Here is a 246155-nt window from a genome sequence, read left to right as displayed (position 1 = left end):
TCATTATTATTTCAGTTGTTCAAATAATTATCATTTAGTCTAAGTAAACATAATATTATAAAATATAATAATTTTGAATTAAAACTTATAGTTATGTGTTGGTATATATCATTTATTAAATATATATATGAAGATAATAAGCATAATCACATTAAATAAATCATATTTTATGAAGATATAAACTTAAATAAGATATTACAATTTTATAAAATGATGATTATTTACTTACAAATATGATGGTGTTAAAATATAATATGTTATATGAGTTTGAATCGAATATGAACCGTGGATCATATTCGGTTATTCGGGTAGGATCATATTATGAAAAATTATATGAGACCGAATCTGAGCGGGTATAGGTGTGCTCGTATCCGGGATCATATATTATACGGGCTTAATTTTTCCGCCAGATTTGGATCGTTTTCAAAACGGATATGAGACATGTATCATATTTTCGAGCCGGATATGAGCCGAGACACCGGATAGTCCGTATCGATTTACAGCCCTACTCATAAGGTTGGGTCGACGCCCGCCTCCCTCCAAACTGTACTTGCAAGTTTCCCCGCAAAAAGCTCTCCACGCTTACTCTTAGAAAGAACACTATTTATCTTTAGTTAGGTAGTTCTCCCGACCGTAAGACCCTTTATGAGTAAGAGGGATCGAAGGCCGGGGAATTTGTATTGCCACAAACCCATGTTTCATACCCACCTCCCCTCTTGTGTATGAAAATGATTACATGTTTGAGGAAGAGGATAAGAAGAGGAAGAGGATGATTACATGTTGGGTTTAACCAGATCAAAATCGAAATCCAGTTGAGAAACTTTTTAAATGTTAAAACTAAACACAAATCTATCAGATATTAGACCGGATTGTGATTTTTTCTCATATAGAGGTTTTTTAAATAATACAGTAAACTACATTATATTTAATACTTAATAAGTTAATATGGATAAGTAATTCTTAAAATCGTTTATAGTGGAAATATTTTATAAATAGAAAATAATAATAAGGTATATATATATATTTGACTCCATAATTTCAGTTTTTCTTTTACAAAAATAATTTCAATTTTTTATAATAGACTATTCATATATATATATATTCACAATAAATTATGTGAGTTTTTGCTTCTATCGAGCCCAATTCAGTCTCAAAACTGGAACCGTAGTCTCAAATTAAAATTGAGAAACAGTGATACATCATACATATACACAACGCTGATCACAAATTGCGAGCTCCTCGTCCTCACTTCTTCATAAAGGTCTAATTCGCAATTTATAATCTTATGTTTATCACAGTTCTGTGTGTATGTATGTGCAACTTGAATTTTCAATTAGGGTTTTAATTTAGGGATACAATATTATGAATTGATACATGTATTTTAGGTTATTTATTTTGATGTGATTTAAACTCGTGGGTATGATTTTACTAATTTTGTGTCCGTTTTCATATAAATTATACTTGTTTTCGACTGGGGATCCCCAATCAGGGTTTTAATTTACGGATAGAATATTATGAATCATGTATTTAAGGTTATTTATTTAAATGTGATCTAAACTTGTTTGTATGATATTACTGACTTTGTGTCCATTTTCATATAAATATACTTGTTTTCGACCCGGGAGAATCGAAGACACATGTTCCACTTAGATTCCTTAGCCTAGACACCCTTAGAACCTTTAGCCTTATTTCTAATATTCATTAGGATTCTGTAGCAGAACTGCACAAGCAAAAAATGTCGTGTTTATGTATTATTATATGTTTGATATTATTTTAACACAGACAACGATGCAAAAAAGATGTATTTAGATTTAGTTCCTCAAAATTTATTTAAAATTTAGGATTCCGCGGCAGAACCTTAGTGGTTCTAAGTTTCTATTTTAAGCATTGGTTCCCTCTTGAGCGCGACCCTCTTGTCTTAATGTGTACAGTATATCTTTTATAAATGATAGTTTTTACATGCCTGGACTTTTGGATTGATTATTAGGAGATTTATGTACTCAAAATCTTCCAAGACTCTGCTTTATTATCATTCTATATTTAGGTTGGAGTGTACGAATAATTAAAACTTTGACAAATGTGCTGAAAGATAATTTTGCTACAAAGTAGCTCAAGATACCATTTGGTTTCCGTTTTTCAATATTCTGTTGCATCTTTTGGCGGTTATTAGGACTGTTACAAATGCCATAATCAGGCTTTAGTAATGTTTTTGTGATGCATGTGCCGAATAGTGTAACTTGTGGTCATATAAGAACACAGAAGGATGTCATTACTGTGTACGTCAAATATAATCCTCTAGGACATTTTCTACACATACACGGGAAGTTTTTTAATTAAAGATATGAAGGGTATCCGAAGGAATCTACATGCTGACAAAGACGATGAATTAATGGTCTTTCAGTTCGATGTATTATGTTTTTCTTTTAGATTTTAACATCAACTCTTTTCTCAATGAGTAGATTGGTTTGCAATGGCTGGTAGAAACCGTATTCCTCGAGAGGCATATGAAAACCGCCGCGTATATCTTCCAGAAGGGCATGTTGTTCGTGGCCCTTTGCCTCCACCAATGCCACCTCATCCTGCATTATTAGAAGAAGAGCTTGAATTGCAACATCTTGAAATTCGGAGGCTTTTTGGTGAAAATAGGAGGCTGGTTGATGATAGAATAGCAATGCAGCGAGATTTAGGGGCTGCTAAAGAAGAACTTCATCGCATGAATCTTCTCATCAATGATATTCGTGCAGAACAAGACCTTCATTCAAGGGAGCTTATTGAGAGAGGTTTAAAGCTAGAAGATGATCTTCGTGCTGCTGAGCCTTTGAAAAAGGAGGCTGTTCATCTCCGTTCTGAAGTTAAAAAGCTAGACTCTGTTAATCAGGATCTGTCTATTCAAGTGAAAACCCTTACAAAAGAACTAGGAAAATTGCAAACAGATAACCAGCAGATTCCTCTTTTGAGGGCTGAGGTTGATGGGCTGCACCAGGAGCTTATGCGTGCTAGGTTAGTATTTGGTTCTAATCTAATCTCTATAGTTGGGAACATGCTTGCTTACGAGTGATCTGTCCTTTTGCTTCATATAGTTCTAAAACTGCTTATACCAATATCTCTTTTATAGAACTGCTTTTGATTATGAAAAGAAGGCAAACATGGAGCTGTTGGAGCAGAGACAAGCAATGGAGAAGAACTTGTTGTCCATGGCACGTGAAGTTGAAAAGCTTCGCGCTGAACATGCAAATGCTGATGCCAGACCGTGGGCTGCTGGTAATTTTATTTTATGTAAATCATTTTTTTCCTGCTATAATGGCTTACAGACAAAAGAAAGGATGTCTGTTAGTACAACAGGTACACCTTATATTTTCTCAACTGTCTGATGCAACTTATATGCTGTATTCGCTGTTGTCATCACTATGAAATGTACATATAACATGGTCTATGCCAACTCTTATATATATTGTTTGGATGTATGTATTATTTGATTTAGTTATTTGAGTTATCCATACAAGTGAAATGTAGTCTTTCGGTCATGACGTACGGGCATCACTAGTTTTAACAAGCAGAGCGGTTCATTTTATAGAGTTTTTTCCCCTTTGCTTGAATATTAAAGTATGACCTTGAGTAAATCATATTTTCCAACTACCTTATGTATAGATGTATAGCTTCACGAATCACCTTAAACATTAGTAGTCTGGAATAAGTATCTAAGCTTCCTGTCCTGTGTGTCATGACTTTTATTTCATAGAGGTTTTATTAACTATTATTTATAGAGGTTTTATTGGAAGTAATATACATGCACACTCACATTCAACTGCCTTATAATTTTCCTTCGTCATAAACTTATAAGTCATTACCCTTTTGGTCTTTTTTTATTTATTAGGCATGTAAGAGCATCTCCAAAGGTGTTATGTATATTTATTAGCTATAATATGATGTATGAATAATCATCTAAAATTATAGCTAAAAGATCCTAGATTCACTCCAATGGTGTTATGTATAATTATATCATCTAAAATTATACATAATATCTTTAGAGGTTTTACAAATGTAGCAACCCCATTTTTAGTTATCTATATTTTTTTGCTAAGGGTTAATGGTTGGAGTGCTTAACTTTTTACATAATATCTAAATAGTGCCACTAGATGCCAACTAGATGCCATGTAGATAATTTAGCTAATGGTTCTAGTCCCTTGGAGATGCTCTAAAGTGGATTGTAACATACTTGTTATTGAGTTTATATGATAAACTCCCACAGAGAAGAAATATATTTTATTTACCATATTTTTGTATATTGAAGACTTTTATTATACCGTATTTGCTCGTAAGGACAACTACTTATTGCCTAACCTGGTGGCTTAAAAATTAAGTATGATATTTAGTTTAAACATATTGTGTCATTCTATGCACAGGGTTTATATGGGTGCTAAAATATGTATTCAAATACTATAACAGCTAGTTCTTTAATTTATTTTTGGTTATCTGCGGAACTTTGGAAGAGATACTATGATGCAGAATTCTCTAGGTAGTCGAAATAGAGGAACAAATTTCATTGTGTGAAAAAAAATAAACCGATTTTTAAGAGTTAGTGACTAAAGGACTGCTGTTTGATCTGGACACTGATCTTTTCAATTGGAAACATTTTTGAACTGCTTCTGTGGACAATATCAAAGTTTGTAAAGTTTCGACCTTCCTCCATCTGCCTCAACCCCCATTCTTGTGGTTTCCTGGTATCTGCATGATCCTTAAAATCATGCATTTACATCCGAAGTGACATGTCGGTGATTTATCTCTGGTCCCTGAAATTGGCTTTCCACGTAGAAGAGATTTACAAGAGGCACCAGACTTCTTTTGGTTGCTGCCTATGCAGAGGGAGTGAGAGGCAAATTGTGTACTTTCATGTTTAATTGAATGCTGTTACTAGAAGAAATCTTTCAGCTCATTGTTATGTTTGATTCTGTCTTCCAAAAACCAATGAATCAAATATGCTTGAATAAGTGTATTCTGATGGCAAATGTTGAATGTGGCACAACTAAAACAGCTCTTAAAGTCTCAGGTTTATGATAAATTGATTATTCACGTTATGTTACTACTATTTTTTGTAGGTGGGAACTATGGAATGAATCTCAACACTCCTGAAGGAGGTTTCCATGCATCCTTTGGTGACAGTTACCGCAGTCACATGGTACAGATGTAGTAATAAATTGCTAATATTTTATTCTAACATTTTCTATTAAGCATGAATGACCAACCAATCAACATTCTTATGCCACATTAGGGTGCCGCTGATAAGGGCCTTCTATATGGTTCCGGTTCAGGGTCGGGTCCAGGTGCTTGGGGAGGAGTAGAGAAGCCCCGGATGACCCGTCGCTGAAAGATCTGAGCTATGTTTTAATAGCAGAAATGGAGCATCTTGGATCATTTGTTTGCTCGGTGTCCAGTGTAAAATGGATGTTAAGTGTATGGTTTCTTTAAGTTTGTCTTTTATCGGCAGTACCTGTGTTGACTTTGCTTTTTATCTTAATCAACCTATATATCTATTAGGGTCACTAGACCTCAAGGATATTTCCTATCGTCCTTTAAGACCTATGTGTATAACATATAAAATGAACATCTTGCTGCTGTCTTATAATTGCACTAGGTGTCTTTGTTAATTTCTGATTTATATCCTTTTCTGTTGAACTATAATGTTCGTGTTATTAGTTAAAATCTTTTTGGTAGAACTTATTGTCGATGACTTGAAGCTATTTGGATATATTTATCTCTTCACCTGTGAAAGCACAAGGTTTGCTGAGAAGAATCTTCTTGATACTCTGTGGAGAGAAGACTTCCGTTTAACTGAGTCGTCACACAATGTGTGAGCCATGGAGCAGCTTTGCTTACTGGAAGAATATTGAACCTAGCATAATTGAAGTCCATGCCAATCAAGATATGGAGGTTATTGGTTATATATATAGAAAATGCTGCTTGAACAATATAGAGACTTCAGTGTATCTTTAGAGATATATCTTAGTAGAGTAGATCTGAACCGGTGGAGGTTGAAGTGCTTGGCACCCTGAGAATTTTTTAGCAACTGCTTGGTTGCAGAAATGAAGTCCATGCACAGCAAGATATGGAGGTTATATTGGTTATTTATATTTGAAAAATTCATATGCTTGGAACAATATGGACTTCAGCGATATATATATATATATTTTAGTATGGTAGATCTAAACTGCTGGAGATTGAAGTGCTTGGTGCCCTGAGAATTTTTTAGCAAGTTCTTGTAAGGTAGAGAGAAAAATTAGGTTAGTGCTCACCCAGCTGTAATTGTAACAAGCATTTCACTTTTTTAACAGTCCGTTATCAAGCCATCAAGTTACAATAGTTGTAATAGGTTTTGGTACGTTACAATATAAAATTCCTTGTTTTAGTTGCATATTCTTTAGGGCCTTAAAAGACCAGACATCAACGACATGTTGGATGAAATTTTACTGCTGTTACTGGCTTTGAATGGGTATATATCAGCATCACATTCTCTGCACAGTGAACCACTTTAAGCGAGCCTATTCAGATTCATAATAGCTGTTACTGGCTGTCTTTATGGTTGATAATGAGTAAAAGCTGCTATTTGTATGAAGCAGCATTCGAAGGGTAGGAGTCCTGGAAACTTCATAAAAGAAGTAGAAATGAGATTGTTTTATGACACTTGTACCTAGACTCTTAGTTGTAGAACCAGTCATGAAAAGGACGGGGCATACTGGTGCATGAAATACTAATAAGATATGGTGAAAGATTATTTCAAGTATAAAAGTAGATTATGTGGATGCATATCAGTAGGAAAATCCTTTTGTTTGAATAGCAGTTTAGGTTGGTGTGAGTACTGAGTGGCTCGTGACGATAAAGAGCTTGTGTGTAGTTAGTGGGATTTGTAGGTGTATTGCCTATGGGAAGTTGCTCTTTAAAGATTGGACTCTCATAAATGAGTGACTGTTTTACTTGATTCAGGCATTTACTGTGCTTTTTAGATGGCCTTGTGCACAGTTTGTTAGATAAGTTCTTGAAGAGCTGCAATATTATATGGTTATTAAATTGCAAGCATTCCAAGGACAATCGAGATGCCATCCCATAGTGAACATTTTGAATGCAAGGCTGGCAGCTAAACTGCTTCAGGAAATGTTATGATTTGTAAACAACCATCTAGACGAGGTATCTGACGTCTCTTGTTATCGTGTCTCTTGCCCATTAATAATGATAGCTCAGTAGTCAAGTTGTCCAGCACCTTGCTGCGATATTTTCTTCTTCTGGCTGTCCTGAATCCTGATGCTGCATACTTCCTCTTTACGGAACGCTATAAGCTTAAAGTGTTGAGGGAAGGGAGGACTTATCTTTTGAAGAAGGGCTGACATGACTTCTGATTTGAACATCATATAGGCAAGTATATTGTCTTTGTTATATGGATTTAGTAACTTCTAATTATTTGGTTTATGATGCTAATGTGATAAGTTTTTGTTTCTGTACATTTTAAATAAGATTTATATTTGGTCTTTTGTCTGTGTTCTTTTTGAATTAGATTCGTTCCTGATCTCTGTGTGTGTGTGTGTGTGTGTGTGTGTGTGTGTGTTAGGCTATCAACTTGGTTTAGCTTATAATGGTTTGTCACAAATTATAAACCAACTGACCCTGGACTAACTAGTGAAACTGAATGAAGACTATACTAGTCTGGAGATGGAATATGGAGGGCAATGCTTATTAAGCAACGAGTTTAGGCTACCTTTGACCAGTTGATGACAAAATAACTATGATCTGTAGAAGCTTATATTTTTATCAATTTAGAGGAAGATAATGATAGAGGCGCAGATAGAATTTGTCAGAGGTTGGACTGTTGGAGCCAAATGTCAAGATGAAGACCATGTACGTAAATATTACTAGTTTCCATTAAATTTTTAGGAAATTTAATGGAAACTAGTAATAACTGCAAGTTAAAGTTAAAATAAATAACTGCTGTTGGATATTTTTGACTTTTTGGAACTCGGTCCCCTGGGGAGTTTTTAGACAGTTTTTCTTAGCGAGGTATACGTTTGAGCCAGAAGAATGTAGTGTCACTATTTTTGTCATTGCATACTTTTAGGAAATGTTTGATAATATATATGATGCCATGGAAAGGGTAGTTTTGCAAACATAAAGGAGATGTGCTGTCCTCGATCAGGTATCTATTAAATGAAAGCTTCTCGTTATCCCTGTTGATGATGATGTACATCTTGTGGAGTTGCTAAGCAGATAATAGCTTTGATATTATTTGATTGCCCGATGTGTTACTGTGAGTAGCATCATATAAGATGTGCGTGTAAAGAAGTTGTAGGAAAATTTTGAGATTTTGTGTGGCAGACACACAGTTTCTCCATGGTGGATTTTATTTTCTAGTGACAAAATAAGAATCCTTGTGATATTATAAACTTGCGGATAATGGTCCATAGAAGTCAATTCGAGCACCTAGTTGTGTAGAGCGATTGGCCTGGAATACCCGAGTGCAATGGGGATGATATTGTTCAAGTAGCTTGTCAAGTAAAGTGATGGAAGTTCCTTGTAAACCCGTTTAGTTTGCAAGAGAAAAGTGTAAGATGGTGAGATGATATAAAGTAACAGGCAAAAAGACGAGGTAGAATCAGGTTACTCTTACTTGCTAGTTGTAAAGCACAGGCAGATTAGTATCAGTATTCTTCCATCTAGAGTATATGTTCTGACGGGTTTCTACATGTCTTGTTCGCTGTGCAGGATTTGAAGTATTAGTGAGTGTGTGCATACTAGCAGGAATACATGACAAACTTAGCAGGGTTTTTTTCCTAGGCCTCCCTGAGTTCGTTAATTTTAATTTTTTTTTTTTGGAAGGCAGAAAAAAGGTGGACTGGATTTCTCATATTATATATAGACTTGCTTATCGAGTCCAGCTGAGAATGCTTCACTAAGAAAATTGTTGTGCTGGGGGTGCAGTATTTGCAAGTGCGTGCATAGTATCAGGATAACATGACTATGATAGGAGGGTTCTTTTCCTAGGTCTTCTCTAGTTTGTCATACTAATAATTTTTTAGGGAAGTTGTTAGGAAAGTTAGTCTGGGCCTCTTACTTTGATTTGGATATGCTATTTGAGTCCAGCTATACATTCTTGCACAGAAATTCTTTCTTAAAATAAGGAATGTGAAAGCACTTTGTTTGAAGATGTTTATGTATCATATGAGTTGATTTTTAGTTGTATCAGATATTCTTCAACTCCATTTGGCGATGTAAGTATTTTTTTTTGGGGGGGGGGACCTTTTTGTTTGCCCCAATAAACCTACTTAGTTTACTATCTATATTAAATTGTCTGCACAAAGTATTCTTTTAAGTATTATTCTTGATATCTCCTAATGGTTTTTTATTCCTTGATTACATGCAGATACAGAGAGTTTTGCTGCTTGTTTTAATACGTTGAAAAGCGATGGGGTGAAACTCAGGTATCACTTTTTGTACCTTATATAAAATTAGGGAAATTTTCTCGAGTTCTATGTATGTTGATAAACAAAACCAATAGAATATTAGTATTTAGTGAGCTTCCACTTCGCACGATTAAGTATTTTTATGTATTAAAGAAATAATCAATTGCTTTATCTCGTCATTTTAATAAAACAGAACCTGGACAAAGTATTCAAGTCTGTTAAATCAGAGCTTTTTTGGTTGCAAAGTTGAAAAGACTTTGGTGCGTTTACTATGCTGCTGTTTTCAGTGACTCTTAGTTTCTGGATGATTAGACGTGTCTAATGTATTTTGTACAGTTACTAAATATAAATGGTGGTTTGGTGCTGTATTTCTTTGAATTAAAATCTTTTTTTTTGTGTGTGTGTTGAAAATGCAAGATTTAGTCGTCTATACAGGATTGCATTTTATCCAGTCTTGCATTTTCAAAATGAATTAGTTCCTAAGCATTAATTCTCCTCAGCTTACAAAGTAGTTTCAACCATCCTGTCTATATAGTATTCGAACATTCGTGTAGTTGCATTACCTGTATAAATCAGACATGATACTTCGATCCCTTATTTTGTTGCTTGTGATCGGGAGATTTCAATTAGACGAGTAATTAAATAATTGTGTAAAATTTGACTGATATACCATTATGACTATGGTATGAATATAAATCATAAATCTCATATGCTGTCTTTGAGCATTTCATTCCGCGTTGCACCATGAACTCTCCTTGCCCTGTCTTCTCTCCTGTCAGCGAGGCAGAAGAAGTTCAATCTGATGGCCTGATTCCCTACTTTCTTGTGAAGCTTAATTTATCAGCTTTTCCATTACCTTCACTGTTCCCTTAGTCCAGTTTAGTCTGTCCTTTAAAATTAACTCTTGTACTGCATTTGGCCAAATTGGTATAAAAATATAAATTGTGAATCTTTCTCTTGTGATGTCCTCACTAGGTTTCCTTAGGGCTATCTCTTCTGGTATTAAGTTTGTGCTCTAGTACATAGCTATATTTCTCCTACAGATGGCTTCTTCCAGCAAAATTTTAGTTCTAAATGTAAATCTCTCTCCATGTCGATGGCTTATAGACAAAGTTTCTTGGATGATTCTCTCAAGTTGATAAGTTGTCTTTGCTGATACATGATCAATTAATTAAAAATAGAAAACCGCTAAATCTTTTAAAGTTGTGTAGTTTCTGAATCTGTTTGTTGAGAGATTTCTTGTTTATGACGGTTCGATATGAAGCTTATGTGACTTGCAAAAAGGGATGTCATTGCTTTATTCAACTTTGCTTTAAAATTTGTCATCACCCCCAGGCGACCTCCTGGAAATACAATGTGAACATCGTACAATGGTTCTGATGGCCTGCCTAGAACCTGGAACCTAAAATATTTATTCCATAGAAGTTTTTGATATATTTTTAATTGTTGAGTGTTTGGGAATCAGGAGTGTTTGTGTTGTCAATGCTCTTTCAGAGTACTCTGTTACGTGAGCTGTCAGAGTATGAGGCATAAATTGCATCTCGCCTTGATGTGTTTAAATCAGGCACATGTTTATGTGTTCTTATTGCTCCTGTGTTCTTGATGTCAGGCAATGATGTCTTCTCAACTCCTGGTGGAAAATCATGGTTCTCATCTCCTTTCTGGTTTAACCGTGCATGCAGTATTTCTCTTTAAGATTCTCGGACCTTTATTATTATCAGTTAGTTCTCATTTCAAGAAGTCAGATGCACCGTTGAAGACTTGAAGCGTGAATGGTGTGTTTTCTTAGCAGAACCAACTGGGGATTAAAAGGCCATTATGAGAATTTCCAATGTAACCAAATATATTACATCCTCAATGGCTTTGTACATATCTTGCCAGTTCCCACAGTTATCTTGGCCTCACACAAAGAGTGCCTGATGGTTGGCAAAGCAAAATTAGAGTAATCTACTCATCTCGCTGGACGGTTCCATAATGCCATTGCAGTTGGATTGTTGCTGGAACACACCATTTTATAGGACCTTAAACCAGCAGACAGCAAGCAAGTTACCTCAGGTTATCTTAAACGGGATCATGAACTTGTAGTAAGTTACCGATTTGAATTATTTTCCTTCTCTATGCAGCGTAGAAAACTTTTTGTTTACCAAGGCCTTCTTTTTTACATGCATCATATGATATCTGGCTTGCAGAGATCCAGATAGTTGTAAGGTGAATCACTTTGGCCAAGGAGTTAATAACTGCCTAGTGAAGCGGACATGCAAGCAGAACCTGTAAGGTATGATCCTAAACTGTCATGTTCTTGGCTTGTTGCTGCTAGATATTTTATTTATCCAGACCGCTAGCCGGCTACATACCGCTTGATTTGCACCGTGAAAAAGAAACTCACACTCTCTCCATTCCAAATTAGATGACCTAGTTGATTTTGGCCACACAACTTAAGGTGCATGACCATATAACTCTATAGTACATACAGGGTCTTACTCCACTATAAACCTTTCTTAGAATAAAAACTACGACTGAAATAAAAAATCTCTAAATCACATTGAAATATAGCATATATGTTATGCAAATTGATCGTTGGGAGATGAATAAAAATACAGTGAAGTCAGATTTCAAATTAAGTTCACCAGTTGACGGGAAAATTCAAATTAAAACGGAAGGGATTGTGTGGGATCAGGGTGTATGTTAATTGTGTGTGATGACTTCTAAGGGGCCATTATCCAAAGACTCATATTATTTTGTAGTTTGTATTTCAATCTTGTTTGCATTTGAACATTTGCCTATATATATATACGGATAGGATCAAATAAAAACTTTTCTCAGTTACAAACTTACAAACTTTTTTTTGAATTTTTTTTATTCTCTCATCGTGTTAATCCTTAGTTATCGAAAGTATCCATATTGAAAATTCTTAAAAAAAATCACAATTTTTAAAAATAATGCATAAATAAATCGTGCATTCAACACATTTGTAACTGGAGTTTAACATTGGGTGTTGAACACTAATTATCATTGTGTTGAATATATCGATAAAGATGCTTAAACTATAACTCTGGGGTTTGGGTAGGGTCTAGAAACATAAATATTAGTTATATAATACGTTTAACTTAGTTCTCACATTGAAAAATTAGTTTATGTACTTCTCCAACACAATTTTAGTCGATGTTCAACAAAATATGTTAAAAAAATGTTGAACTCAAATTATATATGTGTTGAACGCATAAAGTTTGTAAGTTTGTAAGTTTGTACCAGAACCCACCCCTATATATATATATATATATAAATAATTGTAAATAAAAATTCAAGTATGAAATTTTTGTTTAGAAAACAATTTTTTTGAAATACGGTAAACAACCCAGGTCAAATCCCGAGTCTTTTTCGAAAATCTAGTCAAGTCCCAAATTCCGAATCCGAAAACAAGCCCAAATATACTGGCCCAATCGCAACAACTTGGGTAATCCACAAGCCCACCACAGGCCCCCAAAAGATCATGATTTGTTGGTGCAATTAGTAGTAGTACTTATGCTTATAAACCGAACTAAAGTTTCCACACTCCTCGATGTGGGAGTGGGGTGTTACAAACTTCCCCACTTAAATTCCTGATGTCCTCGTCAGGCCGAAACGGATAGCCCACAGGCCCAGATCGAACCTCTCTAGCCATTGTGGGATAATACCGGGTAGCTTCGTGTCCCCACCTCCGGACTCTTGCCATTGTGGGATAATACCACCAGCCTTCGTGTCCCCACCTCCGGCAACTTGACAAATCAAGCTTTCGAGAGCCTGCTCTAAATACCATATGAAACAACGCGGGTCAAATCCCGAGTCTTTTTCGAAAATCGGGTCAAGTCTCAAATTCCGAATCCGTAAATAAGCCCAAATATACTGGCCCAATCGCAATATGTGACAACCTGGGTCAAATCCCGAGTCTTTTTCGAAAATCAGGTTAAGTCCCGAATTTCGAATCCAAAAATAAGCTAAATAAAGTAGCCCAACCGCAACAACTTGGGCAATCCACAAGCTCACCACAGGCCCCCAAAAGATCATGATTTGTTGGTAGAATTGGTAGTAGTACTTATGCTTATAAATTGAACAAATTTCCCCACTTTTCTTGATGTGGGACTGGGGTGTTACACATCAAATTTTAGTTATCATCATATAATTTTTTTATTTAACAGTTGTTATTATTATAGTAATAGTAATATAAAAACATTGATATTTGTCAGGACTTTGTAGTATAACAGTTTTCCCACCAATTGAATTATATTGCCAACAAAATTATTTGTTTTAATTCAAGCAATTTAATTTATGAAACAGCTCTATAAAAAACCTATCATATCAATATTCAAATAAAATAGGAATTTTTATTGATTTTATTAGCCAAATCCATGTTATCCATATTTATACCTTTATTCAAAAGTGAAACCCTCTTTCAGTGGAAAATCAATAGCACCAAATACCACAATTTTGTAGTCATGATATTTTTTATTTAATAATAATTATCATTATACTATCGTGAAAAGAGTTTCATGTTGGATTATATCGTTAATAACCATCCATTTTAATTTTCATAACTCAAACAATTTAATTTACAGAATTATATTACCAATAAAAATATCTGTTTTAATTTTAAAACTCAAATAATTTCTGTTCGAAAAAAAAGTGAAATAATTTAATTTATGAAAGACTCTATTAAATTTATATCATACTTTTAGAATACAAATAAACGAGCAGTTCATATTGATATCATTAGTCAAATCTATATTAATACAAAATTTAATTTAAACCCTTCTTTAATCTTTTCACAAGATTATGATAAAGAGGAAGAAGGTGGTTGTAACACGGAGATGACAAACTCAAACTCTCCTGATAATATTGAAACCGTGCTTGGCACGGGGCATAAACTAGTATATAAATACAGAACGTTAGGTCTTCCGGGGGAAAATGGCGTATGAGGTATAACCGGAAAATGGTAGCTTGCAAGTGTTATATGGATGGTGCATACGGCATGGCAATGAACATGAGATCTTCAAGTGCTCATGTAGAAACTTTTAAAACAATAATTATTTCAAATCTTGTGAACTTATACATTCTTATATGAATAATGCAATAGAGATTTTGACACCATTCGTGGCATGTCTACTTTTATAGCATTATTACCTCCACATCACCCGCTCCCTCCCCCCACCCCCGGGGTCCGGGGGGGAGGGGTGGTGTGTTCTGCTAGAAAATCGGTGGGCAAGTGGAAAGCGTGATGGGAAAGGTCTGAAATGCTATCACAGTTTAATTTTTGCTTTCAGGGTGGAATTTTTACTATTCATAACTTATTTTCTTTATCTGACAAGTGACAAATTGAAACCTGAGTATATAAAAAAGTTATGTTGTTATGTGTTCACCACTGTTCAAAACCTTTTTCCAATTAATGATGTTTGCCTTACAGGGCCAGTTTCAAATTCAGCCTGAATCGTTCCCGCTTCCTCGAGTGCATGTGTCTGCCAAAGTGTTCAGGTTTCTGTTGTGATTTCCCAATACTACACTGTCAAATACGAAATGCATTAGTACTGATTATGGCTGGTGAATATCATAAATAGCTAGTGTTTGTTATGACTTGTATAAAAAAATTATTAAAAACCCCCTATAATAACCGTAAAAAATTGTAAGAGTATACAATGAAAAAAAACCATTGTCAATTTTCTATGAATCATTTTTGACTATATTTAATTTATTATGATGGTTTGCAGGCCATATTAATAGGGGTGAGCACTCCATGAAACTTTGGCCTTCTTCGGCTGCCCATTTTTCGAATGATGAATTGGATGCTTCTTAAGAATAATTTTACGTTCTATTTTGGATGATTTCATCAAGCTGTTGTCGGTGAAGCACATTTTCAATGCTTCTTCAGAAAACCAATGGCATATATGTCACGAGACTCGATCCACACACGAGTCTCTTAACATTAAACACTTTTTTTTTTGTGCCAGCACATTTAACACACATTTAAACAGGTGTAAACATAAAAAATAAAATAAAATGGCATAGCGATTTAGTAGCGGTTACCATTTCAAATTTTCTTTTAGAAATGTATTGTTGAATTTATTTAAATTATAATGATATGTGAATAAGAAAAATAATATTCTTTTATTAATACAAATAAACATCCCAATATCTACGTCATATATAATATTAATATGTTTAATTGATATTCCAATACATTTTTAGCTACTCTCACACGCGGTATCGGATTGGTGGATTAGAAATCTGAACTAATCAAATTCTCTGCTAGCTGTAATGATCAATACATCAGAGTTTTGTTCCTACTTATTGGGCTCCTTTTCATTTCTCTCTAAATTAAGTCTGTCCGGGAAATGAACAAACAAACTATAATTCCGACCCTGTTATCTGAAGGCACGAACATGGTATTCTTTAGTTGGTACTTGGTAGCTGCCGTCCATGGAAAGAGATTGTGCAGTTGCTAAACCTTCCTTCTCGATTCCGTGACACAATCCAAAGGATAAAAAACGAACCTAGTTTACTTCCGGACGAATTACATGAGCATCTTGATGCTACTTCTTATTTTGAGTATCTTGTACCACCCTGTCATGATCTATATATCTCTGTCCTTGTGGGTGGATGTTTATGTACTCTTCCATCGACCATATCGTAAATTCTCGATTGGTCTGGTGATTGCCAGTGTCATTTCGATGGTGCTTGTCGATGCATCTGCTGCATGGAATGTAAAATGGACTCTGTTGATTGAAGCGAACCGCCACAAGAAACTGGTTCCTCTTCAAATGCATTGTTTGTATGATTTTCAGATCACATTTAGTTTTATTTAGATCGTAAAAATGCCGTTTAGCTAATGTATTTGCGGTCCAGCTCTATTAGTGATTGTATTCTATCTTTGCAGGACTTCCTAGTGCGCGTCCATGGATAGAGATGGTAAGGTCACTAGACCTTCCCACAGGATTCCACAACATAATCAAACGGTGCAAAATAAATCTGGGCTCACTCCTTGTTTAGGACTGACGACTTGTCAATGGCTGATTCTTATCCGGATGAAGAACTTGTCAACGGTGCAGTCACTCTTTGCTTAGGACCGAAGACTTGTCTTTGGATGAAGAACTGGTTCCACCATAACTGTGCGGTTGAACACTTCCTCTTCACAGGTATTTTGTGATTTTGTTGCGTGTATCAGTGGTATGTAATTATATAATTTCAGCTTCCTTATAAGACATCTGACTGAAATTAAATGGATTGACTTATGAAATTGGTTCGGACTTGCCTCAGGTCGTCTGCTGTATGCGTAGACTGGATACAATATTGAATATCTCTATTGCACCTTATAGTCTATTCAAAATTTCTTCCCACTTGTTCTTTCAATTACTTTCCAAATTGTCTGGAGAATGACGAATTACGGTACAATTCCTACGGCGTCATCTGAAGGCACGAACGAGTCCATCTCCACAGCAACACAGCAGGTTAGTGGAGGAATACGTAATGGACGTCCATGGAAAGAGATGGTACGCTCACTGAACCTTCCCTCAGGGTTTGGCGACACCAGCGATCGGATCAAAACAAACCTAGTTTACTTCCGGACCAACTACATCGCCATCTTCATGCTAATTATCTTTTTGAGCTTCTGGATCCACCATTTCTCGAACACGGTGTTTTTGGCGATATTGATAGATCTTATACTGGTCCTGTACTTCTCAAATAGCAAGCTTATTATCATTTTGGTGATGATCAGTGTCATTTTACTGCTGTTCACCGAAGCTGCCTGGAATATAATATCGTCGTTGTTGATTGAAGCTGTGGTGGTAACGGCTCACGCTATCTTTAGGAAGACTGATGACTTGTCTCTCGATGAAGAATCGGCACCAGCAGCTGGTTTGTTCCGTACTTTCTCTTCTTATCACTGCAAAAGTGTCTCTTTTAATATATCATTTTATTTGTTTGCTGGCTCATGTATTATGAAAAATGTTTCATGTACAAAACTGGGAACAAAATTTTTCGCTCCTCTATTTACATAAATAGCACCAATTAAAACATATCATCTCAATTATCATGTCATTTTATGCAAAATTTTGTATTCAGTTTTGTGCATGTAAGACTGTTCTTGTATTATTTATGATCTCTATTCGCAGGAATCCCTAATGCCCGTCCCTGGAAAGAGATGCTGCGGTCGTTGAACTTTCCCTCGGGATTTCGCAATACAATTGAACGGATGAAAACGAACATAAATTACTTCGAGATAAACTACGTAGTGATATTAATGCTAATTCTGTGTTTGAGCTTCTTGTGGCACCCGATCTCCTTAGACCTATACTTGAATTTGTACACAGATATTTTGTTCTTCATCTACTATCTATACAGAGAGCCGTCGTCGGTCTTGCACGGATCACTTCGTAAAATTATAATCGTTTTCATTATGATCGGTGTGATTGCGCTCTCAGAGGCTGCATGGATCAATGTAATATCTACGCTGTTGATTGAAGCTTTGGTCGTGGCGGTTCACGCTTCATTTAGGAAGACTGATGACTTGTTTTTGGCTCTGGATGAAGAACTCGCGCAGACATCTGCTGCGTTGACCGTTTCCTCTGCATAATTTTGCTATTTTCCTGTTGATTGATTGTATAAATTTAATGGTCAAAATCATCATTGATTTCTATCAAATGTATATCATTTCAAATATGACTCAATTTATTTATCAATTTGAAAATTTGTAACAATTTAGTCATCAACACATTAAGAGGGGTGTATTGGATAGGGATTTTAAAGCATTTTTTTGCATTCATGAAATCCGAGGGTATTCGATTGGGATTGTTTGAAATCCATTAAAATCTTGAAGTATTCAATTGGGATTTTGAATTATGCTACAAAATCTGGAGGTATTCAATTGAGATTTTAAACTATGCTTTAAAATCCGATAGTATTCAATTGAGATTGTTTAAAATCCATTAAAATCTGATGGTATTCAAATGCTGATGGATTTTTTTTCATTTCATAAAATGATGGATTTTGTGGCATTCTTCAGTGTATTTTAAGTTTTTTGAAATCCCACCAAAATCAATGGGATTTTGAAGCATTGTACTTAAATCCTATCAACTCTGCAACATTTTATCAAGAATCCACACAAAATCAAAATCCCATACAATCCATTAAAATCCATAGACTAAAAACAATCCATTAAAATCCTAATCGAATACACCCCGTAAACCTATGTATCAATTTAGCCACCGATAATTTACTTGATACAAAATATTAAATTAATGATTAATTTAAATCAATTTTGGAATTAGTAATTAAATGGATATATTTGAATCAAATGAGTGATGATTCATGTACAATATATATTTTATTCATATATTATGATATTCTTTTTATCAAGTTTGGTTTTTTATTCACAAAAAAATCAACTAAGAATAATAATTTTTTATCATTCGATTAATCACGTTAAGATGTGGGTCAAAATTAGAAATGTTATATAAAAAGATAAGGAGTAGATTGCTAATAAAATTATATAATATTTTAAACGTAATGATCCAAATTAACATGTACTTCTAGTTTATAGTGAGTTGGACCAGAAAGTGATGATTTAAGGAGCTCAGACGGTTGAAACTTGAAAGTGAGGGGTGAATAAAATCGGAGACACGGGGTCTCGTTAAGATCGCGTTTATAAGAGGTTCAATTCCTCTGTTGATTATGATTTTTACCGTCTCTGTAACTTAAGAGAAAAAATAGAGTGCGCAGTTGGCGCCGAGTCTGTAGTTCTCTTCATTATGGCTTGACATGTAATGCACTTTTTAGCTCTCCAGTTCTCAAATACAGTGTATCAACATAAATTTTAAGACATTTTCTTTCCGGAGTATAGGGCCGTAAGACAATGACTCAAAAATGTGATACAATCAAACAATAGAAAAATACAAGTAAATAATATAAACCAATAATTCAGTAAATATAATCCAAACAAACATTGCCAAAATGTAGGGTGAAAAGTAAAAAAACTGAAGCAGCTGGTGCATGCAGGTGAGTCCAACAAGCCACATGGTAACAGTGGCCGTCTTGGTTGCGACCTTGCCGTCTTCTTCTACTCGTCGAGTTTAGTGCCGTCTTGTCTCTCGATGCCCCCCTGTCATGTAGTATTTGGATTTGTTCAGCCATTTCATACTTCACAACTCCGCTTCCCTGGGGCCGCGGATGACAGAATTTAGCTATTCGAATGCTAATACGTAATCCCTCCGTCCCACTTAAACCGATCTAGTTCGACTTTTTGGCTTCTTAGCATATATATAGGAGTTTTGGGATGATCTATATTATTCCCACTGTCCCAATCATTTTTTTACTTTTTTTTTTGGATGTTTCGTTCAATTTTTTAGACTGAGAACATACTAAAGCATATGTAGTCGGATATTCGTTAACTTTATTTAAGTAACACTCATAACACGCTTACTTGAAACTGATACTAAAAATTCATAAAATGATTGGTTACAATGGACATCAGCTGCAGCTCATAATAGCGCACACAATGATTGCAGCCACGTCGTTATTTATAAATTTAATAATAAAACTCTATCGCAAAACACCTCGTCTGTCTGCATAGTTTATGTAATAATCTATCGCCCGAAACATTTTATTCGTTGCCTTCCTTTTCTCTTCTCAGCTAATCTCTCTCGACTTGCTCCGGGGCAATGACGAATTACGGAACCATCCCGACTTCGTCATCGCCGGGAGGCACGAATATCGAATTCATCTCCCGCGCAAAAACTCAGATCAAAGCAGGACTCGCAACTCGTCGCCCATGGAAGGAGATGGCACGCTCATTCGACCTGCCCTCGGGACTCATCAACACAACTCAACGAATCAAAATCAACATTAACTACTTCTTAATGAACTATGCGATCATAATGCTGATAATTCTGCTTTTGAGCCTCTTGTACCACCCGATATCCCTCATGGTGTTCTTCGCATTGATGGCCGTTTGGTTGTTCCTCTACTTCCTCCGCGATGAGCCACTAGTGATCTTCCACCGCTTGATTGATGATCGTACTGTTCTCATCGGATTGTCTATTATCACTTTTGTTTTACTCTTGTTTACTGGCGCGGTTGGGAATATATTTTTAGCGGTGTTGTTTGGGGCGGTGGTGGTGGCAGTTCATGCGGCGTTGAGGAGGACTGATGACTTGTCTCTGGATGAAGAAGCCGCGGAGACAGCTGGTTTGATGACAACTTCAACCTCTTCGTAATTGTTTGTTTATTCCGTCACGGATGTTTTTAGGCTGTTAATTAATTTGCAGTTCAATGTGTGTGCTGTCATGTTCTGTTTTTATTATTCTTCTCCTATCAATGTTCATTGTTCTCCTCGTTTCACTTTTGTATTTACAGACCAGACAGACATTATGATTTATGATCAAGTATGTTTATGTTCAAGTTAGTTATCATTCCTGATTACTTCATCTTTGCGGAGATACCATTGTACCATATTTTTGTTGTTCCGTATCACTATACACGTCTTCGCCTCCTCAAGAAGATCTCTCAGTGTCCCTGTGAAAACGAGTTTTGATTCGTGACATACGTCTTGTACTCACAAATTTAATGAAAAGATATCATCACACAAACACTTAGATTTACAGAATTACAGTGGCAGAGAGATATTCAAGGATACATAACATTGGTGTGAAGATTAATCTCAACTTTTTACGAAGTTTGTATATTTTTTTAAAGTAGAGAAGTACACCAGAAACATGAATTAAACTTAAGGCTAGCAAGCTTTCAGAACTATTACAAATATATTATATATATTAACAAGACTGATAATTAGCGATAAAAAAAATCAGGCTACTCTGCAGATTCCCTCAGCTAAAACTTCCTCTGACTATAATCTTCGTATGTATTAAATTTGCAAGGGTTTAATGGTCTCTGGTATGAGGTATAAATGATTGTATGTCTGAGGAAGGGAGAGGTTCTAAATCTATCGATAACATATTATCTTTCAGTCTACATTTTTCTAATGGATAATCACGTGGATTAACCTTATAACCGGCTAAACATCCACTAACGACATACTAAGTCTTGTTAGTGCAGCTTGTTTTGGCTGATGCACGTTACTATAAAAATTTTAAACATCCAGTGGCTTCAAACAGGAAAGGAACGTAGAAGCACGATTGGTTACGATAGATCTCAGCAGCAAGCCCGCAGCTAATAAGGAAAGACTGGCCTTACAGTGTATGCCCGAGTCGTCATTTACACAACTTAACTAATTAATTAATAAGATTCCTAGCACATCTTGTATGCACAGTGCACACTCTATATATAATCTGATTCTGCAGCACAAGTTTTATTTTCATCCTGATCTCATCTTTTACTACTCGTCGATCTCCAGAGTCCCCGAAAGATGCAGAATCAAGGCACCATTCCAGTGACATCATCAGGAGGCACAAAAGAGGAACTAAAAACAGGACTTGCCATTTGTCGTCCATGGAAAGAGATGGCGCGGTCATTCGACTTCCCCTCAGGATTTCACAGCACGTTTGAAAGGATCGAAACGAACCTCAATTACTTCATGATGAACTACGTGATCATAGTGATTCTAGTCCTGTTTTTCAGCTTGATAAACCAGCCGGTCTCACTCATGATGTTCGTGGCATTGTTGTTTGCATTTTCATCGTTCCTCTACTTTCTTCGCGACAAGCCACTTGCGGTGCTCCACCATTCGATTCATCATAACACGGTTATGTTCATTCTATCAATTGTTACAGTGATCTTGTTGTGGTTTACTGGCGCTGTTTTAAGTGTAATATCAGCGTTGCTGATTGCAGCATTGATCGTCGAAATTCACGCTTTGTTTAGAAAGACTGAAGACTTGTTTCTGGATGAAGAAGCGGCTGAGAAAGCTGGTCTCATCACTAGCTCCCCAGCGTGATTGTTTGTTTCTCCGATGACGAATATTTTTAGGATGCTAATTTAATTTTTTTAGTTTTTGCCGTCTAATGATTCTACCGATTCCTCCATCCTTTGGTTGATTCGGATTGTTGTAACTCTTGTGTTATTGTTTTCTCCGCGTACCATTTTGTAAAACTACTACGCAAACTCGCAAAGGCGATTAAAAATGTACAGCGTGAAAGGAGATCGTGGCAAATGGCAATATATTTACATCCCCATCAGTCCACCACACGACTAGTCTACAACCCAAGACTGTGTATTTTTATTTTTTCTGAAAATACAAATTGTATGTATTTGAGTTACTAATTTGTTGATTTGTTTATAGTTAATATGAATTGTTAAAATAGAGATATGTGCTTCGAATATACAAGTGCTGTTTGACAAATTATATCTGCTCATGGATCATTCATATCCTAATGATATACTCCCTCCGTCCCCCTGAGTTGTATACATTGGGGGACGGGGACGCGGCACGGACTTTAATGCTCCTGTAAAGTGTAGTTGTGTAATTTATTTTTAAAATTTTCTTTTTCTGAATTAAAGTTTGGATGTTATATTTTTATTCAGAAAAAGAAAATCTCAAAAATAAGTTACGGAACTATATTTTATAAGAGCATTGAAATGCGTGTCGAGCAGTTGAAAAGAAACGTATACAATTAAATGGGACAGAGGGAGTATTTGATATATTTGATATCATATCCATTTAAAACGTAGAACAATGCCCTTCATAGACATCATCACATCAAGAAGGTTTAGCGATGATAAAATTAAAATTCTAACTAGATATCGATTTTTTTTATTTGCTTCTATATATAATGAGTACTAGTTTATAACCCGTGCAATGCACGGTCGGTTAATATATTTGTTATTTTATCGTATATATTATAAAATTAATTAATTTTATAATATGTTTGAGTTAAGAAATTAATTAAATATTGCTCGATGTTATTTTAGAAGATTGAGTTTTTTTAGTTAGAAAATGTAAAAAGATAATATATTTCAGTTAAAAAGAATAATTGATTATATAAATAGACCCATATCTCGGCTCACATATCGACCGATCGGCCAAAATTTTAATGTTTCGGTTTTAATCGTATAATAATAGCTTACAACCCGTGCCATGCATGAGTGATTTATAATATTTGTTATTTTATCTTTTTTTTATATTATGTTGCCTGTATTATTTTAGAAAATCAGTGTTTTAGTTAGAAAATCTAAAAAAATGATGTGTTTTAGTTAAAAAAGATAATTGATATGTCGATCAATGTTAGTTTAGAAGATTGAGTCGTTTTAGTTAGAAAATATATAAAAAATAATATATTTGGGTAAAAAAGATAATTGATTATATAGATAGGCCCATAATTCGGCTCAAGTACCGACCGACCAAACTTTTAATGTTTCAGTTTTAATAGTATAAAATAATATAGATATTTACGGTTTATAATATCATTTTATTGAATAAAATATTACAAAATTGATCTTAAATAGTAAAAGAAATAATATCTCAAAAAGTATATACCCAAAATATACGAAAATGAATATTATATTATAAATTATATCATATAAAATAGAATTAAAGTGGATAAGATATTTAAACTCATTTTAAACATGATCATGAATATATGACTTGCTATAACTTAAAATGATTAATGACCTATTTTATATACATTTTCATGAAAAGTTTTAATATATAACTTCATACTGTCGGGCATATGACTTCAGGCTTGGATAGACTACTGACCTGTATGTTCTGTTTTTTGTTTTTTCTTAATTTTGTTTCAGAGAAAAATGCGATATTAATCACTACAAATAAGTTTTTATCCGGTATTTCAAATCATTTGTCATGTTTAACAAGATCTTGATTTCAATTTAATTTTAAACTGATAATAATCTTCTCTTCTCCAGATTTCTAATTCTTGAATCTTATTGTCGTCCACAGGTTGGTATTCTTCTCTCCTCATGATCGGTTACTATTGTTTCGATTGATTATTACACAATATCTCTTTAAATAAAAATTATAGTTTTGTTCATTCTGATTAAGCACATGTAGCTATATTCTGAGTAATTCGGTCAACAGGATTTCATTCTGCAAGCAGATGCACAAGTAGGTATCGTCTTATACTCCCAACTCATCAAGTTATTTTTTTTTATGGTGCAAATAAGCATTCCAATATAGAATTTTAACTTGAATATAAAAAAATGTTGTTAAGAAAATGAAAGAAGAGAGAAGTAATACCATAACGATGGTCATGTAATTCCTCTGGGGTTGAGCTATACAAGATTGCTTGGAGTAGATATTAGTAGTTTGACCTCGGTATTCCTAGATTAGCTTTGCACGAAGACATTCTGTTACGTGTGTTAATGTTATCTGATTATATGATGCATCTTACTAATGTTACATGAAGGTGATTGCCTAATGGAACCAACAAAGACAGAAAATCTTCTAATTACAGAAATTCATATGGATGAATGGATTTGGTTGGTCAGAATTTTATTATTATCTCGGAAAATTTTAAGTGGCTGCATCAGCAATAGCTTGATTTGATGACAGTAAAAGAACCTGAATGACTAAATATAAAGTAGCTACTGCCACTTAGCAAAAGAGAAAAATAGACCGAGACATGGAGAAAGATAGCTATATTATTTTATTTAAAATAAAATTGAGTTTGTAATTTACTTTTTTTTGGTCAGGGAGTTTGTAATTTATTTGATATCATCATTTAAGAGAATATTTGTATTAATTCTATTAATTGTATATTGTAATTTTATTCAGTCCAAAAAAGTGATTTTTCAAGTGTGGTAGAATGTTTGAGCTTTTCTTTGAATAGACATGTAGATAAATAAAATAATGCTTAATAGAATTTTATAAAAACTAATTTCTTTTTTCAATGTTTCACATGAAAATAATTATTATTTTTGATAAAATAATATTTTGATGACGTATATAATATCTATTCATATTAATAATAAAATAGTAATTTAATTTGACCCATGTCATTTATAAATAAAAAAAATTAAGTAATAGAAAATTTATAATTGATTAAATAAAATATTTTGAAATTTTATAAAAATATTCTCTTAACATATATATAGGGTTTTGGTGTAACTAATTTCCAAAAAAATAACAATAAAACAACAAAATAATATAAATATATATAACAACAAAATAACAAAACAATTAAAAAGAAAAAAAAAAAGCAAAATCTTAATGGAGCGCGGGTAAAAATACCTAGTTAGTTTTATAAACATTTAGTGGACCAATGTGAACTAAATATACAGATTCATTGTTTGGTTTTTAGGAAGTCATTTTTTTTGTAAGGATTTTTAGGAAGTTATTTAGTTCACCATGTAATATTTTTTTTTGTCAGGCATGTAATTTATTTTTAAACAAACAAGTAAATAAATTGTTAAAAATAGGAAAAGACATCCAAATCCTCGTTTCTGAAAAAACTGACAAACACCAAACAGGGTGTTAAACATCAGAGCAGCGCAGTCGACATGTCACTGATAAATCACCCGCCGTACGACCCGTACAGTTACGCCGCCGCTCCTCCACCGCCGGAGGCCTACGCCTTTCCCGACACCAGCAACAATAATATAAACACCCTTTTTATTTCTGGTCTCCCTGATGACGTCAGTGTTCGTGAGATTCACAATCTCTTCCGTCACCGACCCGGCTTCGAATCTTGCCAGCTCAAATACACCGGTCGCCGTAATCAGGTCTTTGTATCAGCCATTTTTTTAAAATCTTTTTAGCTCAATTGCTTGTTTACTTTCTTGTATTTTATTTTATTTGTAAAATTACAGCGTGTTCTCTTTACACAAAAATCAGGGCTTTTTGAATTTTCTAATGGTCAAGTGAATTCATTACTAAGTTGAATTGTTTTTGCCAAGTTGATAATTTTATTAAATTTGTTCGATGTTTGAATGCCGCAGGTGGTTGCTTTTGCTACTTTTAATGATCATCGCTCCGCAATAGCAGTTATGCATACACTCAATGTGAGTAACTGTTATTTGTCACTCTATACATTGTTATAATGTTTATAGTCTCTGTATATAAATTATCTGCGTAAATTGTGTTTTTGTGTGGATCTTAATACAGCTGAACGTTTATGTGATATAGGCCAATACTACTCTTTTTTCAAAAGTGAAAATGTATGATAATGAGAAAACGAATTCTGAAGTAATAACAAATGATACGACATGCGGATGCTGCAATCCTGCTAATCTAGGTTAAATGTATAAAATCATTGTAAATTCAGAGACAGTCGGTTAATGCCCTCTTTTGTGTGTTAGTTAACCCAAGTAGCAAGATTAACTTGTGCTAGGATTTTTTTCTGTTGCCAATTGCAATAAGCCACCTTCAATTTGTAAGGAATAGCTCAATAGCCTATTCATTCCTTTACCTTATATCTCATGCTATGGTTGTTTCATTAGTTTTCGTGCTTGAACGTATGATGTTTTTGTAGAGGAAAAGATATGACTGATTTCATATTCTAGATAATGTTTTATATTTCAGGGTGTGAAGTTTGACCCTGAAACTGGACACGTTCTGCATATTGAACTAGCTAGATCAAATTCTAGGAGGAAAAAAGCAGGTTCAATTTTATTTATTATTTTATCAACTTTTGATTCTATTAATCTGTTCGGCCTTCATGAAAACTTTCTAATCTTACAGGGAGTGGGCCATACGTTGTGATTGACAATAGGAAAAACTCAAAAGACGACCCCCAAGATAATTCAAGTGATGATGGTAAGATGTTATGTATGCTCTGAAAGCTTTGAAATGAGAATATATGTTTATTAGAGTACTACACTCACATGCACATGTTGGCACGTTATTGCACACCAGGAGATGGTGAATCTGACTTACCAACTGGACCTGGAAACCCTGAATCATCTGACAAGGATGATAGAGAGATCCAAAAGAGGTGTAAATCTCTAGGAATGACAAATAATTGTACTTCAAACCAATGTTATTTGTTTGTGTTTTTGTTTTATATATCAGCAAGAGCATCCCTAATTGTATATATCTTTCTCTGTTTGTTTGTTATTGATTAGTGGCGAGACAGAGCCCAATATCGGTGCTTCAGAAAATGTAAGTGAAATCTGCGAACTCAATCTTGTGTGTAGCATCTCCCACCTGACCTTCCCTTTTATGATTCTCTTCTTTCTTTACCATTTTTTTAAACCTCTATAGCTAATCCCACCTGCACCTCAGACCATATAAGACTCATGCAATGCCAGTAATTCAGATATGACCTGGGAAGTAACTATTCTTTATACCGAATTAAACTACCTTAGTGCAAGACTACTATTTTCGATGGCTTATTAATTATCATGTTCTGTTTGGCTGGGCATCGTTGACTATCTAGAATGGCAAAAGGATAGTACGTATATGAAATATGTTACAGTGTCTGCTATGTGGGTTGTAATGTGTATTGATTTTTCGTTTTGGTTAACAGGAACAGACAGAGAAGAGTGTAGATGGTCTCCAACCTTGTTCAACTTTGTTCATAGCAAATTTAGGCCCGACTTGTACCAGCGACGAACTCAAGCAGGTTCTTTCACAGTAAGTCGTCGGAAATTTGCATTTACTAGTGTAATATCCTTTGTTGCAATTTGTTTATTTATTATCATTCTTATCATTATTGTTATTGTTGCTTTATATTACTAAAGGTAAAATAGACTAGAAAAATGTATTTGTATCTGTACATGTGCTAGAAATACATTAGCACTCCATAATATAGATTCAGTAAATTCAATTATTTTTTACCTGTATAATAAAATATAATTTATTATACTAATATAGTATTGGATTTGTAATCTAACCTATCGGCAGTTCTATACTATAAAATATATCATGTGGCAATTCTGCACATACTTTATAGATGTACATATATATTAAGTTTGATTAAAATATGATACATTACTTTCCCAAAACAATATGAATCATTGAGTTTGTGGTCAAGGACTATATAATATAAGCATGAAATATATTTTTAGAGTTGTATTGCTTAAATTTGTGTATTGTATTATCATATCAACTTACTTGTTTGATGTATAATATAGTATCATTGTATATTGCTATGGGGCTATTTAATGTTTTCTTTGGTTATACTTTGTTGGCATTAGTTCTTTTTAGTTAACTTAAATGTTGTAGTGGAAATTTTTTAATGATGCTATATTCTCCTTGGGCATCAGGTATCCAGGATTCAACTCTCTGAAGGTGCGAGATAGAGGTGGAATGCCAGTTGCATTTGCTGACTTTGAGGTACCCCTTGCTGCTTAAGTGCAACTATTGTCCCTATTTCCATTTCACTTGCAGTTGGATCACAAGTTTCTGTGAAAAAATATTTTACTTGCGCCCCGCATATTTCTCGCCAACTGAGCAACTCTTTTGTTTAATACTTTTGTTGATACTTGTATGTAATTGGGAATACAAGTCTCATTATGAGATGAGTCGATTTTTTTGTTATCAAATACAAGCTGTGTGTTATGGTTCAAATCAAGTTCGAGCCTGAGTCGAGCTTAAGCTACTCTAAATTTTAAATTTAAATTTTTGGACCCAATGGAGAGCCCAACCCAATATTATCAATCCTAGCCATTATACTACGTAAAATATATTATTGATTTGGTCAAGCTTATCAGAAACTCGGATAAACTCAACTGTTTATGGGGCGCAGATCTTTGTTTAAAATCAAATCCAGTTCGAGTCAGAGCGAGGCCATTTTACTGAGTTCGGGCCTGCTCGATTGGAATTTCGTCTCTTACTGAGATGTTTGTGTGGTTCACTTATTGACAGGAACTTGAACAAGCTAACGTGGTCATGAATGCACTCAAGGATACAACACTGCCTTCTTCAGATCGCGGTGGCATGCATATAGAGTAATACTATCATCTTTGTCTCTCATTAAAATTGGGTCATCGAGTCTTTAGGCATTGCATTTAAACAACTTTTTAAAATTATTACAATTGTCTGTCAGGTATGCCAGATCTAAAATGAGGAAGCCTAAAGAGCCAAAAGGCAAGACAACATGACTTGCAAAACACACAGTTTTGCAGCACATATCCGAACTGAAACCGTCATCTTTACCAGTTCCTGTACTGTAGTTCTCATCATATAAAAAGATTCTTGATATTGTGTTCCCTGACATCCATAGCTATTGTGGCGTTTTTATTGGCATAGGTGGCTGGGAATAGGATGCCAGTTTATTCTTGTTTGTTCTTTTTTTTTTTTCCTTTTCTTTTATCCAAATGATAATGGGAATGTTGGACATGCTGTAGGTTGTGTTGGGATATTTTTATGCTGACAACTGGTCCTTTGTCGATCTTCATTATTATTTTCCTGGCTTCTAGAGGACTTGGCCTACTCAGTTACGTATGTTCAAAGAACTATACTGCGAAACCCAGATGATTATGTGCTAAAGTTAGTTGTAGTGGATGCTGATTATACAACAATCTATGAAATAAAGAGATCAGCAGTAAAGGAAAGGAAATATCCTTCAGTCTCAGAATCCACCAAGTTGTACCAAGCATATTCCATGCTTTTGTTAGCAAATTGAGAAAATGAGCTGAAAACCCACACCATTGTCAGTTTGTCACCTACAATTCCATACTTAAAAGCATTGATAGCTTTAGGCGCCAGCAATGTTCTTCACTGTTTTCCTTTCAAATGGATTTCTTTTATCGCCTCATCATGCATCAAGGAGTTGATCAACAATAGCAAATAGGTATCATCGTGCAGGCGAAGATAATTCAGCTTAATCTCTTGATTAGGAATTGATTAATTGTATACCCTGGATTCGAATTCACGTTTTAAAGCCTGGGAGTTATTTATAGTAATAAACACCGAGCATCACAATTCACATCAGATACCATTGGAATATTAGGTGTGCGCCAAATTGCCAATTGTCATGAAATGTTATTTATTTTTTTACAATTCTTACGAATATAAAAAGTTTTCATTTCAGGCAAGATGCCGTTATTTCCCATAAGAATATAGTAACGAACTATATCCATTCGTTAATTATTTAATCACTTTAATCGCAATTTTGCCATCACCGATTTGTATTCCCTTTTTCTATTACCTGCGTGCTTAATTTGATTATTTTGTGAATATGAGATCATATATGTGATTAAAGTAAATAAAAAATGACATTGATTGCTTAGTGCCCCTTATGAATATTCTTATCTTCTTGATTGCTAAGATAATACCGTTAAGCTTGTGCCTTTTTTTTTTTTAAATATAACAATTTGCAAGTTGAAAAATATTGTAATTTTGGCTTATAAGCTATTCTCTGCCCTTTTTTTTTCCCAGTGAATTAAATATTTTGAGTTATACTTTTGTTCGAACAAAAAAGTATAAATAATACTAATTAGAAACACTTTTTGTACATCAAAAGTTACTTTAAATGGATATTTAAAAGGGGAGAGGCGGATTATTTATAAACTCTGCTGAGCACCACCGCGTAGTATTTCTTATTTTTTGTTTATTGCTAAATCGCGCAGTATTGATGTCATGGTCTTGAGGAGAAAAAGGCTCCGTTGCAACAAATTTAAATCACGAGTTATTGTGAAAATCTTATTGTTATTGATATCTTCAAGTTAGAACTTAGAAGCAAGCTCCGAGTGCAACTGCCAAATAGGGTGAAACAACACACAACGAAAACAAGACAAGTAATTATTTGAGCCGGGCTTTCAAGAATTACCCAGCAATCAAACTAACATCACAGATTCCCAAACTCCCTATTGAGGGACCGAGAGAGCTTGTGGCATAGCTTCATGACTGTGCATTGCAATTGTCTGGAACTTGCAATCAGCTGAAAACAACGGAGCCGAATCAATAACAGTCTTGTCCTCTTGTGAACTTTCCGCAATCAGTCCCAACAAAACTCGCTCCAGTTCCTCCCCGTCACTCCATTCATGTATTTTTGCCTTGACAAGGTCAGGTTGTTCGGAGATTAATTTCCAAACCGGGAAATCTTTCCTTGGCATCGCGTAATTTCCTTCGTTTAGCTTCAGCATGGGGCAAAAATCACCAGCACCGTCTCCCAGATAGATGATCTTCTCGTTCTTCTCTAGAGAAGCTTGAATCCTTTCTATGATAAGACCCTGTTAAATAATCATGCAACATAATCAAAAAATTAGCAATACATAAATAATGTTAGTTTGATTGTGTAACATTCACTGTATGTTGTAGTAGCTTACCTTGCACATGTTAGGAGGACAGACATTCTTGCAGCCATGCGGAGAACTATGAAAATCGACGTAAGGCAAGATTCTTAGCTTCCCTTCCTCGTCCACAAACCCCGGATTGGTGTTGATTTCCGTGAAATATTCGCTAATTTCCAGATGCTTCAGAATCGTCTCAATGTAGAACAAATTCGCATCGCTCACTATCCTCAACTCACACCTGCACATGTATTAAGTAAGGTGGTCAAGGACCTATCTTCAGTTGCTCCAAGTCCTGGCTTCGACTCCGACTCATTTCGAAAATTGTAAACAGATACTCAATTAATGTAACACTATGAATCATATTTGTCAAAAAAATAAAATCGAGAATACGACGAATGAAATGAAAATAGTATACCCCAAGGAATGAGCTGCTTTAATAGCTGGAACAACACGGGGATGAATTGGAACCCGTTTAAGTACCCCCGCAATGTCTTCAATAGTCTTTCCTTGCGCATGAAGCTCCTTCATGATAACGTCCTGTATACGGTGAATGTTTCCATAAATAAATAATAATTAAATATACAACAGTGTTGTCACGTAAACTAAATCAGCATATCTCATTAAAAAGTTGTTTCTTTCCAGAAGAGCCGCATACATAAAGGAATTATTATTAGGTAGAGATAAAAGAGAGTTGGTTTTTATAAACCATTTTTGAGAAAAGAAATCCAACAGAATTATGGAATTATCTAGACTCTTAAGAAACTTAATGAAGCTGCCACAAGAAATCTAAGAAAACTGAAGTTAGTGTAAATGACACGATAAAAATAGTGCAAATATATGCTGGAGTTTGGATTAAAATTGGGAATGAGAATGAAAATGGAAATAGCATGAAAATACAAGAAGTGAAAAGGATATGATTTAACCATCTAAAACTTTATACAAAGAATTGAGATTCTGATTTCCGTTAACCAGACTCGTTAGTCATGAACCAAACGCTCCACTATACAGTGACATGGTGCAATAAGATGCATGCTAGCAAAATAGTTTAAGTACATATCCTGTACAAATAATTAAGGCTAGACAAGGAAGAGAAACTAACCATGGCAGAGTTCCAAGGCATGGTGGTGAGAAGCTGGTCGAACATGTCGGTGACACCCAATCCATCGATGACCCAGTTGTCACTGTCAATGTCGATGATGGTCTTATCGAAGTCGAATATCACCACTATTCCGGCCATTCGATGTGATTTTCCGGTGGTGACAGATAATATATCAAGGAGCTGTTGTTTTTATGTTTGAGATGAAATACAAACAAGAAGACACATGGTTTATATAGGTGAGGAAAAGGCGTTAACAAAAGATTCCATTCGAATATTACCTTATTAATTCGATTTTATAAAAAATAAAACTTTCGTTCTAATATATGGTTGAGCGCGTATTTAAATTATCTGCATGTATATCTCAGTTGCAAAAAAGGAGAAAGCCTATTCACTTCATATTTATCACTTGGCCGCCATGTCTAGAACTGTCGTGATTCTTAAGGATATAGTGGTTTGTGCAGATCTGGGCCGTTGGTTCACTTTTTATACAATCGGACGGTGTATATTGGGAATTACTATCTTGGTTAAGGAGTTTGAGGCGGGAATAGGAAGAATATTCGTTATATTCCAACACTAAAAGTATGAATAACAAATTTAAATCAAATAGGCGAAATATACGGGCCTACTGCTAGTCATAGCAATAGGCACTAGCAATTTGTTTGTGGAATACCGGGTATTCTGCTCTGATGATTTCTCTCGGCTGCAGATATCACTTCTTCGTTACGTTAAAACTCAGAGGCGGGAGGCCTCTCTGGTTCGGGAGGGAAATGTTTCGGATATAAAAATAAATTTTTCTAAAAAATCTAGAATCGGGTTTGTGTTTATATTCGAATGGGGAATCAGGAAAATTTCCGAATATAAAACAGATGTCAGGATATTCTTTTTAAAAAAATTAGGCATTTCGTTTTTGGCTTCTGACTTAAAAGATCCGAAAAAAGCGTGCTTATTTTTCCTACACACTAAGGGGCCGCTTGGGTGAGCTTAAAATAAGTGTTTTTTGCTTAAAATAAATAAGTGGAGTAGAAGTTATAAGCAAGATAAGACTTATAAGTGATTAAAGTGTTTGGGAAATAAGTAGAAACCTTGAAACAAAAGCTAGCATTCCTAACTTTTTATAAGTACTTCTTGATTTATTACACAAACGGTACGAATGACTGCTCATAACTTATAATCCAGAAGCTGGACTTATAACTTCAGGTGATTATTAAACATATAATTTCCAATAATAAAATTTACTACGGAACAGTAGAACTCATTGCGGTAGGGGTGATCACGGTCTCGTTTAACCCGCAAATTCCGCACAACCCAATCCGATATTAATCCGATCCAAACCGAAACTAGAATGAGGTTTATGGTTTCGGTTCGACTAATTTAAAAAACCGTGGTTTGGGGGTTGGTTTCGGTTTTATATTAAACCAACCCGTTATAAAACCGAACTGCATATTTATATGTATACAATATAAATATTTAATATTATATATATACAAAATATTAATTCTATATAAATATATTGATTTTTTAGTTTATGCTTGTTGTTGGGTTGTTGTTTAGTTACTTACCTTATCAATACCAACTTGGAGTCATATCAATTCAGCAATTCACAACTTCGATTCAAGTTTATGCATTTTATCAGACTAAATTTTTTATTTTAATTTAACTATGTGAAATTATGTAAATGGAGACAAAATGATACTTTATTTTCTAGTATTATTAATGAATCCTCATATCTGATTATAATAAGGTTTAGTCGTAAACCGATCAATCCGCTTAACCGAACCATCAAAAACCGCACCGCTTGGTCCGGGTTAATTGGTTTGCGGTTCACGGATTGGTTTGAGATTTTAAAAAACCGCTAATGTATGGTTTGGTTCCGGTTCCACCTCCAAACCGAACCAAACCGGACCGAGATCATCCCTACATTGCGCCATAACGAATTGTATATTTTCACGGTTTCATATGGAAAATTATATTGATATTTAAATACATAGGTGATATGCGTTCATATTTATCTTATTCTTTTATAAACAAATTATATATTTTTAAAAACACATAAAAAATATATTATTTGAATATAAATATCTATTTCCTTAAATAAGAAATATTAAATGTCAATATGATTGCTTACCGGTGATATACTTGCTCAAAATCAACGTTCTATTATATGAAAAACTATTGTATTATTATATAAAAAAATTACTATCAAACATAAACATATTAACATGTTAATGACCTATTGACCTTAAACAAATTTGTGTATGAATCTAATACTATATCACTAAATTGTATAATAAAATTATTATTTTTATACGGTATAACTATTTAGTTAAACTGTAGTAATAATTTTTATATTTCTTCATATATAATTTTTGCCCTTTTCAAAAGTTAGTTATAATTGATAAAAAGAAGAAGAAAATGGTTATAAAGCATACATCGTTTGTTAGAGGCCCTTATGTTCTCTATGCATACTCAATAGTTTGCAACTTGGTGAGCACTTGCCACCGATTCTTTTGGTAGGGTGAACTTGCTACCAATTACTAGTAGTCTAGTATACATGGTGTAATTGTAATGCTATTAATTCCGAAAGCAAGTTCTTTTAATTTAAGCTCTATCTCTATTTCCAGGTGTATTTCCATGGAGTCTAGATGCCGCATTTAATACCAATTTATCCATATCATATGCTAGGCTTGTTAATATATGTGTAATTCAGACTATTTGAAAATTTTATGAATTATAAAAAACATAATAAAATATATATGATAGATTTTAATGAAATTAATTTTTATTAAAACACAAAAATAAAATAAATTTTTAAAAAGAATGTACCCTATCATTTTATGAGTTTAAGTGGTTTTCTTTATACTATTTAACTTTAAATCGGACTAAATATTTACGTTTTTCAATTATCAACGAAAACTTATATTTTTAGTTTAAAATTATAAATAATTTCAAATAAAAATAGAGCAAACAAGCTCCGAGTCGAAGCGGTAAAAGACTAAAAGTTGGCTGGGGAGCCGTGCTATGTATGGCGTATGGTGGGTGACATAAGATAGTGGTTCTTTAGTATATGATTGAGTGATTGCCTTGTACTAAATCTCCACTTATTAGGGATAATCGAAACAAACTTATGAAAGTGCTTGCTAGCTCGGAGTTGTTATTTCTTCTTTGTTTCTAATCAACGTCACGGGATTTCTCTACTTTTTCCTTTCCTTTTCAACTTAAAAATTTAAGTACCCCTCAAAACCCGAACACTCAATCAACCTACTCGTTTCTCCGAGTCAGGTTTTACTGTCTGGTTTTTCCTGTCAGTGCGATTGCCGTAAATTTTAGCACTTTAATATTCTATTTCTGGATCGAGTTGCGTTTGAGCACAGCATAAATATTCGATATATGGACTTATTTCAAATTTCAGAAAGTAGAGTTATATACCGTGAGTGTTTGGCTAAACTTCTTAAAAATGCTTTCTGTAGGCCTCTTTTAATATTTTAAGCAGCTTTATTTTTTACAATATTTCTCTATACCTTATTGACCACTCCAATAATATAAAAGATTTCTTACCCCTCAGGCAACCTTTCTGGCAACACAAATGATGATATGATATTTTTTGATAAATTGCTAAAGAAAGCTTGTACGTAAATAATTGGACCTGCAACAGTTAATTAGCTACACAAAAGATAAACGTGAGGCTTACATTGGAAATACTTTTTCTTAAAGATGCTAAAAAGATTGAATGATGGTAGTAGTTTTATTGTACGTACAAGGTTTGAATATATCACTAACAAGATTAGCCGGTTTGAATTAGGTTTGTTCTTTGCACCTATAGATTGGATGCAACAATGGGTGGATGCTTACAGAGATTGTGTTAGTGTTTTCAAAAAGTGGCAACTTTAGGATTTACTATATATTAATACTGATTGATTTTTAAATAAACGTCATGGATTTCGCTAAAATTTAAATCGATTTACAGTACTGTGATGAAACTTTTAAAATAGTAAATATTTCATTCGGCCTTTCAATTTATGATCATTTTGAGTGATTCGTAAGATTTGCATAGAATATGATAACGATGGTAAATATCGTAAGAGTTCCCCTTTTATGACCAAGAGCGAAGCCAGAAAATATATTTCATCTAGGCTAGTTTCGAAAAAATTTCTTACCGAAAGACATATCTTACTTGATCTTGTTGTTACTATCCATAAATCTCTAATCTACTCTTCCGGGTACTTCTCCCTACTTGCAAACCTAAGTGCAGCCTTATTTTCATGTGTTTTTAATTTGTTTTCTTCTTTAACTGAATGTTTTATATAAAAACAAATGGGTTAGGCTTAATTTGTCCTGAGCTAAAATTTGAAATTTCTTTTTATTGCACTGGGCTACAGCCCAGCGTAGCCTACAACGAGTGTTTATGACAGAAAGTTGTTCATATTTTGGAATCATATATTGATCTAGTTAATGTGAGTGATAATTGTGAATATTAGATTAGAGATGATGCCTATGTGAAGGTGTGATACTGCTAATTGCTATTTTCACAACTGTTCTACGTTGGATTGCTCGAGATTTGATTGTAATACTCTATAAATTAAAAAATTTAAATATTATATGTGTTAAACAAGACGACTATATGTTTAGCTTATTTTTTGTTTTATAATAAGGTTGTAATTGACCTTTCGACGGTTTCATTAACTTATTAAATTCACATTTTTCCGTCAAAAAATATACACTCATTGTCCTCGATTATAATATATTTTGGAGATAAGGAGATAAGGAGAAAGGGCTTGGTCCTAGACGAAGGAGATAATTGATCAGTCCAAGCCCAATCTTGTCTTGCCTAATGACCGTGTCGTTGAAATCACGATCTCGTGGGTTTTGTCACAGCTAAATTGGTGGGCCTTTCGTTTACGAGATTTAAAGTGAAATATAGGCTAGAAGTGGATGCACTGCCATAGTGCCATGAGTTATATGAGTAGGTCACATTCTCCTGGGTGAATGTAAGATAGTATTTTTGTAATTTTTTTTAAAAAATTAATTTTTTATTTGAATATTTTGCTATGTTTTAGAAACTATAATATTTTTGTAAATTTTTTTTTAGATATGGATATTTGTTAAAAATTTCTAAATATAAACAATTCATATAAATTATTTTCGATTGCGTTTAGCACGCATATAAACGGAGAAAGCAAGCAGAGGCAAAAATATAAAAGGACGAAAAGTGAGTTATGTATGATTGATAGAGGAAGAAACTGTATTCCATTTTCTATCTTCCAGAACGGTTCACTAGTTGCAATTACACATCTACCCTCGAAATCCATAGAAAATCCCAATCTATGTTCATCGTCCTCTTGTTCGTATTCGACTTTGTAAATTGATTGAATCTTGAAGCCGCAGCACAATACCATATATAATTACTCTCGATGCATTACTTAATCATTTGATTCTATTAAGCTGCGATCATATCCGATCGCCGAATACGATTCATTTGTTTCCGGATTCGCATCTATTAATTTAATTGCTCTTTGATTACAAAACACACACGGAGACAGATAGTTTGTAACAGGATATGAACGGTGGTGTTGGAGAGGTCGCGGCAGCTCCGGCGGGTCCACTACCACCGCTAGAGTGGAAATTTTCTCAGGTGTTCGGTGAACGTACCGCCGGCGAGGAAGTTCAGGAAGGTATGAAATGCTTACTCGTATTGGATCCGTAATTTTGTTGATTAATTAGGGTTTGATTAAGTGTGACTGATCTATTTTTAATTGCTGATCGAAATTTGTTATTGATTTATTCGATGAAGTATATCCAGTGTTAGATATATTGATTGTTGGATATGTATGTTGGTGAACTTCGGCTCTTTGCTTACTCGTATGGTTATGTGTATTGGTAGTAGTTTTATGTTTTAATAACTGTAGTTTGATGTTATTGATTTCATTTTGGATCTCCGGGCTACACATTCTTGTGTCTTAATGATTTGGATTTTTGGACTCTAAAACTACAGTGCTGGTCTGCCCCTTATGAAGTACTCTTTAGCTTATAAGTGAGCACTAATTGGCCAGTCAGTTTGATTACTACTGAGTACCTGGTTACTTGAAGCTGCATAAGTAGTTTGTTAAAGTATTATATGTTCTTGTCTTTAGAGCATTGTAACATGTCACATCTCGCACAGGTTCGATTTTTATGCAATCAAAGTTTATATATCCCCTCTATAGGAGATGAAACAAAAAGAATGGAGAGATGTAAATCTAATTATGTTTCTTCAATTCTGAGGCTCTGAGTTATGCATATCCTTCCATCCCATTCTTTCAGGGGTACTGCACACGGATAAATTTCTCCCGCACTATATGTCCAGAATCTGGATGATGTTAAGATAGCACTTTAAAGTTTAATGTTACTACCATGTAGTATTATGCGTCAGTAGATCATTATGATAGGTTTGCAAACATGTCTTATCACTCTTCTTGACACGTGATTATTATGTGTTCCATATCCACATTCTCTTTATAAAAATGTTTACCAAAAAGAGGATTTAACAGTGCTCTCTCTCTCTCTCTCTCTCTCTCTCTCTCTATATATATATATATATATATATATATATATGTGTGTGTGTGTGTGTGTGTGTGTGTGTGTGTGTGTGTGTGTGTGTGTGTATGTATGTATACATCTTAATCATAACACAGAGTCCCTTCCGCTCCCGACTTTTATTGCTTGTATACATGTGCATTGCATTATTTCATCGTGTTCGGTAGTAGTGAAACAGTCAGCCATCAAGACAAGTCTCCTTTGACAATGTTGATTTTTTTTCTGCATTTGATGCTATAATACAGTAATACAATCAAATAGAACCAAGTATGCATGGCATCAGGCTTGCTTTAATAACGTTGGAAGCCTGGAATTCAGCCTATAAAACTCAAAGAGTCTAGTGCACTTTGTATACTCGCACTTTACTCAAGACGCCAGTTACAATAACATAATTTAAAATCAATGTTTATAATTGATTGCAATTTGTTGTATTCCGGCTGTTTGGGTTAACTCCGTTAGTGATTTGGGGTGTAAAGTGTACTTTATGTACCCGCACTTTACGTGAAGTGCACTTAATATATTCGGACTTTACTTAATATTTTGAAATGTAATACCGCTAGTGGTCTCTTTTGAATAAATTGCAAGTACAGAAAATGCATTTTCTCCCCGAATTACTAACGGAAACCAAATTAAAGGAATGCAACAAAGTGTAATGAAATACAAAAATTAATATTTCAAGTGCTCAATTTTGAACTACAGTATTGCAAGTCTCTTGAGCAAAATATGAATAAACAGAGTGTGCCCCAAAAGTGTGATTTAATATTTTCTGAAGTATAAATTATGTTAAAAACCTATGTAAATATATACCCTAAATTATTATTAAAATAAATTGTAAAATGTGCATCTAGCGTTTGCGTCTAGGCTCCATGAATTTTTGTGTCTCTTGTATAATGATGTCGATAATATTGAAAACAATTTAGCTGTGGTTCCAGAGCAACCGAAACCCAAACTGCTTGGTTTCGGTAGTTGGGTTGTTAATTATAGTTTCTGCTACACATTTTAAAAATCCGTTAATACAATATATGATTTTAGCTCCACCTTTAACCTCAACCAAACTAAGGATGACAAAATAATCTGATTTGATGGATACTTGATCTATGGTGACCCAAGTGGATATTCGAGAACCTGAAATTGTGGATTTGGATGTGGATTTATTTCTTAGACTAGATTCTTTAAAGAGTTTGGATTTGGATTTGATGTGTAACGGACCGAAACTCAATCCGAATCCAATCCAAACTTGAAACCCGATATATATATATATATATATATATATATATATATATAGGGAAGTGCTCAAATACAAACTAAGTTAGTGTACAAACTACAAACTTAATATAAGCCCTTGGATGAATCTAATCCAATGGCCCCGCAGGGGCAACCACACACCAGTTAATATACACCCTGTCACACATGATCCGCAGATTCCCCTCCGTTTTTAATTTGAATTTTCCCGTTAATCGGTGAACATTTTTTGAAATCCGACTTCACTGTATTTTTGTTCATCTCGCAACGATCAATTTCCATACCATATGTGCTATATTTCAATTTGATTTAGAGACTTTTTAATTTTAGTTTGTAGTTTGTACGCTAAGATGGTTTGTACCAGAGTAGGACCCTATATATATATATATATATATATATATATATATATATTAGTTATAAGTTACAACGTTATATATTCATTTATTTCTTTATTTCTTTATTACTCGATAGTCAAATAAGTTGATTCGTTTTTGTAAAGTAAATTATTTGGTTCTCTCATAAAATCATAACGATTTATTATCCTTAAATTATTTCATATATTATTACTAATGAAACTTAATCGTTTATATATAACATTTTTTTTCTCGCTTAAAAAGTATTAAATTCTCGTACCTGGTATATTGTACTTTACTATATAATCATATTATTCCCTCCGTCCCACTCATTTCTATACAATTTACTTTTTGGGACATCCCATCAATTGTATACATTCCAAAAGTAGTAAGAATCTATAATATAAAAATTTAACTACACCCACTACTTTCACTACACCTACTTTATAGTTTATACAGTAAATATTAGTTGGTCCCACCACTTTACTCACAATACATCCATTTTATACATTAAATATTAGTTGGTCCCACCACTTTACCTACTTTTATTACTTCGCTTCACTAAATTACATTTTTTTTAACCTCCGTGCCACACCCCGTATGTATATATAACTCATTGGGACGGAGGGAGAAAGATTTTAAATACCTGAATAAACCCGATGGATTTGGATATTGAGTTTTGGATTTGAATTTAATTTTAAGACCCAAAATATTTGGATTTAGATAAACCTGATCCGTTGCCATCCGCAATTGATTATATTTCCCTAAGTGCTTTCTTTGATTTATTATACTTTATACAAGATGTGATTTATAGTTAGTGCAGTCATCTGTGTAGGAAATATTTACCTTGCAAGTATTTAAGTCATTTTTAACCTTTGAAATAGAAAGTCATTCATAGATATATTCTATGTCACCTGGATAGTAATTTTTGTTATTTTTTGATATCTCTAGTTTTACCGTGCTGATACCATTTCCTATAGCTGTTAAATTAAATATTATATAGGTATTTCATTTATCTGTTTTCAAGAAGCAAAATGTGCCTTGTGTTGTAAAGTCATACATTTTCCTTCTCTATCCTTTGTTTACAACCATGTCCATGTTGAATGATGACAAATGTGATAGATCTTAAATGCACTTCTGGGATACTGTTAATTCTCCGTTGCACAATTTCTGGATTTCGCTGTTTTGCGAAGTGTATCTTGGTAAGCTAAGGTTTACTGCTTTGTTTTTATCAACTTTGCAGTTGATATTATATCAGCTATTGAGTTCGATAAATCTGGTGACCATCTTGCTACTGGTGATCGTGGGGGTAGAGTAGTGTTATTTGAAAGGACTGACACAAAAGAGGTTATTTTATTACTTGAGCCTGAAGATTATATGCCGAGTCTAAATTTCCCTTCATTTTCTTTTCCTTCCAAATCTTGAATTATTTTCTTACTGTACATAGCATGGTAGTAGCAGAAAGGATTTGGAGAAGATAGATTATCCGGTCAGTAGGCATCCAGAGTTTCGCTACAAGACCGAGTTTCAGAGCCATGAACCAGAGGTATGTTGCTTTATGTTCAGAAGGCAGACTAATATGACCTGAACTAATTTAGACTGTTTTGTTTCATTAACGTTTCGTGTCTTTCATCCAGTTTGATTATCTAAAGAGTTTAGAGATCGAGGAGAAAATCAACAAAATTAGATGGTGCCAAACAGCCAATGGTGCATTATTTCTTTTGTCTACTAACGACAAGACCATTAAGTACTGGAAGGTAGATGGTTTATTATCTTTTGGGGTCCGAGCATACCGGCAATTTCTGTTTCTATAAGCAACATGCATATTTTCTGCTATATATATTGAAAACAACTCCGACCCCAACCCTCTTAAAATTGCTTTATATGTTACTTGTTATATCTGATTAGTAGACTAACCAGAAGTTATAACATATACATTATTACTAATTATTATTATTATAAAATATGTTATTGGATATGGTTTCAACGTTTGACAAAAAATAATAGTTATATATATTACTAAGTGAAATTTTTATGTAACTGTACTTGTAATAATCAAGTATCAGGCCAGAACAATCTCTTTGTAGAAACATATATTTGGCTGGAATTCAGGTATACATTTTTGGATTGCAAAAGATCTGAAATTTATCTCACTGTCTAGATTCATTAGAACTGTATTTCTTAATATATATATCTGCGTGTGTGTGTGTGTATGTACATGTATATGTATATATAACAATTCATCATAATGTCCTGATCTAACTCAATTTGAGTTGCAGCTCATAGTTCGACTGATGTTTGAATTGATTCCCTTCATTTTATTATTTGAATGTATGCTCTGTTGGCTCGTAGTAATTATGGTCTTTACAGATATTGAAATCTTTTGGAAAATATAAATGGTTACAAAGGCTCTTTTGTACAACTAGAGTGAATGCAGAGTTGATGTGTTCTTTTTGCATGTAGAGACAATCACACATGACTAAATAATGAGACTACTTGAGAGAACTAGAAAGTTTATATCTGTAAAGCTAGACATGATGCTTATTAGTTATTATAGGATAGAAAGTGCTTACAGCTGAAAATTCTGCTAATCGTAAAGGCTCTTGCGAGATTATTAATTATATTTCTGGTCCATATTTGCGGAATAATGATCTCCTGTACCTGTCATACTTTGTTTAATAGGTTCAAGAGAGAAAGGTCAAAAAGATCTCTGAGATGAACTTGGACCTTGCTAAAAGTACTGGGAACAGTTCTAGTGTTTCTTCCAGCCAAAGCTCGTATCTTGCAAATGGAGGATGTTCAGATACACCAAACAATCAATTTTCGTTCCCTCCAGGGGGGATTCCATCCCTTCGTTTGCCTGTGGTATTTGTACTTTACCTGATCATCTTTTGTTAATGCACTAATATATGTCAAAGCAAACAATATGATTAGTCATAACATTAATTAATGTTATGTAGGATAACAGAAATATATCAATTTGTATGTCCGGATTGTTTAGAATAATTTTGGTGGACACTCTCTTGTTGTTGGTTAAGCTTTGTTTTACTGTATTGTCCTGCACTTGAATTTATGCATGAGCAAATCCTGTTGTCCTCGAGTTTTCTCCCCTTTTGAGTATTTGTTATTACTTGTGTTCTCCACTTGATTTGACAGCTTCTAGTTATATGTTTCACTACATCTACATTTTTGCCGCCACAGTTGAAGTGGAAAAAACATACTTGGTCACGAGGTATCCAGATCAGAGGGTTACTTGAAACCAGTTTTTGTAATTTTGTAAATGAACACTCATTTCAGAGTGTTACTTCAAGTTGAAAACATCCATTTTTGCTCCATGCAGGTTTTTTATTGAATATATATTTTGAAATGTGTGTGAATGTAGGATACAATACAGTGCATTTTACACTTAAGAATGATACTCAAACTTGTAAACCTAAATTCACATGTTTAACTCATATTAATTACAATTTGTAGGTGACGAGCAATGAGACCAGCCTCATGGCACGATGTAGAAGAGTATATGCCCATGCACATGACTATCATATTAACTCAATTTCAAATAACAGGTGTAACTCCTTATGTGATATTATCTTTGCTATCATTCTGATTTTATGTTTCAATGGCTTGATGACACATTTACTCATGAGTAATAGTAGTTACTGCACCTTTCTTCCATGCAAGTTATTATATTATTCTCTTCCGTGATAGTAAATTAATGACCAAATCGAGTGTAAAGAGTAAATGAATATATCTAGAAAATATTTATATCCATGAACAGATTCTCTAAAACACACAGAACACAATTAATCCTGATCGTATATATAGAAAAGAAACAAAATTATCTTACATGCTAGGTGCTGTGATCTCTTAACTCGGTAACTCAGTGAAAAACGGCTAGATTATATATGTATCAGTGGATGGGATGTAAAGTTCATATCAGTTATAAGTATACTATACACAAGTCTTATGAATACATATGATTACTAGTGTGTGCAATTGCTGATTTGTTTTCAAACTTCTTTTACACCGCCAACATTTTTTTAGATTTTGAATATTTAATGTGAGTTTTATAATTGTTTGTTCTTATTATTTTTTGTGTGTTCTATAAATTGACTATTTTTTGTGCATCCTTTAATTTTTTGGGTGTTCGCGAATTATTATAAAAAAAATTATGTGACATATAAATTCGGTATATCTTTTTTTTTTTTATAATGTGATATAAAAATTTATATGCATTCTTACTTCTGTATACATCTTTTGTGTCATGTATTTTTTAAGTAAGGTAATTTTCGCGAATGTTCTTTGAATTCTTGTATGTCATAAATATTATATGTTCTATATTAACAAGGTATTCTTTGTTTTCTTTTTTGTATTAAATCTATGATATTTGTGTTTAATTTGATATATTATGGTTTATGACTTTTATAGTTCTTGTAATGTTTATTATTTGTTTTGAAAAGTTTATGAATGTTGTGTGTTGTATTTTGCTCAATATAGATTTTTTTTTTGTTATCATTTTCGTATTAGAATTGTTTTGTGACGTCAGTCAGTTAAGAATTTAATACAGAAAGTCATGCACGTGTTCAGTGTTCTGCTGTTTTTCTATCTATTGATTTGCTAAAATTTCAGGACATGATAATTATGTCTTTCTTTCTTAGTCACAAATCAGGACCGTTTATTTTTATAATTATACGAGTAATTTTAAAGATAGTTACTAGGTTACTAGTATATGGAGTTACTCACTGAGACTCAACCTATATATATTTGTGTGTGTGTGTGGTACATGATTTTCTCCTCGGCACAGCAAAATGATCTCAATAGTAGCCTATAAGGTTTGTTAAATATTATGATGATGGCCTGAATATATTTTTGTGTTGTGAAGGAATATAAAATTTATAGTTTATACACATAAGATGGTTTGAATTGTGGGGAATCACCCCCCCCCCCCCCCCCCCCCCCCCCCCCCCCCCCCCCCCCCCCAAAAAAAAAGGAAAAAAAATCTCCAAAAAAAATATATAGGATATTAAACGTTGATGATGTACTCCTTTAATAATTACTTTTTGTCCATTTAGAATGTATGTTGTTATATGCTTAGCAGCTTAGCTTCATTTTCCTTAGTGTATACTCTAGTAGTGTGTATTCGATAGCAATTCGGTTTTTATATTTCTTACTCTGTTCTGCTATTTACCTTTCAGTGATGGGGAAACATTTGTTTCAGCGGATGATTTGCGGATAAATTTATGGAACTTAGAAATAAGTAATCAGAGTTTCAATATTGTTGATGTGAAACCTGCAAATATGGAGGATCTAACTGGTATGATTGTGAAAATACCAATGGATTGTGATTTTATGAACACGCTCTTCTAAAATAGAACTCCTCATCTTCACCAAACAAGCAGTTCTATTACTTTTTTATTCTATCAAGCGATTATGTGTATACATTTTTGGTCGCAGAGGTGATAACCTCAGCAGAGTTTCATCCTACGCATTGCAACACGTTGGCATATAGTAGCTCGAAAGGGTCGATTCGTCTTATTGATTTGCGACAATCAGCTTTGTGCGACACGCATTGTAAACTGTAAGCCTTAGTCCTCACTTGTGGAGTTTATATTTGTCAATCTGCACTATTTATGATCTTGGTATCTAATTTCTACAGATTCGAAGAACCGGAAGCACCTGGTACAAGATCTTTTTTCACTGAGATAATCGCCTCTATTTCTGATATTAAGTTTGGAAAAGAAGGAAGATATATCTTAAGTCGTGATTATATGACCCTTAAGGTTTGATATCTTTGTTTGCTATTGACTCAGTGATAAAGTTATTATGAATTTATCTAATTGTAGCATCTTATATCCTGTATCTGAGGAGATGGATATTAAGATGTATATGGTATCCGATAAGCAGTACTGTCTTTGGTTCGTCTATTTTTCAAAAAAGTGCGTAGCAGTTCATCCAGATGATGGCAGTCAATAAGCCAGGGCGATCTTGGTTGTGCACTGTGTTATAATTTCTGTTTAAAGCTATTACAGTATTTTAATCTGCCTAATATATTTACACACACACACACACACCCATATATATATATATATATATATATATATATATATGACTCAGCTTTCATCCAACAGGTTTTCTTGAAAGAAACAAAAATTATTATCCAATGGATATGGATGTCTTGAGTCTGTTATTCCTGCTTCTATCAGAGAGCTAGTATAGTTTTTGCAAGAGTAGTATAAAGTCCCCCCCCCCTCTCCCTCTCCCTCTCTCCCGCCCTCTCGCTCTCTCCCTCCCTCTCCCACTCTTTCACTGACATGCGTGAGCACACGCAAATATGCATTACTGCTATCTAGATTCTAACAGTTTTACATCTTTTCTTGGTGTTAGTTGTGGGATATCAATATGGATTCGGGCCCAGTTTCAACCTTCCAGGTTCACGAGTATCTAAGACCAAAGGTGATCATATCTGGATCACTATAAGAAAAACCCTGCTGCTATATTTTTGCAATTAAATTAATAATATTTAACGATGAATTAATGCAGCTATGTGATTTATATGAAAATGACTCCATCTTTGATAAATTTGAGTGTTGCTTAAGCGGAGATGGTCAGCGGGTAGCAACTGGTTCTTACAGGTCTGACGCAACTCTTTAGTTATGTATATTGCCACTATCATCATGTTATCTGATAAATTTTATAAAATTACAGTAATTTGTTCCGAGTGTTTGGATCTATCGATGGTAGTACTGAAGCAACTACGTTGGAAGCTAGCAAAAATCCCATGAGGTGATGTGACAAATATATTGTCAATGGATAACTGAATTGACTTGCTCCTTCAATATATTGCTGCTTAAATATGTTTAATAGTCATTTAGCAAAAAAAAATAAAATATGTTTAATAGTCAAATTGACTCTGCGTCACCATTTCTTGAATTGGATAAGTGCAGCCAAAAATAAAAAGAAAAACAGTTATTTATGTTGTTTCAGGTTTTCTTTCTTAAATTGTACTATGGAAATGATATGTGTGTTTGTGTGTGTGTGCATATGTAAAAATAACAAAGTACATTGTGAACGATTTGACGAGCTTACCAACATATCTTCGTGACAGTTCATTTTACGTCTTTGCTTTGGGTCATGACAACCTTGGTTTATCTATCTCAGTGGCTTTAAGTATTGATGCTAAATGTTTTGATTATTCTTTCCACAGGCGACAAGTTCAGACACCTGCTAGGCCTACTAGATCCTTGAGCAGCAGTTTAACTCGTGTTGTTAGACGAGGTCAATGCATTCTCAACTGTCCTTTTCTCTCATTTTACATTTTATCCTGACTATGTTTTTACAAATATGTAATATTCTAACAGGTGCTGAAAGCCCAGGAGTTGATGCCAATGGAAATTCATTTGATTTCACAACCAAGTTGCTCCATTTGGCATGGCATCCTAGTGAAAACTCAATAGCATGTGCTGCTGCAAACAGTTTGTATATGTATTATGCATAGAAATGGGTCCAGATCGGAAGTTATATCACTTGGGTTCACAATTCGGTTTTGGCTGGAGAGCTTTTTCCCCACACATTTTGAGGTTTCTCCTTGCGCATTCAACTGCCCCGTAAAAAAAAAAAAAATAGGAAGTGCCCGTAATGTTGATGACGAAGAGAGTAGGCTGTCATTGAAATTGGGAAACAACTTATAAACAATCATCTCAATCCTTCCAATCTACTTCCAGCTATTTTATCTTTACCTTTGTGCGTGAGCACATATGCATTCGCCTTGTCATTTTGGGTTGAAGTGAGGAATTAGAATGACATGTAGCTCTCCTACACCCATAAAATGAGGATGTAACCAGTAACTTTTGGGTTGAACATATATTGCAATCTTGTGGGAAGATCTGGCTGCTAACTTGCAGGGCATCTAGTTTATCGTATTACTCTGATACTATTAAACCTAATAGGATTATTATACTTCCTTTTTTTTTTTTAGTTATAGATTTGTCGTTATTTTTCCTTTTCATTATTGTTTTGTACAAGGAAATTAAATGGCTAGCTCTTATATTATTCTTTATACCTGTTGTGTAAGCCTGTTGTTTTCTGCTTTTACTTTTTATTGTCCTCAACTCGATTTATGGGTGCAGTTAGGATATGCTCAAATACTTAAATGCATCGTAGGATGGAGCTATTAGGTCGGTGTCATGTAAATATTTTTTTTTTTTGTGGCCTCTTTGCAGTTGGTAGGCTAGAAGTTTAACCATTCCATGAGACTACAAAACCAAACTGAAAATGGCGTAAAATGGGTATGACCATGTCTCGTAATCCTGAAGAGCTGTAGGAATCCCAAAGAGGATGTAGGTAAGGATTTATTTAGTTATAGGAATGAGGTTTTCCATCCAAATCAAAATTACTGATCCAAATACCATCACATGTAATTGAGATTCCGCTTTCTGTTCATTGACGACAAACCCTAAAAGTGCAGTAAGAAAGAAATAAAAAGAGCAACTGGTCTAAATTTTGTGCAATGCAGAGCAAGGGTTTAACATTCTGCCCGTGTGCTCAAAGGGTTGATGCATTAGAGGACATGAAGTTTAGGCGGCAGATGCGGGTTAATCTTGGAATGCGATTCATAATTATGAGAGTGAAAACACAATGATGCTTAAAACGAGACAGGTCGATAACATAGGACAGGACTTGTCACTCCCAATCATTTCTCTGTACATCACATCTCACCAGATGACTTGATTACAATACCCTCGACTAGACTAGACTGTACCGGATGATTCCCTACACATTTTCTGTCTTCCTCAATATGCTTTCTTCTTTTCCATTTACTCAGCACTCATGGTTTTTGTATTGATGTCGATAATAGATTTATTGCGCCTCTCGCCCCCTTATACTCTATTAGAAAAACTAATCACGTTTATTGTGTTTTTGGTATTGGTAAATTTAAAATAATAACTTATGACTTATGGTGGTTAATGTTATAAGTTCACAAATTAAATTGTCCGCCTTAATAATTTTATAATTTAAAATTTTTACGAGTTATTAAAAATGTAATAAAATAAATATGATAGATTACTCAGTTGAGTGATGTACTTGATTTTTAATCAAAAAAATTATAACAAAAGAAGGTTTTCAGAAGAGTATATCTTATTAATTTCAATTCAAGTCATTTTTTAATTAATTTTAATTTTATATCGGCCTTTGATTTATTACACGAACAGAATTTTTTTCTACTTAAAATCAAAAATAAGTTGAAATCGGACACTAGGATCTCTGGGTGAATGGCCATAGGAACTGAAATTTTGACCGAGTACTTCGGATAATCAAGCCCCTAAGACATAATCACATGTTTAGGATTTAATTAAAGTTTAAGGTTGGCTGACAGTTGACATATGTTGTCTCTTTTTCAGGTAACATATAGCTTAAAGGCATTGACCAATTATAGTAGCATGGCTACGCATGCTTCTTTCAGCAATCAACAACTGAAACTATACTGTTACTTTCAGAAGTCGTATAAAACATAAATGTATTCTGTTTATACACAAAAACATAAGAAAGATAGTGTTTACTTATTTGGTATATTTCCTTTGACATTTCTGCTTATTTCTCCCTCCTTTTGCAGGCTTAGATATCTGTAGTATCTTTGCCCATATCCAAACTTGTAATCAGTCATGCAAGATCCCTCAAGTTACTCGCAAATGAAGCCTCAGATCACTGAGCATGAACACCTGAAATGCCCAAGATGCGACTCATCAAACACCAAATTTTGTTACTACAACAATTACAATCTTTCCCAGCCGCGCCATTACTGCAAGAATTGCAGAAGGTATTGGACTAAAGGTGGCACTCTTCGCAACATTCCTGTGGGTGGTGGTAGTCGCAAAAACACGAAACGCATGTCATCAAAACGTGCATCATCACTCTCATCAACTTCCGATCATCCTAAACAGGAAGTCACTTCTTCAGCTTCTTCGTTACTGTATAATCCTAATGTCACAAGGTACATGAATGATCAGCATCAATTCGGGTCTCTTTTGGACGCTAATGGCCAGTTTGGGAACATGTTGGAGGGTCTGAATTCAAATGGAAGTATGCAGTTGGGAGATCAATTTACGGAGAATCAGATAAATACTGGGATTGGGTTTGGACTTAACCCAGCTACTGTCGATGAGTTTGGGAGTGGCAAGATTGATTCCGAAGGATTTGCAGAGGCTCAAAATGGTGTAGATTCAAGCTGTTGGACTGGTTCTACGTCGAATGGTTGGCCTAATCTCGCTATATATACACCAGGTCCAAACTTCTAGCAAGGTGATTTACGGAAAATGGCATCGCCTTTGAACTGAAGTACTTATGGTAAGATAAGTGGATTATTTTGAATGTGTGTGTGTGTGTATGCATGTATTCACTACTAGTATTTTGCAGGGTGAGGGTACTAATGTATTTATTCTCTGTTTGCTGTGTGATCACCTTCATTTGCGCGTCATGTTAATGCATAGTTTCTATATATTTGAATTTACAGTACTGTAAGGCTGGAAATGGTGACAAAATCAAGTGTTTGTGATTGTCATCTTTTTCTCTAAAAGGGTATGAATGCAGTGTGTGATTTTATTAACTTCATGTAAACTTTTATCTGATCATTTTATTGAAATTGTCACCTTGGCACGACAGTATCTTCAGCTTCGGCTCAGCATAATTAAATAAAAATAGTGTGGAGTTCACCAAATAAATTTTTGGAAAATTCAAACTTAGACTCAACGACAAAAATATTATTTTCTACTCAGATTTGTGGAGCCTCACAACAAGTACGATGACAATCACACTTTCTAAAATAGTTTCTAAATAGTTCATCGTTTAAAACTACATTTGACATTTGTACGCAAACATAATAGAAGTGTAACTCAAAGCGAAGCAATCGCTATTAGTTCGAGTACGAGATATGTAAGCCTTGATCAGACAGAAGCACTCGACAGGGGGAGAGGATAGGATAATTTGATAACAAGAGATAAAATATTGGGCTATGTTTGGGCAAACTTTTTTTTCAAATTTAAGGACTTATTTTTTAAGAAGTACATATTTTTAAATTTTTTTAAAGATGTAAATGTTAAGGAGATGATTTAAGATGCAAAAAGGACTTATTTCTACACATATTTTCCAAGAAATAAACCCTTAATAAATCCTTATTTCTGAAAATAAGTTTAGCCAAATAGTCAAATAGTTTCACCCTTGGCTTGAACAAACTAGTAACTACTACCTAGAACCCTTTGTGCTTGCTTAGCAGATAAAATTTATTGTTTTCTATTTTTGCCCAAGCGTCACTAATAGCATATTTCTATCAAGAAGATAAGATCTCATCCATAACATCTGACGACAGTTTTTCTTTTAAAACCAGGTGTAAGGTCAGGCGTGCAAAGGTATACTTTTTGCATTTATGTGAGTATAAATTTATGTATATGTGCATAACATAAGATTGTTTCAGATTATTACATGAATTGAAACACGCTGTTATAAAATTGCTTCAGATTATTACATGAATTGAAACACGCAATGAAGAATGTCCCAGAGTGCAAAATGATTCATTAAATTTGTAATAGTGTATTCTAATCTAAATCTCATGCAACCTTGACACCCAAACAAAGTCAAAGTTTATATCTAAAGAAGCATTACTAGTTTATAACATCAAGTCACGTTTTGACATAAAACACATGAATATCTAAAGTACATCAATATGCAAAAAAAATATAAATAAATATATTACTTGGGGACAACACGAGCCTTGTACATGCAGATGTAAGCCATATGCCAATCACCTGCATATAGATCAAAATCACAATTCCAAACCTGAGTGGATTTGAAAAGTAAATATAACAAGAAGTATGCGTCAAATGCAAGGATATCTATCCTCATGTGTAAGGAACCTACAAATAAAAGGCCCTGACAGAAATTTCTGAATCATAACAGGACTAGTAAAGAGTCAGATCCCTTACCTCCTCCAGAAAGCTTTACAATATCTTCCTCTCGTTGAGGAATAGGATTATCATCGTCATACTGAATCCATTTACCTGTGACCATGAAAGGAGATCAATAATTTAAGAAACTTGTATCAATGACACTCCAAGAACTGAATACTGAATACAGTAGCATCATTGTGTACATAAATACCTCTCTTTTTATGTTCTTTCTCTAGGGTAATTGACTTTTAAGAAGAAACTTACCGCTTTCTTGCTTCACCCAAGCAACATAATGCCCAGAATCAGCACTTCTACCCTTGTGGGTCAGCACAGCGACCAGATCATATACTCCGGTCAGTTGCATTTCTTTGTCATGCACTCCCCCTGACAAAATATTAAAGTAAACATATAAGTGCTTAATAATAAATACAACCATTAACCACTAAGTTACATATCATTTGATCCAAGTACTCTTTTTTAAACAAAATTAAAAATTAAAAAAAATCCAAAGTTTACATAATAATTTAATTGAATTTCCTCCAAAAATTTATAATCAAAATTTTAAAGCTTCTACGTATACAAAATGAACTTGGGATGAATGTATTCATCACCGGATTGCGCATTTTGCTCTCATGTCACTTCACCAAAAGGATAAAAATTAGGGGTGGAAATTTCGCCTAATGGGTCTGGCTTGGGTCATGTTGTCTTACCCGGTCCAGTTTTTGGGTCCATCAAACCTGACCCGAACATGAAGGGGGTTGATAATTTGAACTCGAACCCGACATGTTTTGTACCCGATTAACTGAAAATGACACGTTTTGATCTTAAATTTATTATAATTAATTATTCTTATTATAAAAATTATATTTATCATGATAACAGTAAAAATATATATAAAGAGAAATTAAATGAGAATTTATGTAAAAAAATATATTAAAATAATATATAAATATATCATAAATGTATGTAATATTTTAATAAAAATTTATATAATTAACATACCATATGTTATATTTAAATATTTAGGTTCAGTTCGGGTACACTGAGTCACCCGGAACGGCGGAACCTGAACCGAGTTTTTCGGGTAAAATTACCTGACCCGACATATAAAATTCCAACCCTAATTTGTATTTTTTCGAGTCGGGTTCGTGTCGGATTTTGCCACCCCTAATAGGAATACCCCAATGATGATATGTCGGAGCCCGCCATGCCAAACATTGTAATATTTTCAACCAGACGCAAACCAGTTTATACTTAACAAAGTAACATGTTCATGATATCTTAACAGTTCATTATTTTTTGCCACAAGTAATTCAGTTTTAAGTTGCAACTACAACATGCTTATGATATCTTATCAAAAACAAGGACATAATAAAACCTTCTTCAGAAGCGTCCATCGATGATTCACCACTTTCCTTTGATGAACCCTGCATGAGAAACAGGCAGACACTGAGCAAATCTAGAAAGTTACAGTTTTTCTATATGTAGAAAAGGTATCTTGTTCAATTCTGTACCTCAGCATCAGACATCTTGACATCGTTTACTGTTGAACTGGAGCTCTTTGGTTTAGATTTCAAACCAAGCTTTTTACCTTCCTCGTCTCTTAATATCTAAATTTGAATATTAAAGACATTAAAATCACAGTTTAGAATTATTGACATGACCTTCAGCTTCATAAGCAAAAGAATTCACAAACACCTGACGAGGGACTTCTAAACTTTTCTTTAGATCATCTGAACACAGATCATAGATGTCCAGCTCCAACGGATAATCTACTTTCTGCACAAAAATGTTATACAGAAGCCAATATGAACTCATCAAATAATAAAAATTCCAAACCGTACAGAAAAGTACTCTTAACGGTGTACTATGTTCTTTTCATTTACTATAACTTTCAAAATTGATTCCCACTGTAGAGGAAACAAGAATTACCCGCAAAATTTTAGCTTTCTGATTTGATTCCCTCTTCCAGAAAAAACGGACAAATTGAACTGTTAGGTACCTGTTTAAGTGGAACAAAGTTAGAAGGTCAGTACAGGTGGCTAACCGTAGCTCCTCCCTACTAAGGTTAAGTATAAGGCGAAGTGCACCAAAATCATGTGCCTAAAGTTATCACATGAGGCTCTCAACTTTAATCAAAATCTAATATCCATATATGTATATAAGTATTTTGGCATGTGAAATCCAATAGAGTATAAGTAGAAAAAGAACAAAAGGTGGGAAATATTAGATCCTCAAACCCCTGGGAATAAAAATGCCATCATCCAATCTTTCTTTCAGGGTTATTCCATGTGCGGATAGATATGATGTGTTTGTATCGACACAATATTTATGTCAAGAAACCTCATTATTATAGCATGCCCCGCACACTTCATTGCATATAGATGAACTAAAGAGAGTGGCAGACAATGGTCCCCACGACTCTAGCCAGTTTATGACAGAAGCCATACATCTTCCGATCTTCGAGGGGTACGGCCAAATACTATATTGTAACAGATACACTTCGACAATACAGCACTTTGATACCTTGGCAATCCATTGATATGTGAATCTTTCACATAAATTGCACTCCTACCCAGTGAAGGAGAAGACTTCTCCAATTCTGACTTCAGGCCCTGTATCAATTAAATCAGTTTGCATAATAAATGAATTGTGAACTGGCAACTAGGTCCATCATACCATACATGAAACAAATTAAGAATTTTAGGCAATACAGCTGAATACCTAAACATAAGACAATAGTTGTGACAACTTCGACAAAATTTTATGAGTTTGTTAATATGAAAATAGAGCTTACATGCTTTAACCCTTCGTGCAAGTGGTTGACCTCATGTGATATGTGGCATTTTAAAGAGTGAACTGACTCTGTCTCAGAGCTTTCTTCACCACTTTCTGCACAGTGCACCCTGATATAAGCAAGACACAGGTAAATAAATGGTCCAGCCAATATTCAAAGTCTGTATTCAAAGTACCCACATCCAATATTTTAATCCTTAATACCATTCCTGATTCCAACTATTTCAGTAATATATTTATTCCAAAACCTATAACCTAAAACCAGCTGCACCTTATTCTCGTACTCGGTCCATGCAACCAAATTTCTATGAGAGGAGCTTTCGCTTTTCATTATATCAAACGGATGCTATCATGTATCGGATAAGTGCAATACTTGTTGATATAAAAATTCAAGAATTTTAACACAGTAAATTTTGAAAAAGAAAAAAAACACTCTAGCCAATACCTGCTTACAAGTTCAATTCCAAAAAGCCCCTTGATCGCATCAAGATTTTCACTGCAGAGTATTGTTATGAAATATTGGTTATAGTACAGTTAATAGTTACTAAGCATCAAGAGTTCAAGACTATAAATATACAACGTGTGCTCCATTACCAAATTGAGCTTGAATAAAGAACCTTTTTGGCATTCAGAAAATTGGTTATTTTTTAAAACAAACTTGAAATCGCATAGGCGCAAAGTTATCCAGACAAACACATTTGCATTTTACGCCCCAAAAATAAAATGAAATAAAGCATAATGAAATCCACAGATATGTGGGCAGAACTGAAGTCATGATTTTAGTTTTATTTGTTTTCCACACTGTTGCATCATGATTGAAAGGGAAAGCCGCAAGTGAGTCAATAAAAATTAAAGCCATCAAGTACAAAACATATATAACGTGTCATCAAGTTTCAAGAATATAGTGGTGTGTGAATGGGTTTTTTTATTAATAAAGACTAGGCATTTACAGCTGCAAAATTACCTCAGATTTGGTGTTTTAAGAGATTGAGAAAGTGTGTACAAGATTTGCGTCCAGCATTCTTCAGCGTCCTGTCGGTTATCAAGGTGTAAAAGTAAAGCACAAGTGCAAGCCCAAAATACTTAGTTAAGTGCTTAAATCTTAGTAACATGATGCACCAAAAAGATCCACCAACCTGTTGCATAAAGGAGCCATTATGAAGTTGGCCGAATTGGGGATACTTTTTTCTTAAAACCTGCAAATGTAAATGCATAAGATAGAATCCAAGAATGGAACAAGTCATTAGAAGCTGTAATATTTTTGACCAAGTTATCTAGAGCTGTGAAAGAAGTTATAAAAAATGAAGCATAATTTTGTTAGATTACAGTTGTAAGAAGACCATCTACCAAACAAAGTTCAATATACTACGACGCCAAAAGGTATTGCATCTAGATAATGCTTAGCTTGCTTATTTGTAGGTAACATATACACAAGCCAACCCTCGCAAGAATATTAATTACCGGTTATAATCAAGAATATATGACAAATCTACCGTGTTTTAGAAAAATACATAAATAGCACAAATTCAATTGCATGATTAACATAGTTCAAAATGTAGAAAAAAGGGAAATTTTGTTCAAGGTAACTGGAGGAAGCATAATGCCTTTACCAATCCAACTTATTGGGTCTGAAACAAATGGCAGATCGGTTTGGCAAATACAAAACTTTGAACCAAACCGATTCAAGACATGAATAGAGCCCACACACACACACACACACACACATATATATTACACACTTCGTGACACATATACAAGTATAAACTACTATAAATGTTCAAAACTTCAGCCAATTCAGTTTCAGCAAACTTATTCTTCATGATACTGAATCAAAACACCAACAAAAACGAACTGACACAATTATTCAAAATCTTCGAACCAAACAAACCAAAAATTATGCAGTTTGGTTTGGTTATTCTGCTTCGGTCCGGTTTAGCTCACCCCTAGCTAACATACAGAAAATCTGTATTCTGATATAAGAACTTGCAAGTTTTTCGAACATACCGTCCAAAACTGCATTGGTGCAACTGCCTTGACACTTTTATCAAGTTCACTAAACAAATCCCGTGTTGCAACGGTCAAGAGATGAGATGGCTGATCTAAATCGTTGCTTCTACCAGAATGCGGATACCTGATCACAAAAATAAATGAAATTTAAAGTTTGAGTAATAGAGGATATAATCTACCTACAAATGAAGATCGCAACAAAATCTGAACAGGTTTGCAATTGTGCACAAAAGAAAGGATTAACTTGATCAAGGCAGACTTCAGCTCCGGAACTGAATGCAAGCACTGCAGAGTGGAGTTCATGTAGCAGGTATTACCAAGATTAAACAGGCCAGCAGAATGACCCTGCAAGAAAACGTCTTGTTTACTAAAAAGAATACAAGTCCAATGCATTATTAAGTTGAGAACTGGCTTCATATATAATAAATTCAAATTGGCAGAAAATTAAGGCATAACCCAACACATTGAACTTAATTATAACACTCAAACTAAGTGAATTTATTATATACAAACCAACTCAGATAGTATGTAAGAATTAGACAAACTCTTTTTCATTAGAACACGTACAAACAAGTACTTGGCCCAACTACAGTCTCCATGAGTCGCAGAAACTTATTAGGGTCCTGGTCCATGTCTTTGACAAGCGATTGACAAAACCATCTACCAGCGGGTTTTTTCAGCCGAAAGGTATTAAGTCTAAATTTTTTATGTGAATGCAGGGGGCTACAGTAGCTATCAGCAGTTTTGTTACTCATCTAAGGGTTTCTACCTTCAGGTGGTGAAAAAATTCTGGTCTATTGTTGCCATCAATCCATGGTTAGGGACCAATTGCCAACTTTAATTACCAATCAACTTTAGATTACTTTTTCTTGCAGCCAATCTTCTGATTTTAGCAAGTTTCAATTTTCAAATTGAATGCTGCAAAGACAATTTTGAAGTTTGTGGCTATCCAATTTTAAGGAAATTTAGAAAGTAATGAAGATAAACACAGGGAAGAGAAAGGAGTAAAACTATAGATATCTTCAAAAAAGGGCATTACCGCAACAACAACTTGTTCTTCTTCTGGAAGGTCCTCCATAAAAACAGGGCCCTTCTCAGGTGCCTTCACAATCTCATCAGCCGTTCCCATCATCATTAACTTCTGGCCCTATACAAGAAAGATGCATTATTTGAATGATTAAAGTTGGCTAGATTAACATGAGCTGTCTGGTGCACAGCTAAGAAGTGTCGGTTGCCCTTTAAGTGTTCAAGTGCATTAAGCATATATGTCGAGAGTCAAATAACCTACCTCTTTTACCCCTAATTTTGACCAATCGGCATCATCCTACATTGACAATGAAATTAACAAATATTAACAACAGAGAGATTAAGCCATGAAAGCTTGCTATCAGAACTTGGTTGAGCATAACAAAGTGTGATGTAGTATTGAGCCATTTTGTTGTTTTAACATATCAAATCACCTTTAATAAACCACCTTTCACCATAATCTTCTGTCTTTCGGGAGGTACTCCTGTTAGGTCATACAACTGACATTTGAAAACATATGGTGGCTGGCTAGTATCAATTTCCACACCCGTAAGCAGCTCTTTTTGCCATTTTACACTCACTGCAAAAATACCAACCAATTGCAATGTTAACCACACCTAATAGAGAACATAGAGTAGTCTACAATGCCAACGCTTATCAATTGTCATGAAGCTATCACTGAAACAATAATCATATAGATGGCCTATAAACCAGCAAGAATTCCACTCACAATACAAAGGATCGGTTCGTAACCGATACTCATATGATCTTTTCTAGAGAAAAAGGATGAAATTCATTAGGTTACGCACCTATTTAATCTATTTAAAACAGGACAGCCGAGTGATTAGCAGGTGCTTGTTTATTTGAATACTATTGACACACATTCCGAAAAAAGGCCAGCGCCCTTGAGCATGATCACCTTAAGCATAGTTATTAATCTACTAAATCTAATATATTCTTTTGTAAGTTCACGAAAGCTTTTCTGTTTATTCTGTCCTTAAGAAGTAGTCAAACTATTAACTGTTTTTATGTTACCGCACAAACTGATACACACTCCAAAAGTACTTAAACTAACATCTCTAATACATAATACAGCAGTTCTGTATACAGGCATGATAATTAGGGTGATGACCATCAAGAAAACAAAATAAACAGTCGGAAATTCAATTAACAAATCGACTAATCAGCAACCAGGTACAATAAAAAACTTAAGCCACATCCTTAATTTAGGAATACATTAATTCATAGGGACCCTGGCAGACAAGTTAATTTATCACGGAAAAAAAGACCTAATAGTATTCGATTTAATATAAATTTCAATAACGAATGGAGCTAAAGTAGATTAGAGCTGCAGTCTTGATTCAAAAAAAAAACATAAGACTCAATCCGAGTTGATGGGATTTAAGGAAGAAACAGCACTAATCAATTAAGAGACTTGACGAGGAAAAGATAAGAATACGAACCTGTCGGCATAGTTAGAGATACAGATGTGCGTAAAGATGTAGAAGGTTTTAGTATTGGGAAGAGGCTTTGTATTGTAATTTTGTTTGTGTTTCTCCCTCTTTTTAACTTGCAGAGAAGGAAAGGGTATATAGCAACATGGGAACCGGTTTTTATCGTCAATCAGGATGAAGGCGGTTTCTTTTTTCTCATAAAATATTCAATAACCTGATGTAATATTAAAAAAATATCAAATATTTATTTAATTTGTTTTCTACTTCATATAAATATAACTATTTACGATTTTAAGAATGCAAAATATATATATATATTTCTTTATAATTGTTATATATAATATAATTATTATTTTGGTGAAGAGTTTTTGTGGATTACAAAGAATCTAAGTAACCTATACCAACTTTAAAAATGAAAATTTCTTAATTAAAAAATGGGTTGATATGATAGAAATAAAAAATATGGATAATTTCATAAAAAAAATCACACTCTCACCATACTCTTTTCTTATATATAAATTTATCCAAATTTTTATGAATAATTATATCTGTCGAATCACTTCATATCTGTAACAAATACCAAGTCATCACATTTTATTTATAAAAACTTGATTAATAATAACATGATATATTTAAAATATATCCAATCAATATATAATCAGTATCTTTGGAAAAATATTACAAATTTAACAATTTACATAATATCTTATATATTTTATTTAATCAATTATTATAATCAATTCAATTGGAGAATAGTTAGCAAGTCAATGGGGCTGTTTGGGCAAGCTTAAAAAAAGTGAGTTCTTGCTTAAACTAAAGAAGTGGAGCAGAAGTGGGAAGTAAATAAGTTAATAAAGTGTTTGGAAAAGAAGTGAAGCTGTGAGGGAGAAGTTAGCATTCTCAACTTTTTAAAAATGCTTCTACTTTTTTACACAAACAGAGAAGCCAGAAGAGAAGCAGCTTCTGCTTCTCTTAAACAAACAGGGCCAATATTGACGTGACAATAAAAATGAAAGTTTCGTGGATCGTAGAAAGAGATTGAAGAAGATAGAGTTCAGCGTGTACTAAATTCAAATTTTAAAATATTGAGATATTCAATTATGAATTTATTTAGTCTATAAAATTCGATGACACTCCATCAAAATTATAAATTATTTTTGAAAATTCGATGATATTTAATATTATGATTTTGTGGAATTATTCGGGGTATATTTATATCTTCTGAAATCCATGAGATTTTAAAGAACTATGCTTAAACTTTAATAACCCTACCTCAACTTCATGACTTTTTATATAGATTATTTTATAAAATTAAAATTAAATATAATTTATTATAATTTATAAATTATATATAATCTATTAAAATTTTAATTGAATACGAGTACTTGTCCAATTTAACACATTTTTCACTGATGGAGAAAATGGTCTCGAACATCAATATGAAATAAAAACGTTACATTTAGTATTTATCACTCTTCCACTTCTTAACACCAATTTTGAAGTCCCGGACATTATATCACATAGAATTTTACTTTAAACTAATAATTATTTTACATTTTGTAGTATTTTCTATAATCTCAAAGACGATGTAGCATTTTTATTTAAGAATCAGAACTTTAAATTATCCAATATTATAAAAGGATATTTAAATATTTTTTACAAATATAATATTTTAAATATTATCTGTGAAAATAATGATATATGAGATAATACCCGCCCTAAAAAAGGATTGTATTAATATATAAAAGATAGTTTAAAGCCTCGTCTTGACATTGTTTCAATTTTTTGCTGAGAACTAAAAATGATTTGGTAAATTTGAAAGTGAGAATGACAATTATTGACTCCAAATCTGTTTATTGAAAAAAAAATTGGTTCCCTACTTCTGAAAAGAAAATAATTATTTTTCGTTTTTCTTTTCAATTTTTCAATCAAATCAGCAAAACTTTTAATTTTTTATATTATAATTCAGAATATACAAATATCAAAAAAAATATCAAATGATTATAACAACACTTGTTTGCTGGCATTTTTTCGAGCACCACACTTTTGCGAAAATCAATCTGCTGAGAATCAGATTAATTCTGGGATTGGGGTGGGACTTAATTTAGCTACTGTCGTTGATGAGTGGCAAGATTGATTGAGGGATTTGCAGAGGCTGAAAATGGGGTAGATTCAAGCTGTTGGATACTGTCAAATGTTTGGTCTAATCTCACCATATATACAACAGGTCCAAACTTCTAGCATGGTGATATACAAAATGGCATCACCTTTGAGCTGAAGTGCTAATGGTAAGATAAGTGGATTATTTTGAATGTGTGTGTGTGCATGTTTCTGCAGGGTGAAGGTATGTATTTATTCTCTGTTTGCTGTGTGATCACTCTCGTCACCTTCATTTGCTCGTCATGTTAATGCCATAGTTTCTGCATATTTGAATTAACAGTACTGAAGGCTGGAAATGGTGACGAAGTCAAGTGTTTCTCATCTTTTTATCTGTAACAGGGCATGAATACGAGCAGTGTGATTTATTAAGTTCATGTAAACTTTTATCTTGTCATTTTATTGAAATTGTCACCTTGGCACGACAGAAGACAAGATCTCATCCGTAACATCAGAGGATAGTTTCTCTCTTGATAACAGGAGGATAGTTTCTCTCCTGATAACAGGAGGCGTTCAATACTTGGTGAAGGTCAGGCATGCGCGAGTACATATTTTTGTATTTATGTGCGTATAAATTTTTGTATATGTGCATAACAAATATAAAATTGTTTCAGACCAACATGAATTGAAACACGCCATGAAGAGTGTCTCAAAGTGCAAAATGATTCATTAAACTTATAATAGTGTATTCTAATCTTAATCTCATGACAAGCAAACAAAGTCAAAGTTTAAATCTAAAGAAGCATTACTAGTTCTATAACATCAAGTCATGTTTTGACCTAAACATATGTGTATATTTAAAGTACATCAAAGTGCAAAAAAAAAAAATTGCATTACTTGGGGACAACACGAGCCTTGTACATGCAGATGTAAGCCATATGCCAATCACCTGCATATAAATCAAAATCACAAAATGAACCTGAGTGGATTTAAAAAGTATATATACCAAAAAGTATGCGTCAAATGCAAAGATATCTATCCTCTTGTGTAAGGAACCCACAAACAGAAGACCCTGAAAGGATATTCCTGTCTAACAACAGCACCAGTACAGACTCAGATCCCTTACCTCCTCCTGAAAGTTTTACAATATCTTCCTCCCGTTGAGGGATAGGATTATCATCGTCATACTGAATCCATTTACCTGTGACCATAAATGATGAACAATATTTTAAGGAATTTGTATCAATGACACTCCAAGGACGGCATAGAGTAGCATCATTGTGTACAGAAATACCTCTCTCTTTTTATATTTTTTTCTCTAGGGTAATTAACTTTTAAAAAGAAACTTACCGCTTTCTTGCTTGACCCAAGCAACATAATGCCCAGAATCAGCACTTCTACCCTTGTGGGTCAGCACAGCGACCAGATCATATACTCCAGTCAGTTGCATTTCTTTGTCATGCACTCCGCCTGACATGATATTAAAGTAAACATTTAAATGCTTAATAATAAATACAACCAGTAACCACTAAGTTACAGATCATTTCATCTAAGTACACTTTTTTAATCAATTAAAAAATAAAAAAAAATCGTAGTTTACATTATATTTTAATTGAATTTCTTCAAATATCAAAATTTTAAACCTTTTATATATACAAAAAGTACTTTGGACAAATGTATCTGCTCAGCCCATATTACACATTCCTTTCATCACCGGATTGCGCACTTTGCTCTTATGTCACTTCACCAAAAGGATAGACATACCCCAATGATGATAATGTTGGAGCCTACCATGCCAAACATTGTGAATATTTTAAACCTGACGCAAACCAGTTTATACTTAACAAAGTAACATGTTGATGATATTTTAACAGTTCACTATTTTTGGCCACAAGTAAATCAGTTTTAAGTTACAGCTACAACATGCTTATGATATCTTATAAAAAACAAGGACAGAATAAAACCTTCTTGAGAAGCATCTATTGATGATTCACCACTTTGCTTTGATGAACCCTGCATGAGAAACATGCAGACACTAAGCAAATCTAGAAAGTTTCAGTTTGTCTATCTATAGGAAAGGTATCCTGTTCAATTTTGTACCTCAGCATTGGACATCTTGACATCGTTTTCCGATGAACTAGAGCTCTTTTCTTTAGATTTCAAACCAAGCTTTTTACCTTCCTCGTCTCTTAGTATCTAAATTTGAAAATTAAAGACATTTAAATCACACTTTATAATTATTGACATGACCTTCAGCCTCATAAGCAAAAGGATTCACAAACACCTGACGAGGAACTTCTAAACTTTTCTTTAGATCATCTGAACACAGATCATAGATGTCCAGCTCCAATGGATAATCTACTTTCTGCACAAAAAGGTTACACAGAACCCAAATGAAGTTATCAAATTATAAGAAATTCCAAATCGAAGAGAAAAATACTCTTAATGGTGTACTATGTTCTTTTCCTTCAAAATGATAAGTGATTCCCAATGTAGAGGAAACGAGAATTACCCGCAAAATTTTTGCTTTCTGATTTGATTCCCTCTTCCAGAAAAACCGGACAAATTGAACCGTTAAGTACCTGTTTAAGTAGAACAAAGTTAAAAGGTCAGTACATGTGGCTAACCGTAGCTACTTCCTAGGAAGGTTAAGTATAAAGGCGAAGTGCACCAATATCATGTGCCTAAAGTTATCAAATGAGGCTCTCAACTTTAATCAGAATATAATATCCATAAATGTATATAAGCATTTTGGCATGTGAAATACAATAGAGTATAAGTAGGAAAAAACAAAAGTTAGGAAATATTAGATCCTCCAACCCCTGGGAATAAAAATGACATCATCCAATCTTTCTTTCAGGGTTTATTCCATGTGCGGATAGATACGAAGTGTTTGTATCGACACAATATTTATGTCAAGAAACCTCATTATTATAGCATGCCCTGCACACTGCATATAGATGAACTAAAGAGAGTAGCAGACAATGGTCCCCACAACTGTAGTCAGTTCACGACAGAAGCCATACATCTTCGAGGGGGTAAGGCAAAATACTACATGTTAACAAATAAACTTTGACAATACAGCACTTTGATACCTTGGCAATCCATTGATACGTGAATCTTTCACGTAAATTGCACTCCGTCCCAGTGAAGGAGAAGACTTCTCCAATTCTGATTTCAGGCCCTGTATCAATTAAATAAGTTTGCATGATAAATGAATTGTACACTGGCAACTAAGTCCATCACACAATACATGAAACAAATTTCACGAATTTTAGACAATATAGCTGAATATCCAAACTTTAAGACAATATTTGTGACAACTTCGACAAAACTCATGCATCGTTAATACGATAATAGAGCTTACATGCTTTAACCCTTCGTGCAAGTGGTTGACCTCATGTGATATGTGGCATTTTAAAGAGTGAACTGACTCTGTCTCAGAGCTTTCTTCACCACTTTCTGCACAGTGCACCCTGGTAAAAGCAAGACATGGGTAAATAAATGATCCAGCCAGAAGTCATTCTGATATATAGCAGAATAAAGTTTGGAAAAAAATATACACACACACAACTAGTATATTCAAAATGACATGACAGGAAACCAAACTAAGTTGCTGCTTTTATGGTAAAAAAAACTATTATAATCCTGTTACACCCAAAGGAAAACCATGTGTGTACAGTAAATTTGTAGTACAGAACGTCTTTCATCTATTAACAATAGCACATAAGTCGATTTTTGGTCGAGTTGCATATTAGAATTGCATCATCATGACACTATGAGTCAACCAGCCATTTTTGTACAAAACTATTTAAAGAGCACATATAACATATATAAAATAGCAGGGTAGTTGCAATTTTTTTAAGACAATTTTAATGTGGAACAAGACTAGTACAAGAATTTTCCTATTACATCAATTCTTTAACCCGACGTCGGTCTATATTCATGCAGGCAACCACTAAACTCAACTGTGCGATATTAAAACTTTGTAGACTCAAAACTTGCAAGAGAGCAGATAGAATTTCCTGATGATACTATCAGAGTGCACAATTTATACCATTTCGTCATGTAGTTCCAGCAAGTTAGTATTGTCCTTATAATAAAGCATAGTAAAACATATAGCAGTCACACGTGTTCAAAAAAATTAAGAGCCCTATCACCCTTTCAAATTCTTTTTGGGTGACAGCACCCCAAACATATTATGATGTAACAGAAAAAAGCCATAAGGTTCTTATTTCCCGATATTATGGGGATCTTATTCAATTTTCCAAGTGCTTATACATCGCAAATGTGAGGGTATACTCGTCCTACGCCACCAATTTCCCTACTTCCACAAAAGTTGCTTGTGATAGGATTATTTCTATTGATTTTAGGATATACAGGTCTACTGAATCCAAAACTGCATGCATTTAAGCTTATGATGGCCTACAATTTGTTTTTAAATTTCTTGGGAGATTAATCACCCACGCTAAGTATAGGACACTGGGACTAAATAAACAAACCTCGAATGATTATAGAAGGTTAAGAAAATATTCCATGCACTTTTTTTCAAGGATCATGCATGAAATTGGATGGTCACTTCTAGACAGTGGTGGACCTACAAAGGGTCGGGACTCGGGAGTATATCTCAGCCCACCCTGAACTTTCAGTTTATGTAAACAATGTACTATCCTACAGCAGTGGTACAGAGTGATGATTTTGAGCCACATCCCCATGGTTCAAACCTGAGCAACAGCAATTCTCACTTGTTTTTTACATCATTGTGCTTTTTCTTTTCCAATATACAGTTTGGCCCGCCCTGGAACAAACAGACATATTGGTGCATATAAATCTTGGACATATATGCTAATAAATAATCCATTAATCACTATCTCCTGTACGTTACAGTATGTATTCAAGTACCCACATCCAATATTTTAATCCTTAATACAATTCCTGATTCCAACTATTTCAAAAATATATAATCCTATATTATAAAACCTATAACCTAACACCAGCTGCACCTTATTCTCGTATTCGGGTCCATGCGACCAAATTCTATGAAAGCATCTTTCATCATATTAAACGGATGCTATTATGTATCAGATAATTGCAATACTTGTTGATATAAAAATTCAAGAAGATTAACACAGTAATTTTTTGAAAAGAAAAAAAACTCTGGCCAATACCTGCTTACAAGTTCAATGCCAAAAAGCCCCTTGATCGCATCAAGATTTTCACTGCAGAGTATTGTTATGAAATATTGGTTATAGTACAGTTTGTTGAGCATGAAGACTATAAATAAACAACAATGTGTGCTCCATTACCGACTTGATCTTGAATGAAGAACCTTCTTAGCATTCAAAAAAATAGTTTTTTTTAACAAACTCGAAATCACAAAGGCACACAGTTATCCGGACAAACAGATTGGCAATTTACACCCCAGAATTAAGATGAAATAAAGAACAAAGAAATTTATAGATATGTGGGCAGAACTGAAGTCATGATTTTAATTTTGTTTTTTCCCTCACAGGTACATAATATTTGAAATGGTAAGCGGCAAGGGATTAACTAAAATTTAAAGCCATCAAGTACAAAACATATATAATGTGTTGTCAAGATTCAAGAAAATTGTGGTGTGTGAATGGGTTTCATATAAAAAAAATACGTATCTACAGCTGCAAAATTACCTCGGATTTGGTGTTTTAAGAGATTGGGAAAGTGTGTACAAGATTTGCGTCCAGCATTCTTCAGCATCCTGTCGGTAAAAAAGGTGTAAAAGTAAAGCACAAGTGCAAGCCCAAATTATTTAGTTAAGTGCTTAAATCATAGTAGCATGATGCACCAAAAAGATCCACCAACCTGTTGCATAAAGGAACCATTATGAAGTTGGCCAAATTGGGGATACTTTTTTCTTAAAACCTGCAAAGGTATATGCATAAGATAGAATCCAAGAATGAAGTCATTAGAAGCTGTAATATATTTGACCAAGTTATCTAAAGCTGTGAAAGAAGTTTAAAAAAATTAAGTAAAATTTCAGTTGTAAGAAGACCATTCTACTAAACAAAGTTCAATATACTATAAAGGCATTGCATCTTGATGATGCATAGCTTGTTTATTTCTAGGTAACATATAGACAAGCAAACCCTCGCAGGGATATTAACTACCACTGATAATCAAGAAGATATGACCAATCTAATGTGTTTTAGAATAATGAATAAAGAGCACAAATTCAATTTCATAATTATCATAGTTCAAACTGTAGGAAAAAGGGAATCTTCTTCATGGTAACTGAAGGAAGCATAATGCCTTTGTCAATCCAACTTATTCAGGGTGAGCCAAAAGGCAGATCGGTTCAGGAAAAACAAAACTTTGAAACAAACCGATTTATCACATGAACAGAGCCAAGAAAATTGGTTGTTCAGTTCGATTCTTATCTAGGCTGAACTTTTAAGAAACCTATGACTTGACTACCATACTGATTACTGAGTACCGAGTATAACATATAAATATTACACATTTTGTGACACATATACAAGTATATATTATAATCAACATTCAAAACTTCAGCCAATCCAGTTTCAGCAAACTTTTTTCCGTGAAACTGAACTAAAAACAATTACTCCACACCAACAAAAACGAACTGACACAATTATTGGAAATCTCGAACCAAACAAACCAAAAATTATGCGGTTCGGTTCGGTTTAGCTCACCCATAGCTAAAATACAGAAAATCTGTATTCTGATATAGGAACTTGCGAGTTTTTGAAACATACCGTCCAAAACTGCATTGGTGCAACTGCCTTGACACTTTTATCAAGTTCACTAAACAAATCCCGTGTTGCAACAGTCAAGAGATGAGATGGCTGATCTAAATCGTTGCTTCTACCAGAATGCGGATACCTGATCACAAAAATAAATGAAATTTAAAGTTTGCATAATCGAAAATATAATCTACCTACATAAAAAGATCACAACAAATTTTGAACAATAGGTTTGTATTGTGCACAAAAGAAAGGATTAACTTGATCAAGGCAGACTTCAGCTCAGGAACTGAGTGCAAGCATTGCAGAGTGGAATTCATGTAGCAGGTATTACCAAGATTAAAGAGGCCAGCAGAATGACCCTGCAATAAAACATCTTGTTTACTAGAAAGAATACAAGTCCAATGCATTATTAAATTGAGAACTGGATCTATATATAATAAATTCAAATTGGCAGAAAAATAAGGTGTAACCCAACACATTGAACTTTATTATAACACTCAAACTAAGTGAATTTATTATATACAAACTAACTCAGATAGTATGTAAGAACAGACAAACTCTTTTTCATTAAAACACGTATAAACAAGTACTTTGGCCGAACTACAGTCTCCATGAGTTGCAGAAACTTATAAGGGTCCGGGTCCGGGTCTTTGACTAGCAATTGAATAAACCATCTACCAGCAGTTTTTTCAGCCGAAAGGTATTAAGTATGATTTCTTTATGTGAATGCAGGGGGCTACAGTAGCTACCAGCGGGTTTACTCGTTTTAGGGTTTCTGCCTTCCGCGGGGGGGGGGGGGGGGGGGGGGGGGGGGGGGGGGGGGGGGGGGGGGGAGTGTTGTTAGATTTTAGTCAACAATCGATGAGTAGGGACCAATTTGCAACTTATAATTACCAATCAAATTTAGATTACTTTTTATTGCAGCCAATCTTTTGATTTTAGCAAGTTTCAATTTTCAAATTGAATGCTGCAAAGACAATTTTGAAGTTTGTGGCTATCTAATTTTTAGGAGGTTAATCTGAAAGTAATAAAGATAAACACAGTATCTTAATATTAGTGATGACGAAGATGAGAAAAAAGGATAACCAAATAAATATAGAAATTAAGATATATTTGCAAAGACAATTTTGACATGACCACCAAAAAAGAAAATGTGTAAAATTCCACAAACCATCCAGGGGAGAGAAAGGAGTAAAAGTGTAAAACTATAGATATCTTAAAAAAAGGGTATTACCGCAACAACAACTTGTTCTTCTTCTGGAAGGTCCTCCATAAAAACAGGGCCCTTCTCAGGAGCCTTCACAATCTCATCTGCTGTTCCCATCATCATTAACTTCTGGCCCTACACAATAAACATGCATTATTTGAATGATTAAAGTTAGCTAGGTTAACATGAGCTGTGTGGTGCACAGCTAAGAAGTGCCAGTTGCCCTGCAAGTGTACAAGTGCATGAAGCACATACGTCGAGAGTCAAATAACCTACCTCTTTTACCCCTAATTTTGACCAATCAGCATCATCCTACATTGTCAATGAAATTAACAAATATTAACAACAGAGAGATAAAGCCATGAAAGCTAGCCATCAGAACTTGGTAGAGCATAACAAAGTGTGACGTGGTAATATTGAGCCACTTTGTTGTTTTAACATATCAAATCACCTTTAATAAACCGCCTTTCACCATAATCTTCTGTCTTTCGGGAGGTACTCCTGTTAGGTCATACAACTGACATTTGAAAACATATGGGGGCTGGCTAGTATCAATTTCCACACCCGTAAGTAGCTCTTTTTGCCATTTTACACTCACTGCAAAAATACCAATCAATTGCAATGTTAACTATGCCTAATAGAGAACATAGAGTAGTCTACAATGCCAACAGGTAACAAATGTCATGAAGCTATCACTGAAACAATAATCGTATAGATGGTCTATTAACCAGCAAGAATTCCACTTACGGTCAAGCATAAATAAGTTCTGGCATTGAAAAACAAAACGAGCGCTAGAGGGATCGCTTCGTAAGGGATAGTCATATGATCTTGTATAGAGAAAAAGGATGAAATTCTTTAGGTTAAGCACCTGCCTTTTCTATTTAAAACAGGACAGTCGAGTGATTAGCAAGTACTTGTTCATTTGAATACTATTGCCACACAATGTGAATAAAGGCCAGCGCCCTTGAGCATGGTCACCTTAAACATAGTTATTCATTTACTAAATCCAATATACTCTTTTGTAAGTTCTCGAAGTATAGCTTTGCTGTTTATTCTGTGCTTAAAAAGCAGTAAAACTATTAAATGTTTTTATGTTGCCGCACAAACTGATACACACTACAAAATTACTTAAACTAACATCTCCAATACATAATACAGCATACAGTCATGATAATTAGGGTGATGACCATCAAGAAAACAAAATATACACAGTCAGAAATTTAATTAACAAAATCGAGCTAATCAGCAACCAGGTACAATATAAAACTTAGGCCACTGCCTTGAATTAAGAACACATGACCATCACTAACACGTACAAACACATATGCAAATTCACAAGGAGCCTGGCAGTCTAAAACAAGTTTATTTATCCTGAAAAAAAAGACCTAAAAACAATCAATTTAATATAAATTTCAATAAAGAGTGGAGCTGGAGTAGATTAAAGCTACAGTCTTGATTCAAGAAAACAAAAAACTCAATCTAAGTTGATGGGATTTGAGGAAGAAGCAGCACTAATCAATTAAAAGATGGAGACTTCACGAGGAAAAGATAAGAATACGAACCTGTCGGCATAGTTAGAGATACAGATGTGCGTAAAGATGTAGAAGGTTTTAGTATCGGGAAGAGGCTTTGTATTGTGATTTTGTTTGTGTTTCTCCCTCTTCTTAACTTGCAGGAAAGGAAAGGGTATATAGCAACATGCGAACCGGTTTTTATTGTCAATCAGGATGAAGGCGGCTTTTTTTTCCTCATAAAAATATTTTATAACCTAATGTAATGTTTAAAAAAAATAAAATTAATGCAAATATTTACTTAATTTGTTTTCTACTTCGTATACATTTAAATATTTACAGTATTGAAAATTTAATATTCAATTTCATCGCTTACAACAGATTTAATAAATTAAATTGTATTATGTTAGTTCAATAAATTAAACTAATACCGAGCTTACAAATTTTAAATATAAATTAATTATTTAAATATCATGCCATCTATTATTAATATTTGTTGATTTGATGATAGTAATGTAACAATCATTCGATTGAATATGGCTTGGATAAGGCGCCTGTGGCCTTTCATCTCAGCCAAAATTAAAGTTTTCTTTGATACTTTCCATAGGACGGGTCACATCCCTCTTGGTGCGAACTCGTCGTTCATTGTCCTCATCCCTAAAAAGCAAGACCCGCGATGTCTTCAGGATTACAGGCCAATAAGCCTTATTAATTCTGTATTTAAGATCTTATCAAAGGTCCTTGCTAACAGAATAAAATTTAAGTTGGACGATCTTATCTCGGAGTCTCAGGCTGCGTTTGTCAAAGGGCGAAATATTAGTGATAGCATTTTTATGGTAAATGAGATCATCCACTTCCTTCAACTCTCGAAAACAGAGGGTCTTGTTATCAAACTCGATTTCGCTAAGGCCTATGATTCGATCAACTGGGCTTGCCTTCTCCATGTTATGAAAATTATGGGTTTTGGTCAGTCCTGGTGCTCCTGGATTACAGCGTGTTTGTCTTCAACTCGTATGTCAATTCTAGTTAATGGGGTAGCCACTAAAGAATTCTCTCCCCAAAGGGGGTTACGTCAAGGGGATCCCTTGGCCCCTTATTTATTTATAATGGTGGGTGAATTGTTGAATAGGCTGATTGTTAAAGCTAGTGAAGCTGGTCTGATTGACGGAATCCAAGTCTCTAGTGACAGTGCTCCTATTACACACTTCCAGTACGCAGACGATACCATTTTAGTGATTCAGAACAATGAAAAGTCGGTGCTAGGGGTTCAAAATGTTCTTCTTCTATTTCAGGTGATCTCGGGCCTAAAGGTAAATTTCCATAAGAGCATGATTTTCCATCCGTCCAATGACGTAGACAAACTTCATTGTTGGGCTTCTGTCCTAGGTTGTGAGGTTGGGTTGATCCCTTTCAAATATCTGGGTGCTTGGGTGGGGAAAAGTCCGTCGGTAGAATCTTTCTGGAACCCGCTTTTGGCCTCAATGAAGAGTAAGCTATCGAATTGGAAAGCAATGTCGCTAAATTTTGCTGGCCGTGCAACCCTTTTGCAAGCAAGTTTGGACAGTATCCCTTCGTATTGGTTAGGTTTACACAAAATCCCAGCTGGTGTATGTTCCAGAATTGAAATGTTTAGGAGGAAATTCTTGTGGGGGGATTTGCTTCAGGGTGAGAGCGAAAAGCGATCTTTACATTTGATTAAGTGGCAATCAGTCTGCGCTCCTAAACAGTGTGGTGGCTTAGGTTTACAAAGAATCAGGGAGAAAAATGTAGCATTCTTGGGTAAGTGGTGGTGGCGTTTTCAAACTGATCGCAACAAGAGGTGGTACCAGTTTATTCGTTCTAAATATAAGGTGCAGCACTCATTAATGGAAATAGGTGTTCGCAGGAGGTCTCCCATGCTTCGTGACATCCTTAGTATCCAAAACGATTCGGCGTTTGGAACAATGTTTGCTGACTCCTGCTGGAAATGGAAACTCAATTCTGGGGATGTGATTCGCTTCTGGCTTGATAATTGGACAGGGGAAGGGGTGTTGAAGGATTATTTTCCTCGTCTTTTTTCGCTGTGTTTGGACAAGTGTATTTCTGTTAAAGAAATGTGCAGGAGGGCCATGATTGTGGCTCCTGAATCCCCAGGTATTTGGCGGCGCCAATTGCGGGGTTGGGAGTGTGATGCTGAGGAAGCCTTACTAAGATTCATGAATCTCTTCTCAGGTAGTCCAGGCCATGATCAGGTTCTCTGGAGCATCAACTCAGGTAAGTACTCAGTCCATGATTCTTATATTCATTTGGCGGGTGGGCATACTTACAATCCAATATGGCGTAGAATCTGGGGTGTGAAAGTCCCTGCTAAGGCGAAGATTTTCCTATGGAAAATTGTTCATGGCGTCCTCCCTACAAAACAACTCCTTCTTCTCAGAATTAAGAAAGGAGATGGCTTTTGCGAGGTCTGTGGTAATGATTTAGAACACATTCACCACTTGTTTTGGAATTGTCCAGTGGCTAAAAGTGTTTGGTTGAAGGTGTTCGAGTGGTGGAACATTAATCCTGGTTTCATTAACAAGGGATGGGGACCAATTACTTCTCTCTTTGACTTAGTTAATGATATAAAATCAAAACTTTCTTGGGAGGTCACTGTTATTGCAACCCTGTGGGTAATTTGGATTTCTCGCAACAACAAAATTTTTCGAGGTAATAACCCTGAAGCAGCCATTATGTTTGCTATCGCTAAGCTTCGGGCGTTTGAATGGTCTGTGGCTGCCAATCTCTGCGAGGCTGGTCAGTTTTTAAACTGGAGCAATAATCCAGTTGCTGCCGCCAAACAGACTATGACTTTGAGAAAAGACAATCTGCTGATCAGTTTGGGAAAATCGGTTGATATCATGGCTTTTGTAGATGGAGTCTGCTCGCCAAATCAGTCGGGGGTGGGAGGCATCTTCTTAGATAGTCATTTCAATCCCATTTTCGTGTTTGCTGGTCCCTCCACCCATAGACAGAGTGTGTTGACTGAGTTTGAAGCCTTCTTGTTAGCATGTTCTGCCTCTCAAAAACATTGGAGGGATAAAAAGGTTGTCATTTGCTCAGACTCAACCATAATAGTTGCCAATTTTATGAAATTTAAATCTGGTGTTCAGGGCTGCTGCGACTCGAATTTGGACTTCTCCATGTATGGCTTGTCCTTTGACAACATTTGGGCCCGCAAAATTGACAGAGCTCTAAATCAGGAGGCGGATTTTCTGGCCCATTTAGGGGCTGCAAGAAAAGATTTGGTGGCTGGGAAAATCTAAGGTCTCAATATAGATCTTTTAGCTGCAGGAGGTCTATATTTCTTTTTGAGCAGCATGCTTGCTACAGGTAGTCATTCGAGCAGATTCATCAAATCTTCTAAAGTTGTCCAGGGCCGTCACTGTTGGGAGGAGTACCTTTTGCACTCTGTATTCTCATGTTTTCTGGTTATTAGCTTCTCTAGATACCCGAGCCTCTCCCCTCTTGCTTCTCAGTACCCCTGTATAAATTCACACCCTCTCCAGTGCAGTCCACCTATCTCTTTTCTCTCTTCACCATGAATATTCATTGGGGTGCTCCCTCTCACGGCATGGTGAAAGTTAATTGCCATGGCGCCTCTCTGAATGTGGTTGCAGCTAACGGAAATACCTCTGGTTTAGGGGCCGTCTTAAGACGTTTCGATGGGAGTATGATCTGCTGTGTGGTTGGGTCGATGAGGAGGCTGTCTCTTCTGGGAAACCAACTCTGGGCTGTTTTCAGTGGGATGCGCCGGGCTTTTCTGGGGGAGTCTCGTCGTGTCATTATTGAGACGGATAATCTGGAGGCATTTGGTGCAATCAAATTCCCCAACGCCAATGCAACTGTGGAAGTCTCCAGTATTGTGCAGCAGATCCGCATCCTTAAGGACAACCCTTCCTGGAACTGCTCGATCAGGTTTGTGTACAGCCGAAGGAATAAGGTCGCCACCTATCTGGCTCTGCTGGGTGCTGAAATTTTCACTCGCCCTTACCTCTTCCTGGAGCCTCCTGGGCGCGCAGCTGAGCTTATTGATCTTGACATGGGCTTGGGACCTCATGACCCCGACCTGCTTGAAGTTGAAATGGTAGAAGAAGAGCTGGAGGAGCTTGAAGTTCTCATGGCTGATATGGCTGGTGGTCCATTGGCTGTTGGATTGGCTGCGGACTTCATCGCAGCAGCAGGATTTCAGATGGCTGCGGTGGTCCCTGGACAGCAGGAGCCGGAAATTCAGGACTTTGTGTTCGAGGACGATCTGGATGTTGAAGAAGGTGGTGTGATCATGCAGGCTTAGTGTCGTTGATGCATGTCAAATTTTCCAGTCGGCGTAGTATTGTAGGCCTTTTGTAGTAGTGCGTAGTTTCTATCTGGCTCGTGTTTCTTAGGTAATCTTGGCTTTGATATAAGCTGGAGATATAGGTGGCCCTGGGCCGTTGTTTCTTTTGTCTTCCTTCGTCGGAAGATTTTCTTATATCAATGAATTTCTATTGCTTTCCAAAAAAAAAGTGAGATATATATCCGTATCTATTGAAAAATATTTTTTATATTTGTTTACTGCCCCACACATGTGATAGAAATTTATTCATAATATATTTAAAATTTTAATTTCTTTCTGAATTTAGTGATCACTATCACATTTCTATCACAATTTCAAATTTCAAAAAAATTAATCACTATCACATTTATATATTTATTTTTACATTAATTTATTAGCTTGAAAAATATATAATAACATATAATGATGAGCATGATTTTTCAGAATATGTTGAAACCAACTGAATCGAACATATCAAACCGAAAATTCAAAAAAAAATCTCGATTTACGGCAGTTATGATTTACATTTTTTACCGAACGTTTTTCTTTTTTGTTTCAATTTTACTAATACTCTGACATGATATAGCCAAATATATAATATGTGTATATGATTATTAATGCATAATATAAATAATTTAATTTCAAATTTATTAGTTACACATGTTATACTTATAAGATAAGATTTTCATATCCCGATTCAATCCCAAGATCAATATACTTGTACAAATGAGAAACGAGGGGTCTGTACTACTTCTCTTTAGTTATAGTTCTCTTACTCGAATTCTAACTCAGTGGTGCCGTTCTTCTGCAACGATAAGTAAAAGCTGTTTATACGGTATTAAAAAAAATAAAAGTTGTTGCAAGGTAAAGTAGTTATAGACCGCTACGTGGGAGTCGACAAATCCAAACACGGGAGAAGAATACAGTCTTGACATGATATTGATGGATGATATCAATAAATTAACTTTAGTGATGTATATTTGTTGATTATTCTTTTATAATATTTGTTTTGTTCATCGGACATAGTTTGTTGTTGTTAATTTTTATATGATTTACTTTATGCACGGGAAAAAATAATTCATGCATTATCTGTTTACTCCGTTTAAGCAACTTTTAGGTGAAGACTGTTCATACAGTATTAAAAAATGAAGGTTCCTACAAGTAAGGGTAGTTATATACTGCTATATCACGGATTTAAGTTAAATATTTTTGTGCACAATCAATCCAAAAAAATTGGAGGAAGGTGACAATGTAAGAACATGATTACTTTTCAAAAAAAAAAACACAAGTAGAGCATCTTTATATTATCTGGTTATATTTTAAAAATCATATATTATTGTTATTTAAGTTGTTATAAAATGAATATATCATTTTAATATGGTAATATTTGATGTAGAATTTTGTTATAAGTTTCTAAATATTGGCATATATAAACAACATTTGAGCATCTTTAATGATGTTGTTTAAAAATGATTGGCTAAATCGGACTGACATTTTGTAAATTTTGTTTGAACCTGTATTAATTATATTTTAAACGTAATATTTTATTATTATAAATAGTATTATAATTTAAACCTGATAATAGATGATGTAAAATTCGCGAGTGGAGTGCATGAGCCTGTTTATCAAATATAATTAATATTATTGACTAAATTCGTAGACAAAAATAATGCGTGTTTGGTGAATAGAAATAGGAATTTAAATAAATCTTTATTTATAATATAATTTATTAAATATCAAATTCTGATTAATTTTTTTTAATAAAACGGAAATACTCTCAATCACGGACTACACCTTGGATAATAAGAACCGTTTTAATTAAGTCGGTGTGGTCGCAATTTTATGACCGTTTAATTACGGACTATAGTATCTCGGATAACAAGGAACCGTTTTAATTAATCGGTTTGGTCGCAATTCTATGACCGTTTAATTAATCAGAAAACGTTTATGATTTGATCGGTTACATCTCCCGACCCTTCCAGGGTTTTGTTCGCCCTGTAACTGTCATCGCATCTAAAATTGACCGTCACAATGTTCGGAGCCGCTGGAAAGTCCGGTCGTGGTGGTCGCGGCGGCACCGGGAAGCGTAAACTCCCCTCCAAGTTCCGTTCCGCATCTCGCAATCTCCCTCCCAGTGGCCGTCCCTCCGTCGACGCCTCTCGCAACAACCGCACAACCACCGCCACTACTGCCGTCGCCTCCACGGCTCCGGCGGAGGAGACATATGATCTCGTTACTGGTAATCCTCTCAACTTCGCTATGATAATTAGGCTTACACCTGACCTTGTTGATGAGATCAAGCGTGCCGAGTCGCAAGCTGGCTCGGCTCGGATCAAATTTCATGCCAATCCTAATTATCCTTCCGGGAATGTAAGTTGCTTCGATTTCTCAATTTACTCTGGTTTATGTAATTTGGTTTAAAATTATTATAGCAATTTTAGGGGGTGTATTCAATTGAGATTTAAAAATTTTTTTGGGTATTTAATTGAGATTTTTAATATCAATTAAAATCTTGGGGTATTCAATCAGGATTTTGAATTATGCTACAAAATCTGGTGGTATTCAATCAAGAACTTAATTTAAATTATGATTAATTGAGATTTTTAATATCAATTAAAATCTTGGGGTATTCAATTAGGATTTTGAATTATGTTACAAAATCTGGTGGTATTCAATCAAGAACTTAATTTAAATTATGCTTAAAAATCTGATGGTATTTAATTAGGATTGTTTAAAATTTATTGAAGTATGATGGTATTCAAATGTTGATTTATTTTGGATTTCATAAAATGATAGATTTTGTGGGATTGTTCATTGTATTTTAAGTTTTTTGAAATCCCGCATTGTGCTTAAATCCTAAAGAATCTATATCAACCCTGCGACATTTTATCAAGAATCCGCACAAAACCAAAATCACATACAATTCATTAAAATCCATAAATTAAAAACAATTCATTAAAATCCCAGTTGAATACACCCCCTTGATATAATTACGAAGAGTTATATTTAGATGCAATGTCTATTGTTGCAAGTCTTCTAGTCTATTTATTCAATGGTTAGTGTGTGTGTGTGCACACACACAAGTATTGTCGGAACTACATTAAGTGGATCGCATAATGTTGCTCATCCAATACTGGCCAATTGACTAAAAGTTTGAATGCCTGTGCAAGTACAAATCTACGTATACTAAAGTTTCTGGAGCTTTTGGAATGGTTTGTGGCGGGTTCTCGAATCTGTATGTCATGTCTAGAGTCTAGACTAGCTGATAACATGTTATGAACATATAATATAGGCCAATACAGTGACCTATATTACCCTTTTACAGATTATAGGCAAACTAAATAATTATTCGAATTCCTAAAAACTTTGTATAGTTATTTGTATATGCAATTATGCATATGTTATGTTGTCCTTTTTATGGTTGAATCATAAGGTCTTTTTTGATTATGTTGTTTTGGGGAAATATCCATAATAGCATAACTTTGCAACAGGTTATTGATGTGGGAGGTAAGGAATTTAGATTTACATGGTCAAGGGAGATGGGAGACCTTTGTGATATATATGAGGAGTGCCAAAGTGGTGAATATGGAAACGGGCAGCTTGTTGAATCTGGGTGTGCTTGGCGAAAACTGAATGTACAGAGAGTCTTGGACGAATCTACTAAAAACCATGTTAAAATGATGTCAGAAGAAGCTGAGAGGAAGTCTAAATCTCGGAAGTAAGTTGTGAATTCGAAAGTAAAGTATATCGTGATCTCGGTACTTTAGTTTGTTGATATTCTCATATGTATTGCTTCTGTCGTAATTTTGTTTCGACTTTCAAGCATTAGTTGTTGTATATTCCATTTTGAATATGTTTTGAATTACTTTGTTGAGTATAATGTGTCATACTTTGCATTCTAGAACATTTTCAGATTTAACAAAACCCAGCATGTTAGCTGCATTTGAGTTTTAAATATGGAGATGCCTCTACAAGTAGTTGCTCTTAGAGCTTGGTCTGTTTAGAGTTTTGACAAGTGACACCTGACAACTCCATGGTGCATGACTCTTTAACTAATAATGAGTGAGAGCATTCTTTTGATATCTTCACTACCAGTGGTTTCACGTTTTGTCCTAATATATTTTGGATTGCTAATTCCTTTTATCATCTCTTTAACAGTAGAAATTCCACAAAGCCATTCTCCTCTAGCTTCGGGGGTTTTCTCTAATGTGCGCTTTTTTGTGAGAATTTCCCTTAAGCTTGAGGAAACTGAAAAGCAATGCTTGCCATATCTGTGCAATTATTCAAGAATAGATAGTAGAAGATGCTCCTGCATGCCTATGACTGTTCATGATCATACCTCTGTCAGATTGCATTAGAAGATCCTGTTGCAACTTGTTTAATCCTATACAACTATCTCTATTGCTTTTCCTATTGGAACTTAATATTTGTTATGCCTGTTAACAGAGTTACAATTTTGGATCATGGGAGCTCATCAATGAAGACTCAAATAAAGGCATTAGCTGCTGCTGAAGGTATGATTTATTTTGTTAACATTTGTCAAACTTAATTATTCAGGCAGGAATTTGGTTTTTCTCTCTCGACATTTGTAATTGATGATCCATGCTTCCGTGAATGGGCAAGGGATGTGAATCATGTTAATGTTCTCTTACTTTGTTTTTTGCTAAAGTGACCATGGGTAAAAGTATTCAATTATAGAGAAGGGCCTTAAGAAGAGAAAATCATATACATTGTCTTGATTGTTTATAGACTATATAGTCCACATGTAGTTGTGGAACAAAAAAAATGACTAATGGAACTACATCTAGTCAAAGTCAAAATATTTGTTGCCTCCCCTGCTTCATGGCCTGTATGCAATTGAATGTTTTGTATAGTTAGCATAGTAAAGTTGAATGCTATTAATGCAAGATTGCTGTATACATATATTTAAGACAAGCATCTTTCCACATCATGAAGTAAAATTTGACTTGATATCTTTATATATTTTTGTTGCAGCTACTCCTTGGAAAATGCCTTTTAAACAAAAAAAGGAGCCTCCTTACAAAAAAGGAACAACTGAACCTCCTTCAGGTAGATGAGGATGCTACAAATATATTAATATTCCCTAGAAATATTTTATTCTCTATGTTATGTTTGTGCAAAACGTATGTTGAATTAAGCTCGATCAACTTAGCTGTTCTTACTGTGGCTGGTTTTTGAGTAACATTGACACTGATAATTCGTGCTATCTTTATGATTGCTTTTGTTGTAGGTCCACCTAAATCGGCTAACAAACACGTGTTGTCCTCTACACCCTCAAAAGGGAGGATCTCATCTTCACCTCTACCATCTGCACGCGAGCAGCCTCTAGTGTCAGCTTCCCCATCTAGAACTAGAAGTCTGAGTAGGGCCTATGCAAGTATAGATGATAATATGTCCATTCAAGCAAGTAGTAAAGAAAAACCTTCCAGCTCTGAGAAAGGAATGCCCAATAGGGTTATCACCAATGCAGTACCGGACAAACAGGCTGGCAAGGGAAATTTAGGAGTTAAACCTACTGACTTGAGGAGTATGCTGATCGTTTTACTGCGAGAGAATCCCAGGGGAATGAGCCTTAAGGTAAGCATTTGCTGATATCAAAAGTACAACTTGTAATTTGATGGAAACCAAATCGTCATCCTATTGTGGCCATTATTATTTTGCATGTAGGCACTGGAGAAATCTGTTGGACAGGACTTCCCCAATTCTGGAGCACAAATTAAGCTTATCATAAAAAAAGTAAGTCTAAGTTCTTTCTCTTAATTACAGTAGCCTTTAAAATCCTTATTATATATTCATGTAATTGTGAAAGCTTAGGTTGCAACTTACCAACCGCCCGGAAGATATATATTGAAATCAGGAGCAGAGCCGGAAAGCTTCCAAAAACCCGTGTCTCAAAGTGGAAGGTATCAGCTATTCCTAAAAATCTCGTGACACTTTTTTTAGCCATCCTACATTGTTAACTTATAGTGATTTTCTTTCTCACGTATATTCGCTTGATGATTTTTTTTACTTGTATATATGGTTTTGTCTTTATAATAGATAAATATATAGTTTACATACTGTCGGACGTAGTCAATATAATGCTAACTCATATATCTAGGACTCTTAAAGTCTGTATTTTTCCATTTACATGTATGTTTTTATGAATTTTACTACAGTGTAGTGCTGTATATAAATTATCTACACACACACACATATATAGATGCACATATTCTTATTACTTATCGCTTGAATTGTATAATCCTTTTCTTTCCTTATTTATGTTTATGCTCTCTGTTTAGTTTTCCCTTACAATTACCTTTCTAAAGTAAATAGAGGTTCAAACTACTTGATCTTTTAACATGTCTGATTAACCGTATTTTGGATTTATTAACTTTAGCAGGTACAATATGGTAAACTCGTGGGTCATACTCACAATTTTGTAGTAGCAGTTTTTTTTATATATATCGATCACAAACCCATTGTTGACTTTATATTTCCATTTCTTCTTAAAAAAAATCATTGATAATGGTTGATAAAATTTACCGGTCACAATTGCCTTTTCAGTTCACCTGAAAATAAGAAACAAGAAGCATCTCGGCGCAGTGACAAGTGCGATGACATACATGATCCTGTTAACAAGGCTTCTATGAAAACACACACACAAAACGATGAACCTGCAAATCTGAATTCTGAGCCTGGAGAAGTTTTAACAGATGCCGAAAAACATAAGATTTCACTTCAGTCTCCTGATCTTCATGCAGAGAAAGAAGTTCTAGATAATAGTGGAAGGATGGTAGCTACCTCTAGTAACAGCCAAAGTGGCAGTGATAGCAGTGACAGTGAATGTGACAGTGGAAGTCACAGCAGAAGCAGAAGTAAGAGTAGAAGTCTTCTTGGAAGTGGGAGTGGGAGTAGCAGTGACAGCGAAACAGACACCTCTTCCAAAAGTAAGGAAGGATCGGACGAGGAAGTGGATATCATGACTAGTGATGATGACAACGTCCTGAAGGACAGGTTGCAAGCTTCTGAACCTGAATTATCTGCATCGCCAGTTTTGCAGAGACCTGAAGGGTTGCTTCTGCAAAATGCCACCAATGAGAAAAAAGATATCCATGCTGCTGAAGTAATTGAGATTAGGGAAAACTCACATGGCTGTGCTCAGGTAGCAAAATTTGATGCTTATTTTCTTGGATCAGTTTCCAGTGACAAAGAAGGTGAACAACATTCACAGGTTATCAAACCTTTATCAGATTATCATGCTGTGCCTCAAGAAACCCAAGTTCCTAGAGGAGATTTGTACAGAGAAAAGGATGGTTTCAGACTTGAGCAGTCTGATGGATATCAAAGAAAATCCGAAGGAAAATCAAAAAAACGTTCTGCCGAGGATTTGTTTGATGATACTGATGTGTGTTCTAAAAAATTAAAAGGAAGTGCGACAAGGGCACCAATACAAAGTGAAGATGGTTATAAGAATGAAAAAAGGCCTTCTAAAAATCCTAGAGATGGTGCTGTGGACAAAAAAATGGCACCTGCCGACTCTCATCACAGGAAAAAAGCTGAATTGCCTGGAAAGACTGTGGAGGTTGGGTCAGTTTTGAACTCAAGTTTGGTGTATCCTTTAAAGGATAGCAACATATCTGACGTTGGCAGATCCGCTATTATAGATATATTAAATCTTAGAAGGGAGTCCTCGGTGTTGGAGCTAGGTGAACTTCGTGATCCCTTGCCTGAAATGACGCCTGGAATTAAGCAGTCTGATAAAATAGGCTCCATCAATCAAACAGTCAGACAATTGGATTACTGGAACCCCGATATTAGTAAAGAAAGACCTGCTGGGAAAACTGGTGTAGATTCAGTTGAGCCTTCCTCAGCCAATTTGAATGCTGGGGTCATTGGCAATTACAAAGGATTGTATAAAAGTGGGAGCCAGGGACATGACGAAGATTTATCAGCTGTGCAATGTAACCCTCCACAGCTGCGAAGAGTTAATCAAGCTGAGGTTGTGTCTCAACTGACTAACTTATCAGATGTTGATTCTAATTGTAAACAGAATAAAGCTTTATCGAGTCAGGTGGTTGGTAGGGAAGGGTATGGAGATGCTCAAAGAAAAGTTCCTGGTGCCATGGCTCAGCTGCTTGATGATGTACAGGGACGGCCACTTTCCACCATAGAAAGTGAAAGGAGAAAAACTGATTCATCAGCCAACCTTAGTGATATATACAACGATCCCCCGATACTGGACAGTCGTGCCGGTGGCAAAGAGAACAGAGGAACCTTTTTTAACACTAATGATTTATCATACTACAAGTATGAGAAGGACAAACCGGAGCTGAAGGGTCCAATTAAGGATCAATCCCAGTATGTAGTTAAATTTATGTCTTTTGACTGCTTCGTTGTGTTGCATATCTGATATGTTTGTGAGTTGTATAATGATCTTCTTATTGTTTCTGCATATACAGGTATATGGAATACGTGAAAGAGTTCCAGGAGAAATATGATAGCTACTTCTCTATTAGCAAAATATTAGAGTCTGAAAGGTACTTTAAAGTTTCATTTCTCTACTCCTAAAATATTATGGGTAATATGCTTTTTTACTTTGTTAGTCTCGTTACTAATGCAGTTTAAGCCCATATTTTCAATGCTTAGGAATGAGTTCCTCAAATTTGGAAGAGATCTTGAAGCTGCGAAGGAAAATGATATGATTAAATATTGTAGCATTCTGGAGAAACTAAGGGAATCTTATCGTCGGTGTGGAACGGTTGGCTCTACTCTTTCTCATCAGATTTGTTTTGCATATGTGTTGATGGATGTGCTACGATTAATTGAAAGCATATTTAAATTTCCTTTATCTTTCATTCATTGTTATGATTGCATTTACTTCCAAGAGTTTAACTTTAATGCCAGAATGAATGCTCCCATTCATATGTCAGTTTCCAGTAGAAACTTGCGTATAATGTGAATAGTATGTCGTCACTTAAATGTACTTTTAAATATGAGAAATATAGTCAGTGTTGTTCAAGTTGTAAGAAATTGGTAGAAGAAACACTGTCCAACTTGAACCAACAGAATGTCAATTGTTTATTTTATAGAACATGTTAGTGCTAAGTAACGAACTCACCCAATATTATTTAAGACTCTCCCTCAATCTTACGATTGAAAGACAGGTAACAAACAGATAATTAATTTAAACAGAAGACCCCTCCATCGAAGCGTGGATCTCAGACTGTCATTTTAGGGGATATAATTTGTCTTCATGTCCATAATAAATTATGAGATTACGGGGGTAGCAGGGACTCAACCAACTCATATGATATTATTCAAGACTCGCCCTTGATCGTACAATTGAAGAGATAGAACTGGGAGGACTCGAACCCGAAACCCCTCCCTGCAGTGAGTGTGAGGAGGAAACTGGATCATATATAATAAATTAACAGTTAAGAAACATAATTGGTATACTATACTCGGTGAATATATTTATAATTATATGTATGATTTTTATCACAATGAGGAGTGCCTTGCCTTGCAGTCTCCACAGGACCCTTTGAGCCTTATTGTGCTTCTCGCCTCAAATATCACTGGATAGTAGATGTGGTACATCTCAGTTGAAAAATATAAGTTGGACCTATAACTCTCAATTAATTAGGATTATGGTATTTTTCTAACAGAAATAGGTTAGTCAAGGCTTGGACTTAAGTACCATCCAAGTATATATTATTCTTTATACTTAATGAAACATTAAATACCGGTTTGCTGTTCTTTATTTACTTTCTCGATGTGTTATTAACTCATGCTGAATCTTTAATTATGCAGAGGCACAAGCGGCTGAAGAAAGTATATGTTGTGCTTCACAGAGAATTGGAGGTTGTTACCTTACTGAATCTTTGAATCTTTAATATGATGTCAGTATTACCTCTTATGCTTCTGATACCTGCTGAATGTTTGTGTTCACAGACCTTGAAGGAGATGATTAGAGACTATGCTAATCGGTGTCCAAAAGATTAATTGTCAGTTCCTGCTTGGCACAAAGTCATTGTATAGGATATTTGTTTTCCTTAATTGTGCTTGCACGAAGTCCTAAAAGAGACGAAATAAGTACAAGTCAGCAGTGCATCCATATGTTTTGCAAAAGAACTAGGGTCAATGAAGGGGGTCAAAATTTTCTCAAGTGAGAACTTTACCATGTATTAAAAAATTAGGATGGAATTTGAGACCTTGAGGTAGCAAGCAAGTCTAGTTTTTCTGGGTCAAGATCAAAGTTCAAAGTTTTGTAATTAGGTTGTAGAGTTGTGTTGTATATAAGAAAGCTAGTCTTGTAGGAGTACTTCACATTCAAAATGGAAGACTATCTGAGGAACAGGAATATGATTATTTTAAAACAAAATGGTTCTTGATATTCATTTAAGCATAATTTAAGATCTGACTGAATATGTAGTATAATTTAATATTGCACCAGTAGAGCTACCAGCCATGGCACACCTCCACTACAAACACACAACTAGTTAGAAAGAGAAAGTTCAAAGTTGCCAAGAACCCTAGATATGCTTACAGTGATGAGCAATATATATAAGGAGAAGACATAACCATTGTATCTCTTCATCCACATCAGCAAGCAATCCACGTAAGTGTTTGACCGTTAAGATTTTTAAAAGATTTTAACCGTTAAGATTTTTAAAAGACTTTAACGGCTAGAACAAAAGGTGCTAAATGGTGACGTTAAGATTTTTAAAAGACTTTAACGGCTAGAACAAAAGGTGCTAAATGGTGACTAATTCGATACAAACTGGAAAATGGTCACTTACTTGAAAACATTTAATTTGAACAGTCACCAATTTGATATTTTTTCAAAAAAAAAAAAAAAACCTCGCAGGAGAATATATAAATACTGAGAATTTCACCACTATTGAGGTGCAAGCCGTCGAAGCAAAACCCTAGAAGCTCCAACCTCTCTTCTTCCGGAGGTAAACAAATTGACAAGCATACGTACATGAATCTGTATCTAAATTTCTACAATTTCATAATTTCTGATAAATCTATTTTGTGAATGCAGTGAAAATGACAACAGTGCCTGGACAATTGATATGGGAGATCGTGAAGAGGAACAATTGTTTTCTGGTGAAAGAGTTCGGCAATGGAAATGCTGGCGTCCAATTTAGCAAAGAGCCTAACAATCTCTACAATCTCAACTCTTATAAATACTCTGGTACCTTTTTACATCACTATTTTTCACTCCAATTTTATATGTATGATATTTCTGTAAGGAAAATTTGTTGCGATTGGAGTCGCTTATTATGTCGATTGTTCGGTGAAAGGCGGTGAAGTTTATGAGCACGTAATGACTATAGACGCGTTTATCCTCACTATAGTGGATGTACCGAGTTTGAGGTTTATCGGAATATGTTATATTAATTACAAATATGTGCAAAATCGATACATGTTGTGGACTTAGATTAATGTTTCGTTCCTGGATATTTTATAAACTAAATCAAATAAAAGCAGTGGGGAGTACAGTTTAATGAGCAACTAGAGGAATATATCTGTAAACTTTTGGAATTGAATAATATAATTTAGAAGCCTTCTGCCTGCTTTTATCCTCATTCGTCCTTCTTTTGAAGTAGAAGAGGTCTTTTTACTCCAGTTATGCTTTTCTCCTTTTCCAACACTTGAGAACATATGTACAACTGAAAATATACTTGTTTTACTCTCCTAGCATCTATTATTCTATTCTACCTCCCATTTTGGTTGTTTCAGATTTTCTTTTAGGTTGATCATTACTTTAAATGGTGTAGTAAATGTTAGAAAGCTTTTTACTCTTGGTATATAAATAACTGGGAAATTTTCGTGTGGTGGTTATTGTGTTTTCTCAATTGTTTTGGTACCTTTAGGGCTAGCCCAGAAGAAAAATGTTACTATCCAGCCAGCTGGTAAAGATCAAGGTGTCTTACTTGCTACATCAAGGACCAAGAAGCAGAATAAACCAGCAAATTTGCTTAACAAGTCCATCATGAAGAAGGAATTCCACCGCATGGCAAAGGCAGTTTCAAACCAGGTACTAATATTTCAGGGAGTGGTTTTTTGTTGTGAATGTAACGGTATGTCTGAATTCCAAGGCCCTAATATATTTGTGATGACTTTCCTAAAGCATATTCTCTTTGTGATCTATTCGTACATTTCGAAGGAATATACATGAATGTAGCAATAATACCTAAATGGCTAAAGTACAGAGTTTTTATCATTATGCTTTATGCTTGGCATTTGAGATTCAATTTACATGTTTTTGCGTTGAGTTGTACTTTAATTTAGCTTTTGTAATGTTCTCTTGTGTATGGTGAACGCGGCAATCATTGTCAAACTTGTCGCTTAAAGCTTTATCAAAATATATGTTCTGTACTTTGCTCGACTTCCAGTGTTCAGCAGCTACGGTAACAAGTGAATATAGGCTCTTATTAACAGATCTATGTCATATGTGAGCAATGTTCTTGTTTAGTTGGCTTTGGACAGTCCAGCAATATACTGTATTGGAGGAGGCTTGTAGAGCTTCATTCATCGTGATTATTAATCAAACTATTTTGTAGCATATATATAAGGCTTCTGTTGTCTTTCATTTAAAAAAGACTTCCAATTTCTTAATCCAATTGATTAAACTTCAGGAGGTATCTTATGGGCTCGAGATTGGCATTAAAGATTAGTAGAGAAATGAGTTTATTAAAGCTTAAGAAAATGCATGCTTGTATGTTAGATGTCCAGTTTTTAATATTAGCTTAATTATGATTCATTTCGTTCATTATCATTATTTTTACTAATAATTTAATTGTTATATAAATGCCAAATTATTATTTAACCGATGACTTGGTCCCAGAGCTTGTTTGTTGAGAACCCAATGAAAAACAGTAGCTCTGTAATTTCAGATGATTTTTTGATGCATTTCTTATTACTTGCAGGTGGCTGACAACTACTATAGGCCAGATTTGAAGAAAGCAGCCCTTGCAAGGTTGAGTGCTGTAAACAGAAGCCTCAAGGTTGCCAAATCTGGTGTGAAGAAGAGGAACAGACAGGCTTAGGTCTGTTACCGGAAGTGGTGTTAAGTGATGGTGGCCAAGTCACCGGTTCAGCTCATTTGTTTTTTAAAACCATGGTAGACTTAGTTTGAAGATGAAAAAATTGAATCAGAATATTGTCCTCTCATTGAAATGTTCACTGTTGGTTTGTTTAAGCTTTAAAGATTTTGTGACCAGATCTCACGAGTCTGAATTTTATTGCTTCTGATTATGTTAAGCGTTTTCTTTTGGTGATTATATAACAGTAAACTAATAAATTACAAATAATTTAGTTAATCTGGTTCAAAGCTTAAATCACCAGTTTTCTGCAAGCTGCTTCGTGTACGACAAGAGTTGTCTTAAACCAAGCGTGTGCTCAAAGCATGAGGGGGGGCTAATACTTCTATTACCCTGAAGATAATTTAAGATACATGGTTTGGTTTTTGTGTTAGGTAAAGATGCACGGTTTGGCTTCTGAGTTATTTCTTATGATTGAGTGGGTATAAGATGCTCATTTCAAATACTTAAGGGGCAATAATCAAGTGAATTATGCTGATTTTGACTAAAACTCACAAAGTAATAAAATTATAAAAATACAAACACCAAAGCAATAGGACTGGTATGCCATCCGAATCCAAAAAGTAAAACGAATATCAAACTTGAGTCCCTTACAAAAACAGATAAAGTGGGAACTTTCGTTTGATTTGCTGTTTTCGTCTTTTGCACGCTGTTATAGTGTATTTGATTCGAATTTAGAATTATACGACAGATGGAATGATTGTTTATATGTTAATTTAAAAATAATATATTATTATTATTTCAAATTTTATCAATAAAATAATATGATTTAAAACGATAATAGATAACATATAATCTTGCAACATTAGGTTGGTCAATAAAGTGATTGGAGTGAACACAATTTTATATATTTTTATAATTTTTAAATTATGATATAATTTAATAAATTTTAGCGAAGAGTTTCCAAACAACTCTGTAAGAACGTACGTACTCCCTCCGTCTCAATTTATAGGTCCCTTTTGGAAAAAAACTTTGTCCCAAAATACTTGTCCCTCTCTTCTTTCAATACAAATTTATCTTTATATTTATTATGATTTTTTTGAAATTCAACATTATTCTCATTTCTCAATGCACTGAATCCCTATATTTATTGTGATTTTTTTGAAACTCAACTTTTTTCTCTCTTATCAATGTACAAATTAATGATACATGAGATAATATTTTATCTAATCAACTATTATCTTAATATGTGTGTTTATTCTAAAATGGATCTATAAATTTATAAATTGAGACGGAGGGAGTGTATTATTCGCACCATATTCTGCAATTGACAAGTTTGAGGAGTTACTTGAAGCCCTCTGCCTAAAATATACTCCTAGGACGGATCCTTTTTGACTGAAGCACACGTACGACTATCACGGTTATTCTTACGGCTGCTATGTAATTTTCAGCGTATCGATTGATTAAACAACTCTTAACTTTTGATATTTAATATTCTTTCCGTTTTAAATTACAGGTCCATTTTAAAAAAAGGGTGTTGCTAAATGCAGTAAATTTTTACTTCGTGCAGTAATGAGGAGTTACATTTTTAACCTTCCACTAATTCGACTATTATTAAATGCAGCGTTGACAGTCAAATATCATTAAATGCACTGCTACGTTCACACAATCATCGCACGAGAGTCCCAAAGTGTGAATGTTTTGCCTATACAAAATAATTTAACTCGAAATTAATGACCTATACAAAATAAGAATCGTTAAAATTTATGATATTTATATGAAATTATTCATTAAATAAATGGACGTATAAAATGTAGGTGCCTGGGAATTAAAATGAGAGTTCATCGAAAAATTCGAACAAAAATATTTGAATGGACAAAATTACAAAATAATTAATAATTTGAATGAAAAATGAATAATATCATTCGATAAAAAAACTCATAATATTTCTCCATAGATATTATTTCAACCATTGTCAATAATTTGTATTGTAAATATATTTATAAGTTTTATCATAATTATCATATATAAAATAATTAAGAAAATAAATTTTAATTTCTATTTATTTATATTAGTGATCTTTAATTATTGATTATTAAAATTTTGTTGCAACTATATATATAATAAACTTTTAGTTATAATATGATTTTATAAATTATATGTACTAAATTCCTGAATAAATATTATAATATTTAAATTATGAATATAGGACTCTTTTAAATTTTTGTAAACTTATATGTTAATGTCATACAAAATAAAAATTTATAGTAAACATATAATATAGAAGAATATGTCAAAATAATAATAATAAATATTTTTATAATAAATATTGTACTGGTCAAGAATGAACACAGTTAATTCACGAAAATGATTAAATCAGCCTTTTTCCCAATCGTCAGAAGAAAACAAAGCTTTCGTAAGCTAAATTTTTGGACTCAATCTCGTTAAAAGCATTATAAACTGAAAAGAAATGGCCCATGAATGAGTGTATCGAATGCGGTACACAAAATATTAAGCATGCACAGTAATTTAAAGAGTATTAACTGAAGGATATAATTGTAATCTCTTATTACTGCACTAAGTAAAATTTTACTGCATTTAGCAATCATGTAAAAAAATCACATAGTTTAAGAAATGTAAATTTTGAGAAAAAAGAGGTGTAATAAGTTATTAATTCAATCTAATATGTGGTGTATGGTTGATCTTGGAAATATAAATTTAAAATATGTGGAGAAGAGTTGATTTTGGAAATATAATTTTACATTGAAAGTTGAAATAAACAAGTATTTTGAAAGAAAATATTTTTTCTAGAGTGGACATGTATTTTGAAACGGAGGGAATAAACTTGAGGCCACAGAATATGCTGAAAAGTCTAAGTCAATTCGATAAGAGTATTTGTTTGGTACACGAACGATACTACAATGTTGATGAAAACTTCAGCACATATTTTCACTATAAATTATACAACTCGCTCAAGGGCTTTTGAATCCTCCATTTTAATCTGTTTCAATGGAAGAAAGCTCCATAGGCAGAACACAAACAAAAACTGAAACTGGTTCAGTTAATGGCGAGGACAGTGAAGATGTTGAACACAAAGAAAGTGTGAAGCGTGCACGTTCTGACAATTGCTTCACTTTCATGGAAGTGTCCATTGAGCCAGGGATCAAATCTTTAAAACGCCTCGACTCGAAGAAACTCAAGATTCAGATCAAGAAATGGGCTAAAGCTGTGGTAACTTATGCCAGACAGGTCAGTGATCATTTTGGCAGCTCTCGCCGCTTGTGATGGATCATCAAGATGCTCAGAAAAGACGCCAAAAGTGGTATATAGTTGGTTTGATTGGTCATCATCATCGATGTTATTTTCCAGGTATTCACAAGTATTAGAAGATTGTACATATGCCGTGTTAAGATTAATTTGAGTTCTGTTATTGTACTAGGAAAGATGCTATAAGATTCTGGTCGGTTGAAAGCAGCATCTAATTCCAATGCAACATCCACCACTAAGCTTGGTACACGAATTTTTCTGCAGTTGGTTGTTTAGAACATCTCCAATAGAGACTATCAGGAGGTTGTATGGTTGTCAAGGGGTTGCTTATCAAGATTGACAGAACTTGATAAATTCCCAAAATAATTAAAATACATATACAAGTACAAAAAGTGTATATTACCAATATTGACTCACTTACAATTTAATTTAGGGGAGCAACTTTCAAAGATTGCTAACTATTGGAGTAGATTATTGCCACGTTGATAAAAAATCGATTGAAAATTAAATATTTAATATATATGATGATTTGATAAGGTTGACAGCTATTTTGACAACCTCTTGTTGGAGATGCTCTTATACGACTATTCATTGCTGCTACAAAATCATCATCTTGTGCTTTGCTGATTGATCTAATACTCCCAAGTAGGTGTAACGTCTTATTCGAAAAAGATTAATTAACTTCTCTGAAGTAATGATGCTACTTACCAGCCTGATGACTGTCTGGGCATATTAATTTGTTTATAATTTCAAAACTGATATAAACAATAATGGTTGATTAGCAGAATAAACCTTCATTTCATCACGAAATTCACAATATATATGATGGATGCCACACCTGAATGTATTTTCCTACTTAATTTATTGAAAAGTCTCTAGCAGAACAAGTAAACCAGAGACGTAATATGTTCAAATCGGAGTAATAGGAGCTGTGAGTCGTCGTAACATACTGGTTTTCTAGTTTTTAGGCAGAAGCTAGTGAACAAGGTTTTTAAGAGTCTGCTGAACCCGGTAATAGAGGCCTGAGGGTCTTTTAGCAGGAGCCAGATACAATCCTATTTCATCTAAAAACCACCCACTCCTTCCCTTGAAACCCACAATTTTTTCTGCTCCGTCTGATGAGAAGACAAACGGAGTCCCTGATTCAACTCCGTATGGTCCAAATGTTCGCTTGTTGCTGGTAAAACTGATGCTAGTAATCACCGGAGTTCCACTGTTGATCACTGGACCGTAGTGTCCACTAACACCCACCAAGTACTCATCAGGAAGTTGCAGCTTAATCTACATTAGTTCATTCATGAATTTCAGATCATGCGCAAATAAGGTATATAAACGAAACTAAAAACTTAAAAGCAATACCTCAGCCATCTTACTGCCTCCAACTCCTCCATGTTTCTCTCCCTTGACAATCTTTCCATGTTTGTCATAAATGACACGAATGGAATCGATGCAAGTATCGTACACGAGTATGATTTCTCTCACTCCGCTATAAACCCCATCGTCCCAGCTAGCGCCACCACTGCCTCCCCATGGTCCAGCAACAAACCTTATCTTCTTTCTATTAACAATCTGGTCTTTCCCGCCAGCTTCCTGTATAGATCATTGTGTTATAAAATATGCTTCCCAATCGAAAAACAAAGGATCAAGAACAAATATCTAAAAACCTTTTAACTGTAACATTTATAATGCTTTGGAATTTTAACTGAGTGACTAGTAGAAATGGAAATACAAGTGAGCAACAATAAGAGTTCGTACCATCAGAACTTAACCAAAAGGCAACACAAATATTGATGAACAGATGTGATGATGAGCAAACTACTGCAGATTGCTGCTATGTTTGAATGTGCGTGCATCTTATGTGGCTAAATATATTGGGTCTATAGATGAAATTTGGTACCAGATGCTGCAAGGATAAGATTTAAAGTGTCACAGAATATGATTCCAGTCTACCGGTAATCAAGATATTTGCAAAACAGAATTAACTGATACGTTCGGTGCACAACTACCTTGATGTAGAAGCTTGAACATGTGTTGCACGCACGAGAACCAGTTAGTCTAGAAACTTAAGGTGTTAAGGTGTTAGAGGAAGGTTCCAAGTGAATCTTATGATTTATTTCAAAAAATCCTATTTTTTGGGTTGAAGAGGGGATCAAAACCTAATACCATATGAGAACAAGTCTATTTAAAATTTTAAGATGTTAGAGAAATGTTCCAATGGATTTAGGATCTATTCAACAGAAGAAGATAGGATTAATAATACAAGAAACTGTACAAGAGCATTCACTGAAAGAAGATGCAAGACCTCATTCAATATGGTCTTTGTTTAATGCAATTCAATAAGGAAAATGCTAGAGACCCCAAAAAGTTGTCCCAAATTTTTTTCCCAAATGACATGTCAAATTCTGATTGGCCGCATTTTCTCCCATAATAATGAGGCTCCCTTGTATATACACCAATCACCCAATCACAATCATCCACTTGTTCGCCACGTCATTTGGTAAAACAATTTGGTAAAATTTTTTTGGGTCACCTAGCATTGCACATTCAATAAAGTCACATGAAGCATAAAAGCCTCGTTACAAAATCAATTAAGCACGTGGAGACTGGAGTCGGTTATACAGAAACATCAAGAAAGCTAGTCAAAAACGTTAAGCAAGTGTCTCCCTCCATTTATCTATCTATAAATGCCCACTTTATTCCACATTTTTAAAATTTAAATTTAAATTTACCCACCGTATAAGAAAACAATAATTGCTGTTCTTGACTCTGCAAATCAAACCCATTACAGTCTTCCTTTTCAGGGATGCAAAAATGGTTTTCTTGAGATTAATATTAGCTTTCTTGATTTATAATCTTTCAGTGTTTTGTTCAGTACCCATATACTCAGATTCTTCTAAAATTTCTAAAGAATTTCTTGATATAGCTAAGAGCCCAGAAATATTTGATTGGATGGTGAGTATAAGAAGGAAAATACATGAAAATCCAGAACTGGGATATGAAGAGTTTGAGACCAGCAAGCTTATTAGAGCTGAACTCGATAAAATGGGGATCAAGTACAGATATCCTGTTGCTGTTACTGGTATTGTTGGATATATTGGCTCTGGTGAAGCTCCTTTTGTTGCTTTAAGGGCTGATATGGATGCACTACCCATGCAGGTTTGTTAAATTATCTGTTGCAGTACTAATAGTCATGACGTTGTAGCTTGCGTGCTCATTGTTTATGCAAATATATGATATTAAGCATGGTATCTGAAGGGTTTTTGTTTTCTTGATTCTTGAAAGGAACTAGTGGAATGGGAGCACAAGAGCAAAACTCGCGGTAAGATGCACGCTTGTGGGCATGATGGTCATGTTGCAATGCTTCTTGGTGCAGCAAGGATTCTTCAAGAACATCGCCAATCTTTAATGGTTGGTTTGTTGATGCTCAAAGTTTAAGAAGTTATCTGCATATAAATATCCTATGGTAAGGTGCTTAATAACTTGAATGAGAGGAATTTCCCTCTTGGCTGGCAGGGTACAATTGTTCTTGTTTTTCAACCTGCTGAGGAAGGAGGGGGAGGAGCATCGAAAATTTTGGATTCAGGGATTCTAGAGAATGTCAAAGGCATCTTTGGTCTGCATGTTTCTTCTGATTTACCTATAGGGAAGGTGTCTTCCAGGTCTGGTCCTCTTTTGGCTGCAAATGGTTTTTTCGAAGCTGTGATAAGTGGTAAGGGAGGTCATGCTGCCATCCCGCACCATTCAATTGACCCCATTTTAGCAGCTTCAAACATAATTGTGAGTTTACAGCACCTTGTTTCACGAGAAGCAGATCCTCTTGACTCTCAGGTTTAACTCTTCTCTCTGTCTACACACACAAACACGCACACCAGTAGGCTTATCACTTCGTCTAAGTCCAGGAGCTCAGGTTGCTGTAAGTGCTAGCCTAAAATCTGAATGCCACTTAATAAGCCTTTCAGGGTTGACAATCTAGTGGTTCATTAATCAGAATGTAACTCGCACTCTTTAGGTTGTTACAGTTGCAAAATTTCAAGGTGGCAGTGCGTTCAACGTTATTCCAGATTCTGTAGTCATTGGCGGCTCCTTCAGAACATTCTCCAAGGAAACATTTGCGCACCTCAAGCAGCGAATTGAGGAGGTAATGTCCTGCACATTGCTCCAGCTGTGAGATTTAAGATGATTAACACATTATTGATCAATAACAAAAGAAATAAAAAAACATTACTTCAGCTGAGTTCAAAAATGCTAAAATTGTGATCAATTTATTCTCATTCCTACCAGGTTATTATCGGACAAGCAGCTGTACAGAGGTGCAATGCAACTGTTAATTTTCTAGAAAAAGATTTTTGCCCTCCTACTGTAAATGATGAGGCCTTGCACAAACACTTCCAGAACGTAGCAGGAGACTTGCTCGGCATTTCTAATGTGGAAGACATGAAGCCATTGATGGGATCTGAGGATTTTTCAGTTTACCAAGAGGCTATACCGGGTTACTATTATATCCTGGGAATGAAAAATGAAACGAAAGGGAAGTTCCCATCACCACACTCACCTTATTTTGAAATCAATGAGGATGCATTTCCATTTGGTGCTGCACTTCAAGCGTCACTAACTGCTAGTTACCTTCTTGAAATCCAATCAGAAAATCCTCAGGTGAAGGACGATTATCACGAAGAATTGTAAGGTACCTGTATGTAGCAATCCCCAAACACCTCTGATATTTCATAGAGGTTTAAATAACAGAGACAACATGAAACTCATGAGAAGAAGTGTCTGTATTGAACACAAGAAACTATTCCAACTGCAAATTACATATACCAGTCACTAGTGTCACATTACATTGTAAGATCATACAATTGTGTAGTAAAAGACTCTGTAATTATCCAGAATGCGGAGATCTTGTCAATACCCAAAAAATTCAAATGAATGTGCTAGTAATGTATCTAATGCACTTGGAGCAAACTTTCTTGCAAAAAGAAAACAAGCCGAGGATGTCTGATTATGAAACATGCACTTCTGTTTTTCAATAATATTCTTAAAAAATTTCTTTTCCATATCAGCTGCCCCAAATGTGGCAGGATGAGCACCGCCTCGAGACCAATCAGTCCATGTTAAACTTCTATTTGCCAAAAGATGAGGGGACTGGATGCTCAGCATTGTCTGAAAATAGTGCTCATCCACGTAACACGCTGGTCTGCAGAATTTCTCAAATATCGGGTAATAAGTGTCGTCCTTGACAATGTCAATTGCCAGTTTTCTGTTTACTTCAAACCACTGTGACCCTTTACGCCAATCACTGAGGTTGACTAGCGGTGCCATGTTATCGTTATAGCGTCCTCTGCCAAAGGGTCCAGGATCATCGTATGACCCCATATAACTTGTATGAGATATTGATAAGTAGAGGTAAGCAATGGGAAAGCTCTGAAGAGGTATGCATGCCTCAGACAGGAGAATGAACCATTCATTTGATATATCAAGCAATGCATTGGCAAGGAGTCTTCTCTCCGCATCACACATGCTCATCATTCCCCACTCTGCAACCTACGTACAAGTCGGATTCAAGATTAGTTACAACGACAATCATATCTAACAAGAAAGTGACAAGTGAATATGAAACAAGCCAGATGGCTCTTTGAAAACCCAACATAGTGCCTGATTTCAGTTCTCTGCAAAATTCAACCAGGCTCTCATTTATAGTTGTCTAGATTGCAGAGTAAACCACAAATCACAATCTATTTTCTGTTTGAATAACTACAGAGAAATTTGTGCAAAGAGAAACAACCAAGAAGGAGAGTGGCCTTCATTTACTCTCCATTGTATAAAACATATTCAAGCTTGTGTATAGAAAGGAGAAAATATAGTGATAGTCGATACCTGACTAGGAATTTGCCTCCGATAAAAAGCTGAAGAAGGAGGATAATCTTCAACATAACTAGGCAGCGCATGTATATAAACAGAATAATGTTCTTCGTGCCCCTTAAAATACCTATCCCACAGGCGAGCCATAGGCAATGGTCCCCTTGTCAAGAACATAAACGCAATTTTGGGGACCCTCTTGAAAGGGTACGATGTGATCTGAGGATCAAATGAAGCCCGCCAAAAGAGCTGAGAATCATTCATAGTATGCCACACAGTTGACGGTGGCTTAATCCAACTCCTAAAACTAAGTGGTTCTTGAAAGCAAGGCTGAACTCTGTTACTTGTTGCCGGGATGATAACATTATCAACATAAAAATGCCGGCTCATAAGCATGCTAATAATTATGAAGGCAATGCCTACACCAAGAAATAGCAAAAAAAATAAAAGTAGTTTCAAAGGCAGAACCCTCGCCTGGATTGTCCTTGATGGCATTGGAAGCTCTTTACCTTCCTCCATTGCCACCGATCTTGTCTGCATCTTCACTCACAAATTTTCAGGAGGCTATCACATTCAAAAAAATTACAGTGATAAATCTGTCAATAGTGTCTCGGTGTGTGTTTAAAGTCAGACAACCACAAGAAATCGAGACTGTGAAATAGGACAGGTGGGTCTGTGTCGAAACAAGCTAAGAATCCTCAAGACACTGATCCGCAGCTGATGTAAAAGAGTAAGATATGAAAGAATGTATAAGGACAAGAATTAAATGTGAGGCATTTATGCAGAAATGAGGAAAAAATGCATAGTAAGAAGTGTTTGCGTTCTAAAGATAAATTGATGGGGTTCACACTTTTGTAGCAGCGATAAATCTGACCGGGACAAGTTTTGTTGAAATGGAAACAAATGAATGTATGATGAGAGAAATATTAGCGGGCTCTGTCACCTTATATTTTATTCCATCACATCACTGTTTCCGTTTGATACATTGTTTGCATGTTGTGTATGTGTGCAGATGCATTGATGAATTGGTGTTCCATGTAGCAAGAATTTTCACCAGATTGAAACGTCCGAAAGAATGGCTTGACGTTTGGGAAGAGGGAGACAGAGTTTGCGCGTGCTTGGACGCGCGCGTACCTACAGAATGGGATGGTCTATGTCCGTGTTTGGCTTATGTGTCCAGCGTCTTGCGGGCAATATTATTGTTTTTTTGGGTATTTAAGCTGTGAAATTACGGTGATAAATTATTACGTGTCGTAATTACTGTTAAGTAATGACTTTTATCTACTTCTATGCAAACATGAACACATAATGACATAAATTATATAAGTTTGTCACTTCAATATAATCATATACTGTAAGTTTGGTTACTTCAAGCATGATCATAGTTTCACCATGAGCTTCATTAATCATACTCTCTCCATCCTTCTCATTTGCTTATGTTAACTGTTTGCACGCATTTTTTTGACAAAAGAAAAAAATACATTTTAATATTATAAATATTATTATAATAACTAACGAAATAAAATTCTTACAAAATCTTCACAGCACTTTAAATGCCATGAATTTGTTTTTGCAGTAATAAAACATAATCACTATTCTTCAAGTCATAAAACCAATAAGTACTGCTAGCTTATATTTTGCTACTCTGTAAGCAAGATCTTAGATAATCCAATAGAAGAAATTCTTCAATGAGCCATATATAATGCTCATAATACACCAAAATGCAAATACATCCTGCCTTGACTCGAACAAATGTCTCAAGTGCATTTACTAAGCTACTAAAAAGGTTGCACAATAATATCTGGCATTACAGAGCTTACTTCTCTGATGAATTGGGGCCTCTCTTCTTTCCAAAACCAACTACTGCAAAACAGAAAATTATTGCATGCATTAGAACCTAGAGTAGGTGATAATGTAATATCAAAAAAAATGCAACATCAAAAGGATATATTGTATTTTCTTGTATTTACCGACTAACACAAGATACAGGATTTTCCAACAGTTCGAGTACAATTCATATCATACATGACAGTACATTGCAATATTGTAAAGCAGCGCTCAGTTTATCAATTAAATAATGCAACCATAACAATTTGCAAAACAAGACAGTTTCAAAAGATCATACTACAAAAAATGCCTATAGCTGAGAATGTAAAACAAGACAGTTTCAAAAGATCATACTACAAAAAATGCCTACAGCTGAATAACTTGTACACAATATCACCACATTCCTAGAACACATATATACAATAAGACGTTGAAAAACTGCATGGCTTGCAAAATACCTATTATGTTCAAGCTCAACTGTATATCTCTACAAACTATTTCATACTTTGTACACAGATATTAATTCTGAAAACATATTAATTCAGAAATCATCTGGCGCTCCTGTGAAATGAATGAATACAGCTACCCTGTGAAGATATATATTGACAAAAGGAAGATTTAAGCAGGGGGGAGGTTCCCAACAAACCCAATATGTTTCCATCACTTGGATATATACATTGTACTACCCTACCAGTGGCACACAAAATATTCTACATTACTTGTTAAGAAAAGGTTTTTGACAATTTCGCAAATGAGAATTCACTCTACTTTAACTTTATGCGAACATAAGTATTTTTATACTGAAAATTAAGCGGAGTAAGGGCAAGTCCAACAGTGTCCTAATGCATTCCTATATATTATAAAATAAAGGATCCTAGTGATTTAGGATCACTAATTTGTATGTCAACTCCAACAACAATTCCTATATTCGTTCCTCATCCTTATTATAATATATTTTAACTTAGAAAGGGGAAATTGTGGGGACAAAAAAATATAAGTAGTATAAAAATAGTGGGGACCAAGAGTGTAAAAATGGATGAGAATGAATTTTTTATTCCGAAAAATGAAATAGGGGATGGATCGTGGTTACCTAAAAATAGGAAATAACTAGTGATTTTGAGGATGTCCTAGTGATATAGGGAATCACTAGGACACTGTTCGAGCAACATTTAATGTCACATTCCCTATACTTAAGCTTATGAGTTCATTCAGGGAAGCTGTTGGACTTGCTCTAAGTATATACATGTTCTGTTTTAATAATCTTAATCAACCTAAACTTTTGTAGGTAAAGGCCTTCTTAGCACTATACGTGGAAGTCTTGGCTTAATATACCACACATCATTGATTGAGCCACAAACACCACACCCAATAATTGGGAATCTGTATTTTATTGGTGACTATATAATACAATTGCAGTATTATTTTAATTTTCCCTATTTGTTTATGACCTTTGCAAACGGAATCATAACCTCTAACTCTAGACTGTCTAGTACAATCGTAACAGCAAAACGCATTCTCCAGATCTCGACATACGGCTTATCAACACAACACACATATTCTCACTCAATCCTAACAACTGCCTTGATCAAAATCAATAATGTAAAATACAACAACAAACTTTCAAACGCAACAAAAAAACAAGTCCGCGAGAAAATAGTTACCGGCGGTGACGAAACGGCGATTGTACTGCATACGCTTGTGAGCGCGACCTCGTGGTTTCTTCTTCTTGTCTTGCTTAGCTACTTTCGGTGTTTGCCCTCTCACCTTCCCTGCACGTGCCAGCGATCCGTGTACCTTTCCTGTTACACACACACACTCGTTAGGGTTTTGATTTTTATACTTATAGAAATTGAAGATTGGAGATTGAATATAGATACAAGTGAGCGGTGTTGAGTATATGAATTATTAGAGGAGATCTTACCCATGGCTGCGCTGCGCTTCCTTCTTCGTTCTCGTTAGATTTGCTTCAGCTACAACCACCGAGGATAATTAGGGCTTTTGCGTCTTTTATGAGTTTATGAGTTTATTTCTTGTGAATGAGTAACGGGCTGGGTCGAGTAGTTCTAAACTGGGTCATGTTTGTTTTAGTTCTCATGGATCACTGATATTTAGGCCCGTTGAATTTATTATTTAATATTCGGAGGCTGTTCCATGCATTCCAAGTTGAAACCAGTTCTATGAAACTCAAAAACTTAGATCGAAAATATAATAATAATAATAAAAAGATTTTAGATTTATTGCAGTGAAACACAACGGTCAAATTAAAGTAATTTCTTTTATATATACAACAAAGTGTCCAAGGTAAAACATTTTTAATGTGGCTGGTTAAAATTATGGAAAATACTCTATTCATATTTAAACAATTAATTTTTAATTTTTTTGACACGTATATTAAAGTGATTTGATTTTATAGTTAAGATTATTATTTTAATTTTTTTTTGTAAATATTAATATTACATCACTATTTTTATTCATAAAAAGAAATATTCAAAAATTACATGTGTGGTAAAAGGTTAAAAAACAAATATCTAAAATTTGCCCAAATTTCTAAGTGATTAGGGTTCATGCACCATTTTTCTACACAGGTTTTCGTTATAGGACCTGGAAAAGAGGTCAGGAAAGGAAAGCCGAAGCCATCTTAAGAGGAAGAATAAATACGTTCTAACAGTTCTGCTTGTAGGGCTCAAGCGTTCTTGCTTCTCCAATAGCTGTCAAAGTTGAAGCCCCCATTTTGCCAACATAACTATTTATAAAAAATGTTGGTTAAACAATATGTAAAAAAACTTAAATGCTGTTTGTTCCTACAGCAACATCCATTGCAGTTTCCCTACATATAACCACTTTGCTTAGGATGTAGGACAGACAATTTGTTTTTCCCACAAGTAGGTGTGTGAGTACTGATTATGCTAGTGGACAAGTAGGTATCAACTAATTCTGTTTAGTAGTTAAATGTTATTGATCTAAAACTACTGCAAATTGAAGGTGCTTGTGTATTGGACCCTTAATAGTCATTGTCAAGACCATGTTGAGCCATATTTTTGAAATTATAGGATTGTTGCCAAAGAGATAGAAATTAGAATGTCATTACCACATCTAGTTTTAGTTCTAGAATTTGCTTGGGAAAACGACGAGTCGTTTTGGAAGAGATGGTCAGAAGTTCATGCATCCCAACTGTTTTTTTCACCCTCTAGTGTCGTGGCCAATTAATAACATGGAATACGACACAACTCTGTGCTACTGTTCATGCATCTGAAAGCCAGGACCTTTCCATCCCTGTTGAAGCTTGTAACTTATTGCCTGCCATCATTTCTGTGCTGGCATGGCATGCCCTTCCCACATTTTTTTAAATGCCTCTCGTTATCTGAATTCTGAATGTTGCTTGAAGTTTCTTATTATATATGTTCCATCAAGGTTTCCCTCTGGTACAGAATCCTCGCAGTTGACTAGATGATAAATGATGCAGGATTTAGAATGATACCAAATTAATATGCCAGATGTTCAATATTTATCGTTTGCATCATCCTTTAATTTTTGGCTAGTCAATGCTGAAATTGATCGTCTCGACACAAGAACGCAAAGGGGTGAGATTAGTGTAGATGAATTTGGAACAGAAGGAAGAAGACACAGCAGGAGGTCCCCTTTATCAGTTTCAGGCAATCGTTTGATCTCTGAAACTGCAGTTGAGAATTCCCCCCATGTGGGAAATCGTTATCTCGCGACTTCTTGTTCCATACAAGTTGTGCCACTTGTCAACTGGAACCTTCATTTCACGTGTGGGAACCAGAATAGATATGCGGGGACCTCTTGGTGAGTTGTTCATAGTCGGCTGGCCACCATCTTTATTTGCTGCTCCATATCGAATGACATAACTCCATTCTCTGATACATACCCTTGGGAGTTTGATGTTTTCCTTGTGATAATTTACATATATTTAAATGGTCACCCACCTATCTGCATATTACACAGACAGATCTGGACCTTTGATATTACGTTAAATTTGAGCTCACTTTAGAGTTTAGTCACTTGAAACTAGCTACTGCAGCTTTCTGAAAGTTATCAGGTTGTGCATAAATTTCACAGCTTTTTTCACCCGAATGGTAATTTAATATGAATAGGGTTATATAATTAAATAAAACATTACTGTTTGCAGTGATATTATTATCTGTATATGCATCTGCAATGTTTCTCATGCTCCCCGTTTTGCACATTGCACGAATAGATTAAGGGGGCGTTTGGCTGGGCTTAAAAGAAGTGACTTATTGCTTAAATTGAAGAAGTGGATTAGAAGTGAGAAGTTGGTTTGGACTTATAAGCTAACATAAGTGTTTGGATACCGCGACTTATAAGTTTTTAAGTGTTTGGATAACTTAACTTATAAGTTGGTATAGTTTCGTAGTTTTGTAATATAATTATTTGATATTTACGATATAAATTAAGAAAAGTTGATGAAAATATTATATTAGATTGATTTTTATATTATATAAAAAATTGGTTTTTAATTTGCTTTGTCTCCCATAAAATTTATATTATATAATATTAATATTTATATTATATATTATTAATATATTTTCATATAATCGAAGATAAAAATTTTAAAAAAAATTCTTTACATTTGATCACCTATTATTTGAATGTATCATGAAGTAGGCAGCTATACATAAATAAAAAAATAAAGCAAGCAGGCCAAGCGGACCGGAGGAAACACCAACAAAAGAAGCAGAAGAAGTTGAGTCTTAAGAAAAGTCGGGTTTTGCAGCTTCTTTTCTGGGACTTTTTTCTTTTGTTAAGTGCTCCTCATTTCTTTTGCCAAACGGCCAACAAAAAAGAGGAAGTGAGCTTCTCGGCTTTTAAGCCCAGAAGCTTCACTCCCAAACACCCACTAAATATAAGAGCATCTCCAATAGCCTTTTTATATTGACTCTTAGATTGAAATTTGAGGAGGATGATACTTTTGCTTGCTCCAATAGGCTCTTAGTTGCTCTTAAATCTACTAAATTTTTCATCTCTCTCCTCACTTTTAAGAGCTACTAGTAACTCTTAACTAATATTTTATAATAAACTTGTAAGCATACACTCTCTCTCCTTCCACTTTCTTTTGTACTTTTATGCACATGACTTACTTTTTATATTATTAAACAAAGTAAGGAGTGAACATAAGGAGTATTGTTGGAGTTGAACCCACTTTAAATCACTAAGAGCTTATAATTTATATTATATTTAAGAGTGGGTTAAGAGACTATTGGAGATGCTAAGGGTATTAAAATATTATATGATCATGGTAAGCCCTCCTCTAAACACCTTAAGATTTTGGGGGAATCGGTCACTTAACATGATATGAGTTAAGGTTTGCGAGAGACTCGGGTTCGTCCTGTGACCCCCGGCCATTCTAAATATGAGTTAGTCTAAATTTGGAAAGAAAATATATAAATGTTTTCTTCAATTACCCCCAATTTAGAATACCTCCATTTCATTCCATCCAAGTGAACTCGAGAAACCATTTTGCACTAGTATTGCCTGCATATATTCCTTTTCAAACAGTTCATAACCGCGTTATAGTAACTATTTTTGTTACATATACATACGTGTACTGCACATGCCCACATCAATGTTAAGGTACATGGGCATAAATACTAGTGAATGCCTATAAATTCATCTCTTTCCCAATACATTCGATATAATAATTTAGATCTTGCCTCCAAATCTGTTCACTCTTGTCAAGTGTATCAAAAATCCTTCAAGTCTCAGCAAACAACATATCAAGGTTAGTCCATAATGCCAGCTTTTAAAAGTCTTCACACACACACACACAAGTGCATTATGCATGCTGTACTTATCTCACTGTAAGTAGTAAATACTAGGATTATGATTCCATGTTCTGGTTTAATTATCAACTGTTGGGGATGTTGGTATTATATGATATTATGACATGAAAGACAGCTCAACTTTCAGTTGCTGAACTGACGTTATCAATGCTTCTGTTTCATGATGATCAGTGATCACAGCTGCCTTCTATGATTTGAGCTCAATATTGTGGTTGTTAAAGCTGCTAGCTAGTGGATTGCATCCCACTTGACGGAAGCCAGAGCTCAATAATCCAACTCTTCTGTTCTGTTCAATATTTCCATCAATCACTCCTTTAGCAGCCATTGTTTGACTGGATTTGTTATCTGGTAAGCATTATTTCACTGCTCGTGACATTTGTTTTTCTCGTTTATTGTGCATAATTATGTTGTGATCTATTCTTCATAGGAAAACAAACTAGAACTCCATGGACAATTTGAGTTGGGAATGCACATCACCAGCTGAAGCAGATGTAGCATCTCCATGGAGTAATCAGCTGAATGATCATATGGGCCAAAGCTTTGCTAATATCATTAGTGGTTCAAATGTTGAGTCATCACATGAATTTACCTGTTCAAGTTCGAAGCAGAAATCAGAGCAAGTGGTTCAACAGGTAGCAAGCTTTGACTATATGCGGAGCCAAGAAGCCTTGAGATTAGCTGCTGAGAAACTGCTGGCCAAGTCTTGTTCTTATGGAGTAGCATCCAGAAATGCAGAATATTTTTCTTCAGCAAATGGACCTCAGATCATGGACCCTTTTAGTGGCCTAATGGCTGATATAGGTCTTCCAGTGTTTGATCGGCCGCAATATGTTGATGTCAAGGCGACAGCTTCGACAAACACTTCATCTTTTGAGTCCCTTGATTGCTTGAAAACCACAACCACTAGCAACACGGATACATCAGTCGAAGATGATGACATTCCTTCCATGCTTTTCTCCGATTGCAGTAAGTTATGGAACCTCAGTTCCATGCCATCTGCAGACTCTGAAAAAATCACAGCCAAATACTGCAGCACTAGCAGCCTTATCAGTGAAACAAATGATGCCATTTCTCAATGTTCGACAAAAAGTACTAATCAGTTTTCTGGGCTGATATCCAAAAGTCAACCAAAACTAAAGAAACCAAGATTGGAGAAACACCAGAATTCCTCCCACATCAACTTTCAACAGCCAGTTGATTCATCAAATATCGATGAGGAGCCAGACTTGGAAGCGATTGCACAGATGAAGGAGATGATTTACAGAGCCGCGGTCTTTAGGCCAGTGAACATAGGAGAACCAGAGGCTTCTGAGAAACCAAAGAGAAAGAATGTAAAGATATCGAGCGATCCACAGACAGTTGCAGCGAGGCAAAGAAGGGAAAGAATAAGCGAGAAAATCAGAGTTCTGCAAAGGCTGGTTCCTGGTGGAAACAAGATGGACACAGCTTCAATGCTAGATGAGGCTGCAAACTATTTAAAATTCCTCAGGTCACAAGTTAAAACACTGGAATCACTTGGCCACAAATTTGATTTTCTGAATTGTCCTATTACCACTGCTCAATTCTACCCTTTTCCTCAGCATTCTCTACTCCCATTCAACCACTCATTTCCCATGCAAAACATCCATAATTTCTCCTTCCCAAAACCTTAACCAAATCCACTGGGCCATAAGTGAATAATTACTTTTAAAAAGTTTCTTTTTCCCCAAACATAAATCTTATTCAGAAATCAACTCGAAAGTCAGATTAGTTGTTGCTTTGTGATTACATAAAGTATCTTTATCATATCTTCATCATTATGTATTGTTTACTACTGTAGTACATTTTGGCCTTTTTGCATATACGATTGACTTATTTTATATGGTGATCATGGATTCATTTTGAGCCCCACTGTATATATCTTTGTGCCCGCAGAATTTAAAAGTACTTTCTTTTTTGTTCTTTCGATATTGAGAACAAGAAGCATGCATGCAGATAGCAATGATATCACTAATCAAGAAAAAGAAGGTAACAATCTTGGTTTTGGTATACCAGAAAGATCATTACTTCACTCTTTTGTATGCAATTTTTGAGTAAAATTTGTATATTCGACCATCAGAAGGAGTATGCATCCTCATTCCTCAGATACCTGACAAAACGAGAGAGAATCGAATTTGGCTGGGGGTAATAATAGTTTTATCATTAGATTGTCAAGTAAGATTAAACTTTAGAGATAAAAATAAAATACGTCTATAAAACCAGAAACTTTTTTCATGAATTGGTAGAAAAGCCAACATCATCTGAGAAGTGTGATTAATTTATGAGTTGGGAGCTAACCGAGGCAAGTGGAGACATATATTCTCTAGTAGCAGCTATTGAAGTCAGTGGTCCTGATTTCTTGATTCAATCCAAATTATGAGCGTGCCCCTCGAAAATCTCCTAAATTTTGAAAATTAAGCCTATGAATATTCCTTAGCACATGTGCTCCATATACCTTCATACGGCTTCATTTATTCTTCCTTTTTATCTTTTGCTTTTGACCAGCAAGTATTCATGCAAGTATACTCCTCAAGCCACGAATTTTTACTGTTGAAGATAGCAGTGAGGCTATTCCAGAGAATTTCTAGAGTGACATATAGGCAGCAAGACTGTTATTTTCTATTATTTCTGTTAGAAGCTCAGAGCTAGCTATAGGCTATAAATAGATTCATTTCTAGTGCGTATTAGTCGGTTAGGAAAAAAAGTATTTTCCAGTCTTCTCTCTCCTTCTTGTTGTTCTGTGATATGAAGAAGTTCGCATTGTCTTGAGTTCTGAAAGATTTCATTTCATAAATGCAACATGATATTAGAGTAATTGGATTGATGGATCAGAAATGAAATGGAATCAGCGATCTTTTTGTTGCTGAGCACTTGTGCAGGTTTGGTTGTGGTAGTAGATGTCAGAGATTAATATTTTATTTTATTAAAAATTTCAATATCAATGATATTCGAAAACAGATACAGATCATCACATAAGTCTTCTTACTCTAATCACAAACACGAATCACTTAACTTTTTTCTTACTCTAATATTATCTGTGTCAACATCAAACTTATACAAAATAAATAATATATAATGAATTTTTTTTACACATGAATAAATATGAAATATGATAATTATTATCTAAAATTAATCAAAAACACATTATCATATATTAATATCAGAAAAATATTTACACGGAGATGATGAAAATGTTTTATTATTATACTACTGGTTTACAATATAAGAGATATTATAAAAGTTGAATTTATAAGAGAAAATATAATTAAACAATTAATATGATTTAATCAAACTTTAATTCATTATTATAAAATTGTCCATTCAAAAAAAATTATGACATACAACAATTGTCTAGATCCGTTTCTGGTCCCAAAATCCTTCATATTCAATTTAAAAATTTTAATTCTTATTTATATTTTAATTATTTATATTAAAGTAAGACTATATATGTAAGAAAGATAATTAACTAACATGTGTTTCTTGAAACTAAAATATGTTATTTATTCAAAAAAAAACTAACATATGTTATCGTGTAAATATCATATATGCCTGTTAAATTACATTATTCATAGTTACTGTGTTAGGATAGTAATAATTTATACATATTTAAAATTGTTAGCTTCTTCGCGGTTTTGATATGAATTAATGATTATTATTTATTATTTATTATAATCGTATATTGTTATGTCATGCTATTCCACACTCTTTTCAAAATCCAATTATATTACTTTTTAAAATATTTATATAAAAATGTATTGTAATTTCAATTCTTCAAAACTTGACTTTGTCAAACAATTCATTTCATTAATTTTTTTAATATTAATCTTAAATTTATATTTAGAAAAGTCTTATAAAACAATTATTTTTAAATCTTATTTTATATATTATTGGTTTCTGGGTGCAGGCGAATATGAAATCCAAAAATTTCATATTGTAATATTAAGATCAGGATCGGGTTATTAAAATTATAATTCAGGAGTATTATTTTTTCCCGCACCTGATTTCCGTTCTCCCCCAATCTTTTGAAAAGCTCAAATTGTCCCGGGACTAAAACAAAACCCTAATTTATTAATCTCTTCCCCGTAATTTTAGAAACTCCGGCGTTGCAACAATGGCGTCGACGCCACTGTTACCGCCGAACGCGGCCGCTGGGAACCCTAATTTCGACGGAAACGCACGAGCTACTCCGGCCCCTCCGGGAACAGACATGACCGGAATTTGCTTCAGGGATCAATTATGGCTAAACACATACCCCCTGGACCGAAATTTGGTGTTCGATTACTTCGCTCTCTCTCCATTTTACGATTGGACTTGCAATAATGAAACTATTCGTATGCGGTCCATTCATCCTCTTGATCACTCCCATCTCTCGTCAGTGCTCTCTCTCTCTCAATCTCTCTCCCTCCCCTGTCTGTATGTTACTATAGTTATATTTATACTTGTATAGTTGTGCTGGAGTTAGCTTCATATGATTTTGTTGGTCAAGCTTATTAGTGCTGTTGCTAGTTCTAGCAACTGCTGTCAAATGATTAATGAGTTAGTTAGGTGTTGTAAAGAGGCTTTAAGGAATGTATAGTATAAGCTGATACATAATCTTTAGATCGATGTGAGTTCTGTAACTGAAGTTTGGAGTAGTGAATGTGGATAATCAACAATATTCTTTTATGGGGATCCTGTTGTAAGGATCAATGTTCACAATTTGCTTGGTGATATGTGTACGGTCATCTGCAGTATATGTTGATTATCAAAGCTAAGGTTTTCTTTTGAAAATTTTACTGATCACAGACATTGTTAGCACTAGGCTTCAGGTTTTCAGCTCTAGATTCACCAACGCAACAAGGTAGGGAACTGGCCTACGAAATGCTATACTTATCTATTTATAATTAAATCCATGTATATATTCACACTATTATATGTTTGGGGGACTCTTGTAGACGCGGGTGGGATTGTTTAGAAATTTATTGAGGTCAGTTGTGGACTTGAATTATTTTGTATGATAATAATGTATGATTAATTTAGAAATCATTGTTGATTTAGTAATAACTCATTTGATTGTGTAATTGTTACTGAAATTTGCGGTAGCTGTGTAAAGAAAATATTTAATATATCACGGCTCACATGATGGTTAACAAATTTGTTCCATAGGAAAATGACAGGAATTGAATACGCACTGAGTGAAGTAACAGAACCTCACCTCTTTGTCATCCGCAAGCAGAAAAGGGACAGCCCTGATAAGGTGACGCCGATGCTGACATATTATGTACTAGATGGTTCAATATATCAAGCGCCGCAACTTTGCAATGTCTTCGCATCTCGAGTAGTAAGTATTGATTCTCGATATGCATTTGAAACTACCCGTACTTATGCTGATTTAGTAAGAAACCTCACTTGGCACTAAGCGGTCCTTCACACCTCAATTTATTTTAGTAAGGATTTAATGGCATTATATTGTAAGAAAAAGGGGCCACTTACAGGTCTAAGATGGTCAAACTTAACAAAAACAAAAGCAGGGCTGGTTGCTCGAATAAATAGAGAAGTGCGATATTTTGATTGGACTATTGGAGAAGAACGATTTCGGTGGCAGTCCCATAATCCCATATTTATTTATTTATAAGTGGTGATTGGACGCCACTGAGCATCGTGAAAATAACTATTATAAAATATGTAGTACTCCCTATGTTCTGTCCAACCAGTTCCTTACACTTTACTTTTTGGCATGCCCCTTTTAATTCTTTATATTTCAAAACTTACTAAATATAGTAGAATTTTATAATATAAAAATTAACTACTTCCACTACTTTTCTCCATTATACTTACTTTATACATTAATCATCAATCGGTCCCACCACTTTACTTACTTTTTCTCCTTTTTTAATCTTTGTGCTCAACTTGATTGTTAACATTTGGGTGGGACGGAGGGAGTATATGTTTATAGATAAAATTTCTTTTCAATTCCAAATCAGGTGCCTTATTTGCTTTTCCACGCGCGCGCGCGCTCACACATATAGGCTAGTGATCAACTACAAACCAACCCTTAAATAAAAACTAAAAACTAATAAAATTTAGTGATATTCACTTTAGAATTTAGTTATTTGTGTTGCAAAAATTGGTGAAAATCTACAGAAATTAGTGAAAATCTCCAAATCTGTGCTTGTTATCGATCCTGGTGGTGATGACGATGGTGGAGATAGTGGATTTGGAAGGGCGGGGGCATGGAGGTGGTGGGGCGGCAGAGAAGGCGGGGGTTGAGATGGCGGAGATGGGCTGGAGGTGTGGGTTGAGATGGTGGAGGTGGGGGTATGGCAGAGGTGGATTTGAGATGGTGGAGGTATGACAAAGGTGGAGGTTGAGATGGCGTGCGTCGGTAGAGGTGGTGGTAGCTGAGGTCGAGGGGGAGATGTAGAATTTAGTGATATTCGCTGTAGAATTTACTGATATCCCAGCCGGGTTTTTAGTTTGTAAAATAAGGGAGTTTGTAGTAGAATAAGACTCTCTCTCTCCGCCCCACTTATTTTGCCCTCATTAGCTATTCTGCTTGTCACAAAACTATTGTCCACATTTAGTTAATATAATAAATTAAGTACTAATTATTAAATGTATTTCAAAAACAATACATTTTTTTTGGTAACTATGAGCTTATTTAATTTAAGAGAATAAAAGATGGGTTTTTGATTTTGGTTAAAATGAGTGGGACGGAGGGAGTAGTTTAGTTTTTGCACCGCAGAGTGTTTGGATAAGTTTCTTTGCAGATACTAAATGCAGTACTTACATTTACTTGGTGTTTAGCTATCACACAACATTATCCATTAAGTTAGTCCTCTTACTAGTGAAGCCTATACTACATCTTTCATCGTACGTCGTCAATAATTTTAAATATGGGTTGCTTTATAGTTGTTATATTAATATTAGTGACTGGATATCAGACAATTGAATGATAGTAAAATTGCTATTTGCCTTTATGTCAGGGACGTGCTTTATATCATATATCAAAGGCTTTCACAACTGCAGCATCAAAGCTGGAGAAGATTGGATATGGTATCCTAACTTATTTCATTTCCTGTTCACATATCTTCTGTATGATTTTTTTTATAGAAAAACAAAAAAGGGCACTAGGAACGGTATAATTACTTCAATACATGCTTGTAATGTAATATCTGCAAGTGCTTAGGGATCAGAGAGTAACGACCAACTGCATATCTTCTGTTTAGTCTTTGTATTGTGTTTCTTTACCTTGTCCGAGTGCGAATATTGCACTCTGCCATAGTTGTATATGATTAGAACTTGTACTACACAACATGGTTAGGCATAACCTCATTTTTGCAATTAAGATGATTATTAAGTTGAGCATCATGTTAACCTTCACTGTTGCTCTACTAAAATACTCTGTAATTAACCAGGTAATTTCAATCTTTATACATATATCTGCATCTTGGCATATATTCTGTACTCTTTGTCGAGTGTTGATAAATACTTATATGATTTTTAATTATGACGGGCGAAAGCTTTCTATAAAAATTTCTCAGTTTTAATCATTGATGTTTAACAGTACTTGCATCCTTGTCCATATGCTCATAATCTTTATCCTTTCACAGACAATGTAATATGTATATGTTAACTGCCTTGTCATAACATTTTTTTTTTTTTTGTTTAGTTGATACTGAGAATGAGAGTGCTACTCTTTTAGCAAAGGCTCCTAAAGAAACTATCGATTTGAAAGAAGTCAAGCGAATAGATCATATTCTTGCATCCTTGCAGCGTAAGGTAATGTCTGATTGGACAATTTTCTTGTATTCCAGTATATATGCCCTTGCATTAATAGTCAATTGATTTGGTCCTCGCATTCTCCTTTTACGATTCAATAATCTTATGTGGCATAAAAATATTCGAATCAGACTATTTTTGCTATTTGTAAGTGGTTAGAAACCAAGCCCTACTGTTGACCTAACTCAAATTAGATGAAGTTTTGAGTTAAATGAATTACAAACCACTACTATGATATAAACTATACAAATTAGATTAAGTTAAAGGAATCTAGGTTTAACGTCCTTCAAGTCTTTCCACAAAGATCTAGTCATCTCTTTTTGCATGTGCTAGTTCATGGCACACAATTATTCGCAATGACCTTTAGGGAATTTTAATTAAATATCTGTCATAAATCACTTCACATGTTCCTGTGATTTCTTTCTTTTATTCTTTCGTTCTTTTCTGTCTTTTTTTATTTTTTTTGAGTATAGCGTACAGGCTAATAATTAGTATAGTAGCCTATGAAGAATTCAAATCCATGAGAAACATTAAACATATCCCGTCTACCTAATATAACTAGGGTGATTAAGTGCGAAAGTCAGCCATAGTGATCTGGGGAGTCCCGTGTGGAAGGTCTTTACTCAAGGCTTCTCGTTACGGACTCAAAACAGGCTTATAGAATAGTGTAGACAACCACATTTCAATGGATAAACCCCTGATATTGAAATTGGACTTCAAATGGTCTAATTTCCTGTCTCCTATAGTAAATACATGATAAAACCAATTCGCGCAGAATTAATAAAAATAAAAGCATTTCTAAAGTTTATCTTCATTTTTCCACATTTTTATAAGCAGGAGTTTATATAATTACAGAGATGTTTAACTGGAAGAGGTGTCAGATTCATGAATCACATCTCATTTTAGTATTTTAAATAGATAACATCTTATTATTTTTAATTATAGACAACGTAGCTATAAATCTTGATCTGTTGTTTCCTGCCTGTGCAGCTGCCACCAGCTCCACCACCACCACCTTTCCCTGAAGGATATAATCCTCCCAAGAGTGCGGAGGGAGAAAATGCATCTGAAGCACAAGCACAACTTCCTCCAGTAGATCCCATCCTAGACCAAGGTCCATCTAAGAGGATGAAGTTTTAAAACATATATGTGACTCTTGTTCCAGCACCCTAAACACATCCATGGTACTGGTTAGGAGGAGGAATATTGTTTAGGCGTAAGGGTACTAACTGGGAATTGTTAGCTGTTCAGTTTGATGCCAATTGTTGTAACTTGCAAACCCAAATATAAATTTTACTCCTTACTCGTGGACTCGTGGTTCATTTGCCAGAGGTTCTCTCAAGGTATTCAGGATGCGTTCAACTTTCATTTTCGACTATTCTTGGTTTTGGATTTAATCTGTCGGCATTCAAATGTTTTTCTCTTAAGTAATTTATTTGGTAGAAGTAATTTAAATAATGCCATTAGTTTCACTATGATGATATATACATACATTTTTGTAGCTAGTTTAAAATCTGAAGTATGAAGGGATGGAGATTATAGAGCTAGAAGAGAATAACTAAGATCCTTGAATTGAAGGACTAAAGAGTAATGTTCTGTTTTCCACTGAAAATTGGCAACTCCGATATGTTTAAAAGTTTATAAACTCCTGACAAAAAAAAAAGTTTATAAACTTGAAAACAGTTCACTCCTTTTGTTCAAGTGCAATGATACTTTATATTCCAGCCTTTATTTAAGGAGTTATAGTTAATGAGTAGATAACGATTTGTCTGAACTACAATAGGAAAATGAACAAAGATAAAGATAGACTAACATCTATTTCTTCACTTAAATTAAAAATTGTAATCACATGCAAATAATATTTTCAAAATATATTTTCATATAATTCATCTTTAGACATTTTTTTTAATTTCTTTTTTGTTATTATATACTTATATATAATAAGCGTAAGGGAGATAATTTGGTCGCATGGTCCTCTGGTCCAAAAGCTTATCATCCGTTGGATCTTATATTGAACAAATAACCACCGTTAGATTGGAAAATTAACTTCTGCTCTACAAGGCAACTGATATCACCTTGCATGTTTATAATTCCTTTTCTGAATCTAAAACAAATTCTGTCTTTCACGTGTATATGATTTTTTTAATCCCAAATAAATATTTCCTACCAGTTTTATTCGTAGAATCATATAAATCTCACCGTCACAATTTTTTTATAATATATTTTAAAATTAATAAGCTGGATTTATGTGATTAGCAAATACAAAAACCTTTTCTTAATCCAAAATAGATTCTACCTTCTTATTGCATGTTTATGATTCTTTTTCTTAATTCAAAAACAAATTATGTTTATCAATTTTAATTTAGAACCATATAAATTTTTTGAAAAATATTTAAATCACATTATATTTTTTTATTTTTATTTTTAACCTAGGAACCCGCAGCCGCTATTATTCGGGTGCGCACTGGGTAAACCCACGAGCTCACGCAATAGCGCTATGCTCTAATCCACCCTTTGGGAGTCCAACCTGTGACCAAGATGATACATGTCCTCTCTTTAACCAGCTAAACCATCTATTTAAATCACACTATAATAATTCTAATATAAAATACATTTATAAATATAATCTAATAAGAGTTGGCAATAACGTATTCCACTCAAAATATATTAAAATTTGATAGAAAGAATTTAATATTTTGGCAGGGTGCATACGAGAAAAGGAATGGCTTCATTACAATAGTTTATTTGAAGTCATTAATGACTGTGATGATGTATTTACCACAGTTCTAACTTACAAACAAATTATAATTTTGAATTTTATTTTATTGAAAATTTTAATTTATTATTTATAAATTAAATTTCTTCACACCATTTAAAATATATTTAAAAAATTTATAAATAATTAAAAAGCTCCCGTGCCTTGCACGGGCTATAAGCTAGTACTTATAAAAGAATTCATCAATTTAGAAACTATTATCAAATTTATATGTTAGATTTTCAAAATATTAACTCTTTCAAAATAATTTTTTCTGGTGATATAAATTCAGAAGGATTCTACTTCATTATGATTTAATTCATATACAAATATGAGTATATCTCAACTTGAAAGAAAAGTTCACATTATAAATTCAAGAAACTGAAAAATAAATAAGCAAGTGCTGACAGCCTTATCGAACGGCTGGTCTATTACGGCCGGTATAAGTAGACGGCTGGTCTAGCTGTATATATACGTCGATGATAAGTACCGAGGCCATCTCCAGCAGTTGTGATCCAAAAATCTAAATTTGGATCACGAACTGATCCAAATTCTGATCCAAATTTCTGACCAAACTCCAACAGCGTGATCCAAGTTCTGATCCAAATTATTTTTTGTATATTATATTACATAAATTTTATATAAACCATATAATCTTAAATTTAATTTTTATTCATTATTAACTACTTGTATCATATTTAATTAATTTATTTAATTATTTTTTAACATCGATCAAAATATCTCAAAATCAAGGAAATGAAGATGAAGCTCAAGGATCTCAAAATGATATGAATAGTTACGGACAATATTTTGATTATCTCGGAGCAAACAGAAATAATATGTTCGACAAAATCAAAATTTATATTTATCGTACTGTTTTCTAGTCATTTCCCGGTATTGTAATTTTATTTTATGCATTTTATGTACTTTCGATTTTATGCATGTAATGTACTCTTTTTTTAGTTTCAATGAAATTTGCTTTCCTATTATTCTAAGTTTTTACTAAAACATTATTATTAATTAAATATTAATAATCACAAATTAATTTTAAGTCCGATAAACGAAAGATATAGAAATAATCATTATTTTATAATAAAGTAGGTGATCCAAATTTGGATCAGTGAACAGTGGTGATCCAAATTTGGATCAGTACTATTCACTGATCCAAATTTGGATCACTGCTGGAGGAGAATTTGGAGTAATCTGCCTCAAATTTGGATCAGTGAATAGTACTAATCCAAATTTGGATCACCACTGTTGCCCTGAGCCTCGTTACAGGTGATGCAATACATGAGTATGCAGCTTACACAGAGTGACAGAGAGAACAATGATAACTCCAAATGCAACCGTGTTGGATAAGACCAGCAGATTAAAATAGGTAGGAAAGCGAAAATCAACACGACACGTATATATTCATACTTTCGATTTTTATCCTTACCGTCAAAATTTCAAGTACATGCAAATAGGGTGCCCGTTTCATTTTTTTAAAACAAACAGGTGTCCGTTTTATAGGTTAAACCTTGATATATTAATAAATTTAGGATGACCGAAAGTTTTGATTTATTGAAATTAATTTGTTATATTTCATTTTTTAATATTTTTTTCAACGTCGCAGCAAAATATTTGAATACAACTTTTTTATCGAAAATCAAAATCTAGATAATATTATAAATATAAATGATAATAAAGTCGTAAGAAAGAACTAAAATAGAAAGAAGAGAACACGTATGGAGACAAGAGTTTGTTGAAATTTCAGGGAAGGACATGAAACTGGTGAAATTTCAGTTGAGGACTGTGGCAAAGATTAATTTAAATTTCTTATTCAAAACTGTAGATAGATTTGACAAATAAATTTTTAATATTTCATTTATCTTCGGAAAAATCCGTTGTAACGAGTGTTGCAGAAATTGGGAGTCGGAACTAATCGGTTGAGTTACCAATTCAGAATTAATTGAAAATCAGGAATTAATCGGAGTGAAAATTGGATGTATTTTAATATTAAATTATTAGATATTTAAGTAGTATTATTATATTAGTTATTTATTAACAAATATATATTTACTATATCACAAGTTTTTTGGTTGTTCATAATTAAATATAATTAAAGTAATATAATATTTTAATTTAATAAATTATTTAATATACTTTAATTAAGAAAAATTTATAAAGATTAATCGGATTTCAAAAATGATCATAAAAGTTTATTATGTCCCAGGATTGATTTAAAAGTAAGAAAAAGAAACACATGATCAATTTTGAAAATTGAACCATAAATAAATAAAATAATAAAGATGTCCTTAAAAATAATATTGAAACAAAGAACACGTAGGTGGCGGATTATAGTTGAGAATTTCAGGCAAGGACATGAAAACAGTGAAATCTCAGGGAAGGACTCGCCGGCAGCTATAAATACGTATCACATTTACATATGCCTCCATCGTTATCTGTTCTTTGCTTAGTCTTATCATCTAGTTTCTCATTTTTTTTTTTTTTGAAAAGCAAGCAGAAACATATATATATATAATAGGGGAACAAAATGGCACATCTACGCAAGATATGCAGACTGATTACAGCATTCAAACCTAGAAACAAACAGCTGATCAACTAGCGACAGAACTAACCAAAATACTTCTTAACTAAGTACTTTTAACCATAATACCCATGCAATATATATCCTAACATCTGATTCTTTAACTTCTTCCAGGATTCTCAAACAAACAACTCAATCCAGAATCTCGATAACTTCATGCTCCCCTCCATTGGCCAAAGCTACGGCACCAGCAGCAACCCCACCAACCACATCATCTTCTTGATCCATTTCCCCATCAACCACCTCTGGAGCTAGGTCTGCTTCATTAACAGCCATGAATTGCTGATCCACTGGGCCAAGCCCCATATCAAGACTCCACAATTCAAACACTCGCCCAAACGGCTGAGCTATCACCACCATGACTTTGTAGTTGTGTGCACCATGGTTTGCCAAATAAGCAGCAAGTTCATTGGCATTATGGTCACACAAAGTAACCTCCAACTCAATGTTAATGTCATCTTTTCTTTGATTGAGCTGCTGGACCACGAATGCATGATCCGGATGCACACCTTCCAGACCTGAGTTACGCCACTCCCAGAAAGACTCGAAATGATCAGATTCCAAAATGTAATGCTCCCAATCATCCACGTAAGCTCGCTTGCAACCTTCAAGCATGGCATGATACTCATTGACTCGCCGATTACGGATGCCAAGCGAACCAGACATCATCCTAAGAATTTTTCCCCTACTGTTGCGAATAACAACCCCAATTCCTGTTACATTACCATTTGGAAGAGCTTCTGCGAAGAAGCACCCATGCACGTTGATCTTCACCATTCCTCTTCTTGGCATTCTCCATCTCGAACCTGCATCTACCGGCTCAACTTCTGCCATAGCTATTTCAGTGTAGTTTTTGCTTTGTGATGATAAAACCAGAACTGAATATGAGTTTATATAGCCAAAAGATTGGATGAGTTAATATAACCAGAGGATGATTAACCAATAGCCATGCAAGATGATGTTGATTTCCAAGAAAAGTTATGTTGGGGAATCTATCCAAGCTCTGGGCTTGAGGTAACCAAGGCAAGCATAATCATGAAGTTTTTGCCCAATGGCTGGCCAGATTTTGTTTCAGGGCGCCAGATTTTGCTAATCTATCTGCCCTACCATTTAAATGGCTCTCCAAATACCGAATTCTGATATTATCCCTTCGAATAAAATGTGGAAAATTAAAACACTTTCCTTCCTCATTTTGCAGCTGAAAATCCCAGATATTTTGTATTAACTCCATGCAGTCTGAATAAACCAGAAGTGATGTGTGCTTCCATGAAGATTTTGCAAACGAATTGATTAAATAAATAAAAGCCTCTCTCTCCGCTTCTAAAGAACTTTTAGCCTGCAGAGGACCTGCAAAGGAGAAAAGTGCATCTTCTTTTCGATTCATAATATACCCTCCCATGCCAGACAAGCAGCCTCCATTGCGCTTCTTCCAAGACCCATCTGTATAAGCAAATAACTCGGCATTATCCTGCATGCTTTCTGAAAATAAGATCCTTTCAGAATTTGTAATCACCCCCATAGGATTAGTTCCCCACCAAATCTTAGCTTTCTCATGAACTAATTTATACGTTTGGCACCAAACAAAAGCTGTGTCTTTAACATACAATAAAAGGGACTTTTCTAGAGAATTGATGCGCTTGAAAACAATTTGGTTCCTCATTAACCATATTGACCACAATGAGGCACTGATGACTGTTTTCCAGACTTCTCTGAAAATTTTTTGAGGGAGCATTTTAGCTATACTCCAGCACACATCCGACGTGAATACTGTACTAGTAGGTGAAGCAAATTGCCACCATGTAAAAATATTTGACCAAAGCTGTTTGGAAATTGCACACTCAAACATAAGATGCTGATATGATTCTTCGCATTTTTGACACAAAGGACAAAAAACACCTTCTTGCAGATTCATACCTCTGTTACTGAGCAAAATTCTTGTAGGGAGTATTCCTAATTGCAATTTCCACAAGAAAATCTTGATTTTGTGGGGCACTTTTATTTTCCAAATAAATTTCCAAGAAGTTACCTCCTGACTTTGTAGCAAGCTGGTAGCTTTGTTAACTGAATAACTTTGCCCTGTGCATGACCATACTAGAGTATCATCCCCTAATTCCAGATGTACTGACTTGACAATATCTTCTAATTCTGATACCTTCTCTTCTTCCCAACCTCTCAAATTTCTGGACCATAAGTTTACTCCTGCATGTCCTTGTTTATACCAATGATCCAAAAAGGACGATATGGAAGAATGCTTCATTGTAGTTAAACTGTACAGCCTCCTGAAAATGTCTTTGATGGGCTTATCACCATACCATGTGTCTTCCCAGAACTGTGTCTTTGCCCCATTTCTTACCTGCCACTTGAAATTTGAGGGCTTTAGTAAATTATTTAAATGCTCCCTGTTTAACAACCCCCCAAAATCTTTCAAACTATCTGAGAGAGCAGAGCAGCTGAGAATTGAGTGCAGATTATCTGAGATAGAAAGATTATATTTGCCTCTTGTCCACTTGTTCCAACTCCTATTCCTTTCATTAGCCCATCTGAAGAACCACTTACCCAACAAAGCCAAGTTCCTAATCTTTAAAGGCACTAATCCAAGACCACCTGCATTCTTGGGCTTGCATACTTGATCCCAGGAAGCAAGATGTATCTTCCTTTGCTCATTTGACTGTGAGTAATGACCCCATAGAAAATTTCTTCTAATTTGTTCTAACAGATTAATCACAGCAACAGGCAAAATGTGTAGATTCATCCAATATATCGGTATACTATCCAAAACTGATTTCACCAAGGTTAACCTACCTGCTTGATTTAATGATTCAGCCTTCCACCTTGCTAGCTTACTCCTCACTTTTTTAACTAGTGGCTCCCAAAAAACCTTCCTTCTTGCAGAGGTACCTACTGGTACACCTAAGTACTTCATGGGCCAAGAACCTACCTTGCACTTAAATATTGCAGCAGCCTCATGTGCAACTGGAGAAAGAAATTTAGAGGAATAAAGCTCACTCTTTTCATAATTTATTTTTAAACCCGATAAGAGTTGGAAGCATTGGAGCACCCTCTTCGCTCCTTTTATTGAATCTAATGTTCCGTCTAGAAAAACAATGGTATCATCTGCAAACTGCAAATGCGTGATGTTCTCCCGACAGCAACCAAGCGAGATGCCCTTAAAAATACCTTTAGACGCCGCTATTTTAAACAATGAACTTAACACAGCACCTATAAGATTGAACAATAAAGGTGAAACAGGGTCACCTTGCCTGAGCCCGCGTGCTGGAGAGAATTCTTTAGAAGGACTGCCGTTAACTAAGATAGAGGTCCTAATCGATTCCAGAATTGCTTTTATCCAAGAGCACCACTTTGCATCAAAATTCATAGAAATTTGAGTATTTTCCAGGAATTTCCAGTTCACTGTGTCGAACGCTTTCTCAAAGTCCAGCTTTAAGATGAGTCCTCGGGCTCCTTTACGTAATATGGAATGAGCAACCTCTTTAACTACCAAAATACTGTCAACCGCTTGCCTGCCCTTTATGAATCCTGATTGATGATCATCTATCAATTTGTCCATCTGTGATGCTAATCTTGCAGCTAAAATTTTTAGCAAAACTTTAATGGAAGAGTTGATGAGACTTATAGGCCTAAAATCTTTGACGGCCGAAGGGTTAGGACCCTTCGGAATCAAGGTAATGAATGAAGAATTAACCCCTGCTGGCATGTAGAAAGTTCTGCAGAAATTGTCTATGAAAGCAAACATTTTGTCTTTGATGATTGGCCATAAGAACTTCATGCTCTTAACATTCATACCGTCAGGTCCAGGAGCTTTGAGATCTGCTAGATTATTTAGAGCATATTCAACTTCTTGGATAGAGACTCTTGCAACTAACTGTTTTTTGGCCGTTTCGGATAGAGTTGGAAGTTCCACCGAGCCCAAACCGAATACTTCCACATGGTTGCGTTTGAAGAATGAAGAATAATAGGATAGAAACGCCTCCCTGATCTGTTCTGAGTTTCTAAGCCATACTCCCTCAAATAGAAGTTTGTTGATGTTGTTTCTTGCTGTCCTCTTTTGAATTACACGATGAAAGAACCTAGTATTCCCATCTCCAAGTGCAATCCAATTCACTCTAGCCTTTTGCCTTAGCATGGAGTCCCGAACTCTGTATAGCTCATGAAGATGCTTATTGACTTGATGATATTTATTAATGTCCTTATCTGACTCCTCTAATTTGTTCACAAACTGCTCTAGTGCTGCAATCTTGGAATCCATTTGACTTTTGGCTCCTGAGGTCCTTTCTTTGATGAGATTCTTTACTGATTTGAGAACTTGATGTATACTTACGCCCTGCCAACCTTGTGTATGCTTGAACATTTGCTTTAGCTCTTCTAAGAGATTCTCATTAAGGTGACAATCAAAGATCTTAAAAGGCCTTGGGGTCTTCACCACGATGGTACTATTGAGAATCAGTGGCTTATGATCTGAATGCTTCTTGTTTAGTGCTGTTAAACGCCAATTACCCTTTTGAAACCAGCAGGTGTTCACAAAAACTCTGTCTAATCTACTTCTCTTTCCTTCTCCCCCAAACCACGTGAACTTGGCATTCATTAAATCCAATTCAATCAAATTGCAATCTTTGACTCGATCATTAAACAATTCTGTGTCCCTACTTTGATAAGCACAATTCATTCTTTCCTCAATGGATCTGACGCAATTAAAATCTCCAGCAAAACAAACTGGTTCATCCTGTATGCAGCTTATTATTCCCTCTAGAGCATCCCATAACTTCTTCTTTTGATCTAGTATTAAGGGACTGTAGACGTTAACAATATGAAGTCTGTCTCCACTACTCTCATCCAACAAAGATACCCAAATCCAGCTTGTGTCCTGTGCCAATGCCACACACTTGAATGTAACCAGCTTCCAGAATGTAACTAGACCACCCGATAACCCGTTAGACGACTGATACACCATCCCAAACTGCCCTAGGTCTAGAACTCTATCTCTCTCAAAGGCAGACCAATGTTCTTTTTTTGTTTCCTGTAAACATACCACCTCTGCTTTGTGCTTGTTGACTAAATCCCTAAGATTTCTCTTGGCTACACTATTATTCAAACCTCTAATGTTCCATGACAACAACTTAACGTGCTCCATATTAATATTCCCAAAACAATCAATACACTAGATAACTCAAACTACTAAGTGAACTAAGACAAACAACTTTATAACTCACCCACTTCCAACTTCCTAGCTATTTCCTGAATTACCATCTCTCGATCCCCTATTATGGCAAGACCCATATTCTCTGCCGTGGATATGATTTCCAAAGCTTCTTTTACCGAACTACCGATGGCTTGTTTGGGAATAACTTGGAGGCAGCTATCTAAAGTATTCCTTCTTTTTGACCTCTGAATATTTCTGCCACACGCCTTGTTGTATCTTTTGATTTTGAACTTTACCCCTATGTCAAAAGGGTTTCTTGGTTGTGCTTTCAGTTTCTTGGGCCTTCCCCTTCTACTCTTTACCCTTAACTTCCTTACTACTCCTGAGCACAATGTAGATTGAGAACTATGATTCAAGTTGGCTGCACAATGTTCAGACTTGAGTATCTCTTCAGGTTGGAAGGAGCCAACCGACAACACTTCAGAACTGGAAGCCTTATGCCTGAAATTATTAAACACCTCAACCTCAGGGGATGATTTACGATCCACCTCGAACTCACTATTGTTTTCTGTTTGGTAAACTGCCACTATATCTTTGCACTTTTTCTTTTTGCTTTTACTCGAATTAGCTGTGGCAGTCTTCCTGCTACGATCCTTATCATTAACCACCCCTTCTCCTATTGAGCTCTCATCAATATGCTCCTTATGAGGTTGGGCCTCTGTGAACTCCATTGGTAATACCTTCCCAACCAAATAGCTTTCTTCTGAAACTTCAATGAAGCTGATTTTCCTTTGATTTCCTTTATACATAATGACCATTTCTTCAGCTATCTTGTCCGCACTATTTGTGTCAATACAAATTAGTGGATTGAAAAATTTATCCAAGCTATCACTTTGGTATGACCAACTAGCCCATTTCCCCAATCTATCAGTGAAAGCTTTCAAATTTTCCTCCCTCCATGCAGGCATAGGTAATCCCCTACACTCCAGCCATGTAACCCTAGAGACCACATGATCAAATTCATCATAATTCCTGATAGCACTGAACCATACTGACAGATCTGTTTTATCCAATTCTTCCCAACTGTCTTTATGATTTTTACTAATTAGGAACTTCTTTTTAGCGAGGGAGATCACTCTGTACTTCGAAAGGCCCATGGCACAAAATTTCTCCTGCATATCCCTAACATCTTCATCAAACCAAGAGTATCCAATTTTGCTTTCCATTAAAGCCTTCTCCACTTCTTCATCTATTTCTACTTCTATAAATTCAAACATTTTCTTCTGGAAGTTGTCATCATTCCCATTCTTCTGAAAGCTGTCATCTTTCTCATTCTCATTAAGAACTCTCTCTTCCACTTTGCTTGCCAAAGGCTTCTCTTTACGCTGTGCCTTTTCAAACTGATTTATTGACATGTTGATTCTTCCCCCTAGACCTTTATTCATTTTGGCATTATTGATAATTGCTCCAGCCTCTAACTCGCTAACGGTGCGAACAAAGCCAATTCTTTTACCATTTCTATCTCTTTTTCTCGGCAGAATTATATCCAAAATATTACCACATCCACGAAAGAATTGCCATATTTCTCGACCCGTTGCCTCATCAGGAATATTTCTCAAGAAGATCGTGTAAAAGTCTCCACGATTTACTCCCTTTCTTGGACTAACTTTCTTTCTGTAAGTTACTTTCTGCCATTCACCCTCTTCCCTTTCTAACTTTCCATGAACATCACCGACTCCCTTTGGGGTTTTTAAGGCTTCTTGGTACGATTTACCTTCAGTGTACTTACCTTGAGTTGGTAATCTGAGGTTCTCCAGGCTTCGTGAATGGATCTGTTCCAGGGCTTCTTTGATCGCAATCTCATTCCCCACGTTAAGATCTGCCAAAGTTGACCTATCAACCAGATGATTATGAGCCCATATGAAGTTCTTAACAAGCTTGTCATCTTCCTGCTGCCTGCGATCTCTGAACGCCTGAAAATTCCGATCGGACGGTTGAAATTTTGAATTTCGAAATCGGCCGCCTAAATCGCCCTGACTCTGGAGAGAATACATAATTTTAAATAAAATCTCATTAATAAAATAAAATCTCTCTTCTCCGTTGTTGAGCTCGCCAACTACAATGACAATCATCATTGATCAACCTCAATTCGGTAAGTTATCCTGTTTTCTCGATTACATTACAATTTACAAAAATATCATTTCATTGTTATTTGATCGAACCGGAAATACTTAAGGTGTGCATGTTGTTACACTTATAATTTAGATCTTGGGTATTGTTTAAGAGTATGATTTTGTTCCTTAGCCAGATCAGATTATAAGACATTTGTTACTAATTGCATGTTTATATTCGGATTTATATCTCGTCAACAGTATGTATGTTGGCCTCAGTTATATTTTTTTAATAATTTTTTTCATTTTTTTTGCTAATTAGTTGCTAGTTATTTGGTTGTTGAAGCAGGAGGTCGAGCGGAGGAGGGGCATATTAGCACTGCTGAAAAGGAAATTGGATTGGATGGGGGATTTTTCGTTCCGCAGACCAATTCTTTTGGCAACAAATTTAGGTTTGGTTTTTTGAAATAATATATATTGATTAGTAGTCATTTATATGCATTTGTTGCAGAATTGTAAATCATTGACTACCTTTAGTTTCAACAGTATCTTTTAGGACTAGAAATCTTCAAATATTAGTTACAAAACTTGCTGGTATTATATGAAATCTGTAGCACAAATTTGAGTAGTAGTCTAGTACTCCTTTAAAAAAAAGATTTGTGGCCATTACAAGTATAAAAAATCGATCAAACTTATATGTTGGACTATTGGGTTCGGTATGTATGTCTTGTCGGCTTGGATGTTATATCATCCCTCTCCAATTCCTGTTGTTTCTCGCCAATAGACAGGGTATCTGGTCTAATAAGTTCTTGAATTATAGTTTTGAGCTTCTATTTCCTATTAGATAATCCTTCAGTATGTATAATAATATAAAATTTTATCCACAGGGATTATAATGCTGAAAGCCACAGGCAAAAGGGTGTTGAGGAATTCTACAGGACCAATCACATCAACCAAACTTATGATTATGTAAGCAACATGACTGTGAACCTTATTGTTGATAATTTGATATATAATTTGATATTTCAGAAAATAATATAGATCAATCCTAAATCGTCTGTAGGTGAAAAGGATGAGAGCGGAGTATGAGAAGTTGGACAAGGTGGAAATGAGCATATGGGAATGCTGTGAACTTCTCAACAATGTTGTCGACGATAGCGATCCTGACCTTGAAGAACCTCAGATTGAACATTTGTTGCAGACAGCTGAAGCTATCCGAAAAGATCACCCCAATGAAGATTGGTTGCACCTTACGGCCCTTGTTCATGGTATATAAATGTTTATTCCTATGATCATGATTATAGTCGTACCAGTACACGAGACCTTATGTATTTTTGGTTTTGTTTTAGATCTTGGAAAGGTTCTTCTGCATCCAAGTTTTGGGGAGCTTCCTCAGTGGGCTGTTGTAGGCAAGTGTTAACCACTTTACAAAATTTCGCTTATAATACACTTATCTTCATGCCCCTGTTCATTTGTGCTTACTATCTCTTGACCAAGATCTATACATATTCCAGGTGACACATATCCAGTTGGGTGTGCATTCGATGAATCAATTGTTCATCACAAGGTCAAATTTTTACTATGCTTTTCAATTTGCTAATTTAATGGTAGTTCTATTTATCTACGAATAAGGCAATACAAGTTCTGTGAAAATTATGTGCAAAACATGGCAAACCTTGTTAACAGTACTTCAAGGAGAATCCAGACAACAACAACCCTGCTTATAATACCAAGTATGGGGTTTATTCTGAAGGTTGCGGACTTAACAATGTGATGATGTCATGGGGGCATGATGACTACATGTATATGGTAATTCTAAGCCTCTTCCGCGGAAGTATTTTTTGTATAGCACAACCATGTCTTTCATGAAAAATTAGTTTTTTTTTATACGTTTATAGGTGGCAAAAGAGAATGGGACTACTTTGCCATCAGCTGGTCTCTTTATTATCAGATATCACTCTTTTTATGGTAAAATGATGATTATTTTGCCTATATCAGTGTGATTGTCGAATCTTTTTCATTCCATGGAGGAATAATTAAATTTCTTATTTCAATACGATATTGCAGCTTTACACAGAGCAGGAGCTTATAAACACTTGATGAACCAGGAAGACTGTGAGAATTTGAAGTGGCTTCAAGTGTTCAAGTAAGAACATAAATACACAAGCCTTTACCGACTTCTTAATAAATCTGGTTAATGTCTTAATCTTGTTTATTTATTTCACAGCAAGTACGATCTGTACAGCAAAAGCAAAGAAAGAGTTAACGTCGAGAAAGTTAAACCCTACTATCTTTCACTCATTGAGAAGGTAAAATTTTAGCTAGAGAATTACAGTGTAGCATATCAGCATATGTAAGATCTGCGTTTGTTTATTTTACCAAGTTCTGATAATATATGCTTGTTTTTTGTCAGTACTTCCCTGCAAAGCTAAAGTGGTGAAAGACAAGTATTAAATGGTTGGATCATGAAAGATTACTTTTCAGTTGGGGAAATCTTGAATAAAATGAGATGCAATTTCTCAGTTCTTCGTTTAGTTAACAGGATCAGCGCAATAATGGAAGGAGTACTTGTGGTTCCTTTGTAATTTCTATATTTCATGTTTTTTTTAGTAATGTTGGCATCAGAACAAATGTGGGTGTGAGTTTAATACCTGTTGTTTATGTTTTTTAGTACTTGTCTTTTTTTTTTTCCTGTTAGAATGATTTTATTGTTTTCCTTTTTTTCATATGTTTCTTGCCAAATTATAAGCACAGGAAAAAAATATCAGAGAACTTACGCAGAATGACAGAATATATGAATTTCCTATTCGTATATGCTTGAATAGTTAGCTTCAACACATACTACTATTGAGCAAGCATAAAACAAGATGAGCTTGAGGGCCCTGCTCCCGAAAGCAAGTGAATGCAAGTGAAAGCAACATCCCACTTTTGGAGTGAAACCTTTGGAGTGAAAATATGCTATATTTGCATCTACTTTCACCCTTTTAAAAAATTCGGGAGCACAAACAGAAGTGAAAATTACATAACTTTACTTCATTCTGACTTTCTTTCCTTCCTGATTATAATTCGGGAGCAGGGCGTAAAAGAGAGTCTTTTCCTTGCAATATCATTGTATGCAGAATTTTCCATCAAAATTGTAGTATTCTTCTTGTGTAGAGGACTAAGGACTGAGAACGACGACTTAGGTTTCTCAAAGGTTGAATGAGTACTTGCACTCTACCAGGAACAATTCAATACTGTACGAATCCACTTAATTATTCCTAGCTCTTTATCAAACCAACACCGCTGATGCAATTGCAATTCGAGAATTTAAGGTTTAAAATACTCGATAGTTGCAATGCAATTTCTTTTCATAATATTTGACTCAACCGTGGATGCCACGAAGTTGCATCACATTTGCTACTCAATTCCAACAAACAAGGAAACAGGGGATAAAGTGATGAATTTGTTATGTAAACATGCGTTCAAATATTTTAGTCATCATAAATATTCTGTCTTTTCATAATTAATCTTTTCGAGTGGTTTGCGACCAACCTATCACTCTCTGTATATTTGTTTATTTATCTTTGAAGAGAATTAATCTCCATTAGAATTTGAATTACCGTGGCTCTCGTAACATTAAATTAAGTACATGATGTATAAATCGAACGGAGGATTAGTCTGGTCAGAAACTTATCACTCTGTCACGCCATTGATTTTAATTAATTAATTATAGCTTATCTTGATGTATATAACGCCAACAAATCTACATCAAAACATAAACTAATTAATACGACTTTTCATTTTGCTAGATAATATATATAAAATGACTTACCCATCAGGGACGGATATAGCAAATTAGGAAAGAACTTTCAAAAGTTACGGAGACATTCTTTCTAAAATTTTTTTATGTTTTTCATAATTATAATTTTTTTAAAATTATACAAATACACATAAAATATGAAAATCTACAAATGTATTTCAAAAATTTATTCAATACCCCATAAATAATAGTAATTCTAAAACCATTGATAACTCGGGTCAAATAAGAATTCATTTAATTTTATTTGATTATTCTGTTCTCCAATTTTCCCAAACTCCCCAAAACTACCACGTCAATTTCCTAATTCACACAAATTTTTCAAAAAAAAACGCGCTACAAATCAGCTCACCTAGAATCCCTATAAATACACGTTTGTCTTGTCATTAAGCAATCACATTTGAGCGAGACAACTAAATACATTGTTGCTCTAAGCAATGACAAGTTCTAACAGCAATTCCAGCTCCGTTCTTCTCACCTTATTTGTCTTGGCAATTCTTCTGTCACCAGCCCTGGTGGTTCCATCCCAAGCTGCGCGATTTCGTGTTCCAGGTTACTTCACTTCTCCCTTTACACAACACAAAATACTTTGTTAAAAATCTGGCCTATAACTCGGTCTTTCGTTGTTGTTTAAATGCAGAAACAGGTGAGAACAGGCTTGTGTGCATCAATTGTATATGTTGCGAACCAGCCCCGTCCCGAAAATGTGCTTGTTGCGTTTGTCCTTGACGGTTCTTGGACTTGGAACTAGCTAGCTTGATACTAAAACAATTTTATAGTGATAATCGGATCAGTTAAATTTTTTGTCATCTGTTTGCTTATGTTCTTAAAATGAAATAAAGGGATTGTATTATTATAGGGTGTACCATTTTTTGGTCTGTGTGACTGGGAATTGTAATAAAGAATTAAAGTTTTACTTGGATAACTTAACTCCTTTTTGTGTTTGATACTTTGATTAAGCTGTGTTTTTCTTTTGTGCTCCGACATATAAGAAGAGACATGGATTTTTACCAGAAACAGAATTTTTTTTATGAGGCGGTGAATAACATAAACACAAGTTGAGATGGTAAGCTATCAACACATGATCGGAAGATCTAGCGGCAAATTTAAATTCAAAATTAAATATATCGCCATTATCATTTGAGTTTGCTCGTGTGGTTATCCATTTTTGACATGTCCATATTAAATTGTGAGTTCATTGATGGAGAGTCGAACTTGAGACCTCCGTTGGAGAGTCGAACTTGAGACCTCCGTGAAATCAGAGTCCTAATATCATAATGTTGACAATGAGTTCATCTAAAATTTTAAGATGTTAGAAAAATATCTACATGAATCTTATGTTATATTTCAACATTACTTTATTAATATATTGTAACATTTTAACGATATCGAAGAAATGAATGGTTGAAAAATTCAGAAGATAAAGAATAATTATATTAGAAGAAAAAGAAGTTAACATAAGCACGTGCAGAGATGGGAAGCTCACCATCAAACAACCAAATGAATAATTTTCCAAACTTCAAACTGATAACAGTAGTGAGAAAACAGCAACACCCACAACAGAGGAATTTACATCCATATTATTAATACATGAACCATAAGATAGTTTTAGACATGTAAGATCATTCATTGACCAGCTTCAGAACATCACTATTTGATCATATATTTATCGATGAATCTCATGGAGAAGCAGTTCGAGATTGATCAACTATAGGAGAGGCGCAACACTTGGCACAGCACTTTCCTGGTGGTGGTCGAGTACAGCATACACAAGCAACACATAGTGCTCCTCCTCCAAGCAGCTCTACACACATCAAACATATATCATTCAATAGAAATACGTACCCCAAATATATATCAGATAATATTAAATGTACACATGAATGGCTAACCTCGATGAGGGAGTCGAGCTGCCTCAGCTGGCAATGCTGGAGAGAGGACCATGGCGAGGAGGAAAAGTGGCAACAACGTTGATCTAAGACCCGAATCTATAGCCATTCTCTATATTTCGAAATGACTTCAGCTAGCTGATTGTATATTTGCTCTGGTCTTATGAATAGTTCCACCAGTGCATAGTTTATGTAGTGTCTTTTAAGTTAGTTTTTCCATTCGAATACTTTAGAGCAAGTCCAAGAGATACCTTATATCATGTCTAAGTTATAATTTAGGGCAATTGACCAAAAAACTTGATCCACAATGTTCAAGTGATGCCTTAGAGCAGGGACGAAGCCAGCAAACATCTATAAGGGGGGCCAAAAAATTTTCTTCAACACAATGAAATTTTTGGTCAACACAGTAAAATATTCAATATAAAATAAATACAAAAATACTAGTAAAAAAATTATAGTAGAACCTTGCCTTCTTTTAAACCAGGAAATCAAATATATAATTGTGTCAATTAAAATATTTAGCTATTTGTCTTTAGATATATAAGAGTATAAAATATCAGGAAACTCATCATAATAACTCTAAATTATACGATAATCTTTAATTAGCAAGTAACACACATTAAATGAAATTGTACTTCAAAAAAAATGATATTATATTTTAAACAAGAGTAAGTAAAAATTTTACAATATCTCAAAAACTAAATATTATACTTATTAACCTTAAAAAAAAATATTATACTTATTTACAAGATGACAAACTATAGGTTAAACAAGTAAAAATATTACCTGGATGATGAAATTTGAATTGACGATGAGTAGAAAAATATTAATATTAATTAAAAAATTGATAATGCACAAAGACTAACTTTATTCTACGAAAATGAATAAGTGGGGTATAAGTTTCTCAGGATAAGAAAATCCTCCACCAAAAATTCTTATTTTTGTAAAAGAATTATATTGACGTTTACCTTTATCACATAAATCTTTTTCTTAAATAGTATAATTATATATATATATATATATATATATTTGTTTATTTTTATTTATAAATTTGGTATAATACATAAATTAGAGAAATCTAAAAATTAAACACTTCATCTTATATTGTTAATTATCTCTTAAGAGTGAACAAATATTTTGGGGGGGGGGGGCAAATTTTTATATTTATATAAATATAAAGAGAAAATATAATTTTTTTCAAAATTATATAATACAAATTATAGTATTACGGAAACCGGGGGGGGCATGGCCCCTTCTGGCCCCTACGTAGCTTCGTCCCTGCCTTAGAGCAAGTCCAACAGTATCCTAGTTGGTGCCCCAAATATAATCTAAAAAATGATGTCCTACTGATTTAAGACATGTTTATTTAAGTTCAACTCCAACAATGTGCCTTATTTTTAATATATGTTTAATATTTTATTATTAGAGATGCTCTTTCATCATTAAAACACAATATAAAGTAGAGAGAGAAAAAGAGTAGATATAATAATTTATTATAAAATATAGGATAGGGCAAGAAGAGAGGTGCCCTATTAATAAGGCTTGAAGAGGTTGTCCTAGTGATATAAGGCATCACTAGGACATTGTTGGATCAACATTTTTCATCAAATGCCTTAAATTATGACTTAGGACATTGTTTAGGGCATCTCTTGGACTTGCTCTTATATCACTAGACAACCTTCCCAAGCCTTATTTTTGGGGCACATCTCACCTTGCCTTATTCAATATTTTATTATAAATTCTCATCACACTCTCTTTCTCTCTCTACTTTTATATTATGCTTAAATGATGAAAGCGAGTCTTTAATAATAAAATATTAAACATAGTGTGAGAATAAGGCACATTGTTGGAGTTCAAGTTGGTAAAGTATGTCCTAAATTACTATGACATAATATTTTATATTATATTTGGAGCATCAACTAGGACACTCTTGGATTTGCTCTTAGTCATCATTTATTGTCTAAGTGGTTTGCGGCCAACCTGCCCTTTTCTCTCTATATTTTTTGATTAAGAGAATTCTTCTTACAAATTTGAATAATCCAGGTCCACATAACATTAAACTAACAAATTTATTACTAAGTCATGCCACTGGGTTTTTTTAATTAACTTTAACTTACCTTGATGCATATAATGGCAACATGAATCAAGTAAAGTGACTTTCCATTTTGTTGAATAAAAAATATAACAAACGTATAGACTTGGATGTAGCTGGGTCAAAAAAGAATAAATTTAATTTGATATCTTCTCATGTTCTTTAATTCTTTCCCCAGATTACTAGCATGTTAATTTCTAAAATTCAAACAAAATTTTCAAATAAAACGCGGTATAGAATCAGCTCACATCCGACCCCTATATATTTACACTTGTCCTTTGACATTAAGCATATATTTGAGCGACACAAATATATTGTCAGTTCTAAGCAATGACAAATTCTACCAGCTATTCAAGCTCCGTTCTTCTCACCTTGTTTGTCTTGGCAATTCTGCTGTCACCAGCCCTGGTGGTACCATCTCAAGCTGCTCGATTCCGTGTTCCAGGTTACTTAACTTTCTTCTTCTTCAACACACAATATTTTATAATATTTGAACCCGTTATATGTATTCGTTCGTGCTAATTCAAGCTAAAAGTAATGTGTAAATTAGAATTAAGTGTTGGGCAAGCACAAGTTAAGATGGAACAGACCCCCTCATATTGGATCGGGTCAAGTTTTTAGCAAAATCCTGATCATCGAAATTATCAAGATAAGGTCGGAAGCCGTGCATCATCTAAACTTAAAAATCCACCGATAATTAGAATATGTGATATATGCGACCACAATAATAATGTTCCTGAGGTTTATAATATTTCAAGTAGAAACGAATTCTGCTCCTTATACTTCTTGGAAACGACTTAAAGTTTAGTTTTTGTTTGTTGTTGAAATGCAGAAACCAATAAGAAGAGACTTGTGTGCACCAATTGTATATGTTGCGAACCTGCGCCATCCCGAAAGTGTGCTTGTTGCGTCTGTCCTTGACACTTGACAGGCAAACGGCTCATGCTTCTTCTTGGACTTCTAGCTAGCTTAATTGATACTGACTTGCACATGAGTAATCTTAAATAAAGGAATTTTGTATTAATTGCAAATATATCTTCATTCTCTGGTGTCAACTGTGTCAAGTGCAGTTGATGGTTTTGTGTGAGTGTGACTATTGGTTGTAATAAAAAAAAAAACAAGTGTTTATTTGTTAAACAAAAATTAATTATGTGACAAGTTAGTCGTAATCTTCTTATTTTGCTTAATTCGACGTACAATATAGCTTCTACCTAGCTGGAAATTTAATAATTAGAGTATATAGCTAGATTTTAGCTGAAATGGATATTTATCTACAACATTAGAAAACTGTGAATGACATTAACATAATTATGATCATAGAGTAGAGGCGCGGATCTATGTATGGGCTCCGGTGGGCTAAAGCCCGGGTGAGTTTTATGATACAAAAAATTTTACCAGCCTCGACGAAAGTTTACTTATCTTTAGCCGGTCTAAAATTTTAAAAAGCCCAACACTTTTCTCAGTTTTGGGTCTGGAACTTTATTAATTAGCCAGAGTTGCTGTTCACTTTTATGAATTGTAACCCTATTTCGGTTTTATTCATGGAGTAATGCTACGTGCACATAAACGGATACAGAAATTTTATACAGAATGATCTGACAGCGCCACCTCTGCATAACATTAATTACTCTTGTCTGCCACTATACCTATACACCTACTTTCTTTTTCATTGTGTTATATAGATATGTGATATAGATATTCAGATTGACTTGGTATCCCAGTTCACCTATAAAATATTAGTTTTAATATTTATTTTTTTCATTTTTTTATTATTCATATCTTTTTATATTTAATACTTGTATAGCTTTTTATATTATTTATTTTTCATTTATATTATTTACCTTTTACATTTAATTCTTATATAACTTTTATATCTAATTTTTTATATCAATTTCTAGGAGAAAACTTGAAACTATTTGATGTTTAGTTCACTGACAAAAAAATTATTCTTATTTTTTCAACTTCTTACACTTTTCACTTTTTTTATTACATGCAATATTAGTTATAACTTTTTATGCTAATTTTTTATATCAAATTCTCAAAAAAAATTACTCTTGTCGGCTACTATATTTGTATCTTTTATTTTCGCTTTGTTATCCAAAAACTGAAAATGATTTGACATTTTGTTCACTTAGAAAAAAATTATTTTTGTGATTTAACTTCTTACACTTTTCACTTTTTCTATTATTTGTATCTTTTTTAATTATCATCATTACTAGATAAGTGATGCTAACTAGTATTACAAGTAAAAATAAATAATATAAGAAAAAATATAAATAATAAAAATGTGAGAAGTATAAGAAGTTGAAAGTACAAAAATATTTTTTTCACAAGTGAACTAAACGTCGAATCAATTTCAATCTTTGGATAACAAAATGAAAATAAAAAACAGATATACAAATATAGTGATCGATACGGGTAAAAAATTATTTTTTTGAGAATTTGATATAAAAAATTAGACTTAAAAAGTTAAAACTAGTATCACATTTTAAAAAATAACAAAAAATAAGAAAGATAAAAATAATAAAAAAGTGAAAAGTGTAAGAAGTAGAAAAACTATTTTTTTTTTTTTGCCAAGAGAAAAACAAATTTTTTTCAGTGAACTAAACATCAAATAGTTTCAATTTTTAGATAATAGAATAAAAATAAGAAGTATAAAAATTTAATTTTTTGTAAGTGAAGTAAATATCAAATAGTTTCAAGTTTTCACTTGATAAGTTGATATAAAGAGTTAAACATAAAAATTATACAAGTACTAAATGTAAAAAGTAAAAAATACTAGTGAAAAATAAATAATATAAAAATTGTACAAGTATTAAATATATAAGGATATAAATAATAGAAAAAGTGAAAAGAGCAAGAAAAGTAAAAAGTAAAAATAATATTTTATAAGTGAACTCAAAAATCAAATCGATTTCAATATTTAGATGAGAAAATAAAAAAGAAAGTAGGTGTATTAGGTATAGTGGCAGACAAAAGTAATTAATGTTATGTAGAGGTGGCGCTGCCACATCATTCTGTATAAAATTTTTGTATCCGTTTATGTGCATGTAGCATTACTCTTTATTCATGTAATTTTGTATTTTAAATATAAATTTGTTTAGTTTAGGTCAAACAGTCGGTCATGGTGTTTATATAAGCTAAGCGGTTTAATCTTGCTTTTTGACCTTTTGACGTGTTTAAACTAATTATATAAATATAGCTTTATTTTTTTAATATATAGCTACTTTTATTATTTTATATAATAATTTAATCCCTTAATCTAACTATGTCAAAACAATTGTTACTAAAATATATTCAGGTTTACCATATGTTATTACCTTACGTTTATATTTTATTTTTGCAGTCATATTATTAATTTTTATAATCTTGATTTTGACATGAATTATTAGTTATAGTTTAAAATAAATAAAATAAAATGATTTAGTCTATGTAGCTGATCATACAAAATTAATTTTTATTGTATTAGTGACAAACAAATGTTATTCAGGCTACCTCCAATATTTGAGATTCTTAAATTTTATATTTTTTTTATATGTAAATGAGTATATATATATAAAGTCAAAAAAATTGATTTGACATGAATTTACCAGCTCGATAGTCCCTGCAGGAGGTTAAAAGAATAATATCCATATTTCCATGTCACTGTCAGTACCATATATCATTTTTTCCCCCTCTTCACCTCCACTGTATACCTTCAAGATTATAAGGTTGCGTTCACTTGGTGAGAATGGAATGGAAATGAATGGAATAAAAATTATAAACAAATTTTACGGAGAAAAAAAATTGGTATAAGTGAAATAGTTGATGAACATGGAGTCTAATTTTTTTATAATGAGGATATGAGGAAAAATAATGAAGAGCTGGAATGGAGCGTTCCTTTCAAAAAATGTGGGTTCGAATTTTAGTTTAAATAGCTTGGAATGGAGTGAAAAAAGAAATGAAAATTATAAACATTTCCTCAATCTTCACCTAACCACGAGTATATATTTCTTTCCATTCTCACCTCATTTCATTCCCTCCAAGTGAACACAGCCTAAGTGTTTCAGGCTTTCAGCCCGGGTGAGATGCGAAGGCTGGATCCGCCCCTTAGAGCTCTCAGAATATATGACGTTTGATTTTTTAGCACACACTTTTAAGTGCTTTGACCGGATAGTTAAAAACATTATTTTTGAATTTTTCTTTTTCTGAATAAAAATATGCAATCAAAATTTTAATTCACAAAAAAAATCAATCAAAAATAATTATTTTTACTATCCGGTCAACCCACCTAAAATTACGTGTCCAAGTCAAAAGTGTCGTATAAAAAAACAGAGGGATTATAAAATAATGAGTGCTAATGTGTCTTAATGATTTTGGTAATCTATTTTTAGTGTCAACTCCAATAGTAATCCATATATTTGTTCTCCTAAAATTATTTTAATAATAAATTTGAGAGAGAAAAGGAGAAAAGGAGAAAAGGAGAGAAGAGACAAAGAAAAAGAAAGAGAGATATATAATTATTTTATTTATAAATATTAAATAGGTAATGACTAGAGATTACTTATAAAATAGGTAATACCTAGGAGATTTGATGTTGTGTTAGTAATTTAAGTAACCACTGCGAGAGTGTTGGAGTACTTTTTTCTTTTAGTACATTGAGTTTAGGAACATGTTTAGGTAACCTTGCTCTTAGTCCACCATAACGCCTACACAAGCATTCTATTGTCATTCGATTTTTTCACATTATAAGTATTTATAATTTTTTTAGAATATAATTTTCAGAATTTTAGAAGTTTATAAAAATAGTTATATATTTCAGTTTTTTTTTTTGAGCAAAAGTTGTATATTTCAGTTAATTAATTTCATATAACGCCTGCGCCATAAGAGCATCTCCAACGGTGTTGGCTATAATCGTTGGCTAAATTGGACCTGTAAGACGTTATGTAAAATTTACTGAACCTGTAAGACATTTCGCTTCAATGGTATTGGCTATATTGGTTGGCTATAATTTAAAAATAGTATGTTATTAACATTTCAAATTGTTAAAATAGAATATATCAGTTCAATATGGTAATAAATGATGTGCAATCTTCCTACAGATTTCTTACAGACCTGTAGAGGTTCGACAAATTTAGCCATCCATAGGAGGTTGGCCAAATTTATAGACAACAGGTCACTATGGTTGGAGTGTGAAGTTTTGAAATGGTTGGCTAAATTTTTTATTTTTGGCATGACAAATCACCTTTTAGCTAAGGGGTCTTCATGGTTGGAGATGCTCTAAGCATTCTATTATCGTTCGGGTTTGCTCATATTGTTGTTTGTTGGGAATTGGGTCATGGGTTTATACAGTTGCTCCCTCCAGGAAAACATCTATTTTCCGTTGCTAGAATACGACGGGGGGAAAATATTTTCGACCGTATAATCAAAAAAATTTATTTCCGACCGTATAGCATCAGTGAAGACCGGTTGAAGTTAGGCGGCTTAAAAATACGATCGAAAAGAATTGAATTCGACCGTTAACGATCGATTTAGTTAACGATTGATATTAGCAGCCCGAATTTTTCACCCCAAAAATTCAGTTAATTCCCATTTTAATAGTGTTTTTTTTCGAATTTTTAGATATAATGTTTTTTTTCAGGAATTAAATATAATGTTTTATTATTGTTGCCATCACTAAAATTGCGTTAATTACAAAATATAACCAAATTTTCATCCATTTAATTGGAAATTCATAATTATTTGTTTAAATTTTTTTAAAATTATATGAATTAATTATATTTAATATTGAAAATAGTATAAAATTATATTAAACAAAGAAGAAAATAAATATTATGAATAAAGTTTATTTTAACAAATAAAATTATTAATATTTGAAGAGAGGTACTGATTAGCCAGCTTCTTTAATGTTTTCATTCGAGTTTGGGCTAATATCAAGATCTAGGAGCAGAGTAGCAGTAGCAGCCAAGTGATCTAGAATTTTTCTGATCCGACGCATGCCATGAAAGAACCGAAAGATGCATGAGTATATTACTGCCTCATTTTCATTTCAATAGTTTATCTTACAAATTTCATAATTAAAATATATATTAATTATATATGAATATAATCAAGTTTCCATCTATTTTATTAGAATTTCATGATTATTTATACAATTTTAAAATATAATAATAAACACAATATATGTGTTGCGGGATCTTAATTAATACCGTAAATAAGACTAAGGATTCCCGAACTATCATGACCCATACACAGAAATGGTCGCTTGCAAAATTCGAAAGTACACATAAAATTGAGTAAAAGATCACTGACAACAATAACACCACCAACAGAGGAAATTACATCCATGTTATTCATACATAAACGTAAACCATATGATAGTTATAGATAGATACATAAGATCATTCTGACCAGCTTCAGGACAGCACCATCTAATAATATCTTTGTGGGTGGATCTCATGGAGAGCCATTTTGAGATTGCTCAACCACAGGACTGGCGCAACACTTGGCGCAGCACTTTCCCGGTGGTGGTGGAGTACAGCACACACAAGTAACACATACTTGAAGCAGCTCTACACACATCAACCATATGAATTAATGAATAAGATTATACGTACCGTATATTCATATACACTTTGTCAAATAATAATAATTGCACAAATATATTACATAAATGGCTAACCTCGATGCGGAATTCGAGCTGCCTCAGCTGCTGGCAATGCTGGGGAGAGGGCCAGGGCAAGGAGTAAAAGCGGCAACAACATTGATCTAAGCCCCGAATTCGCCATTTGCCTATATATTAATTTCAAAATGCCCGCAGCTTGTGTGTACGACTGTACAAATGCGTAATCGATGGAGTTCTGTTTATATAGGGCTTTTCCCTCAAGGGTAGTGGAGTCATTAAACTGTGCCAAATTGATATGGATAGATATTGTGAGGATATTGCACAAAATGCATAAGCATGCATGCATGCCGCATGTTTAGACTAAGGGGCTTGTGCTTAAATTGACTAAAACTTATCTGTCTGCATCATGGAATCTTGTATGGTCGGTTTGAAGTTTCAACTTTGAACCATACAATATCATATGCCAGTACGGGCCATAGTTTAGAGGTATTAACGAGTTTCAACTTTCAAGCAATGATATATCAGTTTTTTCGTTTCGGCAAGTCAGGACCCTCAAAAATTAATTTTAAATATTTAAGCACATATTCGTTTTTACTGACATCCAAACTATACCCTTACTCTTGATATATGTATTGACCAAAAATATCTCTGGAGAACGTATGCAGATCCATGCATAAAAGAAGGGGGAGAGTGTTCTTTTTCTTTGAGATAATAAGAACGATCTGGTACTAGGCACTTTTTAGGTTGTTAACAAAGACCGAAGGATATATTTAGTAGTCACCGGTTTCAAGAGAAGTTTTTGATATCAACATATTTTTTTATATGCATGCGTGATGCGACTGTAAATGGGCACGACACGGCTGCAAATTAAGACCCAAAGAGCAGTCCCTTGAAGCAACTTCAAACTTGCTCCATTTTCTTTCCTCCAATGATATAAAAGTCGTCGATATTGACGTTTGTTAAGTACATGGACGAGAGTGAATAAGTACTATGTACGAATACATTGAAAATATATCACATCCTTTCAACGGACTTAAAATAACGGACGGCGATCAATTTATTTCCAAAATAAATTAGTACTAAGAGCAAGTTAATAATATTTTTATTTCAAAAATTAAATATGATATATTATATTAATTCTAGTTAATATATTTAACTAATTTCAACTCTAGCAATGTGCATAGTCCTTATTATATATTTAATATTTTAAATTTTCTGTTAACACTAAAAATACTTCCTCCGTCCCGTTGGATTGTCAACATAATTTTTCTTTTAAATGTTAACATCACTTTTGGGCACGCTTTTTAAAACATCTTTAAAATATAGTTCCATGATGTTTTATTTTTAAAAAATCCTGAATAAAAATTTGATATTTAAACCTTTTTTTAGAAAAAAAAATAAATTAAAAAAATACTATAAAACTATACTTTATAAGAGCCTCAAAATGCTTGCAAATAGTGAATGTTAACAATCCCATAGGACGGAAGGGGTAATATAATGGTGGTGTTTGGCTACGGCTTTTAAGCCGACTTCTGGGCTTATAAGTTAGAAGCACTTATTTCGTACTGTTTGTGTAATAAGTCAAGAAGCACTTATAAAAAGCTAGGAATGCTAGCTTTTGTTTCAGGACTTCTGCTTATTTGCCAAACACTTCAGAACTTATAAGTCTTGTCTGGCTTCTAACTTCTACTCCACTTATTTATTTTAAGCAAGAAGCACTTATTTTAAGCTCAGCCAAACGGCCCAAATATAGAGAGAGTGTATAATAATTTATTATAAAATATAATATAGCACAGGTAAGTAGGTGATTTTAAAATAATATTTGAAAAAGTTGTTTCAATAATTTGAAACATCACAATGATACTGTTGTATCAATTTTTTTTAATTACTGAATCATAATTTAACTTTGGAGAGATGATCATGAGTTGAATTGCTCGAGTATACCAAACAGTAATAGCGAACCAATTGCATATTTGCACGGTTGCCATTCTTCTTTCCACGATTTGTATGAGTGTTTCTGGTCTTAGATATTACAGTATAAATTTATATAGTGATCTATACGTTGAGCACGCAATCCATTTCTTAAATCCATATTTTCTTTCTTTAATTAATTAATTAATTGGTTGCAGATATCAAAGACGTGAGTGTTAAGAGTATTGAAAGTTCTGTCCTGCAGTTTATTATTTTGAAGCAAAATTAGGCGTTTAATTTAGAGTAAACTTCAATGTTGTGGCCAAAATTTACACCGATTTTTAAAAGGTTGGTCAGAGTTTCAAATTCTCAAAAAGATGGCCAAACTTTGGCTCTGATTTTTAAAAGTGTGGCTCCTGTTAAATGTATTAATGGGAGCCTAACGAGAGCCACATTTTTAAAAATCGGACCAAAATTTGGCCACTTTTTTTGAGAATTTGGAATGAACAAAAGGGTAAAAATGAGTTCCTAATTCTCAGAATAGTGGCCAAACTTTGGTCCGCTTTTAAAAAATGTGGCTCCCATTAGTGACATTTAACGAGGGCCACACTTTTAAAAATCGAAGTCAAAGTCTGGCCATCTTTTTGAGAATTTGAAAATCTAGCCAACATTTTGAAAATTGATGTAGATTTTGGTCACAACTATAAAATTTACTCTTTAATTTGTTGGGTCTCAAATAAAATAAGAAGAGGATACATGCTAGGAGCAAGCTAGCATTGAGCTCGAGATTTATAAAACTAGATGTGATATTTTTTTTTTTTAATGATTCGATCGAGCTGACATGTCAAGATTCTTGTGAAATATGAAAACGGGAAGTAAATCTAGAATATACACAAACGACCTAGCTAACAGTCAAGCACAATTAGGTACTCATTCAAATGTGCGATAACTTTTTTTTTAGCTTCGGTACGTTTCATTCACAAGCCAAAATGCACACCATTTGCTTGTCATTTTACCAAAGTACCCATAGAAATTGAACTATAAATACATGCATACAACAAGTATTATGTACTCAACACATCTGAATTAAGGTATAAATTTGGCATACCACAATTTGATTCGACGATGGCAAGTTGGAATCCTAAATCCATAGTTGTGGCTCTTTTCCTCCTCGCTATTGTTATCTCACCAGCGCTGCCGTGTGAGGCTGCTAGATTGCCTCATCGAGGTTAGATATATAATATAATTTTAATAATACTTACATGAATTAGTTTTATAATAGAATTATTAACTATGACCTAGCTAATGAAAATAATAATTTGATATGCAGGGATACTTCAAAACGATGATGGTCCGGTATGCATTGCTTGTGAATGTTGTGCACCTCCCCCATCACCAGACAAATGCTGTATTTGCTGTTTTCAGATTCCTCCTCCTCCACCGCAGTAAGAGTATTGCAACTGCTGCAACATCGATCATGTGACACATTTTATATTATATAAAATTTGTGTTTGTTTACTGTATTTCATTCTAGCTAGTATAATGATTGTAGATGTAAAAGAGACGGTATAAATCTCGATATGTCCATATATATTATGAGGTGCTATGATATAATAAATTGATCGATGTAATAAGCTAGTGATTTAATAAGATGGAGCTGTCTGTTTATGTAGCTGCTTGGATGTTGTTAACATGCAAATGACCCGCAGGATGCATCTTTTTTTCATATTAAAATTTTGTAATAATTTTTTTTTGAATTGTTTCGGATGATGTACATATATGACATTTTGCACGTATTCGATTTGGGTGTAGACTTTAGCCAGCCGATATTCAATTAGCTAGGCTTAAAAACCACGACTTTTGTAATTGTTCAGATTTTTATTCTAAAGCATATTTTATGACAGCTGAAAATTAAAATTAAAAGATTATGCATATTAATTTGGTCTTCATTTCAAACAACATTGATCAAGATTTTTGGCAAAAAATTGGTATAAGTATATTTAAAAACATGCGTAACTCCGGTATGTTCCGATCGAGCTTATTTAAATATTTCATTGAAAATCGAAACATTTTGACCTGCAAACGATCGATGAACTTAATATCTCTGATTGAAAAGACCCATCTTAATTAGACTATATAAAGACATGCATGCTACATATGTGTTGGACATTTCAGATTCAAGGTATCTAGTTGTATAATATACCGACCACATTTTGAGGCGACAATGGGAGATGTGATTTCGGTCTGTCCTGAACTTTCCCGAGTTAGTATCCAAAAAATAAATTGAGGCTTTATTAAATTGTTTTTTGAAAATATTTAAAATCATCATGAATATTACAAAAAAATATAAACAATTTATAAGTTATGATTTAATACACAATCTAACAATTCATTGAAAATGAGTTCTAAAACTGTTTCAAAATACAAATCGTTGATAATATAATCGGAGTTGATGTTTTCTTGAAGTCCGTTGTTGATTGATAGAGTTGAAAGACCATTCAATCATTCTCATGACATTGAGAATCTCAAATGATCAGTTTTTATCAACATTAACTTTGAATAACTAATTCTTTTCACCAGAACTTTGGATCCCTTCTAATTTTTTATCAATTAATTTTAATATTTGCTCCTATGACAAAAAAAAAGTGATATTAAGATTACGTTGAATAAAGTTCAATGGAGACATTGGAGACCATGCATGTTCAGCAATTAAAAACATTAAAAATGTATAATTTTGCAATCATAACTATGAGAATCAAAATTTAACTAAAAATCTTGAAAAATTATATATTTTTTATAAGCAGGACATTGCACAACAGATGTTCTGTAAAATATGTCTAACATGTAAAATGTACATTTTTTTAGATTTATAATAAAATAACACTATTTATATAACATCATGACTCTCCATCATCATCATCATCATGGCTTATCAAGAACTCATCGCTGCCAAAATTGGCCATGTGTTGAGGGAGCGTGAGGAGTATCAAGAAATTAGTATTCAGATTATTAATTTTTTACTGTTGCACTGCATTATGTAATTATATAAAATTAAGGACAAAAATTTAAAAGGATCAACTTGGCCCTATCAAGATCCGCCTCTGCTTTGTAGATGGAAAGCTAAGTGATATTAAAAATTTAGAAAAAAGTACAATTTCTATGATTTTTGAAGATAAAATGCAAGAATTAGTAGATATACTATTTATGTCACGCCAAGTGGAAAGCCTGAAGTGCAATAAAGAAGAGAGAAAGTTGCGGATGTCAAAGGCTGTTCTGAATAACAAAGATTATAAAGGAATTTCAATGATGGCAAGGCTACTTCTTGGACACCAATGCAATGGAACTTATGGTGACATCTCTGCTTTGTGTTTTTCTCGCGTAAAATCTTTCCTTAAAAACTCCACGGATAAAATTGCTGGTTGTGACCTATCTTGTAAGTTCTAGTTCTCTTTAATTGATCATTAGTTATTAATTTTTAGTGTTTTGGCATATTTTCTGCACGTACTAATCATTGAGTGACTATTGTTTTGTCTGGATTCAAAATTTAAGAGTTTCATGCAAATCATAAGAATTTTCATTTTTAATTATCACCGAAGAAGAAGGTTAATGATATTATTTCAGAAGTTTCATTTTATCATAAACAAAGTATATTGTCACGTATAAGCACGAAAGGAACAAATGATCAGTTTTGTATTGACACATAGGGTCGATGGTAAAGTTTACAAATATGGTTTTGTCGAATGTTTTGGTGACAAATTCTTGTCTTACACCAAGCAATTGAGCAGAGGCAATGCGTTGTTCCAGTAAGTTTTGTCCATGCAACTTGTGAAACGTACATGGAAGCTGTTTAAGAAGGCTTTTGAGAAGATTCTGTAGAAAAGCCTGTTCATTTTTATTAAGCAATTAAGGACCCTAAGTGGATTGAAGATATGGAAAAAGAGATATCAGCCTTGCAATCTAACAATACATGGACTTTAATGCCATTACCACTTGGCAAAAGAGCTCTTGGCAATACATGGGTGTTCAAAATCAAGTATTTACCAAATGGTCAAGTTGAAAGGTACAAAGCTAGATTAGTAGCAAAGCGTTTTACACAATCTGCAAGAATAGATTATCATGACACTTTTGCTCATCATGTTATAAAGATGGTCACAATTAGAACATTGCTAGCTATAGCTGCTGCAAAGAATTGGCATGTTGAACAATTAGATGTCAACAATGCTATTTCCCATGGAGACTTATACGAAGAAGTTTACATGCATCTTCTTTTGGGATATAAAACTGTATATCCTAAACAAGAGGTGGCTAATGAGGAATACAAGGCTAGTAGTATAAATCAGAAAGTTAGTTTAGCTTACCAAACAATGTCTTATGGGCTGTAATTATTTCTATTAGAGTTTGGAAGTTGTATATTTTACACACACTCTCTATAACATTCATTCTGTAATGTTTAGTTTTCAATATGGAATTCTCTTTATTAATTGCGTAGTACATACTTAGTTTACACTATTCTAACAGTGACGGAGGGAGTATATTTTATACTCCACTTACCTCATTCCCGGTCGCAAATCATAATAAAAGACTGATTATGTATATTAATTTGATCTTCATTTCAAATTACTCATTTCAAAATTTTTGAGAAAAAAATGAGAAAAGCATATAGTATAAAAAACATGCGCAAAGTCCAGTAGATTCCGGTCAAGCTTAGATAAATATTCATTGAAAATCGAGACAATTTGACCTGTCAAGAAAAAATGCAAACGATGAACTTAATATCTCTGATAAGAAAAGACCTTCCTCTTAATTAGACTATATAAATACATGCATGCTAGCTAGTACCATATGTATTGACATTTTAGAATCAAAGGTATCCGGCTATTAGCCCGTGCAAGAACCTCACAGAGTCTCAAAATTTGAGGGCCTCAAATTTTTAGGCCCATAATATTTTTACACGTATACAATTAACTTTATTTTATATTATATGTTTAAAATCTTTTGTTTATATATTTTTAATAGTCGATTATTAATATTATTATTATTACATATACATTTTTATTTTAGTAATCTATTATAAATTTAATTCTTATTTTCTAAGTTTTTTTATTGATTTGCCAATTTTTTTAGTGAATAATTAATATATAATTTTTATTCTGGTCACAAATCATATATTATAATAATTATTTAGTTTTTATGTTAAATAAAATATACTTAAATTTAATTGATTTAGCAAAAATATAAATATGCTACTTAGACAATGTATGTTTTATTAAACGTTTTCCTTGTTTAAAGTTTTAAATTAATTTAGAATAGAATAATATTTATGTGGCATATGTTTTTCTATTAAAAAGGCCCCAATTTAAATTTAACAGGGTCTCCTTTTGCTTGAGCCGGCCTGGTATCCAGTAGTCGTACCATAGTTTGAGACGACATTCAATTGGAGAGAATGTGATTTGATGGATGTTTGTCTTACTATAAATATATACCAATCAGGTTGGATACATATATTGTTGTGTTGTCAAGTAGTATAAGTTACTGTAAAAATTTTATCGACCGCAACTGTAGTTGTGCTTGGATCAGTCGTCATGACCCTCCACGGAGTTGCCGCCCTTGTTGTTCTGCACTTATTACTTGTCGAGGCTGAACCTGAGGCTTCTGCTCCGTGACAACCGCTAGAATTATGCAGTAGCATCTAGGATTTATGTTCTCTATCTCCGCATACTGTACTTTTTAATGCCCATTTCCTGATTAATATCACCTCATGTAATTTATGTCTCAATAATTTCTGTTTTAGTCAAATCACGGTCGTGTTAAAAATGACATAGTACATTTGTAAATTTGGTGTTCAATATCCTTGCAATGTTTCATTGTGTGACAATTTCAAAGATATGATTTCCAAAAGAAGAAAGATTTGTAGGAGCCACAATAACCACTACAATTACTAGTCGGTAGCTACTCAGATATGCATCTCCAGAACCATATATAGTTGTGCAAGTTCCTCGTGACCACCCCCAGTAATGTGATGAACATTGATTTTGTTTTCCAACCAACACACTTTATATACTGGATACACGCACTACTAATTCATCCTATCCTGCATCTTTATATATGCTACACTACCTCATTAGTAGTACGCGTCAACAACCTGCAATCATGCATGCATTAATTTGCAGCTAGCTATTGAACCAGATTTTAGCTATTGATAACCACTTATGATCAACTATCTCTGTCACCTTTACAGTAAGCCACTCTACTTAAGTCAATTGAATTCATAAATTAACCTTGTTACAAATAAGATTAGAAAAATGGGGAAGCTTCTTTTCTTGATCATAATTTCTGTATGTGCTGTTGTGAATGCCCAAAATTCAACTTCAACCACGCTTGTACCAGCAATCATAACCTTTGGCGACTCGACTGTAGATGTGGGAAACAATGACTATCTTCCTTTTACTATCTTCAAGGCTAACTATCCACCTTACGGCAGGGATTTCAAGAAACACAAAGCTACGGGGAGGTTCTGCAATGGCAAATTAGCCACTGATATTACTGGTGAGTTTTTTGTGTGTAATTGTCTATACGACTGCCTGGAAGGATTTAAAGTTTACTAGTTGATGATTCTTGTATATGTCTATGCAGCTGATACTCTTGGATTTACAACTTACCCGCCAGCATATCTAAGCCCGCAAGCATCCGGGAAGAATCTTCTGATCGGTGCCAACTTTGCTTCAGCGGCATCTGGCTATGATGAAAAAACAGCTCTCTTGAATGTACTTTCACTTTTTGTGTACCCTGTTAAATTATAAAAATTCTTGCAATTGTCAATAAGCTAGCATCTATGTCGTTGCAGCATGCTATATCATTGTCACAACAGTTGCAGTACTACAAAGAATATCAAGCTAAACTAGCAGCCGTAGCAGGAAGTAAGAAAGCAGCATCCATACTCAAGGAAGCATTATATCTAGCAAGCTTTGGAAGTAGTGATTTCCTTCAGAACTATTACATTAATCCCTTGATCAACAAAATCTACACTCCTGATCAATACGCTTCTAATCTCGTCCTTTCATATAAAAGCTTCATAAGGGTAAGTGCTTTCTTATCTAAATCGATATTTTGTTGAAATCTACTAGCTATAAGTTGGATTTGGTATTATTTTGGTCAATGGTTTCCAACAGGATTTGCATGGGTTGGGAGCGAGGAGAATTGGGGTGACTTCTCTGCCACCGCTTGGATGTCTACCCTTAGCTAGAACTCTGTTCGGATTCCATGAAAAAGGGTGTGTATCTAAGATTAATACCGTTTCAAAGGATTTCAACAAGAAGATAAAGTCAGCTACGTCGCAACTCCAGAAGCAGTTTCCTGACCTCAAAGTTGCAGTCTTTGACATTTTTAAACCCCTCTATGATGTTATTTCTTCTCCATCAAAAAATGGTACGTGATCAGAAACTAAAATAAAATGAATCAAGCTATTTGGTTACAATCACAATTATTTATATTCATCTTGTCATATGTTTGTATTGTCAGGTTTTCTGGTGGCAAACAGGGGTTGTTGTGGAATAGGGAAAGTGGAGACTACTATACTCTTGTGTAATCCCAAGTCAATAGGAACTTGTAAGAATGCGACTCAGTATGTGTTCTGGGACAGTGTACATCCTTCTGAGGCTGCCAATCAGATTCTTGCCGATTCATTGATTATCGAAGGCATCAACCTAATTGGATGATTTATTCATCACATGAACCTATCTACCCCATTTGTACAATATACATACTAGTACGTGCCAAAGCTGCTGTTACCTCTCTGCATGTGTACTTTCTGGTGAGACAGTATGCAGTTAAGGCAAATGATTGTCATGTATTGCTTGCTAAATCCCTTTCCTAATTAATAAAAGCGATTTCACAAAGAGTTTTTAAAGAATTTATTTTCTTGCAATCCTATATCATCATCAACATTACATGTAATGGTAAAAGCCTAACATTTGATCCATGAGAGTGATAACAGCCAATTGCCACCAAAAATAGAAAAATATTAACAGCCTAATACAGAACCTGATATCAGATGCAATTACCATAGCAGCAGAATGTTTAGGTTTTGACATAAAAGTTTTGTATATCACGTTGCCAAGAAAACAGTACTAGCATTTAAGGGTAGTAATTCCAAGAGAGGGGGGGGGGGGGGGGGGGGGGGGGATATACAGGATCTACAGTTCTGTCACAGGTGGACATTGGCAAGGACCGAATCATATATTGTGGCTAGGTCAGTAGTTCAAACAACGAGCAAACTTGGCTGGCTTGGCACCACTGTAGGTACTAGCCTGAGCATAGACATCTCGTACTTTAACAGCTTTTCCAACTTCAGCAACCAAGGAGCTGTGTGAGAGAAACATCTTCTGAGTACCAGACTTGCTCTTTTCCAGATGCATTGCAGTTACCTTAGCAACAGGCCCGGGCTAGCATGGCAAGAACTTATGTGTCACAGAAAGTAATTGGATGGGAGAGTAAAGAAAAATGATGAATGAATAAGAGTAGTATTAGCATGATTTAAGGACATTAATTTGGTAAATCAGTGCAATAAAAAAATAAATTAAGCATATATGAAACAATAATTGGAATGGTCGTATATGCTGAAACAGTAATTCATTCTCTAAATGAGTGTAGTGTGATAGATATATATATATATATATATATATATATATATATATATATATATATGCTAACAAGATTAAACTAAGTGAAATTTTTCATAAGCAAGAGAGAACTAGAAAGATGATACACAAGTAGACATACATAATGCGGGTTAGTTGAAACCTTTTTGGTAGTTGTCACCTGTTGAAATTGTCTCACTGGCATCTGCATTACATTTTGAAGGCAACACATGTAAGAGGCAGAACCTGGTATTAGATAACAAGTGAAGCAATATATACAGCAGATATAACTTACATCTGTGGGATAGCTTCCCTGGTAACTGTGTGCTGCATAGGTACATGATGATGTGTCATACTGATTGGTGTTATTCTGGCTTGAGTTCATGTGTGATGCAGGGACAGCAGTAGAAAGAAAGGGGGCAGTGTAGCTGTATGGAAGGAATGAAGAAGGAAAAACACTGCAATTGGGAGTATAAAGAGACTGGGGAAGGAGTGCAAAACAATCTTGCCAATTCTTTCTGTATTCTTCCCGACACCGAGCAACAGTCACATGAAGACACATTCCTTCCACAACATTTCCTTGCAAAAAAACAAATTCAATTTGATAGATAATAAATAAAACACGTGTTGAATAAGCATGGTCCAGAAGGTATGAAGGATATGAAGATTACCATTTAGTGAATCAACCGCTGTCATTGCGTCTTCCGCAGTAGAGAAGTTTACAAATCCAAATCCCTTACTAAACCCATTGTCATGACGCATCACTCTTGCTGAAGTCACCTTTCCATAAGCACCAAAGATTTGTTCTAATTTTCTGTCATCGATGGATATATTGAGATTCTTCACAAATAGATTTGAGGCCTTCAGTTTTTGAGTGTGGTAGTTAAGCAAATCTTTATTAGTATATACCAAGTGATCTTTCCTTTCAGCTTTCCTCTGAGCCTTCCCTACATACAGCTTATTTGATCCTGTTCGGACAATGAAAAAGCATACAAGTATCAAGATTCTTTGATGAGTCTGTAAAGGCATGCAAATACATAAATTGGAAGTCTGCTTACCAATGACTGAACCATTCAGAGTCTCCATTGCCTTCTTAGCATCTTCATGTGAATTGAAATCAACAAACCCATATCCTTTTGATATCCCAGCACTGTCCTTCATAATTACCACACTGGAGATGCTCCCACATTCTGAGAACCTCTCTCTCAGGACATCCTCTGTAACGTCTTCACTAAGATTGTTCACATACAGATTTGTGAAATTTGATTCTTCACATGCTTTCTCCCTCTCGCTCTTCTTTAAGAACTTGGACACATATCTGAGCAGACCAGATAATTAGATTGGACAAAAATAATAATAATAATAATCCACCAAGAAACTATGGCAAGCAGTTAGAAAATGTTAGGCACCTTAGAAATGCCTTAAACTTTACTTCAATAGAGAACTCATAGCACTAGACTTGACAGTATAAGAAGACTTTATGTTAAGCAGAAAGGAGAAATAATTTAAAGCACAGGTATGAAACTTAATGATTATGTTGATATTTAAATAGCAGAACCCCCAACGTATAGGAGAGGAACTGTATGGGACGTGCATTTTATAAGCGGCACATAGTAGGGAAGTCTGAAACATGTAACGAAACCATAAAGAACTAATTAAAATTGAAGCAGGGGAAATTAACATAAGGAAAATGCCAATGACCCTTAAGTTACAAATGAAACATCACGAAACGACATAAGAATCTCTGCAGAAATACAGAAAGAGAAGGTGATGGGTAACTTACAATTGCTTTCCCTCAACAAATGTTTGATGAAGAGCAGCTATAGCAGACAAAGCGGCATCCTCAGAATCAAATTGCACGAATCCAAAGCCCTTACTCTTGCCATATTCCTCAGCCACCTTGCAAGAAAGTATAGTTCCATATTTGGAGAAAATGGTGTGCAAGCCGGCATTGGTGATCGAAGAGTCAAGGTTCTTGACATAGAGATTGGCAACACCATTCTTTCTTGTAAAAGGATCCCTCTGGCACCACATTATCCTCATAGACTTCCCCTTCAACTTGTAGTAATTGAGAGCATTCAAAGCTTCAGAAGCTGATCAGAACATACAAAAGTGATATCAACAACTGGTCAATCTATTCATCTTGTGCAGATCATCAACACTTTTTTTTCATTTAAAGAGAGTAGCATAATCATCTTGTAGACGAATAACTCCATGATTACCTAAATAAAATTAAGGAAATAAAACTAATCACAAGAACTTATTCAATCTGAAATTAGCAAATTATACATATACTCCCTCTGTCCCACCAGGTTCTTTACGTTACTTTTTGGCACGCATTTTAAGGCTCCTATAAAGTATACTTACATCATATATTTATTTTTTTAAAAATCCTGAAAAAAAAGTTTGACGTTTAAACTTTTATTCAAAAAAAGAAAATTTAAAAAAAACATTATTAAACTATACTTTATAAGAGCCTCAAAATGCGTGCAAACAGTGAACGTAAACATCCTGGTGGGACGGAGGGAGTACTGTATAAGAGTAGAGAAGGCGTTATCCTTGAAAACAGGGGAGACAATTACAACGATGGAGAAAACAATCAAACCCTAAAACTCTCTTCAAAAAATTGCGCAGCAGTTTAGGATAGATCAAACACACACACACACACACCCTCTCTCTCTCTCTCTCTCTCTCTCTCTTTCACACACGCACACACACACCCTCTCTCTCTCTCTCTCTCACACACACACACACACGGAGGGGGAGAGAGAGAGAGAGGCAGAGAGATTCATAATACGTAGGAATATCTGAATATGTATAGAAAACCACTTGACAACATGAACAAACTCAGCCAAGAAACCCTAAACTACCCATTAGAGTAAACAACTAGCATTATCCAAGTAAAAAGCCGATACAATATAAAAATACCAGTCATACAATTCAACAAAAAGAAATTACACACACACATGTGCATGAAGAACTGGAGATGGATTAAGTACCGTGGCAGGGGAAGATGAAGTTGACATAAGCATAGCAGAGAGATTTGAAAGGATAATCCCTGTTTCTACAGAGACGAACAGAGTCCAACGGACCGACTCTAGCAAACAGTCGCGTGAGATCCATCTGCGTCACCTCCGGGTCCAAATCTCCCACGTACAGCGAAGCACCTGTCTTCATTGCGTCCGGTAATGTTATCGCCGGCGGCATCATAACAGTCGTCATCATCGAGGTAATCTTCGGTATCACCGGTAAAGGTATCGGCGGCGGCGGTGGTGGATTTGGCGGTAGGCTCACCGTCCATGTTGGTGATGATGATGAAGACATTGAGAGAGAGCGAGAGGGAGGGAGGGAGAGGGAGAGAGAGAGAGGGAGAGAGAGAGAGAGAGGGTTTGCGTTTGATCGTAGTGGATGTGTGTACTCGATAGCTCTGTGTCTGTGTGCTGTATATAGTAAAAACAGGGAGGGTGGTGGAGCGAGGGAGAGTTTGTTACAAGCTACAACTGTCAGAATAGAGTGTAAAGTGAGTACGCGCGTGAGTACGGTAGAGTTTGTACTCGCTCTATTTAGTTTAAGGCGGGATCTTGAGATGTAAGCACGACGTCGTTTGGAGTTGTGAGAGTTCAGGCTATGCGGATGCGATCATGCGATTTATTCTATTTGGGTTCCATGGAGACGATTTGAAAAATAAAAACAATCAATTTTAATTATAAAAATGGTTCTCTTGGGTGAAAAGTAATTGCCAATTAAAAAATTGGTGCATGTTATTGTTGTTTACTATTTAACTATTTTTGGCTCTTCTGTAAAAAAAAAAAAAAAAAAACTATTTTTGGCGGCTCTATCGGCAGGCCAGACCTGAGTGTCACAGTCCTGGTAATGCACCAATTTTTCACCTTCTGCGTGTAGGCTGAAATTTTTATAGACTTTATTATTACTTATCAGCACAGAATATATATTTAGTACATAAAATTGACCATATTAAAAGCTCCTTGGCTTTCTTTACTCCTAATAATAGTAGTGTGGTTTATTTTAAGCTACTGGGAAGTCTGGTTTTGAAATAAATTTTGTTTGAATTTAGATACCTATTTTTAAAATTTTTGATCGTAAAATTAAAATTATTATTTTTAAAAGTTTTCTTTTTTAAGTTATGATATTAATTATATATTTTTATTTAGGGAAAAAATATAAATAATTTTTTTTGTTATACAATCAAAAAAATTAGAAGCTTACGCCAAAAAATCAAATCATATATATACGTGGCCATTTTTGTGCTGCACCTCGTACTCATCCATTTGTACGTGTACAATTTCTACAAATTGCTAATGGTAAAAACACAAATAGTAGTTTATGTAACAAAGCCTTTTACGCCAGAGACTGGTTTCCAGTGCACATTATTCATCTTGGACAAATGGTAAACAGAGCTACAATAGATTATCGATATACCTACTTATATACTGTAGACATGTACCATCTATTACTTTTTTATTTATAGGGAACTAAAAGATGCTGATTTCCTGCGAGGCTTTGACGCCTTACCCCGCGTGTTCATTAGAGCTCCGGCATATTTTAGCAAATTGTTTTTGTCATCCTTTTCGAGCTCTTCACTAGACTGATATTTCGGAGTTGAACTGGCAACATCTGAAGAGAAAACGGAGTTTTCGTAGACGGATGATGATCCTGTGTCATTACTATTTTCAATCCTTAATTCTTGGAGATAGGGAGGTTTATGGTGATCCCATGCAGACCTAGATGTACTCTCCAAAGAAAGTCTTGATGAACCACCTAAAGAATATCTGAATGAACTAAGAGATGAAGTTCTTGATTTACTAATCTTCCCATCAGTTCCTGCAGGAACTCTGAAATTACCTTCTGCAAAATCAGTAGAATCCAACCCTGTGACATCTTCTACAGATCCAGGTAGTTCTTGGGATGAACCTATGCTATGATTATGACCGTGCCCACGTAAAAGCTTTATAAGTCCAGCAAATATCTTTCTTCTGCTTGATGTATTGTTTTTGGTAGCAGATGAATGATCAACAGAACTATAATCCAAGTCGCCAGAGTCTGAGAGATAGGAAGACCGAGAAGATGATGAATGGTCCAAATCAAACTCTGTGCAATTGATTCCACTTCCATCAAGACCTTCTTTATTTGCATATTCAAGTATGAGTTGCTTGGCTTTTTCCTCAGACTTGGGACTTAAAGTCCTACTGAGATCCCTAGCAGCGGTTTTACCCTGGCTAGGCTGAAAATTTCTGAGTTCATACCGTAAACATGCGTTTATCCATCGCAAATAGACAAGCTCTTCAACATCAGCACATCGGTCCTCTTGGAGTTGCTCAATATCCTTGGTCAAATCTTCATTCTCTTTCCTCAAAAGCTGGCATTCTGCCTTCAATGCTCCTGCCTACAAGAATATATGCCAAACTTCAAAGCTATAGAATAAAATATATGTACAAGGACTTAATGATGATACGGGAGTGTAAATTTATCAATTACCTCTTCATTAGCCAGAACAAGGTTTTCTCGATCTTGAGGATCCAAATTATGGTGTTCTAGCTGTAAATTGTAGTTAGACTTCCTCAACTCCTCTATCTTCTCCTCCAAAACCTTTATTTTTTGGAGCATTGTCTGTATGTCAACATTGCTTTTCGCAGCCACTGGCTTTTGCTCCTGCATTTTTGTAACTCTTTGTTTAAGGGATAAAATCTGTTCTTTGTTTTGTTCAGCTTCAGACCTAAGTTTTCTAGTAAGAAGCTTTATTTGTGCTTTCGCAGCTTCAAGATCTGCCACAACTTTACTGTAATCTACGACTTGCGCCTCTAGTCTCTTATTATCAGCCTGCAAAGACTCAATCTTGAGAGTAAAGAGTTTCACCTCGGTATTGCTTATATTTAAACGGTTACGAAGCTCCATGACAACGCTTTCTTGTTCTTTAAGACCATAGTACTCGAGCAGTTTGTCCTCAAGGGCTCTTTCTCTTTCTTTAAGAGTTTTAACCAGGTTCCTCAAGTTCTTCATCTCTTTTTCTTGATCATCCATTTCGGTATCTTCATATCCTGTTGGTGATTCTGTAGCTGGCACTAGTGGTTCTACATGTTTCTCAGGAGTCCTGAGTTTCGTAGCAGAAATATCAAATTCTTTCAGAATTTCATCGAAATCTGGCAAAAGAAATTCCTCTTTGTTTTCAATAGATTTACCACTTCTGGAGAGGCCAGTAGTAGAGTTCTCTATAGGCCGATGTGAGTCCTCCTGCAAGTGTCAGCTTACAAAAATTATTATAATCTAAAGAGATCAGCCCTTTAATTTTATATATGGTAAACTTGCAATCATGAGTTGTTACGGTATACGGAGTAGCACTCAAGCTTATTCGTGGCTCAGACATACATCCTTGAAAATTTACTTCAATAATACTGGATGTAACATTTTTTCTCTGCACGAGGTGAGTGTTTCTATCTATAATAGTGCCAGCATGAAAAGGACAGTAAACACATAGGCATGTGATTTGACCACATGATACAATTGAACCATGTTTCTGTAGCTCTAAAATATTACACTTACAGACAAATCTATTCTTGTGCATTACTTCCATGAATTAACAAATTGAAGGCATTGAGGAGTAAAGAAATCAGTCACCGTAAATTTTCATTCAAGTGGTAAAAGACTAAAAGCTCTTATATAAAGAGGAAAACTGAGGTAGGCTGTGGCAACAGGGTATGAGCCTCCTTATTTCCACTTGTAGGCTTAATCAACTTACAAAGCCCAGATTAACATGGTTGTCTGGGTGAGCTTATACTAGGACTTATCAGTTATCAGTCCAGATTTATTACCAAAAGGAACTTTTTAGCTTTTTCTATGAATTATATATTTATATGATCTGTTTGTAAATAACTAAATATAGGTAGATTTTTAAAAAGTAGGAAAGAGGTACTACTGTAACTTCCATTAAGTTTGTGATTTGAGTTGCAGAATTTGAATACAGATAAATCCCTCAATTATTGTTTGTAATTTACGCATTAACCATGAATAAAATGGGAAATAGAAACAAGTACTCAATTAAAGAGAATCATAAAAGTAACTAAATAATCTTACATGTTCATTTGGCACAAAAGAAGCAGTAGAAGCAGCAGTATCTCTATGCCCATCTACTTCCATTTCAAACTGCGCTTGATGTCTTGAATCTGAATCAAGTACCATAATAACAAATTTCATCAATAAATACTTAATCAAAAGTAAGAAGACAACAAATAAAAAGCGGCTGATGCATATACACACATGTAAAAATACATATATTTTGAAAAGAATAAAAACCTGAAGAGCTAGGCGGAGGTTGAGAGGGTTTCATCAGATTTTTCCTGAACATCGAAAAAAGAAGGCCACCAAGTGAGACAACTATAGTCACCCCCAATTTGAGCAGCACGGGGTGTACAGAATCTCTCTTCTCTTTATTCATAATTATTAAGCTATAATTATGAACTCGATTAAGTTAAGAGAAGATTGATCATCTTCTTAATCTGTGATTCAGGCAGAATAAGCATGACCAATTTGAGTCAAACAAGAGATTAACCAAACCCGTGAACTAATCTTTTGATTTGAGAGGGACCAAACAGAGGATTGAAGAGTTTATAAATATTGGACAATTGGGGTTTAAATTTAGCAATCGTGGAATAAACTTAACCGGAAAGAGGGGCAGACAAGTGTTACGATGCCAAGTCATTCTTTCTGGTTGTGTAATGAATTTTGTCTCATGTCTTGTTCACTATTTAATAACGATAATTTAATACTATAGACAAAGTGGTTAGGTATACTTTTCTGTAAAAGTCTCCTCGTTATTTTTCAGAATTATGAGTTTTAAAAATAACTACTATCTGTTTCAAAAAAAAAAATACTATCAGAGCATCTTCAACGGTGTTCCTAAATTAAACAATAATATAAAATATGACTCTTCGTGAGTTCGTACATTGAATAACGTGTGAACTTCAATATTACTCTTTATAATTGCTCTTAACTTATACTCCTTTCATTCCTTTTTAGGTGTCGTATTTTGACTGGGTTTGAATTTCAAATTTATATTTTTAAGATAATTACTTAAGTTCTCAATACAAGTGTATATTTTTTTTACCTCAATACCCTTACCTTTGAAACTCTCATTGAAATTTATTCATGATAGTTTGAGGGACAAAATTGAAAAATAAAATTTACATTAATGATAGTATAACCTAATAATTGTGTATCTTAATAGTTGTGCCAAGTCAAAAAATGATACTTAAAATTGAATGGAAGTATTTTATTATTATTTTGGAGAAAAGTTAGGGAGAGAAGTAAATAGAAATGGAAGGAAGTGATTTTTTTTATTCAATGAAAATAAGTTAGGAGCACCTAGATGCTCTTTAAAAGAAAGAAGATAGAGAAAGCTCTTAAATTTTTAAAGAGCTATTAGGAGCCCATTGGAGCTCTAATTTTTCATGCCATCCTAAATTTTAGAGTTAAGAGTTTGTTTGAAGAACCCATAAAAGTTGCTCTTATCGCCTATAATAACCAATTATTGTGTGGTCTGATATTAAAACACGTACTACTAATTTTACGGTTTTTTCCCAAAAAAATTGAAGTTATAAACAAATTTAAAAATATTAATTTTTAAAATAGTTTTTTTATATAAAAAAAGAGTCAATTCATTAATTAAAAAGAAATTGGGGCTTTTACACGGTGAAAAGTGATGGAAGTCCCCTCAAAAATCTTTGATGGAGGGCCGAGGCCAAGGTTTGGGATAGAGGGAGGCAAAACTGGTCCTTAAAATACAATCATAGAACTAATAAGATTATGTTGCAGCATTCTAAATTTTAAACAGATTTTCAGATTTAAATGTAAATACATGTTTTTTGCATCGTTGTGCGTGTTAAAAAGTATTTTTAAAATATAATACATATGACACTTTTTACATGCGCAGTTTACTATAGCCGTTATTAATACCTGAACGTTCCATTATATTGAATTTAATGTAATTATCTTAAACAAAATATGCATTTTTGTGACTAAATAACTATATAATTATTAAATAAATTACTAATAAAATCATATCAAATGGGTTTTTTTAATATAATCAGTTAAAATAATAAAAAAATATTGTTCAACATATTATAATTATTTTAGATGATTATAAATAAAATATACAAGTTGCTGTGTCTTAAACAAACTAACATGAAATCTTACTGAAGATGTTTTCCTTTTTAATTTTGTGTTATAATATGTACTCCCTCCGTCCCATGAGGATTTTAACGCTCGGGGGAGGAATGCTTCCGTTAAATATAGTTGCATAATTTATTTTAAAAAAATTCTTTTGAATAAAAAATCAATGTTTAAATTTTGATTTAGAAAAAAATAAAGAATCCGGGTTAATTAATCTTTGGGAAAGGTATTGGATGGTTGCAGGATGCAGGCTGACTGGCTGAGATGCTCCGGAAATTCTTTCTATTACCAATTACTGATTTTCTGTACAAAGTATTACTGCGATCTGAAATTCGCGGGCATTCAAAATTTCCAGACATTATAAACCCTAGAAACATAAACCCAAATTTTTTCTTAAACCTCCTGCACTTGCGGGGTTCTGCCTGAAATGCAAGCAAACATGCACGCGTTTCGTTTAATTCACGCTCAAAAGCACCTAATTAATCTCTCCACACGCCTTTCTTGTAAGTATTCTCTAAACCCTAATTTTCACCCCCAATCCCACACTACCCCACAAAGATCTATTCACTTCACAAATCACTTGAATAGCTGGACCAGTTTTAATTCAGAACCCAAAAGTGACACTAAGGTCACTGCTATATATGACCCCATTACTGGCAGTCTTATAACACAGAGAGTGAGTAATGTTTACGATAATGATGACGAAAATAAGCAAGAAGTTCCGATTGTTTCGGGTGATGGAGATGGTAATGATAGGACTTTTGGGGTTGGTAAGAAGGGAAATTTAAGAAGTGGGCCGACAAGTTGGAAGAATTTTGGGGCTGTTTCGGGTGGTGGGAAGAAGAAAGGGAAGGTGAAGACTAGTTGGGTTTGTGAGAGTTGTGGGTATTCGGATGGGCAGTGGTGGGGTTCGTGTCGTTCGTGTGATGGTGTCGGTACGATGAAGCGGTTTTCGGAGGGTGATGGGGGAGAAGGGAGGATATCTAGTGGGTTTGGGGTTTCAGAGAAAGTGATGGGAACGTGGTTGCCGCAGCAGGCTGGAGATATTGGTCCAGTGAGGTTGACGGATGTGAATAGGGGTGTTGATCAGAAAGAGTGGAGGATTCCCTTGTAATATTATATGTCCTTATTTAATTTATTAATATCTGTGTTTTCTTAGTGAGTCCCATGACAGTAATGCAGAAGCGAAGATCTAATATTCACTTGCACTACAAAGTCGTACAATTGTATTTCTTATATTTTTTTCTGTTTTCAACCCATGAAGAGCTACTGCTTATATGTGTGTGCTAATTACGTAATAAGGCCTATTGATTATAATGAAAGTACATTTTATCAAATTCACTAAGAATCACGTGTCTGTATAAATGTATCTGGGTGTATGTGTAGCTTAAGCAATTATATATTGCATTATCTTGTTGAATGTAATTAGTCATCTGCCTGTTTTCTAGGTCTGGACTATTTGGAAATGAAGTTTCTAGGGTTCTTGGTGGTGGTCTTGTTCCAGGTATAACCAACGTCTGCAACATGTTTGGTTTACTTCTTTATACCTGTAATTAGTTAAGTTACCAGCTCCTTATGATCCTAGCCTGTATTAGCTTGTAAATTAGTGTGTTAGTGTTGCTAGTTTGCTTCAAGTTTTGTTTCCTGTTGAATTCTGCTTCAATATTTATGGAGGCTGATTTGGTGGCAAGAATAGGTACAAGAATAAATGTTAGCAATTGGTTTTTTGCTAATAATGTTAAGAAACTATGTTTGTATTTATCTCTATATTTCAGTTTTTATTTTGTAAGGCTATATAAAGGCCATGATCAATAAAGAATTAGATGCATCAAAACTCCATCAAGCATCTATCAAATATATCACATCTTCTTGCTTATGTCTTGTTGTGCCATACCTCTCTTTTTACTTATTTATAAACCAAAAAACTCAACATTTCCTTAAAGTGGAATGAACTTACTAGTTAGGCCTAATGCTTGATCAGCACAAATATAATTGTACTCGTGATCATTGCAACTAACTTTGAACCCCTTGAAGAACTGTTTTGTTCCATACAGAATCATTTACAGATCCCACTATATAATTTGTGCTTATCTTCTAGTCTCATATCTTAAGATACACATGTCTGTTATGTACTTGAGAAATTAGGATTTGCTCGTTGATATAGTATTTATTATGTAATCGATTTGCATCATATATTAAAATCCGTTTTCTTTCTTTGTTTTGTAGGTTCTCTGGTCTTAGTTGGCGGTGATCCTGGTGTTGGCAAAAGTACATTGTTATTACAGGTGTGTGTTTTTCTGTGAACTCAGTGGTTCTTAATCATAGACAGATCGCATATTTTCTTCTTATTCATAGCTTTAGCCAGGGCACATGCACAAAAAGAAAACAAATGTTGTGCGCATTATGCAATCTTTTGCAAATTATTTCCCGTATCATAGATTTTGATATCCTCTCCACTAACTAATGATGTTTATTCTTTCTTTTGTTTTGCAAGATTGCTGCAATAATCTCAGAAGGGCATGAGATGCGACAATCAGCTCCAGTGGTTTATATATCTGGTGAAGAGGTTAGTTTTAGTTTTTACGTTTCTTATCTTCTATCAAGGCTATTTGAATAACCTTTTATTTTAGTGTCAATATGTCATATTGCTGATCATAGTTCTAATATTAGCGAAACTTAGTGAAAATTGGAGTATTGTGTTGTTTTCATAACATAAAGTCTGTGATGTTTCTATAAATCTCAGATTAATACAATTGGCACATGCTCTGAATATACACATACGTAAAGTCTTAATGATTATATATCTTCTTCTTCTTCTTCTTCATGGCAGAGTATTGACCAAATTGGAAACAGGGCAGATCGATTGAGAATAGGGACTGAAGAACTATTCTTGTATTCCAGTACAGATGTCGAGGTGCATATTCCTGATTATGCATATCTTTCTTTCTTAATTTTCTTGATCTGTTTTTGGCATTGACTGATCTGCAATAAGAATTGTTTTAAGAAATACTGAATCTGCTTATACAGTTTGTATTTTTATCTTTTTTACTAGTCCCATGTACAATCTCAGCTTACTGTTTCCATTGTTTGTTCAGGACATTCTGGAAAAAGCTCAGCCACTCTCTCCTCGGGCTTTAATTGTAGATTCGATTCAGACAGTATTTCTGAAAGGTGTGACTGGAAGTCCTGGAGGTCTCTCTCAGGTAGCCACTCCAAGCTGTAGGTCCAGTTATCTGTCGTAAGTGAAATAAGTTAAGAGAGAGAGATTGATGTTTCAGATGTTCTTCTGTATGGAAGACTGAACATCTATTTTTTGGGCAAAAAGTCCGGAGATCAGGCTCAAAACCTACAACATTCTTAGAAATCTGTCCATTTATGTTTCAATTTTTTAGTTTAGCATGAATGATAAGGTAATTAAAATTCGACAATAAAATTAAGGATATGTACTACAAAATCGCAAAATGTTTATTTTGTCCCCTTAATTCTTGACCTTTTACATGATCGATTGTATATAGGAAGTGATGAATTTTCTCAACAGTAGAATGTGCAAATTCGTGACCTTCATCAAACATGTCTCTGATCTACTTTGCTTCATTCAATCCTCTGATTATATTTTCCCTAAAATTTTCAGTTTTCTGTTTATATGTTATAGGTGAAAGAATGCACCTCAGCGTTGCTGAGGTTTGCTAAGAAAACAAACATCCCTGTGTTCTTGGTAAGTCTTGATAAAATATAACTTAATTTGTACCAGATTAGCTTATTTTTATTCCTCTCATAGGACATAAGGTTTATTTGGAGATGGCCTCTCTTTTTACAACCTTAAATTTATAAAAGAGGAAGAAGAAAAGCTAACCTGTGTTTTTTTTATGTATGTCAGATTGGTCATGTAAATAAGTCAGGAGACATTGCTGGACCTCGTGTCTTGGAACACATTGTTGATGCTGTTTTATACCTTGAAGTTAGTAACACGTGACATCTTGTTTATCATAATATAGGTTGGAATGTGCAGTGGTAGTTTTTTGTATGATGAAGTTCTATCACTTTAGTATGTGTTCTATAATCTACTTATCGTAGCTACTAGAAAATTGATATTATCAGTATACTAATGGTATTCTATATTAGCTGTTGGATTATAATACCGATTCTAAAACCTAGACTGTCTTTATGTTATATCTTGGATGCATGTCTAAATGCCATAATGTTCTATTCTTATATTATTGTATCTAAATATTGCAGGGTGAAAAACATTCATCTCATCGGTTGCTTCGGTCTGTAAAAAATCGTTTTGGATCTACTGATGAGGTGTGTAATTATCTGTGTTGACTTCCGTAGATTGTTATATTTAATTATTCCTGTTTATAAATCCTTGTTTAATGTACTGTAATGCTGTTTCTTTATAGATTAGTTTTTGCCGATGTTATGTGATAATCAAAATTTGTCCCTCTCCCCTCCTAAAAGATATCTCAACATAAACTTAAATCTACTACTTTTAACATATGAAGCGAATATACAAACACTTGAACATACCATGACAGGAATTATTTGCAAATGTTTTTGTGGACTGATATAGAAGCATCTTCTTCTGCATTTGTTTCTTAAAATTTTTATACTTATCAAATATCAAAAGAATTGAAATCTTGATAACTTGTGCTATTACCATCTTCTAACATCATCTCATACTTAAACAGCTTGGAGTTTTTGAAATGTCTCAATCAGGATTGCAAGCTGTTACAAACCCGAGTGAGATATTCTTAAGTCCGCAGCAAATAGATTCGGAGGTTTTAGCAGGACTTGCAGTCACTGTAATTATGGATGGTTCCCGATCTTTTGTTCTAGAAATTCAGGCATGTCTAATACTTTATTATGTTCGATTTTATTTCCTTGTTTTTCCTCCTACAAGGAAATAGATTTTGAGAAAGTAAGAGCTGCTCCCTTCGAAGTTCCTTTAAAGGGACTTTTTAGTGTTTTTATTCTCTCATAAAAACCAGAGTCACTTCACTTGTATTGTCTTCCATTCCCAAACGGAGACCACTATAGGGTGTGAAGTCTGAGCTGATTTCGTTATTATAGTGAGCCGAGCTAGTCCCATCATATTTGGTTTTACTCTGCTGAGTTGTCAAACTTTAGGTAGTAAGGGAGCTTATTTGCATGATCCTGACTAGCTAGTTATTATATTTTATAAATATGACTGGATAAAGAACTGGGCTGATAAAATCCTGTCAGTTATGCAGGCACTTTGTGTAGCTAGCTCAACAAATTCAAGGCAGGTCACTGGTCTTCATACAAGCAGAGCAGACATGATAATTTCAGTAAGTAATTTAACTTTTTATATGACACTAAACTGAATGCATATTTGATATTGACCTTTGTTCGAAATTTTGTTTAAAAACCAACTAGTTGCGATAGCTATGAGTAAAGATAGATGGGACGGAAGATCAGTTGTATCCTGAATGGGGCATCAGAACATTGGAATAAGCGTGCTCTTAGATGAAGCATGTCAATGCCATCATCTTACTTTAGGATTGGTTTAGTAAAACAGTGCATATATATACATGTATTAGACTCTCTTTTACTGAATTCACTGTCAAATCTGAGATTATAGTTGTATGTCTCATTGCCATTAGCTCTTGAATTCAACTTCTTGTTAGTTCATAATTCTATTTTCGAGATCCATATCTGCCAAATTAACTCCAAGTAAGACTTGGATTTTACTGGATGGAATTCTTTGCATATTTACATTTCCAGTTCCTCTAGGAAAGGTGATTGTCAAGGATATTTATTCTTGTTTCACTTTTTTGAGCTTCTCATTTTTCCAATCTAGAAAATTTGTTCAAACCCTCAAGGCATTTTATATATGTTTTAATATGATGATCCGCACTTGGAAGATTTGTTATCTATGTAATTTAAGTTTACTTTTTACCCACTCATCAGCTTAAGTAGTTGGTGAACTAATACTAAAACTCTGTTTGGGTAATTATAGCTGTTCCTTGGTAGTTATGCTGCCACTTGGCAATTACTCTTTTATCCTTTTAATACTTGTGTTACGTTAAAGTAATATTAAATTTGCATTCTTTTTACAGATTCTTGTAATTAAACTCACATTTTTTAACCTTGTAGGTTCTTATGAAGCAAGCTGGCCTAAAGCTCCAAGAAAATGTAACAAATATTTTCTAAATGTTAATATACAATTATATATGGGACTGTGATGTATATATATTTGCTGTCTCTTGCATTACCAGGAATTCTTTTTACATTTGAGTATGTGCTATTTACTTTATTTATCTTCTTGAAAGATAGAAACAGAAGAGCTATTTCAGAATTACCTTACGAACATGTATATAGTAGCTGCAGTAGACTTGTGGTATGGGACTAGTACACAACGGGCTCTTTTAGACAGTACGACCAAATAATAAGAGTTAATGGAATCCCAAAGATGTCATGTCCACTTCGTTTGTGTTTACAGTTTAGTGTATATACATCAATCTGACTTTATATGGGCATGTCTGTCAGTCTGTATATAAAAATGGTTTTGTGGTGTAAGTTTAGGTGCTCCCAAATTTTGTGATGCTCTGGTATTACAAGAAAGCTTTCACTATAAAACTATTATTCTGGTAATACAAGAAGGGACTATTGAATTGAATCTACCCCACATTTGTTGTAAAATGTTGGCTGCAATTGTCTATATCTTGGCAGATAGCGTTGAATTTGGCCGGTCTCAATATTATCATCCTTTTTCACATGCCATCAACTGGTATCTGAGTTTTAGCCAAAATGACAGTATATGGATATTATTTGACCTCATTGTATCATATCTCAAAAGTGTTCCTTCTCTATATTGCATTGCAGGGCATCTTTTTGAATGTTGTCAGTGGATTGACTGTAAGTGAGACTGCTGGTGATCTTGCAGTAGCAGCCGCAATATGCAGCAGGCATGTCATCTATTTAATATTCTGTAATTGACATCAAACAGCTGCAGTTTAAGTTGTCACATTAAAACATCAGAAAGCTTTTACTAATTATATGTTCTTTTTTTTTTTATATATAAAAATAGTTATTATGCTTTTTACCTGAGGAAATTTATTAATTATATGTTTATGTGTGATCCACGCCTCATTTGTTATTGAAAATATTTTGGGGGAATTACTAGTTACATGTGCAAGTTCAGTATCTTTTAAGCACCCAACTTCATAAAATTGCTAGGATTGAGTGTAACTGCTTGCTTCGTAAGCTGAAAGCAACTATTGTGGCTCGATTACTTATTACAACAAAACTCTGCCACAAGTTAAAAGTTAACCTTGTACCTAGGAGTGGAAACACATTCTGATTTTAGCAGATCGAAACAAAGTAAATTACTAATTTCTTGAAGAAACAGTATCAGTTTTCAACATTAGACTTATTTTATGCAAGATAGGACCACAAGATTTTAAAGCAGAACAAAGGTCATACCCACTTCGCCAGGCTCTTATCTTGCTTAAAGACTTCCCTTACGCAAGATAGGATGCCTGTTTCATTGTAGTTATGACCATTTTAGATTTTTAACCACAACAATGGTCATACCCACTGCACAAGACTCCCAAGTCAGCAGAGTATGGGGAAGTTCCTCTTGTTTGCAGCCTTTCTCTTATTCTAGAATCATAACAAGCGAAGAATTTTTAGATGTTATGTCTTGGGCTTTTTTAAACTGCCGTTCACTTAATTGACATTACTAGTTATGTCTCACATATTTAATTGCTTTGTCTTCTACTCCCTTCTGTCCCATTTAATTCTATACTTTTCTTTTTCACTGCTCGACACGCACTTCAATGCTCTTGTAAAATATAGTTTTATAACTTATTTTTAAAATTTTCTTTTTCTGAATAAGAATATAACATTCAAACTTTTATTCAGAAAAGAAAAATCTTAAAAATAAGTTATAGAACTATACTTTACAGGAGCATTAAAGTCCATGTTGTGTCCCCGTCCCCCAATGTATATAACTCAAGGGGGATGGAGGGAGTATATTTTAGTTTTTTGTCTGAGCTGATCTTACATAATATATGACTTCTGTTCGTAAAATGGGGTATTCTTTGTTTCCTTTGGTTTTCAGTTTCTTGGAATTTCCTATACCCCCAGGTGTGGCATTCATTGCAGAAATTGGCCTCGGCGGTGAACTGCGCACGGTATGTGCATAACATAACAGAACAATGTTTTTCGTGTTATAAAGTTCTTATATCTTCTTTGGGCGCATGACAGGTACAGAGAATGGAGAAGAGGGTAATCACAGTGGCAAAGCTAGGATATAAAATGTGTGTCGTCCCCAGTTCAGCTGTGAAATCTCTTTTAGATTCTCTGTCGACCCAAGATTTAATTAAAATGGAGATATTGGGCTGCCGAAATCTGAAAGAGGTGATTAACCATGTATTTAGGTGATCTATATAAGATGCAGGATCTTGAGCAATTTAGTTGTGGGGGCTAGATTGGAACAACTTGTAAGCTATTAGTAGGGGCTTAAAATTTTGTATAAAGATTCCGTGTCAAAGTGAGTCCTACTGGTCTCTGTGTATGTAGTCCCACTAGTCTCATTACCCATTCAACATCGTATGGAGAATCATGTACATAGTTTAGGACTAAGCAAAATAGAATCACAATGTAATGGCACGCACTGAGAAACCGAATAGAAAGTTGTATAAGTGGTGCATACAATATTATCATTTTATTGTAAGTTTGTAACCTCATCTGCACAGCCCTGTGCTGGGTGTTTGGTTCGATAACTGTATACCCTGAAGTTTCTAGTTTATTACAGGCCATTGTTTTGTACACAATACCCGTATTCAAATGCCACGGAGACCATAGAATGCTGATGTTCAGATGTGTTTATGGCAGAAAAATTTCTTTCCCGTGTCCTTTAAGATTTTGTTGAAGTTATAATAATTTTTTTAAATAAATGTGAGTTCCCTGGAGAAATAGGTATTAATTTATTCAAAAAAATTATATTTAATGTATTATGATAAAAGTATATTGTTTTTCTGAAATATATTCAGTGGTTTTGGTGTACTTCAGGTTTTTCTCGCCGCATCTACATTACATAAAGACCCGGGTAGCGTTCTTTGTTTTCTTTTGTTTCATGTAATTGAATTGATTAGCAGTTTAAAACAGATATTCAACAAGCGGGGATAGCTCAGTTGGGAGAGCGTCAGACTGAAGATCTGAAGGTCACGTGTTCGATCCACGTTCACCGCATTCCTTTTTCCTTCATGTACATTATTCGTCTTAATTTCAATTTTTCCCGTTTGCGTTAATTAATTAAAACTTTTTTTTTTTGCATTTCGAGTATTTACTATTTATTAGTCACAAGTGAAGGAAACATATAGAGACACTCCCCCTCTAACAATGCGGCGGCGCCACCCATTCCTCCTCCACCTCCGCCGCAGCTACGCCACAAAATACAGCGGCCGCATCGTCAAAGAAACCTCAAACGGCCGTCTCTTCGCCGTGGAGGTGGACTCTCCCACTTTCCAAACCGACTCACGCGGCTACGCTCTCCCTCGGCGAGACCTAATCTGCAAATCTCTCCGCATCCTCCAATCCACCTCCCCCACCTCCGACCCCTTCCTCGACCTCTCCGACTACTTCAAAACCCTAAACCTAACCCTCACCACCTCCGAAGCCTCCGAGATTCTCAAATCTCTCTCCTCCCCCACTCTCGCTCTCCAATTCTTCCATTTCTGCCCCCTCACTATCCCCAAATTCAAGCACGACGTCTTCACTTATAACCGTATGCTTCTAATCTTATCCCAATCGAGTTCCGAGGATCGGTTCGGCTGTGTGCGCCAGATTGTGGATGAGATGGAGCGGAGCGGTGTGCGCGGTGCCATTTCAACGGTTAATATTTTGATTGGGATGTTTGGTGGCGCGGAGGAGCTGGAGAGGTGTTTGGGATTGGTGAGGAAGTGGGAGCTCAGGATGAATGGTTATACGTATAAGTGTCTTTTGCAGGCCTATTTGAGGTGTAAGGATTCCGAAAGAGCTTTACATGTTTACGGAGAAATGAAAGGGCGTGGTTACGTGTTGGATATTTTTGCTTACAATATGTTGCTTGATTCTCTCGCTAAAGATCAAAAGGTTCATTCTCTTGCCTGTTACTGTATATTTATACGAGTATTTTGTGGCTTCGTGGTGTGATCTTTTTTTGGTTATGATGCTGCATTTGTGTAGGACTACTTTGTGTAATTGTAGTTGTTTAATTTCTGTCATAAACATTTGCGTGAGTTTAGAGTTTTAGACGGCACGAGTATTTAGTTGTTTATTGTTGTGGCAAGGACAAAACTAGTGGTTTGATTGCTGTTGTCAAAGTCTTAACTTTTAACTGTGTGGATCTTCGCTAATCACGATGCTGGATTAACGAGTAGTAATGAATAAGGTAACTCAAGTAACAATAGGGTATTAAGGTTCCTCGTTGGTCATTGTGATACTTTCTTATGTTTATCCTTTGTACGTGTATGTCGAATTGATTTGACGATAGTCCACCTCGATAATGATCTGATTTGCCACTTATTGCCAGGCTAAATCCATATTTTTTACAGAAAAGATCCAATTATTAATTGTTGTTGTGAGGACATTTTACTCGGGCAAAAGTGGCAGTTCAGTTGCGGCAGTTTGCGAGTTTCATAGATTTTAAATATGGGATTGTCACTATTATACATGAGTCTTGATGACAGTAGCTCAGGTAACAATGAAGTATTTAGGCATAATTGGTAAAACGTGACTCTTTTATTTGACCTGTGTATAGGTGTATATTGGATTGATTTAATGGCGTGTTTGGGAACCTGGATTTCATTTGAAATTCTAAATTTCATCAAATAACTTGTTTGGGAATTTGGATTTAGATTTCATTTGAAATCCAGGCATTTTAATATTAGTATAAATCTGAGAATTTGAAATGACCCTGTCATTTGAAATCCATCATTTGAAATTACAACTCAAATCCTGTCATTTGAAATCCATCATTTGAAATGAAATGCATGTTTCCAAACAGCCTCTAAGAGAAGTTCAGTTTTGATGATCTGACATGTAGCTTGTTGCCAGGTTGATCAAGCTCGCAAGGTATATGAAGATATGAAGCGGAAGCACTGTGAGCCTGATGAGTATACATACACAATAATGATTAGAATGACTGGAAGGTCAGGAAAGCCTGATGAGTCACTTGCATTCTTTCAAGAGATGCTATCGAGGGGTTGTTCTCCCAACTTAATTGCTTACAACACTATGATACAGGTGCTATCTAGGAGCAGGATGGTTGACAAGACAATCTTTCTCTTCTCTAAGATGATGGAAAATGATTGTCGTCCCAATGAATTCACATACAGTCTTATTTTAAATCTTTTAGTTTCGGAAGGGCAGCTTGCTAGACTTGACGAGGTAGTGGAATTGTCAAAGAAGTATATGAATAAGTCGCAATATGCTTATCTTGTAAGGACATTGAGTAAGTTGGGTCATGCGAATGAGGCTCATCGTATGTTCTGCAATATGTGGAACTTTCATGACTATGGAGATAGGGATGCCTACTTGGCCATGCTGGAGAGTTTATGCAATGCTAAAAAGATCACCGAGGCTTTAGAATTGCTGAGTAAGATACCTGAAAAGGGATTAAACGCCGATACTTATATGCATAATGTAGTGTTATCTGCTCTTGGCAAATTAAAGCAGGTATCCCATCTTCATGATCTCTATGAAAAAATGAAAAAGGATGGTCCTTTTCCAGACATATTTACATACAACATCTTGATAGCTAGCTTTGGTAGAGCTAGAAAAGTTGACGAGGCAGTTAAAGTTTTTGAAGAACTAGAGAATAGTAATTGTCGGCCTGATATCATCTCTTACAATTCATTAATAAATTGCCTAGGGAAGAATGGAGATGTTGATGAAGCACACATGAGGTTCAGAGAGATGCAAGAGAAAGGTTTCAGTCCTGATGTTGTCACGTACAGCACACTAATAGAGTGTTTTGGGAAGTCGAATAAAGTGGAGATGGCTTGTAGGTTGTTAGATGAGATGCTTGGTGAAGGTTGCTGCCCTAATATTGTGACATACAATATCTTATTAGACTGTCTTGAAAAGTGTGGGAGGACTGCTGAGGCAGTGGATCTATATGCGAGACTAAAACAGCAGGGGCTAACTCCAGATTCAATCACATATGCCGTTCTTGAACGGTTGCAAAGTGCTTCACATAGGACTGTTAGAATACGGAGGCAGAATCCAGTCACAGGTTGGATAGTAAGCCCTTTGAGGTGATAGGAACCACTGGTGTTAGTAAAGACATTATGGCAATGTCAAAATAGCCCGAGCTCGCTCCTCATAGGTAAAGATCAACTTATTGCTCATCATGTGAATTCGTTTGTCTTGGTGTTAAGATATTACGGACTAGATAACGAGTCGTCATTCATTGTCTAGATCAAGGCACAGCCACGAGTGCTATCTGTTTCACCCGTAGCCAGATTATAATACCTGTCTTCAAGCATCTGCTCATCTCAAGATCTATTGGATATAGACATATGTGCCGACAGAATCCAAAAGAGGTGATGAACCCTGTATTTAGATGACAGGGATTTTGATGAGATCCCCCTTTTGCATATTATATGGAGAACTGTGTACATAGTGTAGGACTCGGCAAAAATTTAATCGCAATGCTGATATAAGTATGGCATGTATAGAGAAACCGCATATACTAATCTCTCTTTTTTTCCCCGGATTTTCTAGTGGGCACACAGTAACAATCATTCTTTAGCTAAGCGGTGAATTTCTATAGGCTCCTATTCATTAATAATTATTGTGCAAAAATTCTCACCAATCAAAATATTCCATCTAAATAAAAAAATCATTGTTAGCATGTGTCCGTGGGTATATACCAGAAAGACCTTTTTTTCCTTTAAAGATAGATATCTCTGCTGCAAAGCTCTTGAGCTGGAGGGTGTGTGTAAGCACAGCTTAAATGGTAAAAATATGCAAACCGGCGTTTTTGGTCCTCGTAATAATTTTGATGCCGCATATGCACCCAGAAATGGGATTTTGTAAACATCCAAATCAGTAACTTTTCTTTTCCTCGATACAAATCAAATTACGTGGATGGAATTTATATTCGTTTCTGCTCCATGACGCTAATAACGGTCAAGTATATTGAAAACAACGTTTTAACAAAAAGCGGGGATAGCTCAGTTGGGAGAGCGTCAGACTGAAGATCTGAAGGTCACGTGTTCGATCCACGTTCACCGCATTCATCCTTTTTGGGGAAGAAGGATATGTGGTACTTGTCACACGTCAGGCCAAATCAAGCACGTCTCTTGTCAGTCCAGCCCAATCCACCTTCCACAAAAGAAAGAAACCACTAGTTAAGAGCAACAGAAATATGAAGTTTTTATGCGCAATTAAATATTTGAATTTTGAAGGTTTATATGGAGAAGAGATTGATACGTGTCAGTTTATAGATGATTTTTTTTGTGCGTTTAAAAACTCTTGTTAATAATATTAATATTATTATTAATTAAAATATCTATTATCTAAATATCTTATAATATAATAATTATATTATTAAATATTATATTCTAAAGTGTCCAGAATATTGTATATATTTATTAATATTTGATTTAAGTATAAATATACTTTTAAAATACACATATAATATATATTTTTTGAAATGTTACATGCATAACATATATTTTTAATATATTAATAATGTTTTTACTGAATTTTCATATTTTTAATTTAACGAATTCCTTATCTATACCGTACGTATTCCGGTAAAAAAAGGTTCGAGGGAGTATATAAATTATAAATTATAGATATAATTCTTGATTATAAAATAATCCTCGAAAATAAATATGTTCATGTATCTACTTTTCGAAAATATAATGTATAAAATTACCGAAATTTTGAATGAATTGAGTCGGTAAGTCGGTCCCAGTGTAAGAGGTTTATTGCTTCAAGACAAAGTCGTACTAGTATTTATTTCCGGTATTAATTTTCTTGACTCGTTGTCTAAACAGGAATTAAAAAAAATCTTGACTCCGCAATCACCTGTATATATAACTAGACCAGTATTAACACAGCAGCAGCGTCTTGCGAAGTCTAATCAGAGAGAGCGAGAGAGAGAGAGATGTCGTGGCAAACGTATGTAGACGATCATCTGATGTGCGAGGTGGATGGCAATCCCGGCCAACAACTCTCCGCCGCCGCCATCATCGGCCACGACGGCAGCGTTTGGGCTCAAAGCTCCACTTTTCCCAAGGTTTTTTTCTTCTGTTATATTTCTTATATTATTTATCCACGGATCTCCTCTTTCTCTTTCTACCTATTCAAACAAACCCTATGCTTGTAGTTGATTGTTGAGATCTGACGTGGATCTGTCTCTTTTCGATTCATTTCTGTTTCAGATTATTTTTATTTGCTTTACTATAGCGTTAATTATTTGATTTTTAGATTTTTATTTATGTATTTGCTCTATTTTGTAATTACAGGGAATTCAGCTGTTTCTAGCTTGATATCATCATATACTGTCACGGTTTTGGAATATATAACTGTTTGTATTGCTATGCTAATCACTGATTTGTTTGGCGGTGCTGACTGCAAATTGTGTTGTTTTAGTTCTGGTGCATAGATTGTAATTTTCAACTTGACTTTGGCAAACGTGCCGCCATGTTTTCACACTGTTTTGTGAATGAGTATCATATAGGGTGTGGAACCAGGGTTATGATTTTTATAAAATGTTCGGATAATTGCTCCCTTCCCTTCTTTTTGCAGAACATGTTGGTTTAGAATTTTTGCAATTTTCGTAAATAATTGTCATTTTTATTTTTTCAATATACGTTACTGCAAGTTTTTGTCACTGTCTATTACTTCAGATGGTTTACAACAGATATAGTCTACGAATAGCCGCCATATTCTGTTGATGCATTTATGATTTGTTAGGGACGGGTAAGGAAAATAATCCAGTTACTTAATGAGTCTAAAATGCAATCAAACATGATTATATCAGAACTAGTTATTCCTGAGATCCGCATTTATTTTCCTCTATGTATTCATTTGTCATCTTGCTGATAAGTGATGGACCTAGCCATTGCAAATTAAGTACCTGGTCAAGGTAGATACACGCAATTTTTATATTAGTTCTGACTGATTTTTTTTGTTCACGTTTATTTCTCTATATCTTTCAAACTAGATTTTATTACTTTACGTACACAAACATTATGTATACACATTAACTCTTTATATATGTATCTACTAGATTTCTTAATAATAATAATAAATAAATAATACCTGGTCTGTCCCTTTCACTGAAGACCCTGCATCACCTTTTAAAAATAGGAGTTATTCAAAATATTTTGCAAACATTCTGTCTTTCAGAGTTAACAAATTCGCAGAAATTTTTTATTTAGTTTATGAACTTATTTGAAGTAGATTTTTTTTTTTGCCAGTATCAAGTCTCATTCTTGATCCTGTTCTATTGAAGGATGTATAGTGGAATACTCCCATTATGTATAATTGTCTTCTGACTTGTTATGTGCTTATCTCTCTTCGTATGCTGTATGTAGCTAATAATGAGTTAAATTTTGCAATCTAGTTTAAACCTGAAGAGATTACTGGTATAATGAAAGACTTTGATGAGCCTGGCCATCTTGCTCCTACTGGACTGTACCTTGGTGGAACAAAGTACATGGTGATACAAGGCGAGCCAAATGCTGTTATTCGCGGCAAAAAGGTACATTTTGTCCCTGTATTGTCTTTGTATAACTCTTATGAGGGAGTGTGAGTATTGGTTTTATATTTCTGTTATAGAGTCCATCTGTCTTTTGCCAAGTTATCTATCTTTATTATCCAATGAACATGGCATGCATTCACTTTAGTTCTTCAGTCATAAGGTAGTTAAATGATGCATACATATAAAAGTATTTTGTCATCTTTTGGTTATATTTGATGTTTATTAATCCGCTCCTTAATCTTTTCTTAAACATGGGGGTTTCTACTCTTTTTTAAATATACATAGGACATCTAGAATGTTTCACTTTTTCAAATAAGATGAATAAGTTTTATCCGTATTGCCCTATTTATATCCTCAAGCGCTGTAGTTTCTATGAGCCTTGAAAAGTGAAGAGTTGATCTTATTTATTACTGCCGCCTCATCTACCTCTGTATATCAAGATACTAAAGTTTTCCTTTTAAACAAAAAACATCCACATCATTAACCTTTGTTTATCTTATATATTTACATACTTTCTAAATTCTGTATATTTTACATATATTTGTTGTAAATCAACCCTTTTTTATATAATATTTTTCCCCACTGTTTAGATTGGTTCTGTTACTTTTGGTGAATATTTACTTTGCTTCAATATTAAGATGAAATTCAAAGGCCTTTTTTACTCTGTTTTTTACTTAAAATTATTGTTCAATAACATAAAAGATTATGTATATATGCTTTGATACATTTTGATTAAAGAAAGAAACTCCCCGCGGTTATACTTGAAGTATACTTTTATTATGAGATTAATTCATAGCCTGAAAAAGAAGAAAGACACAGTCTGAAGCCTGAAGCTTAGTTGTTTTGCTGCTTAGTGATATTAAGAACACTGTTCAAAACAGTAAACTGGTATAAAAAGAGAAAGATAATACTTTGAAGCTTATAAGCTCACCTTTTATGGTGGTGAATTATTTCTTTTGATGTTTGAAAACTTCTTGGGCAGGGCTCTGGAGGTGTGACCATTAAGAAAACTGGCCAAGCTCTGGTGTTTGGAGTCTATGATGAACCTGTAACTCCAGGACAATGCAACCTGATTGTTGAGAGGCTTGGAGATTATCTCATTGAGCAGGGCCTCTAAGCTTTCTTCTCAAGTCAATTTATTACTTTCTATATCTTTGATTTGTTGGGTATGTGGTTTGTGCTTCTAGTATCTATGGGCTGAACTAGCAGTGTAGTGTTGGCTGAAAACTAACAACAGGACTTGTTCCTGTTGTTGGGTTTGGGCACTTAAGTATTGGTGTTCTTATCTATCTTCTGCTACTCCCTCTCATCTGTATACTTTATAGCGTCATATAATTGCTCATGGCACTTCTGCTAAGACTTTGGATTTGTGATATTTTGACTATTATTTGATTGATATGTTGGCATGATCTGCACTTTCTTTTTTATAAATGAAATTAGTTACCATAAGGAGCTGTTTGATACTGGATCAAAAAGATCCGGATGCTGTCTAGGTCTATCTGTGTGTTCTATTTCTGACAATTATTAGCAGTCTGTCATGGTTGTTGATAATTCTGCTATATTTTCACCAATATATTTTTCACAATAGCAATATGAAAGCCTTCTGGCGATTATGAGATATGTGCATTCCGTTTTAAGCCCTAACCAAGGAGAGTGTTTTTTTAATGAGATGGTGACACCTTAGGCATTGTAGAAGCTTGCATTGCTGATTTAGAATTTCAGTGACAAGCAATTAGTTCTTTCGATGTTTGTAATCATCTCATGAATCATGATGTGATGATAATGAAGGGTGGTCGAGTTAGATCAGCCTCGGCTTAAATTTGGTTGCGGTAAGCAAGTAATACGCTTTTCACCAGTTTTTGTAAGATGTATGACCATCTCACTATCGCAGTATGCAAGAGCAACTCTGGGGCTCTCCTCCCTTGCCTAAATAATACTCTTTTTCTTGAATCCCTTATTTAAGAGAAAATCAAGCCTCTATTTCTTCTCTATCATCTCTCCCTTCCATTTTTTTTCTTTAATCCCTTATCTAAGAGAAAATCAAGCCTCTATTTCTTCTCTATCATCTCTCCCTTCCATTTTTTTTCTTTTTCCATTTCCCATCAAAGAAAAAATATTTATTAAATATTATTTTTACATATAAATAATTATAGAAATTACTATTGAAGTGAAATAATACTTCAGTTACCCGTGTTTTTTTATATTATTATATTTTAGAGAATCAAAACAAAGTTCAAAGATGCTCCAAGGAATACTAAAAACCTTGAATATTGGAGTAAATAACAGAGAAGATGCAAGCGGATAAATATTGAAATATGCAACAAGAAACCAATACTAAATAATTTAAAAACCGAGCGTGATAAATATGAATCACGCGTAAAAACCCTAAAAAGAAAATTTAAAAAAACTGTCTGCACAGACATAGAAATCTACTGACGTGCTCCAGGGCGGAGGAAGCAAGGGGCGGGAAGATTCATGCCAGGGATCCCCAACATATAATTTTTCTTTTGGCGTTATTAAGCCTGCAGCTGCATGTATGCATATATAAATGACTTCTCTCTTTCTCTTCTTATTCCTTGATCAAATATTCGATTCCTCTTATTCCTCTTTCCCGTTTGAGCTTGTATAATTGTCATCTCTATATTTCATTATTATGCTGCCTTCTCAGGGTTTGAGCAAGAACCTTGGTCTCACCAAGCCAATTTCTCTCACGGCCCCTACCGAAACCGACTATATAAGAAACAATCAACTACAAAAGGTATATATTTCTTCAATCCAACCAGTAGCATCTCGAGGTTTCAGGAGAACTGACAACTTAACGTGTTAGTAAAGGTAGAAAGAAGGCCACCTAGTTTTTGAAAATTGGACACCATGGTGGATCAAAAATGGAAAGTAAACCACCTAGTAATACACTCTTTAAAATGATTTTTAGAGTAAGAGGAAATGTGATAATATATAATCTTATTAAGCCCAAGTACTTAAACTTTAAGGTTTTAAGAGAACTAGAATTAGTAAACAGATAGTCTTTTATTAATGGTTTGGCTAATTTTTGGTTTGTGAGTGGTAAAGTTTCTGGAAGATGCTGGATTGTATGAAAATAGTGAAGATGCTTCTAAAAGCCAACATGTTCTTGGTCGTATCAGGGAGGTAATTTCTTCTTTTACCTGTGTCGTTTTTGTGTAACTACACAATTTAAAATTGTGCATTTAAAAGTACAATAATTAGTTAAATACTTAATCAAAGCAATAGAACATGCTCTGTCGGATTAACTGAAGGTTGTTGCTGGCCGATTTCCATTAACTTTATAGATTACTTCGCTCTGCTATTTTTTGTGCCATCATAGATCGTCAAAGACTGGGTCAAGCAACTAACTCGCCTACGAGGCTACCCAGATCAGATATTCAAGGATGCCAATGCTGTCATTTTTACTTTTGGTTCGTATCATTTAGAGGTAAGCATGTTTGTCTCATACAAATATTTGCTGTTCTTATTTGTAATTGTTGGTTTATAGTTAGAAGTGACTAGATGATATAAGCACCAGTATATGCTAGGTTGCTAATCTGATACTAAAATGATGAAGTTGCCATAATCAAAACAATCATGGAGATATTCTACACACCCTACTCAAATGCAAACTGACTTACCTTAACGGTATTTAAGGAGTTCTAGAGGCTGGAAATTATCATATGATAGGTGCTGATGGGAAAAATACTCATGAAACTTTACTTCCGAATAACCGCGAAACCAGAACTTTACTTTAGTAATTAGTCCTTATATACTAAAGATAAATTTGAGGCAATTTGTATCTTCTGCAGTTCTGCTCACTTTATATAGGTTTGAATAGCTGACAGATAGTGGAATTATCTTGCACATATAAGTTTGTGGCTATTGTTCATTCATTATATTTTCTGATGTCATCTTTCTCTTTAGTGTCTTCTATTAATATTTAAGATGATTGGGATGTTTTAAAATAAAAACATTTTAAAACCAAGCCAACTGACATAAACTTTCCTTTCTACATCTTTTTCTGGTTATATGGGTTTTCGTTCATTAATCTTAACACTTCTATTGAATATGTTCCTCTTGATGATTTGTGTTGCTTAGATCTGTTTGTAAGATTCTCAGTTTTTTGTTAACACTGTTTTGAACTTTGATAGGTCCATTGTCCTGCAGATGACATTGAAATGCTATGTGTGGGGCCATCTTATGTCAATCAAGAGGTAAATCCTGGAGGTTTTAAATATTTGCTCAACTGAGATAATTTTATATCTCGTCATGTAATGTCTGGACATGATACTTGAAGGAGGATTTCTTCTACACACTACGTTACATCTTAGAGGATATGGAAGAAGTTACTGAACTACAGCCTCTGCCAGATGGTCATGTCCCAGTCATGAAATTCAAGTTTGATGGAAAACAAGTCGATCTTCTTTATGCAAGTGTTTCTGTTTTGGTTGTGCCAGATGTAAGTTTGTGAAATATAAGAATTTGTGTCAGTAGTTTAATGCTGGGAATGGATGGCATGAGTCTTCAATATTTTTTCTACCCTTTACTTATTTCCACGTCACATTTCACCTCTATTTTTCATTTATTACTTGAGTCACTTTTCCATTGTACGGTTAGTAAGTAGGAAACAATTTATTTACTTGCGTGTTTATGTGTATGCAGTTTTTTTTTCTTTGCAAGTTAGTGAGTTACTGCTATTATGACATGATTTCCTGCCCACTTGCTCATCTAACTAATTGATAATATCGACTCAAGTCTCGTGTAAGGACTAACATCAATCGTTTTTAAGCAAAAAATGCCATGCCTTCTAACAAATATATCATTATTGTAGTTTTTATTAGTAATATGTGAAGATTTCTTATTTGAAATGCTAACTGAAGCATTAACAGGACTTGGATATTTCTGCTGTCTCTGTTTTATACGGTGTTGACAAACCAAGTGTTGTTACTCTAAACGGCTGCAGGGTTGCTGACCTGATTCCTAAGCTCGTACCAAATGTCGAGGTTGTTGCTGACTTTGTGCTCTTTCTTTTCTTGTGCTTTAATGTTTATTTTGTAAAATAATTGTTGGTTATTAGCTATTAACTCTTATGTGTGACATCCAAGCATTTCCGCACCACGGTTCGCTGTTTGAAGTATTGGGCGAAGAAGCGTGGTATCTATTCGAATGTAAGCATGTTGGTCTTGGGGTAAATCTCACTTTCTTCCAGTTTTATTTAGGTCTTTCCTCTTCTCCTTCAGTTTTAGTCATAATATTCTCTTTCCTTTCTACCCCCTTTTTAGGCCACTGGATTTCTTGGCGATGCCAGCTGGGCTCTTCTTGTTGCTAGGGTTTGTCAGCTGTATCCTAATGACATCCCCTGTATGCTGGTTCGTCACTTTTTTAGGGTCTATACTCAGTGGCGCTGGCCAAATCCTGTGTTGCTTTGTGCGATAGAAGATGATGAGCTTGGTTTATCTGTATGGGATCCTCGCAAGAATCCTCGTGATCGAACTCATCACATGCCAATTATCACTCCTGCTTACCCATGCATGAATTCCAGCTACAATGTCTCAGACAGTACTCTTCGGGTGATGAGGGAGCAATTTCAGTTTGGCAATAAGATTTGCGAGGTAGTAGCCACTTTCTTTTACATGCTTGGGTATTGTAGAATACTTGTACTTCGTTTTGCTTATGTTATGTCAATGTTCAGGAAATTGAGCTAAATAAATCACAGTGGAAAGATCTGTTTGAGCCGTGTATGTTCTTCAAAAGCTACAAGAACTATCTGCAGCTAGACATGGTTGCTGCTGATGCTGATGACTTGCGTGCATGGAAAGGATGGGTGGAATCCCAACTGATAAAACTGACTCTTATGGTAATTATATATCTCCACTTGAGATTGTGCTATGATCAATCTTAATTTCTCTCCTCTGTTCAAGAAAAAAAGACAAGAAACAACTTAAAATGTCTTGCGAGTAGCGACTTAAATACTTTTCTGTATATTGCAGATAGAGCGAGACACTTGTGGAAAGCTACAATGCCATCCTTATCCTCAAGAGTACGTCGATTCATCAAAGCAAAGCTGACATTGTGCCTTTTTTATGGGCTTGCAGAGGAAAGAAGGCGAGGTAATACAACAAGGTCAGCAGTTCGATATAAGGGGGACAATTGACGAGTTTCGGCATTCTGTGAATATGTATATCCTGTGGAAGCCTGGAATGGACATTTATGTGTCACACGTTCGTAGAGAGCAGATACCTTGTTATGCATTCCCAGATGGCTATAAACCAAGTCGAGCGCCGAGGCTGCAGCAACGCAAACAATCTTCTCACATAGACCACGGTGGCAGTTCGGGGTCTGCATCTGCTGGAAGACAACTAAACAAAGAGTTCGATGAAGCGAATGTGCAAGGCAGTGTTGAAAAATGTGAATACAGGGCTAGCCCTCAGGATCCCTGAATATTAGTCATGTTAACAGAGATGCAACGTAGATGTGATTTAAGTTTGTCAAATGAACCTAACGAACCCCGCTGCTATGTGCCAAATGAATCTGACATTTATTTTTTGACAATGCATGCTTATATTCCTTACAAATTAGTATCTATTCTAATAATTCTTGAGAGTGAAATATCGATTATTATTTCGGGATGGGATGAAACTTGAAAGGAGTAATGTTGTATAATTTCACCTTTGGACTTTTGGAGCAAGGAATGTACAAAATCTCTTCTGAAATTTTTATATTTCGTACAGAAGGCGTGGCCTGTTAGCATGATCCGGATTTCGGTCGGTGCCTTGGTGACGTTCTCTCTATCTCTTGTCTTATTTATATTTAGGTGTCCATGATCCCATCAATACATGCGACTTGCGAGTCGTAAATACTATGGTTTCGTCACGGTGCACGGTGCTACTGTTATAGTATTTTCATTATTAACAATAAAAATAAATAAATATATATATATATATATATATTAAATAAAATTAGCCCAGTATCTATTTGAAAATATATTAGATAATTTTCTAAAGTATATCTATATTAAAGCATACTTAAATTAGCCCAGTATCTATTTGAGAATAAATTAGATAATTTCACGTACTTAAATTAAAATACAAATTTTAGTCTAATAAAATGCATAAACTTGAATGGAAGATGCGAATTACTAAATTGATATGATTTGTAGTTGGTATTGACAAAGTAAGTAACTAAACAACTACCCAACAAGAATAAAATAAAACATTAATATATTTATATAAAATTAATATTTTGTATATATAATATTAAATATTTATATTGTATATATATAAAAATGCGGCTTAGTTTTTTAACGGGTTGATTTAATATAAAACCGAAATCAACCTATAAACTTCAGTTTTTTTAAATTAGTCGAACCGAAACTGTAAACTTAATTTCAGTGTCGGTTTGGACCAGATTAATATTGAATTAGTTTATGCGGATTTTGCGATTTAAACCACCCTAGTTGTAATTGAGTCAAACTGGTACCGATTAAAAGTCCTCTGCTCGATTTCTTACGAACGGAAAGAATTTTGAGCACTTTTAACACAACAAAATTGAACTAACTTAAAGGAGTCAAGCTCTGCTTTTGTTTCACCGTCTATTCCACCGTTAATTTGCACCATGTGTATCATTATCATTTGCACATTTTGGAAGACATGTCAGTTTCCTATCCAGCTGAAACGAATGGGACCAAGACGGAAAATGAATAAAACCAGGGGCTTCTTCTGTTTTACAAAAACCATGTGTTTGTGTACGTCTCCCGCACGTCAATTCTCTACTTATCCCTTTGTCTAAAACTTTTATTATATACAATTTGTGATTCACGTATACATCAAAATAGGAAATTAATTGAAAGAGGACTCGGTGGTTTGTGGGATAAGATGGTGACTAGGACAACAGATGGAAGAATATGGACGCGTTCCAAACTTTTTATCACCCTTATCTACTTATCCTCTGCTTCCTCATCTCAATTTTGCTTTTCCTCAGCTAACCCGATATTTGACGCGTATTTCAAAACTATTATAAAATATAATTTTTTTGAACTTTTTCTAAACTAAAATTTAATATATATATAAAAAGAATTTTAAAACATATTTTGAAACTATATTTAAAATATTTTATATATTTTTTGAAGTGTGTTAAACAATACAAAATACATGTAAAAGAATGAGAGAGATGGAGGAAATATATGATATATAAATATATTTCTACTTTTTCTCTAGTCACGAAATGTCGAAATCAGGAGTGCTAAATATTAAAATTATTACAAGTTAATATTATTTGAAAACAAGGTCTTTGCAACACCGTGCATAAAAAAAATTATATTAATAGTATGAAGTACTAGAACTCAATTATTGTATAATTAAAAAAATGGAAAATTTCAAAGTGACCATTTGGTGATAGCTAGAGCCGGCCAAACGGGCGGTCCGGGGCGGTTCGGGCCGGTTCAGACGGTTTCCGAACCGTCACTGGCGGAACCGTAACCGGCCCGTCTAGGTAGGCGGTCCGGTCCGTGCCGGGCCGGGCTGAAGAATTGGAAACCGGAACCGGCTTATACGGATTGTACGGGTTTACGGGTTTGGCGGTTTACACGGTTCAGGCGGTCGCGGTTCAGGCGGTTCAAGGTTACGGTTTAAGCAGACAGAAGCAGACAGTGGTTACTGACTTACTGGTTTGGTTTGTGACTAGGCACGAGGCAGTCTGCAGTACACACATAATGATTGTGTTTTTTTTTTGTTTTTTAGTGCAAGTGGTTTGTGAAATTTAAGTGTGCAACACTGCAACGGATCTACTACACTTTTGCAATGGAATTTAATAGTTTAATTTAATGAATAATAAATTTATTATAAACTTTGTACAATTTATTTATTATAAAACAATAAATAAATTGTAAAAAGAGGGCGGTACCTCTTGTAAATTTTATAAATTAGAAAAAAAAATTACAAATAATGTGAGAGGACTCCTCTCTAAAAAATTTAACGGAACAAACCGCTTGTACAAACTAAATTAAAAAAATACATAAAGAAAGAAATTTTTTATTTATTCTTGTTCATTTGCCGAATTGCCGCCTTCGGACGACGAAGTATCCATCAACATCCAAGGATCTTTTTCACCGTCCGAGTCATCTTCTTGAAATCCTTGTTGTCTTTTAGCAGCTTGGTCCCAATCTTTTTTACAAACGCAAATCTTTACCGCATCTGGCGCGAGACTTGATCTTTTCTCATCCAAAACTCTTCTACCTGCACTAAAAGCCGACTCCGATGCAATTGTAGAGGCAGGGACTACTAATACGTCCCTTGCAATTTTAGCTAAAACTGGAAATTGTATCTCATGACTTCTCCACCATGTTAATATTTCAAAATCTTCGTCTAATTCATAGTTATAAGAAAAAAATTCTCTAAGCATAGTAGTAGAAGCCGAAGCTACAGGAGCAGACGTAGTAGAAATTCTAACCTTTTGTTTTTTAGTTATTATTCCTAACATTTTACTATTAAATCTATTTGAAGAACTTGTCTTTGGTGGTATAGCGGTTTCAGTACTTGGAAGGTACATGTCTATAAGACGATGCAATAAATTGAGACAATTAGTAACATATAAAACATGATCATATGAAACTCCTAACACCTTATAATAATGTTCTAACATGTTTTCTAAACCTTCTTGTCTAACACCGGGATCAAGTAGGCATGCAATACCATAAATATATGGGAAATCTGTAAAATATTCAATCCATTTCACTTTCATATCATAAATAATGTTACTAAAATGTCGATCTTCTTCATATTCACGTAAAGTGGTAACAATACTAACACATTCAATAATAACTTGATGCACATTCGGTTCATAAACATATGAAAAAACTTTAGTAGCATGTGCATAGCAATCAAGAATATCACGTACAGTAATAGCCAATCGCCAATCCAATTCGGTAATTAAACCATCCTCGTATTGGTTGTTAGGGTCCGAATTATATAATTCAGTGATGACAACCTTATATTTAATCGCTTTATTTAATAACTTATGCGTTGAATTCCACCGTGTAGGTGTGTCGATACCCCATTTTTCAGCTCTTAAACCATTATCCTTACACAATTTCTTATATCTAGCTCGGAATAAACTTGCAATACGTAAGTACTTAACCATTTTCCTAATTGGGTCTAATAATTTTGTTAATTGTGAGATACCTTGTTGAGCCGACAAATTTATGATGTGAGCACAACATCTAACGTGTAAGAATTGACCATCTAAAACTAAAGGAATCTCGGACCTAATATAATCTATGCATTTTTTATTAGCAGAAGCATTATCTAAAGAAATTGTGAATACCTTGTTAAACAAATTGAATTCGTTAATTGTGTCTAATATCCTTTGTTTAATATTATATCCGGAGTGTGACTCGTCCATTACATCGAAAGTAATAATTCTTTTTTCTATCACATAATTAGAATCTATCCAATGAACGGTAACACATATATAAGGCTCACCTTGACTAGAAGTCCAACAATCACTAGTAAGCGAGACCATGCCATTAAAAGTACGAAAGAATTCAATTAATTCTCCCCTAGCAAGATAATATTGTTTTTGGGTGTATCGTTTAAGGGTGTTTCTTGGGATTTTCCTAAAAGCCGGATTTATTGAATTTCTCATCATGTGTTCTAAGTTAGCGCTTTCACCATGTGAAAAAGGTAACTCATCTAATGTAACATAAGTAGCAAAATCATTTATCATTTTTTCTCTATTATAATGGAAAGGCATACCTCCACCGGGATTTGAAGACATGAAACTACCGATTTGTGTTTGTTGTGAAGACGATCCCCCGCGTGCTTCTCCACTTTCGTGGCTTGCTTTCGTAATATTATGCTTTTCCACTAAGTGACGATTAAGAGTACCAGTGCCACCTCCTTTTTGCATGCTAAAAGGTTCGGGACTTTTTCCAAGTTGTATACAAATTTCACAATGCACATTAATTCGTGTTGGATCATCCGTCGGGTGTCTCGAAAAATAATTCCATACATGTGACTTTAAATTCTTTTTACGAGCCGCGCCACTGCCACTAGCCCCGCTCCCGGTAGCACCCCCACTGCCACCTAAATGACAAAAAATGAACATTAATTAGAAACTGTAATATACTTAAAATAAATACGAATACGAATTAAAGTAAAATAAATTAAAAACTGTAATATACTTAAAATAAATACGAATACGAATTAAAGTAAAATAAATTAAAAACTGTAATATACTTAAAATAAATACGAATTAACAGTTTATAAATTAATAGTAAATCAAGTTGTCAGAGAAGCTAGATTATGAACATCTTTATTTTCGCATTGTTCTTCACCCTGAAACGCAGCAGAATAGAGCGGAGAGTAGTTGGTGTATATTATTGTCATAAGTTTGGTTGAACCAGTGTCACGAAATGAAAACGGAGCGTTTTCAGTAATTGTCATTTTGTTTAGAACCAGTCCATCATCAGAACTCTGGTTCGACGGAATTTTATTATTGCACTGCTATATTCGCACTTTAGGCTTCAAGGTATTGCTATGATTCATAACCTGAGATTTTATTGAAAGCTGAACTCATCAATTTAACATCAGCAGTCCCTTCAGGAGCTAAAAGTAAAAACTGGTTTGACTGCAACATTATAGTTTGCGCTTACATCAATCTCTAACATTTCGTGCAGTGTGCAGATAAGGTGTAACTTATTCTCTCTCCGACACTATTTTTAAATTTCAGAACTATCCTCCTCCTTGCTTCTTACATTATTAACACAACCCACTTCCCTCCAAAATGGCATCATTTATATAAACTGGAAAAATAAACAGCACACAAAATTTAAACGATGCTTTTAGGGATTAGTAGACATAATATTAATCAAATACTTACAATATTTTTAAAACTATAATATAATTTAAAGTGTAAAACCAACTCCAATATAATAGTAAAGTGGAGTAAAACTTGCATCAAATATTGAATGTGTGATGCCAAATTTTATGTCAAAACTACATTTAGTATAAAGAGCTGGATGGTCCTCGACAAGTACTTTATGTTTCAGCAGACCACCTAAGTAATCACATGATTAAACAATGTGATTTTACTTTAAAGTATTCTGTCCCTTCTGTTTAGAACATGGTTTAAAGACTCTTAGCTCGAGGAAAGTGAGCCGTTTGTGGTTGTTTTAGCGGCTAAGCTCTCGTCATCAAGATCTTAATTTCAAATTTATATACTCCTAATTTAGATTATTTGTTGCTTGATTCGAGGTTAGTTAATGCAGTAATCAGAAGTTTTAAAACTTCAGATCTGATGAAAATCTGATTAGGATCATTAGTCAATCTCTAAACTAACGGTCTCTTGCAAGTTTGTACAATCTCATTGAACTGGCCTGGCCTTTAAAAAATAAACTTAAAAAGAAAAGTCTTCATTACCGAAAACGGAATGATACAAAATTAGCAAGTATTTGTGGACCTGTTCTCTATCTCTGGACTCTGCCATTTTGAAGCCCAATCCAACCAAAAAGGACCACCAAAAGCCCAACTAAGTAAAGCACATATTAAAATCCTATTTGATCATATGATGTACCGTTGGTTAACGTGATCGGACTTCAATTCCGAACCACAGTTCAACGCTACAAATCGTTTATTACCATTTAAACTAAACTCTTTCTGTAATTTATTTCTATCCATAAATAATATAAAGAATATCATCGAATATATGTCGTAATTTTTATTAATTATAAATCTCACTCCCTTGAAAAAAAATGGAAGGTTACATGGAATGGAATACTTGAGATTACTTGGATCCTTTTCTATTGGAAAGAGATGAAGAAGAAAGCAATCCCCTTGATTTTTTCTTTGAAATAACGGGCTTCGGAAGATTGTATAATTTATAATTATTTAAACCACCTCCGTAACTTTTGCATCCATTCAATAACTTTCTCCTGTTGTTGTAAGCACTTTCTTTCTTTGCAAGTTCCTCTATGCTTCCCACCCTTGATAAACAGGTGAATGATTGTGATTTTCCTTCATAAAACTTCGATAACCCTCTCCTGATAATTAATAATACCACGTAACGTTAGAAATTACGAGATCTCGACATATTTGTAATAAACGATACGCAGACGTTATCTCTGCTCCAAAAAATAATATAAACTATTGTTTTGAGATTGGAATAAATCTTGAAATTGTTTTGCGATGTATAAAGTAGGAGCTTACTTGAAGGGTAATTGGGACATGAGATCCGACAAATCGTACAAAGATCCACTTGAATTTGCAGATGAATACGACGACGATGATGCATCATCGGACGTGTCTAATGAAGAAGATCCATCTGAATTTGTCGAAGCTATCCCGATTGACGACGATTTTTCCGACTCTTCGTAACGTTCTTTTTCAATCAAATCCCATTTCTCATCTCTCGTATTTCTCGAAAACCTTGATTGCTCTCCACACGAGCCTTGAAACAACTGCTTTTTACCTTGATCATGAGCCATTGATATCATTTAATCTATGTAGTTGTAATCTCCTTCTTGTTCGAGAAAGATGATAATCCAACTTAAAAGGTGATATAAAATTTGACGAGGTGAAATAGCACTGAACACAGAGACACATAGAAATTCAATGGAAACCAAGTCTCTTATAGATGATGAGCTGAAATATGTTTGGTTTATGGGGAGCTATGCAAGAAACTTTATAACCATACAATGGCAATTGGCAAGGGGCCATGCATGCATTGAATAATGTGTGGATTAGGTTTTTTGCTTCTTAGCTATCAGTGACTTGCCATTGTATGGTTATAAAGTTTCTTGCATAGCTCCCCATAAACCAAACATATTTCAGCTCATCATCTATAAGAGACTTGGTTTCCATTGAATTTCTATGTGTCTCTGTGTTCAGTGCTATTTCACCTCGTCAAATTTTATATCACCTTTTAAGTTGGATTATCATCTTTCTCGAACAAGAAGGAGATTACAACTACATAGATTAAATGATATCAATGGCTCATGATCAAGGTAAAAAGCAGTTGTTTCAAGGCTCGTGTGGAGAGCAATCAAGGTTTTCGAGAAATACGAGAGATGAGAAATGGGATTTGATTGAAAAAGAACGTTACGAAGAGTCGGAAAAATCGTCGTCAATCGGGATAGCTTCGACAAATTCAGATGGATCTTCTTCATTAGACACGTCCGATGATGCATCATCGTCGTCGTATTCATCTGCAAATTCAAGTGGATCTTTGTACGATTTGTCGGATCTCATGTCCCAATTACCCTTCAAGTAAGCTCCTACTTTATACATCGCAAAACAATTTCAAGATTTATTCCAATCTCAAAACAATAGTTTATATTATTTTTTGGAGCAGAGATAACGTCTGCGTATCGTTTATTACAAATATGTCGAGATCTCGTAATTTCTAACGTTACGTGGTATTATTAATTATCAGGAGAGGGTTATCGAAGTTTTATGAAGGAAAATCACAATCATTCACCTGTTTATCAAGGGTGGGAAGCATAGAGGAACTTGCAAAGAAAGAAAGTGCTTACAACAACAGGAGAAAGTTATTGAATGGATGCAAAAGTTACGGAGGTGGTTTAAATAATTATAAATTATACAATCTTCCGAAGCCCGTTATTTCAAAGAAAAAATCAAGGGGATTGCTTTCTTCTTCATCTCTTTCCAATAGAAAAGGATCCAAGTAATCTCAAGTATTCCATTCCATGTAACCTTCCATTTTTTTTCAAGGGAGTGAGATTTATAATTAATAAAAATTACGACATATATTCGATGATATTCTTTATATTATTTATGGATAGAAATAAATTACAGAAAGAGTTTAGTTTAAATGGTAATAAACGATTTGTAGCGTTGAACTGTGGTTCGGAATTGAAGTCCGATCACGTTAACCAACGGTACATCATATGATCAAATAGGATTTTAATATGTGCTTTACTTAGTTGGGCTTTTGGTGGTCCTTTTTGGTTGGATTGGGCTTCAAAATGGCAGAGTCCAGAGATAGAGAACAGGTCCACAAATACTTGCTAATTTTGTATCATTCCGTTTTCGGTAATGAAGACTTTTCTTTTTAAGTTTATTTTTTAAAGGCCAGGCCAGTTCAATGAGATTGTACAAACTTGCAAGAGACCGTTAGTTTAGAGATTGACTAATGATCCTAATCAGATTTTCATCAGATCTGAAGTTTTAAAACTTCTGATTACTGCATTAACTAACCTCGAATCAAGCAACAAATAATCTAAATTAGGAGTATATAAATTTGAAATTAAGATCTTGATGACGAGAGCTTAGCCGCTAAAACAACCACAAACGGCTCACTTTCCTCGAGCTAAGAGTCTTTAAACCATGTTCTAAACAGAAGGGACAGAATACTTTAAAGTAAAATCACATTGTTTAATCATGTGATTACTTAGGTGGTCTGCTGAAACATAAAGTACTTGTCGAGGACCATCCAGCTCTTTATACTAAATGTAGTTTTGACATAAAATTTGGCATCACACATTCAATATTTGATGCAAGTTTTACTCCACTTTACTATTATATTGGAGTTGGTTTTACACTTTAAATTATATTATAGTTTTAAAAATATTGTAAGTATTTGATTAATATTATGTCTACTAATCCCTAAAAGCATCGTTTAAATTTTGTGTGCTGTTTATTTTTCCAGTTTATATAAATGATGCCATTTTGGAGGGAAGTGGGTTGTGTTAATAATGTAAGAAGCAAGGAGGAGGATAGTTCTGAAATTTAAAAATAGTGTCGGAGAGAGAATAAGTTACACCTTATCTGCACACTGCACGAAATGTTAGAGATTGATGTAAGCGCAAACTATAATGTTGCAGTCAAACCAGTTTTTACTTTTAGCTCCTGAAGGGACTGCTGATGTTAAATTGATGAGTTCAGCTTTCAATAAAATCTCAGGTTATGAATCATAGCAATACCTTGAAGCCTAAAGTGCGAATATAGCAGTGCAATAATAAAATTCCGTCGAACCAGAGTTCTGATGATGGACTGGTTCTAAACAAAATGACAATTACTGAAAACGCTCCGTTTTCATTTCGTGACACTGGTTCAACCAAACTTATGACAATAATATACACCAACTACTCTCCGCTCTATTCTGCTGCGTTTCAGGGTGAAGAACAATGCGAAAATAAAGATGTTCATAATCTAGCTTCTCTGACAACTTGATTTACTAGTATATTCGATCTACTCATTATCGTTGCATTTTAACACCGCTGAAGCTGGATCTGGATGCCATTATTTCACTTAGTGACATCTTCTTCTTTTGCCCGAGTTCTGGCCTTTGCTTCGGAGCACTCTGAGACCTTACTTTTGCTTTAAAAGATTGCGTGTTCGCCATGTAACTAGGGTGGTTTGAGTATGGCCTGAAGAAGCTATCACCGTATAGGCTCTTGGGCGGTGTTGCTGGAATTTTTGAGTAGGCAGAGTTTGCAAAACGCGGAGTGCTATGAGCAGTTGAAGCCTTATACTCATCACTCATGAAACTCCAATCATATTCTTGTACGTGTCGATGATCAGGGATGTAGACGCGAGCAGGGAGGGCGCATGGAGCAGGAGAACTGCTGCTTTGGAAATATGGGTCTTCCCCAGATTCTGGTGAAGATGTTGGAAATCTGCGAGGTGTTGATTTTGGCTTGAATGTGTCAATTTCAACATTTTTGGGGCTCTCTTCGAAGGCTGTATATTTGTTATCAAATGAAGCTGAAAGCGTTTTGCTATGGAATTCATTTCTGTCCTCAACCCTCTCCTGACATACATAATAATCATTGAAAGTACATATTTAGCACAAGACATTTGAGAAAGTGTAGCAATTCTAATTAATGGAAATTGATTCTTACTGCAGACTTTCTGCGTCGGGTAACTGGCTGACAATGCTGCTCATGTTTGAAAGAACGACGAGCCCTCTGAGATCTGATAGAGGCCTGAGCTCTTATAAGAGCTTGCATACTGTAAAGAGTGGCAGCAGCTCGCTTCCTCACAAGGTAGCCTCGAACAAGAGCTTGTAGTTTTACCAGCCCTTTTAGAGCACGAAGAGCTTTCCGAGACTGCGAGATAATGAATATAAGATACAACACACTGTGTACAAAAACAAAACTTACAAATTCATATAATCCAGAAATGCACACATAAAGTCCGCAAAGTATAAGAAACAAACAAGCTAGATCAGCAGGAAACAGGAAACAGTGACAAACAAAGATTACCGCCAAAAGGATACCTATAAACTTCAGAAATGTTATCCCTGCGAAATTTCAAATTTCAAAGATATCCAATAAAACAGGATTTCGTAAGTTGATAAGATCTCGACATAACATATAACAAAATGACTAATCTGCTGCTTCTGGATACTTGAATGTTAAGACCTTCTCATAATTGGGGTATAAAAAACGGTGATTTTAATTTTTACACATTGAACAAGTGACAGATAAGGATTACTCTATTTATTTATTTTAACTAAAACAAAAATAAATTAGGAAATACTTGATCAACCAAAGTGAAGCTCGCTTACCAGAAAACCTCTAAAGACGGCCTGAATCTTGATCGCAGCACATATCTCTCTGCCACTAGGAGACACAGCTCCTCTCCCCTGGCTGGTAAGTCTAACAACAGTCATTGCCGCGTGAGCTGCAGCAACAGCAGCATCCGCCGCAGCTGCAGTGGCTGCAGCAACAGCAATAGCATGCTTATTCTGCTCTTTCCCCGACTCAGAAGTATAAGATTTTGAACTAGTGGAATTACTTGCATGATTCTTCGCTGCAGTTTGATCCACAAAACCCGAATCTTCAAGAATCACAGCAAAACTCTGCCTCTTCTTGTCTTTCTTGTCACTCAAATTGGAACTATCCGCATTTGCTTTCTCCTTCTTCATCCCAAATAAGCCTCTCAACCATCTGGTAGCTCTCCCCATCTTCCCTTTCACCGCAGAAACTAAACTATAAACTGTATTCTGAACAAAGTAAAAGATACTCTAGTACTATAACACACAAGTGTGAAATGAAATTAACAAGGCAAGTGTAGATAACTGAAAGAAAAGTGATGAGGATACTCAGAAGAATCTTAACATGTTGTTATGAGCAGAGAGGTGATGAGAACAAGTACAGGGTGTGGTAGAAAAGGCTAACAGAAGGCATCAGAATCTTACAAATAAGACTCCATAGCTAAAGATTAATTTTTTCACTTCTCCAAGTTTGAATCTTTTTTTGTTCTGACACCACCTCATGGGAAATTCAGTTAAAAGACAAAAGGGTGTCACATAAAGAAACAGATTACACAAAATCTCCACATTATTTTATTGCATAGGGGACTCAAAGTTACCAATCAGCAAAACCAAGAATTTCAAAAAGTTACCAAACAAAAAAGGAAGTAATCATCTCCAGGTAGAAACTGAGGCATTCAAAGTTTCAAACAAAAGCATAATCATCAGAACATGCAAACTACAGTGATTCTCCAGTCAAAAAATCTGAACACAGAAATCTATATCATATAAGTGAATATATATATAAACCAATTTAAACCAGAGTTAAAACGAGAAATGTAGTAATCAGAAATATAATTAAAAAAAATTGAACCCACCTTTTGAAATTCAAAAAAGTGAATGATTTCTGAGAGAAACTTTACTATTCTTACAAATGAAGAAGGTGGGTCTCCAGGAAAGCTTATGATGGCTCACTGTGCGCCATTAAATACAATTTAGCAAAACGAAGTTGATAGCTTTCTTCTGTGGAAGACTGAAATGAGGAGATATTATTATCACAAAATTAAGACTTTGTTGATGGGGTTTTTTCAGTTAGATGGAAGCTGTCAATCAGCCAAAATAATCTCCTTAACAGATGCTAGATTTATTGATCTTTTCATAACGGGTACTATTGACTTTTATCACTTGGGTGTTAAGTGTTCCATTTGAATAACTGATGTGCTAATTTATTAAGCCACGCCATATCTGGGGCCATCCATTTTGTCAAAATTTCTCACTTGAGATACCCATTTCTGACTTTTTTTTTTTTTTTTTTTTGAAAATGAGAATAAATCTCAACGAGCATCGGCAATTCACCGTGATAATTCTTTAATTCAAGAAAGCTTATTATCTAACCGTCGGACATGCAAGATGACCGGGGAAATTTAGACAATAAAACTTTAATGTCCGAAAAGAAAAACCGGTCTTCTTCCAAGAATCCTGAAAATAATAAAACAAGAGAAACAAGAAGAATATAAGTCGATATATTTAACAGATTAAATAAAAAATTCCCACAATCATGATAACTCATGATTGAGACAATTAAACTCTTAATTAAGGCATAATAATAAGATATTAATGTCCTTAATTAAGGCACAATTAACGCTCTCAATAAAGAGGCACAATTTACGCCCTTAATAAATAGGCACAATTAACGTCCTCAATTACGAGGCAAAATTAACACCCCGAGGCACAATTACGAGCCTCAATTACGAGGCACAATTTATGCCTTCAATTAAGGCACAATTAGTGCTTTCCTTTCTGAAACTGGATCCCGTCCCGAAACCGCCGCCGCCGCCATCATCGGCCTCCACCGCTATGCTATCGGTCAAGTTGGCTCGTCGTATACGAAACGAACAATGAAGCGTCTCATTTGTAACACGAAAAATCGCCAAAAAACCGAAACCAAACAAAACACAAGGATTAAGCAAACAAACAAGATTAAAGTCAACACTTTTCGTGATTCCACTCAAAATAAATCAGAAAATGAAAGTAACAAACAAAAAAAACGAAGAGATATATGAAAAGAAGAGTTGCAATAGCAAGTATTACCAAAATTCTCAAGACCAAAATACCGTTTGCTTTCGGGAAAGTGATCACCTGAAGCTTTCTCGAATTTAGAACCAGATATGTTTGTATTGCTACTTGCTAGAGAATATCGAAGAAACCCATTTTCACTTTGTTACTACAAAACTTCAACTTTGGTTCGATTTTAGCAAGGCTCTTCTTTGGTATAGGTTTCTGCAGATTCTAAAAGTGGAGAAAGAGAGATGGTGGTGATCGATGAAGCAGACGTCAGCTTCTTAGAGGTTTATATAGAAACATTTCTGACTTATTTAAGCTACTATAAACTAAATATATATTAATTTATCTACATCACTATTCATTCTTCTTCACTTAATCATTCATCTAAAATCAACCTTTTGTTTTTTTACTACAAAATCACTTCGAGTACTTTCATAATTGTCTCTATATTTATTAAAATAATTTGGGAATTTTTAAAACAACATAACTATGTAGTTTAAAAAATATAAAGTTATAAATATATAATTATATGATCACCCTAGCTATGTTGTTTTAAAAATTACCAAATTATTTTGATAAATACTAGAGACAATTATGAAAGTACTCGAAGTGGTTTTGTAGTAAAAAAACAAGCGGTTGATTTTTGATAAATGATTAAGTGGCAAAATATGAATAGTGAAGTGGGTAAAATGATATATATTTGGTTTATAGTGACTTAAATGAGTCCGAAATTAAATAGGGGGTAAAGTGAGAAATTTTGATGTGGTCAGTTTGATATAAAACCCCGCCAGATAGTCACATGTCCAAGTGTCACCTGTGCACTCCTCTTAATTTATTTTATATTTTATGAAAAGTGGCTCTGACGTAAAATACATGAAAATGAAAAAAAAAATGTTAAACCATGATATAATGAATATCTATATTTTTATCATGATTAGTTTGTCATTTATATATTATAATCACTATTTGATTGAATCTCTTAAAAGGAAAAAACAAAACCTTAAATACCAAAAAGTGGAGAAAGAGTCTTTTTCAATACGGGCGTTGGTACAAAAATTGATTACAAATACAAAAGCGTGTGGTATAAATACCAAATTTGTAAACTTTGATTAAATCCTATAACGAATTTGTAAAATTTGGATAAATCCAATAAACACGCATTGCCAAATTTGTTTTCGATTCTGTTACTAAAATCACATGCATGAAAACAAAAGAATAATTTAGGAGTGTACGACAGTTTGTACATGGGAATGGGGCCGTTATACGTAGTCAAATCATGAACCTCTGCACCTTGGCCTGGGAAACTTCACTTTTTCCATCAAATATTTAAAAGCACTAGTAAGATTTACGTGAGTCGTAGAAGAGAAGAGACGCGCGCTTGAATATTTTTGTAAAATATAATTTTATAATTAATTTTTTAAGTTGTTTTTTGAATAAATATTTATATTTTAAATTTTTATTTAGAACATTTAAACTAAATTATAAATTTATATTTTATGAACATTAAAATACTACCGAGCAATAATAAAAATCTATAAAATTGAAATGGTGCACAAAAGTTATGGGTTATGAACTGTGATTTGGGTCATACGGATTGGCATGGAAACATGATAATATTAACGACGTCTTCGCCATGAATATCAACTTGGTTCTGCAGACTGGTAGTGTGCCAGCAGAAAGAGAAAAGAGCGATCCTAAATGTTGAATTCATAGCGACGTTTGGGTGACCTTAAAATAAGTGTTTATTGCTTAAAATAAAAAAGTGGAGTAGAAGTTAGAAGCAGGTTAAGACTTATAAGTGATTAAAGTGTTTGGGAAATAAGCAGAAGCCCTGAAACAAAAGCTAGCATTCCTAGCTTTTTATAAGTGCTTCTTGACTTTTTACACAAACGGTACGAAATAAGTGCTTCTAACTTATAAACCAGAAGCCCGGCTTAAAAGCGGGAAACAAACACCCACATAGTCATCTATAATAAATCCAGCTTTTATATTACTGTATTATTGAATTCTAAATCTTAAACAAAAGTATATTCTGAATCAATTATTTAAGCGAGATATTAATAAATTTCAAGTTTAGATCATATAATATTTTTTCAAAAAAAAAGAAGTTTAGATCATATAATATTTATTATGATTAAATATCCAAGGCTTCTATCGAATTTTTAAAAATTGTTACTGTAACACCCCCTATCTTAAATTAAGACGAGAGATTACCTACAAATCCAAAACCTGCAAACAGAGCACTAAATATATTCCAACGATAATAAGCAAGTCTGATAATTCCTAAAATGAAAGTTGGTATCAGAGCAGGCTCTCGAAAACTTGATTCGTCAAGTTGCCGGAGGTGGGGACACGAAAGCTGGTGGTATTATCCCGCAATGGACAGGGATCCGGAGGCGGGGACACGAAGCCAGCCGGTATTATCCCACAATGGCTAGAGAGGTTCGATCTGGGCCTATGGGCTATCCGTTTCGGCCTGATGAGGGCGTCAGGAATTTAAGTGGGAGATTTTATAACACTCCAGTCTCACATCGAGTCGTGTGGAGACTTTAGTTCAGTTTATAAGCATAAGTATTACTACTAATTGCACCAAAAAATCATGATCTTTTGGGGGCCTGTGGTGGGCTTGTGGATTACCCAAGTTGTTGCAATTGAGCCAGTTTATTTCGGCTTATTTTCGGATTCGGATTTCGGGACTTGACCCGATTTTCGAAAAAGACTCGGGATTTGACCCGGGTTGTTTCAGTTACGCTATAATTTTTAGATGTATTCATTATGGATATGTTAAGTAGGAAGATTCATTTATGCATCAGGATATCATCATAATGAAGCGCGGCTAGAAACAATACAGTTGACAGAAACTGATGGCCGCATCCGTAAGCGGATACTTGATTAGTATCGAATATAATCATTATCTGGAGATTGAGTTTGAGAAGTAAAGAAAAAAGATTAATACAATATAACATATTTATAAATCTATATTTTTGTTAGAGTAAATAAAGTTAGTAATTGCAAAAGCTGTGTACTATATAAACACATACGAGTAAGAAGTACAACACGAGTAATATTTGTTTAACCTAACAGCTCTTCAGAACGTTGTTTTTCTTAAAAGAGTATTGTAATAATTTTATAGTGATCAATAAGAGCTACATTTATTTGAATCTTGTTTGTTGTCTGATCTAACTTATCCGATATTTGAATGATCAATTGATAAAATTCCGCTTAAAGTTTATTGATCAAACCAAGGCTTAACAAGATATAAATAATGTATTAGAATTTTAAATATTCATTTAAAGAGTTAAGTTCCATGTAGTCCACATATTTACTGTAGTACTGTAGACCACGTATGTTCTGCAATTATAAAATGGCATAAAAACATTGCAAAATGTATGAAACTTGTTATTTTGTGAAATAAATTCTATAAATATCATTATTTCATGAAAAATATTGAAAATCATTTATGTTTGACAAGTAGAACACATATGTTCTGTAATATATAAATATGTTCTGCAAACTTAACATGTTTTGCAGAATAATGTGTTTTTCACTATTTAACTTGTAGAATGTTTAGGATTGTCAAAATTTTTAACAAAATAATGATGTTTATAGAACATGATTTGCAAAATAACACATTTTGCAATGTTTTTATGTCATTTTATAGTTGCAGAACATACGTGGTCTACGGTAGAGATGTTCAAAAAATCTGAAATCTGAAATCCGATCTGATCTGATCTGGAAAAAAATCTGAAAAATCCGATCCGAAAAAAACCCGGTCTGGCCCGGCCCGGCCCGAGGGCCTAAAACAGGCCTAATATTTTCAAAAAAACCCGGATAAAATCCGGATTTTTGAAAAATCCGGGCTTTTTATAACTAAACCGGGCCTAGTATTTTTGGAAAAGCCCGGCCCGGCCCGGCCCGATTTTTAAAAAAGCCCGGCCCGATCTGGTTTGAAAAAAATCCGGATTTTTTTGGCCCGGTCTGGATCTGGCCCGAACAGATCTTTTGTGCATCTCTAGTCTACGGTACTACAGTAAATATGTGTACTACATGGAACTTTGTTCTTCATTTAAAATGTAAAAAAGTGTTTCGAAATATTAAACTATTCGATCAATAATTATAATTATAGTTAAAAAATTTATGATATTGAATTAAATTTTATAATATAAATTAAAATATATAATATTTAAACAAGTTGCATATTAAATTGTGCAAAATAAAGTGTAACATCTTAAATCTTAAATCGGGAAGCTCATCCCAGAAAAGTTATAGGACGCGTCGGACTTGGGTTGAGTCCGTCTTTCTCAGATCAAACACTTCCCCCTTCTTAAAATTAGGGTTTCACTCATTCTAATTTCCCCTTTTGCCGATCTAGGGTTTCTTTCAACCTTCCTCTCTCTGTCTCTCTTGTCTAATTAATTTCCCCATTTTAATTTCTACTATTCCACCTCAACTATACACATAAATAAATACTCTGTATGGCTTCTGAGGGTTTGGTCGAGCACCCCGTCGGTGTTACCAAGCCCCTCTCTCTCACCGGACCAACTCAATCTGACTTTCTTCGTAACAATCATCTTCAGAAGGTCTCTCTCTCTCTCTCTCTCTCTCTCTCTCTCCCTCCCTCCCTCCCTCCCTCCCTCTCTCTCTCTCTCCATACACAATGGCCACTGCTAAGTTATGTATTGGTTAAGCTAACATTCGATGTTTTGGGTGCCAAAGCTTCTGGAAGATGCTGAATTGTACGAAACCCCTGAAGAAGCTTCTAAACGCCAACATGTTCTTACTCGTATTCGCAAGGTATTTCATCTCTTCCACTTAACTTTTCATTCGTTTTTCTAACCTATACTATTGGATTGCTGGGCTCTATTTAATGCTTTTGGAAATTAATTGAATATTTTATCTAGGTAATTAATCATGTCATGGTATTACTTACTCAAATATTTGATTGAATCTGTTTACTTGTGTACCGTAAATTCAGTAGTAGATTCTGTGCATTTATCTTATATATTAATTTGCTCATTCTCGTATATTTATAGATAGTCATAGATTGGGTAAAGCAACTGACCCGCTTGCGAGGCTACACTGATCAGATGGTCGAGGATGCTAATGCCGTCATTTTTACTTTTGGTTCCTATCGGCTAGGGGTAAGCATGTTGTTATCTCTTGCATCTGTGTTTGGTGTCCCTATATTTTAGTTTTCGGGTTGGGTTATGGTCGAAAGTGAACAGAATATCCAATTGCATTCAAAAGACTCTCTTTAAATTTTATGATTCCTAAAGGCTAGAATTTAGGATGTTAATGGTGTGTATCCCCTGAACTTACTTAAGCCTGTTTAATACGAAATAGTATAAATTAAAGTATCTTAGGCAAAAAAAATTATGCATGATCTGTTTATATCGGGAAAGTTGAGACAGATTTCTTCACTACAATTGTTATAAGGCCATTTATATAACCCATTTTGTTCTATTGTGACCTCTCTCTTGGTATCTTCTTCGAGATTAATTCATAAGATGATAAGAAAGTGAAAAAGTATTTTTGAAGCTGTGCCAGCTCACATAAACTCTCGTCAATCTCTATTTGTTTTGTTAGGGGGCAAGAGCCCACAGTTGTTCCAAGCAGGTAATGCCACTGGCTATATATGCTGCTTGTCTCTGCTACACTTCCAAGATGGTTGATTTTTTTTATAAGCTTGTTATGCTCTACTTAATTCCTTGTTTGTTTAAGTTGTTTTCCTTACTATGTTACCCAGACTTGGACAAATTACTTATTCCTGGTTTGAAAATCTAAGATTTATGATATTGATCCAAAGTTGGACAAAAGTGTGGAGACTCGACATGTAGTCATTAAATTTGATTTAGCAGTCTCGAGCCCCAAACTATATAGGGGCAGCCCGCATAAAACTATTAAGAAATTAAAAGAAGCAATCTCTTCCTCATAATTTTTGTCAAGTAGACTTTTGCATGCTTGACATGACATTTGAAAAAGAAGAGTTGCACACAATCTTTATTTTTTCAAATTGTTGTATAAAAGGTGTTCAACACTCGTATATTTATACGAAAAGTGAAATCATAAAAATAAAGTACTATGAAAAAGTGGAGGGACAAGAATTATGGGACATAGGAAGTAACATAGGAACAAAAAGAAGATAAAGATATAATATGAAGAAATGAATTAGATAAATAAAATATTATTATATGTCATAATTAAATGGATCCTAAAATATCACTAATAAAGGGAAGCATGGCTCTTGAGCAATTTTAAAGGCATTTAATTGATGTGGAGGAGATCCATGTGGAAAAATAAGGGGTGTCGAGTATCATAAGAATTATGATCTTTATGAAAATCCTAGATGTTGAACAAGAATAAATTTGTCTGTAAAATGAACGTGCTTTAGTCACTAGTGCATTTTTTTGTTTTTATGAACATAAGTTCTATTACGGCTCTATATAATTACATTGATTTTGTTTACGACTTGTTTTATCATCCCTTGTACAATTTTTAATATCAAATTTATCATGTATATATTGAGTTTTATGTATCTAGTGCTTTGCTCCAACCAACATGTTTGCGCTTACACCCCTGGATACCTTTTTGCTTCGGTGCCCGTTTAATGTTTATGGCCGTGCGGTAACATATAATTGATAGGTCCATGGTCCAGGAGCAGACATTGATACACTATGTGTAGGACCTTCTTATGTCAGTCGAGAGGTAATTTGTGAAATTAATGATATTCAGGAGATATTATCTATTGTATCCTCTCAGCCTATATCACTATTGTATGTCTTAATGTAATGTTTGGACTTGCAGGAGGACTTTTTCTTTATATTACATAACATTTTGGAGGAGATAGAAGAAGTTACTGAACTACAGCCTGTGCCCGATGCTCATGTCCCAGTCATGAAATTTAAGTTTGATGGAATATCAATTGATCTTCTTTATGCAAGCGTGTCTCTTTTGGTTGTACCAGATGTGAGTTAATTGAAATAACTTATATACATAGTACTTTTTCTTATTTTCTTTCCGACCTAGACTTCATGTAGCTCAATGGAGAAATGTGTGCGGAACTTATGGTTCCGCACTTCAGAAGTTGTGGAATTAAAGTTGGATTATGAGAACAGCGAAAATTGCAGAGGTATACTTAGGGTGAAGTTGCACAGTTAGAGAGCTATTAAATAAAATGTAGAGAATGAAGAAGTGGTTTAGTGGTAACTCCTAATGAGAAAACTTTATTTGAAATAAGATTGTAATGCAACATTCGGAAGGAGTCCTAGTCATCTGGAGGCAGAAAAAGATTACACATGATTCTAGTATCTGTACAGCTTAGTCAACTAACTTTGACCAACTACTCACTGTAGTTCATCGACATAGTATTTAATTCATTAGAGTGATACTGTCTATATAATAAATTGATTACTTACGAAGTAACAATCGGTAGAGTCCTGATAGAACGATGTCACTAAGTCAACCTTTTAGTTTGGTCAATTACTTCCGCAGTTTGCGTCCTTCAGTACTTTACTTTCTTAGTTTTTATTGGAATACACTTTATAGGCTTTGCAATCTTATTGCGGGTCCTATTTTTTCTGCACATATGCAGATTTGATGTCAACTCAAGTCTCTCTGTGGGGCTAGGTTCAACTGGTTTATTAAGCTGAAAAGTGACATGCCTTGCTAAATTTTTTTCCCCTTGTTTTAGCTTTATTTTAGTGGCATATGCCGTTCCTGATATAAAAATGCTACTGAACCATGAACAGGACTTGGATATTTCTGATGTTTCTGTTCTGTACAATGTTGATGAGACAACTCTTCGTATTCTAAATGGCTGCAGGGTTGCTGATCAGATACTTAAGCTCGTACCAAATGTCGAGGTTGTCGCTGCTTAATTGTTTGTGCTTGTGTTAATTTTTTAATTTTAGTGCTTATTTGCTGTTTTAACTCCTGTGTTTAAAACTTTAGCATTTCCGCACTACGCTCCGCTGTCTAAAGTATTGGGCGAAGAGGCGTGGTGTCTATTCAAATGTAAGCATGGTAGTCTTTGTACAAATCTGTCTGTGTCAGGTGTTTTAAGTCTACCCTCTAGTGCTTGAGATTTGATCATATTCTACCCTCATCTCAGGTCACTGGATTTCTTGGCGGTGTTAACTGGGCTCTTCTTGTAGCTAAGGTTTCTCAGATGTATCCTAATGCCATTCCCAGTATGCTGGTTTCTCGTTTTTTTAGGGTATACACTCAGTGGCGTTGGCCAAATCCAGTAATGCTTTGTGCGATAGAAGAAGATGAGCTTGGTTTTTCTATATGGGATCCTCGTAAAAATCCTCGCGATAGAACTCATCATATGCCAATAATCACCCCCGCTTACCCATGTATGAATTCCAGCTACAATGTCTCAATTAGTACGCTTCGCGTGATGATGGAGCAGTTCCATTTTGGTAATAACATTTGTGAGGTAGTAACTGGCTTTTACATATTTTGGTACAGTAGCATACTGGTTTTGTGGTTTACTGATGTTATGTCAACGTCCAGGAGATTGAACTGAATAAGTCACAGTGGGGTGCGTTGTTTGAGCCGTATATGTTCTTCGAAAGCTATAAGAACTATTTGCAGGTAGACGTTATTGCGGCTGATGGGGATGATTTGCGTGCATGGAAAGGATGGGTCGAATCCCGACTCAGACAGTTGACTCTGATGGTAATATTATTCCACTTTGACATGTTAATCGGCGGTGGAGCTGTGATCAACCTTAGTTTCAGCTCTCTGCTCATAAGGCAATAGCAAAAATGAGGAGGAAACATCATTATGTCTTGCTGCTGAATTATTTTTTCTGTATTTTTTGTGCAGATTGAGAGAGATACATGTGGAAAGCTGCAGTGTCATCCGTATCCCCATGAGTATGTTGATTCATCAAGGCAGTGTTCCCATTCTGCCTTTTTTATGGGATTGCAAAGAAAAGAAGGTGAGGTAATACAAGAAGGTCAGCAGTTTGATATACGGGGGACAGTTGACGAATTTCGGCATTCTGTGAATATGTATGTGTTCTGGAAGCCAGGAATGGAAATTTTTGTCTCACATGTTTGTAGAAGGCGGATACCTTCTTTTGTATTTCCAGATGGCTATAGACGAAGTCGGCCCCCTAGGCAGCATCATGATCAATCCTCTCCTATAGATGAAGGTTGCAGCCTGCAGGCCGAGATCTGCTGGAAGACAAGTAAGAAGGAGAAGGCAGTTTAATGCTGCAAATGTGCAAGGCAGTCCAGAAAAGCGCCAATGCAGTGCAAGCCCTCAGAAGTGTGATTCATCATCTCCTGATATTGTAAGTTTTGTTGACACACATGCACCAAGAGAGTGTTCGCCACTGGAGAGTGAGGTTCCAAGAACAGAAGAAATGGCTGAAGTAAATGGAACTCAAAGGGCCGAACAGATTGAAGGTGATAGTGAGTTGGTTATCAGGCAAATTGAATCTGAGCAGCAAACTATGTCCGGAAGAGTTGATGGATGTCTTTCAAATTCAAGTGTTGTCACAAGCCTTACAAGTGAAGTAGGATGCGTAGTAGATAGAGGACCTGCATCAAGCAGTGAAGGCAATCCTGGCAGCATCCTTTGCAGCAGCAGTCAGGTATCTCCGCATGGTGATTCATGTGAGTCAGAATCTGGCTTACTTATGCATGATGGATGTGCGATAGATGGGAAGGTCTCTGAAAGTGGTTCAAAGGACGAGTTGGAGGTCTTAAATTTAAGTTCAACTCGCTTCTGTAAATCTTAAACAATATTTTTTCTCTTTTATGCATACATAAGCCAGAAATTATAATTGACAAGTGTTGGCGGTATTGCTCTTAAACATTTTTAGATTTAGATTTGGTGAGATAGCTGTCCTACTAATGCTTACATATGATGCATTGCTTTGTTTCATGCAGCTAGGTATGGCTCTTCAGAGGGCTATAGTGTCTGATGATAATGCTTTTTGATATCCTGTGCCAGGGGCTGTTAATGAGGCATGTGCATTTGATCTTAATTACTTAATTTTTTTTGGATTGTGCTTATTATATATATTTTTATACTGCTTTCTTTCCTTTGTTTTTTGTTGCCTTTTTTTTTTTTTTTACAGGAGGTTGAGTCCAGTAACCTGCACATCAGAGTTTAAAGATTTATTCAAGTCCCCTGTGAAAGTCAGCAATTGTGGTAAGATCTATGTCAGGTGCTGGCTTTCATTTGTTTTCTATTTTCCAGGCATGCATATTATACTTGTGGATAGAGTGAAGCTGCACTGGCTTTTACGTGGAAGATGATAGTAGTAGTTGTCCTTTTCTTTTCTTTCTGCTTCTGAACCCGGTCTGGGACGGAAGTGGGGAGAGGAGTGGTCGAGTTGGGCATCTTTTGTACAATTTTAGCTAAACATATGCATCAGACGGGGCTGTAGCCTGTAGGCAATGATCTTCTCTTGTAGAATGAGGTAGTTGGGGATCGAACTTGTTTATAACCCACAAGATTGTCCAAGGAGTTGACTTTGTTTCATATTTGTGTTAACTTCCTTTTAGTACAATGGTTACCTTTGTGAAGTTGGAATGATGTATGATATGTTCCCCAGCACTTTGCTGTTTGTGTGTGTTTAAGTTTCACTTTTATACTTCTGTCAAAAAAAAAAAAAAATATCACTTTTATACTGGTCACTATTGTTGCCGGTATATGCAGTTATCTAAAAGCAGTGTTGTAAAAAGCGGGAATCGGACTTAATCGGTGAAGTCACGGAACAAGGATTAATCAGGGATTAATTGAATTGATCGGAGATTAATCGGATTGATCGGAGATTTAATCAGTTCGGCGAGCTACGGAACAGGGATTAATCGGTGATTAATCGTGATTAATCAGCGATTTTTAGAACAGAGTCTAAAAGTAGTATAAGAGCTTGATTTGTTATTATTCATAGAGCTTAGATATATATTAGAAAGCCTGAAGTATTACAATTATTATAGGGTTGGAAGTGCGGATTATATTCCAAAAGTTCGAATGTAATCAAAAGAACGGTGATTTCAATTCAATATCCAAGAAATTAAGATCTATATTCACCCTTGTTGAATTTAAATATCAATTGTAGTTTATATCATATTTATATTCGGATTTTGTTTGTATTCTGCAAGTCATGTATTTTTAGCAATCTTTTTTGCTTCATAATGATTGAACGAAATATTTTACTGGGTATTTTTTTGGGAAATCTACAAAACTACCTACCTTTTCTTTAATTATTTACAAAAATACTACCTTCCAGAATTATTTTTAAAAATACCTTTTCATAAAATTGTTTTTTCAAAAATACTGTTTGCAACTTTTGCAACCTCATTTGCAACTAGCCAGCCGTGTTGCAACCTCTTTTGCAACTTCATCTGCAACTGAATTTCTGATTTCAAGTTTCAGTTTTCAAATGTCGTTTTCGACCTCATTTTCGGAATCGATATATATATATATATATATATATATATATATATATATATATATCGATTCCGAAAATGAGGTCGAAAACGACATTTGAAAACTGGAACTTGAAATCAGGATTTGTAATTGCATATATGGTTGCATATGGTTGCATTCAGTTGATTCTATTGTAATCTAATGGCTCCGCCAGGGGCACACCATACATCTGTTGTTACTTACAGTTTTCAGTTGCATTTAGTTGCAACTGAGGTTGCAAAAGTTGCAACTGCAGTTGCAACCTCATTTGCAACTTTTGCAACCTCATTTGCAACTTTTGCAACCTCATTTGCAACTTTTGCAACCTCATTTGCAACTTTTGCAACCTCATTTGCAACTTACAGTTTTCAGTTGAACTAGTTGCAATTGCAGTTGCAACAGTTGCAACAGTTGCAACTTTCCATTTTTATTTGCAACTTTTGCAACCTCATTTGCAACTTTTGCAACCTCATTTGCAACTTTTACGGCTGCGCCGCCCAAGGTTGCAACAGTTGCAACAGTTGCAACTTTCCATTTTTATTTGCAACTTTTGCAACCTCATTTGCAACTTTTACGGCTGCGCCGCCCAAGGTTGCAAATGAAGTTGCAACAGTTGCAAATCGTATTTTTGAAAAAAAAATTTTATGAAAAGGTATTTTTAAAAACAATGAAAAAGATGGTAGTATTTTTAAAAAAATGATTTTACAGATGGGTATTTTTAAAAAGATCCCTTTTTTTTTCTCACACATTTAAATTTTATTATCAAGATATCAGAAAACACACAAACACATATATCTCTTTCAATTGGATAACAAATTATATAAAATAAATTAAATCGTCTAAAAAGCTATTAAGTCTCGATGTGATTCATATACGAATATGTGAATTCCGATAAATTAAGTTGTGATTTTAAATAAAATCGAGATCAGAATAGATATCTTGATGATACTATCTCTGATCTTTTATTGCTAATTTTATATTTTGCAGGTACTCAAAATAAAAATTCGTTAATTTTCTTATTGAAAAAAATAATTTGAAATAGATAGTAAATACTTAAAAATAATTCGAATATCTTAACAAATAAGATGATAAGAATAAGAATTATATCCCATAATAATTCTTATTCTTATATCATAAAAAGATAATAATATTATAAAGAGTAAGATATCTATAATATCTACAAAATTATATTTGGACAATAGTGGGACAGTCCCATGGGCACATGCTAAGCACTAACATTAATAAAAATGGAGGGTTTTGATTGGTGTGGTTGTTGTAACTGCAGGGGGTCCACCATTATTAAAGAAGGTAAGCCAATAGAAACCCTCCAATTTCATAAATTTTGGTGCTTAATGTGTGCCCATGGGCACACCATAGAAAAACCGATAATATTTTATCCCCAGATACTCCCACGGAATAATCATATTAATCTCACTCTGGACATGAATCATACAGCTGTATGCAACGGTAAAAAGAAAGATACCTGCAAAGCGGAAATGGATGAGACTGTGTTATTCCAATTCTTTTGACGCCCAGATTCCTTAAATTAATAAATTACTGCTTCTTAATCACTCCCATCCTCACCTAATTTATCTCTAATTATCTTTGTTTTGTTTTGTTCCTAACCTTTAACTACCATCACAACACTCCCAAGAACTCGTGTCTACTTGTGAGTTGTGACGTGTTTATAAAATTAATTAGTACTATTTAATTAAATCAAATCAAATCACACTCCCAATCTCAATCACACACATATATAAAGCTAATTTCAGTTTCATTTCTTTTCTTGATTTTGATTTCATTTTTGCTGTTTGTTAGTGATTGTGATTGGGGAGTGCTGATGGGGAAGGTGGCGGTGACAGCGGCGGTCATAGGTGGCGCCGCCGTGTGCGCGGCGGTGGCTCTGCTCGTGCGCCACCAGCTCCGTAATTCGAGCCAGTCTTCACGAGCTGCTGCGATTTTAAAGGAGTTTCAAGAAAAGTGTGGGACCCCTGAGTCGAAATTGAAACAGGTGGCGGATGCGATGACGGTGGAGATGCACGCCGGACTTGCGTCGGAAGGCGGCAGCAAACTCAAAATGCTCATCAGCTATGTTGATAATCTCCCCACTGGGTCCGTACACTACACTCTGTTACTTGCATTTTTTTTTAATTGTAATTATGAAATTTGTTATTGTTTATATTTTATTTGATGATCGTTGAATGATAAAATAACGTAAAATTAACTAATTGTATCTTGTGTTTTAAAGTGTTATGTATAATGTGTTATGTCTAGTGTTGAAGTTTATGGCTTTTTATTAAATAGGGCTGATCTGTGTTCTGTGGAGGTTTTGTAACGATTGGTTGGTTGGGGTAGAAGTAGTTGATAGGGAGGTGTGGGATTAGGTTTTCTTTCGGAAGTTTTTTTTTTTGTTTTGAGATGTGTATGTTGGATGATTATGGAGGGTGGTTTTTAGTGTGTGGATTATTTTGTTCTAGTGCTGAGGAAGGTGTATATTATGCTTTGGATCTTGGAGGAACAAATTTCCGGGTGTTACGGGTGCAGTTGGGAGGGACGAACGGTGGTGTTGTTGATCAAGAATTTGCGGAGTTGTCGATTCCTCCTAGTTTGATGGTTGGGACATCACAGGTTAGTGTTGTTGGTTAAAGTTAATTGCTTGCCGGTTTTAGAGTCACTGAAGAGTGTGAGAGACTAAGATGGATTACGCTTTATCTTCCAGGAGCTTTTTGATTATATTGCCGCCGAACTTGCAAAGTTTGTTGCTCAAGAAGGTGACAGATTTCAACTTCCTGATGGTAGAAAGAGGGAATTAGGTTTCACCTTCTCTTTTCCTGTGATGCAAAATTCAATTGTTTCTGGGACGCTTATGAGGTGGACCAAAGGTTTCTCTATTGATGATGCGGTTAGTGCTGGTTCTGTGACCCTTTTTCTTTGTATCAAAATCAATCTTTATCCAGAAGCAAGCTAAAAGCTTTTGTGTATTACAATAGTTTGGTCAGACAGATGTTTGTGTAGATACATGTGTATGACATGAATGAAGGCCATGACTCATGCTCGGCACAACAGTCAGGTATCTGGGCATTTCTGACTATTGTGCCGTGCATTTCTGTTTTATTCACTAGGTAACGGGGTTGAACCCTATGAAACAGCTTTCTAATGAGAAATAAGGACAGGGCTGCGCAATGTGAGAGGCTTGTCGTTTGTAGCCCAGACAAACGACTTGCCTGGATTGCTAAGATTTTATTCTTGATATCATGAACATGATAGAAAACTATATGCCACAAGTCACATAATCTGGGTGATGTATATTATATATCAGCCATCTTTTTAGTTTATTGCAGACGTGATCAATTATTTTGAACTTTTAGCTCACATATTACTAATGATATATACTTGTGACCAACATGTGCTGGCTAATTTTTGCCTTACGTAGTTACGTTTGTGGACCTCATCGAGTTAGTTTCCCTGGTGTAGGTTGGCAAAGATGTGGTAGCCGAACTATCAAGTGCCATGGAAAGACAAGGTGTTGAAATGCATGTGTCTGCTCTGGTAAGTTCTAGTGTTGCATCATAGATTGTCTTTCGTCAGTATACCATGGCACAGCATTATGTCAATCCCTCGGCATCTCTCTGATCTGATCTGGTTTTAATTTCTAATGCTGTCACTAGGTCAATGACACAGTTGGCACATTAGCTGGGGGTAGGTACACCAACAAGGATGTTGTAATGGCAGTTATAATGGGCACCGGAACTAATGCAGCTTATGTGGAACGCTCTCAAGCAATACCTAAATGGCATGGCCCTCAACCTGAATCAGGAGAGATGGTAAACAGTTTTTGGTCAGCGCTGTTGGTGTTTAAATTCAGTTCTTTGCCGTATGTTTAGAATTTTAGGTGCTACGATATTGTGATGTGTGGCAGGGATTGAGTTTCTGGTTCCTTCATGTTTTAGGTTATAAATATGGAATGGGGCAACTTTAGGTCATCACATCTTCCTCTAACAGAGTATGATAATGAACTGGATGCTGAAAGTCTAAACCCTGGTGAACAGGTGATTATATTTTGCATGCATGTAGACTGTCCAGTAGTAATATATATACATGTTCAGTCTGCTTTTGCAATACAATTGTTCAGTGCATTATTTTTATTTCTCTGTGCATTTTGTAGATATTTGAGAAGTTAACCTCTGGAATGTATCTGGGAGAGATTGTTCGCAGAGTTTTATGTAGGATGGCTGAGGAATCTGCCCTATTTGGTGACACTGTTCCACCAAAACTAAGGACTCCATTTATTTTAAGGTGTTTATCCAAACAGATTTCCATTTATTTTTGTCTTATTGTTTGCTTTTCTAGCTTGAATTCTTTATTCATTAACCTAATTCTTATAAATTTAACATGAATCAATGTTGCTTGAGTCATACTAGCATCATATACTGTACACTGAGCAGTTGCATCTTGCATCCCTTTCTGCTATATGCAGGACGCCTGACATGTCTGCGATGCATCATGATACATCGTACGATCTGAAGGTGGTGGGAAATAAATTGAAGGATATATTGGAGGTATGCATTAGTTTTTGACTTTATGTTGGAAAAACCCCCCCACAAAACCTGGCAAAAGGCTTATAATCTTTGGAGCAATTGCAATTAGATTAAATATAATCTGTCTTAATAACCAGCATCTTTTCTTATATGCCAACCTGTTTATTATGTGCTCATATTTAATTACTGTATTTTTTCTTTTGTTTCTTCGTAGATATCCAACACTACTCTGAAGGTGAGGAAGGTCGTGGTTGAGTTATGTGATATTGTTGCCAGACGTGGAGCCCGACTTGCTGCTGCTGGAATCTTGGGCATTTTAAAGAAAACGGGTAGAGATTCTTTCAAAGATGGAGATTCACAGAAGACAGTTATAGCTATGGATGGTGGTTTATATGAACATTATACTGCATATCGTGAGTGCTTAGAAGCTACATTAAAAGAGTTGCTTGATGATGAAGTCGCAGAACACATAGTCTGTGAGCATTCCAACGATGGCTCAGGAATTGGGGCTGCTCTTCTTGCCGCTTCGCATTCCTGGTATCTCAGCTAATCTGGAAATATACATCAGGCATTGGATTTAGTCAGAGGAAATTATCTGTGTTCTGTAATTTCTTCTCAGTACTTGTCAATTCTTTTTCAAAGCCGAACTCGTAGATTGTATTATTCTCAGTTGTGATTTTAGTAGTTTCAACAGTTTATTTGCTCTTATATACTTCTTCCGTCCCAAGTTACATGTACGTTTCGGTTTTTTAGAAATCAAATTAACCAATCTTTGACTAAATATTATAAAATATTTATTTATTATTTTAGAAAATAAAAATTACTCCCCTCTCTCACTCAAAACACACCCTGGTTCCTCCAAATTTTTATCTGACCAAGAACCAGCTGCATCAAACAAACCTCACTCAAAGTTCAAAGATGCATCACCCTTGGACATTGGGTCATTCATCAACAGATTGTCAACATTCGGCCAAAAATCACCACCAAACAAGTCCTCCAAGTCAAGATATGCTTCGTCATGAGATCCACAGTTGCTCCCCAGGTTCTCGATACCCCCACCTGTACTTGGTACCACTGGCTGGGAGGCTTCTTGATTGCTGAGTCGCTGATCATCATTAAGTACTTTTACCCCCTGAGCCTCTTGTTCTTCCGCACTGGAATTCACACCCCCAATGTCTGGTTAATGCAGCTGCTTAGTGGTTAAAAGCCCACTCATAACACGGCCTGCATATGAGAGAGCAAATTCGTTAGAGAGAAAGAGAGAACACGGAGTTACAAATTGCTCAGATAAGAAACTTCCCGTTTGGGCCTTCTCTTTAGAGGCCCAGGGTAATTATATATAGATTATCTGTTATTTAAGTTAATGATTTACATGAAATGAAATGATATAGATAGTAATGAAAATAAAAGATAAAAATTTGATTCCTGAAAGTCTGAAACCCATGTTTCATACCCACCTCACTCGGGTATGAAAATCTCATACCTTGTGGGTTTGATGAAATTTTTTTTTAACCAAACACCATGTATGGGTTTGGAATGAACAAAACTCATACTCCCTCCGTATCAAATTAGATGTCCACTTTGAAAAAATCACACAGTTTAAAAAAAGTGAATTTTCACAAATCAATTGTATTAAATGATGATAATATGTGGTATGAGTTCGATCTAGGAAATATAAATAAGAAGTATGTGGAGTAGAATTGACTTTGAAATTATGAATTTGCATTGAAAATTGAAGTGGACAACTAATTTGAAACAAATTTTTTCTTTAAAAATGGACATGTAATTTGAAATGGAGGGAGTACCTATACCAGCGAAGCTCGAACCAAACGACCTCTTAACGAGTTAAATAGAAGGGAGGAAACTTGAAAGCCCAGTGAAACGAGGATCCAGATTTGATTTTGTTGTACTAGTTTGAATCTCATTAATGTGTTGTCTAGCACCCTCCGACTAAAGTTGGTGGTCCGCCAGTAGTTCTGGTTCAGGGTCCAATTGCAAAAAAAACCTTTATTTACGAGTAACATATAATTCAAATTGTTTTTCAAAGTCGTGCACGAGTCTATGTTACAATTTCGATCTATTTCTAAAAATGAAATAGCATGATTTCGCCGTCAATATCTTCATAAATTTGTAATTTCACTTTAAGATCTCGTATCTAAAATGAGCAGGGAGCACAATGGAAAGTAATTGTTAAAAATCTTTAAAATTTTTAATACTGTAACTGTAAGTAGTAAGTATAATCATAATGTATGGAAATTGTGTAAATAAAGCAGCTGTCAATACAAAGATGTGATGCCCATTCCAGCTAAAAACAGGGAGGCACATGCATATGTGTTCTGATGATCTGCCCCACCTCCCATTTCCTTCTTTTCCAGCTTGTCTGCTTTTTTTTTTCTCAAGGAGATTGTTTGCTTCCTTCATCTCATTCGTCCTCTATCTTTTTCTGATTATAATTTCTAATTTTCTCAAGAAGATTGTTTGATATATTATTATATTTAATTTTTATATCAAATAAATTATAAATCAATAATAAATTTATCTAAATTTAAGCATAATTTCTAACTTTGTGACCTGTTTAAAATAAAAACCCAAAGGTTTTAATAACAAATAAGTTTTGTCTAACTAATTTGAGCTCACTCAGTTGCTCCGATAGGAATTCGGAGTGCCGGAGTGGGTAGGTATTAGGTAATTCTCATGTTTTGGCTTTTACTTGTCTGCCATCTATGCTTATTTCGCTTTGTTTTTTTAGCTATTTCCCCTGCTTCATTATTATTACTATTATATACATTATTTCTTATTAAGCGGACGGCTTTGTTTTATAGTTATTCACCGTCTCCTTAAGTCGGTCCCGTGCTTTTAGTTAGTTGGGAAAAACTAATTTAGATTGAATATCAATATTGTATTCGATACAATTTATCTACGTTTAGGTAGATGCTGACAAAAAGAAAATAATTTATAAACAAATTATTCATTTAACGGCCTCTATCCGGACAATGACATGAAAATGAACAATAGTATTTGTGACTCGTGCGGGTAGTCTTTGCAGTGATCACGGATTCCACGATGATAAAATTGACATCGGCGATTTTTTCTTAAAATATCGGCGGCAACTTCGTGGGGCCCCTTACCACTGTCTTTGCATTGATATTCTTTTCTCTTTCTAAACTCCACCTCGCAACTTGTGCACCCCATTTCTAAAAACAGTCATTAATTTTGGACAACCTTATTTCCAATTATACCCCTTTTTACTATATATAATTTCCTCACTCAACCTAAAGTTGTATTATTGGTATAATCAATATAAAATGATTCCATTCGCATGCAATTTTAGATTTTACTAATATGAAGTACTATTTGTGTTTGTTTATTCTCAACTCAAGCAGTTGTTTTATGGCACACGTTAGTGGTAATGATGTGTACTTTTTGCTTATTTTTTTTTATATACTTCATTCGTTTCAAATTACATGTCTATTTTAAAAAAAACACATAGTTTAAGAAAAGTGGTTGTTTACAAGTCAATTGCATTAAATCACCGTAACATGTGGTATGAGGTTGATCTAGGAAATATAAATAAGAGATATGCGGACTAAAAATAACTTTAGAATTATGATTTTGCATTGAAAGTTGAAGTGAACAACTAATTTGAAACAAACTTTTTTTTCAAAAGTGGACATGTAAATTGAAACGGAGGGAGTATTGTCTAATCTGCCCTCTCAATCATCAAAGGATAAGCATTTTTTGGGATGAGTTATATGAGTAACCTCATGTTCAGATTTCCGATGTTAATTTTGATTTTTCTATAGGTTGACCTCCTGCCCCTCTGCGTAATATGAGCTTCTTTGTTTGTGAGTACATATTTTGAGAAACCTGTATCTTACGTTCATAATAATAATTTTCTAATTATAAACAAAATTTTAAAAGTTAAATTTTTGTTCAGAAAAAAATTTAAAAAATTATTATAAAATTATATTTTATAAAATTTCAAAATACGTGACAAAAAATAAAATAAAAAACGGGTGTCCAACACCCGGAGTATGTATACTTTAGCTAGAACAAGCTTGTACTCCGGTTTCATTGGCAAAACCAATTGGAAAGGAAATTTATTACTTCGAATTAAATTTAAATTGATACAAAATAATTCTGTTACACACAACAAAAACCGGCATATGTTAATATATTCTTTGATTCATAACTAACGTTTTGATTTTACAACCGTCAACGTCAACGTCACTATATATTTGACTGTACAACAAAACTTATAAAATTTATTAAATTTTTTAATTATATTATTATTTATATAAATAATAACAAATATTAATTATATAACTAATATATATATATATATATATATATATCACTAATATAATATTAAATATAAGACTTATAAAATACATACAGTAAAAATCTATACAAAAATTCATAACATTTAGACAGGGTTAGAGGAATCGGGTCTAATCGGTTGAGGTATTATTATATTAGCTATTTAGGAATTAATATATTTATTATATTCATAAACTCTATAACTATTCATATTTAAAGTAATATAATATTTTAATTTTAATAATTTATCATATATATATATTTTGATTAAAAATATATATATAAGAATTAATCGGATTTTAAAAATCGAATCGGTGACCGACTTTGCAGGAGATTAATTGATCGATTAAAACGGGGATTTTTATGACACTGTGTTTGTGTTTAGATATGTAAATTCAACTCGTAATATTTTTATAAGTTGTACTCCCTCCGTCCCAATAAATTCTATACAGTTTCCTTTTTTGGATGTCCCATCATTTCTATACATTCCCAAAATAGCAACTTTTTATAATATAAAAAACCACTATACCCACTACATTCTCCCACTATCTCCATTATATAATAATAAAAACACTATTACACCCACTACCTTACTCCACTATCTCCTCAAATCTATTATTAAAATATATGTGGATCCCACCACTTCACCCACTTTCCATTAAACTTTATTCATTTCTTACACTTTTTCTTGGTCTCCGTGTCCGATCCCAATGTATATAATTCACTGGGACGGAGGGAGTAATCATGTCCGGACTAAAGAATGTAATAAAAGGGTAACATAGTCATTACGGTACATTAAAAAAAATCTGTAGGAGACTGATATCAGTCACTTTCTCTTTTTTTCACTGTCCTTGCAGTTACTACCAGTCCTGCTCCAGCACACACACCTCAAACAAATGCTCTTCTTCTTCCTCTTTCTTCATTTTCAGTTCTTGCAGTTTCTCTAACAAGATGAAACCAGACCCATTAATTTCAGCACTTGTATTATTTTTCCTCAGCTTAAAAAGCCTATCTTTTTCATACCCAACTCCACTAAATTGCACAGAAGCAAGCAGACTATGCACATCATTTCTAGCCTTCAAGCCAACCCCAAATCAAACATTTGCAGTCATTCAAAGCATGTTTGATGTATTGCCACAAGACATTTATGCTGAAGACAATGATAAAGATTATGTTTTTATCAAAAAGAACTGTTCTTGTGCTTCAAATGTGAAGAAGTACTTGACAAACACTACTTTCACTGTCAGGAAAAATGGGGGATCTGTGTATGATATGGTGATTGATGAGTATGGTGGGCTAGGCATTTTCTCAAACAGTAGGCGTGCAGCAAGAATGGGGTCTGTCGTGTCATTACAATTGATGTGTGGGTGTTCAAGTGGGTTGTGGAATTACTTGATGAGTTATGTGATGAAAGATGGGGATAGTGTTCAATCTTTGGCTAGTAGGTTTGGTGTTAGTATGGACAGTATTGAAAATGTTAATAGAATTCTTGATCCTAGCAATGTTACTGTTGGTGATTTGTATTATATTCCTCTTAATTCAGGTACGAATTATGATTGCTTTATTTTCTTAATTTTTGTGATACTGTTATTGGCTGATATATACTGTTAGTAGTAATTATTAGATGATCATCTACAGGGAAGCCTTAAGTTGTGTTAATGTTAAGTTGTTAGTAGAAGCCGCTAGATGGATTTGCACTTTTAATGCTGCCCCTTGCATAAGTGGATCATTGTAATGATTTCAGTTTGGGGGACGATTTAAGCAAGGTAAACCAATAAAGGTGGCCATAATTTGAGAATTTTGTAGTTAGTAAGATGGTTTGGACTTATGAGTCTTCTGGATGAGCTCTCGTACCATGTTAGATGACTACACAACCCTATGAATGATGTTAGTATAAGTCAACGAATAGATCTTTTGATATTAATGTAGTGTTATATATTGGTATAAATATGAAACCGGATACACTTTGGGATCACATTATCACAATCTTGGTGAAACATAATTACCTGGAAATAGTAATCTTCTGGTTTCAAGAACTTCTTAGTGGGGATATAGTCCTGGGTTGTGTGATGTTCTTAGGGAGACCACATATTTAAATTCGTGGTTGGGTCCTGCTCCCTTGAATAAGGTCTGGCAGAAGTTTGAAAACTTTTTCCTGCTATGGTAATTACTGTAGCATTTTTTCCTTCTATGATGCCCTCAGTAACAAGCAATGCCTGAAAACAAGATAATCAATGCAAGTAGTAATTCTAAAAGAAAGACATGTTATATTTGGTTTATAAAGCATGATATAATGTAGTTCAGTGGCTGTTAGAACCTTAATCCATAGAAATTAAATTTAAAATTTCACAAGTGTTTATGTTTATTATATAAGTTTTTTTTCATTTTTTGAGAAAATTTCACGTGTATTTATATTTCTCATATAAACATATTTAAAATTTGTAAATTTCTAATATCAGATGACATTTATTTGCTTTCTTATATATACATCAATTTCTTGTTATAGTTCCAGGAAAACCATATCATTTGGAAAATGAAATTCCTCCTGCTCCAGTTCCAGCACCGGCAGCAGACAATTTTCCAGGTATGTCTTGCACTTGTTCTGCCTGCATCTTTTGATGTATCATTGACTTGGGCATATGGAAAATAATAGGGGAAATTGGCCCTTGAGAACTTCGTATTACAAAAGACGATTTAGATAAAATTTAAGGGGTATAATTTGTGAAGAAGTCACTAGGGAATATGCTCACTAATATGCTAATTCCTTGCCAGTGGTTGTAGAACATCATCACAAGGCTAGTGTGCCATATGGATGGATAATGGGGAGTTTGGGAGTTGGACTTGCAGTGATTGTTGTCGTAGTACTGCTTTTTGTTTCCTTAAGTCATGCAAAGGATCAAGATGAAAAGAGTTCTCATAAATTTCAAATTCTTCGGAGCAGAAGTTTCTGCTGTGGTTCAGGGAGATATCTCTGCTGCAAACCTGGCGATATAAAGCACTCCCCGGGGGAATCTAGTGACCGGAAGATAAACATTCCTAAAGGTTTGATTCTGTTTCTACTAGATTTTATTTTCAATAGTTCCAGTCATGCACTAAAATCTAGAGCTGAAAAATGAAAGCCAAAGAAAAATAATGACTAAATTTGACATTGGATCTAGACAGTAACGGCAATTTCCACAAGCAGTAAAAGTGTTCTCTCAGTGCAAGTCTAATCTATAATTCGCACCTAGGGATCCCTGGTCTTCTGCCACAATCAAAGTGTTCTGTTTTAAAGGATAAAAAAGAGGAAAGTGTATCTTGCAGAACTATAGATTTAAGGGAAGTATCCATCATTAAGATATTAAATGTTTTCACTATCATTTATCAATTCGCTGATTTATTAATCGTTACTGCTATACTTGAGTGAATCTAATATACTGTACTTTTATTGTTCCTACAGTTATAGGAACTGATGTTTTTGACATGGAGAAGCCCGTGGTTTTTACATTTGAAGAAATCGTGTCTTGTACGGAGGGTTTTTCTGATTCCAATCTACTTGGACACGGAACATACGGCTCTGTCTATTATGGCCTCCTTCGCGATCAGGTTTGCTGCTGTTACACTTATCTTACCCCTCTACACTTAATTTACCCTCTATTTGTAGATATGTTAAACTCATCCCGCAGACTCCTGAATAGCACAAAATTCTTTTAGGAAGTTGCAATTAAAAGAATGACGGAAATGAAAACCAAAGAGTTTATGTCAGAGATGAAAGTTTTGTGCAAGGTTCATCATACAAATCTGGTAATGCATTTTGTAATTTTAAGCATTACATTTTCTGTCTTTGTCAAAGCTTATAGCTACTGTTCGGCATTCTAAAGCTTCAATTCTGATTTTAATTTGTCAAGGTAGAATTGATTGGTTATGCTGCTAGCATTGATGAACTCTTTCTAATATACGAATATGCACAAAAGGGCTCCCTGAAAAGCCATTTGCATGACCCTCAAAACAAGGGTAAGCTCCAATTATATGCATAATCAGTCATGCTATTTGTTTATGTTAAGTTTTACCATTGCGGTGCTATCAAAAGTTAAACAGTGAGAAAATTATAGATGAACTAAAGAATGAGGGAAGGCTCCATAAATTAAAATGTTTTGATTAATAATAAATATCACAACATCTATAACTATAAGGTATCTCAAAAAAAAAAAAAAACTCATTATCCATACTAGGAAGAATGCCTAACTCCTGTAATTATCAAAGTTCTATGCAGAAGAAGTTTAGTAATCAAACATATAAGGCTTCGCCATGCGGATATTTTTATAGATGAAACTGTTTATCTGGCAGGTCATACTTCACTATCCTGGATCACAAGACTTCAAATTGTACTTGATACTGCAAGGGGTCTGGAATATATACATGAGCATACTAAGCCTCATTATGTGCATCGAGATATCAAGACAAGTAACATTTTACTTGATGGTGCATTTAGGGCTAAGGTTCTTACTTTCTACTTAATTAGTCGATATATGTTACTAGTAACTAATAAAAGAAAATGAAGTGATATACTGTAATATACTATGCAATCTACCTTTTTTGGTGATTTCGGAATTCCTGAATACAGATATCAGATTTTGGGTTGGCAAAACTTGTTGGAAGAACCAATGATGGTGAAGAATCAACAACAAGAGTTGTTGGAACTTTTGGTTACCTGGCTCCCGAGTAAGTGTATGACTGTGTACTTTATAATTATCTTGCTCAGTTACAACAATTCTGTTAATATACACTCATCTTGTAGATATCTGAGGGATGGCTTGGCCACAAGTAAAAGCGATGTGTACGCATTTGGGGTTGTTCTATTTGAGGTTATATCAGGGAAGGAGGCCATTACCCGAACCGAGGGCAGTGTGGTAAAAAATTCTGAAAGACGATCCCTTGTGTCCATTGTAAGCCTGCTACTTCAAAATTTGAAGCACACAATCTTCTATTCTTTTATAAACGAGTCTATTTAAAATTCAAAATGACGGGCTAGATTTACCAAATTAATACATATATGACTTAAATGCATATTGAACTAGCTCGAAATTAAAAATCTATTTCTATATGCTAGTGTAGACATTCCTTCCATATAGTTATCCTGAATTTTGCAGTTATAATTGTATTGGTAATTGATTTTTGAGTTTAAATGGAAATTTTATGCTTGCAACAACCTTGATGACAATTTTGTAAATGACACAGAAAATCATATACGAATATAACACAAAAATTTAGTGTTTGGTTTTGGCCTTTGAGGTACATGAAACGAAATGATACACAAACGCGGAAATACATGATAGATTTAGTGTTGTTTGGGTTTTCAGTTCTCCTACACGGATACGATGCAACATTGCATGGAACAAACATATTAATTATTTTATAAATCTATGTGTAATTATTTTTTTGCATATTTCTATTAACTTGTATGTGAATATGAGTAAGAATATAATGTATTAATAAAATTAAACTGTACGAAAGTTGACGAAACATGAAAGTACACCACACGATCTAGGTTTAGTTCTTCTATGTTACATTTCAACGCATGCATGCTTTTTGAGCAATTAAGCCTTTTGCATATTACATATATGTATTGCAATTCTCTTTACTTTATTTGTTTACTTCATTGTTGCATTGACTTGCTCAGCGTGAAGTCCATTTAGTTGTCAAGGTTTCGGACAGTAACTTTCCTCCTGGTACGATTGCATGTGTGTCTAAAACGAGTACTTTCGGATCCCATTTCCTAATGTTTGTAAAATCGTAGATGCTGGCAGCTCTTCGGAATTCACCTGACTTCACGAGTATGTCTAGCTTGAAAGATCATGTTGACCCTAATCTGATGGATTTGTATCCCCATGACTGCCTTTTCAAGGTAATACATGGATTATTATCCTGCGACCTGCATTGACAACTATAAACTCAACTTAAAAAATGAATTTAGACTAAAATGATTGCTTTAGTTAAATAATGTCTGCCTGGAACTCTTAACTCGAGCTTTTCCTTTAAATGTAAATCGTTACATAGGTGGCTACACTGGCAAAACGATGTGTGGACGATGATCCCATACTGCGTCCAGATATGAAGCAGGCTGTGATGTCACTCTCACAAATACTGCTGTCTTCAGTGGAATGGGAAGCAACTCTTGCCGGGAACAGCCAAGTATTTAGTGGGCTCGTTCAAGGAAGATAGGTCATTGAGCTTCAATATTTTGACAGTCCCACGTCTATATAGTTGTTTGTGTGTATAGAGTATCTTATATGGAACATTGCAGGTGTAAAATATCAATTGTTGTTTTTGACCTCTGATCAATTAGGTTATTCTCTTCACGTTCATGTCAAATGAATCACTGGGGCCGAGCTCCGGTTCATCATATCCTTGTATATTACTATCGAACAAGTCACTTCATCAATATTCTTAGGGTCAATTTCAAGCCAATTTTTTCTCTTTAATTTTATTAACTAGGTCTACTGATGGCGTATTCAATTGGGAGTTCAAAATATTTTTTTTTATATTTTTTTCATTTATGAAATCCTTGTATATTCAATTTGGATTTTAAAAAATTATCAGAATCTTGAGATATTCAATTAAAATTCTAAATTATACTATAAAACCTGTTGGGCATTTAATGAAGATTTTAAATTATACTTAAAAATTCCTATCAAACTCTAACCCCAAATTGCTATCCAAAAACCCTCTAGCTCAAACCACCATATTGCTATCCTAAAACCCAGCTCAAATCCTATAAGTTTGAGTAATGCGTGTTCAAAACTCCGCTTCGCATGCGTTTTCACCAGAAACGCATGTTCAACATGCGGTACTCATTTCCCCCCCCCCCCCCCCCAGAATTCTTGTTTTATAAAATCAATTCACAAAAACGCAAAAAAAGAGAAAATAAAAATTATCTATTGAATGGTTTAACTTGCAATTTTAACTTCATATGTTTAGGTTATAGTTTGTTTATGTATTTTTTTCCATCAAATTTCAGAAGGAGAAAAGAATGTACTTAAATCCCGGTGGAATTGAAAATCCTGGATCCGCCCCGCTTCAAACTCTTTATACTTATGATAGTTCTCCCGCTACTGCTTTTGCCAATTTGGTTACTATGAATGTGGAGAATACTGTAAATGTGGTTTGTTATAGGTAGTTTAACTGCTTGTTTACTACAGTTTCTGTGATTGATGGACTGCAAGGGATTGCACAAAACAATTGTCATTGTGATCAGTGACACAATGAAAGCTTTTCTCAATGTCTAGTTCCTTTGTATCCACTGGGTTCCACAGAGTATTGTGCTCGTTTTCAAGTTGTGACTTCTACTGATTATTTGTTGTTTGAGTAACTCTTAAACTCTGGAGTTTTAAGAGTTTTTAATGGCATGAAATTCGAATCTCTTTAAAATTTTGTTGATAACATGCCTGGCCTCTCAAAAGCATGTACAAGTTTGACTATCTAGCATGACAATTTCTACTGAGCATAATGAATTTCAGTGAGAGTCCAGACGAATGATACTGGGTGGCCTTATCTTGGAAATAAGAAATCCACTAATATCTTCCTCAGAAGTACCACGGTTTCTATTTTTTAAAACCTTTTCAGGTTTTTATGTTTAAGACTTTCTTAATTTTATCTTTATAGGAAAGATGTGCTATATAAAGACAGTACACTCTATGAAGACCAACTAAACTAAAATGTAAAACAAAGGATGGATTAAATTATACATTATATTCTGCTATCTAGCAAGCATTTGTGTCTTGAAGTCACATAAAAACATAATGATAAAACAAAACATTTGTACAGATTTAGTACCACATAGCAGCCAGAGATGAAGTTAGCGTCAACCTCATTCAAACTGCTTGTATTACACCACTACCATTTCCCTTGTTTACATCTGAAGTAGTAGAGACTGGAGTGCTCGGATGAAAAGCCGACTGCCTTGATGGTTCACCTAGCAGCTTTAGGGTGAGGGCTGAAGGCTCCATATGGCCTGTTTCAGTTTCTCCAATACTCAGTTGGGACATGCCCACTAGTTCATCCACATTAACAGGCTCTTTGCGAAGCACGGCAATTGGCTTTAGGACCTCATGGTGAGAGGTTTCAGTTCCTTTCCCTTCTTCAAAGATAGACACACTCGATGGCCACAAAGGAAATGCAACAGGGAGATAAGCTGGGTAAAATGTCGGAATCACAGGTTGAATTTCGGTTTGGGCTTGAGGTGTAGCACTTTCTTTGAAATCTTTAACCATTTCTACCTGAGAATCTTCCATGCGCGTGTCTTCAATGGTTTCATAATCCGTCTTCAGAGAGAGATTCAAAGAAGGCATCGAGTTGTTATCTGTTTCTATTGCTTGCGGAGGTAGCACAAATTGTTCTTCCGCCACAGATGGTGTTTCTGTCACCTAAAAACAACATGACAGGATACCCCATCTTTAATGAACAAAGAATATCCAATACTCTACTAAGCAAGATCAAGGTGTGCCATGTTAGATGATTATTATAACACAGATGCATATGTGTGTGCGCGCGCGCAACTGTAAGAATCATTGTTATGCAATAACTGATTAATAGCTAAAACGTTTTATGGTTTGGATTAGTCCACCGAGGTGAACCAAAACTTGTAGACTTTATCATGGCATAATAAATATGCAAAACAAGGACAAGCCAGATTAGATACCATGTCAAAAAGACTGGATCTTCTCTTTCTCCGAGTAGCATTGGTCTGTCGAATGAAGTACTTTTGAGCATGGCTTGCTACTTGTGTAGGAGTCCTCGATACAACAAAACTGCGTGATATGCCACGCCAGTCTCCCTTCCCTAACTTCTGGAGACCAAGAAGAAACATCCGGTGCTCCTCTTCTGTCCATGGAGTGCCTAAATATGAAAGACAGCAAGGTTTCAGAATGGAGGATCTATAGAGCATCTCAAAATGTACAGGCCGCAAGAAAAAGCCACAAAAATTGTCAAAAATTCACATGCAAAGTAGTTGCTGACTCTAAGTGTAGGCAATGTTGGAAGAGAATTACAAAAGGACTAGAAATAATACATATCATTTTTTTTTTATTATTATTGTTTTTATTTTTTTGGGGGGAGGGGGGTTGTCCCTATTTGAGGATTCTTATGCCGCGTCATAACTTACAAAGTTTATAGTATTATTAATATATATGTGTGAGGGCGGGAGGGACAGACTCAAAAAAGAACTTTATTCTAGATCAAAACCCAGGACCAGATGTTTGTTTAATCAACAGCTCATATATGTATGTTTGCTGCAGTACATGGCGTTTTTGGTTTTGCTACAGCACACAATGTTTTTCTTCATCAATTACAAAGTTTGGTGTACTTGCATTGCACACTATTTTTTCCCCTAAATTATTTAATTTTTTTTTGGTTTTCAACATAACACAATTTTTTTTTCATTTATGAAATGTTTAAAAAAAATTAAAAATTTGTAGTTTTGGAAAAGTATTATTTTCAACAGCAGAATATACAAAGTAGTTTTATGGTTCTAAGATCAAAAAGGTTCTAAATGGAACCTGGCCCTCTGTGTATATATCCCTGTGTGTGTGCATGTCGTTAAATTAACCTACTTTATCTTCGCTTGAGTCTTAATTTGTAAAAAAGATTATTGTTTAACTAGATAGGGAACTGGTTAGAAGTCAAATTATTCCAAATAGAATTATTTTCTATTACGGAAAATGTTTCTAATTTTTTCCAGATCGTAGTATATTTTTCGATAATAGATTGTTTATTGTTAAGCATACTGGAAAGGGTGGGACCGGGAAGAGATTTGAACCCATAGCATTTGCCACAAAGCTATCCCTAACTTTTAACAAAACAACTGATGGATAAGAATTTAAAACGAAGATAGAATTTGGCCAATTTTTTTATAATTTATTAAAAGGAGCCAAGTCACTAATCCAAAAAAATAAGAAGATAAGACTTTCATTAAGTACAAGAATAACTTTGGAGCACGAGTTGTACAAGCAGGTGTCCCATCAGGTGTACCTTCTATAAGCATATTTATACAATTTAAATCCTCAATAGGACAAGAAAATAAAAGTGGAACCTTAGTGCAGCTTCAACTGATCAGTAATGCAATGTTGACTCGAAGCAAGCTCTGACTAAGTGACTATAATCCTATTAAACCCTATCTACTGTGTAACACAGTTTGCTATTAATAATGAGCCATCATGATCACCAGAGATGAAAGTCTTGCTTGTTACTCATCAAATCAAGTGTCAAATATAGCAAAAATATGTAAGATCACCTATGCCATTTATGCATAGGTTATTCTGTATATATTTGCAAGTATAAAGGTTATCTTTAACCATACAACCTGCTAGTACGGAGGTTCTCTTGATGCATGACTTGTCATGTGCAAGAAACCAAGTAACCTGCTATTACTACTGTATTAGCTATTAGGTATTAATACTTAACTGCCCTGGAATGATAGGGAAAATAAATATATTTGTAAAAGTAACATAATAATTCACAAGCGGATCTTACAATGCATCAATATAGGTATAACTAATAAATAGATCAGCCTGGCTTAAGGCTGTGATTAGCTGATAAGGAACCTACAAATCCTCGCCACCATATACAATTCCAGCCAGAGGATTATGTTTATGTGCTACTCAATATCAAGAGTTAATCTCTCACTCATTAATCAAGCCTTTCTGTTTATTAAAAATCCCTTTTTCAGTATTTTCACCTCAAAAATGACCAAATAAATTGGCAAGGCAACTATGGCGACAGCTATCAATACAACTTCATTTTTTTCAATGTAGTCATGGCTCCTATGCTTCACTAATCAACATACAGAAAACAGTATATGAAAGAAGTTAAATTGATCCTTAATTAAGAGAAGCAAAGATGCCAAGTACAGATGAAGGATCTGGACCAAGTCAAATATAAATATGAGGTGATAAAGCAAGTTGACAAAGCCCCAAAAGAAGTCATCTAATCTCATCTCTAGGGAAAAAACAACTTAAAGCTATCACAGATTACTCAAAGTTAAGACAGAATTGGCAAAGAATCTCGAGCAGACAGCAGCAACAATATATTAATTATTACCACATAAATTATAGTACTTGATTTACTAAACAAAAATGAAAATATGTGCTAAAATCGAGATGAAGTAATTATATCCAAACCTTATCCAAATCAACAATATAAACATGACCCACAAATCAAAATCAAAATTTTTATTCAAAACATCAACAAAACCACAAAATCATACCCACCCAACAATGAAATTAGCAGAATTTGAGCAAAGAGTGCACCTTTTTTGCGTTCCGCAACGCGGCGATTAGTGGAGCACGAAGCATGACCCGGGTCATCAGACAAGTACTCCTCGGGCACATGGGTCGGGTCACGAAGAGCATCAGAAGACGGAGAGGCCGGAGGGTTAGGAGAAGCCGCAGCAGAAGAAGATGAGTGATAGTGCAGAGCCGAAAGATTCCCCATACTCGCACTCTTCTTGATTATCGACCCATCAGTGAGCCTCACCCCGAAAAGCCTCACTCCGGCGCCGGAGCCGCCGGCCCTGGTGGGACAGGTGCGAGAGTTGTGGCCGTTGTTGCTGCAATGAGAGCACCGCCGAGTCATCTGGGCGATGCTAACTCGGGCTGTTCCACAACTCAGTTAAATCAAACCACCAATAAGATAACAATAACAAAATATACAAAGAGGAAACAATGAAATTACTAGTTGGAGATAGATAAATATAAATGATGAGAGAGAGAGAGAGTTGTGTATATAGATTACGTAAGAAAGTGTAAAGAGGGGAGATGAGTTTGTGGATGAGAAAAAAAATCAAGGAGAGAGAAGAGGGGAAGTTGTGTTTGTGCTGCGTTGTGATAATTTCGTCGAAATATAATTTCTATTTTCTAGGAGATGGGAAAGAAAACTTCTCTTTTCACTTCTTATCTACTACTTCTCCTTTATTCTTCTCATATCTCACTGGTTTCTTAATCATCATCATTATACTTCTATCTTGTCATCATTATTACATAATTAAACCACGCTTCACCTTGATTAGAAGAAATACCTGTGATGTTATAATGCTTTCTTTTTATTCTAGATTTTATTCTTTGTGAAATATATATTCTGTGTTCCAACAATTTATTATTAGTCAATTTTGTAGTTAATTTAGAAATTAGAAATTTGTAAATGACTTGCTAAATATTGGCAGATGTTGACTCAAATAAATATTTATTTTTTCAGGTGATGAGAATGAGTTGAAATGAATGAAGACCGGCTTTGAGATTTGATTACGGGACAAGTCCAACACGGTTTCACGTTTCAATTGACCTTTCATCCCTGAATGAACCTACCAAGTATTTTACTACCACGGTTCTCAGTTCTTGCGCGTCTTGTTTGGGCGTAGCTTTCTTTTTCATAATTTCCCTACTTTTCAAGAACTATAACAATAAGTTAATTGTATCTTGGCAGATAATAAATTTATCACAATCACATATTAATATATTGCAATAATTTAGTATTCAAGGCAGAAAGTGGAGCTAAATATTCGGTTTTTTCAAAAACGTGAAATAAAAAAGCTGGATATAAAACGGGACAAAAGGAGTAATAGAAACGAGGGGTGGAAGAGTAGATTACGAGAAAAAAAAAAATAAAGATTTATGTCGTGAAGAAACCTATCCGAAACAACTTGCTGCAATTGGTAGTAGAATACCTAATTGGTAAACATCGCCTTGTCCAACATACCTCTAACTTTATTGTGCTTTGGTTGCTAGATTGAATCGGTAGGAAACTATATAATCTTATCCAGAATGTTATTTGTAACGTTATCAAAAACTTTCCTTTTGTTACTACTAAATTATCACAAATCTGGAATATTCGTTATGATCTATTAGGCATATGCGTCAATCATATATAGATAAAACTATCCGTCTAAGATAATGTAAACTAAAATATTCTGTAACCTCTGTTCTTCCCGCCCTTCTAAACAATCAAGACTAGATAATCTTAGATAATCTAAAGAAACATTCCAAGCTTATCAACCTGACTATTTACTTTTACTGCTTCACCTATAGGTTCTATAGCTGGGGCTGTACATGCAACTTTCTGCGTAGGCGACAAGATCCTTTGGTTGAGGGAGACGAGTTGCCAAACCTGCAAATTATAGAGGGCACATGTTATTTTATGCACCAAGAACAAAAGCCTCTTTTCTTTCCGATAAGTAAGATACCGGGGAAGAGTATCTGTCAGGATGGAGCTTCCTTGCGAATAATTATCAGAAAGGTGAATCTGATGAACAATCATCTTACCGAGTTCATAGGCCTTGGCTGCGACCTTGGCTGCGATATGGGAAGAAATCTTTCTGATATTAGTGAATGGCGGGAAGATGAGTCCCTTGTCCAAGTTCTCTTGAGTAACCTCGGCTGCTAGAGCTTCCGCTGTTCCAACAAATACTTGAATATCATTCAATGCACAAAAAATTTAGATGACAAGTTACATAACTAATGCCGCCATTCTATTTATAACTCTGGCTAGCATCGTAATTTACTATTTAAACTTCAATTGAACTATTTAATTAACTAGGTAAACAATAAGTTGCACTTAAAGATTCAGTTGTAATGAACACTTGTATTGAGAGAGAAATGCAACTCAAGTGGTTCCGAGAACATACAGGCTGCCAAGAGCATGTCATCATGGACACGAATTGCACCGGATATAATCAAACCCAGACCCAATCCAGGGAAAATGTAAGCATTGTTTGCCTGAACAAAAAAGATAGGATATCAGTCTCCTGTAATTCTTTGTTACAAGATTAGTCTTCAAATGAGTAAAATTTTGATTTCTGACCTGGCCAGAGACATAAACCTTTCCATTATACGTAACAGCATCAAATGGACTCCCACTGGCGTAAATAGCACGGCCCTAGAAGACAAAAGAGAAGGCAGACATGATAACTAACTATTGCAGCATGTAAGGTCTAGGTGGAATGGAGTAAATTTACACAATAATGAAGGATAGGTTCTGTACAACAGTACCTTACTCCATTTATATGCTTCTTCAGCTGTGCATTCTGATTGTGAGGTTGGATTGGAAAGAGCAAAGATGACAGGTTTCTGCATACATCAATCATTTACCTCTATGTCAGTTACTTGTTGGAGGATGCTTCATTGAACCAATTTAAGCAGGCAGAACTACATGTCAAAAATACCTCATTGAACGATGCCATTGCTTCAACCACATCTTTAGTAAATGTTCTACCTACTCCTGATGATCCAATCAAAACTGTTGGCCTGATAGCCTGAAGATACAAGGCAAAAAAATTGTAAAAGGATGAGACTGAGTTGCATCTCAGACACGAACAAACACAGAGAGGGTGGAAGAAAAGTGTAAATTTTCAGACCTTGACAGCATCCACAATATCTCTAACAGGTTCATGTTCATGTGCCCAGGGCTTCTTAAAATGCTGAAGTGTTTTAAAGCGGGATCTGACGATCAGCCCCTGCAAGGAAGAAACATAAGGTAATAAGACGGAAGCATGTACATTCTCTTTATAATGCATTGGAAAGACTAGCATAGTACACTGCAGTACCTTTGAATCCACCAGCCAGATATTTTTGCGGGTCTCTTCTAATGGGATGTCAGTCTGTATAGTCACAAACGGTCATATGTCATGCGTCTGGTTGAGCAGTGACTTTGATATAAAACATAGACAAATGAAAATTACATACTGACCTGTTTTGACATCTCAAGCGCTATGAGCTCTGCAATGCCAGTGCCAGCCTGTAGCAACCAAGATAGGGATATGACATCCAAAAGAGCTTGAACTTCAACATATATGTGAACGTGAATTCCATTGATTTTATGCAAGCAATATTAGTGGATAGCTTGTTCAAAGTAATACTAACTGTAAAGTGATTGCTTTATAAATTTCATAGACTAGAATAGGTCAATTAACCCCAAAGGATCAGAAGAGGGCTATTTTAGAAATAGAAAGGCATAAAAAGAAAGAACATAATATTCTGGACAGGCTGGGTAAACGAAAGGCAAGAAGGAATACAAGTTTACAACTTAAAAGAGCCACAAATTCAGCAGAAAGGCAAAGACAAAGCAGTTTCAGAGGAATCTAGTAAGTTCACGTAAACATATGGACAATCATATGCATTGAAGATATAATGTGATCCAAATAAAGCCCTTTCCCCAACACCTTGAGATTGTAGGAAAAATTGGACTTGACCTAATATCACAGCTCGGGTTACCAAGGATCTCGAGTTTAAATCCCTCCGACACCTCATTATCTTCATCTATTGAAGTGTTCCGAGCGAGGGGGATGTTGAAAAATAATATAATCCAAATTAAAAGCCCTTTTCCTAACACCTAGTAGCATAATATTGCTTTCTAACAATATGTTCATGGCTCATTGCTTCAGTAGTTATATGTGTTACTTTGAAATTAATAGATCTTGTCTTTAGTAATAAAGATCACAGTTATGCAAGTGTTCATCAAGGCATTAAGATCACACCTCGCCTGCTCCAAGAAATAGAAATTTTTGCTCAGCCAAGGAACCACCAACCAACTTTAGGGCCGCCATAATCCCAGCAAGCACCACGGATGCTGTCCCCTGAAATTTAATTCCAACAGGAACAACATTAGAGAGTAGAATGCATACAAAATGTTTAAATGTAGAGGATGAAAGAAAGGGACTGCTAAATAATACTAGAGGGTTTTAGATTCTCAGTCAAACCTGTATATCATCATTAAAAACAAGATGGGTACTGCCATACTTGGCAAGAAGATCAAAGGCATTGTGATTTGCAAAGTCTTCAAACTGCGAGCAAAGAAAATTATTCATGCCATTATTACTAACCGAATCATTACATAGAACAAGCAGCTAAAGAATTGCGTTCCACCTGAATGAGGACTTTCTCCCCATACTTCTGCTTCACTGCCGACATGAACTCATTTAGAAGTTCAGCGTATTCCTGCAGAGAAGAAACAAAATATAGTTCAATATCAGAAAAGGCTAACTAATTAACATTTAAGTATGATTGGACATTTGCAACCTGCCCGCGCGCCCTTCTTTGCCTCAATCCAATGTAAAATTCATCATTTAATAAGTTCTCATTGTTTGTCCCCACGTCGATGGTTACAGGCAAGCACTAAAAATGATCAACACATGACACATATGTTAAAGTTTCTTCAACAAAATTTCACCATGTCAGTAACATTTATAAATTCTCAGTTTCTAAAGAAAAAGACAGGCTCGGGCAAAGAAAAAAATTACTTCTAATTTGTAAATGATTTGTCTTTAAATAAAAATGCTGCTGGTCTCAGAAGTACTTACGGCAGAAGGACGAATTCCACCAAGAGCTGTATACAAAGACAGCTTTCCTACAGGTATCCCCATCCCCTGACAGCATATATAGACTACATGTATCAACTTAGATGCAAAGATATAGAAAAACCGCAGCAGGCTCCCAAGCTTTAAAATTTGAACTCAAAACACAACACCTGGCAGCCAAGGTCCCCAAGCCCAAGAATTCGTTCTCCGTCTGTGACAACAATGACTTGAATCTTTTTCTCAGGCCAGTTCTTCAGCACCTCTAGAATTTTTCCCCTGCAAAGAGCCAATCAGTATTTATTTTCCACATCACGTCAAATATGTTGCAGCAATAAATTCTTAAACTTATATGGCAACAATGCATTTAAGCATACTTTTCCTTTAGACTGATAAAAAGACCCTGTGGACGCCTTAAGATACTCCCATACTTTTCACAGGCTTCACCAACTGTTGGTGTATATACAACTGGGAGTAGCTCCTCAACATTGTCAATGAGAAGTTTATAGAACAGCCTTTCATTTCTTTCCTATACAGAAGATCATTTCAAACAGAAAGTGCATTGACGTAAAGAAATCAAATCAAGCAAATTTCATTAATATAACATGTATACTCCTTCTACATTAAGCCAACCAGAATGGTAATTAAGTAATTAGTACAGGCAGCATAAAAAACTCAGAATATGTCTTTAGTGTTTCTCAATATATTGCAATCTACCTGAAGATCCATCATGGCCATGTATCTCTGCAAAGGAACTTGATACTGGCGTATATTGTGCATCAGCTTCTTGACCTGCACATAAAGAGAATGAGCTAGGAATGAATTGTCGACATTATAAAGAGTAAATTAAAGGTTCATAAGGTTCTCAATATCCCACTTCCGATTATTGAATTACCTGAAGATCTTGACTGACCGTAACCGGGGGAAGAAGACCTCGTAGGTAAAGTGCGTCCCTCTCTTTCTCAGCAAAGGCAAGCCCTTTGTTAAAATGAGGATCCCTCAACAACGTGTATCCACTGCAGAAAATAGACATAAACCCTGTTGGCTGAGTATCTAGTATACAACAGAAATATAAATACATGCCTGGCCACTTACAAAGGGCGACAACATAGTAGATCCATCTCTTTGAAGAAAGGTATATTCAAAACACACAAAGTATTTTTGAAATTTAATATTCAAATCCCAAAAAGAATTAAAATAGTCTCCGTCATCTGCTAAGACTAACGACTATAGACGTTCAACTTGTCGAAAAGCTCATTTATCAAAACAAATATATAACACAGTAACAGAAAATCAAACCATGCTAGATGATTATCAACAAGTATCCACGTGAATCCAGACATTAAAAGATTCCGAAAAAAAATCCATATCCGTTTCTTTTAGTAAATCTAAGTCTCCGTATTTCAAATACAGAAATATTGGACAAACATATAAGGAAATCGATGCTATAATTTATCAGAAAGCATTTCTCTTCCAATTTATTTTTTTAATTCAAGAAAACAAAAGCGACGGCATATAATTATCTCTAATAGCTGAAAGGAACATCAATGTCTACAAATACAAATAAATTGAGACTTAAAACACAAACAGCACCAAAACACACACACACACCAACACGGAAAAAAAATTACTCTGTATAGTTATTATACCTTGCAACAGAGACAGACCAAGGAGTGATGGACTGATCTTCAGTTGCGCTATCCTCGCCGTACACGTCTTCAACGCCACCAGAAACGGCCACCACCGGAGCAGCAGCAGCGTCTCTAATTTCTTTTAAACTACTCTCCGCTAAAACGGTGACGTTTCGTTCTTCCGGTCGGCCATTCGAACTCGCCGCCGCCGACACCACAACTGAAGGCCTCCATTGCGACTGCCTTAACCTACCGGAAAATCCACATAGCGAGTTGTTCTGCACAAACACAAAAAAAAAAAACATAAATTAATATCTAAAAAATAATAATAGTATAATAAATTATTAATGTTCTATTCAATTTAAACGAAAGAAGTGATCACCAGAAAATGAGTTCCGATTGAAGAGATCATAATGTGAGAACCGGAGGTGTGTAGATACGAATTATTTTTTGAGAAGAGAGAAGCAAGGTTGTGTGTATGTATAGAAAGAATATGTGTGTATATATTTGTGATGGACGGCTGAGATGAAAAGTGGGGAAGATTTAAAATGAAATTTATGGTACAAGGAGCTGACGTGGAAATTCACGATGATGACGTGGAGGGTTTATTACATCTGACAGGACGCGGAAAGCTGAGAATGTGAAATAAGTGGGGGTGTGTTAGGGTGTAATAAGCCGCACATTAAGATCGGTGGTCTTGGTAATAGTACATGTTTTATGACTACAGGAGGAAGTGCCACGTGGACGACGGCACGACCACGGATTTGTTGGTTAGAAATTTAGAGACTCTACAGTTTGGTGGTGTTTTGTTGTCTAGACTAGAAGGCAATATTGGGCCCAAATTACTATCCATAGGGTTGGACTGTGCAGTCTTTTTAGGAAATTCATCACCTCCTTCACCGATACTAATACTCTCTCTTCAACTTTTTGGTTGAATTAAAACAATATTCATAAATAAAAGATAATTATTAATTTATTTATTTGAATATTTATAACTTATTATGCATAAAATTATTAAATGATATTATAGTAATATTATAAATTATCCTTTAAAATAAACTTATATATTTATATAAAATCAAATTCTAAAATCAAAATTAAGTTATTAAAAAAATTAGAATTTTTATGTCTTCGTTAATTCATGTTTACGATACCAGTAAATGATTATGACCTATAAATCAAAAAACGGGTCTCAAATTTCCAACTAGACACCCACTAATATCCAATTCTTTGGGCAAATAAACCAAAAAAAAAAAAAATTCTAAACAGGAGAATGGTGGAAAATATCTTCTCATTTAAATATTTTGTTAAGTATCTCCTACTTGTTAAATCCATGTGAAAAAACTAAACTCAATTACTCAGATCCAGTTTTACTAAACTTTTATTGTGTGATCAAAATTTAAATAAAGATATAACATTTGCTCCCAAAAAAAAATTAAATAAAGATATAACATTGTTACTGTAATAGCTAATCGTTTATATAAATAGGGTCTTACTCCAGTACAAACTCCTTACTGTACAAACGTACAAACTAGTGATTATAACAATAATATTTAATGATTAGCATATTTTAATTTAACAAATACATACATACATTCATCACCACCGTCACCACAATCACCTCCAATCACCACCACCACGACCACCCCACCCACCACCACCACGACTGCCCAGCGCCACTCTCTCTCTCTCCACCATCCACCACCAACCACCACTGCCCAGCGCCTCTCTCTCTCTCACCACCACCCACCACCTATCACCACCCACCACCACCAACCACTGCTAGCGGCTCTCTCTCTCTGGTTGTTCCCTCACTGATTAGTGCTATACACACACAAACACACACATTCACCACTGCTTTTCTCATCTCCCTCGATCGTGTTTCTAGCACTGCCCTTGCGCCGGCGTCGCGGCTGTCGCCGGCCGCGCTGCACCACCACTCGGCTATGCCGCCCCGTAAGTGCTCTCCTCCCCTTATCTCTCCATCAGACCCTCCTGGTAGATTTAGTGATTATGTTCAATCATTTAGTGATTGTGTTCAAGTCATTTAGTGATTGTTTGTACGCTTGTACACTAAGGGGTCATTTGGCAAATCTGAATGAATTACATCTGATTGAATAATATATCTGAATCATATGAATCAATAAAATATCTGAATGATGAATAATAAATATTGTTTGGCATTTTTTTGTAGTGTCTGAATGATAATTTTTTTATTATTTTTGCTCTTTAACCAGATAAATTTGTGAACTCATTTATGAATATCGTTCAACTATTATTATTACAATATTATGCTATTAGATAGATATGATAATTATTATATGAATTTTAAGAAAGAAAATATTATAAGAAGACTTTATCGAATAAAAATAAATTAATAAATAGTGAAAGAATAAATTTAATAATGTCATGCAAATATATAAAATAGCTAATCCATATAATTTTTTAGAAAAAACCACACTAGTATACATTGCTGCAAAAGTAGTTGTCTTTGCGCAAGAGCTGAACTGATAATTCAGGATTTTAAAAAGGAATCGCTCAGCTGTTCATGATCCGCTCAGCTCTGCCATAAAAGGTTATCAAATGAACTGAACCGCCTGGATCGGTCAGTTTTGTCCATTAAGCAGTCATTCAGACCGAAACAAATTGGGCCTAAGGAGTTTGTATTTAAGCACTTGCCTATATAAATATACTGTAACCATCAAGCTGTATCAGCTGGTTTGAAAGGTCTTGACGGATGGACGGATGGTAATAGTCAAAATAGTTGGCAACTCATCGAACTGGCGTCCCACGTTTATGACTAACCATTTGGATCTAAGACTTCTTTTTCTATTTTGCCTAGTGTAAGACTTTAATGTTAGTGTTTGATTGGGGTGAATGATTCCGGATGGAATGGAATTAAAAATGAACTATTTTATAGATAATTTTCAAAAATTTCATTCATTCTTTCATTCCATTCCTCAGATCATGTGCTAGATTTCACACCTTCAATTTGAGATGAAATGTTCTATTTTCTCTCATCCTTAATTTCTTCTCAAATCTCATCATATCAATTTTGCACTTCCTCGATTTTTTTCAAAATTTTCTTCCTATCTCTATTATTTTCATGTATTTTTACTCATTGCATTCCATTCTATTCCATTCTCCCCAAACAAACACAACATAAGATTACTAAGCTGTGGACTAAGAGGGGTGTATTGGATTGAGATTTTAAAGCATTTTTTTGCATTTATGAAATTCGAGGGTATTCGATTGGGATTGTTTGAAATCCATTAAAATCTTGAGGTATTCAATTGGGATTTCAAATTATGCTACAAAATCTGGTGGTATTCAATTGGGATTTTAAATTATGCTTTAAAATCCGATGGTATTCAATTGGGATTGTTTAAAATCCATTAAAATCTGATGGTATTCAAATGCTGATGGATTTTTTTGCATTTCATAAAATGATGGATTTTGTGGCATTCTTCAGTGTATTTTAAGTTTTTTGAAATCCCATCAAAATCAATGGGATTTTGAAGCATTGTACTTAAATCCTATCAACTCTGCGACATTTTATCAAGAATCCGCACAAAATCAAAATCAGACACAATCCATTAAAATCCATAGACCAAAAACAATCCATTAAAATCCCAATCGAATACACCCCTCTAAGACATCAAGTTCATTAAAATAATGGAACTGGACATATTGAAAACTTGTGTATTTACAATGGTAAAACTGAATCAATCTTTACAAAGTGCTGCATGGCCATATAGTACATGGAATGGCTGGTTTTATATATCTATTCATATAAAATTCGGTAACATATTACTATCTGATTCTACCTTGTCTGAAAGTTGAGAGTTCTCAAGCACAGAGCATACATGAATGCAAAAAACACTGTGAACCCAACTATTATTGTACCCACTGGCACCATGAAATCAGGATCATATCCGAACTGCACTTCCATATAGGCCTTGATCGATGGGTCGGGCGTCACACCTGGAACCTCGATAGTGTCTTCCACGTCGCCAAATTGTGACACGATCAATCCGTACACAGTCCATGCCATTGGGCATATGTAATAGTACCACATCCAATATACTGGAATTCGCTGGCGTTTTCAATTTTGGAAGAAATGTAAATTTGTTAGTCAGCAAGATAAAGCTATAAGGTTATAATGCATATAACTATTAACAGATGTCTAAGAGCTTACTGGTTTGGGAATGTAGAAACCGGAGAATAAGTTAAAGAGTCCGACGAAGGCCCCGGATAGTATTGCTGCTATTTGGTGATTAGGTGTCAAGGATACAGTCATCATCCCGTAGTAAGTGAAGTAAAGAAATGTGAAGAAGTGGATAAAGATGAACAACAAGAACTTAGAGGCTGTCCATTCGAATCCCAGCATGGAGTACGCGATTATGGAGTAAACTATTGTTTGGAATAGCGTGTATGGTATCTCAACAAATACCTAATGACCAAGGCAGTGTTAAACTGTTAATTGAATGATAAAAATCTGAATGATTTCAAATCACGTGGATGAATATATGTGTGCTAACCTGTGCCATGGCATATGGTAATGCAGAGTACATTCCTGCAGATCTTTCGCGATAAAAAACTGTTCTCTCAACGTCTATTAGTGGCTGTACCGTCATGCAGTTGTTAATCCCAATAAACATCACAGAATTCACCATGGCTCCAATGATAGTGTATAGCTCATTGCTTCTTTCCCTGAACCAATAACAGAGGAATTAGCAAAAGATCTTGTAGTTTGTAAGAGTACTGTAAAACAACAAGGATTAAGCAGGCGGGTGATTAATACAGACCGCTGAGCGCCAATTTTCCAGAAAACTGCCCCCAGAATTATTGCAACTGTCCCGGTGAAAAAGAATCTGACAAGGTTATAATCAGGGGTTCGCCAATAACTAAGCCTTTGTTTCCATAAGCAAGAGGTGAACTGCTCCCATGTGGACCGCGAATATTTTGTAGGAAAATATAGGTCCTCCTGCCCTGGACTAGGTGTGCTCAGCTCCTTCACTAATACCTTGTTTCTTCTGCTTGTAACCAACATTGTTAGTCCCAAGTTTCAACATATTTCTTTATAACAATAAAATTTATAGTTATGAGTGACTTGTAAGTTGGCCTTACTGATATAACTTTGATGACTGGTAGTGCTCGGCAAAGTCCATTCCAAGTCGAAACTCTGCACTAACTGAGCTGACTTCAAGCATCCATGTGGCAGGGTTGTATTTTTCTTTGATTTTTGGGACCCCGTCGATCTCCTGCAATAAATTGTGGAATTAGTACATTCTTTCTCTGAAAATCGGGATCCTCTGTTTCTATATAAATCCTCAAAATACCACAACTCTGGTGAAGGTAAAAATACCTCAAAATATTCGACTAGAATATGAGAATTCCGTCCCAAAGGTCCTGAGTAAATAACTTGTCCCCCGCATTTTAGGAGTAGCAACTGATACCACAAAAGAGTACATTATTATTAGGGTAGAGAGAGATGCGTGTGTGTGTGTGTGTGTGTGAGAGAGAGAGAGAGGGAGGGAGGGAGAGGCTTGTGCATTACCTCGTCAAATGCTTCAAATATATCAATGCTAGGCTGATGTATTGTGCAAACAACAGTTCGCCCTGTGTCCACCGTGTTTCTGACAGTTCGCATAACGATTGCTGCAGCTCTAGCATCAAGACCTGAAGTTGGTTCATCCATAAATATGATTGAGGGATTCGCGACAAGCTCAACAGCTATTGTCAGTCTCTTTCTTTGTTCTGTTGACAAACCACTGACTCCCGGAAGACCCACGATCGAATCCTTAAGATTGTCTAGTTCAACCAGACTGATTACTTCATCTACAAATGTCTTTGGACGAAAAAGAACTGTAATTACTTCAAATTATCTCAATCATGCTTAGAATTTTGACACAATTAATATATTATTACCATCTTGTCCTCTGTGTGTATGTCTCTGGAGAGACGAAGGAATGCTGAGTAAATTAATGATTCACGAACAGTGACTTGAGGTGAGTGGATATCATTCTGCTCACAGTATCCGGTTACTCGAGCAAATGTTTCTTGTTTCTTTGGATAACCTGAAATTCTGATGTCACCTTCTATGTGACCTCCAGTTTTTCTCCCTGATAAAACATCCATCAGTGTGGTCTTTCCAGCACCACTTACTCCCATCAGTGCAGTCAGAATTCCAGGCTTAAATGCACCAGTTACTTGTGAAAGTAACTGGAGCTTGTCATGATCCACTTGTTCCTTCATCTGCTGTCCATAATAAAAGATATATATTATGAAGGAATTGCCTGAGTATATTATCATATAGAATTTATTCATAGAGTGAGAGTTCAACCGGAGGCACATCCACAAAGTAATTTACGGCATCAAATGACATGGCAAGTGGGGTGAATGGAAGAACCATTCCTCTCTTAGGACCAATTCCAGCTGCTGCAGTCGCGAGGCTTGCATAATCAGTCATGTCAGGTTTGTTGTAGTTTGATTGATTACTTTTTTGTTGGTTTGCCATTTCTTCTGAAAGTACAAAACTCAATCCAGTGAATGATAGAATTTATATTACTTATTTAGGTCTGACTGAAGTTACTTCATATCCTTACTTGGAGTGCCTCCATCAGAAGTGAATTCGAATCCTCTGAGCGAGTCTGACTCTATCCTTGCACTTCTGCTTCCGGGGCTTTTTGTTATTGCATTTTCTGTTTCTCTAGATGTTGTTGCTTGTCTAGTTTCTGGTGCTGATGCATTAAGAGAATGGTAAAGGATATATAGGCTACATGAAGAGTTTATCAATCCAATCTTAGAGAAAAGAGAAGAACTTACAACTCAGGTATGTAAGAGCGAACGTGAAGAGAATGTTAAAGAGAATTATAAAGCCAAACAGAGCAGCTGCGCATATCCAAACCCAATTTGGGTCGATAGAGAAGTTAAAGCTCTTTAAGACTGCAACGCCTAAGCTGGTATTGTTGTCAGAAGCCTGTGTTTAATCATATGCTCAGACAACTGCACTCACTAAATGTAACAATTGTAATATTCACAATATTGTTCAAGTCGATAAAGCCTGACAAAAAAAATAGGAAGGATCGTCTGAATTCCATACCAGCTTGTTCATCCACCTTGGAGCAAGCATCTCATTTACAGCTAGGGAACTTGTAGTGTAAGGTATTGGTGAAATCCAGTAAGCCCACTCTAACCAACTTGGGACATCATCTGTCACAATTAATGTAATTATTGGTTAGTCGAGTTATTGATATGCATAACCGTCTCACACTCAGATTTTGGGACTATCTTGTTCATACACTTCTATATGTTGTAAATGAATATTTTTCCCTTCTATATGACATATCTCAGGAGTTCTATAGCAGTGAATAATTGCTTTTGCTGACCTTTTGGAAGAATAAACCCAAAAAGAATTAAAACGAGAAGAGTGAGTCCTCCACCAGTATTTGACACAAATTTGGTTCTGCATACTCCACAGATTAATCTAAAAAGGCTATTAGCCATTTGCTGTATCAGAAATATCAGCAGCAGCTGTGTGAAAAACCTGAAATTCAGATATGGTACAAAAGTTCTTATATACATGGATTAAGATCTTGATAGTACTAATAATTCTAGCTGTCCCATGGAAAGAGATAAAACTAACCAAGGTCAAGTTAAATGTGAACTAGCTGTGGAAGTGAGAATTACCTACTAGCTTCTGGCGCATATCCAATAGCATAATAAGTTACGCCTGTATAAGCTGTGGATTCCAACACAGATATTGGTAACGAGAGAAGAAATATTGGAAGTGTGAAAGCCCATGGTGGGTGGAAGAGAAGGTCTCTTTGCTTGTAAAATACAGGAAGTCGCTGAATGGTGAGAGAAAGTTCAGCGAAACCATTGAAGATATTAATTAGCACCGCAAATGAAATTGAACCAATATAAACTGCCCCATCGGCTTCATTATCAGCTTTCATTTTTTTACTCAAAAACACAGTTGCTGTGATGACTGCCATTATGATTATCTGGACCATCTTGAACACATAAAAGAAGGAATTTCTCCTTATCAGTAACCATTCTTTATCATAAGTGGCCTTCAGTATCTCCACTTTAGAATCCAGATATTTATTGAAAACTAGAGCAGCGCCATGGCTTGTTGACTTGTCGTATGGGATAGAAAGATCGTTCTCAAGCCTTAGGCCTACATGAAAACGTTTGAACTGACTTGCGAATTCTGAAACAGATATGTATTTGTAAGGTTGAGTTTTGTCTTCCCAGTACTGTTCTTGGTCCTTCATTGAGGTAACCTGCTTGCACTGATAACGTTAAAGACCTGCAATAGATAGAGTCTTGTAGAAAGATTCACCTGCATACTATAAAAATTGCATTACCTACCTCTTGTAAGAAGTCAGCAACACCCTTACGCTCTGGACATTTGAATCCACATTTATGGAAGAATTCGACTATGTGATCCCGTGGGCCTTGGTAAACAATCTGTCCCTCGGATATTAGAATGATATCATCAAAGAGATTGAACGTCTCAGGATCCGGTTGAAGGAGGGACATCAACACAGTAGCCTCGGTTAAATGGACTATCTGCTGCAAGCACTTGACTATCTGAAATGTTGTAGAGCTGTCCAAGCCAGTTGATATTTCATCCATAAAAAGGGTTTTGGTCGGCCCAACAATCATTTCTCCTGTGAGCACTTGCATCAATATTCCGCCAATGTGGATATAATTCTCTAAACAATGCCAGACATTTTTTTAATAGAACATTGAGAAAAATAATCTAACCTGTTGTTACTCTTTTTTTCTGGCCGCCTGATATTCCTCGTAGCATTTCATCCCCAATTATAGTGTCTTCGCATATGTCAAGTCCTAATAACTGTATTTGTTCAAATTAAAAATAAAATTTCTTAAAATTTAAATTTGCAGGAAAGTATAATATGCACATTGACATAGGATCTGAAAGTTTTGTCTTCAGCTTACCCTTAAAGTGTAATCAGTGATTAAACTGCTCTGAATGCCTTGAATTGCTGTTTGCTTTAGTCATCAAGGAGCAAAACAGATAAGATTAAAAAAATACTACACCATGTGTGTTTCTTGTTGATTTGTTACTGTACGTGCAATTGCGTACCTTCATGAAAAGATCAAGCTCAGCATCAGGACAGATTCCCGCCTCTTTTTCTTTCCTCAGAAGCTCGGTTAAGAGTTCTGCAATATTTTTTAGGAAATCAGACTCAGCGAAAAATAATGAACATCAGAATGTCAGATAAATGTCTAAAATGATTAATGTACCATATCTTGATCCAACACCCTGGCACCTTGCAGAAAAATCCAGGGTTTCTTTTACAGTCATTTGTCCAACATGAACATCATTTTGGCTAATATATGCAGATGTCTTCTGCGCCACAAACTCTTCAAGGGTATGTCCATTATAAGTAATTTCTCCTTCAACCTGCAGCTCCCCATTCATAATCAATTAGATAATAATAAATTGAATTTTTTTGACATTTTACTTGCCAAGAATGTGTATAAACTAATGGTGTTTTTGAGTAGTACTTAAAAACACTATATGTTTAGTAACCTTTAAGTTAGAGTCCAGTTTTCCGGCCAGAGCCAACAAGAAGGTTGTCTTTCCGGAAGAAGGTGGGCCTAATAGCAGGGCCATTCTGTATACCAACAACAAGAATTTCAGTAAATTTCGTAAAATTGTGAGCAATTGGCAGCTTGCCGGATGTCGAGAGTATTTTCTTATATTTTTCACATAGCTATCTACCTTGCTGGTTTAATTATCCCAGTTGCATCTTTCAGGATTGTAAGTTTTGCTTTCTTGCCCGATTTAAAGCCAAACCAGCTCAAAGCTGCTTCGGCTACGTTCAGTGCAGCATTTGATAAGGTCGGAAGTGTTCTATCTCCAATGAAGCAGTGAGCATCCACTGTTAAATTCTCAAACCTAACCTCTACTGTGGGAAGTTCGATCCCTACCCTGAGACCAGAAAAACAAAGCAAATAAAGTACGCATACAACTCAATTAATAAACTGGTTATAGATTACGTGTGTAAGATTTAGAATTTTGATGATCCGTGAGAAGTTGAATATTAACCTGGCTCTGTAACAACACTTATAAATTATACGAGCAAATATAATGACTACTTACTTTTGTGGAATGCTAGATATGTCTAAAATGCATTTACATTTTTTTGTATTATACATCAAAGGCTTACTTGTCAATGCGTCTCCTAAAATTTCTTAAGAATTTGTCATTATCATCCTTGGGAATCTTAAACAGCCTATCAATGAATTCTTTCCGATCAGTCCTGTTTAGCTTCCGGACATCAATCTCTTTGTGTTCAACCTTTCCATTATCTTTGTCATCATTGCCATAAGTAACAGAGGTAACTATAGCTCTTCTTACCCTTTTGTGAGTAGGCAGTTTCTCCAGAACAGCCAATCTTAGAGCAACTTCATCGTCGTTTGCTCTATTCCATTTTCTGGAACTTCCAAACGTATCTTCCATATTACGACTGATTATCCTGCTGAGATTCCCAGTCCCTTCTGCAAAAGTCTCCCGGTCCCCCATCTAATGATCTAATACTAACTTCAATTTGAATCTGAATTTTATGTTACTCTTATTTGCGTTTTTCCAGATATTTTTGCCAATATATTTGAGGAACCACTGACCAAAGTAGTGCTGGTTCAAGTAGAGTAATGTGCTGTCCGCAGAAGCATCATTTATGTGTACATTTGTGGAGAGCCTGTTTTGTTTTCTTTTGCTGATTTTGTAGTGGCAGGAGTCGAACAGGATCCTTCAGCTGGGGAGCAATCTGGACAACCACAAGAGTACTGCAGGCTGGCTTAACCTTCTGGACTTATCTTTTCCAGTACCTTTCTTGTATTGATAAATTAAACACTCGGTCCTTGTCCCTGTATGAGAATAAGACATATGAAATAAAAATTGTGGCCCGCAAGGGTTGGTTCAGCTGGTTAAAAACGAGGACTTGTATCCCCTTGGTCACAGGTTCGACTCTCGAAGGGAGGAGAATTTGTGATTATGCCTCCGGGGCCTAGCGGGTTCCTACATTAAAAATAAATAAATAAATAAATATAAAAATTGTGAGCCCTCAATAAATTTAAAAAAAAATTGTGAGCCTTCCCCTTGGCAGCATTCTCAATAAATTTTAAAAAAAAATTGTGAGCCCTCATGATCTTCCCCTTGGCAGCATTGGCGAAATGCTTATTTAATCGGGGGGATGTGAGTGTAAACATAAGATTCCTTCATTCTTTGGCTAGGGTTCACTGCCTACAAGTTCATAACCTTGATCCTAAAACATCAAGATAAAATAAAACTCGCTACTTAGATGGAGCAAGAGAAATCAAGAACACTGCAGTACAAAAACTGGCCACTGTGAGTCTCTGGCATGGCTTCTAGTAGCAGGATTTACCATTATTTTTAAACAATGTCGACAAGCATATAAATTGTGTTTTCATATGCAAACTAATCCTGATTCAATTAGGAAGCTGCACTACTCTTTCCTTTCAATGTCTTGTCCGAACATAAATAAAACAGAGAGCTGTTGTGAAATTTGACAAAGCAATTAGTAATAAGACTCGCCTAGATAATATTTCGTTATCCTACAGAACTGGAGTAAAGTGTGTTATTGCCATTTGTGCACAATATTGATGCGGATACAGGTACAGTAAATTCATTCCTACCGTTGTTGAACTGAATTATTCCTCGGATTGACTCGTTGAATTTTAATATTGTGAAGTTCTTGCTTGTGATTTTATCGAAACAGGTGAATCAGATGAACCTCAGACTCGTACTTCATAGAAGATTCCAAAAGTTTCTGTTTTAGGTGGTAAGTGTTTTGGAAAGTACAGAAGCAGGCCAGCTTGTTCAAATGCTGTATTTTACTCTTATAGTCTTATGTGCCTGAATAAGTTTACAGCCATAATTCAAGCAATGAGTTCAAAAGTAGACAAATTCAGCTTAGTTTAATGCCAATTCTCAGCTCTGCTCTATTCTATCTAAAGTTTTATATAACTACGAAAAAGACCTTAACATTATCAAAAAAGATCTTTTGACTTTTCCAGTGACTTATAATTTAATAATCAGAATACCTCTCACAAAATCCAAGTGAGAAAATTGATG

At 34.8% G+C, this 246155-nt stretch overlaps 31 protein-coding genes, 4 long non-coding RNA genes, 2 other non-coding genes and 2 pseudogenes across 55 annotated transcripts; 25 read left to right on the top strand and 14 right to left on the bottom strand.

Annotated features, from left to right (window-relative positions):
- Positions 1-1112: 1112 nt before the first annotated feature.
- LOC108209314 (protein FLX-like 3) lies at positions 1113-18131 on the top strand. Of its 10 annotated transcripts, XM_064088045.1 has the most exons (10): positions 5362-7404; positions 9404-9461; positions 11053-11527; positions 11633-11718; positions 14881-14948; positions 15182-15196; positions 16132-16242; positions 16348-16637; positions 16728-17327; positions 17585-18131. In XM_064088045.1, exons 9-10 carry the CDS (start codon positions 16844-16846, stop codon positions 18043-18045), a joined length of 945 nt encoding a protein of 314 aa, XP_063944115.1. In that variant the 5' UTR covers positions 5362-7404; positions 9404-9461; positions 11053-11527; positions 11633-11718; positions 14881-14948; positions 15182-15196; positions 16132-16242; positions 16348-16637; positions 16728-16843; the 3' UTR covers positions 18046-18131. The 10 variants fall into 10 exon arrangements, 8 of the variants coding, with proteins under 8 accessions (XP_017235642.1, XP_063944115.1, XP_063944112.1 ...); XR_010289174.1 differs by lacking the exons at positions 5362-7404; positions 16132-16242; positions 16348-16637; positions 16728-17327; positions 17585-18131 and adding exons at positions 1113-1261; positions 2460-3000; positions 3116-3261; positions 5097-5176 and having other exon boundaries at positions 15182-15491; XR_010289173.1 differs by lacking the exons at positions 15182-15196; positions 16132-16242; positions 16348-16637; positions 16728-17327; positions 17585-18131 and adding exons at positions 1113-1261; positions 2460-3000; positions 3116-3261; positions 5097-5176 and having other exon boundaries at positions 5270-5451; positions 14881-15154.
- A 1883-nt stretch (positions 18132-20014) lies between these two features.
- On the top strand, positions 20015-20867 carry LOC108208047 (PRA1 family protein F2-like). Its single transcript, XM_017378522.2, has one exon. It carries the CDS (start codon positions 20129-20131, stop codon positions 20681-20683), a length of 555 nt encoding a protein of 184 aa, XP_017234011.1. The 5' UTR covers positions 20015-20128; the 3' UTR covers positions 20684-20867.
- Positions 20868-21831: 964 nt separating this feature from the next.
- LOC108207728 (PRA1 family protein F3) lies at positions 21832-22359 on the top strand. Its single transcript, XM_017378157.1, has one exon. It carries the CDS (start codon positions 21832-21834, stop codon positions 22357-22359), a length of 528 nt encoding a protein of 175 aa, XP_017233646.1.
- A 3460-nt stretch (positions 22360-25819) lies between these two features.
- On the top strand, positions 25820-29740 carry LOC108206510 (uncharacterized). Its single transcript, XM_017376831.2, has 10 exons — positions 25820-26099; positions 26316-26378; positions 26899-26977; positions 27058-27132; positions 27232-27310; positions 27441-27477; positions 27845-27951; positions 28584-28653; positions 29185-29267; positions 29366-29740. Exons 1-10 carry the CDS (start codon positions 25878-25880, stop codon positions 29418-29420), a joined length of 870 nt encoding a protein of 289 aa, XP_017232320.1. The 5' UTR covers positions 25820-25877; the 3' UTR covers positions 29421-29740.
- Positions 29741-30949: 1209 nt separating this feature from the next.
- On the bottom strand, positions 30950-32875 carry LOC108207915 (inorganic pyrophosphatase 1). Its single transcript, XM_017378346.2, has 4 exons — positions 32656-32875; positions 31972-32093; positions 31590-31794; positions 30950-31493 (listed from the first exon to the last, which is right to left on the bottom strand). Exons 1-4 carry the CDS (start codon positions 32791-32793, stop codon positions 31128-31130), a joined length of 831 nt encoding a protein of 276 aa, XP_017233835.1. The 5' UTR covers positions 32794-32875; the 3' UTR covers positions 30950-31127.
- Positions 32876-37878: 5003 nt separating this feature from the next.
- On the top strand, positions 37879-48876 carry LOC108209505 (serine/threonine protein phosphatase 2A 55 kDa regulatory subunit B beta isoform). Its single transcript, XM_017380444.2, has 14 exons — positions 37879-38324; positions 42064-42167; positions 42268-42366; positions 42458-42577; positions 43503-43685; positions 44295-44386; positions 46016-46134; positions 46275-46398; positions 46477-46600; positions 47205-47273; positions 47361-47452; positions 47526-47603; positions 48025-48095; positions 48179-48876. The coding sequence occupies exons 1-14, from the start codon at positions 38210-38212 to the stop codon at positions 48313-48315; spliced, it is 1527 nt and encodes a 508-aa protein (XP_017235933.1). The 5' UTR covers positions 37879-38209; the 3' UTR covers positions 48316-48876.
- Positions 48877-50506: 1630 nt separating this feature from the next.
- LOC108209122 (dof zinc finger protein DOF1.7) lies at positions 50507-51112 on the top strand. Its single transcript, XM_017379872.2, has one exon. The coding sequence runs from the start codon at positions 50507-50509 to the stop codon at positions 51110-51112; it is 606 nt and encodes a 201-aa protein (XP_017235361.2).
- A 1255-nt stretch (positions 51113-52367) lies between these two features.
- LOC108209120 (ubiquitin carboxyl-terminal hydrolase 6) lies at positions 52368-60220 on the bottom strand. Its single transcript, XM_017379869.2, has 18 exons — positions 60049-60220; positions 59020-59165; positions 58848-58883; positions 58599-58706; positions 57804-57904; positions 57557-57683; positions 56689-56748; positions 56517-56584; positions 55998-56048; positions 55554-55662; positions 55283-55371; positions 54689-54758; positions 54455-54535; positions 54271-54366; positions 54135-54183; positions 53021-53140; positions 52793-52867; positions 52368-52615 (listed from the first exon to the last, which is right to left on the bottom strand). Exons 1-18 carry the CDS (start codon positions 60056-60058, stop codon positions 52560-52562), a joined length of 1452 nt encoding a protein of 483 aa, XP_017235358.1. The 5' UTR covers positions 60059-60220; the 3' UTR covers positions 52368-52559.
- A 2621-nt stretch (positions 60221-62841) lies between these two features.
- LOC108209121 (ubiquitin carboxyl-terminal hydrolase 7) lies at positions 62842-71810 on the bottom strand. Its single transcript, XM_064088040.1, has 18 exons — positions 71652-71810; positions 70541-70686; positions 70366-70401; positions 70117-70224; positions 69141-69241; positions 68892-69018; positions 67978-68037; positions 67806-67873; positions 67305-67355; positions 65504-65612; positions 65232-65320; positions 64649-64718; positions 64421-64501; positions 64237-64332; positions 64101-64149; positions 63487-63606; positions 63263-63337; positions 62842-63085 (listed from the first exon to the last, which is right to left on the bottom strand). The coding sequence occupies exons 1-18, from the start codon at positions 71659-71661 to the stop codon at positions 63030-63032; spliced, it is 1452 nt and encodes a 483-aa protein (XP_063944110.1). The 5' UTR covers positions 71662-71810; the 3' UTR covers positions 62842-63029.
- Positions 71811-72136: 326 nt separating this feature from the next.
- Positions 72137-74884, top strand: LOC108207727 (uncharacterized). Its single transcript, XM_017378156.1, has one exon. The coding sequence runs from the start codon at positions 72137-72139 to the stop codon at positions 74882-74884; it is 2748 nt and encodes a 915-aa protein (XP_017233645.1).
- A 2877-nt stretch (positions 74885-77761) lies between these two features.
- LOC108209522 (uncharacterized) lies at positions 77762-86349 on the top strand. Of its 3 annotated transcripts, XR_010289170.1 has the most exons (13): positions 77826-78303; positions 79425-79651; positions 80380-80447; positions 80929-81003; positions 81185-81531; positions 81622-81690; positions 81769-81857; positions 82501-84294; positions 84396-84473; positions 84583-84694; positions 85463-85607; positions 85747-85797; positions 85888-85974. XR_010289170.1 is itself a non-coding variant. In XM_017380468.2 (12 exons), exons 1-12 carry the CDS (start codon positions 77965-77967, stop codon positions 85936-85938), a joined length of 3300 nt encoding a protein of 1099 aa, XP_017235957.1. In that variant the 5' UTR covers positions 77762-77964; the 3' UTR covers positions 85939-86349. The 3 variants fall into 3 exon arrangements, 2 of the variants coding, with proteins under 2 accessions (XP_017235957.1, XP_017235958.1); XM_017380468.2 differs by lacking the exon at positions 85463-85607 and having other exon boundaries at positions 77762-78303; positions 85888-86349; XM_017380469.2 differs by lacking the exon at positions 85463-85607 and having other exon boundaries at positions 78015-78172; positions 85888-86349.
- A 422-nt stretch (positions 86350-86771) lies between these two features.
- Positions 86772-89167, top strand: LOC108206667 (large ribosomal subunit protein eL28y). The gene is made up of 4 exons (XM_017377046.2): positions 86772-86894; positions 86984-87136; positions 87819-87982; positions 88875-89167. Exons 2-4 carry the CDS (start codon positions 86989-86991, stop codon positions 88992-88994), a joined length of 432 nt encoding a protein of 143 aa, XP_017232535.1. The 5' UTR covers positions 86772-86894; positions 86984-86988; the 3' UTR covers positions 88995-89167.
- A 3866-nt stretch (positions 89168-93033) lies between these two features.
- Positions 93034-94158, bottom strand: LOC108209470 (jacalin-related lectin 19). Its single transcript, XM_017380390.2, has 3 exons — positions 94011-94158; positions 93615-93845; positions 93034-93536 (listed from the first exon to the last, which is right to left on the bottom strand). The coding sequence occupies exons 1-3, from the start codon at positions 94011-94013 to the stop codon at positions 93231-93233; spliced, it is 540 nt and encodes a 179-aa protein (XP_017235879.1). The 5' UTR covers positions 94014-94158; the 3' UTR covers positions 93034-93230.
- A 654-nt stretch (positions 94159-94812) lies between these two features.
- On the top strand, positions 94813-97072 carry LOC108209468 (IAA-amino acid hydrolase ILR1-like 4). The gene is made up of 5 exons (XM_017380387.2): positions 94813-95411; positions 95538-95663; positions 95769-96083; positions 96265-96393; positions 96537-97072. The coding sequence occupies exons 1-5, from the start codon at positions 95067-95069 to the stop codon at positions 96936-96938; spliced, it is 1317 nt and encodes a 438-aa protein (XP_017235876.1). The 5' UTR covers positions 94813-95066; the 3' UTR covers positions 96939-97072.
- Positions 97034-99588, bottom strand: LOC108209469 (glycosyltransferase BC10). Its single transcript, XM_017380388.2, has 2 exons — positions 98130-99588; positions 97034-97796 (listed from the first exon to the last, which is right to left on the bottom strand). The coding sequence occupies exons 1-2, from the start codon at positions 98649-98651 to the stop codon at positions 97158-97160; spliced, it is 1161 nt and encodes a 386-aa protein (XP_017235877.1). The 5' UTR covers positions 98652-99588; the 3' UTR covers positions 97034-97157.
- A 130-nt stretch (positions 99589-99718) lies between these two features.
- LOC108209471 (small ribosomal subunit protein eS30z/eS30y/eS30x) lies at positions 99719-115572 on the bottom strand. Of its 2 annotated transcripts, XM_064088038.1 has the most exons (4): positions 115567-115572; positions 101860-101884; positions 101600-101737; positions 99719-99974 (listed from the first exon to the last, which is right to left on the bottom strand). In XM_064088038.1, exons 2-4 carry the CDS (start codon positions 101861-101863, stop codon positions 99928-99930), a joined length of 189 nt encoding a protein of 62 aa, XP_063944108.1. In that variant the 5' UTR covers positions 101864-101884; positions 115567-115572; the 3' UTR covers positions 99719-99927. The 2 variants fall into 2 exon arrangements, with proteins under 2 accessions (XP_063944108.1, XP_017235880.1); XM_017380391.2 differs by lacking the exon at positions 115567-115572 and having other exon boundaries at positions 101860-102009.
- LOC108206865 (transcription factor bHLH87) lies at positions 104674-107619 on the top strand. The gene is made up of 3 exons (XM_017377290.2): positions 104674-105699; positions 105932-106108; positions 106188-107619. The coding sequence occupies exon 3, from the start codon at positions 106207-106209 to the stop codon at positions 107410-107412; it is 1206 nt and encodes a 401-aa protein (XP_017232779.1). The 5' UTR covers positions 104674-105699; positions 105932-106108; positions 106188-106206; the 3' UTR covers positions 107413-107619.
- LOC108210028 (mediator of RNA polymerase II transcription subunit 6) lies at positions 109749-114917 on the top strand. The gene is made up of 5 exons (XM_017381267.2): positions 109749-110149; positions 110924-111098; positions 112744-112813; positions 113430-113539; positions 114530-114917. Exons 1-5 carry the CDS (start codon positions 109890-109892, stop codon positions 114677-114679), a joined length of 765 nt encoding a protein of 254 aa, XP_017236756.1. The 5' UTR covers positions 109749-109889; the 3' UTR covers positions 114680-114917.
- A 3055-nt stretch (positions 115573-118627) lies between the features above and the next one.
- On the top strand, positions 118628-128879 carry LOC108210027 (inositol oxygenase 1). Of its 2 annotated transcripts, none has more exons than XM_017381266.2 (12): positions 118628-118775; positions 126118-126194; positions 126503-126605; positions 127041-127122; positions 127217-127421; positions 127503-127562; positions 127668-127720; positions 127840-127962; positions 128052-128121; positions 128221-128299; positions 128381-128462; positions 128567-128879. In XM_017381266.2, exons 2-12 carry the CDS (start codon positions 126164-126166, stop codon positions 128591-128593), a joined length of 915 nt encoding a protein of 304 aa, XP_017236755.1. In that variant the 5' UTR covers positions 118628-118775; positions 126118-126163; the 3' UTR covers positions 128594-128879. The 2 variants fall into 2 exon arrangements, with proteins under 2 accessions (XP_017236755.1, XP_063944106.1); XM_064088036.1 differs by lacking the exon at positions 118628-118775 and adding an exon at positions 125198-125718 and having other exon boundaries at positions 125860-126194.
- A 1465-nt stretch (positions 128880-130344) lies between these two features.
- LOC108208482 (uncharacterized) lies at positions 130345-130877 on the top strand. Its single transcript, XR_001804311.2, has 2 exons — positions 130345-130504; positions 130593-130877. It is a non-coding gene; the product is annotated as an uncharacterized LOC108208482 (long non-coding RNA).
- A 492-nt stretch (positions 130878-131369) lies between these two features.
- On the bottom strand, positions 131370-132078 carry LOC135150212 (uncharacterized). The gene is made up of 2 exons (XR_010288493.1): positions 131845-132078; positions 131370-131756 (listed from the first exon to the last, which is right to left on the bottom strand). It is a non-coding gene; the product is annotated as an uncharacterized LOC135150212 (long non-coding RNA).
- An 11440-nt stretch (positions 132079-143518) lies between these two features.
- LOC108208297 (uncharacterized) lies at positions 143519-144120 on the top strand. The gene is made up of 2 exons (XR_001804283.2): positions 143519-143676; positions 143779-144120. It is a non-coding gene; the product is annotated as an uncharacterized LOC108208297 (long non-coding RNA).
- A 4345-nt stretch (positions 144121-148465) lies between these two features.
- LOC108206973 (GDSL esterase/lipase APG) lies at positions 148466-150370 on the top strand. The gene is made up of 5 exons (XM_017377427.2): positions 148466-148994; positions 149082-149212; positions 149293-149526; positions 149618-149873; positions 149967-150370. The coding sequence occupies exons 1-5, from the start codon at positions 148751-148753 to the stop codon at positions 150161-150163; spliced, it is 1062 nt and encodes a 353-aa protein (XP_017232916.1). The 5' UTR covers positions 148466-148750; the 3' UTR covers positions 150164-150370.
- A 99-nt stretch (positions 150371-150469) lies between these two features.
- Positions 150470-154638, bottom strand: LOC108208240 (polyadenylate-binding protein 6). The gene is made up of 7 exons (XM_017378759.2): positions 154084-154638; positions 152868-153177; positions 152143-152402; positions 151756-152052; positions 151380-151663; positions 151227-151289; positions 150470-150889 (listed from the first exon to the last, which is right to left on the bottom strand). The coding sequence occupies exons 1-7, from the start codon at positions 154406-154408 to the stop codon at positions 150698-150700; spliced, it is 1731 nt and encodes a 576-aa protein (XP_017234248.1). The 5' UTR covers positions 154409-154638; the 3' UTR covers positions 150470-150697.
- Positions 154639-155422: 784 nt separating this feature from the next.
- Positions 155423-158830, bottom strand: LOC108205923 (protein CHUP1, chloroplastic). The gene is made up of 4 exons (XM_017376052.2): positions 158393-158830; positions 158174-158262; positions 156581-157333; positions 155423-156488 (listed from the first exon to the last, which is right to left on the bottom strand). The coding sequence occupies exons 1-4, from the start codon at positions 158532-158534 to the stop codon at positions 155568-155570; spliced, it is 1905 nt and encodes a 634-aa protein (XP_017231541.1). The 5' UTR covers positions 158535-158830; the 3' UTR covers positions 155423-155567.
- Positions 158831-160507: 1677 nt separating this feature from the next.
- Positions 160508-169043, top strand: LOC108210003 (uncharacterized). Of its 2 annotated transcripts, XR_010289169.1 has the most exons (16): positions 160544-161377; positions 161716-161771; positions 162494-162552; positions 162762-162833; positions 163098-163181; positions 163363-163470; positions 163920-163982; positions 164145-164225; positions 164504-164569; positions 164956-165111; positions 165499-165576; positions 166385-166423; positions 166961-167018; positions 167114-167196; positions 168354-168426; positions 168500-168565. XR_010289169.1 is itself a non-coding variant. In XM_017381234.2 (15 exons), exons 1-15 carry the CDS (start codon positions 160695-160697, stop codon positions 168674-168676), a joined length of 1878 nt encoding a protein of 625 aa, XP_017236723.1. In that variant the 5' UTR covers positions 160508-160694; the 3' UTR covers positions 168677-169043. The 2 variants fall into 2 exon arrangements, 1 of the variants encoding a protein (XP_017236723.1); XM_017381234.2 differs by lacking the exon at positions 166961-167018 and having other exon boundaries at positions 160508-161377; positions 168500-169043.
- Positions 169044-169413: 370 nt separating this feature from the next.
- Positions 169414-169486, top strand: TRNAF-GAA (transfer RNA phenylalanine (anticodon GAA)). The gene has a single exon. It is a non-coding gene; the product is annotated as a tRNA-Phe (tRNA).
- Positions 169487-169573: 87 nt separating this feature from the next.
- LOC108208847 (pentatricopeptide repeat-containing protein At1g51965, mitochondrial) lies at positions 169574-173034 on the top strand. Of its 2 annotated transcripts, XR_010289168.1 has the most exons (3): positions 169574-170368; positions 171332-172604; positions 172697-172828. XR_010289168.1 is itself a non-coding variant. In XM_017379417.2 (2 exons), exons 1-2 carry the CDS (start codon positions 169637-169639, stop codon positions 172535-172537), a joined length of 1938 nt encoding a protein of 645 aa, XP_017234906.1. In that variant the 5' UTR covers positions 169574-169636; the 3' UTR covers positions 172538-173034. The 2 variants fall into 2 exon arrangements, 1 of the variants encoding a protein (XP_017234906.1); XM_017379417.2 differs by having other exon boundaries at positions 171332-173034.
- Positions 173035-173443: 409 nt separating this feature from the next.
- TRNAF-GAA (transfer RNA phenylalanine (anticodon GAA)) lies at positions 173444-173516 on the top strand. Its single transcript has one exon. It is a non-coding gene; the product is annotated as a tRNA-Phe (tRNA).
- Positions 173517-174226: 710 nt separating this feature from the next.
- Positions 174227-177406, top strand: LOC108208848 (profilin). Its single transcript, XM_017379418.2, has 3 exons — positions 174227-174527; positions 175860-175997; positions 176980-177406. The coding sequence occupies exons 1-3, from the start codon at positions 174396-174398 to the stop codon at positions 177112-177114; spliced, it is 405 nt and encodes a 134-aa protein (XP_017234907.1). The 5' UTR covers positions 174227-174395; the 3' UTR covers positions 177115-177406.
- Positions 177407-178540: 1134 nt separating this feature from the next.
- LOC108207725 (nuclear poly(A) polymerase 4-like) lies at positions 178541-182555 on the top strand (annotated as a pseudogene).
- Positions 182556-188692: 6137 nt separating this feature from the next.
- Positions 188693-189758, bottom strand: LOC108206590 (uncharacterized). The gene is made up of 2 exons (XR_010289167.1): positions 189206-189758; positions 188693-189039 (listed from the first exon to the last, which is right to left on the bottom strand). It is a non-coding gene; the product is annotated as an uncharacterized LOC108206590 (long non-coding RNA).
- Positions 189759-192032: 2274 nt separating this feature from the next.
- On the bottom strand, positions 192033-194912 carry LOC108206589 (protein IQ-domain 26). 3 transcript variants are annotated; one of them, XM_017376939.2, is made up of 4 exons: positions 194594-194912; positions 193530-193967; positions 192862-193068; positions 192033-192770 (listed from the first exon to the last, which is right to left on the bottom strand). In XM_017376939.2, the coding sequence occupies exons 2-4, from the start codon at positions 193926-193928 to the stop codon at positions 192216-192218; spliced, it is 1161 nt and encodes a 386-aa protein (XP_017232428.1). In that variant the 5' UTR covers positions 193929-193967; positions 194594-194912; the 3' UTR covers positions 192033-192215. The 3 variants fall into 3 exon arrangements, with proteins under 3 accessions (XP_017232428.1, XP_017232429.1, XP_017232430.1); XM_017376940.2 differs by having other exon boundaries at positions 193530-193960; XM_017376941.2 differs by having other exon boundaries at positions 193530-193928.
- A 5099-nt stretch (positions 194913-200011) lies between these two features.
- Positions 200012-206373, top strand: LOC108209103 (nuclear poly(A) polymerase 4-like; annotated as a pseudogene).
- Positions 206374-208663: 2290 nt separating this feature from the next.
- Positions 208664-212458, top strand: LOC108209997 (hexokinase-1). The gene is made up of 10 exons (XM_064088032.1): positions 208664-208881; positions 209031-209324; positions 209690-209840; positions 209932-210114; positions 210687-210761; positions 210881-211036; positions 211163-211261; positions 211378-211508; positions 211690-211771; positions 211965-212458. The coding sequence occupies exons 2-10, from the start codon at positions 209053-209055 to the stop codon at positions 212298-212300; spliced, it is 1485 nt and encodes a 494-aa protein (XP_063944102.1). The 5' UTR covers positions 208664-208881; positions 209031-209052; the 3' UTR covers positions 212301-212458.
- A 4416-nt stretch (positions 212459-216874) lies between these two features.
- Positions 216875-222517, top strand: LOC108209990 (lysM domain receptor-like kinase 3). The gene is made up of 11 exons (XM_017381218.2): positions 216875-217613; positions 218577-218654; positions 218843-219112; positions 219510-219655; positions 219764-219853; positions 219958-220063; positions 220397-220548; positions 220674-220771; positions 220848-220995; positions 221847-221954; positions 222107-222517. Exons 1-11 carry the CDS (start codon positions 217022-217024, stop codon positions 222269-222271), a joined length of 1953 nt encoding a protein of 650 aa, XP_017236707.1. The 5' UTR covers positions 216875-217021; the 3' UTR covers positions 222272-222517.
- Positions 222518-223779: 1262 nt separating this feature from the next.
- LOC108209085 (transcription factor MYBS3-like) lies at positions 223780-228056 on the bottom strand. Its single transcript, XM_017379817.2, has 3 exons — positions 227353-228056; positions 224748-224944; positions 223780-224472 (listed from the first exon to the last, which is right to left on the bottom strand). Exons 1-3 carry the CDS (start codon positions 227675-227677, stop codon positions 223921-223923), a joined length of 1074 nt encoding a protein of 357 aa, XP_017235306.1. The 5' UTR covers positions 227678-228056; the 3' UTR covers positions 223780-223920.
- An 860-nt stretch (positions 228057-228916) lies between these two features.
- Positions 228917-234557, bottom strand: LOC108209084 (NADP-dependent malic enzyme, chloroplastic-like). Its single transcript, XM_017379816.2, has 20 exons — positions 234399-234557; positions 234035-234294; positions 233281-233401; positions 233103-233177; positions 232763-232914; positions 232559-232664; positions 232392-232457; positions 232111-232206; positions 231958-232029; positions 231792-231875; positions 231570-231668; positions 230783-230830; positions 230640-230693; positions 230451-230549; positions 230259-230348; positions 230086-230163; positions 229898-229972; positions 229722-229812; positions 229360-229488; positions 228917-229204 (listed from the first exon to the last, which is right to left on the bottom strand). The coding sequence occupies exons 1-20, from the start codon at positions 234426-234428 to the stop codon at positions 229116-229118; spliced, it is 1914 nt and encodes a 637-aa protein (XP_017235305.1). The 5' UTR covers positions 234429-234557; the 3' UTR covers positions 228917-229115.
- Positions 234558-237679: 3122 nt separating this feature from the next.
- On the bottom strand, positions 237680-244954 carry LOC108207985 (ABC transporter G family member 29-like). 2 transcript variants are annotated; one of them, XM_064088030.1, is made up of 22 exons: positions 244228-244954; positions 243780-243989; positions 243588-243672; positions 243299-243458; positions 243138-243214; positions 242990-243043; positions 242795-242885; positions 242396-242697; positions 241709-242307; positions 241408-241565; positions 241122-241231; positions 240845-240998; positions 240625-240759; positions 240363-240541; positions 239948-240277; positions 239577-239867; positions 239385-239468; positions 239147-239280; positions 238825-239052; positions 238558-238729; positions 238215-238469; positions 237680-238112 (listed from the first exon to the last, which is right to left on the bottom strand). In XM_064088030.1, exons 1-22 carry the CDS (start codon positions 244581-244583, stop codon positions 237840-237842), a joined length of 4437 nt encoding a protein of 1478 aa, XP_063944100.1. In that variant the 5' UTR covers positions 244584-244954; the 3' UTR covers positions 237680-237839. The 2 variants fall into 2 exon arrangements, with proteins under 2 accessions (XP_063944100.1, XP_063944101.1); XM_064088031.1 differs by having other exon boundaries at positions 239948-240274.
- Positions 244955-246155: the final 1201 nt, after the last annotated feature.

The sequence above is a fragment of the Daucus carota genome, chromosome 2, assembly GCF_001625215.2.
Source record: "Daucus carota subsp. sativus chromosome 2, DH1 v3.0, whole genome shotgun sequence".
NCBI lineage: Eukaryota > Viridiplantae > Streptophyta > Magnoliopsida > Apiales > Apiaceae > Daucus > Daucus carota.
Note: the sequence above shows the minus strand (reverse complement) of the source record. Positions and strands in the feature narration are given on the sequence as shown.

Excerpts from the sequence above, each read along its gene's own strand:
- LOC108206510 (XM_017376831.2), top strand. The coding sequence starts at position 25,878 with ATGTCACTGATAAATCACCCGCCGTACGACCCGTACAGTTACGCCGCC. Across the intron at positions 26,379-26,898 it reads CAGTTATGCATACACTCAAT|GGTGTGAAGTTTGACCCTGA; the intron begins GTGAGTAACTGT and ends TTTATATTTCAG. Across the intron at positions 29,268-29,365 it reads CGCGGTGGCATGCATATAGA|GTATGCCAGATCTAAAATGA; the intron begins GTAATACTATCA and ends ATTGTCTGTCAG.
- LOC108207728 (XM_017378157.1), top strand. The coding sequence starts at position 21,832 with ATGCAGAATCAAGGCACCATTCCAGTGACATCATCAGGAGGCACAAAA.
- LOC108206973 (XM_017377427.2), top strand. The coding sequence starts at position 148,751 with ATGGGGAAGCTTCTTTTCTTGATCATAATTTCTGTATGTGCTGTTGTG. Across the intron at positions 148,995-149,081 it reads ATTAGCCACTGATATTACTG|CTGATACTCTTGGATTTACA; the intron begins GTGAGTTTTTTG and ends ATGTCTATGCAG. Across the intron at positions 149,213-149,292 it reads AAAAAACAGCTCTCTTGAAT|CATGCTATATCATTGTCACA; the intron begins GTACTTTCACTT and ends ATGTCGTTGCAG.
- LOC108210027 (XM_017381266.2), top strand. The coding sequence starts at position 126,164 with ATGACAATCATCATTGATCAACCTCAATTCG. Across the intron at positions 127,721-127,839 it reads AATCAATTGTTCATCACAAG|TACTTCAAGGAGAATCCAGA; the intron begins GTCAAATTTTTA and ends CCTTGTTAACAG. Across the intron at positions 128,300-128,380 it reads AAGTGGCTTCAAGTGTTCAA|CAAGTACGATCTGTACAGCA; the intron begins GTAAGAACATAA and ends TTTATTTCACAG.
- LOC108207915 (XM_017378346.2), bottom strand. The coding sequence starts at position 32,793 with ATGGCCGGAATAGTGGTGATATTCGACTTCGATAAGACCATCATCGAC. Across the intron at positions 31,795-31,971 it reads AAAGCAGCTCATTCCTTGGG|GTGTGAGTTGAGGATAGTGA; the intron begins GTATACTATTTT and ends ATACATGTGCAG. Across the intron at positions 31,494-31,589 it reads GTCCTCCTAACATGTGCAAG|GGTCTTATCATAGAAAGGAT; the intron begins GTAAGCTACTAC and ends ATTATTTAACAG.
- LOC108206865 (XM_017377290.2), top strand. The coding sequence starts at position 106,207 with ATGGACAATTTGAGTTGGGAATGCACATCACCAGCTGAAGCAGATGTA.
- LOC108209469 (XM_017380388.2), bottom strand. The coding sequence starts at position 98,651 with ATGCAGACAAGATCGGTGGCAATGGAGGAAGGTAAAGAGCTTCCAATG. Across the intron at positions 97,797-98,129 it reads GGAGGCAAATTCCTAGTCAG|GTTGCAGAGTGGGGAATGAT; the intron begins GTATCGACTATC and ends ACTTGTACGTAG.
- LOC108209121 (XM_064088040.1), bottom strand. Across the intron at positions 68,038-68,891 it reads CACCAATGCAGTTTTGGACG|GTTTTAAGAAAAAAGTATCC; the intron begins GTATGTTTCAAA and ends ATACCTTTGCAG. Across the intron at positions 64,333-64,420 it reads GTTTAGAAGTTCCTCGTCAG|ATACTAAGAGACGAGGAAGG; the intron begins GTGTTTGTGAAT and ends TTTCAAATTTAG.
- LOC108207985 (XM_064088030.1), bottom strand. The coding sequence starts at position 244,583 with ATGGGGGACCGGGAGACTTTTGCAGAAGGGACTGGGAATCTCAGCAGG. Across the intron at positions 243,459-243,587 it reads AACTGGACTCTAACTTAAAG|GTTGAAGGAGAAATTACTTA; the intron begins GTTACTAAACAT and ends GGGGAGCTGCAG. Across the intron at positions 241,232-241,407 it reads TGGGTTTATTCTTCCAAAAG|ATGATGTCCCAAGTTGGTTA; the intron begins GTCAGCAAAAGC and ends TAATTGTGACAG.
- LOC108209084 (XM_017379816.2), bottom strand. The coding sequence starts at position 234,428 with ATGATCTCTTCAATCGGAACTCATTTTCTG. Across the intron at positions 232,030-232,110 it reads AAAGAAGGGCGCGCGGGCAG|GAATACGCTGAACTTCTAAA; the intron begins GTTGCAAATGTC and ends TCTTCTCTGCAG. Across the intron at positions 230,831-231,569 it reads TATTTCTTGGAGCAGGCGAG|GCTGGCACTGGCATTGCAGA; the intron begins GTGTGATCTTAA and ends TGGTTGCTACAG.
- LOC108206667 (XM_017377046.2), top strand. The coding sequence starts at position 86,989 with ATGACAACAGTGCCTGGACAATTGATATGGGAGATCGTGAAGAGGAAC. Across the intron at positions 87,137-87,818 it reads CAACTCTTATAAATACTCTG|GGCTAGCCCAGAAGAAAAAT; the intron begins GTACCTTTTTAC and ends TGGTACCTTTAG. Across the intron at positions 87,983-88,874 it reads CAAAGGCAGTTTCAAACCAG|GTGGCTGACAACTACTATAG; the intron begins GTACTAATATTT and ends TATTACTTGCAG.
- LOC108209522 (XM_017380468.2), top strand. The coding sequence starts at position 77,965 with ATGTTCGGAGCCGCTGGAAAGTCCGGTCGTGGTGGTCGCGGCGGCACC. Across the intron at positions 84,295-84,395 it reads CCAATTAAGGATCAATCCCA|GTATATGGAATACGTGAAAG; the intron begins GTATGTAGTTAA and ends CTGCATATACAG. Across the intron at positions 85,798-85,887 it reads TGCTTCACAGAGAATTGGAG|ACCTTGAAGGAGATGATTAG; the intron begins GTTGTTACCTTA and ends TTGTGTTCACAG.
- LOC108208240 (XM_017378759.2), bottom strand. The coding sequence starts at position 154,408 with ATGTCTTCATCATCATCACCAACATGGACGGTGAGCCTACCGCCAAAT. Across the intron at positions 152,403-152,867 it reads TTTGTTGAGGGAAAGCAATT|ATATGTGTCCAAGTTCTTAA; the intron begins GTAAGTTACCCA and ends TGGTCTGCTCAG. Across the intron at positions 150,890-151,226 it reads TTTCAACTAACCCGCATTAT|CCCGGGCCTGTTGCTAAGGT; the intron begins GTATGTCTACTT and ends TTGCCATGCTAG.
- LOC108209997 (XM_064088032.1), top strand. The coding sequence starts at position 209,053 with ATGGGGAAGGTGGCGGTGACAGCGGCGGTCATAGGTGGCGCCGCCGTG. Across the intron at positions 209,325-209,689 it reads GTTGATAATCTCCCCACTGG|TGCTGAGGAAGGTGTATATT; the intron begins GTCCGTACACTA and ends ATTTTGTTCTAG. Across the intron at positions 210,762-210,880 it reads AAATGCATGTGTCTGCTCTG|GTCAATGACACAGTTGGCAC; the intron begins GTAAGTTCTAGT and ends TGCTGTCACTAG.
- LOC108209120 (XM_017379869.2), bottom strand. Across the intron at positions 57,684-57,803 it reads CTGAAGTCTGCCTTGATCAA|GTATCCGCATTCTGGTAGAA; the intron begins GTTAATCCTTTC and ends TTTTGTGATCAG. Across the intron at positions 55,663-55,997 it reads GGAATTGAACTTGTAAGCAG|GGTGCACTGTGCAGAAAGTG; the intron begins GTATTGGCTAGA and ends TGCTTATATCAG.
- LOC108208847 (XM_017379417.2), top strand. The coding sequence starts at position 169,637 with ATGCGGCGGCGCCACCCATTCCTCCTCCACCTCCGCCGCAGCTACGCC. Across the intron at positions 170,369-171,331 it reads CTCTCGCTAAAGATCAAAAG|GTTGATCAAGCTCGCAAGGT; the intron begins GTTCATTCTCTT and ends GCTTGTTGCCAG.
- LOC108209314 (XM_064088042.1), top strand. The coding sequence starts at position 16,844 with ATGACGAATTACGGTACAATTCCTACGGCGTCATCTGAAGGCACGAAC. Across the intron at positions 17,328-17,584 it reads AGAATCGGCACCAGCAGCTG|GAATCCCTAATGCCCGTCCC; the intron begins GTTTGTTCCGTA and ends CTCTATTCGCAG.
- LOC108206589 (XM_017376939.2), bottom strand. The coding sequence starts at position 193,928 with ATGGGGAGAGCTACCAGATGGTTGAGAGGCTTATTTGGGATGAAGAAG. Across the intron at positions 193,069-193,529 it reads CCGTCTTTAGAGGTTTTCTG|TCTCGGAAAGCTCTTCGTGC; the intron begins GTAAGCGAGCTT and ends ATTATCTCGCAG. Across the intron at positions 192,771-192,861 it reads CCCGACGCAGAAAGTCTGCA|GAGAGGGTTGAGGACAGAAA; the intron begins GTAAGAATCAAT and ends TATGTATGTCAG.
- LOC108209471 (XM_064088038.1), bottom strand. Across the intron at positions 99,975-101,599 it reads TCGCCGTTTCGTCACCGCCG|TAGTTGGTTTTGGAAAGAAG; the intron begins GTAACTATTTTC and ends TCTGTTTTGCAG.
- LOC108209470 (XM_017380390.2), bottom strand. Across the intron at positions 93,537-93,614 it reads GAGGCAGTAAGATGGCTGAG|ATTAAGCTGCAACTTCCTGA; the intron begins GTATTGCTTTTA and ends GAACTAATGTAG.
- LOC108209468 (XM_017380387.2), top strand. The coding sequence starts at position 95,067 with ATGGTTTTCTTGAGATTAATATTAGCTTTCTTGATTTATAATCTTTCA. Across the intron at positions 95,412-95,537 it reads TGGATGCACTACCCATGCAG|GAACTAGTGGAATGGGAGCA; the intron begins GTTTGTTAAATT and ends GATTCTTGAAAG. Across the intron at positions 96,084-96,264 it reads CAGATCCTCTTGACTCTCAG|GTTGTTACAGTTGCAAAATT; the intron begins GTTTAACTCTTC and ends CGCACTCTTTAG.
- LOC108210003 (XM_017381234.2), top strand. The coding sequence starts at position 160,695 with ATGCAAGCAAACATGCACGCGTTTCGTTTAATTCACGCTCAAAAGCAC. Across the intron at positions 162,553-162,761 it reads AAAGTACATTGTTATTACAG|ATTGCTGCAATAATCTCAGA; the intron begins GTGTGTGTTTTT and ends TTGTTTTGCAAG. Across the intron at positions 164,570-164,955 it reads GTTTTGGATCTACTGATGAG|CTTGGAGTTTTTGAAATGTC; the intron begins GTGTGTAATTAT and ends ATACTTAAACAG.
- LOC108207727 (XM_017378156.1), top strand. The coding sequence starts at position 72,137 with ATGGCTTGGATAAGGCGCCTGTGGCCTTTCATCTCAGCCAAAATTAAA.
- LOC108205923 (XM_017376052.2), bottom strand. The coding sequence starts at position 158,534 with ATGAATAAAGAGAAGAGAGATTCTGTACACCCCGTGCTGCTCAAATTG. Across the intron at positions 157,334-158,173 it reads CTTTTGTGCCAAATGAACAT|GAGGACTCACATCGGCCTAT; the intron begins GTAAGATTATTT and ends TGACACTTGCAG. Across the intron at positions 156,489-156,580 it reads TTGTTCTGGCTAATGAAGAG|GCAGGAGCATTGAAGGCAGA; the intron begins GTAATTGATAAA and ends ATATTCTTGTAG.
- LOC108208848 (XM_017379418.2), top strand. The coding sequence starts at position 174,396 with ATGTCGTGGCAAACGTATGTAGACGATCATCTGATGTGCGAGGTGGAT. Across the intron at positions 174,528-175,859 it reads AAAGCTCCACTTTTCCCAAG|TTTAAACCTGAAGAGATTAC; the intron begins GTTTTTTTCTTC and ends TTTGCAATCTAG. Across the intron at positions 175,998-176,979 it reads CTGTTATTCGCGGCAAAAAG|GGCTCTGGAGGTGTGACCAT; the intron begins GTACATTTTGTC and ends CTTCTTGGGCAG.
- LOC108209122 (XM_017379872.2), top strand. The coding sequence starts at position 50,507 with ATGAAGCCTCAGATCACTGAGCATGAACACCTGAAATGCCCAAGATGC.
- LOC108209990 (XM_017381218.2), top strand. The coding sequence starts at position 217,022 with ATGAAACCAGACCCATTAATTTCAGCACTTGTATTATTTTTCCTCAGC. Across the intron at positions 220,996-221,846 it reads GACGATCCCTTGTGTCCATT|ATGCTGGCAGCTCTTCGGAA; the intron begins GTAAGCCTGCTA and ends GTAAAATCGTAG. Across the intron at positions 221,955-222,106 it reads CCCATGACTGCCTTTTCAAG|GTGGCTACACTGGCAAAACG; the intron begins GTAATACATGGA and ends ATCGTTACATAG.
- LOC108210028 (XM_017381267.2), top strand. The coding sequence starts at position 109,890 with ATGGCGTCGACGCCACTGTTACCGCCGAACGCGGCCGCTGGGAACCCT. Across the intron at positions 112,814-113,429 it reads GCTGGAGAAGATTGGATATG|TTGATACTGAGAATGAGAGT; the intron begins GTATCCTAACTT and ends TTTTTTGTTTAG. Across the intron at positions 113,540-114,529 it reads TTGCATCCTTGCAGCGTAAG|CTGCCACCAGCTCCACCACC; the intron begins GTAATGTCTGAT and ends CTGCCTGTGCAG.
- LOC108209085 (XM_017379817.2), bottom strand. The coding sequence starts at position 227,677 with ATGACTCGGCGGTGCTCTCATTGCAGCAACAACGGCCACAACTCTCGC. Across the intron at positions 224,945-227,352 it reads CGTTGCGGAACGCAAAAAAG|GCACTCCATGGACAGAAGAG; the intron begins GTGCACTCTTTG and ends TTTCATATTTAG. Across the intron at positions 224,473-224,747 it reads GATCCAGTCTTTTTGACATG|GTGACAGAAACACCATCTGT; the intron begins GTATCTAATCTG and ends TGTTGTTTTTAG.
- LOC108208047 (XM_017378522.2), top strand. The coding sequence starts at position 20,129 with ATGACGAATTACGGAACCATCCCGACTTCGTCATCGCCGGGAGGCACG.
- LOC108209505 (XM_017380444.2), top strand. The coding sequence starts at position 38,210 with ATGAACGGTGGTGTTGGAGAGGTCGCGGCAGCTCCGGCGGGTCCACTA. Across the intron at positions 46,601-47,204 it reads GTGATTATATGACCCTTAAG|TTGTGGGATATCAATATGGA; the intron begins GTTTGATATCTT and ends TCTTGGTGTTAG. Across the intron at positions 47,453-47,525 it reads GTAGCAACTGGTTCTTACAG|TAATTTGTTCCGAGTGTTTG; the intron begins GTCTGACGCAAC and ends ATAAAATTACAG.